Source organism: Somniosus microcephalus, chromosome 33 (genome assembly GCF_052327205.1).
Source record: "Somniosus microcephalus isolate GS21.2 chromosome 33, FLI_Smic_1.0, whole genome shotgun sequence".
NCBI lineage: Eukaryota > Metazoa > Chordata > Chondrichthyes > Squaliformes > Somniosidae > Somniosus > Somniosus microcephalus.
Window position 1 is genome coordinate 31,466,282 of NC_141019.1, and position 288,358 is coordinate 31,754,639.

Here is a 288,358-nt window from a genome sequence, read left to right on the forward strand (position 1 = left end):
AACTGGTCAAAACAGTCGGCAAGGACAATCTCTATCAAAAGGTAGTCAACTTCTACATAATTTTCACACATATTGACAACTTGTACCATTAACCTAGAAGGAAACAGAACTTCTGTTTGGATTTCTTTTGCACTAAACTGTAAACAGCAGATTGTCTATTTATAATGAGCGACACAAGAGGTACTAAAAGCCAACAGGGGGTGGGGGAGCGGTGGGGGAAAATTCCCCTGCGTGCTATACGTAGCAGAATTGTAAATGCGCTGTGTTTATGATTTTGCTAGACATGGCACATGGAGGAGATTATTCCCCAGAATGTTCGAAAGAACAGTACTACCAGTGTGTAGCACTCTATATACACACAGAGTTCATTATCGTCACACTAGGGCTCGTTCGGGAACTTTAAGGGTGTGACGACAGTTGGTCAAGTGCTTACTGTCCGACAGCAAGGTTCAGATTTGAGAAATTTGAAATCGCAAGTATTAGCCCCCTCCCTCTCTTGCCCTCCCCTCCCCCCCCAAGCATGCTGCGAACTTTGCATTAAAAAGACTTGCATTTTATATTGCGCCTTATCATATCTCTCAGAAATGCCCCAATGCAGTTCATATACCATGAATTACTTTGAAATGCAGCGCTTGTTGCTATGTAGCCAAATGCGGCAGCCATTTTGCGCACAGCAAGATTGCAGAAGCAGCAATGAAATCAAAGACCAGCTAATCTGTTTCTGGTGGTGTTGGTTGAGTGAGGAATGTCGGCCCAGGACTGCTTGTCCGCGAATTGTGCCATGGGATCTTTTATGTCCCCCCGAACAGGCAGTCTAGGCCTCAGTTTGAAGTCTCATCCGAAGGATGGCACCTCTGACAGTGCAGCACTCCCTCAGTACTGCATTGGGATGTTAGTCAGGAGCGGTGGGGAGGGGCGGCGGGTGGGGGGGGGGTCTGAACCCACAACCTTCCTGCTCAGAGGCAAGCTACCAAGTGAGCCGAGTGAACGCACAGCCTACTTTTTAACACACACGTTTACATTTTTTTTGTTCTCACCATATATGCAGCCAGAACAATGGGTTATTTTCAATTGCTAGGAGCTTGGACAAAATGGCATGTCTCATCTGTTTAAGTAGTCATTCACATAATCTACTGGAATATCTTTTTCCCATGAAAAACCGCGCAAGTGCTAATGCAGAAGATACAATGCCCAGCCATTGGGTTGAGATATGAAAAGTATGGTACAGGTAGATGCCAGGAGGCCTCAACTGGCAGCTCAGTTGCAGCCACCACTGTAAATTGCATACTCGGCAGTATATGCATTTCCTCTTACAATCTTTAAAACCCAAGTTTGGTATCGCCTAAACCCTCCTTCTTGACTTATCCTGTCTCCTGTCCTACTCAATCCTGGTGGTGTCCCGCATTGTGGGTCTTGGCTCCTCACCCAAGGTTTCTGAATGAAAAACAAAATCTTGAGATACGCTGACTTTAAGCCTTCAAGATTTGCTCACCTAAAGCATCTCCCGCCACTCTACCAGTGTATTACTTCTGAGTTACCGTGACTTGGTCATTCGGCTGCTAAAAGCTTCCTGCACTGACGGAGTGTAATGGGACTGAAGAGGCATTTTCAGGATAACCAAGAATAGCACGTGGTGCTGAAGTTACAGTACACTTATACAGGCCAATTAAAAACAAAATTTAAACCCTCCATTTTCTCTCTCCCCTTCTCGTCTCACTTTGCCATGCACACGAACTGGGACATGTAGTCTACTCTGAGCCATCTGCCAACTCCACTTTGAAATTGGCCATTCGGAGGTTTGTGCGAGTGCCTGGTAATGACTCCTGATATTATTTTCCCTGTGGTGAAGGGGCTGGCCTCCACTCAGTGGCTGAGTGGCAACTTGGCAGAGCAAGGATCATCAAACCCACGTCCCATCATTTCATGGCACTACGCATTTGCGCTCCAAGCTCCTGTGCCATTGTGGCCCATTCTTAAAGAAAATGTTTAAAAAAAAAAAACCTTACTTTAATTATTTGCCCCTCCCATTGCTTTAATCTCCTTTCACTGCTTTCCTGTCAGACAGTGCTCCTTTCGTTAGGATAGATTGAGCGGCAGGCCTTTCTTTGGTTTGCATCAGGCCTCAGGTTTTCCTTTTTTGCCCAACAGCACTTCAAAGTTAAAGGCCCGGCTTCAAATACAACCTCAGCCAAGCCACTGCGGACTGTCGCACTATTATGACGGAATGCAGTGTGGTTATGTAAGGTTAAAGGGCTTTCTGCCCAATACAGCACTCGTGGTGCCTCGTAGGGTGGACAATTTAGACATCTGCTACTTCAATGACTCCTTTTCATTTCCCCCAAAGAATGATAATACAACTATTCCTTGTTTGAACTTCAGAGGATAGTACGAAAGAATGTTCCGTAGGTCTTCGCATTTCTCTAAATACTGTAATATCCAATATTACACACAAATTTCCTTTACAAATTTAAATACAAGTGCACATCTGAAAGAAAACTGCAAAGGAACATTCAGTACTGATCGGACCACCATTTAAACAGTTAGAAAATAAAACTGACATGTTCATTATGTCAAATATAAAACATTTGTAGCTGAAAATTGGCCTCTATAACTTACTGCAGGTTCATGACTCCAGCACGTCACGGTTTTTGCTTTGTGTAAACAACTTTCAGTTCTTTTTAAGAATGATGAAACGACTGGAGTAGCAGAAACCTTCCTCAAAGCCTGGCTCCTGCGGCTAAACTGCTGTCCTACAAGTCGTGACACCCCTGACATCGCATTACCTTTAGATCGGACCTGGTAAGGACAGCCCAGGAAATAGGCCTTAAAACATCGAGCCGCTCTTGCATTGAAGAACAGCAGTTTCAATCTCTCGGTCCGAGGGCTTTGGGACAATTGATATCGCCGCTTGTTGGAAAATAAGCTTCTGGTTTCCATGAATTGTGCCCCCCTGGTCACCAAATTCGGCAATAAAATGGGGGTGGGAAGTCTGGAGGCTGCGGTAGCTGCCCTTTAAGAATGTAAAGGTGTGGAAGCACAGTGCGTCAAGGCTTCTCTTTAATGTGGAAGCCTGGACTCAGTCCTTCCGAGACTGGCGTTGATGCTTTTCCTGCTGAGACTGGGCGTCATACTGCAGCCGTCGCCAGGGCAACCGTGTTGCAACAGAACATCCATGCACTCCTGGCTACCTGCTCGGCGGGCGTGGTACAGGGCCGTGTTTCCATTCATGTCTCTGGCCTTCACGTCAACGCCATACTGTGGAGCACACAAAAAACCAAGACGAGAGCGTCACTTTTATTTCGGAAAAGATTTCCCGTCGTTTCTCAAATGTGTTACCTCCTCCACGGTTCGTGCCCCCCAAAACCCAGGCTCCTGCAACAATCCCGCCCTGTCCCCACGAGCATTGCCAGGCAAGCCTCTGCCAACAGCAACAACGAAACCACTCGCATTATGCGCTTTTATGTTTGCACTGAACTTCAGCCAGTTTTTTTTGGGGGTGGGTGGGTGGGTGGGGGGTGCACTCTTACCTCTTGGATGGGGAGCCGGTCTCTGTAAACGTGTTTGGCCCCGCTTTTAGATGCAGCTGCAAAGACAGCACGTTTGCTGCCATTTACATTGCCAAAACCAACTGCTCTATTTTTTGGGGGGTTAATGCTTCCCTCCGATGTTTCTCTCCCTCTCTCTCTGTCCCCTCTCCAGGCACCTCTGCAGCACTCGCAGGTGCAGACGCTGGCAGCTCCTCCTCTCAGAGAGAGAGACGCACACACTCTCTCCCTCTCTCTTCAGCAGCAGCAGCAGCAGATGTGGTCTCCCCTCTGTCTCTCCTCCCTCTCCTGGGCACAGAGAGAGAGAGAGAGAGAGAGACCTCTCCTCTCCTCTGGCACAACAGCAGCAGCACAAGATTCCTGACTGTCTCTTGTTGCACATCCCGACTGCTCTATACTGACAGCAGAATCACAGACCCACATTCTCCAGGGTTTACAGTGCCCTCGGGCTAAGGGAGCTGGGCTTGCCCACACTTGTGCAATATAGCTGATGGAGGAAGACTGGAGCTCCCTTCCATTGGCTGCAGTTAGTGTAAAAGCACCTGACGAGGTATTAGAGAAGGCCAAGAGTTGTATCTGTGCCTGTCTCTCTCTGGAAAAGGACCTTGCTTCACTGGACTTCTGGCTTAGCTGGGATTAGGAACACGAGGTAAATTGTCGTCCTCTGCCCTTGCTGCGCAGCACTGCATGCTGGGTGCGTTTGCTTGGCCACACGTCCCCCACGATATTCTGCCTGTTAAGATTAAATGACCACTTGCTCACCACATACGGAGTGGCAGATTCTAACCAATACTGTATGAGAAACTGTTTCCAGTGGCAGGAGGGTCGGTAACCAGAGGACACCGATTGAAGATAATCGGCAAAAAAAATCCAGGGAGGAAATGAGGAGAATTTATTTTTAAGCAGCGAGTTATGATGATCTGGAATACACTGAAAGGGCGGTGGAAGCAGATCCAGTTGGGAACATTCAAAGGGAATTGGATAGATACTTGAAGGGGAAAAATTTGCAGGGCTGTGGGAAAAGAGCAGGGCAAGTGGGATTAATTGGAGAGCTCTTTCAAAGAGGCACGATGGGCTGAATGGCCTCCTTCTGTGCTGTAAGATTCTATGCGGGGGCTTGTGCTCGACACTGGGAGAAGGGGTGGGAACGGTGAAAGTGGAGGGGGTAAAAAATAAACTGCAATAAGTTTTTTCTTTAAAATTCCACTACTGGAGCACTGTCCCTCTGAGGAGTTGCCCACATTTTAATCACTAAGAACAGTGGCCTAGAAATTCAGTAAGGCCCCGCCAGCTCGCTTGCGCCCAAAAGTTAGCGCTGCGCGCGGAGCCAGTTGCGACCGTCAGAAATTCAGTTTTTGCGCCCCAAGTCGGAACCAGGCGCTATTCCAGGGTGTGCCCGCCCCCGCTTGGGGCGCTGAAACTGAATTTCAGCGCTGTAGGTGCCGCTGCGCCACCCGCTGCGGAGCGGCAGGCTGCGGTACTGCAGGCCTCCTCCTTCTCTTAAGGGGGAGGTGCCTGCAACGGGGAGATCGCCGCTTGATAGTGCCGGCAAATGAGCCCGGCACCACGGAGAAGTGCCGGGCTCGCGGAAAGCAGCCGGCAATGCCGCGGGGCGGGGGGGGGGGGGGGTGGAGGAGGCCGGGGAAGGAGGTGCGGGCAGGCGGCCACCGAAAAAGCGGCCGGCCGCACCTCCGCCTTAACTAGCGCCACTAAGGCTGCAGGACGGCCACGGTTGCAGAACGTTGTTTGCGGCCGCTGCGGAAGAGGCGGCCGCAACTAAATATGGGGGTCGGGCCGGTATCGGGGCGGAACCGGGGCACTGTGCACACCGATGACGTCATCGGTGCCGACGCAGCGCTACCGGCTACCGCCGCCATTACCGCTGCGCTGAATATCAGCGCAAACTCCTCTATTGGCGCAGAAGCCCTCTTTGGGCGGTAACTGGGCGCAAAGCTGGCGGGGCCTTACTGAATTTCTAGCCCAGTGATTCTAGAGTGTTACTGTAACTGTATCAGCGAAGAGTTCAATTTCCAATGTTGACCGCTGGAAATGTCTTGCTGAACGTCCAACACAGCGCAGACATTTTAAAGTGCTTTGAAATTCCAGTTGGGACCAAAAGTAATGTGAAGTTGTGCGGTTCATCCCAGCAAAGTGTACTGAGCAGATCCCTCTGCAATCCTGTGCTTTTGGCTGCGTGGCGCGGAAGAGATTGACAGTTACACCCTGCAATAGCTTATCCCAGGAAAGTGTGGGGCGATACAGATGTCGGAAAGAATATTACAATTTGAAGATATCTCATTAAATGGAACTAGAATTCTTCCGCCATAGATCTGATCACTGCCAGGGTAAACCTATTGTAAGGTGGGGCACACGCAAAGCAAGCAGGCAAGAATGCGGAAAAAAGATACCACACTCAGCTCCAAATGTCATTGGCTGCATCTCTTCTCATTCTACTTATTATCTCCCCGTTACATTGTGGCCAATTCCCCACTGCAGTACTGAGGGAGTGCTGTGTTGTCAGAGGTGCCATTCTTCAGCCGAGATGTTTAACTGAGGCCTCGTCAGCCAGGGGGTGGGGTGGGGAGGGGTGGGGAGGGGAGGGGAGGGGAGGGGAGCGCAGCGCTGTTTGAGTTATCAGGCCATCCTTGAGAGAAAAGGAACGCTGAGGACAGGATCTGTGCCAGGCTGAATCAAACCTACCCAGACAAGAAGCTGCGTTATTACTACATCCTTCAGCTCACAGGCGAGGTGCAGAGCTGTCCGCTTGTCTTTATCTTCAGTGCATTCGTTGATGTGCTCCTTCTTGGCGTGAGCAAGCAGCAGCAAGATGCTGTGAAGGTCCTTCTCCATGACGGCTCGGAACAGCTGCTTTCCAATGGGAGCGTCGCGGTATTTCAAGGGCGCGACAAAGAGCTTCTGCTCGTACTTCGCTCTGATCCAGTTCTCCCTTTCTTCCCTATAACAGGAAGGGGGGTGGGGGAAAGGGCAGGTCACAGCGGTGTCTCAATATTTATGACTAGAAGCAAGTTAAAAACAGCAACAGTTTACATAGGATTACGTAGGATATACGACACAGAAACAGGCCATTCGGCCCAACCAGTCCATGCCGGCGTTTATGCTCCACTCGAGCCTCCTCCCATCTTTCCTCATCTAACTCTATCAGCGTAACCCTCTATTCCCTTCTTCCTCATATGCTTGTCCAGCCTCCCCTTAAATGCATCTATACTATTCGCTTCAACCACTCCCTGTGGTAGCGAGTTCCACATTCACACCACTCTGGGTAAAGAAGTTTCTTCTGAATTCCCCATTGAATTTCTTGGTGACTATCTTATATTGATGGCCTCTAGTTATGCTCTTCCCCACAAGTGGAAACAGTCTCTCTGTATCCACTCTATCAAAACCTTTCATAATTTTAAAGACCTCTATTAGGTCACCCCTCAGTCTTTTTTCAAGAGAAAAGAGACCCAGCCTGTTCATCCTTTCCTGATATGTATACCCTCGCATTTCTGGTATCATCCTTGTAAATCCTCTCTGCACCCTCTCCAGTGCCTCTATATCCTTTTTATAATATGGCGACCACAACTGTACGCAGTACTCCAAGTGTGGTCTAACCAAGGTTCGATACAGGTTTAGCATAACTTCCCTACTTTTCAATTCTATCCCTCTAGAAATAAACCCTAGTGCTTTTTTATGGCCTTGTTAACCTGTGTTGTTACTTGTAGTGATTTGTGTATTTGTACTCAGAAATCCCTTTGCTCTTTTACCCCACTTAGATTCCTATTTTCCAAGTAATAAGTGACCTCCTTTATTTTTCTTACCAAAATGTAATACCTCACATTTATCTGTGTTGAAATTAATTTGCCAATTATATGCCCATTCTGCAAGTTTATTAATGTCCTCCTGTAATTTGTTGCAGTCCTCCTCAGTATTGACTATCCCACCAAATTTGGTGTCATCCGCAAATTTAGAAATTGTGTTTTTGATTCCAAAGTCTAAATCGTTAATGTAAATTGTGAACAGCAGTGGTCCCAGCACTGATCCTTGTGGAACTCCACTACCCACCTTCTGCCACTGTGAATAGCTACCCTTCACTCCCACTCTGCTTTCTGTCCTTCGACAATGTTTTGCTTAAGCCTGGAAGAGTCTACTCAGAACGTGACTGGCAACAGCCGTGTTATCTCCTCCATATGGGTAAAATTCTGTTAAGATTTCTAGGAAGGTGGGTGAACTTCTGTGGGGGTAACTTACTGTGGACGAGCCAGAGATGCCCTCTGGAGATCCAGTTGATAAGTCATTTTAAGATTTAGTAATAGTTAGACACAGTGATGGCGCTTTGCATTTGTATGAAGTGTGAATGTTTTTCCCCTTTTCTCACTCCCGGAGGCACTGACCAGCGCTGGAGTACAGTTCTGCAGGTGCTGGCAGCCTGCTGGTACTTCGCTCTGTGTTGGCAGACTATTCCGTCACGTGGAGAAGGCATTGCAGCCAAAGCTAATTCTGTCCTCTCCAAAGTCGACCAAGTTGCCCAACGTGGGGACACTGAAGCCAATCGTAGGGTCCCCACTACCTCCCTGGCTGAGGTCAGTTCATTCGGCACAGGCACGATGGGCTGAATGGCCTCCTTCTGTGCTGTATCATTCTATGAGTCTATGACCAGGTAGCGAATCTGACTCCTTTGTGATCTCTATGGCTTGGTACACCACCACACAGAGCAATTATCAACTAAGCATTCAGAGAAATGGACTAAAAAATTTAAGATAGGGGGCCACATGACATACTAGGCTGGTGGTGTTGGACTGCAGGCCAAATCGATCCCTATTTTTATCCAGCCCACAGAGCCCCTTGCCGGCTTCTTTTATCTTTGTGTGCGAGGCTGATTTTAACTTTGGCTCAGCTTATACTTTTGAATAGGTCCCGGCCTTAGAGGATTGGAGAAGGCTGCTCCTAGTGATTGACAGATTTAAATCAGACAGGAATTCCCCCAATCCTCCAGCCCCAGGAACTTTAAAGAGCTCAGACGGAAAATTCAGAGTTTTCAAAATGAGCACGAGGAGGAGGAGCCTGGAAATGTTGTGTGTGGGGGGGGGCTATCACATTTTTTGTGTATAGCAGCTTTGTAAAGCACTAGACAATGTAGAATGAAGGTGACAATTCCAAGCATCAAGGACTGCCTCTCAGTATCTCGAGTTTTGAGCCAGACTGGAAGAGGTCTCCTAGAGAGTGTCCTACGAGGAGAGATTGGGTAGACTAGGCCTATATTCCCTAGAGTTTAGAAGAATGAGAGGTGATCTCATTGAAATATATAAAATTCTGACAGGGCTTGACAGGATAGATGCTGGGTGGATGTTTCCCCTGGCTGGAGAGTCTAGAACCAGGGGTCACAGCCTCAGTATAAGGGGTCGGCCATTTTAGACTGAGATGAGGAGGAATTTCTTCACCTAGAGGGTGGTGAATCTTTGGAATTCTCTACCCCAGAGGGCTGTGGAGGCTCAGTCGTTGAGTATATTCAAGACCGAGAGCGATAGATATTTGGATACTGAGGGAATCACGGGATACGGGGATCGGGTGGTAAAGTGGAGTTGAGGTCGAAGATCAGCCATGATCTCATTGAATGGCGGAGCAGGTTCGAAGGGCCAAATGGCCTCCTCCTGCTCCTATTTCTCATGTTCTTCGATGCAAAGAATGAGGTGGCAGATATCTGTGCACAAAGCACATTTCCTGATGGGAATGAGAAGCATGCCATCAAATGTGTAGTACTTCAGAAGTATGGCTCCTCTCCCTCAGACCCAAACCTCTTGCTGGTGACCTTAGCAATGGAGAGCGCTAAGCAGTCACTTGCCGTGTCGATTCTGGGGTGGGCTTGTTGCGCCCCCGGGTATTCCTCTCCCACACGCTGTTTGCCATCTCATTTCCGATGGACGTTAATACAAGAGTTAGCTCCAAAGGCCAGTCATCAAGGTCCAGAGAGCGTACTCGCGAAAGATGGGTCCCAAGGTTGCGGTGAATCCCTGAGCATTCAATACAGATGAGTGCTCCTAAGTTCAGACTTGCCCAGGTAGGATCTATAAAAGGGGGAAAGAAAATTTCACAACTTCAATTTTTTTTTAAGAAACGGATAAAGCATGAAAATATAGTGGTCACATATGAAAACTCATAAATGTGTGGGCAGATTTAGGAGGTGCAGAGCAATGTGACTCCACATTGGTGGCATGAGGTTCGAGCCTGCAGTCCTCCCACTACAGGAAACTCTCGATTTACCGGCACCCAAACAACCAGAAATCTCGGTTAACCGGCAAAATTCAGGAGTAGGTTCAGTTAAGTTTCTCTTCATATTAGTGGCCGTTTCTTGATTCTTGGCTGTGTAATCGGGGGTTCCTGCACTTGTTGCTAAGCAACAGGGACGCTTGGTCTGTGGCCGGGCTTCTTGCAGCTGTTGCTAAGCAACAGGGAAGCCTGGATTTGTTGCTGTGTACGGAGCTCTCGTACCTTTTAACTATACCTCTCTGTAATCCGGACTTTTTGATAAACCGGCACCACGCCGGTCCCGTCGGTGCCGGATGAAAAAGAGTTTCCTGTACTGAGTTGCTCACCTCAGCCATGTTGCTGCAGGGATGCATGGGTTGGAGGCCTCGAGGTGGAGGTACCAAGCCCGTCTTTGTACACCACCTACGGCCAGCACAAGAACAGGGATGGCCTGGGAGCAGGTTGCTCACAGTTGGTGCATGGCCTGGGGAAGGTCAGAGTGTGGAGAGATATCAGCAGCAATAAAAACCCTCTTCCCACTGGTTTGACACATTTTCCCACCAGTTTTCCTGAGATGTGAAACGCTCGTTGATTGGTGGTGTAGGAGCATCCGAGTGGTTGAGGCAGGGATGCCCATTTTTTTTTCTTTACATGTTGACTGATGCAGCTACCTCTGGTATAAACAGGATGGTTTCATGAGCCGGAAAGAAGACTGCAGCAGCTTTATCTGAATGCGTCAGACATGCAATGAAATGTGAAACAGGATAAAAGGCCTTGAAGTCATTCCGAGCCTACTGTGGATCTTAGTTAACTACCAGTTCAAAGCCCTCCTTTAGGCCTAATGTCTGAAGTACATTGGGGTAGAAATTGGTATGCGATGCACCCATTTTTCAGGAGTAAAACGGACGCAAAGCAGACCAATTTAGCAGTGGTTTGGCCTGTGCCCAATCTGTGCAGGAATTGGTCCCACTGCCAAATTTATGGGGCCCTTTTTTTTTTTTTTAAGCGTCCTGGGTGGATACCTAAAACAGGTGTGAGGCCCCTTGAATATATAAATTACGGGGCTAACATAAAGGCCCTCTTTCACAAATTGGTCACCTCATGAGCGGGGCAGGTATCGGGCCTACCCCACTCAGGATTCTTCTGTCGCCACCAACCAAAGGTAAGTTTTTTTTTCCCTGCCCAGAAACACCTCCCTCTGGAGCCAGGAGGAGCAGGAGTGTTCCTCAAACATCACAGGTGTCGTGATCGGCCCTGCCCCTGTAGCCCGCTCCAAACCCCCACCTCTCCCGGGACTTCTAGCCCACTAAACTCCAGCTAGGTGTAAAAACTCAGAGCCACGCATGACTTAGCTGCAAGGTCCGAGTGCTGATGCGATACTGCAGCCCAGTCAGAAGGGAGTTTGACAATTTAAACATTCACACCGAAGCCAATTTACAAAAGACAACGCAATCTCGACAGGAAACAACACGTTTAATTTGGTGATCTTTGCTTTAACATTAAAGGTTTTGGAAAGCAAATGTAGGTTCTTACTTGCTGCAGCGCAGTCAACACAGAATGAATTTCCTTTGGCGTTTCTTATCGCCTGAAGGGCAACCGCTTCACTCCGGCTGTCCATCCGAGCCTAAAGTATAAAGTTATTGCACTTAGGGAGCTCAATGGACACATGAAGACAGTAGGAAAAGGATCGTTCTCTCACAATACACAATGGACCTGAAATCCGGGTCTGGGTGAAAGTGCTGCTGGGGCACATGTCTGGTCAAGGAATCGGGAAATCGCCTGGAATCAGGAAACTGGTGCGATGCACTTCGCTCTAGCCGTGACTGAGGGTGGAGTTTGTTGCCAACGGCTAAACGGTTGAATATAAAGCTGTTTCAAACCTGAATGAATTGCTTTCTTTTTCATTCAATCTTGCATTACACAGAACCTTAAAACAAGTTTGAAGAACATCGCTCTGGGGATAGCTGATGCCGACAACATTGTCAAAAATGTGTGGCCCTGCCATCCTTTACCTCGATGAGCACAAATTTGGTGAAATTATTCACTTATAGGGCATGAAACAAACTTGTGTAAAGGTCCATCATATCTACTGTATTTGGGGGATTCGTTTTGGAGACAGCACAAACATCTATTGGGGCAGCTTTATGCATGCAGTACATTAACAGGAACCATACTCTGGGATAACAACAGGAAACGCTGGAAAAACTCAGCAGGCCAGGCAGCATCCGTGGAGAGAGAAACAGAGTTAACGTTTCAGGTCGATGACCTTTCATCAGAACTGGGAAAAAAAGCAGGAAATGGAAAGCAAGTTTGGCAGCTGGGAAAAGGGGGAGGGGATGAAAGAACAAAAGGGAAGGTCAGTGATAGGATAGAAAGCGGGAGAGATTAAGAGACATTAAGAGATATTCAAGGCAAGGGCTTTGCTGACTCAGTTTACCTTGTTCTTGCTACTTTCACAGGACTGCAGACTGGCCAGGATTTGACTCTCAATGGCTTGGACCCAGGCATCCCTCTCTTCAAAATTCACCGCTTCAAAGTACCACATCTGGCCCGTGCTGGAGACAATGGTGAACTCGATGTTCTCCTCTTGCTCTGTGAGAGGGGAAATGGAGAAATGGATTGTTTTCCAACAGAATCGTGGAACAGTCACTGATGTAAAGGTCTGTGAACTTGGCTCTCCTACCCAGTGTTGGATATAGATCAATAAGCAGAGTGTTCACAGTGTGCTGTGTATAGCCTTGCACTCGCTAAAAGAAACTATGTATTCACGTGGAACAGATTAACCAGTCACACACGATATGATAAGGTTATAGCTGCACATTAATAGAATATCAAAACTTCATTTTTCATGAGGCTGAAAACCTATCCAATCAAACTGTTCCAAGGCCACCCGCTACCTGCTATTGGTTGAGTTAGTAAGCTTGCTGCCCAGTGTGGGACTGAGCTGTACAAACCAGGAACGGCCCAGGTTCGAGCCCTGCCCTGTGCTGTGTCAGGTGGTGTTTCAGCAGAGGCATGACAGTTTGCCTCAATGTCCCAACCGGGGGGGGGGCGAAATCAGCCAAGGTTCCAGCTACCGATCGCCTTCCCTGATGGAAAGTGGGCGAGTGACGAGTGACAGGACAGGATTGGACTCTGTTGTGATGCACCAAGCTCAACTGGCCTGTGGACACACTCTGTCCAAGGGCACACATGAAGAGTGGCCACTGGGGCCAAGGTACCGAAGGGGTGGCCAGAATCCAAGGAACTCTACCCCAGGATACCGCCCGGGGAGGGGCGGGGGCTCTGCTCCATAAGTCACACATTCTTTGAGAAGGATTTTACAAGTTTGCTAGAAATAGCAAACCACAGCTGCTCCCACTATGCTTACAATGTTGCTGGCACATAAGCGACCAGCGGAAATTCTCCCTCTGATATGTATTTTAAAGGGTTCTATTCACCTGGAGTCGTTCTTTTGCAAGAGCCACATTGTGCATCTACCAAAATGGATTTGCAGGCTAACACAGCCCTGTTTAACGTGCAGTTTAATTAATGGGACAGATTTCTTTAAATAAGCAGAACGTTTGGCCTTCATTCTGCATATACATGAACATTAACACAATTCTCCTTTTCCATTATCTAGCAAATATACACTGGGCTGCCCTCTGTTTGTCCCTTCTCCCGCACCCCCCCCAGCACCCCCACCCCCACCCCCAAACCATAAGAACACTCAAACATGGGGTTCACAGTCCAGACAGGCTCGGGAGTGAGGATTCAACATTCACGGACGCAAAAAAGACACTGAAACGCAAAAAAGGGACAGGACAAACGCTTGAACACAGAGATACTCCGGACAGAACACACACAACAACTAACGATGGTTCAAGCCACTGGAGACAATTTAAAAGGACGTTACCTGCTCTGTAAATATTTCTTAAACTACCAAAACGCTTTAATTTCCACACCCTGCGTTTGGCTGCAGCCAGAATCCAGCAAAGCAAGAAGTAGAAGCAATTGGAGAAAGACATTGGAGAGAAGATTACTGCAGAGCACAGGAGCACATCAACAACTGCAAAAAGGAAAACCGCCGAACGAGGATCTTGTCCGTCTCATATTGGGCACGAATGGAACAGTATCATTCCAAGACTTAAAACATGCATCTGATATGCAAAGTGTATCTCTCATGTCAAGCTCTTGACACCAATTCAGTTTTATTATTTCGCCTGCACAGTTGCAACAAGCTCTAAAGTGGATGTTTGCCTTCACTGAGAGCAGCGATTAACTGTTGAAGAGGGACTGAACAGCCTTTTGTCACAACACAATGTCAGGAGCCCATCTACTGCTGTCTGAAGAACTAGTTATCCTGTCTCCTTTCAAATGAGTTTACTGCCACCCACAGTGCAAGATGACTGTATATTATATATACACATATATCCACACACACACATACACTCTTTTCTGATTAACCATTAACAAACTTATTAACAATTATTAATAAACTCTTTATTTCTCATCTACCATGTATTTTAGCCAGCAACAAGGAGCCTCTTGACAACTGGAGACAAAAGGCTTCTCTGAACATCTTCTCCAACCCAGTTAATGGCTGCTACACTTAAAACCTCCTCCCAGCCTTATTTTGCCTGTGCAGATGGAGTGATCACTTGTCTCAATTAGAGGAGCAGGCCATACATTAAGTGGAAGCTGTAGGGGGTGGAGGAACACAGTTGTCTGACTGGTGCAACAAGAGGGTGGGGGTCTCAGCTACCAAATTTGGGAAAGACAGGGATTTCGGCATTGAATCTGGCCTGAATTGTACAATCACTGACTGGGAAAGGTGGGGGCTAGTTCCTGTTAAGAATGTCCTGCGCAAGCTGGGCCCGTGCCCGAGTATTTATACTCTCCCTGGACAGCGCCACCTGTAGGCCGCTCAGTATTATTTCATAAGTCTTTCTTTCATGAATGATTCATGTCACCACCTGTGTGGCGCCTTGGGACGTTTTACTCTGTTAAAGGCGCTGTATAAATACAAGCTGTCATTGCCCTAGTGGGAACTGAACTCGCAACCTCTGGGTTTCTAGCCCAGTACCACAAACACTAGGTTACCGCACCCATAATGTAGCCGAACACTCCTGCGGGAAAGTGCACGTGTGTGGACATTGGGTGAGGAGAAGATAGGACTGGGCTGAGCTTTGATGCTCCCTGCAGTTGCATAGCCGAACAGTTATGGTAAAGGGTCATATATGAATAATCGCCATTTAGTCAAGATACTGAAAGGTGCACGGCGCCCATGGAACTGTGCTCCAGCAAGGAGTCAAGGCCTTCAGGAGAGCAGGGGAGAAAACATGAGCAGAACATTAACAAGTGGTGGGGGGCTGGGGAGGGGGGAAAAAAAGAGGGAAAATGTCAAGTCTGGATTCCTATAAACTGCAGATAAAATTGGGTAAATATATCTGTAACGCAGCCCATTTTAAAAATGTAGTTTTAGTTTAGTTATCAGCTTGATTTGAAGATTGGATTCGTGCTCGTGCTAAGCGTGGTGTCACCGATTGGCAAAAAAAAAAGGCATTGCCAGATGAGGCGAGGTGGAATTTTCACTGAAACAGCTGGGCACACTATGAGCGGCTCACGTTTGTCAAGGTTTCTACAAATGAAGACATACAGAAGGAAAACTCCAAATTGCTCCTGCGTTGCATTGCAGGATCTACCACCCACATTAAACCAGGGAAATCCGATCCAGAACAGAAACAAGTTCGACAGCACTCTCTGGAGCAACGTGGGTTTCCAGGTCCGCTTCACAAAACAGCCAGCAGATCAAAGATATCACAGCTCCCTGTGTGATATACCAACTGTCATGAATTTTATCATTCATGAAGAAATGACTCATGAAGTAACACTGGGCGGCCAGCTGGTGGCGCCGTCCAAGGAGTATAAATACACGGGCGTGGGCCCAGCTTGCCCAGGATGTTTTTGTAACCAGGAACTAGCGATGTAACTAGAAACTCATGGTTGTGAAACAGTTGATTAAAGCCTTGTTTTATACTCAAACCAAGTGCTCAGTAGTTATTTTACATCACCAACTGCGTGGCTCCCAGCCTGTTATAGGAAAGGTGCAATGTACTCTTTAGAGACAAGTTTTGCCTCTTCTTGTAGGCCCCAGTGTGCCTCTCCTAGTGCAGACTGAGAGGGTCGCCTGGTCTGGTATGGCCTGCTCTCAGCTCGCTGCCACTGCTGGTGTGTGACCGGATGCTGGAAGACGGTGCGTTTGTACCATGTTACCATTTCTTACCCCCTCGGCTCCCTGCACCATCCCTGCTCCCTCTCCTCTAAGAAAAGCATTCCCTCTACCTGGCCCCTCCCTAACCGTTCAGAGTTTATTATGTAGGGACCTACTGGTGCCGAACGAATGCTTTACTGTTGTGTTACATCACCAGGCCGCATTATTTCTATATCTCAATTGGATATTCAAGAAAAGTTGCTTACTAATAGATCTCCCATGGCATTGCTCTCGGGATGATCTGTGTATTATTCTGTTACTAAAGTTGGGTTTTCAGTTTGAGGGTGAGAGATTTGGATCTCAAACCAGCGTACTGAGCTTAAATAAAGGAGACTATGAAGGTATGAGAGTAGAATTGACTAAAGTGGACTGGGAAAACAGATTAAAGTGTAAGACGGTACAAGAGCAGTGGTCTACATTCAAGGAGATATTTCACATCTTTCAAGATAAATATATTCCACTGAGGAAAAAGGGGAATAAAAGAAAAGATAGCCATCCGTGGCTTAGTAAAGTAATAAAGGATAGTATCCGACTGAAAACAAGGGCATATAAAGTAGCCAAATCTAGTGGGAGGATAGAAGATTGGGAAGCATTTAAAAGCCAGCAAACAATAACTAAAAGATTAATTAAGAAAGGGAAGATAGATTATGAAAGTAAACTAGCAAAAAATATAAAAACAGATAGCAAGAGTTTCTACAGCTATATAAAAAGAAAAAGGGTGGCTAAAGTGAACGTTGGTCCCTTAGAGGATGAGACCGGGAAACTAGTGGTGGGGAACATGGAGATGGCAAAGACGCTGAACAAATATTTTGTATCAGTCTTTACAGTAGAGGACACTAAAAATATCCCAACACTGGACAAACAGGGGGCAATGGGGGGGGTGGGGGGGGGGGGGGGTGGGGGAGGAGCTAAACACGATTAAAATCACTAAGGAGATGGTACTCGGTAAAATAATGGGACTTAAGGCGGATAAATCCCCCGGACCTGATGGCCTACTCCTAGGGTCTTGAGAGAAGTGGCGGTAGGGATTGTGGATGCATTGGTGATTATTTTCCAAAACTCCCTGGACTCAGGAAAGGTCCCGACAGATTGGAAAACTGCTAATGTAACACCCTTATTTAAGAAGGGAAGTAGACAAAAAGCTGGAAACTATAGACCAGTTAGCCTAACATCTGTGGTTGGCAAAATGTTGGAGTCCATTATTAAGGAAACAGTAACAGAGCATTTGGATAAACATAATTTAATAGGACAGAGTCAGCATGGTTTTATGAAGGGGAAGTCATGTTTGACAAATTTGCTCGAATTCTTTGAGGACGTAACATACAGGGTGGATAAAGGGGAACCAGTGGATGTAGTGTATTTGGACTTCCAAAAGGCATTTGACAAGGTTCCACACAAAAGATTACTGATCAAGATAAAAAAATCACGGGATTGGGGGTAATATACTGGCATGGGTGGAAGATTGGCTATCTAACAGAAAACAAAGAGTTGGGATAAATGGTTCATTCTCGGGCTGGCAATCAGTAACTAGTGGTGTTCCGCAGGGGTCAGTGCTGGGACCCCAACTCTTTACAATCTATATTAACGATTTGGAGGAAGGGACCGAGTGCAACATATCCAAGTTTGCCGATGATACAAAGATGGGAGGGAAAGCAGTGAGTGAGGAGGACATAAAAAACCTGCAAAAGGACATAGACAGGCTAAGTGAGTGGGCAGAGATTTGGCAGATGGAATATAATATTGGAAAGTGTGAGGTTATGCACTTTGGCAGAAAAAATCAAAGAGCAAGTTATTATCTAAATGGAGAGAAACTGCAAAGTGCTACAGTACAAAGGGATCTGGGGGTCCTGGTGCATGAAACACAAAAAGTTAGTATGCAGGTGCAGCAGGTGATCAGGAAGGCCAATGGAATCTTGGCTTTTATTGCAAGGGGGATGGAGTATAAAAGCAGGGAAGTCTTGCTGCAGTTATACAGGGTATTGGTGAGGCCACACCTGGAATACTGCGTGTAGTTTTGGTTTCCATATTTAAGAAAAGATATACTTGCTCTCGAGGCGGTTCAGAGAAGGTTCACTCGGTTGATTCCGGAGATGACGTATGAGGAAAGGTTGAGTAGGTTGGACCTCTGCTCATTGGAGTTCAGAAGAATGAGAGGCGATCTTATCGAAACATATAAGATTGTGAGGGGGCTTGATCGGGTGGATGCGGTGAGGATGTTTCCACTGATGGGTGAGACTAGAACTAGGGGGCATAATCTTAGAATGAGGGGCTGCCCTTTCAAAACTGAGATGAGGAGAAACTTCTTCACTCAGAGGGTAGTAAATCTATGGAATTTGCTACCCCAGAGAGCTGTGGAAGCTGCAACATTAAATAAATTTAAAACGGAGATAGACAGTTTCCTAGCAGATAAGGGAATTAGGGGTTACGGGGAGAGGGCAGGGAAGTGGACGTGAGTCTAGATTCGGATCAGCCATGATCCTATTGAATGGCGGAGCAGGCCCGAGGGGCCGTATGGCCTACTCCTGCTCCTACTTCTTATGTTCTTATGTAATCTAATCAATCACAAAATCTAATTGCTGTGAATAGGCACGTCCTGATTAAGTTAGAATTAGAATTTCATTATTGTTGCACACACTGACGTAAGAAAACTACTAGGCACTTGGTCAGAGTATTAAATAAGGCTTTAATCGACTGTTTCACAACATAGAAGTCTCGTTATCCTTCACTAGTTCCTGTTTACAAAATGTCCCTGAGCAAGCTGGGCCCGTGCCCGAGTATTTATACTCTCCCTGGACAGCGCCACCAGCAGGCCACCCAGTATATTTCATAAGTCATTTCCACATGAATGGCACAATTTATGTCATTCACATCCTGAGGTCATTTGTAAGTTAATTGCCATTTTGAGCGTTTGCTTTTTTTGAAGTTTACCTGTATGATTCCTGAATTTTGAGCTACATCGCCTCTTCAGTCACATTGCTCACAGGTAGTCTGGGATCTAGGGCACGGTTCTGAGGTTGAGCCAATAACCGGGCCTGTGTAGCTAAGGCCACTGCACTAAGTAGGTCAATCCAGCTCTTTGTAGCCACTTATAAACTGCTGAGTCCAAAGATGTGCAGGTTAGGTTGATTTGGCTATGATAAATTGACCCTTAGTGTTAGGGGATTAAATACGTGGGGTTACGGGGATAGGGTGGGATATGTGTCGGTGCAGGCTCGATGGGCCGAAATGGCCTCTATCTGCACTGTAGATTCTGTGATTCTGTGAAGAGAGCAGTTATAAGTGCTTGGAAATTTCAGGCTCCCAGTTAATGACTGGCTTTCTTTCATTTTTCCAAAAAGATTGTGATAAAGTGTATTATTTTGAACTGTGACAACCACATGCCAGGCACAAGACTTAAAAAAATTTCTAATGTCAGATCTCCTGTGGCATTGCTCATGGTAACTTGGATGATACGCTGTTTAATAAAGGACAGGAGTTTCGTCATGCACAATATATTATTCTGCTATGGTGCAGCTCTGTCCCTTTCGGGCAAAAAAGTCGAATTGTTGTTAAGTAAACAGAAGCTCAGGGTCACTCAAAGTTTAACTGTTCCATGCTCAGGAAATTTTCCGTAAATGTACACAATCCTGCCACCAAAATGTAGAGGTGTGTCCCTTTAAGGCTAGAAAGCTTAACTGCTGTTAAGCAAACCCTACGTGAGTTCATATAGAGGCCAGTTGAGAGGATGCATTCTGGGTCTGGTATTTTATATTCCTGTGGAACTCCTTGGTCTATAGTTTTCTTTTTAAAGAAGTGGGACACTGAAATTTGAGTGCGACACTTTAAGCGCGACAGAGCAAAGTGTTGGTCAGGAAGCGCGAGCTTGATGAACTATTAAGAACAGTACATTGGGCTTACATTTCCTGTCTGTCACACTCTCTTTTCGACCCTCATATGGCCTAAAATTAGAATGAAAGCTAATCATTACAGCAAAATTGAAGAGAGAACCCACTGGTGATTACAAGCCTTCGGACCACAAGGGCACAGGATGGTTTTTACTGAATAATACGCATCAAATTACTTTACAGCTGCAGAAATACTGGGAGAATACGTACTCCATTGGATGTGGGGATGGTGCAACAACACTGGCCCACAGCGCAATGCTTGTTTCACATAGAGATAATTAAGAACAAAAGGGAGGTAATTAAATGGTCGCGGGCTCTGTTCCTCTTTACGCAGCGAGTCGTGATGATCTGGAACGCGCTGCCTGAAAGGGCGGTGGTAGCGGATTCAATAGTAACCTTCAAAAGGGAATTGGATAGATACTTGAAAAGGAAAAAAAATTGCTGGGCTATGAGGAAAGAGCAGGGGAGTGGGACTAACTGGCTAGCTCTACCAAAGAGCCGGCACAGGCACGATGGGCTGAATGACCTCCTTCTGTGCTGTAATCTAGGAGTACTGTGAGGAATGTCTGAGGCTCAAAGCTGCTCGTTGCTGAACCTCCTTTGCCTTAAATCAGCTTTCCGGTAGGTCACCTGACAAACTGCTGTGGGTAAATGAGGAAGGGGGGAAAAAAAAAAGAACAACATTCTCCAGCCCAGCCTACCAACATAATCATGTCACTACTGAATTTTTTAAAAAGATAGAAGCCAGTTGGTGAGCAGATTGTACTAGCTTTAGGATCTATAGTGAAGGGCAGCAAGATTTCAGCAGCAGAAATACCCCCAAAAAGAACGTAAGAAATAGGAGCAGGAGTCGGCCATTCGGCCCCTCGAGCCTGCTCCGCCATTCAATAAGGTCATGGCTGATCTGATCTTGGCCTCAACTCCACTTCCCTGCCCGCTCCCCATAACCCTTGACTCCCTTATCGTTCAAAAATCTGTCCATCTCCACCTTAAATATATTCAATGACCCAGCCTCCACAGCTCCCTGGGGAAGAGAATTCCACAGATTCACGACCCTCAGAGAAGAAATTCCTCCTCGTCTCGGTACTTGGTAAAATAATGGGACTCAAGGCGGATAAATCCCCTGGACCTGATGGCTTGCATCCTAGGGTCTTGAGGGAAGTAGCGGTAGGGATTGTGGATGCATTGGTAATAATTTTCCAAAACTCACTGGACTCAGCAAAGGTCCCGGCAGATTGGAAAACTGCTAATGTAACACCCTTATTTTAAAAGGGTAGTAGGCAGAAAGCTGGAAACTATAGACCGGTTAGCCTAACATCTGTGGTTGGTAAAATGTTAGAGTCCATTATTAAGGAGACAGTAACGGGACATTTGGATAAACATAATTTAATAGGACAAACTCAGCATGGTTTCATGAAGGGGAAGTCATGTTTGACTAATTTGCTGGAGTTTTTTGAGGAAGTAACATACAGGGTGGATAAAGGGGAACCAGTGGACGTAGTGTATTTAGACTTCCAAAAGGCATTTGACAAGGTGCCACACAAAAGATTATTGCTCAAGGTAAAAAATCACGGGATTGGGGGTAATATTCTGCCGTGGGTGGAGGATTGGCTCTCTAACAGAAAGCAGAGAGTTGGGATAAATGGTTCGTTCTCAGATTGGCAACCAGTAACTAGTGGTGTTCCGCAGGGGTCAGTGCTGGGTCCCCAACTCTTTACAATCTATATTAACGATTTGGAGGAGGGGACCGAGTGTAACATATCAAAGTTTGCAGATGATACAAAGATGGGACGGAAAGTAGTGAGTGAGGAGGACATAAAAAACCTGCAAAGGGACATAGACAGGCTAAGTAAGTGGGCAGAGATTTGGCAGATGGAATACAATACTGGAAAGTGTGAGGTTATGCACTTTGGCAGAAAAAAATCATAGAGCAAGTTATTATCTTAATGGCAAGAAACTGGAAAGTACTGTAGTACAAAGGGATCTGGGGGTCCTGGTGCACGAAACTCAAAAAGTTAGTATGCAGGTGCAGCAAGTGATCAAGAAGGCCAATGGAATGTTGGCTTTTATTGCTAGGGGGATGGAATATAAAAACAGGGAGGTATTGCTGCAGTTGTACAAGGTATTGGTGAGACCGCACCTGGAATACTGCATACAGTTTTGGTGTCCATACTTAAGAAAAGACATACTTGCTCTCGAGTCAGTACAAAGAAGGTTCACTCGGTTAATCCCGGGGATGAGGGGGTGGTCATATGAGGAGAGGTTGAGTAGATTGGGACTCTACTCATTGGAGTTCAGAAGAATGAGAGGCGATCTTATTGAAACATATAAAATTGTGAAGGGGCTTGATCGGGTGGATGCGGTGAGGATGTTCCCAATGATGGGTGAAACTAGAACTAGGGGGCATAATCTTAGAATAAGGGGCTGCTCTTTCAAAACTGAGATGAGGAGAAACTTCTTCACTCAGAGGGTGGTAGGTTTGTGGAATTTGCTGCCCCAGAAAGCTGTGGAAGCTACATCATTAAATAAATTTAAAACAGAAATAGATAGTTTCCTAGAAGTAAAGGGAATTAAGGGTTACGGGGAGCGGGCAGGAAATTGGACATGAGTCTAGGTTCGGAATGGTCATGGCCCTGTGGGTAGTGGAGTGGGCCCAGGGGCCGTGTAGCCTGGTTCTGCTCCTACTGTGTTCTAATTCTGTGTTAGATTTCAGGAGATGGTTTTATTCCTGTTCCTGGCTGGGGTGGAGATTGCCTTTACAGAAGGTAAGTACTGTAGAAAATATAGGGACAGAGTGATCTCCTGGAAGAATTTCGATCGCCTAGATGGGTCGGAGAGGAATTTCCCAGATTTTTTTCTCCCAAATTGGCCATTGGGTCTTTATCTGGTTTTTCGCCTCTCCCGGGACATCACATGGGTTCGGGTGGATGCAGATTGATAGTAGATTGGCGGTTAGGATCAGATCAGCCATGATCTTATTGAATGGTGGAGCAGGCTCGAGGGGCCGATTGGCCTACTCCTGCTCCTATTTCTTATGTTCTTACGTTAAATGGGTGACCCCTTATTCTGAAACTAGTTCTAGATTCCCCCATGAGGGGAAACATCCTCCCTGCATCTACCTTGTCAAGCCCCCTCAGCATCGTATATATTTCAATAAGATCACCTCTCATTCTTTTAAACTCCAATGAGAATAGGCCCAACCTTTCTTCATACGTCAACCCCTTCATCCCAGGAATCAACCTCGTGAATCATCTCTGAACTGCCTCCAGTGCAAGTGTATCCCTTACAGGCCACCTAATTCCTCCAGACGAGTACTCAAAATATTTCGCAATCAAATGAGCAGTTAGATGGTCACAAAGAGATCCCATCGCGCCAATGTGCTCACCTTCCGCCAGTCCCATCATGCCATCGGCCTTGCTCACACTCTTCTTCCTGCGATGCTTCTTACGGTTTATCTGGGGCGAGGGTGGGGAGTCCAGCTTGCTGCTCGACGGACTGGCGATAACTTCCGCCGTGGCAGCCCCTTCTTCAAAAAGGAAAGTGCAGATATTAAATAACTCTAGCTGTGATACATTTAAGTCCATTTTTCAAAGTACCGTGTGGGTTACTGGAGGCCATTTTGTCCTCCCTCCAAATTTCTCTCCTCTTCCCGTGACTCATGTTGAGGTACATTTCTACAGGCACTGCTAACCACTCCAGAGACTTCAGCACATAATCCAGGCTGACATTCCGGTGCAGTACTGAGGGAATGCTGCACTGTCGGAGGGGCAGTACTGAGGGAGCGCTGCACTGTCGGAGGGGCAGTACTGAGGGAGCGCTGCACTGTCGGAGGGGCAGTACTGAGGGAGCGCTGCACTGTCGGAGGGGCAGTACTGAGGGAATGCTGCACTGTCGGAGGGGCAGTACTGAGGGAATGCTGCACTATCGGAGGGGCAGTACTGAGGGAGCACCGCACTGTCGGAGGGGCAGTACTGAGGGAGTGCCGCACTGTCGGAGGGGCAGTACTGAGGGAGCGCCGCACTGTCGGAGGGGCAGTACTGAGGGAGCGCCGCACTGTCGGAGGGGCAGTACTGAGGGAGAGCCGCACTGTCGGAGGGGCAGTACTGAGGGAGCGCCGCACTGTCGGAGGGGCAGTACTGAGGGAGAGCCGCACTGTCGGAGGGGCAGTACTGAGGGAGCACCGCACTGTCGGAGGGGCAGTACTGAGGGAGCGCCGCACTGTCGGAGGGGCAGTACTGAGGGAATGCCGCACTGTCGGAGGGGCGGTACTGAGGGAGCGCTGCACTGCACTGTCGGAGGGGCAGTACTGAGGGAGCGCCGCACTGTCGGAGGGGCAGTACTGAGGGAGCACCGCACTGTCGGAGGGGCAGTACTGAGGGAGCACCGCACTGTCGGAGGGGCAGTACTGAGGGAGCGCCGCACTGTCGGAGGGGCAGTACTGAGGGAGCGCCGCACTGTCGGAGGGGCAGTACTGAGGGAGCGCCGCACTGTCGGAGGGGCAGTACTGAGGGAGCGCTGCAATTTTGGAGGGGCAGTACTGAGGGAGCACCGCACTGTCGGAGGGGCAGTACTGAGGGAGCGCCGCACTGTCGGAGGGGCAGTACTGAGGGAGCACCGCACTGTCGGAGGGGCAGTACTGAGGGAGCACCGCACTGTCGGAGGGGCAGTACTGAGGGAGCGCCGCACTGTCGGAGGGGCAGTACTGAGGGAGCGCCGCACTGTCGGAGGGGCAGTACTGAGGGAGCACCGCACTGTTGGAGGGGCAGTACTGAGGGAATGCTGCACTGTCGGAGGGGCAGTACTGAGGGAGCGCTGCACTGTCGGAGGGGCAGGACTGAGGGAATGCTGCACTGTCGGAGGGTCAGTACTGAGGGAGTGCTGCACTGTCGGAGGGGCAGTACTGAGGGAATGCTGCACTGTCGGAGGGTCAGTACTGAGGGAGTGCTGCACTGTCGGAGGGGCAGTACTGAGGGAATGCTGCACTGTCGGAGGGGCAGTACTGAGGGAGCGCCGCACTGTCGGAGGGGCAGTACTGAGGGAGCACCGCACTGTCGGAGGGGCAGTACTGAGGGAGCACCGCATTGTCGGAGGGGCAGTACTGAGGGAGCACCGCACTGTCGAAGGGGCAGTACTGAGGGAGCACAGCACTGTCGGAGGGGCAGTACTGAGGGAGCACTGCACTGTTGGAGGGGCAGTACTGAGGGGGCGCCGCACTGTCGGAGGGGTGGTACTGAGGGAGTGCCGCACTGTCGGAGGGGCAGTACTGAGGGAGCACTGCACTGTTGGAGGGGCAGTACTGAGGGAGCGCTGCACTTTAAACCGAGGCCCTGTCTGCTCTCTCAGGTGGATGTAAAAGATCCCATGGCACTATTTCGAAGACGAGCAGGCAGGGGATTTATCCCCAGTGTACTGGCCATTATTTATCCCTCAACTAACATCACTAAAACAGATTTTCTGGTCATTTATCACATTGCTGTTTGTGGGAGCTTGCTGTGTGCAAAATTGGCTGCTGCGTTTCCTACATTACAACATTGACTACACTTCAAAAGTACTTCATTGGCTGTGAAGCGCTTTGGGACGTCCTGAGGTCGTGAAAGGCGCTATAGAAATGCTAGGGTTTCTTAGTACCTTGCCCAGTTGCCTGTACCCACTGTTAGCGACCAGAGTTGGAAACCTTGGCCTACCCTGGGATTATGAAGCCAACTGTGGTGTCTCCACTGCTACCTTGCCTAAGGGGATCCAATTCAGCATGGGCTAGAAATCAAATCTGGGATCTTTTTATCCTTAATGAGTCAGTCTCACGTCATGCATTAGGTTTAGCCCAGAACTAGATGCTGTCTTATTTCAACATTTTATTTTTAAAAAATTCTCTCTGTGGGATACTAAAGTAATTTTTTTTGAGGATAACTTCTAAATCCTATAGGATTTTCATCTTAATTTACTAATAGTGAGAAAAATAACCCTCAATCATTCTGTACCCACATTTATAACATTCATATTTCATTGGTTACAATTGACTTGTTACAACAGTGACTACACTTCAAAAGTACTTCATTGGCTGTGAAGGGCTTTGGAACGTCCGGTGGTGGTGAAAGGCGCTACAGAAATGCAAGTCTTTTTTCTGAAACACAGAGGCCAAAAATATCTAGAGTTGAAAAAAAGGAAAGAACTCCTACAATGTAGCTAATCTCACTTTTAAGACGTATACAATGCATTCTGGGAGTAGATTTTACAAATTAGCGCTTCTACGAGCGCATAATCAGGGACTGGGGCACAATTTTCTGTATTAGCTTTAATGTGTGGAAAATGATGCTTGGCGCATTGACCTTTGCCCCCCCCGAATTCCCAACATGGGTTGCCATCACACGAAGCTCTGTGCTGGGAAGGCCAAACCGTAAAATCACATTTCGCTGCTTCTAATTGACTGGTAACGGTGAAGTGCAGCCTTGTAAATGTCAGTGTGGAAAGCTATTTCTCCGTAGTGCCTCTTTATGGCAGTGTGTTCGGCTGCATAAACCTGTTGGATTAAACTCCTAGCAATTTAACACGTAGCATTTAGATTCTGGTGGCTTCAGATCTGAGGTAATCAAAATAATCCAGACTGGTAAAACTGCAGGAGAGCTGTTGTCAATGCTGGAACTATATCCGATTATTAAAACATGTATCAACACCCTTTGGCAGATGATAAATTTGTACTTCGGGGAGGTTCCGATATTCAGCTTTTCTGACTCAAGATTTTTTTACACGAAGCAACAAGGTTGGTGGACGAGATCCCATTGCTAGATCCCAGTGCGTTTTTTTTAATCCTTCTCTTTTTCATCTTGAATCACATTTAGACTGCATTATATAATGGTCAGCTTGACTCAATTGGTAGCACAGTTTTAAAGAGTGTGCAGGGACAGAGGGACCTGGGAGTTAATGTGCATAGGCCCCTGAAGGTGGCGGGACATATTGAGAGAGTGGTTAACAAAGCATATGAGATCTTGGGCTTCATAAATAGAGGCATTGAGTACAAAAGTAGAGAAGTTATGCTGAACCTTTATAAAGCGCTGGTTAGGCCACAACTGGAGTATTGCATCCAGTTCTGGTCACCACACTTTAGGAAGGATGTGAAGGCCCTTCAGGGGGTGCAGAGGAGATTTACCAGAATGGTTCCGGGGATGGGGGATCTTAGCTACAAGGACAGGTTGGAGAAGCTGGATTTATTTTCATTAGAGCAAAGGAGGTTGAGGGGTGATTTGATAGAGGTGGACAAGATTATGACGGGTTTGGATAGGTTAGATGGGGAAAGGCTGTTCCCACTAGTTGATGGTACAAGGACTAGGGGACACAGATTTAAGGTTTTGGGCAAGAGATACAGGGGGGATGTGAGGAAAAACTTTTTTACGCAGCGAGTGGTGAGGACCTGGAATTCGCTGCCGACGGAAGTGGTGGAAGCGGAGACACTCAATGTTTTCAAGGGGAGACTGGATAGGCACTTGAGGGAAATAAACTTACAGGGTTACGGAGATAGAGCGGGGGGAATGGGACTGACTGGATTGCTCTACAGAGAGCCGGCACGGACTCGATGGGCCGAATGGCCTCCTTCTGTGCCGTTACGACTCTGTGACTATGACTCTATGACACTCTCACCTCTGAGTCAGAAGGTTGTGGGGTCTCGTGAGCTGTTGATTTGGACTGACGCTCCAAGACTGAGGACGAGCTGTCCTTTAGATAAACCCATTAAGGTTCACTCTGGCAAAAGCCTGCGATATAATCCTCCTGGGTGGCTGCGGCTACAGTATTTTGAATCATTGTAACACTGCACTGTACTTCCAAGTGTTCTCCAGAAGGGGTCACTGTTAATAAATTTGTATCTGCTCTCTCTGGGCTGGAAATGGCAGGCAGCATATCCCAAATCCGATTTCACACTGCAACTACCGGTGCACATCGTGAAAGGAACCTTGCTGCACATTGTGAGTCGATATTATATGGAACAAAGGGTCGAACTAACGGTCAAAGACCTTGATATTCTTTCCCATAGTTAGAATGAATGTGTGAATATAACTAATATTATTCAACCTGGAACTGGAGGAGGTTGGGAACAGATTGCATAAATGCCAGCCATTAGCATTTCACATTGACGGTCAGTGTTGTGGGTTTGGTCCATGTTTGCTGATGAAATTCAGCACAGACTAGGCTCCTCCCCTCAGTGCGATTCCTGATGCTACGTGAAGTGATTTTTGGCCACTGTATACGCTGGCTGGGTATTCTCGCGAGAACTTACAGTAGGTTTCTGTTTACAATGCGAAATGTGAGGTTATAGCTATCAGGAAAGGATGAACAGGCTGGGTCTCTTTTCTCTTGAAAAGAGAATGCTGAGGGGTGACCTAATAGAGGTCTTTAAATTATGAAAGGTTTGGATAGAGTGGATACAGAGAGAATGTTTCCATTTGTGGGGAAGAGCATAACTAGAGGCCATCAATATAAGATAGTCACCAAGAAATCCAATAGGGAATTCGGAAGAAACTTCTTTACCCAGAGAGTGGTGAGAATGTGGAACTCGCTACCACAGGGAGTGGTTGAGGCGAATCGCATCAATACATTTAAGGGGAGGCTGGACAAGCATATGAGGGAGAAGGGAATAGAGGGTTACGCTGATAGAGTGAGATGAGGAAAGACGGGAGGAGGCTCGAGTGGAGCATAAACACCGGCATGGACTGGTTGGGCCGAATGGCCTGTTTCTGTGCTGTATATCCGGTGTAATCCTGTGTAAACAATGCGTTATAGGAGTAGATTTTATAAATGAGAGCTTCCATGAGCGCATAATCAGGGACCGGGACACAATTTTATGTGTTAGTTTTAATGTGTGGAAAATGATGCTTGGCGATTGACCTTTGCCCCCGAATTCCCAACATGGGTTGCCATCACACGAAGCTCTGTGCTGGGAAGGCCAAACCGTAAAATCTACCGTATGGAGTCTTTCTTACTTAAAGAATAAATTGTCTGTTCCCTGTGCGTCTTCTGTACATTTGCCAGGCGTGCGTTGCTGCTCCCGAGACGGTTAACCACCACCCTGCCCATAGAGCTGATGCGTTTTCCTTACCAGCGGTCCTCGAGCTAGTTTCACTCCACTGGTCGCTGCTGGACATGGAGGAGCAGTTCGGAAGCTTGCCTTTGACCTTGGTATCACTGCTGACTGCTTGCTCAGCAACAGGGTCTAACCCGCCAGAATGCAGAGAATCTGTGGGGCAGAAACAGCCCAGGGAGTTACTCAAGCTCTCACTTCCTGAATGAAATTCTCATGCTACCTACAGCACAGCAAGTAGCGGCGATCCCTGCAACTGCTGCGCGATTCTTCCCTTTGCTGACTTGTGAAATCAAATAGTACAACGGTCAAAACTGATCACACTCTGGGTCTTGGGAATGCGAAGCAGAGTCTTAATCCTGAATTACACTTTGAATCAGACCAGAACGTTTCTCATTACTCAAAACACGACTCTAATTTTATATACGCATCCTTCGTGCCTGCATCCTCACGCTGTTGCGATCAATACCCGTCACGCCGTCTGTCATGAATCTTATCACGACTCATGAAGTAACACTGGGCAGCCAGCTGGTGGCGCCATCCAAGGAGTATAAATACTCGGGCGTGGGCCCAGCTTGCTCAGGATGTTTCTGTAACCAGGAACTAGTGATGTAACTAGAATCTCATGGTTGTGAAACAGTTGATTAAAGGCTTGTTTTATACTCAAACCAAGTGCTTCGTAGTCTTCTTACATCACTGTCTCCAATCTAACTTATTCTTTCCCACTCCTTACCTCCCTCAAGTGTTCCCTTCTTCCGACATCCTTTGAAACCCGAAGCTTGGCGTCGCCTAATCATGATTTGTCAAGGTCTCTTTTTAACCTTGGCGTCCTGCACAAAGGGCCTCTGCCCTTCACTTAGATTCCTCAATGTAAAAAAATAACTTGGCCTAGGTATTACAAGACTGAAAATAACCCGACTTAGTGTGACGCACACAGACCCTGACATATACCCTGCACAACGGGGGTGAATGTCTACAGATATTCACCCCTTATATCTTTTCTGCTTCTTAATCATGTTGTATAAATCATTTATGTAATTTATGCTCGTCAAACCTCACACCCTGCTGAATAGATCACCCGGTTACTGCATTGCAGGCAATCAGAAAATGAAGATGATCTGGACTAATTGCTCAAAACAGTGTATTTCAAAAAATGCAGATGCAGACTGAAAAATGAATGCCGTGATGAGGTATCTAACATAAGAACATAAGAAATAGGAGCAGGAGTCGGCCATATGGCCCCTCGAGCCTGCTCCGCCATTCAATAAGATCATGGCTGATCATCGACCTCAACTTCACTTTCCCGTCCAATCTCCATATCCCTCGATTCCCCTAGAGTCCAAAAATCTATCGATCTCAGCCTTGAATATACTCCAAGACTCAGCATTCTCAATTGTTTAACCCTTGTGTGCAGATAATAACCAAGGTGGAAGGGACATACACACAGTTTGAAGTGAAGTGGAAACCACGGGCTAGATTCCACTCTATTCCAATGTCTTAAAGTAACATTATCTCCCCAAGGCCAAAGGAAGATTTACCAAATTAGAGGGAACTCTAGCTTGCCAATCACTTTTAGTACACACAACCCTCACTTTTCAGTACCTCAGCACTAATTCGTTTCTAATAATTCATCTACCCAAAAAAAACAAGTAGTTTCAAAGTGGAGGTTTGTGGAGTGAAGCTTTATTGAGGGCTGCCACTGTGTCACATTGTACCTACCAACACTTTCTTGCCCGCTGCTCACGAGTCCATTCAAGCTGGTGGAGGCGCCACTGGCTGAAACAGCACGGGGCGGCCGCTTGCCAGGAACTTTAACTGTGGTCCTGAGGAGATCAATCTCTTTTCCATGGATGTTCTGCATATAATCCTGAAGCAAAAAAAAAAAACATGATGGTGGGATTCACCGGGTCTTTGAAAGTAGCTTATTCCGAGGTGCTCGGGGTAGTTTTCAGCCTCACCGCCTGGGTGGCGGCCTGGCAGAGTGGATCGCCCGCCCGTTGCAGATCCTGCCCAATTTTCCTCCCAGGTTACTGCCCAGGTGGCAAAGTTGAAAATGACCCCCATTGAGTAACGTGGCAATTTAAAATATCTGCATTAAAAATAGATCCTCGAGGTTTATGAATCTGGGCAACCTTAATCCTATTCTTGGCGGATATGAATTGAAAGCACAAGACCGCCAGCGCTCGACACTAACTTGGGAGTCTTGGTTAGACAGGCGAAAAGGATAAATGGTGTCAGATATAGAAACCTCATACTGCAGGTAAAGGAGATACTCTTCTAAAGCTGGGGCCACATAAGGACAGAAAACAGCAAGTTGTGGTAAATGGCTGTTTTTCAGACTGGAGGATGGTAGACAGTGGTGTTCCCCAAGGGTCAGTGCTGGGGCCACTGCTTTTTTTTATATATATATAAATGACCTGGATATTGGAATACAGAGTAGAATTTCTAAATTTGCCAATGACACCAAACTTAGCGGGGTGGCAAACAGTGAGGATACCAATCGACTGCAACAGGACATAGAAAGGCTAGCAGAATGGGCAGACAAGTGGCAGATGGAATTTAATACAGAGAAGTGTGAGGTGATGCATTTTGGCAGAAGGAACAGGGAGAGGCAATATACACTTAATGGCACAGTTTTAGAGTGTGCAGGGACAGAGGGACCTGGGAGTTAATGTGCATAGGTCCCTGAAGGTGGCGGGACATATTGAGAGAGTGGTTAGCAAAGCATATGGGATCTTGGGCTTCATACATAGAGGTATTGAGTATAAAAGTAGAGAAGTTATGCTGAACCTTTATAAAGCGCTGGTTAGGCTACAACTGGAGTATTGCGTCCAGTTGTGGTCACCACACTTTAGAAAGGATGTGAAGGCCCTTGAGAGGGTGCAGAGGAGATTTACCAGAATGGTTCCGGGGATGGGGGATCTTAGCTACAAGGACAGGTTGGAGAAGCTGGATTTGTTTTCATTAGAGCAAAGGAGGTTGAGGGGTGATTTGATAGAGGTGTACAAGATTATGACGGGTTTGGATAGGCTAGACGGGGAAAGACTGTTCCCACGAGTTGATGGTACAAGGACTAGGGGACACAGATTTAAGGTTTTGGGCAAGAGATACAGGGGGGACGTGAGGAAAAACTTTTTTACACAGCGAGTGGTGAGGACCTGGAACTCGCTGCTGACGGAAGTGGTGGAAGCGGAGACACTCAATGTTTTCAAGGGGAGACTGGATAGACACTTGAGGGGAATAAACTTGCAGGGCTACGGGGATAGAGCGGGGGAATGGGACTGACTGGATTGCTCTACAGAGAGCCGGCACGGACTCGATGGGCCGAATGGCCTCCTTCTGTGCTGTTATGACTCTATGAGAAGGAGGTCTGATACTTATGGTCCTGCAAGCCCTGTGGCTGGAAGAAAAAAGGATTCAGGATTCCAACAGTGCTGTCACCTCTTAGTTTTATCAGCCAGAACAGCAGCAATAACTGGGGCGTGGATTTGTACAGAGCCCCTTGTGTACCACACGCCTCTCAGCAACACCAAGTGTGGCTCTCCCAGTGATACACAATGTCTGTCAGTTTCAAAGATTCAGAGACAGAGGGCAGAGACCACAGCTGCGCCCGAGGGCACGGTCTGTCACGTGACGGTAGCTGTTTTTGAATAATATGGACACACTGGGATATGGGACATCTTGGTAATTAACTGAAAATTATTTCTGGATAAACTCCCGTTAATGACTATTTGGTTGTGTAGTGTGAGGACCATAACCACATCAAGCAGCATGGCGCGCAGGGAGTGGCCATCTGTTCTGATGGCCACTGTTGGCATAGAAACAGAACCAAAATTGGATAAATCTACATCGTAAAAAGTAAGAGAACCCGGGGGAAGATCTCCTCTGCGTGCTATTTGTAGGGAAATAGTCAATTTGTTAATAAAGAACCTATTTATAATTTCAGTACAAATAGCACACAGAGGAAATCCCCAACAGTGATTTCAGAACTCATTCTTCACGCTGAAATGATGATTACAAACTGCTCCCCTTTCACTTTGGTGGATTATGACAATCACTCGAACCCATCTACGAGATTTCCACCTCACACTTCTTCTTAGGCAGCCTCCGCGCTCACTGTTAATGCCATTCGAACTTTTCCAACAGGAAGGCTGCGTGTGGCCTGTGTTATGACTGATCGGAGTGCCGAACGCCGACACTGACTGCCAAAAGTGGTCGATTTCACAGCGCCCGATGAGGCGGGCGGAGACCCTCAGGGTGACGGAGGGAGATGGGTGGAATCCCTGCAGAATCTCAGCCCCGTCACTTCTAATTAGGAAAGAAAGTCAAAGAAAGTCTGCCTTCCAATTGACCCGAGGATAATCTCGGAGCCTCTAATTGACCCGGGAAGTTGCAGAAAGTTCCCCTTTACCCTTAAAGGGACACATCAAGTTGCACCCACCTGCACTTTAGCAGCAGAATAATACATTGTGCATTACAGAGTATAATGGTCCTGTCCTCTTAAAAACAGCATATCCTCCAGCCTACCATGAACAGTGCAATGGGAGTTCTGCTAGTTTATTTAAATCACTACATTTCCCCAAGCACAGGTGGTGTGACTTTTACAGGCATGTCTGCTTTGACTGCAAATCCCTTTGCGGAACCGAAACATACACTTACGTGTAAACTGGGATGATAAGACAAGATACCATTGTTGCACAGCGTCACATACTTCTTCTTCCACTCTTTGTTTAGTGAGTTTCCACTTCTCTTTAACAACACCCCCTGTAGGAAAACACATCGGTGAAGTCTAGGATCAGAGGAGAAAGCCACTCCCTCTCCACACGCACGTGGGAGCGAGCCTGCTCACCCCAGCGCCTTCGCTCAAGAAAGACTTGAGAAGTTGGCTCTTTTCTCGTTCGAGCAACGCAGATTGCGGGACGATGTAATAAATGGTTTTTAAATTACGAAAGGATGGGACAGGGTAGACAGGAGCAGACTGTTTCTGGTCGTTCAGGGGTCGAGAACAAGGAGGCCATAAATACAACATTAAATGCAAGAGAGGGCAGGAGAAACGTCTTCACACAAGAGTTGAGAGGCTGTGCAGTTTAATTCCAGGGTTAGTGGTTGAGGCAGAAACGATGGCAACATTCAGAATTAGATTGGAGAGGTGCATGAAGTTAAAAGAGGATTAAGGGATATGGAGACAGGGCGGATAAATGTGATTAGGGCTATTTGTTCATATGGAGGATAATCGCCAACGTTGGTTGGGCCGAATGGCCCGTTTCCTTATCGTAACTTCTATGCATTTCGACGTTAATGAACGTGGCCCCTTGTCTGAGCTACAGGAGGCTGCCGAGTGCTCACGGAATCACACCCAGGAGCAGTCAACACCTTCAGGAGAGGAGACAACTGAAGAGGGTCAAAGTTGAAGAGTTGGAACAAAAAAAAGCCAATCAAGCCATCAGACCCACATTCAAAAGGCCATCTGACTTTAAAAAAAATTTGTTTATGCAATGTGGGCGTCGCTGGCAAGGCCGACAGTTATTGCCCATCCCTAATAGCCCTTGAGAAGGTGGTAGTGAGCCGCCTTCTTGAATACAACTGAGTGGCTCGCTAGGCCATTTCAGAGGGCAGTTAAGAGTCAACCACATTGGCTGTGGGTCTTGAGTCACATATCGGCCAGACCGGGTAAGGACAGCAGATTTCCTTCCCTAAAGGACATTAGTGAACCAGATGGGTTTTTACGACAATCCGGTAGTTTCATGGTCACCATTACTGGTACGAGCTTTTTTTTTAATTAACTGAATTTAAAAGGTTTGACCTCTTGATGGGAGGGCAATAAACCCCCTGCAGTGTTTGAAAGTCCAGAGCCCAGGCTCCCTCCTCCCCCCAGCTCAAGGAAGTCTTTAGTGGCACCTGCCTGGTGTGGGAACTGAAAACAGGAAATTGGCTAACAAATAAAGAGCCTGCATATAGAGATAATGGCCTAGAAATTCAGTTGGGCGCCGTTTGGGGCGCCAAGCTCGCCTGGGCGCCGGAATTACCGCTGCGAGCGGAGCCACTTGCGCCATCCCGATATTCAGTTTCTGCGCCCCAAACGGAAGCGGGCCGCAACTCGAGGCTCCCCGCGCCCCGCTTGGGGTGCTCACCCTGAATATCGCCGCGCTAAGGGCCACAGCGCCACACGCTGCGGCACGGCACGCTGCGGTACTGCAGGCCTTCCTCCCACTGTTAAGGGGGAGGTGCCTGCAACAGCGCGATCCCTGCTCGCGAGTGCCGGCAAATGAGCCCGGCACCAAGGAGAAGTGCCGGGCTCTCGGGAAACAGCCGGCAATGCCGCGGGGGGGGGGGGGGGGGGGGGTTTAGGAGGCCGGGGACGGAGGTGCTGGCAGGCGGCCGCCCCGCACCTCCACCTTAACTTGCGCCACTACTGCCACAGGTAGGCCCTGTGAACCGGTCGCGATTTGCGACCGGCATTAAAGAGGCGGGCGCGACCAAATATGGTGATCGGGGCGGGAGCGGGGCGCTGCGCACACTGATGACGTCATCGGTGGCGGCGCAGCGCTACAGGCTAACGCCGCCATTAGCGCCCCGCTAAATATCGTGGGAGGCGTGGCCAGTGGCGCTAAAGCCACTGAGTGCCCTCTTTGGGCGCTAACTGGTGGCGCAGCCCACTGAATTTCTAGGCCAATATGCCCGCAGTCATTTTCATACACTTTTATAAAGAACAACTTCCGTTCATAAAATGCCTTGAGTTAACAAAATGTCCCAAGGCATTTCACAAAGGGGGTGGAGAGGGGGAAGTAATGGACACTGAGCAGGAAGTGGGAGAAGCAGGTTCGGGGAGATGGTTTGAGGTTTTTTTTAAAGGTGGGGATAAAGCCCCAGAATGTGGAGACACCCAAAGGCTCCGCCACCGATGGGGGAGCAAAGTCAGAAGAGAGGAGGGTTTGGCTGGAGGAGGCTGCAGAGGTTGGGTGGGGTGAAGCCATGGAGGGATTTGTAAACGAGGATGAGGATTTTGAAATCAATGCGTTCGATGGCGAGCCAGTGGAGGTCAGTGGGGCCTGGGACTTAATATGGAATAGGGCAGCCGAGGTGGAATGGGTTGAACATTCAAGCTGCTCAGGATTTTAGCCGTTTGAATTTATAGGTTTAGTAATGAGCATTTTTTTGAAGTGTTTGCAACTAGTTCTTAATTATAGTGCAGGTAGTATTATGGACTGTGACATGAATCTGTCATTCATGAAAGAAAGACTTATGAAATAATACTGAGTGGCCTACGGGTGGCGCTGTCCAGGGAGAGTATAAATACTCGGGCACTTGCCCAGCTTGCGCAGGACATTCTTAACAGGAACTAGTGAAGGACACAACTAGACCTCCATGTTGTAAAACAGTTGATTAAAGCTTTGTTTAACGCTTAGACCAAGTGCCTAGTAGTTTTCTTACGTCAGACTGTCTGACAGAACATTCAGGGGTGACAGCCATCCCTCCGAAGTATCACCCCAATGTCCTCCCAGCATCACAGGATTTTGTCCACACATGCGGATTTCCCAACAGGATTCACAGGAGAGCAATCAGGAGCAGGGCAACTGGCTGCATTTCCTTTTCCCTCTGTCTAACCCAGGCGTGCTCGGGACAAGGGTAGAACACGAACGACCACCCCCACCATGGCCAGCTGACACAAACAAGGGATGACTGGTGCAGCTCTCCACCCAGCCGTGCATGTCCCAACTGAGCCACGGGGACGCTCTTCCATCCTGGCGTGAAGACATTTGGGGTTGAGCAGCTACGACGGAGGGATCGCGGCAAAGAGGAGCGCCGCTGATAATCGTCAGGCACCCTTCAGTCTTGTGTATGCTGCCACAGTGGTGCCGAAGCCTACCTGTTTAATTGGGATCGCACGGCCACTTCCGATGTTATCTGCTTTACTGTCTAGACTCCTCCTCTCTGTATCGCTTCCTCGCCGAGCCTGTGGAGGGAACGAGAACACGGCGTCAAACCGAAGCTCAATCTAGGCTGACACTCCAGTGCAGTACTGAGGGAGCGCCGCACTGTCGGAGGGGCAGTACTGAGGGAGTGCCGCACTGTCGGAGGGGCAGTACTGAGGGAGCGCGGCACTGTCGGAGGGGCAGTACTGACGGAACGTTGCACTGTCGGAGGGGCACTACTGAGGGAGCGCCGCACTGTCGGAGGGGCAGTACTGAGGGAGCGCCGCACTGTCGGAGGGGCAGTACTGAGGGAGCACCGCACTGTCGGAGGGGCGGTGCTGAGGGAGTGCCGCACTGTCGGAGGGGCAGTACTGAGGGAGTGCCGCACTGTCGGAGGGGCAGTACTGAGGGAGCGCCGCACTGTCGGAGGGGCAGTACTGAGGGAGTGCTGCACTGTCGGAGGGACAGTACTGAGGGAGCGCCGCACTGTCAGATGTGCCGTCTTTCGTGTGAGATGCTAAACCGAGACCCTGTCTGCTCTTTCGGGTGGATGTAAAAGACCCCATGGCACTATTTCGAAGAAGAGCAGGGGAGTTATCCCTGGCGTCCTGGCCTTATCCCTCAACTCACATCACTAAAAACAGATTATCTGGTCATTATCACATTGCTGTTTGTGGGAGCTTGCTGTGCACAAATTGGCTGCCACGTTTCCTACAGTACAACAGTGACTACACTTCAAATAGTACTTCATTGGCTGTAAAACGCTTTGGGACGTCCGGTAGTCGTGAAAGGCGCTATAGAAATGCAAGTCTTTCATTCTTTGTTTGAAGGGCCTGCTCTCATTAACACTCCCTCTGCCTAGGACGAAATACCTTGGGGTCGTTACTGTGATGGCGGTTATTGGAATAAATGTACTGCTGAGGCCTCCCTGTGGGAAGGCAGAGTTAGCAGCTGAATCAGGCCAGACCATAGTGAGGACAAATATAAACACACGAGCCCCACTGTCCATCAGCAAGTCTGAAAAGCCACTGTACTCCTGCATACATTGGCGCCACTATTGTAGTATTGCACTACCGTGACCGTTTCCCTGACATCCTTCACAAACACTGCGGTGTCCTGCCCTCCTGGTGAGGTCCAGCTCGTCTCTCAAAGTAAGCGAAGGTTTCACAATATATTCGGCTTTCCAGCTACAGGGTTGAAAAATCGCGACCAATAGCTCATTTTGCCAGCGTCCCACGAATACAAATCATATTTGTCCCATTTTTCACAGGGGAAACCGCTGATTCTGAATGGCTGGCCAGCAATTCTCCGAAAAGGCCTTTCAACTGACGAACTAGCTCTGAATTCTTTATCAATCAAGTCAGCAGAATTAATTTTTAAAAAGGTAGAAAAACAGGCAGTTAACCCTTAGATTGCTGACAGGTTCAGTGAAATGAGTTTCTCAGCCTCCCGGCTCCGTACCCATTCCTCCTGAAACTCTCGATTCGATTCTCTCCAGTCCAGCCGCTGCTCTCCTCAGCACTGGAACAGCTCGAGCCAAAGTCAGTAACAGAAAGCAGCTTCATGATTTATATCTGGCCCTGTCCCCACTAAAAAGCGTTTTGAATGTGGCTACTGAAAGACTGGAGAAGTGCACATAAGGGCAGGTGTCTGAAAGGCACAATATCCAGTTCGGATCACACGAGGGTCCTAATGTTATGCACCGCCCGCCAGTTACTTTATCACATGATTACATTTTGAACAGTCCTGCCACACTCATAGAATGGTTACAGCACAGATGGAGGCCATTCGGCCCGTTGAGACCGTCTCTGCAAGAGCACTTCAGCTAGTCCCACTCCCCCGCCCTTTCCCCGTAGCCCTGCAATTTCTTTTCTTCAGGTACTTATCCAATTCCCTTTTGAAAGCCACGATTGAGTCTGCCTCCACCGCCCTTTCAGGCAGTGCGTTCAGGATCTTAACCACTTGCTGCGTAAAAAAGTTTTTCCTCATGTCGCCTTTGGTTCTTCTGCCAATCACCTTAAATCTGTGTCCTCTGGTTCTCGACCCTTCCGCCAATGGGAACAGCTTCTCTCTATCTACTCTGTCTAGACCCCGAATGATTTTGAACACCTCTATCAAACCTCCTCTGCTCTAAGGAGAACAACCCCAGCCTCTCCAGTCTATCCGCATCACTGAAGTCCCTCATCCCTGGAACCATTCTTGTAAATCTTTTCTGCACCCTCTCTAAACCCTTCACATCCTTCCTAAAGTGCGGTGCCCAGAATTGGATACAATACTCCAGCTGTGGCCAAACCAGTGTTGTATACAGGTTCATCATCATTTCCACGCTTTTGTACTCTATACCTCTATTCAAGAAGCCCAGGATCCCGTAAGCTTTTTTAACTGCTTTCTCAACCTGCCCTGCCACCTTCAATGATTTGTGCACATATACCCCCAGGTCTCTCTGTTCCTGCGCTCACTTTAGTTTATATTGCCTCTCCTTGTTCTTCCTACCAAAATGTATCACTTCGCACTTTTCTGCGTTAAACTTCATCTGCCCCGTGTCCGCCCATTCCACCAGCCTGTCTATGTCCTCTTGAAGTCTATCCTTATCCTCCTCACCGTTCACTATACAGGGTACTTCCAAGTTTTGTGTCATCCGCAAATGTTGAAATAGTGCCCTGTACACCCAAGTCTAAGTCATTAATATATATCAAGAAAAGCAGTGGTCCTAGTACCGACCCCTGGGGAACACCACTGTACTCCTCAAAGAAAGATGTGGGGATCACTTATGGGAGTAACCAGCACCGCTGGATCCAAGAGAATAACCAAAGCAGACGCAACATTTGCAACATCCTTTGTTATCTCCAGACTCAACTATTCAATGGTCTGCTTTCTGGCCTCCTGTCCTTCATAAACTCCAACTTGTTGAAAACTCTACCACGTGTATCCTGTCCAGCACCAAGTCCCCCTCCACTATCACCCCTTTCCTGGTTGACCAACATTAGCTCCCCATACACCAATGAATTATATTTAAAATCCTCATTCTGATCTTCAAATCCATCCATGGCCTCACCCTACCCTAGCTCTCCAACTTCCTCCAGCTCTACAACCCCTCCAGAACGATCCACATCTCGGACATTTTCTGTACATGCCATTGGTGGCAGGGAATTCACTGGACTTGGTCCCACTCTCTGGGACTCCCTCCCTAAACTTCTCCACCTCTTAAAAAAAAAACTGCCCAAAACCCATTTCTTTGACCAAGTTTTCAGTCTCCTTCCTGGCTCCGCGCCCTTTTGCCTAATGCCTACTTGTGAAGCGCCTGGAGACATTTCATGACTTTAAAGGTGCTATATAACTGCAAGTTGTTGTTGCTCTCAATACAGAGGAAGCTGGTGAGGCCGTAAGCCCACCTCAGAACTCACTATTTAATAATAACTCAGGCTACAATCTGGAATAGGAGGCTCGGAGTGGATTGCAGCCCATGACCATCTACCTGTACATTATTTATAAGAAATAGGAGCAGGAGTCGGCCAATCGGCCCCTCAAGCCTGCTCCGCCATTCAATAAGATCATGGCTGATCTGATCTTGGCCTCAACACTACTTTCCCGCTCTCTCCCCACACCCCTCGACTCCCTTGTACAGGAAACTCTTTATTATCCGGCACCAACGGGACCGGCGTGGTGCCGGTTTATCAAAAAGTCCGTATTACAGAGAGATATAGTTAAAAGGTATGAGAGCTCCGTACACAGCAACAAATCCAGGCTTCCCTGTTGCTTAGCAACATGTGCAGGAACTCCGGCCACAGACCAAGCGTCCCTGTTGCTTAGCAACAAGTGCACGAACCCCAGTTACACGGCCACAGATCCAGGAACGGCCACTAATATGAAGTAAAACTTACCTGAACCTACTCCTGAATTTTGCCGGTTAACAGAGATTTCCGGTTATTTAGGTGCCGGTAAATTGAGAGTTTCCTGTAGTTCAAATGTCTGTCAATCCCTTTCTTCCCTTTTCCAACTCAGAGCCCACTCAGCCAAGTGCCATATCGTCGTTGGAAATATCAAAACAGGCGGTCCTCCATCACTCACTGAGTGAAGCTGGCAAAAAAAACATGCACCCTGGGAGCCAATTTTAAGGGAGGGGGGGACTGGCTAGCCCAACCCAGGTCAGCAACTGAAGGTCAGGGGACGCACTGAAACTCAAGGCCCTGAGCGAGGGACAGGCCTCTGAAAGAAAACACTGCTCCATGGAATTTCATCACTGTGGAGACAACTGTATGGACAGGTTTAGTCATTTTGGTATGAATTATTTGTTTTTCTAAGTTCATTTTTATTAGATATGTTATTTATGCTCACAAATCAAAATGATTGCTCAGACCAATTTGTAAAAAAGAGATTGGTTGCTTTTCGGTTGGTTGATGATTGGTAGCTGTTTCCCAGCTATTTCGTAAATCAAAGTGGTGATTGGTTTGTTTCGTGGTTGTTGCTGATTGATAACATTTCCAGACTGCTTACTCATCTCAAATATGATATTTGAGCCAATCATGATGTTTTGTCTGAGGCGTGATGTCCTACGCAGATATATAAATCCCAGCAGGTAAGAGAGGGGCAGACAGACAGAAAGAGAGAGGGAGAGGGAAAGATAGGGAGGGAGAGAGACAGAGAAAGAAAGTCAGAGAGAGAGAGAGAGAGAAATGGAAAGAGAGTGAGACAGAGGGAGAGACAGAAAGAGAGAGAGAGACACAGAGGGAGAGTGAGAGAGGGAAAGAGAGTGAGACAGAGGGAGCGAGAGAGAGAGAGAGACACAGAGGGAGAGAGAGGGGGAAAGAGAGTGAGACAGAGGGAGAGACAGAAAGAGAGAGAGCGACACAGAGGAAGAGAGAGAGGGAAAGAGGGAAAGAGAGTGAGACAGAGGGAGAGACAGAAAGAGAGAGAGAGACACAGAGGGAGAGTGAGAGAGGGAAAGAGAGTGAGACAGAGGGAGAGAGAGAGAGAGAGAGACAGAGAGGGAGAGAGAGAGAGAGAGAGGGAAAGAGAGTGAGACAGAGGGAGAGACAGAAAGAGAGAGACACACACAGAGGGAGAGGGAAAGAGTGTGAGACAGAGGGAGAGACAGAAAGAGAGAGAGAGACACAGAGGAAGAGGGAAAGAGGGAAAGAGAGTGAGACAGAGGGAGAGACAGAAAGAGAGAGAAAGCAGCATATTCTAGAATTGTAAATATTCCTCTTTGTTAAATATCTCATGTTCATACTGAATGACTAAGTAGTCTGCAGTACAAAGATCTGAGAATTGGCTGTACTAATCCACAGGTTATGGAAATTCTGATTCACACACGATCTGAACCGAAGCATAAAATCTCTTGGCTCCGTGGCTAAAGCACTTGTCAGGATTCCACTGGATTAGTTAATGCACTTTGATAGTTTGGCATCGTAATACCGCAAAGCGCTTGAAATAGGGAAGCCCCCCCGCAAGGCGAGCAAAATGCTCGCATTAAACAAACCACATAAACCAGGTGTACTGATCCCTATTGGCAGTGTGATGTCCTGTCGAAGAGCCCAAGAAACAAGTCGATCAAGCGTTTTTCCGTCCATTGGTAATGGGATGTACAACTGGGCCAGTGAGCTCCACAGGACAGGGTCAACTGAACGGCGCCAACGTGGACATTATCCAAAATCTTAACCATGTTGGCTATACCATGTGTCTTTTTTAATATTAAAGAATGACTTTGCCCAGGTAACTCATTAACTATGCATTAATCAAATTACTTTCCTCCGATGGCCTAATAGGTAAGCCTATGCAGTGTTGATTGATCAGAACAGTCCCAGGTTCGATCTCCAGTCAGTGCGGAATTGACTAATCTCAGTCGGGAATGATACTTTTTTCCGGCCGGTACAGACACGATGGGCCAAATGGCCTCCTTCTGTGCCATAAACCTCTATGATTCTATGCTATGGGGACTAAATTCGGCCTTAATGTCCCTGAGCTAGGAAGGGGGCACTTCTGTGTAGCATTGCACTGAGATCAACACAGTAGCAGTTTATTATATTACTTTATTACATGAAACTATACACTTCCAGAAAGATCATTCATGTAGCAGCCTATAGTCAACCATATTTCTCCTTTTCTTCCTACTTGGGTCTCCACACATCTTTGGTCGCGTCCCCAGAGGGTAAAGAATCTGCTCCTAGGCCTCACCAGAACTGCCCCTAGGGCAGGACTTCCCTGGGGACAGGGTGGCTCTCCTGCCGATTCCCCCTCCAGTCCTTCCCTGTGTTAGCTAACATAGCTTGAGATTAATTTACCACATGGAGGAAATCAGGCCCCCAAGCTACAGCCTGCCATGTGGTATCATGTACCAAGAATGAGTGAACTAATTAATAGATTAGCATAATGAGCTCCAGCTAGTCTCCTCTCTCCCTGTTCATTGCTCATCTAACACCAGTTGCATATCCAGTCTCAGCTTTTAGAGAAAGCTGCACTTAACACTTTGGGCTCGAATTTCCCAGGGCTGTGGAGGCGGGAATGGAGGCGTGTGGGGTGTTAAAATTGCAGAAACCCACCCCCAACCTGCCTCCATGCCAGTTTCACAGGAGGCGGGTACCCGACCTGTGCTGGGAGCCGCCTCCCCGAGGCGGGAAGGAGATTAGTGCCAATTAACTGCCTGTTAACAGGTAGTTAACAGGCAGTTTTTGGCCGAATCCCTATTTTTAGCCCTGAAGTGTGGGCTTCCCGACGGCTCCAAACCACGCCAAGTTAGCGAGGCGGCCCGTCGGGCTGAAGGGCTTGGAGGGTTCGAGATGTCCGGTGTTCAGGTGAGTGATGGGTGCATGAGTGCAGAGGTAAGTGCGTTTGGTGTGTGTAAAATGTTTAAATAAGTTTTACTTACCTTTACTTACTAATGCAGGCTTCCTTCCTTCAGGTCTCGGGAGTCCCTCATCTCACCGGCACAGAAAGCAGAATGGCCGGGAGCTGCCAAAAGTTGCAGCCTCTGCTTTCTGCTCCGGAGACATTTCTAACTGAGTCGGTGGAGAAGGACTCAAGTTAGAAGTCAGATTGTCAGTGTTTGTCAGCTTCACAGAGCTGTCAAACGCTGATATTTCATCTGTCAAAAGCTCTTGACAGATGAAATGTCAATCCCTGACGTCACCAGTAACCAGGTGTCCCTTAATTGGCCTGCTGAGCCCGCTGGGCGGGCTCAACAAGGTCAATCAAGGGAAAATCACGGGGGTTGGCCACAAATCGATGGAGGCGGGACTACAACCCAAAACGTGGGAGTCCCGCCTCCATCACGTCCCCATTGACAAAATCCAGCCCTTTATCTTTGGAATTCTCTACCCCAGAGGGCTGTGGAGGCTCAGTCATTGAGTATATTTAAGACAGAGATCGATAGATTTTTGGATACTAGGGGAATCAAGGGATATGGGGATCAGGCGGTAAGAACAAAAGAAATAGGAGCAGGAGTCGGCCATTCGGCCCCTCGAGCCTGCTCCGCCATTAATAAGATCATGGCTGGTCTTCGACCTCATCTCCATTTTCCTGCACTATCCCCATATTCCTTGATTCCCTTAATATCCAAAAATCTATCGATCTCTGTCTTGAATATACTCAACAACTGAGCCTCCACAGCCCTCTGGGGTAGAGAATTCCAAAGATTCACCACCCTCTGAGTGAAGAAATTTCTCCTCATCTCAGTCCTAAATGGCCGACCCCTTATTCTGAGACTGTGACCCCTGGTTCTAGACTCCCCAGCCAGGGGAAACATCCTCCCTGCATCTACCCTGTCAAGCCCTGTAAGAATTTTGTATGTTTCAATGAGATCACCTCTCACTCTTCTAAACTCTAGAGACTATAGGCCTAGTCTACTCAATCTCTCCTCATAGGACAATCCCCCCATCCCAGGAACCAGTCTGGTGAACCTTCATTGTACTCCCTCTATACTTGCCATAGAGGGAGTGCAACGAAGGTTCACGAGATTGATTCCTGGTATGGCGGGATGGCGGGACTCTGCCCAATCCAATTATTATTTTCTAAGTGCCCTGTTACCACGTCCTTAATAATAGATTCTAGCATTTTCTCTACTACCGATGTCAGGCTAACTGGTCTGTAGTTCCCCGTTTTCTCTCTCCCTCCTTTCTTAAATAGTGGGGTTACATTTGCTATCTTCCAATCCACGGGAACCGTTCTAGAATCTATGGAATTTTGGAAAATGACAACCAATGCATCCACTATCTCTATAGCCACCTCTTTCAAACCCCTAGGATGTAGGCCATCAGATCCAGGGGATTTATCGGCTTTCAGTCCCATTAATTTCTCCAGTACTATTTTTTTTTACTGATGCTAATTCTTTCAGTTCCTCATTCTCGCTAGACCCTTGGTTCTCCACTATTTCCGGGAAGTTTTTTGTGTCATCTTCCGTGAAGACAGACACAAAGTATTTGTTTAATTTTTCTGCCATTTCCTTATTCCCCATTATAATTTCTCCTGTCTCAGCCTGTAAGGGACCCACATTTACTTTCGTTGATCTTTTCCTTTTTACATACCTATAGAAGCTTTTACAGTCTGTTTTTATGTCTCTCGCTAGTTTACTCTCATATTCTATTTTCCCTTTCTTTATCAATTTCTTGGTCCTCCTTTGCTGAATTCTAAAATCCTCCTAATCCTCAGGCTTACTACTCTTTTTGACAACATTATAAGCCTCTTCCTTTGATCTAATACTATCTTTAACTTCTCTTGTTAGCCACGGTTGGACCACTTTTGCGGTGGAGTTTTTGTGCCTTAAAGGAACGTATATTTTTTGCAAATTATGTATTAATTCTTTAAATGCTAGCCATTGCTTGTCTACCGTCATACCTTTTAATGTAGTTTCCCAATCTACCTTAGCCAACTCGCCCCTCACACCTACATAGTTTGCTTTGTTTAGATTTAAGATCCTAGTTTCGGATTTAACTAAATAACTTTCAAACTCAATATAAAATTCTATCATATTATGGTCACTCTTCCCTAAAGGCCCCTTTACTACAAGGTTATTAATGAACCCTTTCTCGTTGCACAATACTAGATCTAAAATAGCCTGTTCCCTAGTTGGTTCCTCAACATACTGATCTAGAAAACTATCTTGCAGACATTCCATGCATTCATCCTCCACACGATTGCTGCAAATTTGGTTTGCCCAGTCTATATGTAGATTAAAGTCCCCCATGATTACTGTATTACCCTTGTTACATGTACCTCTAATTTCCTGATTTATACTCTGCCCTACATTACAACGACTGTTTGGGGGCCTATAAACAACTCCCACCAATGTTTTCTGCCCCTTGCTGTTTCTTAGCTCCACCCAAATTGATTCTACTTCTTGATTTTCAGAGCTAAGATTCTTTCTCTCTACTGTCTTTATCCCATCCTTTATTATCAGGGCTACCCCTCCTCCTTTTCCATTTTGCCTATCTCTTCTAAAAGTTAAGTATCCTGGAATATTTAGTTCCCAACCTTGGCCACATTGCAACCATGTCTCTGTTATGGCTATTAGATCAAACCTGTTAATTTCTATCTGCGCTATTAATTCATCTATTTTGTTGCGAATGCTTCGCGCATTCAGATATTGTGCCTCTAGCTTTGACTTATTTCTATTTTCCCCTGATGTCACCTTAGCCACTGATGCCTTATTACCTTTGTTACTCTCTCTGTCCCTTCCTGACCCACTCTGCTTAGTTATACCCAAAACTCTACTCTGCTCTGGAGCCTTGACATTTCTCTCGCTGCTTTTAAATTGACTCTTTCCTGAATCCTCCCACCTCCCACCGCCTTCATTAGTTTAAAGCCCTGACTACTGCCCTAGTTATTCGGTTCGCCAACGGAACAGCTCCCTCTTTCCCCAATACAGGTGCCAGTGCCCCATAAACTCAAACCCCTTCCTCCCACACCACTATTTGAGCCACGCATTTAAACCTCTAATCTGTTTGTCCCTATGAAATTCTGTGCGTAGCTCAGGTAACAATCCAGAGATTATGGGGGAAAAATTTGGTTGCTTTGCGCCTCCTGTTAGCGCCCTAAGAGGGTGCTAACGGGGCGCAAAGCAACTAGTGCCCGGGCGCGGCACCGCCAACGCCTCCTGCGAAATTCAGCAGGAGGTTAGCGGCGGCGGTAACCGTAAGCGCCCCGCGGTGCTGCGTTGTCAGCGATGGCGTCATCGCCGTCCGCAGCACCCGCTCGCGCCACGGCCACAATCTTCGGGAGCACCCCCTGACTTACTGCTGGACGCTATGTCCAATGGGGTCAGGGGGGCCTACTTGCGGCCGGGGCGGCACTATTTAATGGCGAGGTGCCGGGCGGCCATTTTTGTTGCTGGCCGCCTGCCAGCACCTGCCTGCGCTCCCGTCCCCGGCCTCCTTACCCGCCCCCCCCGGCGGAGTACCGGCTGCGCTCCATGAGCCCGGCACTTCTCGAGTGCCGGTCTCTTTTGCCGGCACTCTGATCCCCGGGGTCCCAGCTGGGCCCCGGGTCGCGCTGCGCAAGGTCCCTCCCCTTTAAGATATTCCCTCGCAGCGCCCCAAGAGGGAGGCGGGGTGCTTCCAGTAGCGCCCCGTTTCCCTCTTGGGGCACCACTACTCAATTTCAGTCACGGGGGCGCTAATTTTTCCGGGGCGCTAAAAGCAGTGCCCCGGCGAAGTTAGTGCCCCAAAGGGGGCGCAACTCAATTATTCGCCCTATAACCTTTGAGGTTCTGCTTTTTAATTTGGATCCTAGCTCCTCAAACTCCCTCAGCAGAACCTCATTCCTAGTTCTACCTATGTCATTGGTTCCTATGTGGACCACGACAACTGGATCCTCCCCCTCCCACTCCAAGTTTTTCTCCAGATGTCTTTGATCCTGGCACCGATAGGCAACAGAACCTTTAGAACTCTCGTCATGGCTGCAGAGAACAGTATCTATCCCCCTGACTATACTGTCCCCTACCACAACTACATTCCCTTTTACTCCCCCCAATTGAATGGTCTCCTGCACCATGGTGCCATGGTCAGCTTGCTCATCCATCCGGCAGGCTTTTCCCTCATCCACACAGGCAGCAAGAACCTCATACCTGTTGGACAAGGGCAAAGGCTGAGGCTCCTCCAGCACTGCACCTGGGGTCCTCTTACCTGCCTGAGTTGCAGTCACACCCTTCTGTCCCTGACCACTAACCAGACCTGTACCACTACCTAACCCAAGGGGTGTGACTGCCTCCTGGATCAAAGTGTCCAGGTAACTCTGCCCATCCCTGATGCCCCGCAATGTCTGCACCTCAGACTCCAGCTCAAACACTCTGAGCTGAAGTTCCTCAAGATGCAGGCACTTACTGCAAACGTGGTTGTCCGGGATCACAGTGCTCTCCACAAACTCCCACATGCTGCAGTTGTGGCACACCGCCTGCACTGCCATCCCTATAGGACCTTGTTTTATTTAATTAAACTTGTAATTAGGTAACTCAGTTTACACTGTAGTTTCTTGACTACTTGATCTGGATTAAGTTAAGGGTACTGAAATTAAATATCTACCTGTAACACAAAGCACTACAAGTAGTGTCGGCAAAAAGCAAAACTCCATCCCTTCTCCAGATTCCCACTCTTTCCAAATTCCCAAACAAAGCACTCTGTTCAAGTCCACTCCGTTTAATCCCGCTCTGTGCAGGCTTATTCTAGAAACATCCAGAACTATTAATCACAAAAGACCAGCAGGGGCTATCAGAGAGCTGTCAGGAATGGGAATCCTGTTCTCCAAACCAAGGAGGCCGATTGTAGCGCACCTCACCCTGATTAGATCAGGGAACTCTTCCTGGGGCTCAGCATCGCATCACATGGTGCATTTAATCACCGAGCGCTGAAGCTGGCAGGATTTTCACTCCACTGAGAGCTTTCCTAAACATTCCTCACAAATACAACACTGCTCAGCCTCAAATCCCAAGTGCACCTGAACCAACTGACAATCAGGCACGTCACATCAAGTAAGCGTGCTAAAACAAGTGCTAACAAACTTTGTTCATGGGATGTGGGCATCGCTGGCAAGGCCGGCATTTAGTGCCCATCCCTAATCACCCTCGAGAAGGTGGTGGTGAGCCGCCTTCTTGAACCGCAGAGGGCAGCTAAGAGTCAACCACATTGCTGTGGGTCTGGAGTCACATATAGGCCAGACCGGGTAAGGACAGTAGATTTCCTTCCCTAAAGGACATTAGTGAACCAGATGGGTTTTTACGACAATCCGGCAGTTTCTGATATTAGCTTTTTATTCCAGATTTATTTAATTAGCCGAATTAAAATTCCCCAGCTGCCGTGGTGGGATTTGAACTCACGTCTCCAGATCATTAGTCCAGGCCTCTGGATTACTAGCCCAGTACCGCTCCCCACTGTGGAAAACACCTCTTGAAAATCTTGACCTGCTTCTCAAACATTCCTCTACAATGCTCACTGACTCCAACAGACCAGTACTTACAGTGAACAGGCTTGAACGTCTCTTCGAGTGTTTGCGGACAGAACCCGGGGTCCCGGAAACTTGGGAAACATCAGACCGCAGATCCCGGTGACTGATGTTTGGAGTGGACGGAAGAGAAGAGGAATAATCACTCATGTTGCCACCATTGCTTGCCTGCGAAAGATACGGGGCGGGGAGGGAACAGATTGAAAATGGAGTCAACTTCAAAAGCTGAAAGATTAAGCAATGAAATTCTTGCCGAACGCTCTTCCACGTGACAGTGGGATTTGAAGATACAGCAAAACCCTCGTTCCAATGGAAATTCTATTTACGAGGTGGTTCTGTACTCTCGGACGAGGCTGCTAGTGACGAGGGATCCACCCCCTTGCACCTGCACAGGAGTTTGCTCATTTATTCACCAGGCGTGCAGCAAACTATTAAAAAAAAAACATATTTGGACAGAATGATCGTTGTCCATCCATATTGTGAGAAATAAGGGGCAGCCCATTCGTGCCTGAAAGGAACTCATTCAGGTCACGCTTTGGGACCAGAATTTGCTTGGCTCTTTATTAAATTGAGACACCCCTGTGGCAAGTCGGATAGGCTTTGCTGACACCTCAGTGAATGTTTGCATATCCCTCTACCTGTGGTTGTTATTTGGCTGGTAGATTGAAGATGACGATAGGAAGAGATACATTCGGCTCCATTGCGCCTGCCGTTAGCCCCTCCAGGGGGGCGCAAAGGGCTTATCGTCCGAGGGGGTTAGGTGAGCGAGGTGTGTCTCTACTGGAAGAGACTGTGCACTCCATATCGGGGTTGGAGAAACTCCATCCGTGTGGAATTCTCAGTACGTCAGACCAAAAAAAATCCATTCTGCAAACACTGTTTCAGCGCCATCACTAGGCAATGACATGGACTGATCTGCCAGGGCTCACACTGATCATTCATTGATTGAAGTACATATTGTACAATATATCGATCCACAGCAGCAAAGAGCTACACAGGCTGTTATTAATGCTTAATGACAAACAGTAAACAGGTCTAGTTTCAGCCCTTGAGCGCATCAAACAGAACAGCTGCTCGGTTTGCCGGGTATCGTGTCATACTTTAATTACTGGCCTGAAGCAAAGGTGCTAATTGCGAGTTTGTCCAAAGTTAAGAGACACAAAACATGTCCAATATCATGAACATTGAATCTGGTCTGTGGGTCTTCCCTAGCTACATACTAAGCTGAGCCAACCCAGCTTGGTAGGACTAAGAATTGTCTTTGGATAATAGGTTCGGACTTGACTTTGAAAGGGGTGGTGGTGCCGCACATTGGAGTGGTGGGATGCGGGTCCCTGACTCACCTCCCACACACTGAATTACCAGTCCCCATTTCACTGCCATCCAATAGAGGCCAGGGGGTTCCGACATAGAGAGGGGAAGAAAAGTTGGAGCAAGCACTTTCACACAGCCCCTAGAGGGCAGTTTAATCGGGGGTATTGGCAGAGGCCTGGGAGTGAGTCACCTGCCCACTCCCTCAATCATGGGCTCAGCACATTCTACACCAAAATCTTTCAATGTTTGGAAAGGAGAACGTAGCACCTGTTGCCTGTGCTCATTGTTCACTGCCCTCAGTGTCAGCTGTGGCTCAGTGGGCAGCACTCTCGCCTCTGAGTCAGAAGGTTGTGGGTTCAAGTCCCACTCCAGAGACTTGAGCATAAAAATCCAGGCTGACACTCCAGTGCAGCACTGAGGGAGCGCCGCACTGTCGGAGGGGCAGTACTGAGGGAGCGCCGCACTGTCGGAGGGGCAGTACTGACGAAGCGCCGCACTGTCGGAGGGGCAGTACTGAGGGAGTGCCGCACTGTCGGAGGGGCAGTACTGACGAAGCGCCGCACTGTCGGAGGGGCGGTACTGAGGGAGCGCCGCATTGTCGGAGGTGCAGTACTGAGGGAGCGCTGTACTGTCGGAGGGGGCAAGACTGAGGGAGCGCCGCACTGTCGGAGGGGCAGTACTGAGGGAGCGCCGCACTGTCGGCGGTGCCGTCTTTCGGATGAGACGTTAAACTGAGACCCCGTCTGCTCTCTCAGGTGGATGTAAAAGATCCCACGGCACTATTTCGAAGAAGAGCAGGGTTCTCCCTGGTGTCCTGGCCAATATTGATCCCTCAATCAACATAATTAAAAGCAGATTATATGGTCATTATCACACTGCTGTTTGTGGAAGCTTGCTGTGCGCAAATTGGCTGTTGTGTTTCCCACATTACAACAGTGACTACACTTCAAAAAGTACTTCCTTGGTTTTAAGGCACTTTGGGACATCCTGAGGTCGCTATATAAATGCAAGTCTTTCTTTCTTTCTCTGGCTCACTCACCTGGCTGCTGTGAATGGTAGAGACCGGGGTCGAGGCGGCAGAATGGCTCGGAGAGCTTGGCAGAGATTTGCACGACGTGACAAAAAGGTGCTGCTGTTTCTTAATCGCCGAGATCTTCTGTGTGACTGAATAGAAAAATAAAAGGTGAAAACCTCTCCTTGTAAAACTGCTGGACGAGAGGCTGCATTTTGTAACCCACTGACAAGGCACAGGGGGGCCCTGAAACGAAAGGACAAAAATAAATTCGCCAAACTGTCATGAGACAACAGGAGGCCATTGTCACTGGCTGCCTCACACTCGGGTAGAACGTCTTAAAGGATCCCAATGGCTGTCACTAAGGATGACGAGCAGCTAGAACAAGGAACATTTCTTTATCACCACAATTACTTCATGTGTGTGAGACACAATCTTAAAACTAAATGTGTTTTGATACAATCGCATCGTATATGACAATTTTTGTTTGCCCAACATTTTCCTATGAAGGCTGCCCCTTTAATTAGCCAATTCAGTTGTTAAAATCAGCCGAGTGTCTTTTCCTTACACTTGCTCGAAAAGGTTGTGGCTCGCTTGTTGTGGGTCGATGCTCTCTCCTGTTGCATTTAGTGCACACTGCAAATTTCAACTTATCATGAATCATTTTCAGCCGACTGCAAGGCAAGAACTTTGAAAATAAAGCTGTTTTGTGCAATTTGTTCTGAAATTCTCACCATAGGTTGGGTGTGGGGGGAGGGGGGGGAAACAGAACATCTGTAGATAAAAACCATTTACAATTTAAAGACATTCGGTTTTGAAAACTTCGGTTTAAAGACTGTCAAGCAGCCAAAATAAAGTTGAGATCATGCAAAACAGAGTAAGAGGGGGGGATAAACTTAAAGCATCAACAATTCCCAAATAGTGAGGGCAGCACCGATTACAGAACCCCCCCCCCCCCCCCGCAGTATCGGCATGAGAAAATCCAGAGGGGGATACGGCCATTCGGCCCATCAATCCTGACATGAATCAGTCATTCATGAAAGAAAGACTTATGAAATAATACTGAGCGGCCTGCGGGTGGCGCTGTCCAGGGAGAGTATAAATACTCGGGCACGGGCCCAGCTTGCGCAGGACATTCTTAACAGGAACTAGTGAAGGACACAACTAGACCTCCATGTTGTAAAACAGTTGATTAAAGCTTTGTTTAACGCTTAGACCGAGTGCCTAGTAGTTTTCTTACGTCAAATCCCACTCCATCCAGAGCCCGCGTCTGATTCTTCTATCGTGGACTCCCTCCCACACCACTTGCGGATAGTTTAAGACACACCGAGGCCCCAAAGTTACCCCGTGGGACAAAGAGTTAAAACACTCCTCTGAAATTCCTACTTTCGTGGAGGCGTTACTTTAAACAGGTTGACACAGTGTTGAGCCCCCCAAAAATGCCTCCAATGGGGAGCGGAGTGAATTTTTACGATTCAGCTCTCCTGATGCAAAACTTCGTCCGACGAGAGCGCAATTTGGGAATGGCGGTTAGCGCGGCCGATTTGCGGCCCGTGCGATCTTCCACCGTGCCCGACTCCCTGACGACACAAAGGGCAACGGTCGGGGTCGGGAGGAATCGATATTCAAACTTGCCCCAGGATTTCGAAACAGATTGCTCAGAATACAGATACATTCTGGGAGGGGAAATGAAAGACGGCAATTAATGCAGAGCTGCGACCTCGCGTTGCCCAGAAACTTGAAAGAGCTTACCAGCATTCACACCTGATCTGGCTTAATATCCAAATACACTGACATTTCTGCACCAGCTTGTTCACACACTCGGCTGGCTTGCTGCACTGTTTCTGGAGCAGTCGCAGTGGCTGCTGTATTTAGCCTTCCTCTTCGAAGCCGCTCGGTTTCCACCCTTTCTCTTAGGCTGAAGATTTCCTGTCACAGCCGCTCAGCTGCCCAAGATTCAGCTCATTATTATTAGCATTTGTCCGCACACTGCAGATCGTCAAGAACAAGGATCCGCTAGCGGAGGCCGGCAGTCGCTCGGCTCAAAAAGGAATCGGAAAAGCTGAAACTGCACTCGTTCATTTACATTTCAGTTGCACACCAGAACAATCGCGGCCAACAGCCTGTCTGAGTAGTGAATCCACTCTCTCCTCAAATAAAGACCCATTGGCCAAATCGATATTCCACTGTCTCAGCTTTCCCTACATTACAACGGTGACTGCACTTCAACAACAACTTGCATTTATCTAGCGCCTTTAATGTAGTAAAACGTCCCAAGGGTCTTCACAGGAGCGTTATCAAACAAAATTTGACACTGAGTCACATAGGGCGATATTAGGCCAGATGACCAAAAGCTTGGTCAAAGAGGTAGGTTTTAAGGAGCGTCTTAAAGGAGGAGAGAGAGGTAGCGAGGCGGGGAGGTTTAGGCAGGGAATTCCAGAGCTTAGGGCCCAGGCAACAGAAGGCACGGCCACCAATCGTGGAACAATTAAAATCGGGGATGCGCAAGGGGCCAGAATTGGAGGAGCGCAGATATCTCAGAGGGTTGTAGGACTGGAGGAGGTTAGAGAAATAGAGAGGGTAGTACGTGCTGAAGGAGGTTACAGAGATAGAGAGGGTTGTAGGGGGCTGGAGGAGGTTACAGAGATAGGGAGGGTTGTAGGGGGCTGGAGGAGGTTACAGAGATAGGGAGGGTTGCAGGGGCAGGAGGAGGTTACAGAGATAGGGAAGGTTGTAGGGGCTGGAGGAGGTTACAGAGATAGGGAGGGTTGTAGGGGCTGAAGTAGGTTACAGAGATAGGGAGGGTTGTAGGGGCAGGAGGAGGTTACAGAGATAGGGAGGGTTGTAGGGGCTGGAGGAGGTTACAGAGATAGGGAGGGTTGTAGGGGCTGGAGGAGGTTACAGAGATAGGGAGGGTTGTAGGACTGGAGGAGGTTACAGAGGTAGGGAGGGTTGTAGGGGCTGGAGTAGGTTACAGAGATAGGGAGGGTTGTAGGGGCTGGAGGAGGTTACAGAGATAGGGAGGGTTGTAGAGGGCTGGAGGAGGTTACAGAGATAAGGAGGGTTGTAGGGGCTGGAGGAGGTTACAGAGCTAGGGAGGGGTTGTAGGTGCTGGAGGAGGTTACAGAGATAGGGAGGGTTGTAGGGGTTGGAGGAGTTTACACAGATAGGGAGGGTTGTAGGGGCTGGAAGAGGTTACACAGATAGGGAGGGGTTGTAGGGGCTGGAGGAGGTTACAGAGATAGGGGGGGTTTAAGGGGGCTGGAGAAAGTTACAGAGATAGGGAGGGTTGTAGGGGCTGGAGGAGGTTACAGAGATAGGGAGGGTTGTTGAGGGCTGGAGGAGGTTACAGAGATAAGGAGGGTTGTAGGGGCTGGAGGAGGTTACAGAGATAGGGAGGGTTGTAGGACTGGAGGAGGTTACAGAGATAGGGAGGGTTGTAGGGGTGGAGGAGGTTACAGAGATAGGGAGGGGTTGTAGGGGCTGGAGGACGTTACAGAGATAGGGAGGGGTTGTAGGGGCTGGAGGAGGTTACAGAGATAGGGAGGGTTGTAGGGGCTGGAGCAGGTTACAGAGATAGGGAGGGTTGTAGGGGCTGGAGGAGGTTACAGAGATAGGGAGGGTTGTAGGGGGCTGGAGGAGGTTACAGATATAGGGAGGGTTGTAGTGGGCTGGAGAAAGTTACAGAGATAGGGAGGGTTGTAGGGGCTGGAGGAGGTTACAGAGATAGGGAGGGTTGTAGGGGGCTGGAGGAGGTTACAGAGATAGGGAGGGTTGGAGGGGCTGGAGGAGGTTACAGAGATAGGGAGGGTTGGAGGGGCTGGAGGAGGTTACAGAGATAAGGAAAGTTGTAGGGGCTGGAGGAGGTTACAGAGATAGGGAGGGTTGTAGGGGCTGGAGGAGGTTACAGAGATAGGGAGGGGTGTAGGGGGCTGGAGGAGGTTACAGATATAGGGAGGGTTGTAGGGGCTGGAGGAGGTTACAGAGATTGGGAGGGTTGTAGGGGGCTGGAGGAGGTTACAGAGATAGGGAGAGTTGTAGGGGCTGGAGGAGGTTACAAAGATAGGGAGGGTTGTAGGGGACTGGAGGAGGTTACAGAGATAGGGAGGGTTGTAGGGGCTGGAGGAGGTTACAAAGATAGGGAGGGTTGTAGGGGCTGGAGGAGGTTACAGAGATAGGGAGGGTTGTAGGAGCTGGAGGAGGTTAGAGAGATAGGGAGGGTTGTAGGGGCTAGAGAAAGTCACAGAGATAGGGAGGGTTGTAGGGGCTGGAGGAGGTTACAGAGATAGGGCGGGTTGTAGGGGCTGGAGGAGGTTACAGAGATAGGGAGGGTTGTAGGGGCTGGAGAAGGTTACAGAGATAGGGAGGGTTGTAGGGGCTGGAGGAGGTTACAGAGATAGGGAGGGTTGTAGGGGGCTGGAGAAGGTTACAGAAATAGGGAGGGTTGTAGGGGCTGGAGGAGGTTACAGAGATAGGGAGGGTTGTAGGGGCTGGAGGAGGTTACAGAAATAGGGAGGGTTGTACGGGCTGGAGGAGGTTACAGAGATAGGGAGGGTTGTAGGGTTGGAGGAGGTTACAGAGATAGGGAGGGTTGTAGGGGGCTGGAGGAGGTTACAGAGATAGGTAGGGGTGTAGGGGCTGGAGGAGGTTACAGAGATAAGGAGGGGTGTAGGGGGCTGGAGGAGGTTACAGAGATAGGGAGGATTGTAGGGGCTGGAGGAGGTTACAGAGTTAGGGAGGGTCGTAGGGGGCTGGAGGAGGTTACAGAGATAGGGAGGGGTGTAGGGGCTGGAGGAGGTTACAGAGATAGGGAGGGTTGTCAGGGCTGGAGGAGGTTACAGAGATAGGGAGGGTTATGGGGCTGGAGGAGGTTACAGAGATAGGGAGGGTTGTAGGGGGCTGGAGGAGGTTACAGAGATAGGGAGGGTTATAGGGGGCTGGAGGAGGTTACAGAGATAGGGAGAGTTGTAGGGGGCTGGAGGAGGTTACAGAGATAGGGGGGGTTGTAAGGGGCTGCAGGAGGTTACAGAGATAGGGAGGGTTGTAGGGGGCTGGAGGAGGTTACAGAGATAAGGAGGGTTGTCGGGGCTGGAGGAGGTTACAGAGATAGGGAGGGTTGTAGAGGCTGGAGGAGGTTACAGAGATAGGGAGGGTTGTAGGGGCTGGAGTAGGTTACAGAGATAGGGAGAGTTGTAGGGGCTGGAGGAGGTTACAGAGATAGGGAGGGCTGTAGGGGGCTGGAGGAGGTTACAGAGATAGGGAGGGTTGTAGGGGGCTGTAGGAGGTTACAGAGATAGGGATGGTTGTAGGGGGCTGGAGGAGGTTACAGAGATAGGGAGGGTTGTAGGGGGCTGGAGGAGGTTACAGAGATATGGAGGATTGTAGGGGCTGGAGGAGGTTACAGAGATAGGGAGGGTTGTAGGGGGCTGGAGGAGGTTACAGAGATAGGGAGGGTTGTAGGGGCTGGAGGAGGTTATAGAGATAGGGAGGTTTGTAGGGGCTGGAGGAGGTTACAGAGATAGGGAGGGTTGTAGGGGGCTGGAGGAGGTTACAGAGATAGGGAGGGTTGTAGGGGCTGGAGGAGGTTACAGAGATAGGGAGGGTTGTATGGGCTGGAGGAGGTTACAGAGATAGGGAGGGTTTAAGGGGGCTGGAGGAGGTTACAGAAATAGGGAGGGTTGTAGGGGGCTGGAGGAGGTTACAGAGATAGGGAGGGTTGTAGGGGCTGGAGGAGGTTACAGAGATAGGGAGGGTTGCAGGGGCTGGAGGAGGTTACAGAGATAGTGAGGGTTGTAGGGGCTGGAGGAGGTTACAGAGATAGGGAGGGTTGTAGGGGCTGGAGGTGGTTACAGAGATAGGGAGGGTTGTAGGGGCTGGAGGAGGTTACAGAGATAGGGAGGGCTGTAGGGGTCTGGAGGAGGTTACAGAGATAGGGAGGGTTGTAGGGGCTGGAGGAGGTTACAGAGATAGGGAGGGTTGTAGGGGGCTGGAGGAGGTTACAGAGATAGGTAGGGTTGTAGGGGCTGGAGGAGGTTACAGAGATAGGGAGGGTTGTAGGGGGCTGGAGGCGGCTACAGAGATAGAGAGGGGCGAGGAGGCTGTGGAGGGATTTGAACACAAGAATGAGAATTTTAAAATCGGGGCGTTGCCGGACCGTGAGTCAGTGTAGGTCAGTGAGCACAGGGGTGATGGGTGAAAGGGACTCGGTGCGAGTTAGGATATTCAAAAGTACGTCATTGGCTGTAAAGTGCTTTGGGACGTCCTGAGGTCGTGAAAGGCGCTGGAGAAATGCAAGTTTTTCTTTCTTTCATCCGTTATCTCTTGGGAAGGTGCAACAGGACTCCCTGCTTGGCTGGCAGTTAGTGGACTTTTAATTGTTCCAATTCAGTGTGAGCTATGGTCAGGGTGCGAGGACCTGTGATCCAACATTGACAAACCATCCTACATTATTTTGTATATCCAGATATTACAGATGGAACCCCTTCCCGTTGATACTGCCGATGAATTTGGAGCACTGGGGCAACAGTTTTTTGGCTGCCACTTTATACCCGCGGTGAGGAAGGTCTTCACGGGCAGTCAATGGAAGCCCAGCGTTCGGCCTGCCTGCGGTAAGAATAAAACAGCGGCCAGCCGATGGCTGCTGGCGTGGTTGCCACCAAATTGGTGAAAGACCTCAGTCTGATGGAGCCAGTGTGCTGTAAAACACTGGCAGACAATTGGAGCGTCGGAGAGCTGTGAAACTCAACGGCACGAAAAGCAGGCTTTCCCGACACCCTTGCGGTAACGCCACCGAATCCGACCCCTACAGACAGTGAAGGTGCCCAGGTGCTAGTCCTGGCCAGGGCTGGGTTAGTTGATCTCAGCTGGGAGGTAGTCGGGTCACTACAATGGGAGGAGAAAAATAAATTCGCCAGGGTTTCCATCCCTGATCATTATTCAGTGACCATTACTGGGGTACGGTAGCACCGTGGTTATGTTACTGGACTAGTAATCCAGAGGTCTGGACTAATAATTTGGAGACATGAGTTTAAATCTCACCATGGCAGCTGGGGAATTTAAATTCAGTTAATTAAATAAATCTGGAATAAAAAAGCTAGTATCAGTAATGGTGACCATGAATCTACCGGATTGTCGTAAAACCCCATCTGCTTCACTAATGTCCTTTAAGGGAAGGAAATCTACCGTCCTTACCCGGTCTGGCCTATATGTGGTTGACTCTTAATTGCCCTCTGAAATGGCCTTGAAAGCCACTCAGTTGTACCATATGGAAAACCGCTAGGAAAACGCCTCACGGACTGCAGCGGCTCAAGAAGGCGGCCCACCACCACCTTCTCAAGTGTTATTAGGGATGGGCAATAAATGCTGGCCTTGCCAGCGATGCCCAGATCCCATGAATGAAAAAAGGTGGACGTATGGACCTGGAGTGAGGATTGGATCAGGCTCGGCTGTGATGCCATTCACAGCCAATCAGCTTGCAGACAGACATCATCTCACGTGTGAAATACGGCCACTTGTACCATCATTCGAATTTCACATTCGGCCCATTGTGCCGGCTCGCTTCGTCCCTTTCCCCATGCCCTTTGGGGGAGGTTCCGGAGGGTGATGGGCGGATTCAATACTGGTGCCAGGCACAAAGCCGTTACCTTCATTAAACACTCGATCGACGTTGAGTCCGTACGTCGCACATGTCTCGTAATACATGCAGCGCTTGAGGTCGGCGCAGAGTTTTCGAGCTCGAGCATCGTCAATGACCCGCGGATTGGTGGCGCTGATTGCATCTGTAGGGGAGCGAAGGAAATCTTTTAGACGGCAAGCGCTGTATAGTGGACACACACCTGTGAGAACGGCCCCATTACTAACTTCTGTTGATGCAGTATACATACATTAATCTCACATTCCTTACCACTCATATTGACAGACAGACAAGAAGATTTCAACTCTGATTATTTGGAGTGTCGACAGGTCCGGCTAAATGACCAACTCTTCCTAGGCCAGTTAGTTTTCCAGGTCACACAGACATGCTGAAACAATCCCTAACATTACAGTCATAAAACTACTACAGTGTCAGGAATAAATGATTACTGAAATAGTGAATGATGAAGAAATAAATCATTAGAACATTCAAAACCTAGCAAGCTGCTCTCCTTACAGCTTTAAACAGTAACATATACATCGTACAGGGTCGTGTGCCAGTGGTGATGCATCACAGAATCACAGAAACCCCACAATGCAGATAGAGGCCATTTCAGCCCATCGAGCCTGCACCGACACATATCCCACCCGATCCCCGTAACCCCATGTATTTAATCCCCCTAACACTAAGGGTCAATTTATCATAGCCAATCAACCTAACCCGCACATCTTTGGACTGTGGGAGGAAACCGGAGCACCCGGAGAAAACCCACGCAAACACGGGGAGAATGTGCAAACTCCACACAGACAGTCACCCAATCTTTCACGGTATTGAAATGAATGCAGCCAGAGTCGCTAGGCTCTAAACGTGCCATCCTACCTGACCTTCCTTCTCCCTCCATCCTCACTGCATTGAAATCAAGACTTTATTGAGTAGAATGGGCCTATATTTTCTGGGGTTTAGAAGAATGAGAGGTGATCACATTGAAATGTATCCCATTCTTAGAGGGCTTGACAGGGTAGATGCTGAGAGGTTGGAGAGTCTAGAACCAGGGGTCATAGTCTGAGAATAAGTGGTCGGCCATTTTGGACTGAGATGAGGAGAAATTTCTTCACTCAGAGGGTGGTGAATCTTTGGAATTCTCTACCCCAGAGGGCTGTGAATGCTGAGTCGTTGAGCATATTCAAGACCGAGATCGATAGATTTTTGGACTCTCGGGGAATCAAGGGATATGGGGATCGGGCGGGAAAGTGGAGTTGAGGTAGAAGATTAGCCATGATCTTATTGAATGGTGGAGCAGGCTCGAGGGGCCGTATGGACTACTCTTGTTCCTAGTTCTTATGTTCATCACACTATCTCCTAACGCGCTCTTTCCCAGAACCTCAGGTGGGGAACTTCTCACCTCCCTCAGACTTCCCTCCCTCCTACAATTTTCAGGCTTTTAATACCCAAACTTGGTGTCACCTCACCATCGAATTCCCCGTCTTCTCAGCTACTCTCCGCAACCTTGGTGGTGTCTTTGCACTGAGTAGTACCTGGACTGCTCTTCTGGGTGGGATAGTGGAGACACAATGTCTGGAGGCAGTTTGAATCAGGTGAGGGTAACTATAGACGTCTATGGACGAGCTAAATGTACAGAGCCTTGGTCAGACCCTATCAGCTCTGAGCACCGCACCTCAGGAAGGATGTACTGGCCTTGGAGGAGGTGCAGGGCTGATACCGGAATGATACCGGGGCTAAAAGGGTTAAATTATGAAGACAGGTTACACAGACTTGTTTTGTATCCTCTTGAGCTTCGAAGGCTGTGGGGTGATCTAATTGAGGTGTTTAAAACGCTAAAAGATTTTGATAGGGTAGATGCAGATAAACTATTTCCTCTGGTGGGCGGAGTCCAAAACAAGAGGATATAATCTTAAAATTAGAGCCGGGCCATTCAGGAGTGAAATCAGGAAGCACGTCTTCACACAAAGGGTAGTAGAAATCTGGAACTCGCTCCCCCAAAAAGCTGCAGATGCTGGGGGTCAATTAGAGCTGTCAAGACTGAGATCGATAGATTCTGGTTAGATAAGGGTATCAAGGGATATGGGGCAAAGGCGGGGAAAAAAAAGATACAGATCATCCACGATCTGACCGAATGGTGGAACAGGCTCGAGGGCCTGAATGGCCTCCTCCTGTTCCTACGATGGGCTGAATGGCTTCTCTCATCTGTACTTGTCCTTGTATCCCACACTGTGGACTTTGGCCCTTCAGCTCGGTTTCTCAATGTAAAAAAAAAAGACAAAGCACACTATGCGGACACTCCCTGTAACTGCTGCTGATCACAGCGATCTTTCAGGGCTTTTGATGTGCTGCCAACACACTGAAATACCACTTGACACTCAACATCAAGTAATTTGATGTTGATTAAAGATCATCTTTACAAGCTTCCAGCCTGCAGCTTCTCTCGAGACAATAATATCTTCCCTCATGAATTGTAAATTTTTTAAAAATTGATGAGCTCAGGACATATTTAAAGCTTCGATGCCCCACGGTTTTCCCAGGATTTTTCTTCAGGGGGCGCATAGAGAAATAGGGTATGTAAAATAAGCTCTAGTCTCGAGGGTTATGAAGATATTCACTGCTTTGTAACAGAGGCCGATTTTGGCAAAGTACATTCATGCCTTATTTTTCCGCCCTGGGTCTTTGCCAATCACACAGTCAGAATTAATAGACCTTTTTTTGAGATGGGGGAGGGGAGATAATTGGTGGAAGAAAAACAAAGCGAAGAGAATCCATTCGAGGCACGTGGCCAGCCAGGGCAACACACTCCGCAAACGGCTCATCGTTGTAAAGCTCACACCGGCACCATTTGTCTGATGCCCCCAGCTGGTACTGGGTGTCCAAAATACAACGTATAAAAAGGATGGGAAAAAAATACACATTGATCCCTGGGATGAGGGGGATTGTCCCATGAGGAGAGATTGACTAGATTGGGCCCATACTCTCTAGAGTTTAGAAGAATGAGAGGTGATCTCATTGAAACATATAAAATTCTTACAGGGCTCGACAGGGTAGATGCTGAGAGGCTGTTTCCCCCTGGCTGGGGAGTCTAGAACCAGGGGTCACAGTCTCAGGATAAGGGGTCGGCCATTTTAGACTGAGATGAGGAGGAATTTCTTCACTAAGAGGGTGGTGAATCTTTGGAATTCTCTACCCCAGAGGGCTGTGGAGGCTCAGTCGTTGAGTATATTCAAAACAGAAGTCGATAGATTTCTGACTAGTAAGGGCATCAAGGGATATGGCGATAGGGCTGGTGAATGGAGTTGAGGTCGATGATCAGCCATGATCTCATTGAATGGCGGAGCAGGCTCGAAGGGCCGAATGGCCGACTCCTGCTCCTATTTCTTATGTTCTAATGTTGCCGTTCCACTTCCTGCCCAGAACGGGTAGGATATAGCTGCAGGGGGGAGGGGTTCTAGTGAGAGGGAAGGGGAGGGGAGTGGGGGGAATTCTGGGGGCAGGAGAGAGGCCTAAGCTTTACTCGTGGGGCCTGCAATCCTGCTCTGCCAGGTTACACAAAGAGAGTAAAAAACCTTGCCTCAAATGGCCTCTTCTGCTCCCAGACCCCCTTCTCACTTGACTTTACCCGGTGGCAAAACTGCAGTGGCCTCCCAGCTCAGAGTAACGTTAAAATAGCGGCCGGGGCCCAATGACATCTTCGGACCACAATCTGCATATGTCAATGAGGACCCTGCCGGCTTTGGGAGCGGGAGCACGGGGCTTTAAAATGTATGATTTTGAGAGTGGGAGAAAAAGGCCTTCTCTTGTTTCCACTTCCCTCGCCCTCCCCCTCCCTCCACTCCGCCATCAGAAGAGGAATTTCCCTCCCCGCCCTAACTTCCGAAACAGCCACAGCACCACTGAGACACCAGAACCAGTCGCGTCAGCTTGTCGAGTTCGGTGGGGAGGTACGGAGCAGCGCTGACCATCACACTTACCCTGCGACCCCACCAGCATCACGGCAATCTCAGCCGTACTCCGGTAGCTCACGAGCCTGGTGTAGTAGTTATAAATGGTCTGAAAGCTCTTCTCATTTTCCAGGCTGAAGACGAATATAACAGCATCCACCCACATTGAAAACTGTCGGGGGAAAAGATGGAACAATGTCAATACATCGGCTGGTCTTCAAATCAAGGCAAGTAGCCAACTCGGACATCAGGGGGGGAAGTTCTAGGAATGAGCACATTTCTACGATCCTATTAAGTGTTTGAAAAGGAAGAATATAAAAAGATACAAGGAAAGGGTGGGAAAATGGGATTAGAGTTGGTCGCCCCAGTTGACGAGCTGGCACCAGCACAAGCGAGATGGGCCGAACGTGCCTCTATTGTGCTGTGAGTTCTGTGAAACAGAAAAACAGGAGCAGGAGTCGGCCATTCGGCCCTTCGAGCCTGCTCCGCCATTCAATATAATCACGGCTGATCCTCTATCTCAATACCATATTCCCGCTCTCTCCCCATACCCCATGATGCCTTTTGTGTCTAGAAATCTATCTATCTCCTTCTTAAATATATTCAGTGACTTGGCCTCCACAGCCTTCTGTGGTAGAGAATTCCACAGGTTCACCACCCTCTGAGTGAAGAAATTTCTCCTCATCTCAGTCCAAAATGTCCTACCCCGTATCCTGAGACTGTGGGGTCGATTTTCCTGGAGCCGTCAGGCGGGGTTTCAGGCGTGTGGGGGGGGGAAATCCCGAATTTGGGGGTCCCGACGCCATCCCGCCCAAAACCCCGCTCCACGCAAGTTTCAGAGGCGGCGGGTACCCGCCCCGTACTGGGACCCGCCGACCCCAGGCGGGAAGGGATTAGTGCCAATTAACTGCCTGTTAACAGGTAGTTAACAGGCAGTTTTTAGCCTAATCCCTATTTTGAGGGGTGTCGTGTGGGTTTCCCGATGGCTCCAAACCACGCCAGGTTAGAGCAGGCGGGCCGTCGGGTTGAAGGACTTGGAGGGGTCGCGATGTCGGTGTTCAGGTGAGTGATGGGTGCATGAGTGTAAAGGTAAGTGTGTTTGGTGTGTCTAAAGTGTGTAAAGAACTTTTACTTACCTGTACTTACCTTAACAGCCTTTCTTCCTGTAGGCATCGAGAGCGCATCACTCAGCCGGCACTTAAAGCTGAATGGCTGCGATCTGTCAAAAGTGACAGCCTTCAGCTTTGAGTGCTGCTGAGAGTTCTAACTGAGTCTGTGCAGAAGGACTCATGTTAGAACTCAGACTGTCAGCGTTTGGCAGCTTCAAACAGCTGTGAAACACTGATATTTCATCTGTCAAGAACTCTTGACAGATGAAATTTCAGTCTGTGACGTCACCTGTTGCCGGGTGGCCCTTAATTGGTCTGCTGAGCCCGCTGGGTGGGCTCAACAAGGTCAATCAAGGGAAAATCGCGCGGATTGGCCGGACGTCGATGTAGGCGGGTCTAAAACCTGAAAGTTGTAGTCCCGCCTTCTTCCCGACAGCTTCGGGAAAATCGACCCCTGTGTCTCCTCATTCTAGACCCCCCCAGCCAGAGGAAACATCCTCCCTGCATCCAGTCTGTCGAGCTCTGTCAGAATTTTATACGTTTCAATGAGATCCCCTCTCATTCTTCTAAACTCTAGTGAATACAGGCCTAGTCGACCCAATTTCTCCTCATACGACAGTCCTGCCATCCCAGGAATCAATCTGGTGAACCTTCGCTGCACTCCCTCTATGGCAAGTATATCCTTTCTTAGGCAAGGAGACCAAAACTGCACACAGTACTCCAGGTCTCACCAAGGCCCTGTACAACTGTAGTTAGAAATACCCTAACTCACGTGCAGTTGGACAGGGTGCCAGCTTCCGGCCGCCAGTCAATGACAACCAATGGTAGCCCACGTGTGCGCACGTCGGCTCAGACTTGGCCGCGATGCCCCGCGTGGTCGAATAGCCAGCCTACTGACGCCCGAAACGTGGCCCTTCGGATAAGGTAGCAGCTACCCATCGAACTGCACCCCCAGGTAAGAGTCAAAGACTCCGGGGGGGGGGGGGGGCGGCGGGGGCGGAGGGAGGGAAATAAGAGAGAGGAAGAAGACGAACGACGCCATTCATGCCACAATAGAGAGGGCATGGATGATGGGGCAACAAAGGGATCAGAGGAAGAGCGACTGAACTACGGCGGCTCTCCAGTTTTGTACTCCGGGTAAACACAGCAGCGCGTAAGCGCGCCGGACACGGGAAGCAATTCCCATTTAAATAAGCACTCTGGTCAGCCTCACGCATTTATTTGCACATTGACAGGTTGGGCTAATAGCGAAGGCTAGCCCTGACATCCACTGATGTGCAGGGAAGGTCTCCGCACAGCCCATAGTATAACAAATCAAACTGTCATACATAAATAATAATAACTTGTACTGACTGACTTTTAACTATCACTATGATTTTTTGTTGATTGTTCAATGTGTGGCAGCGGGCGCTTTCATTGCAGAAAATGGACACATTGTAAAAGTGGAGCAGAGCCCATCAATCAGCATTGTATTAATGGAACAGCTTATTATGCCTGTGGGAATTTGAAGCCAGCCAAGTTCAAATGTTCAATGGCATTTAAAATTTTAATACTTCCTCTATTCAAACCGCTCAAGGAGAACAAGGTTTGAAATAGTTTATAATAAAATCTTTCCCACCCCACCAGAGACAGTGGGGAAGAAATCTAAAATCGGGCACCGGTTTTCCTGCATTAAATCATCATTGTGGGGCGGGGTGGACGCCAAATGTTGGATCCTAAGTGCGCCGGCTGCTAAATTGGAGAGCCTTGCTGCCCCCACTCCTCCTCCATAAAAATACAGCGGGCCTTTGCCAGCCCAGGACCACCCCTCGCTCCCAGGCCGGCTCCGAGCTGGATTGGTCAGGCCCCGACCGACAAGCTGCATCAGGACCCCTCCGACTGGCGTCCGCAGCGTGCACGTTTAATGCAAATGAGGCCACGAGGCCCAATTTCCAGCGCGCTCCGGGTCGATGGGGCGCCTCCGGGGTGGGGGTGCATTCGAATGGCGCCAGCCACTTTCGCGCCGGAATTTGCGAGCTTAATTTCTCCTCCACCGTATTTGCGAACTGCTCCCTTCGCTTTGACTCGGTTAAACGTCCCTCCCCCGCTATAGTTTTCTGCTCTCCTCTCCTGAAGATGTTGACTTCTTGCTGGGGTCCAGTACAACGGGCAGTGGCACCACATGGTACTTTGTCCAAGTGAACTTAGGCAGTAGGCTATTCGACCGCGCAGGGCAACACAGCCGAGCTGGACTCTGTCCTTGCCTGACAGCCGCCAAATTTCCAGCAGAGGCTATTGGATAAACCTCGGCGCCCTCGCTGACCGGGACACCAATCGTCGCCCTACTGCCTCCCGGTTCAGAGTAACCAGCAATAGCTGGTGACTGTGTGCTGGAACATTCGGTTTACCTTTACATCGCAGAATTCATGACACAAACTTAAAAGTCTGATAATCCTTGTTGAGGTTTTGTTTTTGCAGTTCCTCTCACGTCGTCATGGCAATGCAAATTAAGCTTTGCATGCAAGTGAAAAATGAAAAGAATTTCCTTTTGATGTCGAAGCCCTGCGACAGCCTCTTGAGCACAGTGGTTACAACTGTTGTGCGTGTAACGACTCTCGACAGCCCTACTTATGCCACGATTATGTACCTTTTCATGAAATGCCAATTATACGAGGGTTCCTCTGCGAATAAAGTTACTGTCACAGAGTCATAACGGCACAGAAGGAGGCCATTCGGCCCATCCACTCCGTGCCGGCTCTCTGTAGAGCAATCCAGTCAGTCCCGTTCCTCCACTCTATCCCCGTAGCCCTGCAAGTTTATTTCCCTCAAATGCCTATCCAGTCTACCCTTAAAAACATTGAGTGTCTCCGCTTCCACCACTTCCGTCGGCAGCGAGTTCCAGGTCCTCACCACTCGCTGCGTAAAAAGTTTTTCCTCGCATCTCCCCTGTATCTCTTGCCCAAAACCTTAAATCTGTGTCCCATAGTCCTTGCTCCATCAACTAGTGGGAACAGCCTTTCCCCATCTAGCCTATCCAAACCCGTCATGATCTTGTACACCTTGATCAAATCGCTCCTCAACCTCCTTTGCTCTAATGAAAACAAATCCAGTTTCTCCAACCTGTCCTTGTAGCTAAGATCCCCCATCCCCGGAACCATTCTGGTAAATCTCCTCTGCACCCTCTCAAGGGCCTTCACATCCTTCCTAAAGTGTGGTGACCAGTCCTTCTTGGCCATGGACATGTTCAACAGAGCAGCATGTCCAGGTGACTTCACAGTCGCCATGGCCCAGTTATTCCTGGACATGCTCATCGACCTTGTCTAATACAGAGTCAGTGTTGTTTTCATGAATTCTGTGCTCGTCAAGGTGAGGGACGTCAGTGCTGGAAAATGGGCCACTTTCCAGTTTGAGCATCCGGTGTCCGCATCTGGCCCTCCTGTAGATCAGTGTGCCTCAGCCCCAGAACATGTCTCAGCCCCAATTTGTTAAACACTTACCTGTGCATCGGGAGGACCTCCTTCATCCCTGATCAGCAGCAAATGGCTCTGACCGTTGACATTGATTTCCTTCTTGTAGCGACCACCTGGCAGAGACACAGTGAGGTACGTTGTAAATGCTCGAGACGGATGGACTGTTTTTTTTTACTGCTTCAAGTTTTCGACTAATAAGTATGGAGCAGTCATACTTGATCCAATGTTTTACAGTCTAAATCCGCCCGTTATACTCGACAACAGAGGTTAGATGGCCCCTGAAACTAGTCACAGCCTGAAATGCTGTGTAACCCCCAACGACAAGTTTTTCAGCCCTCTAATGGTGTCAGCCGTGGCTCAGTGGGCGGCACTCTTGGAGTCAGAAAGTTGTGGGTTCAAGCCCCACTCCAGGGCTTGAGCTCATAATCTAGGCCGACACTCCAGTGCCGTAACTGAGGGAGCGCCGCACTGTCGGAGGGGCAGTGCTGAGGGAGCGCCGCACTGTCGGAGGGGCAGTACTGAGGGAGCGGCGCACTGTCGGAGGGGCAGTACTGAGGGAGCGGCGCACTGTCGGAGGGACGGTACTGAGGGAGCGCCGCACTGTCGGAGGGGCGGTACTGAGGGAGTGCCGCACTGTAGGAGGGGCAGTACTGAGGGAGCGCCGCACTGTCGGAGGGGCAGTACTGAGGGAGCGCTGCACTGTTGGAGGGGCAGTACTGAGGGAGCGCCTCACTGTTGGAGGGTCAGTACTGAGGGAGTGCCGCACTGTCGGAGGGGCAGTACTGAGGGAGCGCCTCACTGTTGGAGGGTCAGTACTGAGGGAGTGCCGCACTGTCGGAGGGGCAGTACTGAGGGAGCGCTGCACTGTTGGAGGGGCAGTACTGAGGGAGCGCCTCACTGTTGGAGGGTCAGTACTGAGGGAGTGCCGCACTGTCGGAGGGGCAGTACTGAGGGAGCGCCGCACTGTCGGAGGGGCCATCCTTCGGATGAGACGTTAAACCGAGGCCCCCTTTGCCCTCTCAGGTGGACAGAAAATATTCCCTGGCACTGTTTGAAGAGAGCAGGGGAGTCCTGGCCAACATTTATCCCTCAACCAACATCACGAACACCAGATTAACTGGTCATTTATCTCATTGCTGTTTGTGGGACCTTGCTGTGAACAAATTGGCAGCAGCGTTTCTCTGCATTACAACAGTTACGCAGTACATTTACACTTCTAAAGTACTTCATTGGCTGTGGAGCACTTTGAGATGTTCTGAGGTCATGAAAGGTGCTACATAAATGCAAGTTCTCCCTTTTTCTAATGACCAAGTAGTGAACTATCTTCCTTTGGCGGGGGCAGGAAATAAAAATTGGACAAGTATTTACAAAGAAAAAGTTTTAAAGGATATGAGGAAAGGGCAGAGAAACGGAATTAGAATAGAAGGCATCAGGAGCCCTGCAACACGTGTGATGGGCCAAATGGCTTCTGTGATGTGATTTGTATGATTCAATGGTAAGCCAACACATAGATGGGCAATACAAAAGCAAAATACTGCATTGCTGGAAATCTGAAATAAAAACAGAAAATGCTGGAAATACTCAGCGGGTCAGGCAGCATCTGTGGAGAGAGAAACAGAGTTAACATTTCAGGTCGATGACCCTTCATCAGAACTGGAAGAAGCTGGAGATGGAACAGGTTTTTAAGCAAGTGCAGGGGGTGGGAAAGGGGGGAGGGGAGGAGAGAACAAAAGGGAAGGTCTGTGATAGGATGGAAGGCAGGAGAGATTAAATGACAAAAGGGGATGATGGTGCGAGGCAAAAGGAGATGGTAATGGGACAGGTTAAGATGGTAAAGGATGGCTCGAGATGAAGTGTAAGTGGCACCGGCAGAATGAAAGACAGCTGCCGTGTGGAAAAAAAAATAGGGGCCGAGGTTATGATCTGAAATTGTTGAACTCGATGTTGAGTCCAGAAGGCTGTAAAGTGCCTAATCGAAAGATGAGGTGCTGTTCGTCGCGCTTACGTTGAGATTCATTGGAACAGTGCAAGAGACCGAGGACAGAGAAGTCAGAGTGGGAATGGAGCAGAGAATTAAAATGACAGGCGACCAGAAGCTCGGGGTCACCCTTACAGACTGAACGGAGGTGTTCCGCAAAGCAGTTACCCAATCTGCGTTTGGTCTCCCCAATGTAGAGGAGACCGCATCGTGAGCTGCGAATACAGTATACTAGATTGCAAGAATTACAAGTAAATCGCTGTTTCACCTGGAAGGAGTGTCATAGATGGGTAAGGTGTCCTCGTTGGACCAGCAGTGAGAAGCTACAAGTGATCTGTTAGTAAGCTGGTTAAATTCCAACAGTGGGTGTCCCCCAAGACTTGACTCTGCCAGCCTGCGCCTAAGCTCTCTGGAGTTAGGCAAGTGGTGGGTGTCCTTATGGGGAGAGAGCATGCGCACAGAAATGGACAAACAGAAACTCTGATTTCTCAGCAGATTATTAAACACGGTGGCGGGTTTCCATGTGTGTCAGACACCTGGCGGAGAGAAAAAAATATAATCCGTCTGACATAAATCGTGCCATTCGTGTACAAATGACTTATGAAATATACTGGGCGGCCTGCTGGTGGCGCTGTCCAGGGAGAGTATAAATACTCGGGCACGGGCCCAGCTTGCTCAGGGACATTTTGTAAACAGGAACTAGTGAAGGATAACGAGACTTCTATGTTGTGAAACAGTCGATTAAAGCCTTATTTAATACTCTGACCAAGTGCCTAGTAGTTTTCTTACGTCACCGTCCACAGCATGGACACTGAATTGGAATCAGTTATTATTTTTAAATTTTTTCCCCTCCACTCTTGCTCGAGTCCCACAGGCCCCAACAGCCCTCTGCTACTTTGCTCGAGCAGCCAGCCTTCACATGTGAAGTTAGACAGCCAGTCTTGGGAAGCTATTTGACCATGGGGCACATCACAACCGTGCCCAATCTTGTCCTCATCTAACATAAGCAAAGGCACATTTTTCCGGCTGTGGTCAGGGGTGGGATCCCTGGCTAACTGTTGCCCTCTCCACTGACGCTGATTGTACTGCACCGCTAATGGCCCAGCCAACACAACACAAAGCAATGGACCGAGGTCCTTCCTGTTTGGTATGGCTCAGAATCACGCAAGGTGGTGCATTTACTCACTGAGCCATGCCCTCGTCCTCACTCTGATCCACCATTTTATATTAATTAGTTTCCATTCAATGGCTGTGTAGATATCTCTGGTTTCAACAAGTTAATGAGGTTTATAAACAGCCTGCAGAGTTTCACTTTTTGAAACTGTCACATTAATATTCTGCCTCTCACAGTCAAAGCCAATTAACAAACACTGCTCTCTTAAAATAGCAACTTACATTAATATGGCACCTTTAATGAAGGAAAACTTCCCAAAGTGCTTCACAGAGACATAATCCAAAAAATGGGCATCTAGCCATGGAGGAGATGTTTAGGAGGGGTGAAAGAAGCTGGTTTTAAAGATGGTCTTAAAGGAGGAGAGGGAGGTGCAGAGGCGGAGGGGATTAAGGAGGGGATTCCAGAGTGTGGGGCGTAGGCAGCTGAAAGCACGGCTGCCAATGGTGGAGCCAAGAGGGGGATGCACAGGAGGCCAGAGTCAAAGGAATGGCGAGTTTGGGTGAGGGGGGTTGTAGGGGCTGGAGGAGGTTACAGAGATAGGGAGGGTTGTAGGGGGCTGGAGGAGGTTACAGAGATAGGGAGGGTTGGAGGGACTGGAGGAGGTTACAGAGATAGGGAGGGTTGTAGGGGCTGGAGGAGGTTACAGAGATAGGGAGGGTTGTAGGGGCTGGAGGAGGTTACAGAGATAGGGAGGGTTGTAGGGGGCTGGAGGAGGTTACAGAGATAGGGAGGGTTGTAGGGGCTGGAGGAGGTTACAGAGATAGGGAGGGTTGTAGGGGGCTGGAGGAGGTTACAGAGATAGGGAGGGTTGTAGGGGCTGGAGGAGGTTACAGAGATAGGGAGGGTTGTAGGGGCTGGAGGAGGTTACAGAGATAGGGAGGGCTGTAGGGGCTGGAGGAGGTTACAGAGATAGGGAGGGTTGTAGGGGGCTGGAGGAGGTTACAGAGAGAGGGAGGGTTGTAGGGGCTGGAGGAGGTTACAGAGATAGGGAGGGTTGTAGGGGCTGGAGGAGGTTACAGAGATAGGGAGGGTTGTAGGGGGCTGGAGGAGGTTACAGAGAAAGGGAGGGTTGTAGAGGCTGGAGGAGGTTACAGAGATAGGGAGGGTTGTAGGGGGCTGGAGGAGGTTACAGAGATCGGGAGGGATGAGGCCATGTAGAGATTTAAACACACGTTGCAGCATTGGGGGAGCAGGAGCCAATGTAGGTCAGTGAGGACAAGGATGGGTGAGCGAGACTTGGTGTGGGATAGGATACGGGTAGCAGGACTTTCGGATGAGCTCAAGTTTCCAGAGGGTGGAGTTTGGGAGGCCGGCCAGGAGAGAATTGGAATAGTCGAGTCTGGAGGTGACAACGACATGGATGAGGGTTTCAGTGGCAGATGGGCTGAGGTAGGGTCGGCGGGTGATGTTCTGGAGGTGGAGATAGGTGGCCTTTGTGATGGAGAGGATACGGGGTCGGAAGCTCAGCTCGCGATCGAATAGGATTGCAAACAGTCTGGTTCAAGCGGAGACAGTGGCTGGGGAGGGGGTGGAGTTGCTGGCAAGGGTACAGCGCTTGCGGTGCGGGTCAAAGACAATGGCTTCAGTCTTCCAAATGTTAGGCTGGAGGAAGTTGGAGCTCATGAAAGACTGGATGCCAGACAAGGAGACTAAGAACACAGAGGCAGTGGAGGGTTCGAGAGAGGTGGTGGAGAGGGAGAGCTGGGTGTCATCAGCGTACATGTGGAAGGTGACCCTATGTCTGCGGATGATGTCGCCAAGGGGCAGCATATAGATGAGGGAGTGGAAGGGGGCAAAGATAGATCCTTGGAGGACTCTGGAGGCAACGGTACTGGGGCTAATTGGTGGGAAGCCAACAATTCGGTACTTTGTCCCCCCCTGCTTGAAAAATTGAAATCCCCCGTGAAATAATTAAAACCATCAGCAATTCTTCTGACGATAGCAAAATACTGCGGATGTTGGAAATCCGAAATAACAACAGAAAATGCTGGAAAAACTCAGCAGGTCAGGCAACATCCATGGACAGAAATTTGAGTTGACGTTTCGGGTCGAACCCGAAACGTTTTGAAGAAGGGTTCGACCCGAAACGTCAACTCAAATTTCTGTCCACGGATGTTGCCTGACCTGCTGAGTTTTTCCAGCATTTTCTGTTGTTATTTAGCAATTCTTCTGACCCTTTCTCCAAAAAACAAAAATCGACCTTTTGGTCGCACAATATCTTGCCACGGCCACAGAGCCTCGAGAGTCTTGGGTTGCTCACTGAAACCCTTTTGCGGCAGTTACACAAGATGTTAAAACTGTCACCGTTTGATGGAGGGGATCCGTGCAGGTCCCGCGAAAAATACAGCCCCAAAAACAGCGAGGTATGTATCAAAAAGCTGAGCTACAGACGACTGCTGCGCTGGGACCACATCCTGTCAAGAGCATGGCACAGGCGTGAGCCTGTTTAACCGCATCCTGTGGCAGTGAAGCAGTCTTTCAGCAAAAAATCAATGTTCACTTTATAAGAGGGGAATATTTCACTCGGTCCTTCCAGGAATAAAAAAAAACATTTTAAAAAAAAGAAACACTCACACACATTATCTACGAACTCTACTTCCAACTCCATCAGGACGCCTTCGAAAATATCCTTTGTTGGTCATATTTAATAGGGAAAGAAAGAAAAAAAAGACTTGCATTTCTATAGCGCCTTTCACGACCACCGGACGTCCCAAAGCGCTTTACAGCCAATGAAATACTTTTTGGAGTGGAGTCACTGTTGTAATGTGGGAAACGCGGTCGACAATTTGCGCACAGCAAGCTCCCACAAGCAGCAATGTGATAGTGACCGGATAATCTGTTTTAATGATGTATTTTTTGTTGTTGCAGATTTGAATATTTTACAGGTGAGTTTCATAAAGGCTTTTGTGTCAGCCTGTGGCTCAGTGGGCAGCACCCTCGCCTCTGAGTCAGAAGGTTGTGGGTTCAAGTCCCACTCCAGAGACTTGAGCCTATAATCCAGGCCGACACTCCCAGTGCAATACTGAGGGAGTGCTGCACTGTCGGAGGTGCCGTCTTTCAGATGAGACGTTAAACCAAGAGCGTCTGCTCTCTCAGGTGGACGTAAAAGATCCCACGGCACTATTTCGAAGAAGAGTAGGGGAGTTATCCCCAGTGTCCTGGGGCCAATATTTATCCCTCAATCAACATCACTAAAACAGATGATCTGGTCGTTATCGCATTGCTGTTTGTGGGACCTTGCTGTGCGCAAATTGGCTGCCGCATTATCTTCACAGAAAAGCCAGTGTGTTTAGCCCAACATGGGACTGGGTACCTCCCATGGCACTACCCATGGGTCCTTTACCAGACCGCCTTGGTGTTGTCAGAGATAGCCCTGTAAATGAATGGGGCCTCGACAATAAAGCGAGTGTGAACTTCAAGACTCCTTAGGAAGACCATTCATTTCAATAATTCCACAGTGGATTTAACATGAACATCACACACAGAGCATTAGTAATCTATCAAACTTTCATTACTTCAATATTTCAAGGCCTGTAGGTCTTCAAGGAACGATGCATTCAATAGAAATGCATTCCGTGGAAAGGTGGATTGTTGTGGTTAAAATATAGAAACATAGAAGATAGGAGCAGGAGTAGGCCATTCAGCCCCTCGAGCCTGCTCCGCCATTTAATGAGATCATGGCTGATCATCCAAATTCAGTACCCTGTCCCTGCTTTCTCCTCATATCCCTTGATCCCCTTAGCCTTAAGAAATATATCTAACTCCTTCTTGAATATCTTTAATGAATTGGCCTCCACCGCCCTCTGTGACAGAGAATTCCACAGGTTCACCACTCTCTGGGTGAAGAAATTCCTCCTCATCTCAGTACTAAATGGCTTACCCTTTATCCTTAGACTGTGACCCCTGGTTCTGGACACCCCCGCCATCGGGAACATCCTTCCTGCATCCAGTCTGTCTAGTCCTGTTAGAATTTTATAAGTTTCAATGAGATCCCCTCTCATTCTTCTAAACTCTAGTGAATATAAGCCTAATCGACCCAATCTCTCCTCATACATCATTCCTGCCATCCCAGGTATCAGTCTGGTGAATCTTCGCTGCACTCCCTCCATGGCAATAACATCCTTCCTCAGATAAATGTAAGAAGTCACACAACACCAGGTTATAGTCCAACAGCTTTATTTGAAATCACAAGCTTTCGGAGTGCTGCTCCTTCGTCAGGTGACTTCACCTGACGAAGGAGCAGCGCTCCGAAAGCTTGTGATTTCAAATAAAGCTGTTGGACTATAACCTGGTGTTGTGTGACTTCTTACATTTGTCCACCCCAGTCCAACTCCGGCATCTCCACACCATTCCTCAGATAAGGTGACCAAAACTGCACACAATACTCAAGGTGTGGTCTCACCAAGGCCCTGTACAACTGCAGCAAGACATCCTTGCTCCTGTACTTGAATACTCTCGCTATGAAGGCCAACATACCATTTGCCGCCTTAACCGCCTGCTGCACCTGCATGAGCATATGAGCCCAATTGACCGCGCAATGGCCTCACAAAGAATATTAAAGGTTAACTGATTAACCATCAAGTTTGATTAGTTATTGACTATTGTTAACAGGTTGGCACTTCTCTGACACAGGCATGATAGGTCAAACAGCCTGTCATCTCTGGTGAGCAATGTGGTCCCAGAACTTCCTCAACCCCCTCGGCCCTGTTTGAAGATGCTGCAGGCCTCTGGTTGGCTCTACCCTCAACCCCCCCCCCCCCCACCAAACCTGCATCCTCGTGCTCCATCACTCAAGGCCACTGCATTGCCCAACTGTTCTGAAAACATTCCCAATTCCCTTCCTCTCTGCGGGAGGGGGTGGAGAAGAGCATGGATCCCAATTCTATGAATTTCCCCCTCCACGGGACTGAAGAGGATTATCTCGCTGTGTTTTTATTTTAAAATGGCATCTTTAGTTCCGATTAATATTTGAAATGGAAAAGGTAAAGTAAACACATTTCAGGACAAGTGTGAATTCGGGCGGCCAAACCTCCAGGATTTCTTCTAATTTCTGATCTCGCTTGATACACTTAGAGCAGACGGAAATGAGAGACATGACTTGTATTTTGACCCATTTGGTACTGAACAATCTGATCACATTTTAAAATACAGAACTTAAAAAAAAACACCATCAAAACAACATTTACTTCTTGCATCATTCACAACACATACGCCTGCACACTTTGGTACAGAAGAGCCCAGTTATGGCCCATATTGATAGTGGTGCCCAGAATCGCTCCGTTACTTCACGTGAATCACCAGAGGAACTATGGCGCTCACCTTCCGGAGACTCATCCCGGACGTAGGTGCCAGTCAGATATCGGTGTACGAGTGCGGACTTTCCGCTGCGCAGACTGCCGACCAATCCCTGTAAAGAAACCAAAACAATACAGAGCTTCCAGTTAAGAAGCGCTAGATTCACAAGCATGATACCAGAACTGAGAGGGTAGAACCATCAGGAAAAGCTGAACAGGCTCGGGCTCTTTTCTCTAGAAAAGAGAAGACTGAGGGGGTGACCTGATGGCGGTCTTAAAATTATGAAGTGGTTTCGATCGGGTAGATGTGGAGAAAATGTTTCCACTTGTGGGGGAGGCCAAAACCAGAGGCCATAAATATAAGATAATCACCAATAAATCCAATGGGGAATTCAGGAGAAACTTCTTTACCCAGAGAGTGGTGAGAATGTGGAACTCGCTACCACAGGGAGTGGTTGAGGCGAATAGTATAGATGCATTTAAGGGGAAGCTGGACAAACACATGAGGGAGAAAGGAATAGAAGGATATGGTGATAGGGTGAGGTGAAGAGGGGGTGGGAGGAGATTGGTGTGGAGCATGAACAAGTTGGGCCGAATGGCCTGTTTCTGTGCTGTAAATTCGATGTCATTCTATGTCATCTCATTTCTATCTTCCTTTTTAACCTTCTCCACCCCACACTTCAGACTGCTTCTTCCATCCCCTTGCCCCCACTGCAAGCCTCGTTTCTGATCTCCACCAGCCAGGAGGATGTGGTTGGCATCACAGATGTGGACCATAAATACCGTATCAGGCCACCAGAGGGGTCACAGTTCACGCGAGACCGATTAGGGATGACGGTTTTCTCCCTCTTCCTGTCCCTCTTAAATCGCACACATCACCATCATGCACAATCGAGTGGCGTGACCGAGAACAAAGCAAAGCTCACCCAGTGTGACCGTCCCGCAATACGATACCGTATTTATGGTCTACATCTGTGATGCCAACCACATCCTCCTGGCTGGTGGAGATCATATGCAAGGCTTGCAGTGGGGGGGGAGGGGGTGGAAAAAGCAGTCTGAAGTGTGGGGTGGAAAAGGTTAAAAAGGAAGATAGAAATGAGATGCCGCTGTTACATAGAACGTACAGCACAGGAACAGGCTATTCGGTCCAACTTGTCTATTCCTCCACACGAGCCTCCTCCCACTTTACCCTATCAGCATAGCCTTCTATTGGGCTCAAATCCTGGCAGGGTTCATTCAGCCTTGCAACCTTCTGAGGTGGATACCATGCCTTAGAGTGTGGGGAGAAAACAGGCGCGTGCAGTGCAGGCAGTATCTCCTGATTGTCTGGCAATCGAAAGAGGGATCAGCATCAGACCCAAAGAAGCCAGTGAGTAATCTCTCTCTCTCTCAGTTCCGAGTATGTACAACACAAAAGTGCGTGAGTTCAGCAGAGAAACAGGATGTGACCGAGACAGCTCTCTCTGTTTATAACATCTGTGGGTAGATTTACTAGAACGTACATCCCCTTTCATCTACGTATATGAGAGATACATCTGACCTACAGCCGCATGGCCATATTGGCTGCAGTAAATGAGCCAGAGAGAGCAGTACCAGATGAGAAAAATCAATCACCACTACAAAATACTGCCTGTTGCAGGTGGGAAAAAAGCAATAGATGTCTTGGGAGTATGTTTCTTTTATTCATTCATGGGTTGTGGGCGTCGCTGGCAAGGCCAGCATTTATTGCCCATCCCTAATTGCCCTCGAGAAGGTGGTGGTGAGCTGCCTTCTTGAACCGCTGCAGTCCGTGTGGTGAAGGTACTCCCACTGCGCTGTTAGGGAGGGAGTTCCAGGATTTTGACCCAGCGACCATGAAGGATCGGCAATATACTTCTAAGTCAGGATGATGTGTGACTTGGAGGGGAACTTGGAGGTGGTGGTGTTCTCATGCGCCTGCTGCCCTTGTCCTTCTAGGTGGAAGAGGTCGTGGGTCTGGGAGGTGGTGTCAAAGAAGCCTTGGCGAGTTGCTGCAGTGCATCTTGTCGATGGTGCACACTGCAGCTACGGTGCGCCGGTGGTGGAGGGAGTGAATGTTTGAGGGAGTGAATGTTCAAGGTAACAGTCCCTGCCACTTGGATGATTGCATAAACTGCCCGAGCTTTGCTCTCGTGTTTTATAGATGCTGCATGAACTCTTCGAGCCATAAGGTTGTAATGTGCAGCCAGCCATTTTTTACTCTGAATTTATTACACTCTGTCTTTCACAGCAGATGTATTTCAGAAACGGGCACAAACCAGTTACCACAGCAACAGCCAAAATGGCAGCTGCCGGGCTTGGACTGAGAAGCAACAGATGAGGCAAACTTACCAACCGGAGCTCTGGGACTGAGCGGCTCAGCGTCCACTCCTGACTGTTCACAAAGGCCTCTAAGAAAAGAAAAGGAGTAGGTCAGCAGTGAAAAAGTAGAGAAAGATTTGACGTAACATGCAGCCTGAAAAGAGTACCCAAGAGCCGCCCACACAGGCCATTTCCCCGAGGTTAAAGGTCATAGGATAACAATAGATAGCAAGGATGTACTTGAAAGGTTGGCAGTCCTCAAAAGTAGAATAGTCACCCGGTCCGGATGGGATGCATCCTCGGTTACTGAGGGAAGTAAGGGTGGAAATTGCGGAGGCTGTGGTCACACTCTTCCAATCCTCCTTAGATACGGGGGTGGTGCCTGAGGTCTGGAGGATTGCAAATGTTACACCCTTGTTCAAAAAAGGGGAGAGGGATAAACCTGGCAATTACACACCAGTCAGCCTAACGTCGGTGGTGGAGAAACTTGTAGAGACAATAATCCGGGACAAAATTAATTGGCATTTGGCAAAGTATGGGCTAATAAATCAAAGGCAGCACAGATTTGTTAAAGGCAAATCGAGTTTGATTAACTTGATCGAGTTCTTTGATGAAGTAACAGAGGGTTGATGAGGGTAGTGCGGTTGATGTTGTGTACATGGACTTTCAAAAGGCGTTTGACAAGGTACCACATAATAGACTTGTTAGCAAAATTAAAGCCCATGGGATTAAAGGGACAGTGGTAGCAAAGGGACAGAGAGCAGAGAGTAGTGGTGAACGGTTGTTTTTCAGACTGCAGTGAAGTGTACAGTTCCCCAGGGCTCAGTATTAGGACCACTGCTCTTTTTGATGTATATTAATGACCTGAACTTGGGTACACAGGGCACAATTTCAATGTTTGTTTGCTACATATCCAATTTTCGTATCATCTGCAATGAGGAAGATAGGAACAGACTTCAGGAGGACATAGACAGACTGGTGAAATGGGCAGACACAGGACAGATGAAATTTAACACAGAGAAGTGTGAAGTGATACATTTTGGTAGGAAGAATGAGGAGAGGCAATATAAACTAAAGGGTACAATTTTACAGGAACAGAGCCCTGGGGGTGTATGTACCCAAATCTTTGAAGGTGGCAGGACAGGTTGAAAAGACTTAAAAAAGCATATGGGATCCTTGGCTTTATTAATAGAGGAATAGAGTAAGGAAGTTATGCTAAACCTTTTTAAAACACTGGTTAGGCCTCAGCTGGAGTATTGTGTTCAATACTGGGCAGAACACTTTAGGAAGGATGTCAAGACCTTGGAGAGGGTGCAGAGGAGATTTGACCAGAACGGTACCAGGGGATGAGGGACTTCAGTTATGTGGAGAGACTGGAGAAGCTGGGGTTGTTCTCCTTAGAGCAGAGAAGGTTAAGGGGGAGATTGACCAGAATGGTACCAGGGGATGAGGGACTTCAGTGTCGTGGAGAGACTGGAGAAGCTGGGGTTGTTCTCCTTAGAGCAGAGAAGGTTAAGGGGAGTTTGACCAGAATGGTACCAGGGGATGAGGGACTTCAGTGATGTGGAGAGACTGGAGAAGCTGGGATTGTTCTCCTTAGAGCAGAGAAGGTTAAGGGGAGATTGACCAGAATGGTACCAGGGATGAGGGACTTCAGTGATGTGGAGAGACTGGAGAAGCTGGGGTTGTTCTCCTTAGAGCAGAGAAGGTTAAGGGGAGTTTGACCAGAATGGTACCAGGGGATGAGGGACTTCAGTTATGTGGAGAGACTGGAGAAGCTGGGGTTGTTCTCCTTAGAGCAGAGAAGGTTAAGGGGAGATTGACCAGAATGGTACCAGGGGATGAGGGGCTTCAGTGACATGGAGAGACTGGAGAAGCTGGGATTGTTCTCCTTAGAGCAGAGAAGGTTAAGGGGGAGATTGACCAGAATGGTACCAGGGGATGAGGGACTTCAGTGACGTGGAGAGACTGGAGAAGCTGGGATTGTTCTCCTTAGAGCAGAGAAGGTTAAGGGGGAGATTGACCAGAATGGTACCAGGGGATGAGGGGCTTCAGTGACATGGAGAGACTGGAGAAGCTGGGATTGTTCTCCTTAGAGCAGAGAAGGTTAAGTGGAGATTTGATAGAGGTGTTCAAAATCATGAACGGGTTTTGATAGAGCAAATAAGGAGAAACTGTTTCCAGTGGCAGGAGGGTCGGTAACCAGAGGACACAGATTTAAGGTAATTGGCAAAAGAAACATGAGGAAAACATTTTTTTTTAATAAAGCGAGTTGTTGTGATCTGGAATGCGCTGCCTGAAAGGGCGGTGGAAGCAGATTCAATAGCAACAGTCAAAAGAGAATTGGATAGATACTTGAAGGGAAGAAATTTACAGGGCTATGGGGAAAGGGCAGGGGAGTGGGATTAACTGGATCGCTCTGCCAAAGGCACGATGGGCCAAATGGCCTCCTTCTGTGCTGTATCATTCTATGATTCTATAATTTACTGGTCAATTAAATCAAGATTATTCAAATAATGTTTAAACAAAATATTATTGCTTTGTGCAGCAATAAAGAACCTGGTTTAGACAATTACCTCAGCACCTGTGACTTAAGTGGGGATATTGGCTGGAATTTGAATGCGAGGCTCAGTCAATGGTACAATACAGTAATGAGTTATGCCCCAAGGTTACACAAGGCATCTTATTTAAACCGGTTAATTAGAAAATGATGTTTGTTCATTAAGAATTCATATATGTAAATTCATGTTTTAATTATTTAATTTTGATATTGCAGTGTTAAAACTATAAAACCAATTTTGATGAACTTTATAAGAATATATCACAAGTTTGCAGTGTTATAAGACACTAATGTATGGAGGGGTTGAGATGATATCGGGCCAGAAATTCGGGTCCCCACGGGTGAGTACGCGCTGGGTACTCACCCGTAGGCCCAACGAAAGTGCCGGTTTTGTGCATGCACTGCGCATGCGCGGGAAACCGGAACTTCCGTTCCCTTAAAGGAAGGGGTTCACAGGTCGAACACGCGCGCCGGAGAGGCAGCGCGTACGCCTGGAACTTACGTTTTTTTTGCAGCTTTCTCCGGGAGGGTAAGTCTCCAGCAGCTGTGCTTTTAAAAAGCAGTCGCAAGGCCTGCTTTTAACAAGGTAAGTGGTGAATTAAGTAAAATTAAAACATTTTTTCCACAGGTTTATTATTTTTAAATACTTTAAAGAAAGGTAAGTTTATTTTTAGCCCCGTGAAAAACTGTAATTAATTTTTTCAAAAATTGAAATTATTGTTTAAAATAGTTATTTTAAAAATGTGATTTAAAAAAAAAATGATTTGAAGTTTTAGTTATGTTTTGGGGCCGAACTCTTCATAGGCCTTCCTGTCAAATCTATGAATAGAGATTCCCTGCTAGGATTGGCTCTCCATGGCCCACGTGATCCCAGGGGACGCTTCGAACTAACTGCGCCCCTGGGATACGCAAGCACTGCGCGCCGGCAGCTGGAGGAGGCATTTAAGGGGAAGTTAGATAAACACATGAGAGAGGAATAGAAGGATATGGTGATGGGGTGAGATGAAGAGGGTGGGAGGAGGCTCGTGTGGAGCATGAACACCGGCACGGACCAGATGGGCCGAATGGCCCATTTCTGTGCAGTAAATACTTTGTAATTCTACGTAACTGTCATGCCAACTCTGAGACTCAGCGCCAGAGCAGTACAGTTAGCCTCAGCACCTCTGGGTTAGGGAGTGGGCCGGAGAAATAAAACCAGGCAGGGTCACCCCTCCCGTTTATTCTCTAGCGAGCAGCTGAGCTGTGTAGAACAGAAAGAGCCCAAATTTGATCCCTGGTCCTTGCTGAATTTGCTGAACTAAGCTAGGAGTGTGGGCATGATGCTAAAATTGCCCCCTGGTTAGGGGGAGGGTGGGGTAGAAATTAAAATCAGCCAAGGCTCCTGCTCTTGTCGGGAGCTGCATTTAAAGGGATTGGCCCCATATCCTGGACAACGACTCCCTGCTCAGAGCATGGGATTGGTGAATTTACCCTTAAATCCTTCTGAGTTCCCTTTCATTCTTCCCCTCTTCACTTTGCAACAAGGTCCGATAAAAACTGGGCAGCTTTATTCTGCAGATTAACTTCACAAATGAGTTCGAGCGATGGCGCAGTGTGAAAATCACAAACTGTACATTTTGGGCATGACATGAGTCTTGTCATTCCTGTGGAAATGACTTATGAAGTAATACTGGGCGGCCTGCTGGTGGCGCTGTCCAGGGAGAGTATAAATACTCGGGCATGGGCCCAGCTTGCTCAGGACATTCTTTAACAGGAACTAGTGAAGGACACAACTAGATCTCCATGTTGTAAAACAGTTGATTAAAGCCTTGTTTAATACTCAGACCAAGTGCCTCATAGTTTTCTTACATCAGGGCACATGCTCTCCATCGACCCTGCGAGAGGTCGAGAGATCGGCTGGCCTGTTAAGAATTGTAGGGCAGTTTCGCCTACACAAAGGAGCATGGGTAACCACCACTGCCATTTCCAAGTGAGGCCAGACTCCACAGGCTCACGGATATGAGTCAGGTCCTAATAATACGTGCGAGAGTGGTCATATCTGTTGAGCAGGAACTGGAGTGGCTTCCTCAAAGCTATTCCTCAGACAATAACTTCGCACCAAAATCTGGATTTCAAGCTGCGTGAGTGTCGAAGTCTCCACTCCATTACACAAGGGTGGAAACAGAAACAGAGAAAAATAGGAGCAGGAGTCGGCCATTCGGCTCTTCGAGCCTGCTCCACCATTCAATATGATCAGGGCTGATCCTCTATCTCAATACCATATTCCCGCTCTCTCCCCATACCCCTTGATGCCATTTATGTCTAGAAATCTATCTATCTCCTTCTTAAATATATTCAGTGACTTGGCCTCCACAGCCTTCTGTGGTAGAGAATTCCACAGGTTCACCACCCTGAGTGAAGAAACTCCTCCTCAGAGATAAAGATGCCATTTATAAGTGGAATTGTGCAAGTGTTAGCAAGTTCAATCTCTAGTTGAGATATATATATATCCCCTGCAGCAGAAACTCAGCTCACACTGGCTATCGAGATCTCAACCCATGCCATTGCCAGGACTCAAACATCGAGAATCAAATATTTTGACAGCACCAGTGTCCAGGCCATGAACCAAGCAGAAAGTTTCCTGCGTGCTGTACGAGCAGCACAATCCAACTGATTCTATATACTCGCGTTTACAATTTCTGCACACAAAGAGAGCAGAGTATGTTCACATACAAGGAGACCATCACAGGCAGTGATAGCTGCAAGCACAGTCTGACCTCAATCTTTACAAGTGTGCATTCTAGAAGAATTTCGAAACGATGAGTATATATTATTGCTGTTCTCTGTTGGTTTATCTGTCGTTAGAAATTGTAAAAGCTTTGCTCTGCTTGACCCACGCTGGTGCAGTGCTAACAGCTTCTCTCCTGTGCCCATTACAGAGTGAATTACCTTCTACTTCAAATTCATTATTTTAAACCCAAAAGGACAGTATCCATCGAGTGTCAATCCGTGCAGAGGCCAATGCTGGATTCTGACATGCTGAGCGGGTATTAAGTGGCTGGCAGGCCTGTTAGCTTATTTCTGCGCTCTCGCCCTCTGTTTTGAGAGGAAACAGGCACTTAGAATGATTAGAACCTAAATTAAACATTAGTGCAGCTGCTCTGTGTGTTACCAAGAGGCGGCCAGTCGGCTCAGCCTTTGATGCTTGATTGCACGCTTTGGAACAGGCTTTCTGAGAAGTTAGGCTATCTTTTCAATTCAAGCCAGTCCGAGGTGTGTTTTCCCCCCTCATAATGAGCAAAATCACAATTGCCACGAATATTAAAAAAACGTTCACTGCCCAGTTCCCTCCTCCCGACTCCGAGCCAGCCACTTCCGCCAGAACGTGTGTCTGCGTCAGGTGAGCGCGGGACGTGTAGTGACTGTTGTAATGTTTGAAACGCGGCAGCCAATTTGCGCACAGCAAGCTCCCACAAACAGCAAATGTGGTAATCACCAGATAATCTGTTTTAGTGATGATGATTGAGGGATAAATATTGGCCAGGACACCGGGGATAACTCCTCAGCTCTTCTTCGAAATAGTGGCCGTGGGATCTTTTACGTCCACCTGAGAGAGCAGACGGGGCCTCGGTTTAACGTCTCATCCAAAAGACGGCACCTCCAACAGTGCAGCACTCCCTCTGTACTGCCCCTCCGACAGTGCGGTGCTCCCTCAGTAATGCCCCTCCGACAGTGCAGCGCTCCCTCAGTACTGCCCCTCCGATAGTGCAGTGCTCCTTCAGTACTGCCCCTCCGACAGCGCAGGGCTCCCTCAGTACTGCCCCTCTGACAGTGTGGCGCTCCCTCAGTACTGCCTCTCCGACAGTGCAGAGCTCCCTCAGTACTGCCCCTCCGACAGTGCGGCGCTCCCTCAGTACTGCCCCTCCAATAGTGCAGCGCTCCCTCAGTACTGCCCCTCCGACAGTGCGGCGCTCCCTCAGTACTGCCCCTCCGACAGTGTGGTGCTCCCTCAGTACTGCCCCTCCAACAGTGCAGCACTCCCTCAGTACTGCCCCTCCGACAGTGCCGCACTCCCTCAGTACCGCCCCTCCGACAGTGCGGCGCTCCCTCAGTACTGCCCCTCCGACAGTGCCGCACTCCCTCAGTACTGCCCCTCCGACAGTGCCGCGCTCCCTCAGTACTGCCCCTCCAACAGTGCGGCGCTCCCTCAGTACTGCCCCTCCGACAGTGCGGCCCTCCCTCAGTACTGCCCCTCCGACAGTGCGGCACTCCCTCAGTACTGCCCCTCCGACAATGCGGCGCTCCCTCAGTACTGCCCCTCCGACAGTGCCGCACTCCCTCAGTACCGCCCCTCCGACAGTGCGGCACTCCCTCAGTACTGCCCCTCCGACAATGCGGCGCTCCCTCAGTACTGCCCCTCCGACAGTGCGGCGCTCCCTCAGTACTGCCCCTCCGACAGTGCCGCACTCCCTCAGTACCGCCCCTCCGACAGTGCTGCACTCCCTCAGTACTGCCCCTCCGACAGTGCGGCACTCCCTCAGTACTGCCCCTCCGACAGTGCCGCACTCCCTCAGTACCGCCCCTCCGACAGTGCGGCGCTCCCTCAGTACTGCCCCTCCGACAGTGCGGCACTCCCTCAGTACTGCCCCTCCGACAATGCGGCGCTCCCTCAGTACTGCCCCTCCGACAGTGCGGCGCTCCCTCAGTACAGCCCTGGAGTGTCGGCCTAGATTTTTGTGCTCAAGTCTCTGGAGTGGGACTTGAACCCACAACCTTCTGACTCGGAGGCGAGAATGCTGCCCACTGAGCCACAGCTGACACTTAAGGAATAGTGAGGCCTGCACCTGTGGAACTTTATTCCAGCAGGGTCTCAGTGCCTGAATGATGTAAACCTGTCATGAAATTCACTATACTGTACCTTGAGAAACAGTTTTACAATCCCAAGAGTATTTGCTGTGGCTGATCTAGAATCAAGGTTCCACCCCCAACCCCACAAGAAGAGCATAATTGTGAGATTTAGTCAGTAGTAGAATAGATTTATGCTCTTTCTAACTCCACTGATCAGAGCGGGATATTCTGCAGCTCCTCGGATCTCAGACAATGGGATGTAGTGCTTGTGTTTTCAATGTAAGTGGGGGGCAATTGCACTATGAACAGAAACGGGGAGTTTTTTTCAGTGGCATATAAATCAAATCGACATCTGAAAGCTTCCACTATAACTCGGGCATGCGATGAGTGATCTCAGTGACTGTATTTCGGAATCTTTAGGGAACGGAGTGTGGCAATGCCGTTGAATCCTATTCTTTTAACTGGTACCTGGAGTCCCAGACTAGCCAAGACAGATGGGAGGACAGAGTCATTAAGGCTTAGAAATCATCCACAGCAGACAGCACACACACAAAAATACTCCCCAGAACCTGGATGCAGTAGGGGACACCCTTCTGAAGTTGGGGCAGACTATGGGGAGCATCCAACCTGGGCGATATCTGACTTGGGAGTGTTTGATATGGACACTGGATGCTCATAGCTCCCTCCAGAACCAGGGGTCACGGTCTAAGGATAAGGGGTAAGCCATTTAGGACAGAGATGAGGAGGAATTTCTTCACCCAGAGAGTGGTGAACCTGTGGAATTCTCTACCACAGAAGGCAGTGGAGGCCAATTCATTAAATATATTCAAGAAGGAGTTAGATATATTTCTTAAGGCTAAAGGGATCAAGGGATATGGGGAGAAGGCAGGGACAGGGTACTGAATTTGGATGATCAGCCAGGATCTCATTAAATGGCGGAGCAGGCTCGAGGGGCCGAATGGCCTACTCCTGCTCCTATCTTCTATGTTTCTATGTAATATGGACAATACCTACAGAATCCACACACAAAACCAAATACATTCAGTGCACACTGTGCCTGATATTAATCTCCTGCCAAGGTGCTTCACTCTTAAATGGCCTGGGTTCTGCTCAATATCCAGGCTCCACTGTTCCGTGCAATTGTTCCAATTGCAGAAGTCATCCATCAATTTGAATGGAGTTGACCTAAAAACAAATATTTGCTTTCTTTACAAGGAAGTAAGAACTGCAACAGGCTCCCAGAGAGGAGGGCTTTGTCAGGGTGAGTGCAGGTGCTAGTTGGGGATTGCAGTGAACCTCACGGAGTCGCAGTACAGTATTTCAGGCTTGTGTTGAAATGCAAGGCAGGTGCCCCTTCCGCCAGCCCCACCCCGGCCCACCAATGGCGGAGAGGCAAAATCACCATCTCTGAGCCACACATTGGGCGAGGACAGGAACAAGCTCTGCTGTGATTCCCCCCACAGTCAAATACCAGCAGCTCATTGTCCAGGCTCAGCTGTGAATCGCAGGGGGGAGAAGATCAGCTGGCGTTGTTGCTGCTGACTGCTACCCAGTGACCTGCGTGTGTGTGAGCGAGAGCGAGAGCAAGAGAAAGAGCGTGTGCGAGTGCGTATTTGACACTGAGCCCCATAAGCAGATATTAGGACAGGTGACCAAAGCTTGGTCAAAGAGGTAGGTCTTAAGGAGCGTCTTAAAGAAAAAAAAGACGACCTCAGGACGTCCCAAAGCGCTTTCCAGCCAATGAAGTACTTTTGAAGTGCAGTCACTGTTGTAATGTAGGAAACGCAGCAGCCAATTTGCACACAGCAAGCTCCCACAAACAGCAATGTGATGATGACCAGGTGGACAAAATTGGGTCGCGCCCCCTTTGGAGTGCTAACTTCGCCCCAAAAAATTTAGTGCCCCCGCGCCCGAAGTTCACTAGTAGCGCTCTTGGGGCGCTGCGAGTGAATATCGCGGTGCTACGGGCCACAGCGCCATAGGGGAGGGGAGGGGCCTAGCGCGGCGCAACCCGGGGCCCAGCTGGGCCAGCAGGGATCGGAGAGCCGGCAGAAGAGCCTCCAGAGGAGTGCCGGGCTCACGGAGTGCAGCCGGCACTCTGCAGGGGGGTGCTGCAGAGGAGGCCGGGGACAGGTGCTGGCAGGCATCCAGCAACAAAAATGGCCGCCCGGCACCTCCCCTTTAATTTGCATTGCCCCGGCCGCAGGTAAGCCCCCCTGACCCCGTCGGACATAGCGTCCGGCAGTAAGTCAGTGGACGCTAGCGAAGATCACGGCCGGGGCGCTGCTTATGGTGATGACGTCATTGCTGGAGGCGCAGCGCCACGGGCGCTAATGGTTACCGCCACCGCTAACCTCCCGCTGAATTTTACTGGAGGTGTTAGCAGTGCCGCGCCCGGGCGCTAGTTGCTTTGCGCAAATCAACTGAATTTTTCTCCCCAGATGTTTTAGTGATGTTGGTTGAGGGATGATTATTGGCCAGGACACCAGGGATAACTCCACTGCTTTTCTTCAAAACATTGCCAGGGGATCCTTTACATCCACCTGAAAGAGTAGACGGGGCCTCGGTTTAACATCTCATCTGAAAGACGGCTCCTCCGACAGTGCAGCGCTCCCTCGGTGCTGCCCCTCCGACAGTGCGGCGCTCCCTCAGTACTGCCCCTCCGACAGTGCGGCGCTCCCTCTGTACTGCCCCTCCGACAGTGTGGCGCTCCCTCAGTACTGCCCCTCCGACAGTGCGGCGCTCCCTCAGTACTGCCCCTCCGACAGTGCGGCACTCCCTCAGTACTGCCCCTCCGACAGTGCACCGCTCCCTCAGTAAGTGCAGCACTCCCTCAGTACTGCCCCTCCGACAGTGCGGCGCTCCCTCAGTACTGCCCCTCCGACAGTGCGGCGCTCCCTCAGTACTGCCCCTCCGACAGTGCACCGCTCCCTCAGTAAGTGCAGCACTCCCTCAGTACTGCCCCTCCGACAGTGCGGCGCTCCCTCAGTACTGCCCCTCCGACAGTGCGGCGCTCCCTCAGTACTGCCCCTCCGACAGTGCGGCGCTCCCTCAGTACTGCCCCTCCGACAGTGCGGCGCTCCCTCAGTACTGCCCCTCCGACAGTGCAGCGCTCCCTCAGCACTGCACTGGAGTGTCAGCCTAGATTTTTGTGCTCAAGTCTCTGGAGTGGGTCTTGAACCCACAACATTCTGAATCAGAGGCGAGGGTGCTGCCCACTGAGCCACAGCTAACAGCAGGCTATTTGAACTTGGGATTCACAGCTGAGCATTTGCCAGCAGGGCTCACTTTTATACAGTTCTCCAGCTGCTGGCTCAGGTCTCCTGCAGTCAGCGGCCACATCAAGGTCAAGCTGCTGAAATGTAGTAGAGTGACGGTGAGGAAGGCCCAATTTTCACTGGGCCTTCTTGGCTGCAGCCAGTCTTTAGTTCCAAGCGGAACGGAACCGAGATGGTCCAGGTCATTCCGTATCGGGCCCTTACAGCCTGCAGGGAGAGGAGACGTTCCTCCAATCAGTTTGGGCTGAATTCGCCGCACCATACAGTCACATTAAATAAAGGCACCTACTTAACAAGACATGTAGATATTACCCTATGATGCACTGGAACATCGGTGAACAACAGATCTAAGGGGGGTTTGATAGTTCCAGGAGCCATTTTCATTGTTTAGACTGGGCCTGTCCCTCCACCAATAGAATGCCTGTTGTCAGCAGCAACTGTTCAGCACAGAAAAGCATATTTGCATTTTGATGGATTCGTGCCCTGCTTGTGCAACCTGCCACTCACTTCCAGTCGGCAAAACCCACCAGCCACGGCAGGCCTCAGCTACACAAACAGTCTGTTTATTTTGTGATTCGGAAGCTGGGTTGCACATTAAAAAAAAACCCCAGTATGTTCTGTGACTTGTGAAATGAGAGAGTCTTTCAGGTTCACAACTGTCCTATGGGAGGAAGCACTTTAAGAAGCCTCGGCGAGAGGGTTGGCCCGGAATTGCCCCGGTGCTGTGGGAAGTGGCTGCGTTTATGTTGCAGGAGCCAGAGGCAGACTGGCACTCCCGATTCTCCCGGGAAAAGGGCACTGATAATACAGTGCAATAAAGACAGAACTTGCATTTCTACAGCGCCTTTAATGACCTCAGGATGTCCCAAAGCGCTTTCCAGCCAATGAAGTACGTTTGAAGTGTCATCACTGTTGTAATGTAGGAAACACGGCAGCCAATTTGCACACAGCAAGCTCCCACAAACAGCAATGTGATAATGACCAGATAATCTGTTTTTAGTGATGGTAAGTGAGGGATAAATATTGGCCCATGACACCGGGGAGAACTCCCCTGCTCTTCTTTGAATAGGGGCAGTGGGATCTATTACATTCACCCGAGAGGGCAGACGGGGTCTCGGTTTAATGCCTCATCCGAAAGACAGCACCTGCGACAGTGCAGCACTCCCTCAGTACTGCACCTCCAACAGTGCGGCGCTCCCTCAGTACCGCCCCTCCGACAGTGTGGCGCTCCCTCAGTACCGCCCCTCCGACAATACGGCGCTCCCTCAGTACTGCCCCTCCGACAGTGCAGCGCTCCCTCAGTACTGCCCCTCCGACAGTGCAGCGCTCCCTCTGTACTGCCCCTCCGACAGTGCAGCGCTCCCTCAGTACTGCCCCTCCGACAGTGCGGCGCTCCCTCAGTACTGCCCCTCCGACAGTGCAGCACTCCCTCAGTACTGCACCTCCAACAGTGCGGCGCTCCCTCAGTACCGCCCCTCCGACAGTGTGACGCTCCCTCAGTACCGCCCCTCCGACAATACGGCGCTCCCTCAGTACTGCCCCTCCGACAGTGCAGCGCTCCCTCAGTACTGCCCCTCCGACAGTGCAGCGCTCCCTCTGTACTGCCCTTCCGACAGTGCCGCGCTCCCTCAGTACCGCCCCCCTGACAGTGCCGCGCTCCCTCAGTACCGCCCCTCCGACAGTGCGGCACTCCCTCAGTACTGCCCCTCCGACAGTGCGGCGCTCCCTCACTACTGCCCCTCCGACAGTGCGGCGCTCCCTCAGTACTGCCCCCTCCGACAGTGCAGCGCTCCCTCAGTACTGCCCCTCCGACAGTGCAACACTCCCTCAGCACTGCCCCTCCGACAGTGCAGCGCTCCCTCACTACTGCCCCTCCGACAGTGCGGCGCTCCCTCAGTACTGCCCCTCCGACAATGTGGCACTCCCTCAGTACTGGTCCTCCGACAGTGCGGCGCTCCCTCAGTACTGCCCCTCCGACAGTGCGGCGCTCCCTCAGTACTGCCCCTCCGACAATGTGGCACTCCCTCAGTACTGCCCCTCCGACAATGTGGCACTCCCTCAGTACTGGTCCTCCGACAGTGCGGCGCTCCCTCAGTACTGCCCCTCCGACAGTGCGGCGCTCCCTCAGTACTGCCCCTCCGACAATGTGGCACTCCCTCAGTACTGCCCCTCCGACAGTGCGGCGCTCCCTCAGTACTGTCCCTCCGACAGTGCAACACTCCCTCAGTACTGCCCCTCCGACAGTGCGGCGCTCCCTCAGCACTGCACTGGAGTGTCAGCCTAGATTTTTGTGCTCCAGTCTCTGGAGTGGGACTTGAACCCACAACCTTCTGACTCAGGGGCGAGGGTGCTGCCCACTGAGCCACAGCTGATACCTTGGAACCATTCACGGGGGAATTCTATTCGGCCACTGTGCCCCGGTAGGAACTGTCTCTTGGTGATCTAGCAGGAGATGTTCAGCTGGCTTCAGCCAGTGGCCATTTACGTTACCCTCTGGCAGCATATTGTTGCTGGAGGGCACGGAGGAAGTCGAACCAAGTTTTAGGGTGAAGTAATGTGCCACCTTGTTTGAGTTACGTGGCACCGCTGCCAGATATTACAAGGCAGGGCAGACTCTACAGAATGAGGAGAAAAAATTGCATCCACAAGCATTTCTTCAGTGACAATTTGTGACTATTTTCTGCACCTTCCCCAATGGCTATGGACACACAAAAAAAGCAAAGTGATGTTAGAATTCAGGTTGATTATGGAGAGGGCTCTTGAGGGCAATGCACTTCACTGCGCTCAGTGGAAATGTTTCAATAAAAAAAAAGAAAGGCTTGCATTTCTCCAGCGCCTTTCACAACCACCGGACGTCCCAAAGCGCTTTACAGCCAATGAAGTACTTTTTTTGAAGTGGACTCACTGTTGTAATGTAGGAAACGCGGCAGCCGATTTGCGCACAGCAAGCTCCCACAAACAGCAATATGACAATGAACAGATAATCTGCTTTTAATGATGTTGATGGAGGGATAAATATTGGCCAGGACACCGGGGAGAACTCCCCTGCTCTTCTTCGAAATAGTGCCATGGGAACTTTTATGTCCACCTGAGAGAGCAGACGGGGCCTCAGTTTAACGTCTCATCTGAAAGACGGCACCCCAGACAGTGCGGCGCTCCCTCAGTACTGCCCCTCCGACAGTGCGGCGCTCCCTCAGTACCGCCCCTCCTACAGTGCGGCGCTCACTCAGTACCGCCCCTCTGACAGTGCGGCGCTCCCTCAGTACCGCCCCTCCGACAGTGCGGCGCTCCCTCAGTACTGCCCCTCCGACAGTGCGGCGCTCCCTCAGTACCGCCCCTCCGAACCGCCCCTCCGACAGTGCGGCGCTCCCTCAGTACCGACCCTCCGACAGTGCGGCGCTCCCTCAGTACTGCCCCTCCGACAGTGCGGCGCTCCCTCAGTACTGCCCCTCCGACAGTGCGGCGCTCCCTCAGTACTGCCCCTCCGACAGTGCGGCGCTCCCTCAGTACTGCCCCTCCGACAGTGCGGCGCTCCCTCAGTACTGCCCCTCCGACAGTGCGGCGCTCCCTCAGTACTGCCCCTCCGACAGTGCGGCGCTCCCTCAGTACTGCCCCTCCGACAGTGCGGCGCTCCCTCAGTACTACACTGGAGTGTCAGCCTAGATTTTTGTGCTCAGTGAGACTTGAACCCATGACCTTCTGACTCAGAGGCGAGTGTGCTACCCACCGAGCCACGGCTGACACGATTTCAAAAGGCATCCCCGTTAACCTATTTAATGAAGGCAGTGTAAATATTCGAGGTCCCAAACTGCTCCAGCCAAAAACAGAGGGGGAGAAGAAAGGAGGGGGGGTGGGGGCGAGTCACCTTGAGCTATTCCCATGCACACTACCAGAGCAGGGTCACAGAGCAGCATTCAGAGGGGTCAGGGAGGAATTTGTCTCCGTGCACTCAGATGGCGAAGGGGAGTGTGTGCGTCTAATGGTGATAATACAAGACACATAACCAGAGTGCAGAACAGAAAAAGGTTATTTTTACATTGAGACTAAAGTTCAGTGTACATGTGAGTAGAAAAATTAAATATCAATGATTTCGTTTGTGAAATCTCTCGTCAAGATGCAAACGCATCTGTAATCCTCCTTGATAAAGTTAAAAGGCTTCTCCGACAATGAGTCACATCAAGGTTTCGAGATGTAAAATCATCATTTCCAGTTCCCTGCAGTGTGCTGTCCACCTTCCCACACGTTCATGAAAATTAATCAGCAACTGCCGCTGTGAAATTGCTGTCTTTTTACTGAGGAGCATCAGAGAAAGAGAGTGAGCGAGGAAGGCTCAATCCACGCTTCTTCAAAACAAAAGGGGGAGATCTATTTATAACGGGTTTCTCTCAGTGCAATGCCCCATTCTGTGACACAGGGCAGGCAGGTGACATGATCCCAGTCCACCAGCAGGTGGACAAGAACAAGTCAGGGAGACCCTCAGAAGAACGTAGGAAAGCAGACAATGTGAAAAGCCCAATTGGCTCCTCAATCCTGTTCCTCCCACAGCCCGTGAACACTCTCCCCTATCACAGACTCTACCCACCCATTTAATCTCCTCCCACAACCCGTGTACACTCTCCCCTATCACTGACTCTACCCACCCATTTAATCCCCTCCCACAGCCCATGTACACTCTCCCCTATCACGGACTCTACCCACCCATTTAATCTCCTCCCACAGCCCGTGTACACTCTCCCCTATCACGGACTCTACCCACCCATTTAATCTCCTCCCACAGCCCATGTACACTCTCCCCTATCACGGACTCTACCCACCCATTTAATCTCCTCCCACAGCCCGTGTACACTCTCCCCTATCACTGACTCTACCCACCCATTTAATCTCCTCCCACAGTCCATGCACACTCTCCCCTATCACAGACTCTACCCACCCATTTAATCCCCTCCCACAGCCCGTGTACACTCTCCCCTATCACGGACTCTACCCACCCATTTAATCTCCTCCCACAGCCCGTGTACACTCTCCCCTATCACTGACTCTACCCACCCATTTAATCTCCTCCCACAGCCCGTGTACACTCTCCCCCTATCACTGACTCTACCCACCCATTTAATCTCCTCCCACAGCCCGTGTACACTCTCCCCTATCACAGACTCTACCCACCCATTTAATCTCCTCCCACAGCCCGTGTACACTCTCCCCCTATCACTGACTCTACCCACCCATTTAATCCCCTCCCACAGCCCGTGTACACTCTCCCCTATCACGGACTCTACCCACCCATTTAATCTCCTCCCACAGCCCGTGTACACTCTCCCCCTATCACTGACTCTACCCACCCATTTAATCCCCTCCCACAGCCCATGTACACTCTCCCCTATCACGGACTCTACCCACCCATTTAATCTCCTCCCACAGCCCGTGTACACTCTCCCCTATCACAGACTCTACCCACCCATTTAATCTCCTCCCACAGCCCATGTACACTCTCCCCTATCACAGACTCTACCCACCCATTTAATCTCCTCCCACAGCCCATTTACACTCTCCCCCCTCATGGACTCTACCCACCCATTTAATCTCCTCCCACAGCCCGTGTACACTCTCCCCTATCACTGACTCTACCCACCCATTTAATCTCCTTCCACAGCCCATGTACACTCTCCCCCCTCACGGACTCTACCCACCCATTTAATCTCCTCCCACAGCCCGTGTACACTCTCCCCTATCACTGACTCTACCCACCCATTTAATCTCCTCCCACAGCCCATGTACACTCTCCCCCCTCACGGACTCTACCCACCCATTTAATCTCCTCCCACAGCCCGTGTACACGCTCCCCTATCACAGACTCTACCCACCCATTTAATCTCCTCCCACAGCCCGTGTACACTCTCCCCTATCACGGACTCTACCCACCCATTTAATCTCCTCCCACAGCCTGTGTACACTCTCCCCTATCACGGACTCTACCTACCCATTTAATCTCCTCCCACAGCCCGTGTACACTCTCCCCTATCACGGACTCTACCCACCCATTTAATCTCCTCCCACAGCCCGTGTACACTCTCCCCTATCACAGACTCTACCCACCCATTTAATCTCCTCCCACAGCCCATGTACACTCTCCCCTATCACAGACTCTACCCACCCATTTAATCTCCTCCCACAGTCCATGTACACTCTCCCCTATCACAGACTCTACCCACCCATTTAATCCCCTCCCACAGCCCATGTACACTCTCCCCCCTCACGGACTCTACCCACCCATTTAATCCCCTCCCACAGCCCGTGTACACTCTCCCCTATCATGGACTCTACCCACCCATTTAATCTCCTCCCACAGTCTATGTACACTCTCCCCTATCACAGACTCTACCCACCCATTTAATCTCCTCCCACAGCCCGTGTACACTCTCCCCTATCACAGACTCTACCCACCCATTTAATCTCCTCCCACAGCCCGTGTACACTCTCCCCTATCACAGACTCTACCCACCCATTTAATCTCCTCCCACAGCCCCTGTACACTCTCCCCTATCACTGACTCGACCCACCCATTTAATCTCCTCCCACAGCCTGTGTACACTCTCCCCATCACTGACTCTACCCACCCATTTAATCTCCTCCCACAGCCCGTGTACACTCTCCCCATCAAAGACTCTACCCACCCATTTAATCTCCTCCCACAGCCCGTGTACACTCTCCCCTATCACTGACTCTGCCCACCCATTTAATCTCCTCCCACAGTCCATGTACACTCTCCCCTATCACTGACTCTACCCACCCATTGAATCTCCTCCCACAGTCCATGTACACTCTCCCCTATCACGGACTCTACCCACCCATTTAATCTCCTCCCACAGTCCATGTACACTCTCCCCTATCATGGACTCTACCCACCCATTTAATCTCCTCCCACAGCCCATGTACACTCTCCCCTATCACGGACTCTACCCACCCATTGAATCTCCTCCCACAGCCCGTGTACACTCTCCACTATCACGGACTCTACCCACCCATTTAATCTCCTCCCACAGCCCGTGTACACTCTCCCCTATCACTGACTCTACCCACCCATTTAATCTCCTCCCACAGCCCGTGTACACTCTCCCCATCAAAGACTCTACCCACCCATTTAATCTCCTCCCACAGCCCGTGTACACGCTCCCCTATCACGGACTCTACCCACCCATTTAATCTCCTCCCACAGTCCATGTACACTCTCCCCTATCACGGACTCTACCCACCCATTTAATCTCCTCCCACAGCCCATGTACACTCTCCCCTATCACTGACTCTGCCCACCCATTTAATCTCCTCCCACAGTCCATGTACACGCTCCCCTATCACTGACTCTACCCACCCATTGAATCTCCTCCCACAGTCCATGTACACTCTCCCCTATCACGGACTCTACCCACCCATTTAATCTCCTCCCACAGCCCATGTACACTCTCCCCTATCACGGACTCTACCCACCCATTGAATCTCCTCCCACAGCCCGTGTACACTCTCCCCTATCATGGACTCTACCCACCCATTGAATCTCCTCCCACAGCCCGTGTACACTCTCCACTATCACGGACTCTACCCACCCATTTAATCTCCTCCCACTCTATCCTATTTTGTTTTGTTGAGGTTGTGGGAGAGAGGAGTGGCGAAGGCACTCAGGTGAACTCTTCAAGTACTGGCATGGGACCCAGTGTGTCGCCCTGAAGAGGCAGACGGCACTTCTGACAGTGCAGCACTCCCTCAGTACTGCCCCTCCGACAGTGCAGCACTCCCTCAGTACTGCCCCTCCGACAGTGCGGCGCTCCCTCAGGACTGCCCCTCCGACAGTGCGGCGCTTCCTCAGTACTGCCCCTCCGACAGTGCAGCACTCCCTCAGTACTGCCCCTCCGACAGTGCAGCACTCCCTCAGTACTGCCCCTCCGACAGTGCAGCACTCCCTCAGTACTGCCCCTCCGACAGTGCAGCACTCCCTCAGTACTGCCCCTCCGACAGTGCAGCACTCCCTCAGTACTGCCCCTCTGACAGTGCGGCACTCCCTCAGTACTGCACCTCTGACAGTGCGGCACTCCCTCAGTACTGCACTGGAGTGTCAGCCTAGATTATCCATTCAAGTCTCAGGAGTGGGGCTTGAACCCACAACCTTCTCAAGAGGCGAGAGTGCGACCCACTGAGCGAAGGTTATTTTAAGCACCCAGTGCATAGACGTCATGGTTATGCTGTTTTACGAGTTTCTCCCCCACTATCTTAACCTCAAAAGAGCACTGCTTTGAGAAGAATAGCACACTCACAACCATCCAGCTCATTTACCTTTCTTCACTAGAAGGAACTTTCGTGAACGTACAGCTCCATAAAATGCCCAAGGAACACACACGAATTGAACTGTCCGAGAAGAGTCTTCTTCAGCTGTTCACCATTACGCACACAACTGTGCTCTTTTTACTTGACTCGGTTCAATCAGGTCAGTCTGTTTTTTTGTTTTTTTGTTTTTCATACAGACCCCAGCATCTGCAATATTTGACCCCTTGTGACCCCACCTCATTGTTCTTTGATGTAATGTTTCCCTGACTGACCTGTTTGGACACCATTCACACCTTTGACTGCTGTGATTATCTCTCTGCCGAGGTGCGATAAATGGCAGTTGGAAAGGTTACCTGTAAACATCTGACATGATTCTCTGACTATATAAGCTGTGTCTTTATGCATCTCTCCACTTCACCTGAAGAAGGAGCAGCGCTCCGAAAGCTTGTGATTTCAAATAAAGCTGTTGGACTATAACCTGGTGTTGTGTGACTTCTTACATTAGTCTAATAATTGGGCAGGGGCATTCGAATCATAGAATCACACAGCACAAATAGAGGCCACTCGGCCCATCGTGCCTGCTCTTTGAAAGAGCTCTCCAATTAGTCCCACTCCCCCGCTCTTTCCCCATAGCCCTGCAAATGTTTCCTTTACAAGTATATATCCAATTCTCTTTTGAAAGTTACCATTGAATTTGCTCCCTTTCAGGCAGCGGATTCCAGATCACAACAACTCGCTACGTAAAAGAATTCCTCCTCATCTCCCTTCTGGTTCTTTTGGAAATTATCTTAAATCCAGGTCCTCTGGCTCGAGCCGAGATACAGTTCTATGTTAGCTGTGGCTCAGTGGGTAGCCCACTCACCTCTGAGTCAGAGTCAGAAGGTTGTGGGTTCAAGTCCCACCCCAGAGACTTGAGCACAACAATCTAGGCTGGCACTCCAGTGCAGTGCTGAGGGAGTGCCGCACTGTCGGAGGGGCAGTGCTGAGGGAGCGCCGCACTGAGGGAGTGCCGCACTGTCGGAGGGGCAGTACTGAGATAGCGCCGCACTGTCGGAGGGACAGTACTGAGGGAGCGCTGCACTGTCGGAGGGGCAGTACTGAGGAAGCGCCGCACTGTCGGAGGGGCAGTACTGAGGGAGCGCCGCACTGTCGGAGGGGCAGTACTGAGGGAGCGCCGCACTGTCTGAGGTGCCGTCTTTCGAATGAGACATTAAACCAAGGCCCGGTCTGCTCCCTCAGGTGGACGTAAAAGATCCCATGGCACTATTTTGAAGAAGAGCAGAGGAGATCTCCCTGGTGTCCTGGCCAATATTGATCCCTCAATCCACGTCACAAAAAGCAGATTACCTGGTATCACATTGCTGTTTGTAGGATCTTGCTGTGTTTCCTACATTACAACAGTGACTACACTTCAGAAAGTACTTCACTGACTGTAAAGTGCTTTGGGACATCCTGAGGTTGTGAAAGGCGCTATAGAAATGCAAATCTTTCTTCCTTTGGGTGTCAGTCGCCTTGACGTACTCCAACTAATTGGCCATTCTTCACTTGAGAGCCACAGGCGTTTTCCCGCCCGCCAGCCTTGGCAAAAATGGTTTTCGCCACTGGCTGTGCGAGCCTTTTGTGTCAGGAGCCTACAGCACCAACGCAACATAAAAGCCGCTTTAAAAGATTGGAGTGTGGTGCCGGGCTGTGTAGGCCCACACGTTTGTGTAGTCAGGGTCCTAAATGTTAGGCCAGTTACACTAAAGAGTGGAACCACACACTCTTGTAATGTAGAGCTGCTCAGATAAGATGGCCACCACAAGACCACAAGGCATGAAGAAGCCTCCTCCTCGGATTCTCATTATAATCTGACATCAGATCAGAACTTTAGTCATCAAGACAAATTAAAGAGATGGAGCTGTTGTCACATTGCTTGGTGGCAAAGCAGAGCGACCAATGTGTAGCAGCACCTGCTTCGCAATAATGAATGACCGATATAGAGGGCAGAAGATTGATTCATGTCACAGATCCTGTCATTCATGAAAGAAAGACTTATGAAATAATACTGAGCAGCCTACAGGTGGCGCTGTCCAGGGAGAGTATAAATACTCGGGCACGGGCCCAGCTTGCGCAGGACATTCTTAACAGGAACTAGTGAAGGACACAACTAGACCTCCATCTTGTAAAACAGTTGATTAAAGTTTTATTTAACGCTTAGACCAAGTGCCTAGTAGTTTTCTTACGTCAATGTGTTCCTCTGTTTTCACGATAAATGAAGGAACCCATTTACCCCCCACCAACAAAACGTTAGCATTTGTGTGGGTACTAATAATGGGAGGTGGAGGAAGAGAGCGCCCGACTGGGAAAATTGGACTGCAGGGAAAGTACTTTGAAGAGACGGGCGCTTTGTCTTTTATCGTTCCCCACTTAGAAAGGTTTAATAATCTCCTAACCATTCAGAAAATGGAGGACTAGGGACATGTCCTTCCCCCCCTACCCACCCCGCAGGAATCCTGACAATTCCCATTCAGTTGATGTCAGTGACGATCAGCAACTTGCCAAGGCTTCTTCGGCAGCACCTCCCAAACCTGCGACCGCTACCGCCTAGAAGGACAAGGGCAGCAGGCGCACGGAAACACCACCACCACCACCACGTTCCCCTCCAAGTCACACACACCCTCCTGACTTGGAAATATATCACCGTTCCTTCATCGTCGCTGGGTCAAAATCCTGGAACACCCTCCCGAACAGCACTGTGGGAGCACCTTCACCACACGGACTGCAGCGGTTCAAGGCGGCGGCTCACCACCACCTTCTCAAGGGCAATTAGGGGACAGGCAATAAATGCTGGCCCTTCCAGCGGCGCCCCCATCCCATGAACAAATAAAAAAGATCGGAGCATGCCATGTTTCGCCATGCTGGATGCCACTCCAGGACAGGCATCAGTTCTGAGTGGTATGTTATTCTATCGCTCTACTTTAAAAACAAAGACATTTAACAGTGGACTGGGAAACAGAACAGTATTTTTTTTTTAATTATTGAGAAACCCAGGTGAAGGCCCAAGACCCATAGTGCAGGACATCATAAAGCTTATTGTAAAATGCCTCACAGCGCCAGGGACCCGGGTTCGAATCCGGCCTCGGGTGACTGTCTGTGTGGAGTTTGCACATTCTCCTCGTGTTTGCGTGGGTTTCCTCCGGGTGCTCCGGTTTCCTCCCACAGTCCAAAGATGTGCGGGTTAGGTTGATTGGCCATGATTAAAATTGACCCTTAGTGTTAGGGGGGATTAAATACGTGGGGTTACGGGGATAGGGCTTGGGTGGGATGGCTGTCTGTGTAGGGACCGGGTACTAGGGTTTGGATGATCAGCCATGATCTCGTTGAATGGCGGAGCAGGCTTGAAGGGCCGAATGGCCTACTCCTGCTCCTATGTTTCTATGTTTCTATGTTAGGGAGAGTAGGAGAGAGGAAAGTCAGGTGACTCCATACACACATTTGGTACGGCAGGTTGCTAGGTTCCTGCACGATTTTGCGAGACATCTTATCAGGGACACCTTTGTGGTTCTAATATGTTGTCATCAAAACAACAGCAATGCAAGATATAATGGCATTGCTGGCCAAGCCGGTATTCAATGCTCGCTATAGGTTGCCATGGCACCCGGCCTATTTCAACAATGTTTTAACATTCCGAGCTGTTCCTGAATAGAAGAATATTATTCGAAAACATCGAGAACAAAGCTAAATAACACGACAGGGATCAAAGGGTTTTCGGTGGATTCTTATTTCAGTAAGGTTGGGATGACCCTTTGAAAACACACTGCAACACTCAAAGCCAATTATAGCACAGTGTGCAGCTGAAAGCTTGGAATCTATTCCAGGGCCTCTGTCCCTTCATAAACCACAAGGGCACGGTTATTCGTAGACTAATCGGGCAAAACACAAGCCAATTTCGGCACTTCCATAACCTTGAACCACACTGCTTTTGACCTCTCGCGTCATTCTAAAGACCTTTCAACTCTCACTAATAGCCAACTGGTCAACAGCCAACCAGATCGAAAATGTATTAGTCTATTAATGGAGATTACCCCGAGCATTCAAAATAAAAACAGACAGCAGATTTCGTTTAAGAAGAACATTTCTCCAGCACCTTTCACCACCTCAGGACGTCCCAAAGCGCTTCACAGCCAATGAAGTACTTTTTTTGAAGTGGAGTCACTGTTGTAATGTAGGAAACGCAGCAGCCTATTTGCGCACAGCAAGCTCCCACAAGCAGCAATGTGATAAATGAGCAGATCATCTGTTTTTAGTGACGTTGACACTGGGGATAACTGCCCTGCTCGTCTTCAAATTAGTGCCATGGCAGAGCAAGTGCTCACTTGCTTTAATCCAGTCAGGTAAGGTCACAGCTATAAGAGGGTTGATGAGACTTGGTCTTCAAAAGAAAAAGATAGCAACTGCCAACAAACTACAATATAGAGACAAGCTCTGGTGTGAAAGCAGGAGCCGAGGCTCATTTAATCAGTGATCACATTACATCAGCAGTGGCTCAGTGGGCAGCACTCTCGCCTCTGAGAAGGTTGTGGGTTCAAGTCCCACTCCAGAGACTTGAGCACAAAGCTCCAGGCTGACACTCCAGTGCAATACTGAGGGAGCGCCGCACTGTCGGAGGGGCAGTACTGAGGGAGCGCCGCACTGTCGGAGGGTCAGTACTGAGGGAGCGCCGCACTGTCGGAGGGGCAGTACTGAGGGAGCGCCGCACTGTCGGAGGGGAAGTACTGAGGGAGCGCCGCACTGTCGGAGGGGCAGTACTGAGGGAGCGGCGCACTGTCGGAGGGGCAGTACTGAGGGAGCGCCGCACTGTCGGAGGGGCAGTACTGAGGGAGCGCCGCACTGTCGGAGGGGCAGTACTGAGGGAGCGCCGTACCGTCGGAGGGGCAGTACTGAGGGAGCGCCGTACCGGCGGAGGGGCAGTACTGAGGGAGCGCCGCACCGTCGGAGGGTCAGTACTGAGGGAGCGCCGTACCGGCGGAGGGGCAGTACTGAGGGAGCGCCGCACCGTCGGAGGGTCAGTACTGAGGGAGCGCCGTACCGTCGGAGGGGCAGTACTGAGGGAGCGCCGCACTGTCGGAGGGTCAGTACTGAGGGAGCGCCGCACTGTCGGAGGGTCAGTACTGAGGGAGCGCCGCACTGTCGGAGGGTCAGTACTGAGGGAGCGCCGCACTGTCGGAGGGTCAGTACTGAGGGAGCGCCGCACTGTCGGAGGGGCAGTACTGAGGGAGCGCCGCACTGTCGGAGGGGCAGTACTGAGGGAGCGCCCCACTGTCGCAGGGGCAGTACTGAGCAAGCGCCGCACTGTCGGAGGGGCAGTACTGAGGGAGCACCGCACTGTCGGAGGGGCAGTACTGAGGGAGCACCGCACTGTCGGAGGGGCAGTACCGAGGGAGCGCGACACTGTCAGAGGGGCAGTACTGAGGGAGCGCCGCACTGTCGGAGGGGCAGTACTGAAGGAGAGCCGCACTGTCGGAGGGGCAGTACTGAGGGAGCGCCGCACTGTCGGAGGGGCAGTACTGAGGGAGCGCCGCACTGTGGGAGGGGCAGTACTGAGGGAGCGCCGCACTGTCGGAGGGGCAGTACTGAGGGAGCGCCGCACTGTCGGAGGGGCAGTACTGAGGGAGCGCCGTACTGTTGGAGGGGCTGTCTTTCGGATGAGACGTTAAACCGAGACCCCGTCTGCTCTCTCAGGTGGACGGAAACAATCCCATGGCACTATTTCAAAGAAGAGCAGGGGAGTTCTCCTGCATCACTTAAACAGATGATCTGGTCATTATCACATTGCTGTTTGTGGGAGCTTGCTGTGCACAAGTCGGCTACCGTCTTGACTACACTTCAAAAAGTACTTCATTGGTTGTGAAGCGCTTTGGGACGTCCTGAGATACATCACCCTAGAGGAGGAGCTGGAACCCAGATGTTGGCTCCTGGTTCACACAACATGATACCTTCTAATTTACCACCCTGAGCAAAATTGAAATACTTAACCCCCTGTCACAATCAATCGAGGGGCATCGGATTTTGAGCAATGCACAAAAGGATGGACCACTACAATTGCCCCATTCAGTCGTACTGTGGAAATGGATGAGCAACATAATGTATTTCACATTGCTCTGCGCTGAAGTGATTTTTAAGAAGCAGGCACACACACCCTATGAAGAAAAGGTCTCTTTCCCAGCCTCCTCTTCCTGGGTGATGACAGCTGCTAAATCTCGAGTAAGCAGCACACAGCGCTCAATCCATTTAGAATACGTGCCCACACGACGGCTGAGCTGCTATTTCACATTTCAGAAACGTACTTAAGTCTCACGGATCTGATTTTCTCGTAATATTGCACAACGCACAGTAAAGCCCATCAGTCACACTGCTGGGTTTTGAGAACCAATTTCTCCCTTTCAGTGCTTTCCACAGCAGTTCTCGTATGAGACCCCTCGGGTCCTCGTCTCCTGCAATCCAGAACTGTACCTTTTCAATAAACTTCTCCTGTATTGTGTGACCCGTTGGGTTAGCAATGACTCAAAGGGGTGTGTGTATTTTCAGAGTTCTTTCCCACTGCTAACATGTATTGGGAAAAAAGGTCAGATGTGGAGGCAAGTTTAGGCCGAGCTCTTGGTTTTCCTAGGCCTGCTGGGTTGCTATGGAGTTAGAAACTCTTGCATTGTTCCACGGAAACCCAGCGTAAACTCGAGGAACAGCACCTCATCTTCCGATTAGGCACTTTACAGCCTTCCGGACTCAATATCGAGTTCAACAATTTCAGATCATAACCTCGGCCCCTATTATATTTTTACTTATATTTTTTATCCACACCTTTGTTTTGTGCCCTTCCCCCTTTTTTTCTCTCCCACGTGGCAGCTGTCTCCCATTCTGCCAGCGCATTTCACACCTAATCTCGAGCCGTCTTTCGTCTCTTTACTAGTCCCATCACCATCTCGTCTGGTTTTGAATTCCTCTTAATGTCTCTTCACTTCTCTTTTGTTCTTTCATCCCCATTTCCCAACCCCCAAACTGGCCTTTTAATCGGTTTCATTTCCTGTGTTTTCTCAGTCCTGACGAAGGGTCTCGACCCGAAACGTTGACTCGGTTTCTCTCTCCACGAATGTTGCTCTGGCCTGCTGAGTTTTTCCAGCATCTTCTGTTGTTATTTTGGAAACTCTCATGGCGGCTGAAAGGGAGTGGACATGTTTCCTAACACTTTATCTTATTGGCTGTTTGTTTGAACCAATCAGAGAGCTCGGATATGAGCCTGCAGTCACTGCAGACAAATCCATGAGGTAAATTCAGCGACTCTGCGCTTCCCTCAGTGAGCCTAGTTCAAAGGGAGCACGGCTCGGAGGATCCACGCTACCGTGCCGTGACCCTCTCCGGTCAGTGCTTCCTTCAAGCCCGGCTCCCCACTGGGAGCACACGAGCCCTGAATTTGCACATAGCAAAGTCCATGCTGGGTCAATTACCCTCCGTTAGCACCTCTCCTGAAGTAATCATAGAAATTTACAGCACAGGAGGCCATTCGGCCCACCGTGTCCGTGCCGGCCAACAAAGAGCGATCCCAGCCTAATCCCACTTTCCAGCTCTTGGTCCGTAGCCCTGTGGGTTCCGGCACTTCAAGTGCATATCCAAGTACTTTTTAAATGTGATGAGGGTTTCTGCCTCTACCACCCTTTCAGGCAGTGAGTTCCAGACCCCCACCACCCTCTGGGTGAAAAAAGTTCTCAACTCCCTTCTAATCTTCTACCAATTACTTTAAATCTATGCCCCCTGGTTATTGACCTCTCTGCTGGGAAATAGGTCCTTCCTATCCACTCTATCTAGGCCCCTCATAATTTTATACACCTCAATTAGATTCCCCCCCTCAGCCTCCTCTGTTCCAAAGAAAACAACCCCAGCCTATCCAATCTTTCCTCATTGCTAATCCTACAGTCTTTCCCCATTTGAAACAATATAGAAAGTCCTGGTCAGTGGCAGTGCAAATTCAGCAGTTTTGTCTCGTCATCCCACTTTCTGCTATGGCCTAACATGATTAATTATATCCCTCAAATAGGGAGAGAAAAGGGAGGCTGTTCAGGCAACAAAAATCATCAGAACTGCAGTAGTTTTTTTAGTGCCCTGTTTTTTTTTAAAAAAGCACTCAATTTTGGTTTCAATAACTTATCATAATTCATTATTAATAAGTGCTGCAGGCACAAATATATGCAAGTACAGCTCAACAGGGCAGCAGAAAAGACATTTCTGTCTGCACAGCTCCAACAGCATTCAACACCTCTTTCTTCCACCCACCCCCCACCCCCCGCCCGCTGTCTATCGCCAATGATTTTGTTCACAGTGAGCTTTAATTACATTGGGGGGGTGGGGGGGAAGGGGAGGGGAGAATTACTGACTTTGAGGCGCGAAGGAGTTGCGGAGCCCCCCCCTCGTTCCCTGCAGGGTGGGAGAGCGGAGCTGGGAGCAGCGATCTCATTAATCACCAACACAAGAATCACTGCTTGAATTCCGTTTCCTCGGCCCTGTCTGCCTCAGCAATTCGCCCAGCCAGCCTCTCCCCAACAATGTCCCCAGTTGGAGCGGTCGGTTCAGGGAGTGAGGCTGCCCTTCAACTCCCTGCAAGTGGGGTGCCTGTGGATCCAGGCCCTCTTTAGAGCAGCAATTCAGATTTGACAGAAAAACACAAGGCGAGCTGAACTGTCTCGGTCTGTGCACTGCACTGATTGACAGAAGCAACCGTTGGGTCCATTCTTTGCCTCCTCTTTCGACTAAGAATTCAAGCTCCACTAGTAACTGTCTGAATACCAGGACCCCGTCTCTCTCTCTCTCCCTCCTTGCTGTCTAAACTCAGGCCGGACAGTTCGTCCCACATTAATAAGGGTCGGCTCTGCAAGGCAGGTAACAGGGCAGGTGAGCGTCAGAAGAAATTATGCTGAGATATTCTCACTGAGGTCTTCTGTAACCAACGACAAGTGAACAGCTAATCGGAGGAAATGGTTGGCAGACATTGGATTTATTGAAGGAGCTAAACTGAATGTCAAAACACATACAAACAGCTGAAAAAGGAGAGTTGTCAAATTTTGACAGCACTGTTAAAAAATCAGTTTTGGTAGCACAGTGTGTCGGAATGCCACAGAGGAGGCTTTCTGCTCGGAATTCTTCATTGGGCGAGTTCCCAATCTCGGTTTGAGACAAAGGTGGAGTATGACCGGAAAGCCCTGCAGCGGGTAGTCAAAACTGCCCAACGCATTACCAGCACCCGGCTACCGACCATAGAGCACATATACCAGAAACACTGTCTACGGAGGTCACGGTCCATCATCAAAGACCCTACCCACCCCAGCCACAGTCTGTTCGCCCTCCTGCCATCTGGGAGACGCTACAGATGCATTCGCACCCGAACGACCAGATTTAGGAACAGCTTCTTTCCCAGGGCTGTCATCCTACTGAACTCCACAAATAAACTCTAAAGCCTGCACATCTGCCAATGCACTTTATTATGGTTATGTTTATGTATTACAAGCCAAATGAATGTTGTATGTTTAAATGTCTCCAAATGTACACTCTCGGGAGCCGCAAGCCTACATTTCGTTGTACTGCACTTGTGCACTAACAATGACAATAAAAGTTGATTTGATTTGATTTTGATTTGATTTTTTGACTCATTCGGGCACATGTGTGTCTCCTGAAAGTGGTGACTTGCGCTGGGCACAGTTGCGTGGGCACCAGGCGCCCTCTGGCACCCGGCCCAAATCACCATTCTTTATGCCTCAGCCTTGGCAGCGAGTGATGCCCGCTTATTCAGCCGGGCCCGATCCTGTCCACAGTCGGTGCCCGCGTACACGTCACGGGATAGCGATCGGGAAAGGCTGGCATCCGTGGACCCTTACCCCAACAAGAGTCATCACCTCTAGGAGAAGAGAAGCGATTGGGGAGGGGGGGGGAAAGAGGTGCTGGGGTTGGTTGGAGGGAAATGGGGAGAAAGAAAACGAATAGCGCAGCAATCGCCTAAAAATGGAACAGACAGGCTCAAGCTGCCCAAGTTGAATCCCTTTACAGAGCCAAGATAGACAAGCTTGGTAGATGATACTTAACCCAGATACACGAGTGAGGTGACCCTGCTGAAACCTGCCCACCCTCACTGAAAGTCCTCAGATCAGTACGGTCGGGAACTTTTCAATCAATTGCATAAAAAACCGAGGGAATATTTATTTACAGTATGCAGTCATTAAAGATTTTAATGATGTCTTGGGTCTTGTTTTCCCTTAGTAACAACAGGGAATGAAAACATCGTTTGGACAGGTGCCGAGAGGAATATTAATCTTCATGCCTCCCTGAACTGTGCAATCTGCATCTCTCATTCTGTACCAAAGAAAAATATCTGCAAGAAATAGCAGACGTCAAGCTTCACACCCCACTTCTCCTGCCTGCGGAACTCTCTCCCATGTTGTCCTCACTGAGAATTCGAACCCGTGTATTCAGAAGCTCATATGCAGAGTTAGCCATCGCTTGCTAGCTGCCCTCAGTGGCTCAGTGGGTGGCACAGAGGCACACAGACCAGGGAGGCTCCAGGCCCGATGGCTGGCCTGTGCCGGGTTAGCTGATCTCAGGCAGTGCTAGAATACTACAATCGGCTTCGGTCTGGCTGGGCTATCTGGGGCAGGGGATGGGTACATTAACCAGGGTTCCCGCTCTCGATCACTGTGCAGTGACCTCTGCGGGAAAGAAAGACAGACTTGCATTTCTATAGCGCCTTTTACAACCTCAGGACGTCTCAAAGCGCTTAACAGCCAATTAAATACTTTTGAAGCGTAGTCACTGTTGTGATGTAGGAAACACGGCAGCCAATCTGTGCACAGCAAGCTCCCACAAACAGCAATGCGATAATGACCTGATCATCTGCTTTAGTGATGTTGATTGAGGGATAAATATTGGCCCCAGGACACCAGGGATAACTCCCCTGCTCTTCTTCGAATAGTGTTGTGGGATCTTTTACATCCACCGGAGAGGGCAGACAGGGCATCAGACAGTGCAGCACCCCCTCAGTACTGCCCCTCTGACAGTGCGGCGCTCCCTCAGTACTGCCCCTCTGACAGTGCGGCGCTCCCTCAGTACTGCCCCTCCGACAGTGCGGCGCTCCCTCAGTACCGCCTCTCCGACAGTGCGGCACTCCCTCAGTACTGCCCCTCCGACAGTGCGGCACTCCCTCAGTACTGCCCCTCCGACAGTGCGGCACTCCCTCAGTACTGCCCCTCCGACAGTGCGGTGCTCCCTCAGTACTGCCCCTCCGACAGTGCAGCACTCCCTCAGTACCGCCTCTCCGACACTCCCTCAGTACTGCCCCTCCGACAGTGCGGCACTCCCTCAGTACTGCCCCTCCGACAGTGCAGCACTCCCTCAGTACTGCCCCTCCGACAGTGCGGCGCTCCCGCAGTACTGCCTCTCCGACAGTGCGGCACTCCCTCAGTACTGCCCCTCCGACAGTGCGGTGCTCCCTCAGTACTGCACTGGAGTGTCAGCCTAGATTATGGGGCTCAAGTCTCTGGAGTGGGACTTGAACCCACAATCTTCTGACTCAGAGACGAGAGTGCTACCCACTGAGCCACAGCGGTAAACGTGTGCGGACATTGGGCGAGGACACGAGTGGCTCGGTTGTGATGCCCTCCATGGTCGAACAGCCTCCCAACCCCCACCGTCTAGGCAGTAGCCACTGGCGGAAGGTGTCACAGGCCCGACTGTGTCTGCGGAACCACAACCCCTGCAGGAGTCAGCACCTTCCCGAGAGGGGATGAGAAATGTTTGTGGGGTAAAAAATATAAAGGGTGAATGAAGTCAGAGTAAATGTCAATGAATTAAATTATTGTTTACTAGCTGGAGTGCCCGGTGGTGCCGAGGCTTTTTCGAGGGCATGTTGTTGTTGGAAGAGAGAGAGAGAGCGACTGGGGTGGGGGGGGGGGGGAGAAGAGAGAGAGAGAGGGGCGGGAAGGGGAAGGGCAGGGGGGGGCGGGGGGGGGAAGGGGCGGGGGGGGGCCCAGGCCGAGAGCCCCGCTTTCCGAGCCCCGCCCCCCCCCGGCCGAGAGCCCCGCTCTCCGAGCCCCGCCCCCCCCCCGGCCGAGCCTGATTGCGGCTCTGAGAGACGGCCGGCAGCCGAGCCCCGCCCCCCCCCCGGCCGAGCCCGATTGCGGCTCTGAGAGACGGCCGGCGGCCGAGCCACGCCCTCCCCCGCCGAGGGCGGAACAGAGACGCCGCGTCTCACCTGCTCCTGCTGCGCGCGCACCCTGACCCTCGTGGCTGACGCCGTTGCCCTGGGTAACGTGACACGGCGGCCGGGGGGGGGTGAGGAGCTTAGCAGAAGCGCAATCACCTAGCTCGGGCCTGGCTGGGCAAGAAAGGCGCAGGCTTTGAGGCCTAAGAAAAAAACGGGGGAAGGTAGGAAAAAGAATGTTCAGGTTAGGTTTACAAATGAGTGATTTTTTTAAAAACAATTTAATAAATTCAATTTTATTTTGGTGGAAATGTATATTTGAAAAGAAAGACGCAGAAAGCAGGAAAAAGAATGGAAGCAAGATGGCGGCGACTCACCTCGGTTCAGAACGATAAGGCCCGCCCACACACGCACCGATTGGTCGACCGTCAGGTCACCAAAGCGTAGGATTGGTCAATCGTCCCGTCACTCAACCGTAGGAGGGCCCGGCCGCACGCGGCAGCAAGCCGCCGTACGATTGGTCGACCTCAAGGTCACTCTGTCGCTAATGAGCGGATAATGAGATGCTAATGAGCGGAATGTTGAAGGTTTTTGGGATACCGCGGGCGCGATTTTAGCCCGGCCGAAACGTAAATACGCTTAAAACCGTCTCGGAAGCGTAAGCTTTCTTTGGAGGTAACGCGCGCGTAGGTACGCCCTGTAACTTTTGAGCGCATAGCCCGCCAGACGCACACGCGATGACAGACAGAATGACAGATCGACCGATTTATATATATAGATGTACAGAAAATACCAATGTAGGGGAGGGGGAAAAGGAAAGGTCGTTAAGGCACTCTTCACCCACTCCTTATTCAATTCTAGACACCTGCCACTTCAGCCAGATTTTAGTAGGCCCTCATTAATAATTTAAGCTTCCCATCACCGGTGCATGCACACACTCCCTCTGGCGAAGGTGAAACATGGACAGTTCCTGACAGACGCCTAATAATTTAATGCTACATCACTTCACAGAGTCCAAGCCTGACCAGATCCTGCGGAGCCGAACACAAGTCAAGTCAGTCGTTTTCCTCAGGATCTGTGGAGTACTTGACCACGTGAGGTAGTCGCACTGCCTTTTACCGGGGTGCGTCCGGCCCAATGGCAAGGACCAGAGCGACATCTCAAAAATGATACTAATACAGCGAGCACCGGGATAGCTGGGTGGGAGAAAGCCAGTTTTCTGGTGACCAGGCAGGAATTAGAGAGAGTTTGCAAAGATTCTATAACTGTCCCTTGCGCACAGATATAAAAGCACTGATTTACAAATCGCTGGTTCGGCCCCAGCTGGAGTCGTGTGTCCAATTCTGGGCACCGCACTTTAGGAAGGATGTCAAGGCCTTGGCGAGGGTGCAGAGGAGATTGACCAGAATGCTACCAGGGGATGAGGGACTCCAGTTACGTGGATAGACTGGAGAAGCTGGGGTTGTTCTCCTTGGAGCAGAGAAGGTTAAGGGGAGATTGACCAGAATGGTACCAGGGGATGAGGGACTTCAGTTACGTGGAGAGTCTGGAGAAGCTGGGGTTGTTCTCCTTGGAGCAGAGAAGGTTAAGGGGAGATTGACCAGAATGGTACCAGGGGATGAGGGACTTCAGTTACGTGGAGAATCTGGAGAAGCTGGGGTTGTTCTCCTTAGAGCAGAGAAGGTTAAGGGGAGATTGACCAGAATGGTGCCAGGGGATGAGGGACTCCAGTTACGTGGATAGGCTGGAGAAGCTGGGATTGTTCTCCTTAGAGCAGAGAAGGTTAAGGGGGTCAGTGACCAGAATGGTACCAGTGGATGAGGGACTTCAGTCACGTGGAGAGGCTGGAGAAGCTGGGATTGTTCTCCTTCGAGCAGAGAAGGTTAAGGGGGAGATTGACCAGAATGGTACCAGGGGATGAGGGACTTCAGTCACGTGGAGAGACTGGAGAAGCTGGGATTGTTCTCCTTGGAGCAGAGAAGGTTAAGGGGGAGATTGACCAGAATGGTACCGGGGGATGAGGGACTTCAGTTACACGGAGAGACTGGAGAAGCTGGGATTGTTCTCCTTGGAGCACAGAAGGTTAAGTGGAGATTTAATAGAGGTGTTCAAAATCATGAATGGTTTTGATAAAGTAAGTAAGGAGAGACTGTGTCCAGTGACAGGAGGGTCGGTAACCAGAGGACACAGATTTAAGGTAATTGGCAAAAGAACCAGAGGGGGAGATGAGGAGAATTTTTTTTACGCAGCAAGTTGTTGTGATCTGGAATGCGCTGCCTGAAAGGGTGGTGGAAGCAGATTCAATAATAACTTTCAAAAAGGAATTGGATAAATACGTGAACAAAGGGAAACATTTGCAGGGCTATGAGGAGCGGGACTAATTGGAGAACTTTCTCAAAGAGCCAGCACAGGCACGACGATGGGCCGAATGGCCTCCTCCTGTGCTGTGTCACTCTATGATTCTATTCTAATGATATGCTCCATCATCTGCTGTTTAGAAATATAAAGTAGCCGCTGGTTGCTTTGCAGCGCCTCATTCAAGTGACCATTCTTCATGTTGAGACTGGATAGCTTGCCATAAACAGAGGGACAACCACTAAATATAAGAAAAGAATATATACAAATTATATGAATGTATATTTATACACTCAGGGATACATCTGTTTATACACTGTATGGATAGATCTGTGTTTATGTGTTCAACCATGAATGTTTTTCGATGCTTTGGCAACATAAGATGTACCTTGTCATGCCAATAAAGCGATTTGAATTGAATTGAATTGATTGGCAGGTTATTCGACTGTAGGGGCATCATAGCTCAGCCTGATTCCCCCCTCTTCATCTGGCATCCATGTATGTGCACTTTCCGATCATGTGTTAGAATCAGAGGTAAGAGTAGTGAAAGAAATGGTGGTAGAATAGAATCAATTTGGAGATAATTATAACATATTTAGCGTGACAGAAGGAAGTGTTACAGGGAGTGTGCACAGTATTAGATTTGTGATGCATTGTATAGGTGCACATCCACACAGAGGATACTCTTATTCAGAACAGCGCATTGCAGTTTCCAGCAGGTTTTTAGAAGATAGCTTGGGGAACAACCACCCACAACATTCATGCACAATTTCCTGCATTGCCCAGCTCCACAAGATACTGTGCAGCAGAATCACACATTGTACTTGGAAACTGAGGTCTCCTGCAGAACTCTGCTCAGCAGAATGGTAAACCCCAGGGGAATACTTTAAAAAAAAAATATTCAGGCAAAGCCTGACGAGATGTTTAACCGCTCTGTTAATTCCACCCTCCGTAAACTGGAGGTCATCCAAAACTCGGCTGCCCGTGTCCTAACTCGCACCAAGTCCCGTTCACCCATCACCTCTGTGCTCGCTGACCTACACTGGCTCCTGGTTAAGCAGTGCCTTGATTTCAAAATTCTCATCGTTCTTTTCAAATCCCTCCATGGCCTCGCCCCTCCCTATCTCTGTAATCTCCTTCAGCCCCCGGAGATATCTGCGCTCCTCTAATTCTGCCCTCTTGAGGATCCCCGATTATAATCGTTCAACCTTTGGTGGCCGTGCCTTCTGTTGCCTAGGTCCTAAGCTCCGGAATTCCCTGCCTAAACCTCTCCGCCTCGCTACCTCTTTTTCCTCCTTTAAGAGGCTCTGTAATACTGAGGAAGCGCCGTACTGTCGGAGAGGCAGTACTGAGGGACAGCCGCACTGTCGGAGGGGTCAGTACTGAGGGAGCGCCGCACTGTCGGAGGGGTCAGTACTGAGGGAGCGCCACACTGTCGGAGGGGCAGTACTGAGGGAGCGTCGCACTGTCGGAGGGGCAGTACTGAGGGAGCGTCGCACTGTCGGAGGGGTCAGTACTGAGGGAGCGCTGCACTGTCGGAGGGGCAGTACCGAGGGAGCGCTGCACTGTCGGAGGGGCAGTACTGAGGGAGCGCCGCACTGTCGGAGGGGCAGTACTGAGGGAGCGCCGCACTGTCGGAGGGGCAGTACTGAGGGAGCGCTGCACTGTCGGAGGGGCAGTACTGAGGGAGCACCGCACTGTCGGAGGGGCAGTACTGAGGGAGCGCTGCACTGTCGGAGGGGCAGTACTGAGGGAGCGCTGCACTGTCGGAGGTGCCGTCTTTCAGATGAGACGTTAAACCGAGGCCCCATCTGCTCTCTCAGGTGGATGTAAAAGATCCCACAGCCACTATTTCGAAGAAGAGCAGGGGAGTTATCCCCGGTGTCCTGGCCAATATTTATCCCTCAACCAACATCACTAAAACAGATTATCTGGTCATTATCAGATTGCTGTTTGTGGGAGCTTGCTGTGCGCAAATTGGCTGCCGCGTTTCCTACATTACAACAGTGATGACACTTCAAAAAGTACTTCATTGGCTGTAAACACTTTGGGGTACCCGGAGGTCATGAAAGGCGCTATAGAAATGCAAGCCCTTTCTTTATTCTATCTCTCTGCTAATGCAACACAGCCTATGTTTATGGTCTCCAGGACAAGAAAAGTCCAACAGGCCGAAATGTGCGTGTTCCATTTTGTCAGTACTTTTCTTTTTTAGTGCTGTGCTGATAAGATTTATCCAATGTAACCCTTATTCTCTTTGGTGATGAGCTAGATGACTGTTCCATTTCATATATACGCTTCTAAATTGTCCCCAACTCACGGCCATATGGGAGAGCAGGCGGCCAACCTGCTCCCAGCCCTCTGCTGATTCCAGTTCTAAGTGAGCACTGAAAAGGTGCACAGGAGCTTGCCCTTTGCAGACAAAGTGCCTTGCGCTTGCCACCCACTCCCACTGGCATGGCTGAGATCACGAGCTTGGCGCATGGGCACTACCAGCCTGCGGCACAACAGGTTGGAACACTGAGGGACTGCCCCCCATGCCACTTTCTAAGAAAGATTATGTACTTACACAGAATAATGTAGAAATGACAACGTGGAAACAGGCTGTTCGGCCCGACCAGTCTGTGTCGGTGTTTATCCGCCACACGAGCAGTAATCCTAATCCTACATGCGCACCCTGCTCCCATTTCCTGTTATCCCTCTGACATGAATCAACTGAGCGGCCTGCGGGTGGCGCTGTCCAGGGAGAGTATAAATACTCAGGCACGGGCCCAGCTTGCGCAGGACATTCTTAACAGGAACTAGTGAAGGACACAACTAGACCTCCATGTTGTAAAACAGTTGATTAAAGCTTTGTTTAACGCTTAGACCAAGTGCCTAGTAGTTTTCTTATGTCACCCTCCTTTCCTTGAACTATTCTTGTATGTTAACATAGTCTCTGCTTTAATCACCAACTCCAGCAGTGCATTCCACAGCCTCACAACCCTGTCTAAAAACACTTTCTCCTGCTCTCTGTCCTAAATCATTTCCGCTTGTATCTATGCCCTTATTCTCGGCTCTTCAATCATTGGAAACAGTCTGTTTTCATCCACTATGTCCCATCCTTCATCATTTTAAACACCGCTATCAAATCACCCCTTAACCTCTTCTGTTCACATGGAAACAGCCCAATTTTTCAAGTTAAAAGTATTGCCTTTTTTGGGGGCGGCACTAGCAAGGCAGTATTTACTGCCCTTCTGTAATAGCCCAGGGGGCATTAAGAGTCAACCACATTGGGTGGGACTGGAGTCACATGTCAGACAGAGCGGGTAGGGTGGCATCCTGAGCACCACTGATGGCCGGTTGAACATCACTTCTTTCTAAAGTCCCTGGTTCAATCCCTGGCTGCGCTGAGTTCGCTGATGATCCCAGTCGGGGTGTTACAATTGGCCTCAGCTCCCCTGGGATTAGGGTGGAGGAGGAAAAACAATATTAGTGATGTAATATATACATAGTCACTATAGCCAGGGTTCCCGTTCCCAGCCGTTATCCGGAGACACCAGCTAGGAAGTGTGTGTGCTCGTATATGGCGGGTGAGGACAATACTAGGCCTCCTAGGATTGAACCAACTCTGACTGACTGTCTAGACTCACGCATATAGAATGGTCGCTTGACTGAAGTACTGGCGGGAACCCAGAATGCCCCATTAGGAGCCAGCACCTTCAGTATATATGGGGAGAAAATTAGGTCAGGGACATCTTTCCTTCAAAAGAAGCACATAATCTTCTTTGGAGCCCAAGACAAACATTAATAAATCAATTTACGCGAGTAAGTTGAGCGAATTTCGTGCTTACTTTGGCTTGGGGACGGACCCTTGGCTCCAGCAGCAAATTCCTTTTGATTTAATCCACCACTTGCAGGTGAGACAGACACAGAGCCCGCGCTCTTTGTGAAAATTCCACTGATAAATTTTAGCATCTTTCGATCCCGGGCATTGGACTTGGTTCTCTCGGGCGTCGGGATGTCCCGGCCTTGCTCGAGGTCTTCAGAAAGGGTATGAAGGTCACTGTTATCCAACGTTCTGCTCTTTCCTTTTCCTTGTTCAGTTACTGCCTGGGTCACTCTTCTGTGGAGCATCTCCCCAGTGCTCCTCAGGCTTTCCACTCTCGAATACTTCCTGCTGCTTACTTGAATTTTCATCTTCATTTCGCTCTCTTGCCAAGACAGGCGGTTGGTCTGCCGGAGATTCTTCTCCTTTTTCCCTGAGGTTTTTATTGGTTCAGTTTTACCCTGGTTGCCACTGGAACTTCTCATCATACCTGGGCTCTTCTCAGCAATCACAGGCAGGGACAGGGGCTTAAGTTTTACGTAGTCTTTCTCCACATGTTGAAGAAGTGTCACAGCTTTTTCGAGTGGAAGGTCCCTTTCAACTCTAGCTTTCTTCTCGACTGGAATATCTAGACATTTACTTTTCAACTTCTGCTCGGGCGGGATGCGAGGGCTCATGGCTCTCTCGGTTTGATCTTTCAAGGCTCCTTCTGCCTCCCCCCCTTCAGTCGGTGTCTTGCCGTGGCTTTTCTCTGACACCAAAGGACTGGCAAGATTCTCCCCAATCTTGGCAATGGCACACAACTGGCACGGTTGAATCTGACCATCACGATTCCTCTCATTGGCAGCATTAAGGTCAGTGTGTCTGCACTGGCCCATGGGCTTGGCACGGGGTGTAGAAAAAGGCAACAGTCCTGCATTTTCAGATTGACTTACGGGTTTTGGCGATGCTTCAACACGGGCTTTGCTTGGAAATTGGTCCTCTTCACCCCGAGCTGGTCTGGCATCGCCATCCAATTCTTCCTTTCGAATACTGAAGTTGCTTCGCCGGTCTATTGTTCGAGGTTGAACTGGCTCCACATCCTTGATCGTTTTTAATCGCAGATTTGGGGGGCCTTCAAGTCTTTGGCCAGAAGCCCCCTCTTCGGCAGGCAATAAAGAGATCTTCTCTGCAGCCTTGGCGCCCGGTTCCTCTTCAGCTGAAGTGGCTTTGTCCCCCTGACAAGTCTCACTCCCACTGCCTCCATGGCTCAGAGGTTCTAATTTCACAAGTGTGAGAGAGATATGAAAAGTAGTCCTTCTTTGCAAGATTGCTCCTCTGTTCATGGGTTCAGAGTAGGAAGGTAGCACGGGGCTTTGAAAGGCTCATGGTCCCTTCCCATCACAGACCACCATTCTATGTGCTGGGCTCCTTGGAATCCACGATGCAAGTATAAAAGGATGCATGCTTTGCGCTACAGAACAGAGATCATCCTAGGCATCAAGCATCCTCATTACAATACAGACACCCACCCCCCCCACACAACCTCCCTTACCACAGATGCAGCTTTCTCTCCAAGGTTTCCGGACATATTCCTCTTTGCATATCAGGTGCCAAGAGCAAGTGGAGGAAACACTGAACGGGGGGAGAAATGGTACGAAACATTGCAAAACTGGAAAAAAAGGATGAAGCAAGCCCTAGTTCTGAGGCAGAAAGCGCTGAAATCCTTTTTTGCAACACTTCTGAGATCAAACAGCTTGATGAGATAATGAAGACACTGGAGTATACATTGAAATTCACATTGATTCAGACCTGAAAAGCTCAGTGGGGGTCTTCTGGAAAATGTGGACTGGAATCCCCATCCCCTTCCAGCTCCAAGGAACCGGGGTCTTCTGTTTAATGGTTGCCCCCTCCCATTTTAGCCAACCCCCCCCTCTCGCTACAGCACCAACACTGAGGTGTTCAGTCATTACTTCAGAGCGGCAGAGGTGCCGACTCAGGCACACAGAGGGGTTTGGAGGTGGGGAGAGAAGTTGCTCAGTGTGAACCGTTCGTGTAGAAATCCATCCCTCATTTGTCAGTAAGGCAATTACTGCGGGTGAGGGAACATGGATGCAGGATGACACATCCCACATCAACGGGAAGAGAGCCAGCAAGCTGTTTCTGGGAGCTGCAATTTACAACACACAACAGCCAAGGGAAAAAAAATACACTCCAGAATTTTAGCAGGAAAATGGGTGGACTGAGTATTGGTGGGTGGAGGAGAGAGAGAGAGACAGACAGACAGAACCTCCTAAAATCCTGCAAAGCCCATAACTGTCAATCTCAATAACAATTGAAGTAAATCACACAGCAGACAGGAATACAACATCTTCCAACATCAAATCTAACAAGTCAATCGGCTGTATACGTCCCTGTGATTGACAGAAATGAAGAGAGATGGTGTCTGCAATCCAGCAAATAAAAAAAAGATCAATTAAGTCGTGACCATTGGGTTAAAAAAAATTTTTTAAATCGCCTGCCGAATATCAGTCGACAGCAGCCAGTATGTAATTCAGGAGCTGTCTGGTACAGGACAAAATAAATAGTTAACCCGCTCTCTTAAAATGAAAATGAAGCTCCCTTGAAGGCTAGGATTTTTGCCCCGACCACTTGACTGGCAAGTCCATTTCCAAGTGTTGATCACTCTCTGGAGTGTAGAAAAAGAAAGACTTGCATTTCTATAGCGTCTTTCACGACCACCGGACGCCCCAACGCGCTTCACAGCCAATGAAGTACTTTTTGAAGTGTGGTCACTGTTATAATGTAGGAAACGCAGCAGCCAAATTGCGCACAGCAAGCTCCCACAAACAGCAATGTGATAATGAGACCAGATAATCTGTTTTTAGTGATGTTGATTGAAGGATAAATGTTGGCCAGGACACCGGGGATAACTCCCCTGCCCTTCTTCAAACAGTGCCGTGGGATCTTTTACGTCCACCTGAGAGAGCAGACGGGGCCTCGGTTTAACATCTCATCTGAAAGACGGCACCTCCGACAGTGCGGCGCTCCCTCAGTACTGCCCCTCCGACAGTGCGGCGCTCCCTCAGTACTGCCCCTCCGACAGTGCGGCGCTCCCTCAGTACTGCCCCTCCGACAGTGCGGCCCTCCCTCAGCACCGCCCCTCCGACAGTGCGGCGCTCCCTCAGTACTGCCCCTCCGACAGTGCGGCGCTCCCTCAGCACCGCCCCTCCGACAGTGCGGCGCTCCCTCAGTACTGCCCCTCCGACAGTGCGGCGCTCCCTCAGTACTGCCCTTCCGACAGTGCGGCGCTCCCTCAGCACCGCCCCTCCGACAGTGCTGCCCCTCCGACAGTGCGGCGCTCCCTCAGTGCTGCCCCTCCGACAGTGCGGCGCTCCCTCAGTACCGCCCCTCCGACAGTGCGGCGCTCCCTCAGTACCGCCCCTCCGACAGTGCGGCGCTCCCTCAGTACTGCCCCTCCGACAGTGCGGCGCTCCCTCAGTACTGCCCCTCCGACAGTGCGGCGCTCCCTCAGTACTGCCCCTCCGACAGTGCGGCGGTCCCTCAGTACTGCCCCTCCGACAGTGCGGCGCTCCCTCAGTGCTGCCCCTCCGACTGTGTGGCGCTCCCTCAGTACTGCCCCTCCGACAGTGCCGCACTCCCTCAGCACTGCCCCTCCGACAGTGCGGCGCTCCCTCAGTACTGCCCCGCCGACAGTGCGGCGCTCCCTCAGTACTGCCCCTCCGACAGTGCGGCGCTCCCTCAGCACCGCCCCTCCGACAGTGCAGCGCTCCCTCAGTACTGCCCCTCCGACAGTGCGGCGCTCCCTCAGTACTGCCCCTCCGACAGTGCGGCGCTCCCTCAGTACTGCCCCGCCGACAGTGCGGCGCTCCCTCAGTACTGCCCCTCCGACAGTGCGGCGCTCCCTCAGTACTGCCCCTCCGACAGTGCGGCGCTCCCTCAGTGCTGCCCCTCCGACTGTGTGGCGCTCCCTCAGCACTGCCCCTCCGACAGTGCGGCGCTCCCTCAGCACGGCCCCTCCGACAGTGCGGCGCTCCCTCAGTACTGTCCCTCAGACAGTGCGGCGCTCCCTCAGTACTGCCCCTCTGACAGTGCGGCGCTCCCTCAGTACTGCCCCTCCGACAGTGCGGCGCTCCCTCAGTACCGCCCCTCCGACAGTGCGACGCTCCCTCAGTACTGCCCCTCTGACAGTGCGGCGCTCCCTCAGTACTGCCCCTCTGACAGTGCGGCGCTCCCTCAGTACTGCCCCTCCGACAGTGCGGCGCTCCCTCAGTACTGCCCCTCCGACAGTGCGACGCTCCCTCAGTACTGCCCCTCTGACAGTGCGGCGCTCCCTCAGTACTGCCCCTCTGACAGTGCGGCGCTCCCTCAGTACTGCCCCTCCGACAGTGCGGCACTCCCTCAGTACTGCCCCTCCGACAGTGCGGCGCTCCCTCAGTACTGCCCCTCCGACAGTGCGGCGCTCCCTCAGTACTGCCCCTCCGACTGTGCGGCGCTCCCTCAGTACTGCCCCTCTGACAGTGCGGCGCTCCCTCAGCACGGCCCCTCCGACAGTGCGGCGCTCCCTCAGTACTGTCCCTCAGACAGTGCGGCGCTCCCTCAGTACTGCCCCTCTGACAGTGCGGCGCTCCCTCAGTACTGCCCCTCCGACAGTGCGGCGCTCCCTCAGTACCGCCCCTCCGACAGTGCGACGCTCCCTCAGTACTGCCCCTCTGACAGTGCGGCGCTCCCTCAGTACTGCCCCTCTGACAGTGCGGCGCTCCCTCAGTACTGCCCCTCCGACAGTGCGGCGCTCCCTCAGTACTGCCCCTCCGACAGTGCGACGCTCCCTCAGTACTGCCCCTCTGACAGTGCGGCGCTCCCTCAGTACTGCCCCTCTGACAGTGCGGCGCTCCCTCAGTACTGCCCCTCCGACAGTGCGGCACTCCCTCAGTACTGCCCCTCCGACAGTGCGGCGCTCCCTCAGTACTGCCCCTCCGACTGTGCGGCGCTCCCTCAGTACTGCCCCTCTGACAGTGCGGCGCTCCCTCAGTACTGCCCCTCCGACAGTGCGGCGCTCCCTCAGTACCGCCCCTCCGACAGTGCGGCGCTCCCTCAGCACTGCCCCTCCGATAGTGCGGCGCTCCCTCAGTACTGCCCCTCTGACAGTGCGGCACTCCCTCAGCACTGCACTGGAGTGTCAGCCTAGATATTTGTGCTCAAGTCTCTGGAGTTGGACTTGAACCCACGACCTTCCGACTCAGAAGTGAGGGTGCATTTGCCTTTTATTAGTTTGTACCCATGTCCCTTATCTTATTCCCAAAATGTAATTTGAAGTATTATTCCGGATTAACCTTTTACCATACCATTTACTATCTTGTATACCTGTATAAAATCACCTCTCGGTTGTCTCCTTTCTAGGTTGTAAAGCCAAAAGAAAATTCCACAGGGGTTCTGCTGGTCTCCTGCCGTAGCTCCAGTGGGAAGCCAGCAGAGCTCCCATGGAACCAGGTTGCACCGGAGTTTCCTCTTAGACTTGTATGGGCGGAATTTCCGCCCACCCCTTGCCAGGGGGCAGAGCCAGGGGCGGGGACTCTCCAAGCCTGGATTGCCCACTCAAGCATACGTCAAGCATAACTGGCCTGCACAAGGGTGTATGTGGGCTCCAGGTCAGGCAAACAGCCTCGACCTACCCCTAGCCCCCAAATAATGTTCTCCCTATTGTTTTTAAAAAGTGCAAATTGGCTCCCTTGCTCAGGGGCTGATGGGACCATTGACAGGGTTTGGGGAGCGACGCCTGGGCAACCTCCCCTCCCCCGGGCGGTCAGGCGCCAGGGGTTTCCAGCAGTCTTGGGCAGGCGAGTGCCAGAGATGTGCCCAAAGTGGCGCTCATGCCCACCTGACCCATGTAAATGAGGTGCCCACAAGCTCCAGTCTGGTCAGCGCTGGAGGGCCCCCTGCAGGATCGTGAGTGGAGGAATTTCGGGACCCTGGTCTCTCCAGTCTTTCCTTGTAACTCAGACCCCAGGGATCAGCCTTGTGGTCCTCCTCTGCTCTGCCTCCAGTTCATGAATATTTCCCCAGTGTCTCGGTGACTTCAACTGGACACAATACTCAAGCTGCAGTCTGACCCGAGCCTGGTACAGTTTGAGTATGACCTCCTCCAACTTGTCTTGAACCGTTTTGGTTACGTAGTGCAGCGTCCTATCGGCTTTAGTCGATTGCTGCTCTCTGCATCGGTCGCACGTGTGGAGTCCACCAAGACACCTAGATCTCGTTCTGCTTCGCCTTTAGCTCATTTCAGACTGGAAAAGCTCCAGGTTCAATCCCGGTCTGTGCTGGCCTCAGTCGGAGGCTACAGTAGAGACACTGGAATCATAGAATAGAATGATACAGCACAGAAGGAGGCCATTCGGCCCATCGGGCCTGTGCCGGCTCATTGAAAGAGCTCTCCAATTAGTCCCACTCCGCTGCTCTTTCCCCATAGCCCTGCAATGGTTCTCCTTCAAGTATTGATCCAATTCCCCTTTTGAAAGTTATCATTGAATCTGCTCCCACCGCCCTTTCAGGCAGCGCGTTCCAGATCATCTCGCCTCTAATTCTTTTGCCAATCACCTTGAATCGGTGTCCTCTGGTTACCGGCCCTTCTGCCACTGGAAACAGTTTCTCCTTATTTACTCCATCAAAACCCTTCATGGTTTTGAACACCTCGATCAAATCTCCTCTTAGCCACGAGGGTTGGTTGCAGGGTTAGGGAAGGGAAGGAAATTCGACCAGGGCACTTGTTCCTGACCTGTATCCCGCAACCCCTTGCTGCAAAGCGTGTGCGGAGCCATCCCCCAAGCACCTTCCGAAGTGGAGGGACTAAAAAGTAAGCATCGCCGTTCACTCGAAACACAGCGCAGCAAAACTGCAAGTGATGAAGTTCTGAACCATCGCAGGGAGTGACACATTCTTGTGAGTGTTATTGAAACAAGTCTGCAGTAATCACACTGAAAAGCTTTTACTAAGTAAGCTTCATTGAAAATGTTTCCTATGAGCAGCGTGCAGTGCAAGGTTTACCAGCGAGAGCGGTACTACAAAGCAAGGAAGGCATGCTTAGCGAGAAACCTGTTATTCACAGTACATTACACTTTACTGTTGTTCTCTGCTTTGCCATTTATCTGGAGTGCTGTCCTTAATGGAACAAATATGTTTGGACTCTGCTGCCATGTCCTTTTCCAAACCTAATAATCCCTGTAGAAATTTGTAATCATTTATTAAATGACACCATTGCTCTGCAATGGCTCAGAGGTGAAGGTACAGTGTCTGAGCAAAACAGACTGAAATGCCCCAAGTTCAGCCCCAGTCAATCACCAGAATGATACTGGGGGCTAAAAGGGTTAAATTATTAGGACAGGTTGCATCGACTAGGCTTGTGTTCCCTCGAGTTTAGAAGATTGAGGGGTGATCTAATTGATTAAGACGATTAAAAGCATTTGCTAAGGTAGATAGAGATTGAAACTATTTCCTCTGGTGTGGGGGGGGAGTCCAGAACAAGGGGGGGCGTAACCTTACAATTAGAGCCAGGCCGTTCAGGGGTGATGTCAGGAAGCACTTCTTCACACAAAGGGTGGTGGAAATCTGGAACTCTCCCACAAAAAAGCTGTTGAGGCTGGGGGGGTCAATGGAAACATTTCAAGACTGAGATTGATAGATTTTTGTTGGGTAAGGGTATTAAGGGATATGGAACCAAGGCGGGTAGATGGAGTTAAGATACAGATCATGAACAGTGATGTTCCATTACAATCAACCTCATCTGAAGCCCGCATCGCCTTGTGGAAAGACCGGCTCGCCAGTCTTGAACAACCCCCAGCGATGGAAATTTTACCTGATGAAAGCCTTCCCCCAGGAGCTAATTGCAACTGGGCAATCTGGAAGTGCCTTAACAGACTTAGGACCGGTGTAGGTTGCTCAAAGGTGTCACTAAGCAAATGGGGATATTCAACCAGCCCGACAACTTGTGAATGTGGAACTGAGGCACCGACTATGCAACATCTCCTGCAATGCCCATCGCTAGAGGAACCCTGCACTGTTGCAGATCTTGCCGAATCCAACAACAAGGCGCAAAAATGTGTCCAGTTCTGGCTGGGCTATGTATAGACTGTCCGTGGACACGATAAGAAGAAGAAGCCACTAATGGCAGAACAGGCTCGAGGGGCTGAATGGCCTCCTCCTGTTCCGATGTCTGTGCAGGCCTCAGTCGGGGCTGTGGTAGAGGCACTACAGATGGCTGCAAGCTGTACAGGCCAGGACAATAAAATGCACATTGTAAAAAAAAAGCTGAAGAAAATTGGGTGCTTTGTGATGCTGAAGGAGCCTGTGATGTGCAGATAGAAGTAAAAACACACACTGCACATCCATCACAAAGGGACAGGGAACTGCATCACACAGCACAAAGCTACTGGAGGCGAGCAGGAATCAGGCAAGAGCCTATTCAGATCACAGCCAAACAGCGCAGCATGTGGTCCATCATAGAAGGAGAAAAATTCCAATTATTTTGTGCATAAAAAATGAATTAAAAAAAACGACAAACCTGCTCCCCTTCCCCAAGTAATTATCAGGAACCACATAACGCAAAAAGCCCTCCGTCAGAATGCGCAGGAGTGCAGCTTATTTGGGCTCCAATATACAAGGACATGGATTAAATCATTGGGACCTCTTTTGTCTCTGTCGGTGACATTTGCCATCTGGTCGTTGGACACAAATCACTGAAATTACTTTAATGCGACAAAGCACGAATACAAGGAGGTTTAACAAGTACAAATTTAGTGACATGAGCAGTTAATAACAAAATAAGTGTGTGTGTGTCAGTCTGGCGACTGGCCACAACAACAAACAGAGAGCGAGGGCTGGAGCGCTGTTATTCCAGGCAGAAAAGTCAAAACAAAAATGCTAAAACTTCAACAAGAACAACAAACGAAGGATATTGGCATCGGAGCTGTGAATTTGGGAGGATGACGGACTGGAGCAGTGCCTGCAGGACAGGACGTGTGTGGGGGGGAAAGAAAGTGGCAAAATGGCAGAGCCCATGGGGGAGCGCTTTAGGGGTTATCCAAATTCTTCAAGGACATCGTATGGGGGTAGGAGAGAGAGAGAGAGATCGGAGGGCCTCACAAAGCAGAAACGGATCAATAAAACAGGGGGTGAGGCAGAACTCAGTCTTCAGTGTCAGCCTGTGGCTCAGTGGGCCGCACCCTCGCCTCTGAGTCAGAAGGTTGTGGGTTCAAGCCCCACTCCAGAGACTTGAGCCCAATAATCCAGGCTGACACTCCCAGTGCAGTGCTGAGGGAGTGTTGCACTGTCGGAGGGGCAGTACTGAGGGAGCGCCGCACTGTCAGAGGGGCAGTACTGAGGGAGCGCCGCACTGTCGGAGGGGCAGTACTGAGGGAGGGCCGCACTGTCGGAGGGGCAGTACTGAGGGAGCGCCGCACTGTCAGAGGGGCAGTACTGAGGGAGGGCCGCACTGTTGGAGGGGCAGTACTGAGGGAGCGCTGCACTATCGGAGGGGCAGTACTGAGGGAGCGCTGCACTGCACTGTTGGAGGGGCAGTACTGAGGGAGGGCCGCACTGTTGGAGGGGCAGTACTGAGGGAGCGCTGCACTATCGGAGGGGTTGTACTGAGGGAGCGCTGCACTGCACTGTTGGAGGGGCAGTACTGAAGGAGCGCCGCACTGTCGGAGGGGCAGTACTGAGGGAGCGCCGCACTGTCAGAGGGGCAGTACTGAGGGAGCGCCGCACTGTCGGAGGGGCAGTACTGAGGGAGGGCCGCACTGTCGGAGGGGCAGTACTGAGGGAGCGCCGCACTGTCAGAGGGGCAGTACTGAGGGAGGGCCGCACTGTTGGAGGGGCAGTACTGAGGGAGCGCTGCACTATCGGAGGGGCAGTACTGAGGGAGCGCTGCACTGCACTGTTGGAGGGGCAGTACTGAGGGAGGGCCGCACTGTTGGAGGGGCAGTACTGAGGGAGCGCTGCACTATCGGAGGGGTTGTACTGAGGGAGCGCTGCACTGCACTGTTGGAGGGGCAGTACTGAAGGAGCGCCGCACTGTCGGAGGGGCAGTACTGAGGGAGCGCCGCACTGTCGGAGAGACGGTACTGAGGGAGTGTTGCACTGTCGGAGGAGCAGTACTGAGGGAGCGCCGCACTGTCGGAGGGACGGTACTGAGGGAGTGCAGCACTGTTGGAGGGGCAGTACTGAGGGAGGGCCGCACTGTCGGAGGGGCAGTACTGAGGGAGGGCCGCACTGTCGGAGGGGCGGTACTGAGGGAGTGCCGCACTGTCAAGAGGGGCAGTACTGAGGGAGCGCTGCACTGTTGTAAGGGCAGTGCTGAGGGAACGCCGCACTGTCGGAGGGGCAGTATACTGAGGGAGCGCCGCACTGTCGGAGGGGCAGTACTGAGGGAGCGCCGCACTGTCGGAGGGGCAGTATACTGAGGGAGCGCCGCACTGTCGGAGGGGCAGTACTGAGGGAGGGCCGCACTGTCGGAGGGGCAGTATACTGAGGGAGCGCCGCACTGTCGGAGGGGCAGTACTGAGGGAGGGCCGCACTGTCGGAGGGGCGGTACTGAGGGAGGGCCGCACTGTCAGAGGGGCAGTACTGAGGGAGCGCTGCACTGCCGGAGGGGCAGTACGGAGAGAGTGCTGCACTGCCGGAGGTGCCGTCCTTCAGATGAGACGTTAAACTCAGGTCCCATCTGCTCTCTCAGGTGGATATAAAAGATCCCACTGCCACTATTGGAAGAAGAGCAGGGGAGTTCTCCCCAGTGTCCTGGGGCTCAATCAACATCACAAAAAACAGATTATCTGGTCATTATCACATTGCTGTTTGTGGGAGCTTGCTGTGCGCAAATTGCTGCCGCGTTCCCTACATTACAACAGTGACTACACTTCAAAAAGTACTTCATTGGCTGTAAAGCGCTTTGGGACGTCCGATGGTCGTGAAAGGCGCTATATAAATGCAAGTCTTTATTTCAGGTCCAGCTGGCATGTGATATCAAGAAATGGCTGAGCGCACTGGATACAGCAAAGGCTATGGGCCCCGACAACATCCTGGCTATCGAGCTGAAGACTTGTGCTCCAGAGCTAGCCGCGCCTCTAGCCAAGCTGTTCCAGTACAGCTACAACACTGGCATCTATCTGACAATGTGTAAAACTGCCCAGGTATGTCCTGTCCACAAAAAGCAGGACAAATCCAATCCGGCCAATTACCACCCCGTCAGTCTACTCTCAATCATCAGCAAAGTGATGGAAGGTGTCATCGACAGCGCTATCAAGCTTCACTTACTCACCAATAACCTGCTCACTGATGGGTTCCGCCAAGACCACTCGGCTCCTGACCTCAGTACAGCCTTGGTCCAAACATGGACAAAAGAGCTGAATTGCAGAGGTGAGGTGAGAGTGACTGCCCTTGACATCAAGGCAGCATTTGACCAAGTGTGGCATCAAGGAGCCCTAGTAAAACTGAAGTCAATGGGAATCGGGGGGAAAATTCTCCACTGGCTGGAGTCATACTTAGCACAAAGGAAGATGGTTGTGGTGGTTGAAGGTCAATCATCACAGCCCCAGGACATCGCTGCAGGAGTTCCTCAGGGCAGTGTCCTAGGCCCAACCATTTTCAGCTACTTCATCAATGACCTTCCCTCCAACATAAGATCGGAAATGGGGATGTTCGCTGATGACTGCACAGTGTTCAGCGCCATTCACAACTCCACAGATAATAGATAATGAAGCAGTCCATGCCCGTATGCAACAAGACACGGCGCGGTGGCATAGTGGTTAGCACTGTTGCCTCACAGCGCCAGGGACCCAGGTTCAAATCTGGCCTTGGGCGACTGTCTGTGTGGAGTTTGCACATTCTCCCTGTGTCTGCGTGGGTTTCCTCCGGGTGCTCCGGTTTCCTCCCACAGTCCAAAGATGTGCAGGTTAGGTTGATTTGGCTATGATAAATTGACCCTTAGTGTTAGGGGGATTAAATACGTGGGGTTACGGGGATAGGGTGGGATATGTGTCGGTGCAGGCTCGATGGGCCGAAATGGCTTCTATCTGCACTGTAGATTCTGTGATTCTGTGATTCTGTGAAGACCTGGACGACGTTCAGGCTTGGGCTGATAAGTGGCAGGTAACATTCACGCCACAGAAGTGCCAGGCAATGACTATCTCCAACAAGTGAGAGTCTAAACACCGCCCCTTGACATTCAATGGCATTACCATCACCAAATCCCCCACCATCAACATCCTGGGGGGGGGGTCACCATTAACCAGAAACTTAACTGGACCAGCCACATAAATACTGTGGCAACAAGAGCAGGTCAGAGGCTGGGTATTTTGCGGCGAGTGTCTCACCTCCTGACTCCCCAAAGCCTTTCCACCATCTACAAGGCACAAGTCAGGAGTGTGATGGAATACTCTCCACTTGCCTGGATGAGTGCAGCTCCAACAACACTCAAGAAGCTCGACACCATCCAGGACAAAGCAGCCCGCTTGATTGGCACCCCATCCACCACCTTAAACATTCACTCCCTCCACCACCGGCGCACCGTGTCTGCAGTGTGTACCATCTACAAGATGCACTGCAGCAACTCGCCAAGGCTTTTTCGACAGCACCTCCCAAACCCGCGACCTCTTCCACCTAGAAGGACAAGGGCAGCAGGCGCATGGGAACACCACCACCTCCAAGTTCCCCTCCGAGTCACACAACATCCTGGCTTGGAAATATATCAGCCGATCCTTCATCGTCGCTGGGTCAAAATCCTGGAACTCCCTAACAGCACTGTGGGAGTACCTTCACCACACGGACTGCAGCGGATCAAGAAGGCGGCTCACCACCACCTTCTCAAGGGCAACGAGGGATGGGCAATAAATGCCGACCTTGCCAGCGATGCCCACATCCCATAAAAATGAATTTTTAAAATGTGAAAGCCCAGACAGGGAGGCTATTTGATCACAGGATCAGCAGTTGCCAACTCTTGCTGGCCGGATTCCTGGAGTTTTCGTCACAGGACTTCCTGTTGCCAACCTGGTCAAACAGCCTTTTTCCTCATCTCCAATATTTTTTAAACTAATAAACAAAAGTCTTTCTAAATAAACTGAAAACAAAATACAAAAACTGTTTGAAGGGGGCTATGATTTTTCTCCTGGGTTGCTTTCAGCAGTGTCCAGGACATTCATCTTTCATTCCTGGAGGCTCCAGGGCAATCCTGGAGGGTTGGTAACCCGAATTCACAGCCAAAGGTTTGATCACGTTCTTGTCCGATATCCCCAAACATACTATTGCTAACAGGGGTCACTGGACAACAATCAAGAGCATTTTCCTCCCCCTAGCCCAGAGATACTGAAGTTAATTGTAGTACAGATAGCAGCCAAACCCCAGATACTCCTGAACCTAATCACATGTCAGTGTGCAGTTCCAGGCCACACCATTAGGGGCAGTCCAGAGAAAGCAAGCCATTCCATATCACAAGGGGAAGTGGCTGAAGTCAGAATCATAGAGTCATAGAAATTTACGGCACAGAAGGAGGCCATTCGGCCCATCGTGTCCGCGCCCGCTGACAAAGAGCTCTCCCAGCCTAATCCCACTTTCCAGCTCTTGGTCCGTAGCCCTGTAAGTTACAGCACTTCAAGTGCATATCCAAGTACTTTTTAAATGTGGTGAGGGTTTCTGCCTCTCCCACCCTTTCAGGCAGTGAGTTCCAGACCCCCACCACCCTCTGGGTGAAAGAAGTTCTCCTCAGCTCCTCTCTAATCCTTCTACCAATTACTTTAAATCTATGCCCCCTGGTTATTGACCTCTCTGCTGGGAAATAGGTCCTTCCTATGCACTCTATCTAGCCCCCTCATAATTTTATACACATCAATTAGGTCCCCCCCTCAGCCTCCTCTGTTCCAAAGAAAACAACCCCAGCCTATCCAATCTTTCCTCATAGCTAAAATTCCCCAGCCCAGGCAACATCCTCGTAAACCTCCTCTGCACCCGCTCTAGTGCAATCACATCCTTCCTGTAATGTGGTGACCTGAACTGCACGCAGCATTCTCGCTGCGGCCTAACTAGTGTTTTATACAGTTCAAGCATAACCTCCCTGCTCTTATATTATATGCCTCGGCTAATAAAGGCAAATATTCCGTGTGCCTTCTTAACCACCTTATCTACCTGGCCTGCTACTTCAGGGATATGTGGACATGCACTCCAAGGTCCCTCTGATCTTCTGCACTTCTCAGTGTCCTACCATTTAATGTGTATTCCCTTGCCTTGTTAGCCCTCCAAGGGTTAGATTATGAGGAGAGATTGCATGAACTAGGCTTGTATTCCCTGGAATATAGAAGGTTAAGGGGTGATTTGATGGAGGTTTTTCGGTTTTTGAAAGGAATTAACAGGGTAGATCGAGAGAAACTGTTTCCGGGGGGGGGGGGGGGGAGGGGGGGCGGAGTCTAGGACAAGGGGACGTAACCTTAAAATCAGAGCCAGGCCATTCTGGAGCGAAAGTTCTCTGATGAAGGGTCCCAGACCTGAAACGTTGACTCTGTTTTTCTCTCCACAGATGCTGCCTGACCTGCTGAGTATTTCCAGCTTTCTCTGTTTTCACTCAGGGGAGAAGTTAGGAAGCACTTCTTCACGCAAAGGGTGATACAAGTGTGGAACACTCTCCCACAAAAAAGCAGTAGATGTTAGCTCAATTAATAATTTGAAATCGGAGAGGGATAGATTTTTGTTAGACAAGGGTATAAAAGGATATGGAGCCAAGGCAGGTGGATGGAGTTAAGGTACAGATCAGCCATGATCTCATTGAATGACAGAACAGGCTCGAGGGGCTGAACGGCCTCCTCCTGTTCCTATGTTCCTAAGTATCAGGGATGAGCATTAGTACTTCGGAATGACACTATCTGGATCAATCAACAATCAAAATAGAGAACAAATCTGAAGATCAGACTAAGATTCTCTGAACAGATATCCCGAATCCAAAGGCTCTATTTTTGTTCCTATGGATGTGATCTTGCCTCCAGAGTTCACCTTGGAGCTTTTTTATAGAAACATAGAAGATAGGAGCAGGAGTAGGCCATTCGGCCCCTCGAGCCTCCTCCGCCATTCAATGAGATCATGGCTGATCATCCAAACTCAGTACCCTGTCCCTGCCTTCTCCCCATACCCCTTGATCCCTTTAGCCTTAAGAAATATATCTAACTCCTTTTTGAATATATTTAATGAATTACATAGAAACATAGAAGATAGGAGCAGGAGTAGGCCATTCGGCCCTTCGAGCCTGCTCCACCATTCAATGAGATCATGGCTGATCATCCAAACCCTAGCACCCGGTCCCTACACCGACAGCCATCCCACCCAAGCCCTATCCCCGTAACCCCGTAACCCCACGTATTTAATCCCCCCTAACACTAAGGGTCAATTTTTATCATGGCCAATCAACCTAACTCGCACATCTTTGGACTGAGGAAGGCAACTTCAAATTAGAATAATCCCAATCTTTTACCAACATCTTTATTTCAGCTTCTAGCTTCGACAGCAAACAGTGCATCAATTAACTAGAGAATAAAAAATATACAAAATGAACAAACAGGCCTCACTCCTCAACTGCCTTCTGTGGTAGAGAATTCCACAGGTTCACCACTCTCTGGGTGAAGAAATTCCTCCTCATCTCTGTCCTAAATGGCTTACCCCTTATCCTTAGACTGTGACCCCTGGTTCTGGACTCCCCCGCCATCGGGAACATCCTTCCTGCATCTAGTCTGTCTAGTCCTGTTAGAATTTTATAAGTTTCAATGCGATCCCCTCTCATTCTTCTAAACTCCAGCGAATATAAGCTGTGCTTTATATATACTGTGCTTTAAAGTGCTGAATAGCAAGTCTGTGACTTATCAATGCTGCTGTCCCTGTTACTGTTTCGTAGTGTGTTGGTGGTAGTTATTGGAGAGTCAATAGGATTTTCAGTACCTTTTGGAAACAGCTCTTGGGGCCTGTAAAAAGTTGGGCACCAGTAGTACCTTGGAGTTTAGGTCTTTTATATTGGTAGTTTGCCATCAGTAACATGAACACTGAACGCCTGTTGCCCACAGCACAGCAAGAGTGTGGAAATGCCACTTACCCTCCTAATCTATAGCAGAGTACAGATGAAAACACACACACACACAAAGTCAGGCATTTTACAGGACCAGACAGAGAGATGCTGCTTGGCTATCTTAAACAGCACCTCCAGTTGGCCAATCACAGAGCAGCATTCGCTGTTGCCATGGAGCAGTCCATTGGCTCGAGTATCCTGGTCCCCTATCTGAAGCAGCAGACCCGATGCTGAGTGAATGCATTTGAAATCGTGCGATAACTCGAGAGACCAGCAGAAGAGGTCCGATTGGTTCACACTGTAGTCTTGGTAATATGCAAAACACCTGGGTCATTTTCACAAGTTGGGTGACCCCTCTGTTCAGCAGCTTTATCGATGTGGGCAGACACACTGACAAACGCCGCCTCCCGTGTAATGAAGTGACAACGGGAGCACAAGCTGCACATGGCAATAATTACAAAGTGCACATCACTGGGAGGATTCCGAACAGGCTGAGCACTGCACCAGGCTGGGAGGCCGACGTGACTTTAAGGCGCTGGTTGCAAGTGTCAGCTGATTGAACGAGTTGAGTCTTTCCCCTTTTGTTAACATGACGGGGAAATTCCACCTTGTTCATAACCCAATAAATCAAACAGCATTCGTTAACCAGCATGTGCACGCACTCTACCGACTGTGTATTCTGTATAATACTAACGTATTTCCTGGCCAAGATTTATCCCTCACCCAGCATCATTAAAACAGATTATCTGGCTGCTGCGTTTCCCTGCATTACAACAGTGCCTACACTTCAAAGAAAGAAAGACTTGCATTTATATAGCGACCACCGGACATCCCAAAGCACTTTACAGCCAATGAAGTACTTTTTGAATTTGCGCACAGCAAGCTCCCACAAACAGCAATGTGATAACGACCAGATAATCTGTTTTTGTTATGTTGATTGAGGGATAAATATTGGCCCCAGGACACCAGGGATAACTCCCCTGCTCGTCTTCAAAATAGTGCCATGGGATCTTTTGCGTCCACCTGAGAGAGCAGACGGGGCCTCGGTTTGACGTCTCATCTGAAAGGCAGCACCACCGCCAGGCTCACACATGGAAGCCTAGGCACTGGGGGGAGGTACTGGCTGGCTGAGGATCAGCACCTTTAACACAAGAGTGGAGAAAATGTGGGGAGGGGGATAACTAACTTGGACCAAAATGATGTCATTGTACCTCCTCTCAGGTGAGTGCTGTTTTTGAACTGGAGATGGACACCATGGTTAAATAGCTTGTAAAATCCTTTACTAATTAGACCTTTTGGAAAACGTGAAGCTCTGGGTAGGTGCGGCCCCACCCCACCAGATGCTCCATTCGTTTATGGCATTTTACTTTTGACCTCCTGTACGTTGCAGCATTGTGACTCCCAGGAAGCGAACCATTTTTCAAACGTATGGTGTCCAGATGCCATTTGATTTACACAGCGTTACTATAAATAGTGTGGCTCCGTTTATCGTTCAGCTGTCTGAAAAAGTCACTTCCTGTCTGATTTACTGCACGCTTCTGTAGTGTATGTAACCGTTCCACCTTTAAGAGAACTATTTTAAGAGTTGCACTACTTTATCTTGGCTGCTGTATACTGTAATACCGGTGGTGACCACACCGGTATATAAGTGCTGTGTAATGATTTATTGGGCAGTTCCGCCCTGACCTTCAACTAGTAAAGACCTGTTAAAGTTTACTCTTGTGGTCTGTGTAGTAATTCGCAATATAACACACACACTTAACAGTGGCGACGAGTACGATCTTACCCTGCGGCAGAGATACATCCAAGGCAGTTTAACGGGCGTCGAGAAGAGGCATCCGCCCTCATCATTCTGCTGAGAGAAGACTCGAGTCTGCAGAGCGAAGGAAGAATTCTGACACGAAGCCTTCCATCAGCAACAGGCAGTGATCATCCCTTCTATCACGGTGGTGGGTAAGCCGATCAGCGACGAGAAGCCAGTCGGCAACGTTGACTGTGAAGTAGGGGAGGGAAAAACGGAGAATATAAGGGCGGAGAACTCGACCACGGCCGGGGAAAAGAGCCGGACAGAAGTCAGGGCCAGAGGCGCTGAGACTGGGGCAGCGTAGGCACGGAAGCCGCGGTGAATGCAAACGCAGCCGGTGTGAGAGACCGGGCTACAAGCGGGGGCAAACGCAGCCGGTGTGAGAGACCGGGCGACAAGCGGGCTGGGAGACGCAACAGCGTCGAGAGAGAGCTCGACCGCGACCGGTGAAAAAGGCCGGGCAGCTACCGAGGCCGCGAGGCGCAGCTACCGGGACAGCGTAAGCGCGGGAGAAAATAAAAAAAAAACGCGGAGAACTCAGCCGCAGCCGGGGGGGGGGGGGGGGGAAGGACCGGACTGCAAGAGGGGCTGGGAGGCACGATTTGAAAACCGCTGGGGGAGGGCGAACGCAGCAAATCGGCAATCGCCATTACAGCCATTTTCGTAGGCGGGGGAAGAAGACGAGCGCGGGAAGTCGCCATTTTCGTAGGCGGGGGAAGAAGACGAGCGCGGGAAACCGCCATTTTGTAAAAGAAAAAAAAAGAAAAATAATTCTTTTGTTTCTCAAGAAGATCGCGAGGATGCCTAAGCGTGGTAACATCAACGATTTCGATCCCGATGTTGAAGATTGGGCCACGTATGTAGAACGCATAGAGATATATTGTAAGGCAAATAAAATATCAAATGAAGATAAAGCATTAACCCTACTAAACTCAATGGGTGCGAAGACATACGGGCTATTGAAGCATCTTCTATCACCAGCTAAACCGGCGGATCAGACTTTCGCTAATATTGTTGCTGTCCTGAAGGATCATTTGAACCCCACACCGCTGATGTTAGCGGAACGATTTAAATTTTATGCGAGAATGCAACTGAAAGAGGAAAGCAACGCGGAGTACTTAATTGAACTGCGTAAGCTAGCGAAATACTGTCAGTTTGGGGAAGGACTGACGGAGACACTGAGAGACAAATTCGTGTGCGGATTGTCGAAAGAAGGAACACAAAAGCAGCTACTTGAAGAGAATGATCTTACACTTGATAAGGCTGTCTCTATTGCAGCATCGCACGAAGCCGCAGCGAGAGGCACTGCGGAAATGCAGCTGAAGGCAGCGGTACTCAGCGTAGATCAAATGGCTTTGGGTACAACGAAATGTTATCGTTGTGGGAAGACAACACACGATCAGAACCAATGCTGGTTTAAAAACCAGGAATGTAGAAAATGTGGCAAGCTTGGTCACATAGCTAAAGTATGCCGGTCAGGAAAGAAGACCAGCAACAAAAAGTCACCGCAGGAAAAGTGCAGCAAGGTACATAAGGTGGCTGAGAAGAGTTCGGATGAACAGAATTCGGATTCAGACTCCAACAGCAAGGAACTGGGTAGTCTGAGAATTCACAATGTGAGTAAGGAAGCTGACCGACAAACTATCTGGGTCACCCTGCAGATAGCAGGAGTCCAAGTGAAGATGGAATTGGACACCGGATCGGCGTTGACGGTCATGAATAAGCAAGATTACAAAAGGTTATTCACACATATTCCCCTACGGGATACGGAGATAGTATTAAAGACATACACGGGGTAAAGAGTATACCCCATCGGAAGGATAAAAGTCAAGGTGGTACACAAGGGCAAAGAACACCAAGGGATGGACATATATGTACTACCTGAGGGAGGTCCACCACTTCTGGGACGGGAGTGGATCAGGAAAATAAATATGGACTGGCGCCCCCTAAAAGCAATAACGGGAGATTCCGGAAAAAGAAAAGATGTCAAACCTGCACGATTGTCCAGAATATTGGATGAGGGCATATGCAGCAGTGACAGTGACAAAGCAGAGAGTGAGAACTCGGTGAAGACAATCAGCTCAGACCCTGGAACTGATGATGGTAAGACCAGCCCATGTGCAAAAGACAAGTCTAAAATGGACTTGCAGACTAATGATGGAAAAACGAAGGAGTGTATAAATGCTTCAGGAGAGAACAAAGTATCAGAACAGAATTCCACTGAACAACAACAACATAGTTTGACAGAGAATTCTGAGTCTGTCCAGTCTACAGACATGCACATTTCTGAGGAACACCGGGCTCGAACTCAACTCAATTTCAAACTACAACAGCAATTAGAACAAATGATTTGCCGTTTTGAGCAAGAGATGAATGCAAAGAAAAAGTTCTTTGACACAGAGTGGGAGAATCTGGAAAGACAGCAGAAGCAGCTGATTGAGAAAATGGAGCAGGAACACACAAACCGTCTGCGCGATGAGGCCAAACGAATCAAAGCTGAGCAAGAAAGGGAATATGTCAAATTCATCGATCAGTTGAAAGCTAAGAAGAAAGAGCACCCTTTTGTGAGCAGTGTCAGCAGTAATAAGCCACTCAGGGAATTGGTGGCAGAGGCAAAACCTGAAGATGCTGCAGAGATCAAGTTTGTTGCTGAAAGCGCTACTTCCAGAGCTTTGCTTCGAATTAAAGAATTGCCAGTTAAAATTGTGAAACCCTTAAGAGAGAAGATTGGCATGGAGAAACATCGTGTCATTTTCGAATGCAAGGTTTCCAGGCCAAATGCTGCTGTCAAGTGGTATTACAAAGACAAAGAGATTCATCCCAGTAATAAATATGAGATTGTGAGTGAAGATGTGTACAGGAAGCTCGTTATTAATAATGTCGCTTTTGAAGATGAAGGCAACTACATGTGCGATGCCATAGATGACCAAAGCACAGCAAAGTTATATGTAGAAGAGCAATCAATTGCCATCATTAAACCCATATGTGATGTGGAAGTGACAGAGCCAAGTGACGCCATTCTTGAGTGTGAGCTTTCAGTTGCTGACGTGAAGCCTCCAAAATGGATACTAAATGGTGAAGTTCTTCATGCTTCTGAAGATGTGGACATTGAGCATTGTGGCACTATTCATCGTCTCACTCTAAAAAAAACAATTTGTAAGATGACCGGCTTGCTGCAGTTTATTGCAGGGAAATCAAAATCTAAGGCGAGGCTGACTATTAAAGAGCCTCCGTCAAAGGTAGTCAAAGAACTACAGAACATTACAGTGGAAGAGAAGCATTCTGCTACTTTGAGCTGTGAGTTTACACCTACTCCCAAGATGGTCAGATGGTACAAAGACCAGAGCTTAATCGAATCTTCTGACCGATACAAATTTAAACAAAATAAGAATGTGGTAGAACTTACCATTACAAATCTTATACCCAAAGACTCTGGTGAATATAGCTGCAAATCAAGTAATGCACAGACCACAGCCACACTCACAGTTGAAGCTCCAAAAATAGAAATAATAAGACATTTGGAGGACGTAGATACTGAGGAGGACAGCAATCTAGTATATTCATGTGAGTTGTCCCAGGATGATGAAGATGATGACTCATCTGAACCATTATCACCCCTACCGGGTCATGCACGTGGTCCCTCCGAACTGAGCCAAATCAGTCTGGACGCAGAAAAACTTCCCAAGGTACTCGAGCCTTTAGAAGTCAACAATGCTGGTTCTGAAGTTACGAAAATTCAAGCTGTTAAGTCCAGTGAAGGACTATTAGATTATTAGATGAGTCACCCCAGCAACGAAAACCTACTACACCACCGAAAACTACTACACCACCGAGGCGTTATCCGGACCGAGTCAGGAGGCGCAGGAGGCGCCGCCTCAGAGACTGAATCTGTGAACTGTTTTTACATGAAGCTGTGTATATATGTTATGATGTTATGTTTAATGGGGAATATATACGGTTAAGCTAAAAAGGGAGGATTGTAGTGTATGTAACCGTTCCACCTTTAAGAGAACCGTCCACCTTTAAGAGAACTATTTTAAGAGTTGCACTACTTTATCTTGGCTGCTGTATACTGTAATACCGGTGGTGACCACACCGGTATATAAGTGCTGTGTAATGATTTATTGGGCAGTTCCGCCCTGACCTTCAACTAGTAAAGACCTGTTAAAGTTTACTCTTGTGGTCTGTGTAGTAATTCGCAATATAACACACAGACTTAACAGCTTCCAATAATCTCCCCGTCAGGTCGAGCACACCAAACCAAGAGGCTCTTGCATTTTCCCGTTACCCCAGAGTGCAGTGATCTACGATACACCGCTGAGAAGAGGGGAATACACAAGGCACGAGGGGCTGAATGGCCTTTGGGTGCTGTATCGTTCTATGGCTCTATGAAGTCAACAGCAAGAGGCTATACCGACAAGACACGACTAAAATGTCCTTCTGATGATTCCATTCTTGGTCCTCCTTCATCTACTCCTATTCTTATACTCAACATCTCCTCTGGCCTCCAGTGGAACTTCCACGTCTATTTCATTGCTAATGGTGTCTCCGGTAAGCCTGCTTAAGAAAGACTTGCATTTCTATAGCGCCTTTCACGACCACTGGATGTCCCAAAGCGCTTTACAGCCAGTGAAGTACTTTTTTTTTTGAAGTGTAGTCACTGTTGTAATGTAGGAAACGCAGCAGCCAATTTGCACACAGCAAGCTCCCACAAACAGCAATGTGGTAATTTCAAATTTTTATGATGTTGATTGAGGGATTATTATTGGCCAGGACACCAGGGATAACTCCCCTGCTCTTCTTTGAAATAGTGGCATAGGATCTTTTACATCCACCCGAGGGAGCAGACGGGGCCTCGGTTTAACGTCTCATCCCAACAGTGCGGCGCTCCCTCAGTACTGCCCCTCCGACAGTGCGGCACTCCCTCAGTACTGCCCCTCCGACAGTGCGACGCTCCCTCAGTACTGCCCCTCCGACAGTGCGGCGCTCCCTCAGTACTGCCCCTCCGACAGTGCGGCACTCCCTCAGTACTGCCCCTCCGACAGTGCGACGCTCCCTCAGTACTGCCCCTCCGACAGTGCGACGCTCCCTCAGTACTGCCCCTCCGACAGTGCGCCGCTCCCTCAGTACCGCCCCTCCGACAGTGCGGCGCTCCCTCAGTACTGCCCCTCCGACAGTGCGGCGCTCCCTCAGTACTGCCCCTCCGACAGTGCGGCGCTCCCTCAGTACTGCCCCTCCGACAGTGCGGCGCTCCCTCAGTACTGCCCCTCCGACAGTGCGGCGCTCCCTCAGTACTGCCCCTCCGACAGTGCGGCGCTCCCTCAGTACTGACCCTCTGACAGTGCGGCGCTCCCTCAGTACTGCCCCTCCGACAGTGCGGCGCTCCCTCAGTACTGCCCCTCCGACAGTGCGGCGCTCCCTCAGTACTGCCCCTCCGACAGTGCGGCGCTCCCTCAGTACTGCCCCTCCGACAGTGCGGCGCTCCCTCAGTACTGCCCCTCCGACAGTGCGGCGCTCCCTCAGTACTGACCCTCTGACAGTGCGGCGCTCCCTCAGTACTGCCCCTCCGACAGTGCGGCGCTCCCTCAGTACTGCCCCTCCGACAGTGCGGCGCTCCCTCAGTATGCCCCTCCGACAGTGCGGCGCTCCCTCAGTACTGCCCCTCCGACAGTGCGGCGCTCCCTCAGTACTGCCCCTCCGACAGTGCGGCGCTCCCTCAGTATGCCCCTCCGACAGTGCGGCGCTCCCTCAGTACTGCCCCTCCGACAGTGCGGCGCTCCCTCAGTACTGCCCCTCCGACAGTGCGGCGCTCCCTCCGTACTGCCCCTCCGACAGTGCGGCGCTCCCTCAGTACTGCCCCTCCGACAGTGCGGCGCTCCCTCAGTATGCCCCTCCGACAGTGCGGCGCTCCATCAGCACTGCCCCTCCGACAGTGCGGCGCTCCCTCAGCACTGCACTGGAGTGTCAGTTTGGATTTTTGTGCTCAAGTCTCTGGAGTGGGACTTGAACCCACAACCTTCTGACTCAGAGGCGAGGGTGCTACCCACTGAGCCACGGCTGACACACTCTTTTTTGCCAAACACGTCTTTCCCGCTCAACAACTCTCTGCCTCTCCAGTTCTCTATCCCTCTCCTCCTGAAGGTGGGTATAGTTCAGTGGATGGAGATCACCCACTGTCACAGCTCATGTTTGAATAATGCTCACTTTGTACGAGGCACGAGAGAGAGTGCCAGCAGCACACAACTGTGCCAAGCCCAACCCTGTCCACACTGGGGAAACAATTGGTGCATTGCACGGACAATCCCAGGACCAGGAGCTCAGTGTATGAGGAAACATAGGCCCAATTCATGTCCCAGAACCCTGCAGATTTTTGTATAACAGGAGGGTTCCTGAGGACATGGAACTGGAGGGAGGAAGAAAGTTGTCCAAAGGAGTACTGTAATAATCAACTAAAAAAAAATCTTCAAACAATTGTAAAATGGCCAAAATCCAACAGGGACTAGTCGTGACTGGCAGCATTCACTGCACTAACTGAGCAAAAGGGAGACAAAGAGTGAGAACCTCACCTATATCACCATCATTTTAAACGTTGATTTCCATTATCAAGGGTCGTACTGCTCTAGCACCATTGCAGCAAAGACTTACAATTAAACAGCACATCAACTTCGAAAACACCCCGAGGTACTTCACAAAAGCGTGATCAGACAAAATTCGGCACCGAGCCAGAGAGGGAGATATTCAGAGACCTTCTTGTTAAACTGTTGACCCATGGCTTGTAAACAATTAAATAAAAAGTTCCATTTTAAAAAAAAACTGAATCCTGGCTTCCAGCACTGGGCCTGTGGATTCAATCTATCTCAAGTTACATCAGCACACTGACATTTCAAAAAACTAGCAGGACTCAAGAAACTTGAAAGCAAATCACACTTTTCAAATTCTGATGGTGAATTAAAAATGAATGATCCTTCAGCCTGGGAGCTCTTGTAACCAGGCACTGGATCTGCATGTTGGGATCGGGATTCAAATTCTAGCTTCAGCAAGCAGACCCAGCTGTCCCCGACGAATAACACAGTGGCTCGCTCAGTGGAGTGCTTTGAATTTGCCCCAATCCGGAAGGGCTTTGCTGGTGAAAGGCGGCGTCTTGGCTCCGCCCAGCAGCCCAGCCTTGGGGAAAGGGTCCGAGGAGCCACAACCCCATGGCGCAAGTGGCGATTCTTCACGTGTGAGCACGGACTGCGAGTGCTGGCAGCTATTCAGCTAGGAAGGGAATCACAGCCAAACACACACCTGTCTTTAACCGAGCAGGGGTTAAAGTAGGGCAGGATGGTCCAATTTGATTTACTGGTTTTCCTATGACTGGCTGCTGACAGTAGGCCGTGGCTCAGTGGGCAGCACTCTCGCCTCTGAGTCAGAAGGTCGTGGGTTCAAGTTCCACTCCAGGGACTTGAGCACAAATATCCAGGCTGACACTCCAGTGCAGTACTGAGGGAGCGCCGCACTGTCCGAGGTGCCGTCTTTCAGATGAGACGTTAAACCGAGGCTCTGTCTGCTTTCTCAGGTGGATGTAAATCTGCTCTTTCAGGTGGACGTAAAGGATCCCAGGGCACTATTTCGAAGAAGAGCAGGGGAGGTGTCCTGGGCCAATATTTATCCCTCAACCAACATCACTAAAACAGATTATCTGGCCATTATCACCTTGCTGTGCACATATTGGCTGCTGCCTTTCCTACATTACAACAGTGACTACACTTCAAAAAGTACTTCATTGGCTGGAAAGTGCTTTGCGACGTCCAGTGGTCGTGAAAGGCGCTATAGAAATGCAAGTCTTTCTTTCTTTCTTCCAAGATTTCCAGTTGCCAAATTATCAATGGGTTGCCTGGGCTCTAAGCTCTGGAATTCTCCGCCTCTCTTCCCTCCTTTAAGACGCTCCTTAAAACCTGCCTCTTTGACCAAGCTTTTGGTCACCTGCCTTAATATCTCCTTATGTGGATCGGTGTCAAATTTTTTGTCTTATAACACTCTTGTGAAGCGCCTTGGGACGTTTTACTACGTTAAAGGCGCTATATAAATATAAGTTGTTGTTGTCGAATCTCATGGGAATATGAAAATACTTTTTGGTGCCTGGACTTCTCCTTTTTGCTCCCAACAAGTGCAAGTAGGGGCAATTATCATCTCAGCGGCCAACGTTCTTTCCCCATCGCTATTACCAATGCTGCTCTTGGCAGTCTTGAGTCCACCCTCCCTCCCTCCCTCCCTCCCTCTCCACTCCTACTGACAGCCTCGATCCTCCCTCCTCCTCGGATTGGGTGGGTTGGATCCAATTGAACAGGATTGCAGGGTGAAGTTTTGTTCGAAAGTCCGGGCTATCTGCACCAACTGATGCAATTCACAGTGAGTCAACCTCGAAGAGCCACAAACAGTGTTGCAAATGCGTTTCAGAAGTGCGACCTCATCATCTTTTATAAATTATGCTGAAACGATATTTATTAAAGATCCTGAACAAGTTTTAAAAAAAGGGAAATAAATTTGAAAATTTATGTGTCATTTTTCTCAGATTATATCAGACTGTTCCTGTAAATGACACAATAAATGTTTCTGCTAGTAGGTCAAGGAGCAAATTCCGAAAAGCTTAAGGGTGGTGTTGAAGGTTAAGGGGGAGGGGTCAAAAGTTACCTGGGCGAGGTCAAAGGTACACAGCAGGGTTGGGCAAGTATTCCTGGTTAATAAATTCCACTTTAATCATTGCTGGACAGTGATCAGGAGCATGAGCCCTCGTTGATATTCTCTTCCCTAGTTTAGGGGTGCAGAGGCCCCCCGCCCCAGCCATGTGCTGCCCCGGCTGAAATTAGCTCATAGTCCTCTCGCCTCCGAGTCAGATGGTTGCAAATTGGAGTCACATATCAGGGTTTGAGTTTATACGCTAGGCCTAGACTTCATTGCAGTACTGAAGGGGTGTGACACTGTCCGTTGTTTTCTTCAATCAGGATGATTGCCAGTGTGATTCTGGTTTTATCATTCACGTGGCTCAGTGGGCAGCACCTTCGCCTCTGAGTCAGAAGGTTGTGGGTTCAAGTCCCACTCCAGAGACTCGAGTACAAAAATCTAGGCTGACACTCCCAGTGCAATACTGAGGGAGCGCCGCACCGTCGGAGGGGCAGCACTGAAGGAGCACCGCACTGTCGGAGGGGCGGTACTGAGGGAGCGCTGCACTGTCGGAGGGGCAGTACTGAGGGAGCGCCGCACTGTCGGCGGGGCAGTACTGAGGGAGTGCCGCACTGTCGGAGGGGCAGTACTGAGGGAGCGCCGCACTGTCAGAGGGGCAGTACTGAGGGAGCGCCGCACTGTCGGAGGGGCAGTACTGAGGGAGCACCGTACTGTCGGAGGGGCGGTACTGAGGGAGCGCCACACTGTCGGAGGGGCAGTACTGAGGGAGCGCCACACTGTCGGAGGGGCAGTACTGAGGGAGCGCCGCACTGTCGGAGGGGCAGTACTGAGGGAGCGCCGCACTGTCGGAGGGGCAGCACTGAGGGAGCGCCGCACTGTCGGAGGGGCAGCACTGAGGGAGCGCCGCACTGTCGGAGGGGCGGTACTGAGGGAGCGCCGCACTGTCGGAGGGGCGGTACTGAGGGAGCGCCGCACTGTCGGAGAGGCGGTACTGAGGGAGCGCCGCACTGTCGGAGGGGCAGTACTGAGGGAGCGCCGCACTGTCGGAGGGGCGGTACTGAGGGAGCGCCGCACTGTCGGAGGGGCAGTACTGAGGGAGCGCCGCACTGTCGGAGGGGCAGTACTGAGGGAACGCTGCACTGTCGGAGGTGCCGTCTTTCGGATGAGACGTTAAACCGAGGCCCCGTCTGCTCTCAGGTGGACGTAAAATATGCCACGGCCACTATTCGAAGAGCAGCGGAGCTCCCCCCTGTGTCCTGGCCAATATTTACCCCTCAACCAACATCATTGCTGTTTGTGGGATCTTGCTGTGCGCAAATTGGCTGCCACGTTTCCTGTATTACAACAGTGACAATACTTTAAAAAAAAAAGTACTTCATTGGCTGTGAAGCACTTTGGGACGTCCTGAGGGGGTGAAATGCAAGTCTTTCTTTTCCCGAATGAAAACAAGGAGGGCGTTCTCCCATTATCTTGGCCAAAATATCTCCTTCGAACCAACAGCATGACAAAAAAAGACAGATTAAGAACATAAGAAATAGGAGCAGGAGTAGGCCATACGGCCCCTCGAGCCTGCTCCGCCATTCAATAAGATCACGGCTGATCATCGCTCTCAACTCCACTTTCCCGTCCAATCCCCAGATCCCTTGATTCCCCTGGAGTCCAAAAATCTATCGATCTCAGCCTTGAATATACTCAACGACTGAGCCTCCACAGCCCTCTGGGGCAGAGAATTCCAAAGATTCACCGCCCTCTGAGTGAAGAAATTCCTCCTCATCTCAGTCCTAAATGGCCGACCCCTTATCCTGAGACTGTGACCCCTGGTTCTAGACACTCCAGCCAGGGGGAAACAACCTCTCAGCATCTACCCGGTCAATCCCCCTCAGAATCTTATACATTTCAATGAGATCACCTCTCATTCTTCTAAACTCCAGAGAGTAGAGGCCCATTCTACACAATCTCTCCTCATAGGACAGCTCTCTCATCCCAGGAACCAATCTAGTGAACCTTCGTTGCACCGCCTCCAAGGCAAGTATGTTCTTCCTTCGATAAGAAGACCAAAACTGTGCGCAGTACTCCAGGTGTGGTCTCACCAAGGCCCTGTACAATTGGAGCAAGACTTCCTTACTCTTATACTCCAACCCCCTTGTTTATAGGATGTTGCTGGTGCAAAATGGCTGCCGTGCTTGCCTCCGCGACAGTCACAGCCCTTCAAAGTGGCTTCATTTTGTGAAGTGGTTCGAGATGTTTAGACGCAGTTAATAAACCTCCGCTTGCGAATGAACCCGGCATAGCTTTTCCTTTTTAACAACCAGGCTACAGCTGCATCAGGTTGCCAATGCAGTGCAGGGAAACCTGCTGCTTCTGCAGACCGGATTGCTGACTTCCAGATTATCTCAATGACACAGCGAACAATGAACGGTTCAGTTAGTCGAGGCAGCACCGCCCTATCTCTGGGCCGTAGCTGGTGTGTTTTTCATTTGCAGCCTCGTAGGCCGGGGTACTGCTCGTGTTCACTCATTCCGACCCTTTTACCTGTAGGATTGTTCGCTAGCAAGACTGAGGCCTCCGAGCAAATGCCATTTTAATCCGTGTTTCAACCAGGAACCGCATCTTATTTATTTCCTTCTGCGGGGAGGAGGGAAAATGGTTATTTTTGGTCCACAATGGGTTTACTCTTCCACACAGTCAAAGAATGTGTTTTTAAATGACAGTCAGTGATGAAGAAAAGGGTGTTGCTGCCCTGGGAACTTATCTCAAAAGGCAATGTTTGTAAGTGAGAGATTAAGGCAACAAAATCATTGCAATACCAATTCACATCTCTTGCTGTGCTAGGGTCACCAACAAGCCCAGATTGTCCTAAAGTTGCCTGGAATTAAAAGATTAACTTCCCGGACATTCCCGTGAGCAACTCGGGAGAAAAATCATGGGGACATTTTCTTCGTGGTGTCAGCCGTGTCTCAGTGGGTAGCACCCTCGCCTCTGAGTCAGAAGGTTGTGGGTTCAAGTCTCACTCTAGAAACTTGAGCACAAAAATCTAGGCTGACACTCCAGTGCAGTGCCGAGGGAGCGCTGCACTGTCAGAGGTGCCGTCTTTCAGATGAACGTTAAACCGAGGCCCCGTCTGCTCTCTCAGGTGGCCGTAAAAGATCCCGTGACACTATTTTGAAGAAGAGCAGGGGAGTTCTCCCCGGTGTCCTGGCCAATATTTATCCCTAAAAACAGATGATCTGGTCTCTTATCTCCTTGCGGTTTGTGGGAGCTTGCTGTGCACAAATAGGCTGCTGCGTTTCCTACATTGCTACAGTGACTACACTTCAAAAGGTACTTCATTGGCTGTGGCGCTTTGGGACATCCTACAGTCGCTCTGCCTGGACTCGCAACAAACCGCAGGGCCGCAACTTGCCCAGAATGCAATGCAGCCCTGGCGGCCATGCGCTCCGATAAAACCACGCAATGAATAGAGAAGTTTCTGAAGCACCGAGCACTGTGGGTATTGCAGCCGCCATTATTGACTGATTGACGTATCGGGCAACCAATGGCGAGAGCATCGGGGTGGGCGGTTGGTGGCGGGATGTCAAGTGATGAAAGCTCCTGGAGTACGGTCTAACCAGAGTTGGCAACTGCAGCAGGAAGGCCCCTGGTCCCAGATCCAATCCCTGGCCCTTGCTGAGCTAACTGATCTCAACCAGGGTTACAGTACAGATCACTGAGACACTAGGGAGGCATTTAGGCTCTGGAGGAGAAAAGGCACGAGGCTGATCCCTTATGTCAAGGGGGCTGAGTTCTGATCAGTGGAGAAACTCCTCAGAAGGTGACTTTACAGAGAGATAGAAGATAGTAAACGGTCTGAAATCCAGAACGCTACTTCAAATTAAAGCATGACAGTAGGGCAAGGAGACACAGGTTTAAAACTGGGCAACAGCAAATTTAGGACTGATATCAGGAAGTTCTAATGTAGGTTGAATGACCTCCCTCATCCTTACACATCTTGTAGTAAGGGTGCGACAAATGGCCTCTGCAACCCTGAGCTGGGAGGCAGTAGGAAATCAGCCAGGGTTCCTGCTCCTGATTGCTATCCAGTGGTTCCCCTCCTAAATGAAGATAGAAGTGATCTTGGCTATGATGCCTTCACAGTTGAATACCTTGCTGACAATCACTATTTAGTCTCAATGGTTGACATGGGTGAGGGTACAAAAAGGTTACTAGTCCATGGAACTCCAGGAGAGGAGGGGGGGGGGGAACAACAACAACTTGCATTCATAGAGCACCTTCAACGTAGCAAAATGTCCCAAGGCGCTGCACAGGAGCGTAGTCAAACAATGGATGTGGAGCCACAGGAGATATTAAAAGAGGTGACCAAAAGATTGGGCAAAGAGGTGGGTTCTAAGGACAGCCTTAAAAGGAGGAGAGGTTGAGGTGGTTTAGAGAGAGTTGCAGAGTGTGGGGCTTGGACAGCTGAAGACATGCCCGCCAATGTGGGGTGAAGTGAGGGAGGTGGGGAGCACAAGAAAAGAAAGACTTGCATTTCTATAGCGCCTTTCACGACCACCGGACGTCCCAAAGCGCTTTCCAGCCAATGAAGTACTTTTTTTGAAGTGTAGTCACTGTTGTAATGTGGGAAACACGGCAGCCAATTTGTGCACAGCAAGCTCCCACAAACAGCAATGTGATAATGACCAGATAATCTGTTTTTGTTATGTTGATTGAGGGATAAATATTGGCCAGGACACCAGGGATAACCCCCCCTGCTCTTCTTCAAAATAGTGCCATGGGATCTTTTACTTCCACCTGAGAGAGCAGACGGGTCCTCGATTTAACATCTCATCCGAAAGACGGCACCTCCGACAGTGCAGCACTCCCTCGGTACTGCCCCTCCGACAGTGCGGCGCTCCCTCAGTACTGCCCCTCCGACAGTGCGGTGCTCCCTCAGTACTGCCCCTCCGACAGTGCAGCGCTCCCTCAGTACTGCCCCTCCGACAGTGCTGCGCTCCCTCAGTACTGCACTCCCTCAGTACTGCCCCTCCGACAGTGCGCCGCTCCCTCAGTACTGCCCCTCCGACAGTGCGGCGCTCCCTCAGTATCGCCCCTCCGACAGTGCGCCGCTCCCTCAGTACTGCCCCTCCGACAGTGCGGCGCTCCCTCAGTACTGCCCCTCCGACGATGCGGCACTCCCTCAGTACTGCCCCTCAGACAGTGCGGCGCTCCCTCAGTACTGCCCCTCCGACGATGCGGCACTCCCTCAGTACTGCCCCTCCGACAGTGCGGCGCTTCCTCAGTACTGCCCCTTCGACAGTGCTGCGCTCCCTCAGTACTGCCCCTCCGACGGTGCGGAGCTCCCTCAGTACTGCCCCTCCTACAGTGCGGCGCTCCCGCAGTACTGACCCTCCGACAGTGCGGCACTCCCTCAGTACTACACTGGAGTGTCAGCCTAGATTTTTGTGCTCAAGTCTCTGGAGTGGGACTTGAACCCACAACCTTCTGACTCAGAGACAAGGGTGCTGCCCACTGAGCCACAGCTGACACGATACACAAAAGAGTTCATTTAGGATGTATTTGTGGAATAAATGAGGGTATGTTGTGTTTACCATGAGTTCCTTGGATGGCTCAGGAGGTTTATGAACTGCCTCGTGTTGTAGTGAGTTATACACACCAGGAGGATCCAAGGTTCCATCGTCTAGGCTGAGTTAGGTGATCTCAGACAGGGTGGCAACTAGATCGTTACTACTGGCTTCAGTTCCCTGGGCTAGGCTATTCAGCAATCCTTACTGGGAACTGATGGAATACTCTCCACTTGCCTGGATGAGTGCAGCTCCAACAACACTCAAGAAGCTCGACACCATTCAGGACAAAGCAGCCCGCTTGATTGGCACCCCATCCCCCACCTTAAACATTCACTCCCTCCACCACCGGCGTACCGTGGCTGCAGTGTGTACCATCTACAAAATGCACTGCAGCAACTCGCCAAGGCTTCTTCGGCAGCACCTCCCAAACCCGCAACCTCTTCCACCTAGAAGGACAAGGGCAGCAGGTGCATGGGAGCACCACCACCTCCAAGTTCCCCTCCAAGTCACACACCATCCTGACTTGGAAATATATCGGCCGTTCCTTCATGGTCGCTGGGTCAGAATCCTGGAACTCCCTCCCTAACAGCACTGTGGGAGTACCTTCACCACACGGACTGCAGCGGTTCAAGAAGGCAGCTCACCACCACCTTCTCGAGGGCAATTGGGGATGGGCAATAAATGCTGGCCTTGCCAGCGACGCCCACATACCGGGAACAAATTTAAAAAACCCTCTGCCCATGGTCACAGGGGGACAAGAGGGGAGAAAATAAGTGAATTGTAAATATTAATATCAGTAATAATAATCTTACTGACCATGTTCACAAGGCAATGTTATTCCTTCAGTCTAATAATATTGCACTGCCCATCAGCAAGGAGCAAATTCATCCCCTCTCCTCCCTTTGACCCAATGAAGCACGTGTTGCTCAGAACATCGGTTACTAAGAGACAAATGTAGAATCTCCATGGCCTTAATGAATACTCAAGACATGGTTCAGCAAGCTAAGAGGACTGTACAGAATATCCTTTCTGATTGTTTTGACCAATACGGTTTCGAGTCACACACCAAGGCTCATGAAGACGTCTGTAAAAAGCTGGAAAAATTCAAACGCACCAATTCCTGGGCCATAACTGCTTTGGTCAACCCAGGCTCTCCAAATATTCCGGGGACCAGCTTAGATTTGTGGGTCTACATTGGTCAACACAATTTTTATTTTTAAATGTTAATTTTATTGTACTTTGAGAATTGTGTTACTTGCTGCAAGTAAAAACGAGACTCCATCGACCACGAGCAAACCGTTTTCCCCTCTTTCGGTCCTTTTATCCGCTCGTTCTTTGTCCGTCTGGCTTGATGTGACTGCAGCCAAGACACTGCTGATGACTTGTGCAACCTGCCACTGAGAGGAGTGAGGGACTGCCCCAGCACCACTGTCCGCAGTGAGGGACTGCCCCAGCACCACTGTCCGCAGTGAGGGACTGCCCCAGCACCACTGTCCGCAGTGAGGGACTGCCCCAGCACCACTGTCCGCAGTGAGGGACTGCCCCAGCACCACTGTCCGCAGTGAGGGACTGCCCCAGCACCACTGTCCGGAGTGAGGGACTGCCCCAGCACCACTGTCCCCCTCCTGCTGATTTTCCCTTTGTTAGTTTAAACACGCATGTGGTACTGACAATGTTGGGGCGCTCTCTCCGCGACTAGCCTAGAAATGACTGTTGGTGATGTCTTAATATCTTTTTTTTAATTCATTCATGGGATGTGGGCGTCACTGGCAAGGCCAGCATTTATTGCCCATCCCTAATAGCCCTTGAGAAGGTGGTGGTGAGCCGCCTTCATGAATACAACAGAGTGGCTCACTAGGCCATTTCAGAGAGCAGTTAGGAGTCAACCACATTGCTAACCACAAGGCCAGACCGGGTAAGGACGGCAGATTTCCTTCCCTAAAGGACATTAGTGAACCAGATGGGTTTTTGTGACAATCCGGTAGTTTCATGGTTACCATTCCTGGTACTAGCAGTATTTTTATTTTATGAACTAAATTCCCCAGCTGCCGTGGTGGGATTTGAACTCGCGTCTCCGGATCATTAACGCAGGCCTCTGGATTATTAGTCCAGTCACATAACCACTATGCTACCGTAACAAAGTGCTCTGCCCACTATTTTAATAGAGGTGTTAATGTCGCTGTGAAAATAGCAGCAAGCAATGCGATACAAATGCGTTACGCGTTCGTACGATAACATCACCAAGTCATTTTGAGCCTATGGAGTCTGACAGGGTGAGGTAACTGAATTAAAAGGGCATTCTCTTCACAAAGAATTGCTTAGCAAACCGGTTTTGTGTAGGGAGGAACAGCTAAACATTGTTTATCATACACGTCAAGGTGCTTTGAGACTTTCCACTACATTAAAGGTGCCGTAGCAAAGTGTATCCTGTTGCCCATAATCCTTTAGGCCCTGGAGGCCTAAATGAGAGAGAGCAAATTGGTCTAACCAGAGGGCGAAGAAACAATAGACTAAAAAAAATGATAACTAGATTGGGGCTGGCAGGATGGGGTAGGAAAGGGAGTAAAGCACACGAAAGGAGCGAATTTGCCAACTGGGATTCATTCCCCTTTTAATAACCTGTGCGGTTGCTAGTCACAGCTACAAATCAAAGTGTTACCAACACGCGACGCTACTAATTTGCTCTTTGTTCTTTCAGTCTCTTAATGGACGATTTCAGCGACTGGACTCCCTTTCCTGTAACAGCTGTAGTGAAGTGGGGTGGGGGGGGGGGTGGCGGGCGAAGGCAAAATGGTTTAGCTCATACAAAGCATGATCAAGCAGCCTGCCACCTGCAGCTAGTAGGCTAATTTCTACGATTACAAGCCAAGTAACCCATTCGAGCCCTGCCTTCAGCAAGAAGCCTGTGGCCTACGAATCGAACATTATCCTTCTTGCTCATCCAGGACAGCTTCAGAATTATTTTCGACCCTGTGATCCGAGGTGCTTTCCCAGTCTATCTGAAGGCTGCACTAAAGGACCCTGTCATGTTAAAGTGCAATAACTTTAATAGAAGGCTTTCACTGCCGCTAAGAATGCTGGGAAAGCCCTGCCTCCACAACATCTAGTCATGAAAACCAAAGAAAACTGCAAAGCCCAGATTTGCCAGCACAGTGAAGTTGTGGATGGTGGGCCTCGGAGCGTGGATCAGGAAACTTCAGATGAATGTCAGAGAATTAATAACCCTGGATGCCAACAGATCATATGCAGTTATATTGTGACTGTAATACACTTGGAGACAACTCCACCCTCAGGCCACTCCCGCCAAAAAAACGTAAGTTATAAAATCATTAATATTCTTTGGTGTTTTTTCATCAAGTGCAGGAAAATGTTATGAAGGTAAAGAGTCAGCAGATGCTGGGAGGAGAAGTCAAATCAGCTGCCGTTTCAGTGGCGGCTTTTCAAGAAAAGAACTTGTATTTATATAGCGCCTTTCACAACCTCAGGACGTCCCACAGCGCTTTCCAGCCAATGAGGTACTTTTTGAAGTGTAGTCACTGTTGTAATGTGGGAAACGCAGCAGCCAATTTACGCACAGCAAGCTCCCACAAACAGCAATGTGATAATGACCAGTTTTTAGTGATGTTGATTGAGGGATAAATATCGGCCCCAGGGAGAACTCCCCTGCTCTTCTTCGAAATAGTGCCATGGGATCTTTTCCGTCCATCTGCGAGAGCAGACAGGGCCTCGGTTTAACTTCTCATCCGAAAACTGGCCCCTTCAACAGTGGGGCGCTCCCTCAGTACCGCCCCTCGGACAGTGCGGCACTCCCTCAGTACTGCCCCTCCGACAGTGCGGCGCTCCCTCAGTACTGCCCCTCCGACAGTGTGGCGCTCCCTCAGTACTGCCCCTCCGACAGTGCGGCGCTCCCTCAGTACTGCCCCTCCGACAGTGCGGCGCTCCCTCAGTACTGCCCCTCCGACAGTGCGGCGCTCCCTCAGTACTGGCCCTCCGACAGTGCGGCGCTCCCTCAGTACTGACCCTCCGACAGTGCGGCGCTCCCTCAGTACTGGCCCTCCGACAGTGCGGCGCTCCCTCAGTACTGCCCCTCCGACAGTGCGGCGCTCCCTCAGTACTGCCCCTGCAGCACTCCCTCAGTACTGCCCCTCCGACAGTGCGGCACTCCCTCAGTACTGGCCCTCCAACAGTGCGGCGCTCCCTCAGTACTGCCCCTCCGACAGTGCGGCACTCCCTCAGTACCGCCCCTCCGACAGTGCGGCACTCCCTCAGTACTGCCCCTCCGACAGTGCGGCACTCCCTCAGTACTACCCGTCCGACAGTGCGGCACTCCCTCAGTACTGCCCCTCCGACAGTGCGGCGCTCCCTCAGTACTGCCCCTCCGACAGTGCGGCACTCCCTCAGTACTACCCGTCCGACAGTGCGGCACTCCCTCAGTACTGCCCCTCCGACAGTGCGGCACTCCCTCAGTACTGCCCCTCCGACAGTGCGGCGCTCCCTCAGTACTGCCTCTCCGACAGTGCGGCACTCCCTCAGTACTACCCGTCCGACAGTGCGGCACTCCCTCAGTACCGCCCCTCCGACAGTGCAGCACTCCCTCAGTACTACCCGTCCGACAGTGCGGCACTCCCTCAGTACTACCCCTCTGACATTGTGGCGCTCCCTCAGTACCGCCCCTCCGACAGTGCGGCACTCCCTCAGTACTACCCCTCCGACATTGCGGCACTCCCTCAGTACTGCCCCTCCGACAGTGCGGCGCTCCCTCAGGACTGCCCTGGAGTGTCAGCCTAGATTATGTGCTCAAGTCTCTGGAGCGGGACTTGAACCCACGACCTTCTGACGCTGAGCCAAGGCTGACACCTGCTCCAGAGGCTCTGGGTCATCACAAACTCATTTATTTGGTTTGATTTTTTAAAAACTATCAGAAAATGAAGTAATGGGATACGTGGGTTACAAAGTGTGAGTGATTGTTGAGAAACCAGGACCATAACTTCAGTGGAGATCTCCATTTGTCCAGCGGTGCTTCACTTGGCAGTCTAGATTCATTCAGCTCCCTTGCACTGTCAGGCTCAATAACTCTTTCAAGCTGATTGCCTCAAAAAGCTTGTTGGCAGCAATTGTTCAAATAAGGTTATTCAACGGAAGCCAGTCAATAGAAAGCCAGACGTAGACTGACGGCATTTTTACACTGGTGCCTGTTTGGTTCAGATTGCGAGAGAGCGATGTTTGGGCGCGAGTACGCCACATTGATACTTAGAACCAGCTCCCTTGTCCAGAGAGTAGAATCGTGGAGCCAGGTTATTTTGTGGGTGTATGTGCGTTGGGATCAGGTTGTAGCAGTGCGAACATGAGAATCCAGCCTCAGGATGCCATTTTCCTACAGCCCGAACAAAGTCAACAAGCGTCAAGTTAAAAACACCTTCAAAAGGATGATGGAGTGCGAGGAAACACCAGCCTTCGAATAAACTGGCCTGCTGACATGGCGCAATCACTAAAAAAACAGATGATCTGGTCATTATCACATTGCTGCTTGTGGGAGCTTGCTGTGCGCAAATTGGCTGCTGTGTTTCCCACATTACAACAGTGACTGACATGAATCTGGTCATTCATGTGAAAATGACTTATGTAATAATACTGGGTGGCCTGCGGGTGGCGCTGTCCAGGGAGAGTATAAATACTCGGGCATGGGCCCAGCTTGCTCAGGACATTCTTTAACAGGAACTAGTGAAGGACACAACTAGATCTCCATGTTGTAAAACAGTTGATTAAAGCCTTGTTTAATACTCAGACCAAGTGCCCAGTAGTTTTCTTACAACAGTGACTACACTTCAAAAGTACTTCATTGGCTGTAAAGCGCTTTGAGACGTCCTGAGGGCGTGGAAGGCGCTGGGGAAATGCAAGTCTTTCTTTTACTGCTATTAATACACTGTTTCTGTCACAATGCAAATAACTATCACAAGACACAGACATTCACCATCTTTAAGCAACGTTCCCCCTAAGGTGCGCGGCTGTGCACCAATTGGGCGGTCCCGCACGGGCCGCTCACCGGCTGCTGCCGCGGGACGAGATACCGCTCAGCAAATTTAAAGAGGGAACGTTGTCTTTAACCCCTTCAGAATATCTCATTCTTCATCCCCTTAACAAAGGCTGGACAGAGGAGAAGTGCATGATCTGAAAAGTTTAAATCACCGACCAAAGCGGAAAAAACATCTTGCTGTCTTTCCTACATTACAAAAGTGACTACACTACAGAGCAGATAAACAAAGTGTGTGACAAATATGTCCAGGACGACCTGGTGTTGGATCCCGGGCTGAAAATTAATTTTAAAGCGTCAATAATTCATGGTTAGAAAGAAAGACTTGTATTTATATAGCGCCTTTCACGACCACCGGACGTCTCAAATGAAGTACTTTTGAAGTGTAGTCTGTTGTAATGTAGGAAACGCGGCAGCCAATTTGCACACAGCAAGCTCCCACAAACAGCAATGTGATAATGACCTGATAATCTGTTTTAGTGATGTTGGTTGAAGGATAAATATTGGCCCCAGGACACCTGGGAGATCTCCCCTACTCCCTCAGTACTGCCCCTCCGACAGTATGGCGCTCCCTCAGTACTGCCCCTCTGACAGTGCAGCGCTCCCTCACTACTGCCCCTCCGACAGTGCGGCACTCCCTCAGTACTGCCCCTCCGACAGTGCGGCGCTCCCTCAGTACTGCCCCTCCGACAGTGCGGCGCTCCCTCAGCACTGCCCCTCCGACAGTGCGGCGCTCCCTCAGTACTGCCCCTCCGACAGTGCGGCGCTCCCTCACTACTGCCCCTCTGACAGTGCGGCGCTCCCTCAGTACCGCCCCTCCGACAGTGCGGCGCTCCCTCAGTACCGCCCCTCCGACAGTGCGGCGCTCCCTCAGTACCGCCCCTCCGACAGTGCGGCGCTCCCTCAGCACCGCCCCTCCGACAGTGCGGTGCTCCCTCAGCACCGCCCCTCCGACAGTGCGGCGCTCCCTCACTACTGCCCCTCCGACAGTGCGGCGCTCCCTCACTACTGCCCCTCCGACAGTGTGGCACTCCCTCAGTACTGCCCTGTAGTGCAGCCTAGATATTTATGCTCAAGCCCTGGAGTGGGACTTGAACCCACAACCTTCAGAGGTGAGGGTGCTGCCCACTGAGCCACAGCTGACACTTAGTTAGTTTCAGATGAAACTTGCTTGCGGGTGTAGGGGGGGGGGAGAAATGGCCAGTCTCGAACACCTGCCTCCCCGTGTAGGTGCCCCGTGCGCGCAGCAATTGTTACCTTGAGGGGTTTTGTAAATCGATTACCATAATGTGATTGGATGCTTTCATTTGCAGCTACCACAAGCGTTTCAGACACAAAGGAGAACAGTCAAATTATAATTTTTTAAAAAGTTAGCTAAATTACAGAAAAGGGGACAAGTAATTACTCAGGGAGGGGGGGCCGAAATTGCTGATTAATTTACTTGAAACTGACACCAGGGGGCCACATTGTATGACACTGTGGGACGGAGGGTAAATTCGAGCTTTCTAAAAACCCTGTAGCCAGGTTATAGTTCAAGGTACATTGTGTGGCGATTTGTAGTTCAACTTTGTTTTGTAAGGGGCCTTTTATTTTGTCGGTTACTTTTAAACCCACTTTGAGACGACTTGTCATTTTTCCGGGCAGCTTTCCTTTCACTGAGAAACAATGGGAGCGCAATCGGGCAACAGAGAGCCAGCAGGGTGAAAATGCATTGCCATCTCGTGATTTCACGGCCAGTGGAGAGCGTCAGTGGGCGTCTTCCGTTTGGCACACTCCACCAAGAACCAAATTGCAGCTCTCGTGCTCCACAATGCAAATCTCTGGCCCGAGGCAGACAGAGTAAAGACAGTTTTACTGCCACTCCTCCTATTGGGGCGGCTTGGCCGTCCAGTCTCTTTTGTACGGTGCAAATGTTTGCTTCCCTATTTGTTAATAAAGAGGGTATTGGATGTCGCTTTGAATAAGTCGTTTTTGTATGTTTGTGAGCGCTGTGTTGTGCCAGCCGCCTAGTTTGCGAATTAACATTCCACTTTGAGAAAGGGCTGTCTGAAAATGTCCAACATGTAAACCTGCCACCAGCTTTTTTTCTCCCAAACCCCTGTGTCTCGTGATGTGGAAATATTATCAAATTTGCAATGAATTTTCACCAGCAATAAAACAAAAGTAGGAATTGAAATCACGGTACTGAGGGAGTGCCGCACTGTCGGAGGGGCAGTGCTGAGGGAGCGCCGCACTGTCGGAGGGGCAGTACTGAGGGAGCGCCGCACTGTCGGAGGGGCAGTACTGAGGGAGCGCCGCACTGTCGGAGGGGCAGTACTGAGGGAGCGCCGCACTGTTGGAGGGGCAGTACTGAGGGAGCGCCGCACTGTCGGAGGGGCAGTACTGAGGGAGCGCCGCACTGTTGGAGGGGCAGTACTGAGGGAGTGCCGCACTGTCGGAGGGGCAGTACTGAGGGAGCGCTGCACTGTCGGAGGGGCAGGACTGAGGGAGCGCCGCACTGTCGGAGGGGCAGGACTGAGGGAGCGCCGCACTGTCGGAGGGGCGGTACTGAGGGAGTGCCGCACTGTCGGAGGGGCAGGACTGAGGGAGCGCCGCACTGTCGGAGGGGCAGTACTGAGGGAGTGGAGCACTGTCGGAGAGTCAGTACTGAGGGAGCGCCGCACTGTCAGAGGGACAGTACTGAGGGAGCGCCGCACTGTCAGAGGGGTGGTACTGAGGGAGCGCCGCACTGTCAGAGGGGCGGTACTGAGGGAGCACTGCACTGTCGGAGGGGCAATCCTAAGGGAGCGCTGCAGTGTTGGAGGGGCAGTACTGAGGGAGCACCGCACTGTCGGAGGTGCCGTCTTTTGGGTGAGATGTTAAACCAAGGCCCCGTCTGCTCTCTCAGGTGGATGTAAAAGATCCCACGGCCACTATTTCGAAGAAGAGCAGGGGAGTTATCCCCAGTGTCCTGGGCCAATATTTATCCCTCAACCAACATCACTAAAACAGATTATCTGGTCATTATCACATTGCTGTTTGTGGGAGCTTGCTGTGCGCAAATTGGCTGCCGCATTTCCTACATTACAACAGTGACTACACTTCAAAAGTACTTCATTGGCTGTGAAGTGCTTTGGGACGTCCTGAGGTCGTGAAAGGTGCTGTATAAATCCAAGTCTTTCTTTCTTTTCCCTACTTTGGTTTACTGGGATATTTTGTATTCAGGAACAAATGAAGTGCTTGTGACAACCCAAAGCTCTGGGGGCGTAAAATAGCACACACAACTGCCGCACCTTTGGGGTGTGGTCGAGTCTTTGTCCTCCTCACAGTTACTTTGGGTTGGAATATCTGCATCTGGAGCAGAGAGGAAAAAGGACAGAAACGTTCGATCTGCAGCGGATAGCAAACTGACTGCAGGTTGACTCGTCCCCAAAATGGTGGCCCTTCGTCCGAAGCTGTTCTGGGAACTAAAGCTACCCACGAGCCACCAGGACCAAGAGGCAATCCTCGTGTGAAGGCTTTCTGCGGTGGGCACCTTTATTACTTCAGCTTTGCCATCTGTGCCGAGCGATTACGTGGCAGCATTCGATCCCAGTGCAACCCGGTTGGCAATGACCATAACAGCAGGGCAAAGACTGCTGTAACGCCCGAGCCTCTGCGCTCAATAAGGCTTTATTAAAAGGGGCGCCAACTACGTGAAAAGGTTTGGTAAACTTTTTTCTCTTCGCATCATTTTTAATCACAATGACATCAAGCACAAGTGGGGTGAAATGTGTCAAAGTGCCTCACTGGATCATATGTTTCGAATTCCCCCACTCCCCAAAAAAGGCTTGCAAGACAACAGTACCCCTTTAAATATCTGGGGACTTTCTTGCCCTGTCAAAGCTATTTTTTGTGCATCAGGAAGACAGTGACAGTTGCCTCATTTTTGGCTTGGATCAGCTCCAAGCCAGGATCGCCTCATGCCAGTGTCCTTTACAGCAGTTTACGATACAGTATCTTGACGTTCACAGGGTTTCCTTCTTCCCCAGGATACGAGGGATGTTTCCTCGGGTTTCAGTGATCTGCTCGGGCCCCAGTTTCCCCATCCCAGACCTCCTGACTCGCCGTCATTGAGGGTGGCGCACCCATTTCTCAATCACCCACCACTTTTCTTCCCCTTAAACCTGCATAAATGTACCTCAGTTTGTTGATAAATTTTGAATCAAAACAGAATAAATGAGAATTGAAAGCATCTGGGGGCTTGAAGTAGTCACTTTAGCCCACCTCGGGCCTTCAGCATCTGGCTGAATGTTCACCCTTGATCTGCGAGTGGGCAGAATGGTAAATTAATTTTAACACAGACGATTGTACTGCACATAGGAAGTTAAAATGGCTGATGCACATACTACACAAATGATGCTCAAATAGCGAATGATGAAGTTGAAAAAGACCTAGGAGTCTTGGACTCGGTGCTTAATATGGCCAACCAATGCAGAGCAGCAGATAATGAGACACTCCCGGGGACCTCCTACAGATACTGACACACTCCCGGTGAGCCCCTGCAGATACTAACACACTCTCAGGAACCTCCTACAGTTACTGAGACACTCCAGGGGCCCCCTACAGACACTGAGACACTCTCGGGACCCCCTGTAAATACTGACGCACTCCCGGGGACCCCCTGTAAATACTGACACACTCCCGGGGACCCCCTGTAAATGCTGACACACTCCCGGGGACCCCCTGTAAATACTGACACTCCCGGGACCCCCTGTAAATACTGACACACTCCCGGGGACCCCCTGTAAATAGTGACGCACTCCCGGGGACCCCCTGTAAATACTGACGCACCCCCGGGGTCCCCCTGTAAATACTGACACACTCCTGGGGACCCCCGGTAAATACTGACACACTCCCGGGGACCCCCGGTAAATACTGACACACTCCCGGGGACCCCCTGTAAACCCCCTGTAAATACTGACACACTCCCAGGGACCCCCTGTAAATACTGACACACTCCCAGGGACTCCCTGTAAATACTGACACATTTCTGGGAACCCCCTGTAAATACTGACACTCTCCCGGGGACCCCCTGTAAATACTGACACACTCCCTGGGACCCCCTGTAAATACTGACACACTCCCGGGGACCCCCTGTAAATACTGACACACTCCCCGGGGACCCCCTGTAAATACTGACACACTCCCGGGGACCCCCTGTAAATACTGACACACTCCCGGGGACCCCCTGTAAATACTGACACACTCCCGGGGACCCCTGTAAATACTGACACACTCCCGGGGACCCCCTGTAAATACTGACACTCTCCCGGGGACCCCCTGTAAATACTGACACACTCCCGGGGACCCCCTGTAAATACTGACACACTCCCGGGGACCCCCTGTAAATACTGACACACTCCCGGGGACCCCTGTAAATACAGACACACTCCCGGGGACCCCCTGTAAATACTGACACATTTCTGGGAACCCCCTGTAAATACTGACACTCTCCCGGGGACCCCCTGTAAATACTGACACACTCCCGGGGACCCCCTGTAAATACTGACACACTCCCGGGGACCCCCTGTAAATACTGACACATTTCTGAGAACCCCCTGTAAATACTGACACTCTCCCGGGGACCCCCTGTAAATACTGACACACTCCCGGGGACCCCCTGTAAATACTGACACATTTCTGGGAACCCCCATGTAAATAAAGAAGATGGGAAGAGCAACAGGACACAAGCAATTAAAAAAAACACACACAACTGGTTAACCCTGAATTGTAGCAAGAGATTCAACTGCAATGGGGAGTTTCCCAGTGGCGCATTTCCTAGTCTGTATGGCTCATTACCTTGAGGGAAATTTCATGGATTCTTCCACAATCTGTTGAGCTACCTGGGGCAGCAGAGGGGGTGCTACAATTGGCCTCAGCACCCTTAGCGCTCGGGAGGGAGAGGATGGCTAGCCTGCCAATGCTCACCATCCACTTGGGTGAGGTACCCGTGGTGTGCCCATATCCTTGGGACTGTACTCCAGTAACAGTGAGCGACTCCAGGAGAAGAACTCCAGTAACAGTGAGCGACTCCAGGAGAAGAACTCCAGTAACAGTGGGCGACTCCAGGAGAAGAACTCCAGTAACAGTGAGCGACTCCAGGAGAAGAGCTCCAATAACAGTGGGCAACTCCAGGAGAAGAACTCCGGCAACAGTGAGCGACTCCAGGAGAAGAACTCCAGTAACAGTGAGCGACTCCAGGAGAAGAACTCCAGTAACAGTGAGCGACTCCAGGAGAAGAACTCCAGTAACAGTGGGCGACTCCAGGAGAAGAGCTCCAGTAACAGTGAGCGACTCCTGGAGAAGAACTCCAGTAACAGTGAGTGACTCCAGGAGAAGAGCTCCAGTAACAGTGGGCAACTCCAGGAGAAGAACTCCGGTAACAGTGAGCGACTCCAGGAGAAGAGCTCCAATAACAGTGGGCAACTCCAGGAGAAGAACTCCGGTAACAGTGAGCGACTCCAGGAGAAGAACTCCAGTAACAGTGAGCGACTCCAGGAGAAGAGCTCCAGTAACAGTGAGCGACTCCAGGAGAAGAGCTCCAGTAACAGTGGGCGACTCCAGGAGAAGAACTCCGGTAACAGTGAGCGACTCCAGGAGAAGAACTCCAGTAACAGTGGGCGACTCCAGGAGAAGAACTCCGGTAACAGTGAGCGACTCCAGGAGAAGAACTCCAGTAACAGTGGGCAACTCCAGGAGAAGAGCTCCAGTAACAGTGAGCGACTCCAGGAGAAGAGCTCCAGTAACAGTGGGCAACTCCAGGAGAAGAACTCCGGTAACAGTGAGCGACTCCAGGAGAAGAACTCCAGTAACAGTGGGCAACTCCAGGAGAAGAACTCCGGTAACAGTGGGCAACTCCAGGAGAAGAGCTCCAGTAACAGTGGGCAACTCCAGGAGAAGAGCTCCAGTAACAGTGGGCAACTCCAGGAGAACTCCAGTAACAGTGAGCGACTCCAGGAGAACTCCAGTAACAGTGAGCGACTCCAGGAGAAGAACTCCGGTAACAGTGAGCGACTCCAGGAGAAGAACTCCAGTAACAGTGAGCGACTCCAGGAGAAGAACTCCAGTAACAGTGAGCGACTCCAGGAGAAGAACTCCGGTAACAGTGAGCGACTCCAGGAGAAGAACTCCAGTAACAGTGAGCGACTCCAGGAGAAGAACTCCGGTAACAGTGAGCGACTCCAGGAGAAGAACTCCGGTAACAGTGGGCGACTCCAGGAGAAGAACTCCGGTAACAGTGAGCGACTCCAGGAGAAGAACTCCGGTAACAGTGAGCGACTCCAGGAGAAGAACTCCAGTAACAGTGAGCGACTCCAGGAGAAGAACTCCAGTAACAGTGAGTGACTCCAGGAGAAGAACTCCGGTAACAGTGAGTGACTCCAGGAGAAGAACTCCGGTAACAGTGGGCGACTCCAGGAGAAGAACTCCGGTAACTGTGAGCGACTCCAGGAGAAGAACTCCAGTAACAGCGGGCGACTCCAGGAGAAGAACTCCAGTAACAGTGAGCGACTCCAGGAGAACTCCAGTAACAGTGAGCGACTCCAGGAGAAGAACTCCAGTAACAGTGAGCGACTCCAGGAGAACTCCAGTAACAGTGAGTGACTCCAGGAGAAGAACTCCAGTAACAGTGAGCGACTCCAGTAACAGTGAGCGAGTCCAGGAGAACTCCAGTAACAGTGAGCGACTCCAGGAGAAGAACTCCAGTAACAGTGAGCGACTCCAGGAGAACTCCAGTAACAGTGAGCGACTCCAGGAGAAGAACTCCAGTAACAGTGAGCGACTCCAGGAGAAGAACTCCAGTAACAGTGAGCGACTCCAGGAGAAGAACTCCAGTAACAGTGAGCGACTCCAGGAGAACTCCAGTAACAGTGAGCGACTCCAGGAGAAGAACTCCAGTAACAGTGAGCGACTCCAGGAGAACTCCAGTAACAGTGAGCGACTCCAGGAGAACTCCAGTAACAGTGAGCGACTCCAGGAGAAGAACTCCAGTAACAGTGAGCGACTCCAGGAGAACTCCAGTAACAGTGAGCGACTCCAGGAGAAGAACTCCAGTAACAGTGAGCGACTCCAGGAGAAGAACTCCAGTAACAGTGAGCGACTCCAGGAGAAGAGCTCCAGTAACAGTGAGCGACTCCAGGAGAACCCCAGTAACAGTGAGCGACTCCAGGAGAACTCCAGTAACAGTGAGCGACTCCAGGAGAACTCCAGTAACAGTGAGTGACTCCAGGAGAAGAACTCCAGTAACAGTGAGCGACTCCAGGAGAAGAACTCCAGTAACAGTGAGCGACTCCAGGAGAAGAACTCCAGTAACAGTGAGCGACTCCAGGAGAACTCCAGTAACAGTGAGTGACTCCAGGAGAAGAACTCCAGTAACAGTGAGCGACTCCAGTAACAGTGAGCGAGTCCAGGAGAACTCCAGTAACAGTGAGCGACTCCAGGAGAAGAACTCCAGTAACAGTGAGCGACTCCAGGAGAACTCCAGTAACAGTGAGCGACTCCAGGAGAAGAACTCCAGTAACAGTGAGCGACTCCAGGAGAAGAACTCCAGTAACAGTGAGCGACTCCAGGAGAAGAACTCCAGTAACAGTGAGCGACTCCAGGAGAAGAACTCCAGTAACAGTGAGCGACTCCAGGAGAAGAACTCCAGTAACAGTGAGCGACTCCAGGAGAACTCCAGTAACAGTGAGCGACTCCAGGAGAACTCCAGTAACAGTGAGCGACTCCAGGAGAAGAACTCCAGTAACAGTGAGCGACTCCAGGAGAACTCCAGTAACAGTGAGCGACTCCAGGAGAAGAACTCCAGTAACAGTGAGCGACTCCAGGAGAAGAACTCCAGTAACAGTGAGCGACTCCAGGAGAAGAACTCCAGTAACAGTGAGCGACTCCAGGAGAAGAACTCCAGTAACAGTGAGCGACTCCAGGAGAAGAACTCCAGTAACAGTGAGCGACTCCAGGAGAAGAGCTCCAGTAACAGTGAGCGACTCCAGGAGAAGAACTCCAGTAACAGTGAGCGACTCCAGGAGAAGAACTCCAGTAACAGTGAGCGACTCCAGGAGAAGAACTCCGGTAACAGTGGGCGACTCCAGGAGAAGAACTCCGGTAACTGTGAGCGACTCCAGGAGAAGAACTCCAGTAACAGTGGGCGACTCCAGGAGAAGAACTCCGGTAACAGTGGGCGACTCCAGGAGAAGAACTCCGGTAACAGTGAGCGACTCCAGGAGAAGAACGCCAGTAACAGTGAGCGACTCCAGGAGAAGAACTCCAGTAACAGTGAGCGACTCCAGGAGAAGAACTCCAGTAACAGTGAGCGACTCCAGGAGAAGAGCTCCAGTAACAGTGAGCGACTCCAGGAGAACTCCAGTAACAGTGAGCGACTCCAGGAGAAGAACTCCGGTAACAGTGAGCGACTCCAGGAGAAGAACTCCGGTAACAGTGAGCGACTCCAGGAGAAGAACTCCGGTAACAATGGGCGACTCCAGGAGAACCCCAGTAACAGTGAGTGACTCCAGGAGAACTCCAGTAACAGTGAGTGACTCCAGGAGAAGAACTCCAGTAACAGTGAGCGACTCCAGGAGAACTCCAGTAACAGTGAGTGACTCCAGGAGAAGAACTCCAGTAACAGTGAGCGACTCCAGTAACAGTGAGCGAGTCCAGGAGAACTCCAGTAACAGTGAGCGACTCCAGGAGAAGAACTCCAGTAACAGTGAGCGACTCCAGGAGAACTCCAGTAACAGTGAGCGACTCCAGGAGAAGAACTCCAGTAACAGTGAGCGACTCCAGGAGAAGAACTCCAGTAACAGTGAGCGACTCCAGGAGAAGAACTCCAGTAACAGTGAGCGACTCCAGGAGAACTCCAGTAACAGTGAGCGACTCCAGGAGAAGAACTCCAGTAACAGTGAGCGACTCCAGGAGAAGAACTCCAGTAACAGCGAGCGACTCCAGGAGAACTCCAGTAACAGTGAGCGACTCCAGGAGAAGAACTCCAGTAACAGTGAGCGACTCCAGGAGAAGAACTCCAGTAACAGTGAGCGACTCCAGGAGAACTCCAGTAACAGTGGGCGACTCCAGTAACAGTGAGCGAGTCCAGGAGAACTCCAGTAACAGTGAGCGACTCCAGGAGAAGAACTCCAGTAACAGTGAGCGACTCCAGGAGAACTCCAGTAACAGTGAGCGACTCCAGGAGAAGAACTCCAGTAACAGTGAGCGACTCCAGGAGAAGAACTCCAGTAACAGTGAGCGACTCCAGGAGAAGAACTCCAGTAACAGTGAGCGACTCCAGGAGAAGAACTCCAGTAACAGTGAGCGACTCCAGGAGAACTCCAGTAACAGTGAGCGACTCCAGGAGAAGAACTCCAGTAACAGTGAGCGACTCCAGGAGAAGAACTCCAGTAACAGTGAACGACTCCAGGAGAAGAACTCCAGTAACAGTGAGCGACTCCAGGAGAAGAACTCCAGTAACAGTGAGCGACTCCAGGAGAAGAACTCCAGTAACAGTGAGCGACTCCAGGAGAAGAACTCCAGTAACAGTGAGCGACTCCAGGAGAACTCCAGTAACAGTGAGCGACTCCAGGAGAAGAACTCCAGTAACAGTGAGCGACTCCAGGAGAAGAACTCCAGTAACAGTGAGCGACTCCAGGAGAACTCCAGTAACAGTGAGCGACTCCAGGAGAAGAACTCCAGTAACAGTGAGCGACTCCAGGAGAACTCCAGTAACAGTGAGCGACTCCAGGAGAAGAACTCCAGTAACAGTGAGCGACTCCAGGAGAAGAGGGCAAGGGAGGCTGAATTCAGCAACGGAGCCATGGAGGGATTATGTGAACAAACAACAACTTGTATTTATGTAGCGCCTTTAACGTAGTAAAACGTCCCATGCTGCTTCACAGGAGCGATTGTCAAACAAAATTTGACACCGAGCCACAAAAGGAGATACAGGAAACTCTCTTTTTACCGGCACCTAAATATCCGGAAATCTCTCTTAACCGGCAAAATTCAGGAGTAGGTTGAGATAAGTTTTACTATATATTAGTGGCCGTGTAACCGGGGTTCCTGGATCTGTGGCCATGTAACCAGGACTCCTGCACCTGTGGCCGTGCAACAGGGACTCCTGAATCTGTGGCCATGTAACCGGGACTCCTGCACCTGTGGCCGTGTAACCGGGGTTCCTGGATCTGTGGCCATGTAACCGGGACTCCTGCACCTGTGGCCGTGTAACCGGGGTTCCTGGATCTGTGGCCATGTAACCGGGGCTCCTGCACTTGTGGCCGTGTAACCGGGGTTCCTGGATCTGTGGCCGTGTAACCGGGGCTCCTGCACAAGTGCCGTGTAACCGGGACTCCTGCATCTGTGGCCGTGTACGGGACTCTCGTACCTTGGTAAGTATACCTCTCTGTAATCCGGACTTTTTGATCAACCGGCACCACGCCGGTCCCGTCGGTGCCGGATAAAAAAAGAGTTTCCTGTACTAGGGCTTGGTCAAAGACAGGTTTTAAGGAGCATCTTAAAGGAGGAGCGAGAAGGTCGAGAGGCAGAGAGGTTTAGGGAGGGAATTAGAACCATAAAAACAAAGGTTCGTGGTTGCTGTATGTCAATTATCCTCAGAATAAAATTAGGGAAGATGATTTGGCAGTAAATGCCTACAATGGGATTATAATTGAACCTTTCAATAAGATATTTCCATTTAATTGAAACCAGACGAAGACATTTTCAATTAAATTGTCTATGTGTTTAAGCTATGAGGCATATTCTCCCTCTTAATATGGTTGTGGTTTTATGAGGGCCAGTATTTTTTATGGTTATCGCTCTCAAGGCTCCCATTTCCCTTGTTAAGTGGCGAGTGCACAGATAGAAATTTTTATTGTTATAGCCGACCCACTGGGACACACGTCCTCCCTCACTAGTCAGATCAAAACCCATAAACCATCAACTTCCCCCATCATGGCAAATACCTGACAGAGGAGTCCGATCACTACGGGCAGAGGGAGACTTATATTCGAAGGCCGAGGGCAGCGTGGAACACGCACAGGGTTCTGATGATACCGCGGACCAAAACATTGCGTGTGTCTGTGACAGGAATTCCAAGGCTGTGTTGGATCCTTGAACACACAGCCATATTTTTATTTATTAGAGTCAGCTGTGGCTCAGTGGGCAGCACCCTCGCCTCTGAGTCAGAAGGTCGTGGGTTCAAGTCCCACTCCAGAGACTTGAGCACAATAATCTAGGCTGACACTCCAGGGCAGTACAGAGGGAGTGCTGCACTGTCAGAGGTGCCGTCTTTTGGATGAGACATTAAACCGAGGCCTCGTCTGCTCTCTCAGGTGGATGTAAAAGATCTCATGGCACTATTTTGAAGAAGAGCAGGGGAGTTATCCCCGGTGTCCTGGGCCAATATTTATCCCTCAACCAACATCACTAAAACAGATGATCTGGTCATTATCACATTGCTGTTTGTGGGAGCTTGCTGTGCGCTAATTGGCTGCCGCATTTCCCACATTACAACAGTGACTACACTTCAAAAAGTATTTTATTGGCTGTAAAGCGCTTTGGGACGTCCGGTGGTCATGAAAGGTGCTGGAGAAATGCAAGTCTTTCGTCCTATTTCCTGTCTATTTTTCCCTCCTCTCCTGAAGGTGCTGACCCATGCTGGAGTGTGGCTCCGTGTACCACTGGCCCTCTGGTACCTTGCCCAAGTGCAGAAGACATGCAACAAGTGGCCCAGGTCAAGGGCCGCAGCACTCAGTCACCATCTTATCGAACGGCTGTTACTGCGAACATTCTGATGATCTTTGGTTCAATTTGCCCACCTGATTCTGTGCCACCAAGAGTAGCAGTAAAAAAATCAATCCTCACGATCAAATGTGTCCTAACTCCCCCAATCCCAAATTGGGTGGAGGGGGGGAGGTTTAAAAGGAAACATTACCCTTTCGTGTTCATTATCTTCAGCCACATCTGGCTTTTTACGTCAATAAACAGGCGGTCTGCCGGTTCTAACGGAAGTCAATCGACAGCATAACGAGAGAACCAGAAGGCAGTGGTTTGTGATGTTATCGGCACCTTGAGTCATGCAAGGCCCGACACAGCTAAACCTCAACGGTGCAGCGCAGACACCAAGAGGAAGATGCACACCGTTCGGACTGATCTGCAGACACAACTCCCGTCAACCACCAGTCCGGTCCATTTTCGGGCTCGCAGCAAGCCAGCCACACATTCGACAGACAAAACACCCCGGTGCTCTTTGCTGTGAATCGCACGTCATGGCATCAGCCACAGTGCAGACATATTCCAGCTTTCTTGAAAACGCTGAGAGTCATAAGTGCTGCTGTAAGTGGTTCCTGTGATTTAGACTGCAAGCACACCCCCATTTAAAGTTAACTAATGCCCAGGCCCCACTGGACGCAAGGGACAGACTCCTAATAAAAGCAGTTGAGACAGCAGAGGACACTGTACTGTGTACAGACTTGGTCTCCTTACCTAAGGAAGGATATACTTGCCATGGAAGGAGTGCAACGAAGGTTCACCAGACTGGTTCCTGGGATGGGGGATTGTCCTATGAGGAGAGATTGAGTAGACTAGGCCTATATTCACTAGAGTTTAGAAGAATGAGAGGTGATCTCATTGAAACATACAAAATTCTGACAGGGCTTGACAGGGTAGATGCTGAGAGGCTGTTTCCCCCTGGCTGGGGAGTCTAGAACCAGGGGTCACAGTCTCAGGATAAGGGGTCGGCCATTTAGGACTGAGATGAGGAGAAATTTCTTCACTCAGAGGGTTGTGAATCTTTGGAATTCTCTGCCCCAGAGGGCTGTGGAGGCTCAGTCGTTGAGTATATTCAAGACAGAGATCGATAAATTTTTGAATATTAAGGGAATCGAGGGATATGGGGATAGTGCAGGAAAGTGGAGTTGAGGTAGAAGATCAGCCATGATCTTATTGAATGGCGGAGCAGGCTCGAGGGGCCAAATGGCCGACTCCTGCTCCTATTTCTTATGTTCTTATGACACCGAGGTTCACGGGCCTCAGAGCAAATCCCCGCCCTTTGACATATTTACAGGAACATTTCGAAACATGCTCTTCCAGAAATTAAAAACAAAAACGGAAAATGCTGGAAACATGCAGCAGGTTCTGAAGAAGGGTTGGAATTTTCCAAGTATGGCGATCTGGCCTCTTCAGGGACTGGGCCTGTTCAGTCGAAAGGCGGCCGCAGAATAAGAGAAGCAGGAGTTGTACATTCAAACCTCAGAGGAGAGAGGCAGCACGAGTATTTGAGAACTCAGAACCCCACACATGCACGGTCAGAGTGAGTCACTTGTGAAAATGTGAATTGGTATTTGGTAGGGGTCCTGCGGGCACTTGTTAGGCCAACTGCACACTGTTGCATATTGGGAGGGTCCGACAGAGTCAGCCTGAGGCCCACTATAGAAAAGTTTCATAAAAACACATTATACTCAGTCAAGTACTGAAAATAAGAAGGAGCAATACGCGTTTTACGGCTTGAAGTAAAATGAAGACAAAACTCGTATTGTAAAACAAACTGCTGTGTGGAAAATAGTGGGATTGCTCCTAGTTTTCTCTCTTCACCAGCTGTTCATCATTTTGCCGCCTCCTCTTCCTCCAGGGAGTCTGGTCTACAGACTTTGTAGGGCTGCAACAAAGAGCCTGGCTAGGCAGTCACCCGCCCGAGACAAGGAAGCTGGAGTGATGGGCAGCACCCAGGATCCAAACCAATGATCTTCTGGGTGGAAGCCAACAAATGTTCAGAGGTTGCCACCATCTTGAATTTCCTCAAGTTCAGGGCTCTAGATTAGATGATGGATTTTAGTGTTAAGTGCACTGCGTCACGTGGTACCGAGCTACACAGTCCAGGAAGGCCTCTGGTTCAATCACTGGTCTGTGCTGAGTTAGCTCATAATCATCCAGGGTGCCCAATTAGCCTCAGCACCGCTATCCCTGTAACCTCCTCCAGCCCTACAACCCTCCGAGATCTCTGCGCTCCTCCAATTCTGGCCTCTTGCGCATCCTCCGATTTTAATCGTTCCACCATTGGCGGCCGTGCCTTCAGCTGCCTGGGCCCTAAGCTCTGGCATTCCCTCCCTAAACCTCTCCTCCTTAAAGACATTCCTTAAAACCTATCTCTTTGACCAAGCTTTTGGTCACCTATCCCAATATCGCCTTAGGTGGCTCGGTGTCAAATTTTGTTTGAGAACGCTCCTGTGAAGCGCCTTGGGGCGTTTTACTATGCTAAAGGCGCTATAGAAATGCAAGTTGTTGTTGTTGTTGGCTATGAAAGGAATCACGAGCAGTCCTTCTCACTGTTTCGTGACACCCTGCTGAAAAGTGTAATTTTTGTTAAGTAAGGGCATCAAGGGACTTGGAACAAAAGTGGGTAAATGGAGTTCAGGTAAAGATCAGTCCTGATCCGATTGAATGGTGGAATAGGTTTGAGGGACTGAATGGCCTCCTCCTGATCCTGTGTGCACAGGGCAGAACTGGACTCCGCTAATAATGGCCCACGTGGTTGAATAGCCCGACAACACTCACGATACAGACTCACACATAAAGAACTGGGCGAGATCCTGTGCAGCCCGCACTTCAGCAAGAGTCACCACCTTCAGAAGATCAGGGGGAGAAAATTGGAGGGCGGGCGGGGGGAGAAAAAGCTTCTCACGGAACATTCTGGTGTTTCAATCGGAGGTGCTCAGAATTCTACACTTCAAAGGAGGACTGAAACTTTAAAACAAATCAGCGACTTAGCAGCAGTCAAGGGAGCTGTGCCACTTCAAAAAAATTAGTTCTGCCAGTGGCCGTTGCCATGGTAACCATGTCACCCTTATCTAATCCAATGTGTTGAGGCTGTTCTGACCGCCTGTTTTGCGAGCTGCTCTCCCAGAATATCAAATCATTAGAACAAATTTTACAGCTATTAAAGATTTTTTTTTAATTACCAGCTCACGGTAAACAGTGACAGCTATGAATATCCATGCCAATATTTATAACCTTCAAGTTTTTCGATAGCAGCCTGTCACATTTTTGAAACCGTTCAAAAAATTATTTTAACTCCCCCCACCCCACTGACAAAAAATTGCATCATATTCATAGATCCACGGCCATCTTTGATTTCCACATTGTGTGTGTATACAGTAATTTCTTGCATGCAAGCTCAAAATTGCTGACCGTGTTCCTTTAAAATCTAAAGCCTATGCTTGTGTAATGAAATCCTGATGGATTCCTGATGCCACAGTTGCTTTAAGAACCTGAGCCTCTTCTGTCAACGCATTGAGGTTTAACAATCTAATCGCGAGTCACTGTTACTTGACAGAATAACAGGACTACCTCTCGTAGTTCTGTACAGGATACTGGTCACCTGATCCTTCGCTCGCCTGCAGTCGCTCTTTCTTATCGCTACTACAGTCATTGCTTCTCTGAACCTCCCTCTCGTTCGTTTTGCGCTCCAAATACACCGTACTCTTGTTCCTCCCTGCCTCCATGGTGTCGAGATCAAGAACTATTGCACTGTCCACTACTCTTAACTTATCTCTCCCTTCACCCCACCAGTGGCAGCAGTTCCTCAGGCACCTAGGCCCCAAGCCTCTCTGCCACTTTCTTTTCCCTTAAGACCCTCCTTAAAACTCGCCTCTTCGACCAAGCTTTTAGTCACCCCTCCGAATATCATCCTCTTTGACTTATTGTCTGATAACGCTCCTGTGAAGCACCGTGGGATGTTTTTGTCTATGTTAAAGGCGGTATATAAATGCAAGTTGTTGTTGTTGTATTCTTTCCCTAAACTGTGGAACTCCTCGCCTCCCTCAGTCTTAGGAACATAGGAACAAGACGAGGCCACTTAGCCCCTCGAGCCTGTTCTGACATTCACTATCATGGTTGATCTGTGACCTAACTCCATCTACCCGCCTTTGGCCCATATTCCTTAATACCTTTGGTTAACAAAAATCTACCAATCTCAAATTAACAATTGACCCAGCATCAATTGCCGTTTGCGGAAGAGAGTTCCAAACTTCTACCGCCCATTACGTGTAGAAGTGTTTCCTAATTTCACCCCTGAAAGGCCTAATTTTTAGGTGATGTCTCCTAATGCTAGACTAGACTTGTCTCCCTTCTACAATCTTTAGCATTTTAAAACCCAATCTTAGTGCCACTTAATCACTATTTCCTGGTTTACCTCATCCCTATCTTCTTTTTCTTCTCCCCTTTCATGCAGTGGTCTTCCCTCCTCTTCTCGATTCCTTGCTGGGGTATGTTCCACACGTCAATGCTCGCTCAAACCTGCCACTTTTCAGGTGCGAGGCTGGCGTGCCAGCAGACATGTTGAGGCCGCGAGCAGGGGCAGGGGGCATCACAGCCCGGCCTGGTCCTGTCTTCACCCAACACCCACACATGAGCACTTTCCAATAGGGATTACTGGATAGTGATCAGGAGTGGGAACTGACACGAATCAGTCATTCATGAAAGAAAGACTTATGAAATAATACTGAGCGGCCTGCGGGTGGCGCTGTCCAGGGAGAGTATAAATACTCGGGCACGGGCCCAGCTTGCGCAGGACATTCTTAACAGGAACTAGTGAAGGACACAACTAGACCTCCATGTTGTAAAACAGTTGATTAAAGCTTTGTTTAACGCTTAGACCAAGTGCCTCGTAGTTTTCTTACATCAGGAACCCTGACCACTCTTCTCTTGCCTAATCCCAGGGGCACTGGGGCCAATGTTGGCATTTATACCCCCATTCCCGCTGACGTTAGCTGACTCAGCATGGACTGGGGATCAAACCTGGGACCCTTTCTGGTCTAGATGGCTCAGTTACTCACTGAATTAACCAGCTGAGACATCCTCTTTTACACATTGGTGCAAGGGCTTGGTGACAACACCACAGAATAATGGCAGCTTTGGTTGGATTGGAGGGTGCAAGCATCCCCAAGCACAGTGGAGTCACTCTCTTCAGGAGAGGGGCAGGGAGAAAGACTGGTGAGAGGGGGAGGAAGCCCTTCACCTTGGTATCACAAATCTTGAAAAAATACAACGGAAAAGTTTCCTGAACTCACTCGGCTCAAACGGACCCATTCATTCACTCTGCCAGGAGGATCAGAGACAGTGGAGCGCAGGCCCAGAGTGTAGTGCCTTGACGATCTGCTCTCCCAGCGACAACAGACATAAGACAGCAAACAAAGATGGTCATGGTTCGTGTAGCGTCGAAGCTGCTCATCTACACCCCGCCATGCATCTCTCAGCAGTCCTAAAAATTGATGTAATTAAGGGTTGGGGGAGGGGGGGTTAGAAAAAAAAAAGACATCTTACGAGACACCACCTAGTCTGTAAAACAGAGCTGGTGTGCTTTGCAAATGCTTCACCAAAGCCTCCAACACAGAGTCTGCTGTAGCTCCGGCCATTTTTCCCCAGAGTTTGTCACATGCGGTTCTTGACTTTTCCAGGAATTTAGTCGACCCGGAACAAAAAAAAACGGAGAAAATGGCAATGCCACTTTAACAAGGGACCTGCTCGCCAGGTTCTAAACCCCTTACCTTTGGTCCGGCTGTTCTGGGACAAGGCGGTTTGGGATCCAGGAACAGCTGGCCTCTGTTTCGCTGCAGTTCCAGAGCCTTCGCTGGCACTGCCACTAGACCCGAGAACCGCTGAAGACATCTCAACTGAGGCACAGAACATCCAGCTCTCAGCGTTTTTAAGTTAGGGGAGACGGACAATGAATTCAGGAAGTCGACAGAGCAGCTGGTTTGTCCTTTGTGGTGAGAGCAGGATCATCATGGTGGCTGCACTCCTTTCGGCTCCAGTCAGACAGAAACCGGGCTTCCTGAGAAGAAGGAATCCCACAGCGACATGTAAAAGCCTCAGCTCATCCAGTCATATGAAATTATGAGTCAGACACAAGCACTCGGTTAACCCAATGCAATTTCCCTCCATCTTTCTGCAAGTCCATTAGACGAATGGCCCCTCAGCAGTCAGTGCCACCCCTCCCAGCCTAGATCGAGCAGCGTCCCACGATGGCTAGCGCTTCCTCATTCCTTTCGAGGCACTATATAAATGCAGGTTGTTGTTGTTGTTGTCGTCCGCCCAGTCTCCGGGTCAGAGATGGCTTTAGAATTCCTTGAAGCATCAAGGTTGTCGGTTTCATGTCAGATTCCCTGTCGGAGGGGCAGTACTGAGGGAGCGCCGCACTGTGGGAAGGGCAGTGCTGAGGGAGTGCCACACTGTCGGAGGGGCGGTACTGAGGGAGCGCCACACTGTCGGAGGGGCGGTACTGAGGGAGCGCCACACTGTCGGAGGGGTGGTACTGAGGGAGCGCCGCACTGTCGGAGGGGCGGTACTGAGGGAGCGCCGCACTGTCGGAGGGGCAGTACTGAGGGAGCGCCGCACTGTCGGAGGGCGGTACTGAGGGAGCGCCGCACTGTCGGAGGGGCAGTACTGAGGGAGCGCCGCACTGTCGGAGGTGCAGTACTGAGGGAGCGCCGCACTGTCAGAGGGGCAGTACTGAGGGAGCGCCGCACTGTCGGAGGGGCAGTACTGAGGGAGCGCCGCACTGTCGGAGGGGCAGTACTGAGGGAGCACCGCACTGTCAGAGGGGCAGTACTGAGGGAGCGCCGCACTGTCGGAGGGGCAGTACTGAGGGAGCGCCGCACTGTCGGAGGGGCGGTACTGAGGGAGCGCCGCACTGTCGGAGGTGCCGTCTTTCGGATGAGATGTTAAAGGGAGGCCCTGTCTGCTTTCTCAGGTGGATGTAAAAGATCCCATGGCACTATTTTGAAGAAGAGCAGGGGCGTTCTCCTGACCAATATTTATCCCTCAACCAACATCACTAAAAAACAGATTATCTAGTCATCATCACATTTGCTGTTTGTGGGAGCTTGCTGTGTAAGTGTGGCATCAACACAGCAAACCACTGCAAGGATGAGGCAATTGGATCAGAACAAGAAGCTTTATGTAAATACAGGGGCTCTCACTTGAGATTGTTTTGAAGCATTTAAGCAAAAAAACTAGTGACCCAGTTAACAGACAAGTAACAAAAACACCAGTACGTTATAGCCAAAGAGGCAAATGGCTCTGGGGGAAAAAAGCAAAATGGCCCAGTTTATACCATCAACGTGTCGGGAAAGGTCCCGTTCATGGTTTTTCTTCAAACAATTTTTTTGAAGTGTGTTCTTCTGTTCTGTGAAGCTAGAGATACCAGACAGCATTGTGGTTTAATGTCCAGCCTTCCTGGGAATCAAGAGGTGGTGAGAGATATGGCATCAGCTGCTCTTCCTGACACCAGTAACTGACACAGTGTGAAACTGTCTCAAGTTGCTTTGTAATGTACTGTGACCAGACACACGCACACAGTGCACGCACACACTCACACACTGACACACTCACTGACACACTCAGACACACTCACTCACACTCTCAGACACACTCAATCACACGTACACACTCAATCACACGCACACACTCTCACATGCACACACTCTCACTCTCACACGCACACGCTCACTCACACACTCACACACTCACTCTCACACGCACACACACTCACACACACACTCTCACACGCGCACACTCTCTCGCGCGCACACACACACTCACTCACTCTCACACACAATCACATGCACACACTCTCTCACGCACACTCTCACGCGCGCACACTCTCTCGCGCGCACACACACACTCACTCACTCTCACACACAATCACACGCACACTCTCTCACACGCACACTCTCGCGCGCACACTCTCTCACACACACACTCTCTCACACACACACTCACACACACACTCACTCTCACACACACTCACTCACACACAATCACATGCACACACTCTCTCACGCACACTCTCACGCGCGCACACTCTCTCGCGCGCACACACACACACTCACTCACTCACACAATCACACGCACACACTCACTCACACACAATCACACACACACACTCTCTCACACGCACACACACACTCACTCTCACACACACACTCTCTCACACACACACACTCCTGAACGAGCACAGTATTAGAGTTTCTTTATACTTTCTAAGATACAAGATAGATCACGTTAATTCGAACGTACTGAGCATGCTTTTGGGGTCTTCTCCGCCGCCCCTGCTGCCCCACCCCATTCCCTACCCTTTGCCAATTTTCTCTTGTCCTTAAGGTGCTGACGCCGACAACTTCACAGACACTCCCAGCCCTCTGGTCCCTCATGCGAGTGGCCACTCTTCAAGTGTGGACTCCAGTGACAGCTCAAAGGTTGTTTGTTTACGGGGGTGGGGCAGCGATCCCACCCTCATTCAAAACGTGCGCATGTGCACGCACACACTTTCCAGCAGTGGGTGAGAATCAGGAGCCGTACAGATCACAAAAAGCTCCCAGGTTTGATCCCCTGCTCTGTTAGGAGTTGCAACTAACCTCAGCCAGGTCAGCAGTCGGAGGCCATAGTGACCCCTGTTGGAAGCATGAGTGTGTGTGTGGACTCTGGGCGAGGACGGTGAATGGGTGGACTGTGATGCCCCGCACAGTCGAATATCCGACCGCCATGCATGGCCAAGGCTCACACGTGAATAATGGCCACTTGGGCGAGGTCCTACAGGGCGACTGCCAGCCATAGAACTGTACCCCAGTAGGAGAGGGCAGGAGGAGGGAACAAACCCAGCATGCACCCAGACATTGGCAGCAGCTCAGCATAGGTACCATAGGCTGCACCAGGAACGGGAACTTGGGCAAAGCAAAAGCCCAGTTTCACTGGTTTCAGATCACTTGCCCAGTGCTATTTAACATTAATATAAATATAGAAGAACAACTTCCTACGAAATCCAATGTGCTATTGATCAAGGGAAACGGATACAATCACGTGAGGGCAGGTTAACCCAGTAAGACAAATCTGATTTGTTCAAGTAGCGACCATTTTCACAGTCTAATTTTGGCACTCTCAGAAAAGGCCGAAATATCTTCCTCTCCCCAATTTCTCTCCTCTTTGGGCCCTCACGCTCCAATGGAGACAGTACACGGGTGTTCTGCTCCCTCCCGGGGCCCTCTTGATTTGGAGGGTGTGGCACCGAGTGGAGTGTGCCTCATTTCCGTCTGGGAGGTGGGGCTAGGACCCCCAGCACAGAGGTGCCCAAATGATGGCCTGCAGAGCCGAATACAGGCCACAAGCCCCGACTATCCCTTCTACAGAAGTGAGAAGTCCTAAATGTACCAGTGAAGGCGGAACGAGAGAACGCACCCACCAAATTCAAACAAACAGTTGGTTTGTAACTTAGCTTGGGGAGGAGTGGGAAGAGGGGGTGGGAAAATGCTTTTGTGTTTACCCAAACTGAATTTTTAATTTATCAGAGATGCTCAGGCAGTAGCACTAGCTTTGCTACAGGCAAAACACAGCCGAACGGACATTTTTAAAGAAAGAAGGAACTTGCATTTCTATAGCGCCTTTCATGACCTCAGGACGTCCCAGCCAATGAAGTATTTTTTGAAGTGTAGTTACTGTTGTAATGTGGGAAACATGGCAGCCAAATTGCGCACAGCAAGCTCCCACAAACAGCAGTGTGATAATGACCAGATCATCTGATGTTGGTTGAGGGATAAATATTGGTCCCAGGACACCGGGGAGAACTCCCCTGCTCTTCTTCGAAATAGTGACCGTGGGGCCATTTATGTCCACCTGAGGGGGCAGAGGGGGTCTCGATTTAACGTCTCATCAGAAAGACAGCACCTCTGACAGTGCGGCGCTCCCTCAGTACTGACCCTCCGACAGTGCGGCGCTCCCTCATTACTGCCCCTCCGACAATGCGGCGCTCCCTCATTACTGCCCCTCCGACAGTACAACGCTCCCTTAGTACTGCCCCTCTGACAGTGCAGCACTCCCTCAGTACTGCCCCTCCGACAGTGCAGCGCTCCCTCAGTACTGCCCCTCTGACAGTGCAGCACTCCCTCAGTACTGCCCCTCCGACAGTGCAGCGCTCCCTCAGTACTGCCCTTCTGACAGTGCGGCGCTTCCTCAGTACTGCCCCTCCGACAGTGCGGCGCTCCCTCAGTACCGCCCCTCCGACAGTGCGGCGCTCCCTCATTACTGCCCCTCCGACAGTACAGCGCTCCCTTAGTACTACCCCTCTGACAGTGCAGCACTCCCTCAGTACTGCCCCTCCGACAGTGCAGCGCTCCCTCAGTACTGTCCCTCCCACAGTGTGGCGCTCCCTCAGTACTGACCCTCCGACAGTACAGCGCTCCCTCAGTACTGCCCTTCCGACAGTGCGGCGCTTCCTCAGTACTGCCCCTCCGACAGTGCGGCGCTCCCTCAGTCCTACCCCTCCGACAGTGCGGCGCTCCCTCAGTACTGCCCCTCCGACAGTGCGGCGCTCCCTCAGTACTGCACCTCCGACAGTGCGGCGCTCCCTCAGTACTGCACCTCCGACAGTGCGGCGCTCCCTCAGTACTGCCCCTCCGACAGTGCGGCGCTCCCATAGTACTGCCCTCCCTCAGTACTGCCCCTCCAACAGTGCGGCGCTCCCTCAGCACTGCCCCTCCCTCAGTACTGCACTGGGAGTGTCAGCCTAGATTCTTGTGCTCAAGTCCCTGGAGTGGGACTTGAACCTACAACCTTCTGACTCAGGCGAGGGTGCTACCCACTGAGCCATGGCTGGCACCATGTTTAATGTGGTTGTAGGACTTCGTGGTACAGACCGAAGTGGCAAGGCGTTCAGGCCTGGCAGACTTGCTCCACATTTAACTTCTCCCTGTCCTGGCATGGCCAATAATTGGCAACTCAGCACGGGGAGAACTGTGGGTGTATGCCAGGTCTCGACACCCTGGTGGCACAGGTTGGGGCAACAGCGTGCGTGGGGGCACAGCCTGTTTCTGTCTGCTCAGCCGGGTATCTGGCATACAAGGAAACCCACATCCCGCATTTAAGAGTCTTCTCTTGGTTCAGAGACTCTGGATGGTGGATTTCCAGACGCTTCGGTTACCCGGCTGACCGAAAGCAAAACATGCTGTGCCTCTCCACTAACCTTTGTGAAGATGATTCTCTGTGACGTTCGACTGCTGAGTACCAGCAGTACAGCTGCCTGCCTCCTGCTCTGCTCCACTTAAACACTGTGCAAGACCATCTGTCCTCGTCTCGGTTTCTAGGAGACACTGTTGGTTGTCCAAATCCACCACAGTGCTCAAGTGGTAAATTCGGGGAATTTTAAAGAATGTTCGAAAGTGATGATTCTAGACACCAGTTAGGAATATCAGGGCACTTTTAACTGGGAGCAGTATTCAGTTGGGCGGAGTAGGGGGGAAAGCAGGTAATCGCCCGACATTAGTAGCTTGAGGCCCGGGCAATTTTAACGCCCGGACCTCATCTGTATGCCGCCGGTCAGTTACCCGCCCGAAATGGGCAGAAAGTGGCAACTGGCCAGCGGAGGTGCCGGCGGTGGGAGTCACCAAGGGAAGGCTCGCTGGCGAGAAGGTAAAATCGAGGGGAGCAGGGTTTCGGAAAAGTCTTGTGGGAGGGAAGGGTCGGGGCCTAAACTTTCCTTGCAAGGCCCGCAGGAGCACTCCTGCTCCTCCCGGCCCCCACAAGGAAAATTTTTTAAAAAGCCACTTTAAATGGCCTTCTTCTTCTGGTCCCGGACCCTCTTCCCGCTGTCTTCGCTTGGGCAGGAAAGTCGCAATGGTTTCCCCAGAGTTAAAATTGTAGTCGGGGCCCCGATTACATCATCAGGCCCCGATCTGCATTATTTTTTTTTATTTGTGATGTGGGCGTCGCTGGCAAGGCCGGCATTTATTGCCCATCCCTAATTGCCCTTGAGAAGGTGGTGGTGAGCCGCCTTCTTGAACCGCTGAGGGCAACTAAGAGTCAACCACATTGGTGTGGGTCTGGAGTCACATATCGGCCAGACCGGGTAAGGACAGTAGATTTCCTTCCCTAAAAGGACATTAGTGAACCAGATGGGTTTTTATGACAATCCGATAGTTTCATGGTCACCATTACTGATACTAGTTTTTAATTCCAGATTTTTATTTAATTAATTGAATTTAAATTCCCCAGCTGCCTGTACGTGGGATTTGAACTCATGTCTCTGGATTACTATGCCAGTAACATTACCACTATGCCACCATACCCATTGGAGAAGGATCTTGCCAGCTTCAGGCAGGTGCTTTTGCCGCCTGCTCGGGAATAAGTTAAAAATCAGGTTCGGCACCTGTGGCATTTTAACTGCCCAGTGCCCACACACCCGGTTTCTGCCAAGTGGGTAGGGTTAACATCGTTTCCCCATTGTCAGCCTGGTGCGGTGCTGAATCATACAGCTCAGGTAGGTGCCAGGCTCAGTCCCTGCGCTTGTGCCGAGTCAGCCAGTCACGTCAGCGGTATCGCTTCCACTCGTGTTCTTGAACTCAGGAGGAGGCAAAATAAAGTCACGGTTCACACCCTTCCAACCCAGTGACCTCTGCTGCAAAGGTCACTTCTGTGGAGGCCAATGACAGGGCAGGATCCGGCTCGTCGGTGACCCCTCCCACAGTCGAATAGTCGGCTAAGCCACTAGCCCAGATTGTTTTTTTCCGGACGTCGTCAACCTGTTTCTGGCAAGCGATTTATTGCTGGTGTCGAAATAATTCTGATTGGAAAAGTGTCGGCTCACACAGAATGGGCCCTTTAGGAGGGTAAACTAGGGCTGCTGACACTCCTGAAACAGTCCTCTAGTAGGACTCAGCACCTTCTGCGAGGTGAGGGGGAATATTTAGATAGGTGTTTTGCTTCTGGAAAAAAAACACAGCCATTGGCTGCAGTCCAATATTACTGAAAGGTACTAAGTCAGCCAGAAGATCCGGGTTGAAATGAACAAGTCCTGTTGGCCAACACTACTGCACACAAGGTTGGGCTGTGGTATACAAACTCCTGCTGCACAATAATTAAGGTCCTTACTGCTAATACAGCAGCAGGCTATGTCTGAGTGAAAATGGGAGCAGCAGACAGCTCAAAATTTCACCACAGACATTTTGAGTGGTGCAAAAAGGCTGCAACTTCCCAAGATTTTTCTGCAACGCTGCCCTTATCTCACTGATTTTCTCACCCTCCCCGAGGTATGGTTCAGCAGGTGCCAAGCACCCTGCGGTACGTCACCCAAGTGGGCAGTCTTCACGTGAACCGAGACGGGAATGTTGGAGTCTACTTAACCACAGCCGGAACGGAGATCGATTCCAACCTGCTTGACTAACTAGCTGAGGGCAGCCAACTCCATTCACACCAGGGATCGAATCGTGGGCCTTCCTAGTCTGCGTGGCACAGCTATGCACTGGGTACGTTCGCTGTGCCATTGAGGGAGCTTCCCTAAGGGGCTTTAAAGTGGCATTTACTGTCATAGTGGATGCCATCCTCTCCTCTTCTCCCATTGTAGTAGCGTGCAGCATCACAGGCCGTAGGAATTGCCTTGGCTACTTTTGTTGAGAAAGAATCAATTCACCTCTCGGGAGAAACAGTCGTCCAGTGTTTATTTATTCAGCCAGCAAAGAATAAATGAATTAAGAAACAGGAGTTTAAATTCAGATGAAAAATGTTCACCACCAGCAGCAAAAGAGGAACTGGCTTAACTTCCAACAGCCATCCGCACTTACAATGCAAATGTAACCGCGCTCCACAAACAGGGCCCCGGGAGATGATCCCAAAACATCTAAACTGGGGTCACTGGGCCCCAGGGAATCGACAAAGGCTTCTGGAACTGGGGGGGGGTTGCAAAGACGTCGGATTTCTGCATTTCACGGTTTCTGTATGTTAATGTTTCCTGCAATAGTGACCGACTCGGTCTTTTGCAGGTTAGGGCAGGTGACCCAGGGACTGCAGGGGGTCCCCGCAGAAAAGTTCGAAAACCATTCGGGGGAGATTTTAACTTCACCTGCCCGGTGGGAATGGAGCGGCTTCGGGTTGTACACCCCGCCCGACTTTACTCTCCATTGACTTCAATGAGAAAATAAAACATATAAACATGTATATCTGCACCAGTTTATGTGCAGTTCCTTGCAACGAAGGCCAGAGTGACAGAGGATGCCACCAGCCCGGTTTCATTTGCTAATTGTGTGTGGAGTGGAAGGAAGAGGAACAGAAAGATAAAAATGGGAGACACAATCAGACAGCTGGACTAACATTCCAGACTGAAGTTTGGGCCTTGTGCGGGGGACTCCAGTTCTGTTATCTACAATGAGTTACAAGCCGCCCTTCCCAAGGCCTGCAGAGAGCCTGGCTTGTGACAGCTACTGACTGGGTTGTATACTGTGCTGTTGTCATAACAACATTTCTCCTTTTTCAAAAACAGTAACAGCCCATATGTAGCGAAAGCTTTTATATAAAAAAAACCACAAACATTTCTTTGTTTCTGTCTAATGGGCGGTGTCTCTGTATTAGGTGTTTTTTGGATTGGTTCAGTAGCCAGGGCTTTCAGGAACAGTCTGTTACTCGCGATCGAGATCCTGTTAGTGTAGAATTTTAGTTTCCATTTGAACGCACATACACACACATTTCTATAGCGCCTTTCACGACCTCAGGACGTCCCAAAGCGCTTTACAGCCAATGAAGTACTTTTGAAGTGTGGTCACTGTTGTAATGTAGGAAACGCGGCAGCCAATTGGCGCACGGCAAGCTCCCACAAACAGCAATGTGATAATGACCAGATCATCTGGGTTTTTTTATGCTGATTTGAGGGATACATATTGGCCCAGGACACCGGGGAGAACTCCCCTGCTCCTCTTCGAAATAGTGGTCGTGGGATCGTTTACGTCCACCCGAGAGAGCAGACGGGGGCCTCGGTTTAACATCTCATCCAAAAGACACACAAAATGGTTGGAGCCAACCAGTGACATGACCTGGGTTAGAGGCCTTGACCTTTCATGAAAAGAACAATAAAAAAAAAATCCCAACCACAGGTGAACCTGGATACTCCAATCTTACACTCCCATCATTAACACAGTGCTGGAGTTGAAGGTGCCTGTGTACAGGGACAGGTAGGCCTCCCATACCTTTCGATTGGCACCTGAGGAAACGTCATCACCAAAGCCGGCAGCATGTTCATTAGTTCATTAAAGCATATTCCTGTTCTCTGCTGCAGCGGGTGAGATTCTAACTCATCCCGCCACCCACCCAGAGTTAAAATCAGGCCCATGGAAATCACAACACAGAAAGATGCCATTCGGCCCATCCCACATGTGCTGGTGCTAGCTCTTCAACTGGACCTGTCTACTCTAATCTCATTCCTCTGCCCTTGCCTCGTATCCTTTTATATTCGCCCTGTAAAAAAGACTAATGCAATTCCATTTGAAATTGTGTTGCTGTCTCTGCCTCAATAGCTCCCGATGGTAAAGCATTCCATGTTCTAACAATCCTCTGTGTGAAATATTTCAAAGGCAATGCTTCCACTGTGTGTGTGTCACTGTAACGAAAGTGGTACTTGGCTCTTTTCACTCCTAAGGGACAAAATAAAATGGCCATTTTTCCCACAAAGATACTGCCCCTTTAACCCAGGAAAATGCACCAGAATGTTTACCTGGACAGTTTCCAACTAAACAGGGCACCAGTGTGGTGAGGTTCAGACAGCGAGATAAAAGTAAATTTTCTCAAGTTGAGTAATGGCAACTGTTGGAACAAGCGGGATTCTCCTCCTCGCTCCACCAGCCCTCCTCCCACACGCGCGCACCGCCCCCTCAGCGAGGATTGATCCGACTGGGTTGGCAAAATGAACCGCCGTTGCCAGACTTCTGTTGCGAGGTGGACGATAGGGTGTGGGTTGGAAATCTGTTTCCACTGAGAGGGGGAGGAGATGTGGAGAGCTGCCCACTTGCTGACGTAAGAAAACTACTAGGCACTTGGTCTAAGCGTTAAACAAAGCTTTAATCAACTGTTTTACAACATGGAGGTCTAGTTGTGTCCTTCACTAGTTCCTGTTAAGAATGTCCTGAGCAAGCTGGGCCCGTGCCCGAGTATTTATACTCTCCCTGGACAGCGCCACCAGCAGGCCAGTCAGTATTATTTCATAAGTCTTTCTTTCATGAATGACTGATTGATGTCACTTGCTATCTATCTGCAGCAGGTATAGAGCCCACTTGCTGGGGAAGGGAGACTCGGAGCAAAACCCAGTTGGAGCGAAAGGGGTGGGCCGGAAATAGAATCCTTTTGGAATAGGTGGGAATGGAGTTGAAGCCTCGTCGCATTGCATCATTGATGCACATTCCACGGGCGGTGGAAGAAGAAGCCCCAATGGGTTTCAGGAAGGAACTAATCAGATTCTTCTCAACAAATGGGTTTCAAGGTTATTAGAAATACACCAAGGGGATACTGTGGACAGGTGGGCTAGATGGGCCGAAGGTCCCCCCTCCCGCCTGAAACTGTTAATATGTACAGTGGGGCACAAACTTGTGCCACAATCCTCAGCATGACCAGTGACGTAAGAAAACTACTAGGCACTTGGTCTAAGAGTTAAACAAAGCTTTAATCAACTGTTTTACAACATGGAGGTCTAGTTGTGTCCTTCACTTGTTCTTGTTAAGAATGTCCTGCGCAAGCTGGGCCCATGCCCGAGTATTTATACTCTCCCTGGACAGCGCCACCCATAGGCCGCTCAGTATTATTGAATAAGTCTTTCTTTCATGAATGACTGATTCATGTCAACCAGTACACCCAGTTTGGCCGTTTTCTGCTGGGTGCCTTTAAAGATTTTGTTAGACACAACCTGCCACGAGGAGCACAAGCAAAAAAAAAAATCAACCCCCATATTTTGGACGTAAAATACAAATTTTCTAGATAGGTAAATATGCCTTTAAGGGGAAGCTAGTGAAGTACATGAGGGAGAAAGGAATAGAAGGATATGTTGATAGGGTGAGATGCAGTAGGCTGGTGTGGAGCATAAACACCGGCGTAGACCAGTTGGGCCGAATGGCCTGTTTCTGTGCTGTACATTCGATGTAATCTTATACAAACCTGCTGGCTTACGACTGGCACTGTCGGAGGCCTAGGGGTCTGTTGCCAACACGATATTGTTCATCAATTGTTAAAAAAATCCGATGACTAAACAAGCGCTGTTTCATTGGTCAGGGCCCACTTTACAGGGGCACTTGTCTACTTACCTCACGGGAGGCAAGAGGAGGGGAATACAGGGGCTTCAGCAGTGACAGGCCTCAGGCAATGGATGCAGACTCTGATTCCACACATAGCAAGTCCAATTTTGAATTACGTCAATCAATACTTAAGAGACTTAGCAGATACTGTGCTACAAAAACACACATGCCCCCTGATGAGAGCTTAGAAAATGTCATATTCCTTCAAACGATTAGCGGTGAGCAGTCAGTGGAGGGGACGCCATTCTAACTGTTCACCGTGCCATTTTGCTAACTACATACAGTCAATCAAGACCTGGCTTCCTCCATCACTTCATTGCCTTATTAACATTTCCCCTGCTAAACAAACAGGATGTGAAATAACTGCTGCCACAAAGCACTTTCGGAATGAGTCTCCCCCCCCTTGCAGATTTCAAAACCCGCACATTTAGTCAGAAAAAGTTTTACCTGCTGTAAGGTTGCCTAGTGGAATTGAAGAAGTGGGCTGCACGTTTCTGAATTCACAGAAGGCCCAATTAAAAATAAAAACACGGCAGCGCTGGTTGGAGCCCCACGCACGATGTCAAGGAGCAACGGAATACGGTTTAGTGCCTGTGACTTGGCATCTAGTCGGTTACTGATCTGCGCGATCCTTGACACAGAGGCACCGAGCAGAGGTAGAAGTCATCTTGAATGTCTTCTTTCATTCTCTACCTTAGGAAGGCAGCATATAGGGGCCATGTTGTGCAGACAGGGGAAGATCAACAAAATGCAATAGAGCAAAGAACACCATCCCTCATAAGGGACACCTGCTAATGACCGGCACAGATCAGTGAAAATACAAGGTTAGATTTCACCGATGTCCCCCATGCCTCAACTTATTGCATTATACAACAATATTTGCTTTTGGCGTTTGTTCAACTGATAAATGATCGAATTCTGCTGGCTCAGTTGTCAAATACACCGCCCGGTGTGGCACAGAGTCACAGGGACTAAGGCAGCCCTAGCTTTGATCCTTGTTGGAAGTATGCATATGTGGACATTGGGCAGAAAGATTACTTCTGTATACTATCTGTGTCGAAGTTGTAAACACCAGTATAAAGAACTACAGACAGCGAGCAGAGAATAGCTATCTCCCTCCCCCAGCAGAGGATGAGATCAGGCACAAACAGTGTACCAACATTCAATGCCCAGGTTGACATATAGAAAATGGCCCCTTGGGCGAGATAGCAGACCCTCTAGCCAAAGACAGGAGAGAGAATTAGAAAGTGCAAAAACCCTCATGTATGTCAGTGATAACGTCGCCACTCAGTACAAGATACAAGTTGACCAGCAAAACATACAGCGGATGGGTACTATTCAACAGGAATAGTGGCAGGAATGACGTATGAGGAGAGATTGGGTCAATTGGGCTTATGCTTGCTGGAGTTTAGAAGAATGAGAGGGGATCTCATTGAAACTTATAAAATTCTGACAGGACTGGACAGACTAGATGCAGGAAGGATGTCCCCGATGGTCGGGGAGTCCAGAACCAGGGGTCACAGTCTAAGGATAAGGGGTAAGCCATTTAGGACTGAGATGAGGAGGAATTTCTTCACCCAGAGAGTGGTGAACCTGTGGAATTCTCTACCACAGAGGGCAGTAGAGGCCAATACATTAAATATATTCAAGAAGGAGTTGGATATATTTCTTAAGGCTAAAGGGATCAAGGGGTATGGGGAGAAAGCAGGGACAGGGTACTGAATTTGGATGATCAGCCATGATCGCATTGAATGGCGGAGCAGGCTCGAGGGGCCGAATGGCCTACTCCTGCTCCTATCTTCTATGTTTCTAACCCTACATGCATATAAAACCACCCTACTTTGGACTGATGCCAAAATTAGACAAGAAAATAACACGTGGATTAAATATTTACAGGATATGGGCTTCTCAGGGAGAACATGAATTCACATCTAGTGGCATAAGCTGGCAAATGCTTAGAGATCTGGTCTCCTTCAGTGATAAATTCAAGGCATTATCCTGTTCAGTCTTTTGGAAAATATTGTTATTTTCATTCTCCCTTCTGTTTAAACCCATCTTTCAGAAAAAAAGCCCATGGACCACAAAACCATGCAGTTTGAAATTCAACCTGCTGTTCTACTTCCTGCCCCCCCCCCCCCGCCCACATCCGCAGTCTGCCATATTCGTAACAATTCGCATCTTAACTGTGTCTTTCTTGTTCAGTGCACCTATAGGCAGCATTACTTTTATTGGGATGTACCATAAAAACTGATGTATACATCACAGCAGTGTGAAAACTGCACCCGTGATATTTACGCTGATCAGCAAGGGATCTCCAAAGCCCAGATTAAGAATTCTTGAGGCCCTTGACACAGAGAACCATTCGGGGTTCCTCCGCACCTCCCCCTCCCGAACCAAACACAAACTCTACCATTCCCCCTGCTGACAGTATTTTTAAATATTTTGCCTCAGTGGTTGTATGCAGTTTTTCAGTGTTATGGTGAGTTTTACAGGGGGGCCCCATATTTGCACAGGGTCCTTTGTGGGAGCCTTATATTTGACTAGGGCCCCTTGGGCACGGGCCTAATAAGCCTGTGTGTTAATCTGGCCCTGCCAAAACCTTGCACAAAACACCTGGAAAGACATGAGTTACACAGCCATCAGAAACAGTACATTTCACATCGACCACTTGTCTGGTGAAGGTGTTGACTTCTTGCTGAAGTACAGTTCCACAGGTGCCGGCCACAAGTCACCGTTCTTTACGCGTTGGCCAGAGACAGTGTGTCGGCAGGCTGAATGGCAGACATCAGAGTTGAGCCCACTCTTGTCCTTATCCAGCATGCACACACACACACACACATACACGAAGATCTTCCAACAGGAATCACTGAATATTGATCAGGAGGAAGAACGCTGGTGGATGTTTTTTTACACCTCCTTAGTCCTGTGATACCGAGGCTAATTTTAACAGCCCTAAGCCTGGCCAGAGATCAGCATAGACCAGGGATGAAAGCTAGAACCCAACTAGTCATAAGTGTCAGCCATGGCTCAGTGGGCAGCACTCTCGCCTCTGAGTCAGAAAGTTGTGGGTTCAAGTCCCACTCCAGAGACTTGAGCACAAAAATCTAGGCTGACACTCCAGTGCAGTATTGAGGGAGCGCTGCACTGTCAGAGGTGCCGTCTTTCAGATGAGACGTTAAACCAAGGCCCCGTCTGCCCTCTTGGGTAGACATAAATGATCATGGCACTATATATATTCCTCAATCAACATCACTAATAACAGATTATCTGGCCATTATCGCATTGCTGTTTGTGGGAGCTTGCTGTGCACAAATTGGCTGCCGCGTTTCCCACATTACAACAGTGACTACACTTCAAAAGTGTTTCATTGGCCTTAAAGCGTGTTGGGAGGTCGTGAAAGGTGCTATAGAAATGCAAGTCTTTCTTTTAGTCGATACGGGTAAGTCTCAGGTTGGAAAGTGCACTTACTAATGGATCTATCAGGGGAGTTTGTTTCCTGAACATCCACCCCACACAGGCACACCATTATTCTCCTTTTTTCTAGTTTCTCACCAGGAAATGGAAAGGAGACCCCGCCTTTCATCAACTCAAGAGTTTAAAACACAAGTTCAAAGAAATAAATTCACCGCTCAGGATAAAGCTACAACTGGGAACTAGGCTCTGTTTTTTGTTCAGTGCGGAAGGTTGGTTTGTGCTAGTCAAAGTGGAGGATGCCAGAACGAGAGAATGGAGCACATCAAGTTTGGTGATCCAGTGAGAACAGCACCCCAGCGAGCAGAGCAGAGCTCCAGTCTCTCAGTACTGGATTGACATCCAGTGGGGTACTCGCATCCAATGGGAGTGAAGTGGCCTCCCTACCCACGCCCCCCCACCAATCGTATCTAGCCAGACATCCTAGTAGGGGGTTGGGAGTCGGGCCAATAACCTGACTATATAAAAAGGGTCTTTGTTATGGAAACAACCCTGTATTTAGCCATCTGCTGGACGTAAAGCAGTGGAAGAAATGGGTCACCTCCTATGCTGCTAGGCACAGAAGAGAATGAAGTGTCAACATTCAGACTTGGGCTGACAAGTGGCAAGTAACATTCGCACCACACAAGTGCCAGGCAATGACCATCTCCAACAAGCGAGACTCTAACCATCTCCCCTTGACATTCAATGGCATTACCATCGCTGAATCCCCCACTATCAACATCCTGGGGGTTACCATTGATCAGAAACTGAACTGGACCAGCCATATAAATACTGTGGCTACAAGAGCAGGCCAGAGGCTGGGAATTCTGCGGCGAGTGTCTCACCTCCTGACTCCCCAAAGCCTTTCCACCATCTACAAGGCACAAGTCAGGAGTGTGATGGAATACTCTCCACTTGCCTGGATGAGTGCAGCTCCAGCAACACTCAAGAAGCTCGACACCATTCAGGATAAAGCAGCCCGCTTGATTGGCACTCCATCCACCACTTTCAACATTCACTCCCTCCACCACCGGCGCACTGTGGCTGCAGTGTGTACCATCTACAAGATGCACTGCAGCAACTCGCCAAAGCTCCTTCAACAGCACCTTCCAAACCCACGACCTCTACCACTTAGAAGGACAAGGGCAGCAGACGCATGGGAACATCACCACCTACATGTTCCCCTCCAAGCCACACACCATCCTGACTTGGACCTGTATCGCCGTTCCTTCACTGTCGCTGGGCCAAAATCCTGGAACTCCCTTCCTAACAGCATTGTGGGTGTACCTACACCATATGGACTGCAGCGGTTCAAGAAGGCGGCTCACCACCATCTTCTCAAGGGCAATTAGGGATGGGCACTAAATGCAGGCCTAGCCAGTGACGCCCACATCCCATCAATGAATAAAAAAAAAACAGCAAGCACTCCCAAGTATAACATGGACTAGCGCAGAGTAAAGCTACCTCCACTTTTCATTAGAGGAATTTCATTGTGATGTTTTGAGAGGTGGTTGGTCCTGCCAGTTTAATCTCCCTGCCCACACCCTCTTGACATGGAGTTTGAATGTGATCTTCCATTGCCAGTTCCGAAATTCAAATCCCTTGGACCATTATTCATGTGTAAACATGGCCTGTGTGCACCAGAAGACCATCTGACAATAGAGGAAATCACAGGCAAGCCCTGATCCTGTCCTCACCCAGTGTCCACACATACCTGCACTTCCAGTTAGGTCACTGGATAGTGATCAGGAGCAGGAATCCTGGCAGACTTTCCATTTTCTAACACAGGGTCATTGTGGCTAAATACTAGCATCCCTTCAGACGGGCAGTGGTAGATCTGCTGAGTCAGCACAGGCCAGGGATTGAAGATGGCACCTGGCACCTTCCTGGTCTGTATTGCTCAGAGACTTTAGGCACTGCCTCATTTGTGGCACAGAACTGTAGCAGGTGTTGGGATGGCAGCAGCAGCAGCAATGCAAGGTAAATGCGGCGTTAGACTCTTCTATTTCTCCACTTTGGGCACAATGGCGATGGGGCACAACTGAAGTCACATACAAGCAAGGAAAGGCCTGCAGAATGTTATTTATGTCGAGTGAAGCATGCAAAGAAAGACAGTGTAGAGGGTGCACAGACACAGCCCTCAATGTAGTCATTTACACAATCTCAGTTTGTTTGGAGACAAGTTTTGAATTTCGTGATTTAATAGAAATAGCTAGACATTTCCCCGTCAGTGTTTTGCTGACAAGTTTGGAATTGAGAAATCAAGATTTATGACACTCAATTCTCTACCCCAGAGGGCTGTAGAGGCTCAGTTGTTGAGTATATTCAAGACAGAGATCGATAGATTTTTGAATATTAAGGGAATCAAAGGGTATGGGGATAGGACGGGAAAGTGGAGTTGAGGTAGAAGATCAGCCATGATCTTATTGAATGGCGGAGCAGGCTCGAGGGGCCGAATGGCCTACTCCTGCTCCTATTTCTTATGTTCTTATACTGTTTTTACAGTTACACTCCCCCCATTCTTGTTTAACCACAGCTCTGCCCTCCCCTAAAGCAGCTAAGACCTTGCTAGGGTTGAAGCTGTGTGAGACCACTTCCTCCCTCAGTGATTTTACACTCCACTCTAAATGTCAAACTGCAAAAATGCAAATCGACAAATTGTAACATTTCCCAATATCTGGTCTACGCATGAATCCAGAATATAGAACTGATCTTTGCAGCAAATAAGATTGGTCATTTAACAACTAGGACCCTCCACACTGTATAAAACAGGAGCAGCTATTTTTCCAGTCAAGACGTTTTCCTGACCTTGAATTTATTGAACTTTCTGATCTTAATTACTTGGCGAATGAAAGAGACCCTGTCCCCATTACATGGATGAAACCGAGGAACGTTTAGAACATGCCATATGGCCCTTTTTTGGCTGTGACATGTTTAAAAGAGTGGAGAGTTCTCCCGGTGTCTTGACCAACATTCTTCCCACAACCAATATCAAAACCAGTTTGGCGGTCATTCACCTCCTTGTTGATTGTGCGAACCTTACTGTGGGCAAAATGGCTGTCACAATTTGTGACCTAACAGCAGTGACTATACCTCAAAAAGTAAGTTAACAACTTCTCGCCATCCCCAATCTTTTTTTCTTCCAAAAACTCATCTGGGTGTCACTTAAAGCAACTCACGCTACATTTGCTTGACTGGGCTTCCTTCCCTCATAGCGTATTCCCTCTGTCCATTACTCGGTGTGAAATGATTTTGCCGGTGATTTTTTTGTAAATGTTGACACGAAATTAATGCGTTCAGGACTTCAGGTGATTCCCCTCAGGAGGAGATCTGGCACAAATCCAGTAATCTCCTGACTAATAAACAAAGACCCGTATACCTCCAATGTCAGGAAAAGCAGAACTGCCAAAACATTACAGCGTTCAATGAAAGCACAACATTCAAATTCAAATGTATATTAAAACAATGTTCAAACACAAAATCCACTCATGAAAATCACGGGCAGTGGAGTTGAATGATGTGGTCGGATTCAAGTGTAGTGTGGGGCGGGGGGGGAATAAATAAACACAAAACACTCCTGGAGAGACAAAATAAACCATTGTACAAACAAGCAGGCGTTATTTACAACACGTGGACACCCTAGAACCAGCTCCTAGATCTTTTTTTAAAAACAGAAACTAGTGTCGGGAAATGTAACAATTACAAAGCCTGAAAGCGACAAGTGGCACCTGTCCGGCGAGCCATCTTTACATATCATGGGCTGTTCGCAAAGTTACTGCGCCGCAAACATTGCAATGCTCAATCGCCATCAGAAACACTGTAATGCAAGTAACAATGTCCCCAGGGTGACATTTACACGTCAGATTACAGGGGTGCCATTCGGTCGGTGAAACTCGCGGGAACAGCTGTTAAAATAAGGCAGGAGAGGGGGGGGGGAGAATCGAAGAGACGTGAGTGGTTCGCGTTGCAGCTCGAACCTTTTCAAAAGGTGGAGAATTCCGTTAAACGCGGCGTGTTAAAAGTAAGAGGATTTCCCCCACCCACCCCAAGTCTTGGAGCTCGCTGTGTGTGTATGTGTTCTCGGAAAGAATCCCGGGGAGAATGCACCTGCTTACCTTCAATGCGTGTAACAAGTTCCTGAATGGTGTTCCGCAGCGAGGGATCGGGAACGCGATGCAGCAACTTGTAGACGTTGTAAACATTGGGCTGGACGCCCTCGAACCTCTGGATTTCGCCACGGATGGCCATGGAGTGGGTCAACTGCTTTTGAGAATTCATCTTCTCGTCCTGTGGTGTGCCACCCTGTGCGTTGTACTTGTCCCTGCAAGGGCGCAGATCTCCCCCATACTGTGTTTGCAAAACGTCCCCCGCCCCCCCCCCCAAAAAAAAAATAATAACAAAAGTTTGAACGCGAGCGACTTTTATAAAAAATCCTTTTGTACTTCTTCCCGAGGCTGCAATGTTGTGCACGGCTCGCACCTCGTGCACACAGCACTTCCGCAACTCACAACCTGTGTCAGTTTCACTACCTGATACTGACATTCGCTCCACTGACGTCAGGGTGTTGGTTAGGTACAAAGTTTGGGACGGTGCATCAATGCAGAAACTTTGATTGCCCTCCATCGGTTCAAGCCTCGTAAAAGATGCATTGCATGTGGGCGATTGGAACAGTTCGCCCAAAGGAGCCGAGCCGGCAGCTGCTCCAGCACACACACTTACTGGCTGCACAGGGCAGGAGTGCTGGCGGGGACTCATTTTATTGACAAAAATTATGTGCATGAGAATCTTGTCATCATCCACAATATTGACTTGGACGGTGTGCCGCGTTACTGCTCGGCGCTTGATGGGGTTTACACGTTAACTTGCAACTTAAAGTGAAGTCAAAGTCTGCAGGCACCCACAATATATAGAAAACGATCAGGATGGAAACAGCGAAGGACAACATTAAATGGGAGGGTCTTCATGACCACGAAAAGGCGTTGGACAATTTTATTTTGCATTCATGATGAAAATAACCCCTCACCCTCCCCCTCAAAGGTTGGGGGTGCTGGAGTGGGGGAAGAGGGGTGGTGGAAAGAGGGGTGGCGGGAGAGGGGGGAGAAGGAGAGGGGAGCGGTACGGATGGGGGGGGGTGCAAACGAGGCTATCAGATTTCTGTCCCTCTTACATCTAACGTGTCCATCACACTCTAAAGTGTCACACTTTGTTAAAGACACAGAAAAGTCTTTTTTTAAAAGGCAATCATTTTATGCTGTGTTTTTCTGACTTGGAGCCAGAACATACAGGCAGCCGGCATTGCAAGCATTGCCTCCTTAGACCGCTTCCCCACAGCGAGAACCCTCAGCAGTGACTTTAATGGCACAGACCTGATTAACAGTTAAACATCGTGTTCCAACCCACCATTTACCCACGAGCAACACCACAGGAGATCTGCTGGTGCAAATAACAGTATGCCATGCTGTTTTCCTTTGGGTAGCAGCTCCTGTCTTTAGTTAGAAGTTCGGACAGGGGCTCCAGCACTGGAAATTTTGAAAAGCACTGCTACCAGTGAAGGCAGCTTTCTGGTGGCTCCACCATTCCTCAAGTGTAAGTTTGATTAGTGAGTTATTCAACAGTTAGGAGGGGGCAGTAGGCTCCCGAGGTATGGAAAGTGGTCCACGTTGTCCAAGGCCTTGTCGTGGATTTTGATAATTGGGGGGCAGTACTGTGTGGCGGGGGCAGGTTGGTAGAGGACCTTTGTCTTATGGATGTTTAGTGTAAGGCCCATGCTCTGGTACGCTTCGGTGAAGGTGTTGACGATGGTTTGGAGTTCGACCTCCGAGTGAGCGCAGACGCAAGCGTCGTCTGCATACTGTAATTCGACGACAGAGGATGGGACGACCTTGGACCTGGACTGGAGGCGACGGAGGTTGAACGGTTCCCCGTTTGTTCTGTAAATTAGCTCCACTCCAGCGAGGAGCTTACTGAGGGTGAGATGGAGCATTGCAGCAAGGAAGATCGAGAAGAGCGTTGGTGCGATGACACAGCCTTGCTTGACCCCGGTTCGTACGTGGATTGGGTCTGTGGTGGAACCGTTGGTCAGGATCACGGCTTGCATGTCGTCGTGAAGCAGGCGGAGGATAGTGACAAACTTTTGAGGGCAGCCGAATTTGAGGAGGACACTCCATAATCCCTCACGGTTGACGGTGTCGAAGGCCTTTGTGAGATCAAAGAAGGCCATGTACAGCGGTTGGTGCTGTTCCCTGCATTTCTCTTGTAATTGATGTGCGGTGAAGATCATGTCCATTGTGCCCCTTAGTGGGCGGAATCTGCATTGCGACTCTGGGAGGAGCTGTTCGGCCACTGGGAGAAGGCAATTGAGGAGGATTCTTGCGGTGCCTCGGGAGCCTACTGTCAACAAGGGCACATGTCGACGACGAAGTCCAACACTGCCTTCAGTGTGCCAGTGCAGCCTTCGGTCGCCTGAGGAAGAGAGTGTTTGAAGACCAGGACCTCAAACCCGGCACTAAGCTCATGGTCTACAGAGCAGCAGTGATACCCGCCCTGCTGTATGCCTCAGAGACATGGACCATGTACAGCAGGCACCTCAAAGCACTGGAGAGGTACCACCAACGCTGCCTCCGCAAGATCCTGCAAATCCATTGGCAGGATAGGCGCACCAACGTCAGTGTTCTTGCTCAGGCCAACATCCGCAGCATCGAAGCTTTGACCACGCTGGATCAGCTCCGATGGACGGGTCACATTGTCCGCATGCCCGATACGAGACTCCCAAAACACGCGCTCTACTCAGAGCTCTGACACGGCAAGAGAGCCCCAGGTGGGCAGAGGAAACGCTTCAAGGACACCCTCAAAGCCTCCTTGAAAAAGTGTAACATCCCCATCGACACCTGGGAATCCCTGGCCCAAGACCGCACAAAGTGGAGGAGAAGCATCCGGGAAGGCGCCGAACACCTCGAGTCTCTTCGCTGGGAGCAAGCGGAAGCCAAGCATAGGCAGCGGAAGGAGCGCACGTCAACCCAAGCACCCCACCCACCCCCCCCTTCAACCACCATCTGCCCTACCTGTGACAGAGGCTGTAGGTCCCGCATTGGACTCATCAGCCACCTGCGAACTCATTTTTAATGTGGAAGCACATCATCCTCGGTTCCGAGGGACTGCCTAAGAAGAAGAGGAGGAGGAGGAGGAGGGGGCAACACAGCCAATCCCAATCTTGATCTGTGCGGCTCACTACCACACCAGTTGGTACAGTTATCCCCTCAAACAGCAGGGGCACACCAGGCTAAATGTTTAAAAATTTCACAAAAGAAAGAAGAAGGAACTTGCATTTATATAGCGCCTTCTGTTAAGTCTGTGTGTTATAGTGAGAATTACTACACAGACCACAAGAGTAAATTTTAACAGGTCTTTACTAGTCGAAGGTCCGGGCGGAACTGCCCAATAAATCATTACACAGCACTTATATACCGGTGTGGTCACCACCGGTATTACAGTCTACAGCAGCCAAGATAAAGTAGTGCAACTCTTAAAATAGTTCTCTTAAAGGTGGAACGGTTACATACACCACAATCCTCCCTTTTTAGCTTAACAGTATATATTCCCCATTAACATAACATAATAACATATATACACAACTTCATGTAAAAACAGTTCACAAATTCAGTCTCTCTGGAGGCTTCCTGACTCGGTCCGGATAACGCCTCGGTGGTGTAGTAGTTTTCGGTGGTGTAGTAGGTTCTTTTGGCAAGGTCGATTCGGCTTGAATGCCAGTGTCGGGTTCATCTGATTCCAGTATCACCGGATCGGAGGTAGATACTATGGGTATCTCTGCTTCATCATTAGGCGTATAGAGTTGTGGAGTAGGTTGTCCCTTTTCGGATGACTCTATGATCTGGTCAACATGGCGCCTTATTATGCTTTCACCAATGTCCACAGTATACATCAGCGGTCCTAGTCGTGTGCAAATAGTTCCAGGCTGCCATTTCTCGGTACGGTAGTCCCGGGCCAAAACTTGTTGACCTATCTGGAAGGTTCTAGTTGGCCTTTCATTCATGCCTTGAAATTGCCGGTTCTCTACGTCCCTTCTGATGTTTGGCTTGATCAAATCCAGCCGGCATCTTAGTCTTCTATTGAAAAACATCATGGCGGGAGTTTGGTTTGTAACCACATGTGTTGCATTCCTGTACGCCAACAAGAAGTTATCTACCTTATGTTGTAGATTTATGTCTTCATTACCCATGGCCCTTATGGCCTTCTTGAAGGTCTGGACAAACCTTTCAGCTAATCCATTGGTGGCGGGATGGTATGGGGCGGACGTGTAGTGCTTAACCCCATTGTTTTTTAAGAACTTCCTGAATTCTTCGGACAGAAATTGCGGTCCATTATCAGAACAGATCTGTTCCGGCAGCCCATTCCTGGCAAATATGGTCCTTAATACTGTGATGGTTTTTTCCGTGGTGGTGGAGGACATCTTTATTACCTCCGGCCACTTGGAGTGTGCATCCACCGCGATTAAGAACATTGAGTCCATAAATGGACCAGCAAAGTCGATATGTACCCTTTGCCATGGAGATGAGGGCCACTCCCATGGATGTAGAGGGGCTTGTGGTGGGGCGTTTTGGACCTTCTGGCATCCTAGACAGCTCTTGGTCATTTCTTCGATGTCTCCATCGATACCTGGCCACCACACAAACGCTCTGGCTAGGTTCTTCATTTTCACTCCACCCAGATGCCCCTCGTGAAGCTCCTTTAGCACTTTACGCTGGAGTTTGGGTGGAATCACCACTCTGGATCCACACATCAAAGTTCCTCGGCACACTGACAGCTGCTCTCTTCTTTGCGAGAATGCTGGCAACAGTGGTTCGCCATGTGCTGGCCATCCCTTCACCGTTAAATCGTAGACTCGTGAGAGAGTCGGGTCATTTCTCGTTTCCTTTTCGATGGTAGAATTTGTTACTGGTAGACATTCCACTATGGTTGAGTGGAACATCTCCACTGGGTCCACTGTAGGCGCCTCTTCTACCGTTGGCAACGGTAGGCGCGATAAACCGTCAGCATTCCCATGCTGTTTTGATCCTTTGTATTCTATGTCATATTGGTGTGCCCCTAGGAAAAGGGACCACCTCTGTAGCCTTTGCGCTGTCATAATGGAAACGCCCTTTTTAGGGTTGAATATGGATACCAACGGCTGGTGGTCTGTCAGCAGTGTAAACTTCTGGCCCTGCAGGTAATGATTAAACTTCTTTACTCCCCACACCAGGCTGAGAGCCTCCCTATCTATCTGAGCATAGGTGCGCTCAGCGGAGGTCAATGATCTGGATGCAAATGCGACTGGCCTTTCCAAGCCATTTGGCAACTTGTGTGAGAGTACTGCTCCAATACCATAAGGAGAAGCATCACAAGCTAAACGAATAGGTAGCGTTGGGTTGAAATGAGCCAACACTTCCTCTGAGGTGATCAATGCCTTGCTTTTGTGAAAGGCCTTCTTACAGTCCTCGCTCCACTTCCATGGTACTTCTTTCTGCAAAAGAGCATTCAGCGGGTGCAGCACCGTGGATAGATTTGGCAGAAACTTATGGTAATAGTTAATCAACCCTAGGAACGACCTCAACTGGGATACATTTTCCAGAGCGGGAGCCTTCACAACAGCTTCGATCTTGTCAGGTGACTTGTGCAGCCCCTCCTGGTCAATGACATGGCCACAGTACGAGATCCGTTTCTGAAAGAACTCACATTTCTGGCGATTAACTCGAAGTCCATATTCCTTCAATCTGGTGAGCACCAGTTTCAAATTTGCAAGGTGTTCCTCATCGTCATCTCCTGTAATCAGGATATCGTCCAAGTAACATTGAGTGTTTGGAATTCCCTGTAATACCTGCTCCATGGCCCTCTGCCAAATTGCTGGAGCCGAAGCCACTCCAAAAAACAGTCTATTATATCGATACAAGCCTCTGTGCGTGTTGATTGTGAGATACTGGCGCGACTCTTCCTCAACTTCCATCTGTAAGTACGCTTGCGCCAGGTCTATCTTGGTGAAGTGTTTCCCGCCAGACAATGAAGCAAAGATATCCTCAATCCGCGGAAGCGGATATTGCACCGTGTGAAGCACCGGATTAACCGTGATCTTGAAGTCTCCACAGATGCGGACCTTCCCCGGTTCCCCTGGCTTGTTACTCGATGAACGCTTCATGACGGGAACAATGGGCGTGGCCCACTCACTCCAGTCCACCTTAGACAGTACTCCTGAACGTTCTAGCCCTTCCAGCTCAGCTTCCACAGCAGGTCGTATCGCATAAGGTACCGGTCTGGCTTTGAAAAATTTTGGGTTTGCATGTTCTGCAATCTTGATTTTTGCCTTAATTCCTTTTAGTGTTCCCAATCCCTGTTGGAACACCTCTTTAGCCTCATCCAATATTCTGGACAATCGTTCAGGTTTGACATTTTTTTTTCCGGAATCTACCGTCATTGCTTTTAGGGAGTGCCAGTCCATATTTATTTTCCTGATCCACTCCCGTCCCAGAAGTGGTGGACCTCCCTCAGGTAGTACATATAAGTCCATTCCTTGGTGTTCTTTGCCCTTGTGTATCGCCTTGACTTTTATCTTTCCGATGGGGTATACTCTTTGCCCCGTGTATGTCTGCAATACTATCTCCGTATCCCGTAGGGGAATATGTGTGAATAACCTTTTGTAATCTTGCTTATTCATGACCGTCAACGCCGATCCGGTGTCCAATTCCATCTTCACTTGGACTCCTGCTATCTGCAGTGTGACCCAGATAGTTTGTAGGTCAGCTTCCTTACTCACATTGTGAATTCTCAGACTACCCAGTTCCTTGCTGTTGGAGTCTGAATCCGAATTCTGTTCATCCGAACTCTTCTCAGCCACCTTATGTACCTTTCTGTACTTTTCCTGCGGTGACTTTTTGTTGCTGGTCTTCTTTCCTGACCGGCATACTTTAGCTATGTGACCAAGCTTGCCACATTTTCTACATTCCTGGTTTTTAAACCAGCATTGGTTCTGATCGGGTGTTGTCTTTCCACAACGATAACATTTCATTGTACCCAAAGCCATTTGATCTACGCTGAGTACCGCTGCCTTCAGCTGCATTTCCGCAGTGCCTCTCGCTGCGGCTTCGTGCGATGCTGTAATAGTGACAGCCTTATCAAGTGTAAGATCATTCTCTTCAAGCAGCCGCTTTTGTGTTCCTTCTTTCGACAATCCACACACGAATTTGTCTCTCAGTGCCTCTGTCAGACTTTCCCCAAACTGACAGTATTTCGCTAGCTTACGCAGTTCAATTAAATACTCCGTGTTGCTTTCCTCTTTCAGTTGCGTTCTCGCATAAAATTTAAATCGTTCCGCTAACATCAGCGGTGTGGGGTTCAAATGATTTTTCAGGACAGCAACAATTTTAGCGAAAGTCTGATCCGCCGGTTTAGCTGGTGATAGAAGATGCTTCAATAGCCCGTATGTCTTCGCACCCATTGAGTTTAGTAAGGTTAGTGCTTTATCTTCATCTGATATTTTATTTGCCTTACAATATATCTCTATGCGTTCTACATACGTGGCCCAATCTTCAACATCGGGATCGAAATCGTTGATGTTACCACGCTTAGGCATCCTCGCAATCTTCTTGAGAAACAAAAAGAAATTTTTCTTTTCTTTTTTTTTTAAATGGCGGTTTCCCGCGCTTGTCTTCTTCCCCCGCCTACGAAAATGGCGGCTTCCCGCGTTTGCCTTTCTCCCCCGCTGGCTGTAATGGCGATTGCCGTATTGCTGCGTTCGCCCTCCCCAGCGGTTTTCAAATCGTGCCTCCCAGCCCCTCTTGCAGTCCGGTCCTTTCCCCCGGCTGCGGCTGAGTTCTCCGCGGTTTTTTAAAATTTTCTCCCGCGCCTTACGCTGACCTGGTCGCTGCGCCTCGCGGCCTCGGTAGCTGCCCGGCCTTTTTCACCGGTCGCGGTCGAGCTCTCTCTCGACGCTGTTCCGTCTCCCAGCCCGCTTGCAGCCCGGTCTTTTACACCGGCTGCATTTGCATTCACCGTGGCTCCCGTGCCTTACGCTGCCCCAGTCTCAGCGCCTCTGGCCCCGACTTCTGTCCGGCTCTTTTCCCCGGCCCTGGTCGAGTTCTCCGCCCTTATATCCTCCGTTTTTCCCTCCCCTACTTCACAGCCAACGTGGCCGATTTGCTGCTCGTCGCTGATCGGCTTACCCACCACCGTGATAGAAGGGATGATCACTGCCTGTTGCTGATGGAAGACTTCGTGTCAGAATTCTTCCTTTGCTCTGCAGACCCGAGTCTTTTCTCAGCAGAATGATGAGGGCGGATGCCTCCTCTCGACGCCCGTTAAACTGCCTTGGATGTATCTCTGCCGCAGGGTAAGATCGTACTCGTCGCCACTGTTAAGTCTGTGTGTTATAGTGAGAATTACTACACAGACCACAAGAGTAAATTTTAACAGGTCTTTACTAGTTGAAGGTCCGGGCGGAACTGCCCAATAAATCATTACACAGCACTTATACTGGTCACCACCGGTATTACAGTCTACAGCAGCCAAGATAAAGTAGTGCAACTCTTAAAATAGTTCTCTTAAAGGTGGAACGGTTACATACACCACACCTTCCACGACCTCAGGACGTCCCAAAGCGTTTCACAGCCAATGAAGTACTTTTTTGAAGTGTGGTCACTGTTGTAATGTGGGAAACGCAGCAGCCAATTCGTGCACAGCAAGCTCCCACAAACAGCAATGTGATAAATGACCAGATCATCTTTTGCTGGTGATATTGGTTGAGTGATAAATGTTGGCCAGGACCACTGGGGAGAACTTTCCTGCTCTTCGAATAGTGCCGCGGGAATCTTTCACGTTCCCAAGAGGGCAGACGGGGCCTCGGTTTAATGTCTCATCCGAAAGACGGCGCCTCCGACAGTGCAGCGCTCCCTCAGCACCGCACTGGGAGTGTCGGCCTAGATTTTGTGCTCAAGTCTCTGAAGTGGGACTTGAACCCACGACCTTCTGCCTCAGAGGCTGCCCACTGAGCCACGGCTGACACTATAAGTTGTTTTCATACTACTCATTTTGCATTGCTGCGACATGGAAGCCACTTTACAGTTCTTCAGCAAATCGTACCAAAGCAATTGTCAGAGAAGGCCGTATAATTGTAATGGAAGATGCCTGGTCGCCACGAGTTAATCCCCACCCCTTGCAGCCGCATGACTCGAGATCAGAAACTCACAACAGGGAATAACGGATCAGAAACTGATCACGAGCCTCCACTTTAGTCTGACAGACCTGCTGTGTATTTCCAACATTTTCCAATTTTACTTCAGATTTCTGACATTTGCAGTATTATTTAATTCCCTATAGAATAAAACATATGGACAACTTCACAGACCACAATATCACTGATAAATACAAAGTAATGCCATTTGAAATGACAGCCAGAACTAATCCTTCAGAGTGTAATTCGTAAGCATTAAGCTTTTTTTTTAACACCACCAGTCTGGGATACATTAAAAAAAAACACATTTCCGGATTAAAAGACACACACAGACTGCACCAAATATTCCACAGTTATTGTGCACAGCCTAAGGTGCAGAGAGTGCACTTGAAGTAGGAACTGAAAATAGTACATAAGTGAAGTTTAGCAGGGAAGGGGCGATTAAAGGGGGTGTCAAAATAGTGGGGGAGCAGCGTTTCTGAAAGCTTTTGGAAATGCTCACAAGTCATCATAATCCATTATCAGCTTTTATCAAGGCTGAAAGAACAGGGGACTAAGATACCTTATGATTTACTGGCAGTGCATAGATGGGCAGGATCTCGATCCTGAGACACGAGGGTGGGAGACTGAAATTTTACATACAAGACTCAACAACAACAACAGCTTGCATTTATACAGTGTCTTTAACATCCCAAGGTGCTTCACAGGAGTGTTATCAGGCAAAATTTGACACTGAGCCAAAGGAGGCATTAGGACAGGTGACCAAAAGAGGTAGGTATTAAGCAGTGCCTTAAACGAGAGAGAGGTGGAGAGGTTTAGGGAGGGAATTCCTGAGCTTAGGGCCTAAATGGCTGAAGGCACGGCTGCCAATGGTGGGGTGAAGGAAGTGGGGGGATGCACAAGAGGCCAGAATTGGAGGAGCGCAGAGATCTCGGGGGGTTGTAGAGCTGGAGGAGGTTACAGAGATAGGGAGGGTTGTAGGGGGCTGGAGGAGGTTACAGAGATAGGGAGGGTTGTAGGGGGCTGGAGGAGGTTACAGAGATAGGGAGGGTTGTTGGGGCTGGAGGAGGTTACAGAGATAGGGAGGGTTGTAGGGGCTGGAGGAGGTTACAGAGATAGGGAGTGTTGTAGGGGCTGGAGGAGGTTACAGAGATAGGGAGGGTTGTAGGGGGCTGGAGGAAGTTACAGAGATAGGGAGGGTTGTAGGGGCTGAAGGAGGTTACAGAGATAGGGAGGGTGGTAGGGGCTGGAGGAGGTTACAGAGATAGGGAGGGTTTTAGGGGGCTGGAGGAGGTTACAGAGATAGGGAGGGGTGTAGGGGCTGGAGGAGGTTAGAGATAGGGAGGGTTGTAGGGGGCTGGAGGAGGTTACAGAGATAGGGAGGGTTGTAGGGACTGGAGGAGGTTACAGAGATCGGTAGGGTTGTAGGGGGCTGGAGGAGGTTACAGAGAGAGGGAGGGGTGTAGGGGCTGGAGGAGGTTACAGAGATAGGGAGGGGTGTAGGGGCTGGAGGAGTTTACAGAGATAGGGAGGGTTGTAGGGGGCTGGAGGAGGTTACAGAGATAGGGAGGATTGTAGGGCCTGGAGGAGGTTACAGAGATAGGGAGGGTTGTAGGGGCTGGAGGAGGTTACAGAGATAGGGAGGGTGGTAGGGGCTGGAGGAGGTTACAGAGATAGGGAGGGTTGTAGGGGGCTGGAGGAGGTCACAGAGATAGGGAGGGTTGTAGGGGGCTGGAGGAGGTCACAGAGATAGGGAAGTTTGTAGGGGGCTGGAGGAGGTTACAGTCTGTATGGATAGATCTGCGTTTATGTGTTCAACCATAAATGTTTTTCGATGCTTTGGCAACATAAGATGTACCTTGTCATGCCAATAAAGCGATTTGAATTGAATTGAATTGAATTGATAGGGAGGGTTGTAGGGGGCTCACGGAGGTTACAGAGATAGGGAGGGTTGCAGGGCTGGAGGAGGTTACAGAGATAGGGAGGGTTGTAGGGGCTGGAGGTGGTTACAGAGATAGGAGGTTTGTAGGGGGCTGGAGGAGGTTACAGAGATAGGGAGGGTTGTAGGGGGCTGGAGGTGTTTACAGAGATAGGGAGGGTTGTTGGGGCTGGAGGAGGTTAGAGAGATAGGGAGGGTAGTAGGGGCTGGAGGAGGTTACAGATGTAGGGAGGATTGTAGGGGCTGGAGGAGGTTACAGAGATAGGGAGGGTTGTAGGGACTGCAGGAGGTTACAGAGATAGGGAGGGTTGTAGGGGCTGGAGGAGGTTACAGAGATAGGGAGTGTTGTAGGGGCTGGAGGGGGTTACAGAGATAGGGAGGATTGTAGGGGCTGGAGGAGGTTACAGAGATAGGGAGGGTTGTAGGGGCTGGAGGAGGTTACAGAGATAGGGAGGGTTGTTGGGGGCTGGAGGAGGTTACAGAGATAGGGAGGGTTGTAGGGGCTGGAGGAGGTTACAGAGATAGGGAGGATTGTAGGGGCTGGAGGAGGTTACAGAGATAGGGAGGGTTGTAGGGGCTGGAGGAGGTTACAGAGATAGGGAGGATTGTAGGGGCTGGAGGAGGTTACAGAGATAGGGAGGGTTGTAGGGGGCTGGAGGAGGTTACAGAGATAGGGAGGATTGTAGGGGCTGGAGGAGGTTACAGAGATAGGGAGGATTGTAGGGGCTGGAGGAGGTTACAGAGATAGGGAGGGTTGTAGGGGCTGGAGGAGGTTACAGAGATAGGGAGGATTGTAGGGGCTGGAGGAGGTTACAGAGATAGGGAGGATTGTAGGGGCTGGAGGAGGTTACAGAGATAGGGAGGGTTGTAGGGGGCTGGAGGAGGTTACAGAGATAGGGAGGGTTGTAGGGGCTGGAGGAGGTTACAGAGATAGGGAGGGTTGTAGGGGCTGGAGGAGGTTATAGAGATAGGCAGGGTTGTAGGGGGCTGGAGGAGGTTACAGAGATAGGGAGGGTTGTAGGGGGCTGGAGGAGGTTACAGAGATAGGGAGGGTTGTAGGGGCTGGAGGAGGTTACAGAGATAGGGAGGGTTGTTGGGGGCTGGAGGAGGTTACAGAGATAGGGAGGGTTGTAGGGGCTGGAGGAGGTTACAGAGATAGGGAGGATTGTAGGGGCTGGAGGAGGTTACAGAGATAGGGAGGGTTGTAGGGGCTGGAGGAGGTTACAGAGATAGGGAGGATTGTAGGGGCTGGAGGAGGTTACAGAGATAGGGAGGGTTGTAGGGGGCTGGAGGAGGTTACAGAGATAGGGAGGGTTGTAGGGGCTGGAGGAGGTTACAGAGATAGGGAGGGTTGTAGGGGCTGGAGGAGGTTATAGAGATAGGCAGGGTTGTAGGGGGCTGGAGGAGGTTACAGAGATAGGGAGGGTTGTAGGGGGCTGGAGGAGGTTACAGAGATAGGGAGGGTGGTAGGGGCTGGAGGAGGTTACAGAGATAGGGAGGGTTGTAGGGGGCTGGAGGAGGTCACAGAGATAGGGAGGGTTGTAGGGGGCTGGAGGAGGTCACAGAGATAGGGAAGTTTGTAGGGGGCTGGAGGAGGTTACAGACTGTATGGATAGATCTGCGTTTATGTGTTCAACCATAAATGTTTTTCGATGCTTTGGCAACATAAGATGTACCTTGTCATGCCAATAAAGCGATTTGAATTGAATTGAATTGAATTGATAGGGAGGGTTGTAGGGGGCTCACGGAGGTTACAGAGATAGGGAGGGTTGCAGGGCTGGAGGAGGTTACAGAGATAGGGAGGGTTGTAGGGGGCTGGAGGTGTTTACAGAGATAGGGAGGGTTGTTGGGGCTGGAGGAGGTTAGAGAGATAGGGAGGGTAGTAGGGGCTGGAGGAGGTTACAGATGTAGGGAGGATTGTAGGGGCTGGAGGAGGTTACAGAGATAGGGAGGGTTGTAGGGGCTGCAGGAGGTTACAGAGATAGGGAGGGTTGTAGGGGCTGGAGGAGGTTACAGAGATAGGGAGTGTTGTAGGGGCTGGAGGGGGTTACAGAGATAGGGAGGATTGTAGGGGCTGGAGGAGGTTACAGAGATAGGGAGGGTTGTAGGGGCTGGAGGAGGTTACAGAGATAGGGAGGGTTGTTGGGGGCTGGAGGAGGTTACAGAGATAGGGAGGGTTGTAGGGGCTGGAGGAGGTTACAGAGATAGGGAGGATTGTAGGGGCTGGAGGAGGTTACAGAGATAGGGAGGGTTGTAGGGGCTGGAGGAGGTTACAGAGATAGGGAGGATTGTAGGGGCTGGAGGAGGTTACAGAGATAGGGAGGGTTGTAGGGGGCTGGAGGAGGTTACAGAGATAGGGAGGGTTGTAGGGGCTGGAGGAGGTTACAGAGATAGGGAGGGTTGTAGGGGCTGGAGGAGGTTATAGAGATAGGCAGGGTTGTAGGGGGCTGGAGGAGGTTACAGAGATAGGGAGGGTTGTAGGGGGCTGGAGGAGGTTACAGAGATAGGGAGGGTTGTAGGGGCTGGAGGAGGTTACAGAGATAGGGAGGATTGTAGGGGCTGGAGGAGGTTACAGAGATAGGGAGTGTTGTAGGGGCTGGAGGAGGTTACAGAGATAGGGAGGGTTGTAGGGGCTGGAGGAGGTTACAGAGATAGGGAGGGTTGTTGGGGCTGGAGGGGGTTACAGAGATAGGGAGGATTGTAGGGGCTGGAGGAGGTTACAGAGATAGGGAGGGTTGTTGGGGGCTGGAGATTACAGAGATAGGGAGGGTTGTTGGGGGCTGGAGATTACAGAGATAGGGAGGGTTGTAGGGGGCTGGAGATTACAGAGATAGGGAGGGTTGTAGCGGGCTGGAGATTACAGAGATAGGGAGGGTTGTAGGGGGCTGGAGGTTACAGAGATAGGGAGGGTTGTAGGGGCTGGAGGAGGTTACAGAGATAGGGAGGGTTGTTGGGGCTGGAGGAGGTTACAGAGATAGGGAGGGTTGTAGGGGCTGGAGGAGGTTACAGAGATAGGGAGGGTTGTAGGGGGCTGGAGATTACAGAGATAGGGAGGGTTGTAGCGGGCTGGAGATTACAGAGATAGGGAGGGTTGTAGGGGGCTGGAGGTTACAGAGATAGGGAGGGTTGTAGGGGGCAGGAGGAGGTTACAGAGATAGGGAGGGTTGTAGGGGACTGGAGGAGGTTACAGAGATAGGGAGTGTTGTAGGGGGCTGGAGAAGGTTACAGAGATAGGGAGGGTTGTAGCGGGCTGGAGATTACAGAGATAGGGAGGGGCGAGGCCATGGAGCGATTTAAAAACAAGGATCAGAATTTTTAAATCGAGGCGTTGCCGGACCGGGAGCTAGTGTAGGTCAGTGAGCACAGGGGGTGATGGGTGAACGGGACTTGGTGCGAGTTAGGACACGGGCAGCCGAGTTTTGGATGAGCTGTGGTTTACGGAGGCTGGAAGGTGGGAGGCCGGCCCGGAGAGTGTTGGAATAGTCGAGTCTGGAGGTACCAAAGGGCATGGATGCGGGGTTCAGCAGCAGCCGATCTGATTTTGGAATTCGGTGGGAATCTTACCCAATCCTTGGCAGGGTCGGCTTTCTGCCTGTCCGTTCCACTCCGCCCCGACCCTGGTCCATCTTCCACATTGAGGCTAACATGGTGGGATGCTGGCGGTATTTCTGGTCCTGCTGTGATCCTTCTTTCACTTACATGATGCTGCTTCCTGCAAAACGTTAAGCTGTCTTTTCTCTCTTCAGATGGCGACACACCTGCAGGGTATTTCCAGCACTTTCTGGCTTCGATCCTGCATTTTGAACCTGGCTGTAATTTAAGTGGGCCTCCTGATCTCCATTCGGAATAGTCAGATGACCAGCTTCATGAACTCAGTCGTTCCGCCTTCAGTTCATTCTCTGAGTAAGTGAAAGGTAATTGATACATTTCTGGGTCGTTTATTTATTGCTTTTGACAGTGCAGCTAGGAAATAGAATCAATGAGCAAGGCACATAACTCAACGAGGAGCACACCTCTGCCTCTGTAGTCACAAATGAATAAAATAGGTCTTTTGTTGTCGAGTAGAGAAACCATTTGCTGATCAACGTTTCCATTGTCTGGAACTCGTTATCCTTTCGTATGCTTCATTTCTCACACATATTTATAAGCTAGGCTTCAATCGCCTCAACCTTACTGCCCATTTTGTGGCCCCTACCGAAGTTGAATTTTGACCCCACTGGCTTAATTTTAACCCTTCCTCAAGGCAAAACTAATCCTTCCCTTTTCCTCTCTCCTGGGACAATCTGCCCCATCCCATTTGAGGGCAGGTGGGTGATGCAGGCCTCATGCCAGCTGGTTGGGTAAGAACATAAGAAATTGGAGCAGAAGTAGACCATTCGGCCCCTCGAGCCTGCTTCGCCATTCAATTAGATCAAGGCTGGTCTGATCTTGGCCTCAACTCCACTTTCTCGCATGTTTCCCATAACCCTCGACTCCCCTGTAGCTCAAATATCTGTCTATCTCCGCCTTGAATATATTCAATGACCCAGCCTCCACAGCTCTCTGGGGCAGAGAATTCCACAGATTCACGATCCTCAGAGAAGAAATTCCTCCTCATCTCCGTTTTAAAAGGGCGACCCCTTATTCTGAAACTATGCCCCCTAGCTCTAGATTCCCCCACGAGGGGAAACCGTCTCTCAGAATCTACCCTGTCAAGCCCCCTCAGAATCTTATATGTTTCAATAAGATCACCTCTCATTCTTCTAAACTCCAATGAGTATAGGCCCAACCTGCAACTGGTCGAATAGATAAGGGAGAACCAGTGGATGTGGTGTATTTGGACTTTTAGAAGGCTTTCGAAAAGGTCCCGCATAAGAGACTAGCGTGTAAAGTTAAAGCACATGGGATTGGGGGTAAGGTATTGACTTGGATAGAGAACTGGTTGGCAGACAGGAAGCAAAGAGTTGGAATAAACAGGTCGTTTTCCGAGTGGCAGGCAGTGGCTAGTGGGGTACCGCAGGGATCGGTGCTAGGACCCCAGCTATTCACAATATATATTAATGATGATCTAGACAAGGGAACTAGATGTAATATCACCAAGTTTGCAGACGACACAAAGCTGGGTGGGCGTGTGTGCTGTGAGGAGGATGCAGAGAAACTCCAGTACGATTTGGACAGGTTGGGCGATTGGGCAGATGCATGTCAGATGCAGTATAATGTGGATAAATGCGAGGTTATCCACTTTGGTGGCAAAAACAGGAAGGCAGATTATTATCTGAACGGCAATAGATTGGGAAAAGGGTAAGTGCAACGAGACCTGGGTGTCCTTGTGCACCAGTCGCTGAAGGTAAGCATGCAGGTGCAGCAGGCAGTTAAGAAGGCAAATGGTATGCTGGCCTTCATAGCGAGAGGATTCGAGTAAAGGAGCAAGGGTGTCTTGCTGCAGTTGTACAGGGCCTTGGTGAGACCACACCTTGAGTACTGTGTGCAGTTTTGGTTGCCTTATCTGAGGAAGGATGTTCTTGCCATGGAGGGAGTGCAGCGAAGATTCACCAGACTGATACCTGGGATGGCAGGAATGACGTATGAGGAGAGGTTGGGTCGATTAGGCTTATATTCGCTAGAGTTTAGAAGAATGAGAGGGGATCTCATTGAAATTTATAAAATTCTAACAGGACTAGACAGACTAGATGCAGGAAGGCTGTTCCTGATGGCGGGGGAGTCCAGAACCAGGGGTCACAGACTAAGGATAACAGGTAAGCCATTTAGGACTGAGATGAGGAGGAATTTCTTCACCCAGAGAGTGGTGAACCTGTGGAATTCTCTACCACAGAAGACAGTTGAGGCCAATTCATTAAATATATTCAAGAAGGAGTTAGATATATTTCTTAAGGCTAAAGGGATCAAGGGATATGGGGAGAAGGCAGGGACAGGGTACTGAATTTGGATGATCAGCCATGATCTCATTAAATGGCGGAACAGGCTCGAGGGGCCAAATGGCCTACTCCTGCTCCTATCTTCTATGTTTCTAACCTTTCTTCAGAAGACAACCCCCTTCATCTCGGGAATCAACTGAGTGAACCTTCTCTGAACTGCCTCCAATGCAAGTATATCCCTCCTTAAATAAGGGGACCAAAACTGTACGCAGTACTCCAGGTGTGGTCTCACCAGCGCCCTGTACAGTTGTAGCAAGACTTCCCTACTTTTATACTCCATCCCCCTTGCAATAAAGGCCAACAAAAGGGTAGCATCATGAGAGCGTCCTGTAAACAGACGGGAAGATTCTGGTCAGACTTGATGGCAGTATCTGCCAATTTATTCAGAAACCCCGGGTGCAGGGCCACGGCCCATACTGCAGGACATTACTAAGGTTGGGAGGAGCAGGAGAGAAGACGAGCTAAGTCAAGGGAGGAAAAAGTGGCTTGAGGGACACCATAAAGATTTTTTTAATCTGTAGATTGTGGTAGGAAGGAAAAGAATAGGAGGGAGGTAAAAGAACGCTGCAGTTCCTTGGAAAGCATGAGTAAGAGATGGTACAACAAGTCTCAATTTCAACAGTGAGGAAAAGCCTGCACCAACTGTGTTCTCTAATAGTGAGCACTAGAGGGCAACAGCATACCATCAGTGGACACTGGTGTCAAATTCTCAAGAATACTGTACGAAGATCCTGAAGGGACATTCTCCACCCAATAGTAAATTGTGGTTTTCTTATTATCCAAATAGGATATAAATGCTCTCATTTCCCTCTGTAGGTCTCCCTTTGCCACACATCAGGCCTGAGAGAGCAGCTACACAACCCACTTCCACTGCCCTACCAGTGCCCTGGTGTCACTACCCTGATGGGACATACTTAAGTGTGTGGCCGGGGGCGGAATTGAGATGCTGGTACCAGTCAATAAAACTGGCGGTAAATGCTTCCGAACCTGGCCTTCAGAAAATTGTGCTCCCAGTCTGATTTGAGTAAATGGATAACCAGGGCAAGGCCAAGAGTTTATGAAGGCATCGTAAAAATTCTAGGCAAGCAGCTTATGATTTTGGACTTTAAAAATCGATGTTTATCTTCAGATTGAAGAAGTTGTGCAATTAAAAAAAAACACTTGAAACATCTGAAAGTTTGTGTTGGACTGAAAGACCCAGTATTAAACTAAAGGGTCAAAGGGGATAGTAGAAACAAGACAGTGCAGTGCTGGGCCGGTCTGTCAGCACCTGACAAGATCACAGTTTCAGGTCGAGCCCCTTCAGCAGAACTGATCAGGGTAAAGGTCTCGCAAAGACAAGGTCAGCTTATTTACATAGTGGATCTGAGATGTTAACAGTATCCCAAGAGATAGTGTCTCAGAAGGCTGAGACCTAGACAGTCTGCCGCAACCATTAGAACAGACTGGAAATATCGCCTCACCCACATACAAAGTGTACATCTGGAAGCCCATGGTTTGCTCCAGACCTCCAGTAGATTATTGGACTGTAAGAAATATCTTGAGAGGATATTTTAATCCCTTGTGGATAGATTCAATCGTTATCTAAGTATTTATATCATCAGTAACTTGCTGTGCATTTCTGCTTCTGTGTAATTATCCTGCAAATAAATCGAATTTATTACTTTTAGCTGGAATGCAACAGCCTAACAAGCATGGCATTTACTGCCTTTCAGACTGGATAGGAGAGTATGGGGAGCGCATCACATAATCGCGATGTGTTATACTCTGATTAAAGCAGAATGGTTAGTCCCATAGCATGCTGTCACATTGACAACACACATTGTCACGGTGGCATCGTGGTTAGCACTGTTGCCTCACAGCGCCAGGGACCCGGGTTCGAATCCGGCCTCAGGTGACTGTCTGTGTGGAGTTTGCACATTCTCCCCGTGTTTGTGTGGGTTTCCTCCGGGTGCTCCGGTTTCCTCCCACAGTCCAAAGATGTGCGGGTTAGGATGATTGGCTATGATAAATTGACCCTTAGTGTTAGGGGGATTAAATACGTGGAGTTACGGGGATAGGGTGGGATATGTGTTGGTGTAGGGGTTACGGGGATCGGGTGGGATATGTGTCGGTGCAGGCTCGATGGGCCGAAATGGCCTCTATCTGCACTGTGGGGTTTCTGTGATTTCTGTGATATGGACGTAGGAATCTCTTCAGTGCAGTACTGAGGGAGCGCCGCACTGTCGGAGGGGCAGTACTGAGGGAGTGCCGCACTGTCGGAGGGGCAGTACTGAGGGAGCGCCGCACTGTCAGAGGGGCAGTACTGAGGGAGCGCCGCACTGTCGGAGGGGCAGTACTGAGGGAGCGCCGCACTGTCGGAGGGGCAGTACTGAGGGAGCGCCGCACTGTCGGAGGGACAGTACTGAGGGAGCGCCGCACTGTCGGAGGGGCAGTACTGAGGGAGCGCCGCACTGTCGGAGGGGCAGTACTGAGGGAGCGCCGCACTGTCGGAGGGGCAGTACTGAGGGAGCGCCGCACTGTCGGAGGGGCAGTACTGAGGGAGCGCCGCACTGTCGGAGGGGCAGTACTGAGGGAGCGCCGCACTGTCGGAGGGGCAGTACTGAGGGAGCGCCGCACTGTCGGAGGGGCAGTATTGAGGGAGCGCCGCACTGTCGGAGGTGCCATCGTTTGGATGAGACGTTAAACCGACGCCTCATCTGCTCTCTTAGGTGGGCACAAAAGATCCCACGGCACTATTCAAAGAGGATCAGGGGAGTTCTCCCAGTCTGTGGCCAACATTTATCTCTCAACCAACACCACCAAAAACAGATTATCTGATCATTCCTCTCATTGCTGTTGGTGGGAGCTTGCTGTGCGCAAATTGGTGCCACGTTCCCCCACATTACAACAGTGACAACATTTCAAAAGTACTTAATTGGCTGTAAAGCACTTCGGGACAGCCTGAGGTGGTGAAAGATGCTGGAGTAATGCAAGTTCTTTCTTTCTTGATACCATCACAGCTCAAATTGATAGAAATTGGTCGTTATTTTTGGGGGTTACTGTTTGCAGACTTAAGGAACGGGACTTCACTGGTTTGGTACAAAGTTCATTTTATATTTCAGTTCAGCTTTCCCTTCCCCGCTCAAAAATAAACCTTCAGAGATCAAACACTTCACCACTTAAGAGCTTACATTCGGGTCAAATAGCTGTTGCCAAGTTTATGTAGATCCAGCAGAATCTTCATCTCATTCCTGTTTGTGGGACCTTGTGTACAGAATGGCTGCCAAACTTGTCAGCTCCTTCAAAGTAATTAATTGTAGGTGAAGCACTTGGAGTCACAATAAGGTTCTGTATCAAGTCTTTCTTCTTTCTTAGAGCTCTTTGTCTCCAGAGCATTGCTCCATTCTGCTTTAGTTTCTGAAAGATAAAGTCTATTCACTTTGCAGAATTGACGATGGACAGCAGACACAAGGATAGCCTTCACGTGACATTTTCTCGCTGATGGTGTATTGAGCATGAGGGAATGGCTAGCTCCATGTTTGCAGTTGGGACAGCTCAGCACACTTAATTATAAATTAAAAGTAAAATAGAGGTTTTCTTACTTTAAATCTTTAAAATGACTTTACAGTGTCAGCTGTGGCTCAGAGGGTAGCACCCTCGCCTCAGAGTCAGAAGGTTGTGGGTTCCAGTCCCACTCCAGGGACTCGAGCACAATAAGCTAGGCTGACACGCCAGTGCAGTACTGAGGGAGCGCTGCACTGTCGGAGGTGCCGTCTTTCGGATGAGACGTTAAACCGAGGCCCCGTCTGCTCTCTCAGGTGGATGTAAAAGATCCCAGGGCACTATTTCGAAGAAGAGCAGGGGAGTTATCCCCGGTGTCCGGGCCAATATTTATCCCTCAACCAACATAACAAAAACAGATTATCTGATCAAATTGGCTGCCGTGTTTCCCACATTACAACACTGACCACACTTCAAAAGTATTTCATTGGCTGTAAAGCGCTTTGGGACGTCCTGAGGTCGTGAAAGGCGCTGTAGAAATACAAGTCTTTCTTTCTTTCTTTTCTAAATAGAAACTGCAAACGTCTACCTCAACCTAACAAGACCAGTTCACTGAACACATGCCAAATACTGATCGTATGTGTTGTGCATTCAACTTGAGCTTTATTTTCTTTACTTTCTTCTATTTTTCCTCGGTAATGTAGTATCCGAGAGAAGTGACAAAACCGATTCCTTGTCAAAGAGCTACATCGACTGGAACATTTTGTGAGTAACCGCCAGTGATGTGGTCTCCACCCAGTGACGTCTCAGCAGCTCACATTTCTTTGAAGATCCTCGAGAGACCCCCCGAAAAGAAGAAAATGAGGAGAAATGTTCTTTTCACTCTGAGAGTTGTCGGGGATCGGGAACCCTCGACCGGAAAAGGTGGTGGAAGCTGATGCCATCAATAATTTTAAAAGCGAGTTGCACGGGGACTTGAGGATGAGGCACTTACCGGGTTACGGACAAAAAGCGGGGGATGTGGGATTAAACACGACTGCTCTCTCAAAGAGCCAGCACAGGCGCGACGGGCCGAACCACCTCCTTCTGTGCTGTAAGTTTCGATGATTCGAAGTCTGAAGCCATCGTTTGAGCATGAGGTCATTTTTCCAGTCGACTTGAAAGAAAAACCACAAGCCAATTTTGTACTCAAAAATACAGGGGAGGTAGAAGGGATTCTCGGGACGGGGCATCAAGAAGTGCAAGATTTAATGTGGGATTTTTCTCCAGATTCTAGCAGAAAGAAAAAACGAAAAGTGTGGTGTCAAAGACTAAACAATTTTGGACTGACCTGCAATTTGTTTCTTACGTTCCCATTTTCATTGCCATTTCTACAATGCCCCGGAAACCACTTTTCAGGTAAGTGAACAGCTGAATCAATAGCAGAGTGGTTTCGAACTCTTATTCATGGTTAACTATGAAGCCGTGACCCATTTTAAGGGCTTCAATTTAAAGGCGCGTGGCTCTTTTTGTGACGAGTTAAAGCTTTGAAACTAAATTGAGACCCACTTTCCGTCTAGACCTCCCGGATACAGCTCTCTTCAGACTAAAAAAACCAACTGTTGCCAGACTAGTTATATTTTAGTTTGTTAGTAAAAACGGGAAATAAGGGGCTGTCGGAAGAATTACAAATACAGTTTATAAAGTGGAAAGAAAAACTAAAGTCTAGTTATTGTAGGATCCCATCACTCACCAGAGGAAAAGCATGGGTTGGATACAAAGCTCACCTTGGAGTGCTTCATTGTAGCCTTACGTTCCTTGTGATAGTTCTGGGAGTCCATATTACCTGATAGGTTATACAAACAAGTAATTTATTTAAACACAGCTCTACTCAGAACAACTTAGTAACCATCAACCTCAAGTATAGTTCTGTTAATACTTTTTTTAAGGGGGTGGGGAACCTATGTATATAATGGCATCAACAACAACAACTTGCATTTATATAGCACCTTAACGTAGTAAAACGTCCCAAGGCGCTTCACAGGCGCGTTATAAAACAAAAATTTGACACCGAGCCACATAAGGAGATATTAGGGCAGCTTGGTCAAAGAGGTAGGTTTTAAGGAGTGTCTTAAAGGAGGAAAGAGAGGTAGAGAGGCGGAGAGATTTAGGGAGGGAATTCCCGAGCTTAGGGCCTTGGTAGCCGAAGGCACGGCCGCCAATGGTGGAGCGATTAAAATCAGGGAAGCTCAACAAGCCAGCATTAGAGGAGCGCAGATATCTCGGAGGGTTTTGGGGCCGGAAGAGCTTACAGAGATAGGGAGGGGCAAGGCCATGGAGGGATCTTAAAACAAGGATGAGAATTTTTAAATCGAGGCGTTGTGTGATCAAAGTCACAGTTTTGGATGAAAATATCAAGTCCAAGCCCAGGTCTTTGGGAGAGGCTGAGACCTTCAATTAAAATCTTTAATGAAGGCATAAAAAACAATTCAATGGGTAAATTTAATCATGTTATTGTGAAGTCTGTAATTTACATTTTTAAATTTTGTTTAAACCCTGATTTTGGACACTAGAAATATCCGTTACTGACAGAAAAATGGTGGCTGGAAAAAATTTCAGAAAGCATTTTGAGTCATTTGTGGGAACCCCATTGTACAATCTCAGGGTAATGGACTATAAAATAGCAACTGTTGTGTGTCACAGAGTGTGGCATCTTTGACATTGAAAATACCTATCACAGCACCACCTACAGGTACTGCCGGTACGTACAATAAGGCCAGTTAAGCTTACTTACCATTTGTGGTAGGGGAATTTTTGAAAGTCTTTAATTGAGGATGAAATTACCACATAGCTAGATAAATAGAAAATAGTTAAAATAGAAAATATCTAACAAATGGAATTACAGGATGTGATTCCCAAAATACAGATTTTTAAAAATCCTGGAATGCAAAGTAATAAAAACAAAATTACCTTTTAGTCACCATAAACCAGTGACCCTGCCAATAATATGAGAGATTTGAATTTGGGTAGGGGATTTGCCTAATCTTTACAGATGTAGAAGTGGAAAATATCTAAACCAGTTCCTTCTTTGGTGTGGAGATGCCAGTGTTGGACTGGGGTGGACAAATGTAAGAAGTCACACAACACCAGGTTATAGTCCAACAGTTTTATTTGAAATCACAAGCTTTCGGAGCGCTGCTCCTTTGTCAGGTGAAGTGGAGAGATGCATAAAGACACAGCTTATATAGTCAGAGAATAATGCCAGATGATTACAGGTAATCTTTCTAACTGCCCTTTATCACACCTCGGCAGAGAGATAATCACAGCAATCAAAGGTGTGAATGGTGTCCAAACAGGTCAGTCAGGAAAACATTACATCAAAGAACAATGAGGTGGGGTCACGGGGTCAAATGTTGCAGATGCTGGGGTCTGTATGAAAAACAAAAAACAGACAAAAAAACATTTTTTTTTGCTGGAAATCACAGCAGGTCCGGCCGCATCTGTGTAGAGAGAACAAGCCAACGACGACTCGAGTCTGGATGACCCTACGTCAGGTGGGGTTACATGTAGCGTGACATGAACCCAAGATCCCGGTTGAGGCCATCCTCATGAGTGCGGAACTTGGCTATCAGTTTCTGCTCTATGATTTTGCGTTGTCGTGTGTCTCGAAGGCCGCCTTGGAGAATGCTTACCCAAAGATCGGAGGCTGAATGTCCTTGACTGCTGAAGTGTTCCTCGGCTGGGAGGGAACACTCCTGCCTGGCGATTGTTGCGCGGTGTCCGTTCATCCGTTGTCGCAGTGTCTGCATGGTCTCGCTGATGTACCATGCTCCGGGGCATCCTTTCCTGCAACGTATGAGGTAGACAACGTTGGCCGAGTCACATGAGTATGTACCATGTACCTGGTGGGTGGTGTCCTCACGTGTGATGATGGGATCTGTGTTGATGATCTGGCATGTCTTGCAGAGGTTGCCGTGGCAGGGTTGTGTGGTGTCGTGGTCGCTGTTCTCCTGAAAGCTGGGTAATTTGCTGTGAACGATGGTCTGTTTGAGGTTAGGCGGCTGTTTGAAGGCGAGTAGTGGAGGCGTGGGGATGGCCTTAGCGAGGTGTTCGTCATCATCAATGACATGTTGAAGGCTGCGAAGAACATGGCGTAGTTTCTCCGCTCCAGGAAAGTACTGGACGACGAAGGGTACTCTGTTGGTTGTGTCCCGTGTTTGTCTTCTGAGGAGGTCTATGCGATTTTTTGCTGTGGCCCGTCGGAACTGTCGATCGACGAGTCAAGCGTCATATCCCGTTCTTACGAGGGCGTCTTTCAGCGTCTGTAGGTGTCCATCGCGTTCCTCCTCGTCTGAGCAGATCCTGTGTATTCGCAGGGTTTGTCCATAGGGGATGGCTTCTTTAACGTGGTTAGGGTGGAAGCTGGAGAAGTGGAGCATCCTGAGGTTGTCCGTGGGCTTGCGGTAGAGTGAAGTGCTGAGGTGTCCGTCTTTGATGGAGATGCGTGTGTCCAAGAATGAGACCGATTCTGAGGAGTAGTCCATGGTGAGTTTGATGGTGGGATGGAACTTGTTGATGTTATCGTGTAGTCTTTTCAGTGATTCTTCGCCGTGGGTCCATAGGAAGAAAATGTCGTCGATGTATCTGGTGTATAGCGTTGGTTGGAGGTCGAACTTGTGCATGAAGATGTTGGCGTATTGGGGTGCGAATTTGGTCCCCATGGCTGTTCCGTGTGTTTGGGTAAAGAACTGGTTGTCGAAGGTGAAGACATTTTGGTCAAGGATGAAGCGGATGAGTTGTAGGATGGTGTCTGGAGATTGGCTGTTGTTGGTGTTGAGTACTGAGGCTGTCGCAGCGATGCCGTCATCGTGGGGGATACTGGTGTAGAGTGCCGAGATGTCCATCGTGGCGAGGAGTGTTCCTGGTTCAACTGGTCCGTGGGTGCTGAGTTTCTGTAATAAGTCTGTAGTGTCGCGACAGAAGCTGGGGGTTCTCTGTACGATGGGTTTCAGGATGCCCTCGACGTATCCAGAGAGGTTCTCACACAGGGTTCCGTTGCCTGATACGATAGGATGTCCGGGTGTGTTGGCTTTGTGTATCTTTGGGAGGCAGTAGAAGTCTTCCACGCGGGGAGTACGTGTGATGAGAGTGCGTAGGATGCTTTGAAGGTCTGGATCGAAGGTCTTGATCAGTCTGTTGAGTTGGCGGGTGTGTTCTTTGGTCGGATCTGCGGGTAACTGTCTGTAGTGTTCCTGGTTGTCCAGTTGTCGGTATGCTTCTTTGCAATAGTCCGTTCTGTTCTGTATGACGATGGCTCCTCCTTTGTCTGCTGGTTTGATGACGATGTTGCGGTTGGTCTTGAGAGCGTGGATGGCGTTGCGTTGTGCTCGGGTGACATTCTGGACTGTCTTGTGAGTGCGGCTGATGACTCTGGCGTTGATGCATCTCCTGACAGCTTGAGCATACATGTCAAGCTTAGGGCAGCGACCCTCCGGAGGGGTCCAATTTGACTCTTTCTTCTTCGGTTGCTGCACTGCGGATCCCTCTGTCTGCTGTTCTGGATCATTGGTTGTACAGGGCAGCACGGTGGCATAGTGGTTAGCACTGTTGCCTCACAGCGCCAGGGACCCGGGTTCGAATCCGGCCTTGGGTGACTGTCTGTGTGGAGTTTGCACATTCTCCCCGTGTTTGCGTGGGTTTTCTCCGGGTGCTCCGGTTTCCTCCTACAGTCCAAAGATGTGCGGGTTAGGATGATTGGCTATGATAAATTGACCCTTAGTGTTAGGGGGATTAAATACATGGGGTTACGGGGATAGGGTGGGATATGTGTTGGTGTAGGGGTTACGGGGATCGGGTGGGATATGTGTCGGTGCAGGCTCGATGGGCCGAAATGGCCTCTATCTGCACTGTGGGGTTTCTGGGTCTCATTGGGTTCGCTGCTGACATCTTGGGATTTGTGGAAGAATTCCCGGAGCCTCATTCTCCTGATGAATTCCTCTGTGTCTGCCGCGAGGCCGATGCGGTCCATTTTGGTGGTGGGGCAGAAATTGAGCCCTTGGCTGAGAACTTCAATTTCGTCTGGTTGAAGGGTGTGGTCGGACAAGTTGATGATGGACTTCCCTGTGGTTTCAACCGTGGTACCGGGGGAGGCTTGGTTGCTGCTGGTGGTAATGCCGAGTTTCTCAAGCTTCCTGTTCTTGGTGTGCATGTAGGCAGTGTAGTTCCGTTGCCTCGTCTGTTTGGCGGTGTCTCGTAGCTGGTCTGCTGTGTCCTGAGCACAGGCTGAGAGCATGGACTCTATCTCGGTTTCGAGGTTGCGACGTCTGCTGTAGAGCTGGTGTACGAGATGGCTGAGGAGTGTGCGAGAGGTATGACGGCAGAGTCTCTCAGCGTAGTCTGTGTTGTAGGTCGACTTGAGTGGGTTCGTGATCTGTAGTCCTTTCGGGATCTTGTCTGCTTTCTTGCATCTCTGTAGAAACTTGATGTTTGTGTCGATATGCGCGATCTTCTTGGAGATCCTCTCCACTTTGAGCCGGCAGTTTGTGGTGTCTATAGTAGCCATGGTGTGGAGATGCCGGTGTTGGACTGGGGTGGACAAATGTAAGAAGTCACACAACACCAGGTTATAGTCCAACAGTTTTATTTGAAATCACAAGCTTTCGGAGCGCTGCTCCTTCGTCAGGTGAAGTGGAGAGATGCATAAAGACACAGCTTATATAGTCAGAGAATAATGCCAGATGATTATAGGTAATCTCCCAGTCGGGGAACACTTCAGCAGTCAAGGACATTCAGCCTCCGATCTTTGGGTAAGCATTCTCCAAGGCGGCCTTCGAGACACACGACAACGCAAAATCATAGAGCAGAAACTGATAGCCAAGTTCCGCACTCATGAGGATGACCTCAACCGGGATCTTGGGTTCATGTCACGCTACATGTAACCCCACCTGACGTAGGGTCATCCAGACTCGAGTCGTCGTTGGCTTGTTCTCTCTACACAGATGCGGCCGGACCTGCTGTGATTTCCAGCAAAAAAAAATGTTTTTTTGTCTGTTTTTTGTTTTTCATACAGACCCCAGCATCTGCAACATTTGACCCCGTGACCCCACTTCATTGTTCTTTGATGTAATGTTTTCCTGACTGACCTGTTTGGACACCATTCACACCTTTGTTTGCTGTGATTATCTCTCTGCCGAGGTGTGATAAATGGCAGTTAGAAAGATTACCTATAATCATCTGGCATTATTCTCTGACTATATAAGCTGTGTCTTTATGCATCTCTCCACTTCACCTGACGAAGGAGCAGCGCTCCGAAAGCTTGTGATTTCAAATAAAACTGTTGGACTATAACCTGGTGTTGTGTGACTTCTTACAGTTCCTTCTTTAGTCTAGCTCAGTATTTTTGCTGGGGTTACCAACTTTTAGGTAGTCAAAATTTTCTTACAATTTAATGAACAGCAAAAGCTGTTCAGCCCAGGGTCTTGCCACTTTACTGTCAATCTTTCTATTGGAACATGCCTTGGGTGCAAACTAATTTTAAAAACAGCAGGTACTCACATTTACCGCCATGTGCAGGGCTTGACACACAGCAATATCAGATATTTGTCAACTGGGGTTATATTTGGGGATATTTACAAAGAACTACATAAAATGAGCAGCACAGAATCAGGCCATTCGGCCCAACTGGTCCATGCCAGTGTTTATGTTCCATGCGAGCCTCCTCCCACCCCTCTTCATCTCACCCCATCACCACATCCTTCTATTCCTTTCTCCCTCATGTGTTTATCCAGCTTCTCCTTAAATGCAAGAATGCTATTCGCCTCAACCACTCCCAGTGGTGGCGAGTTCCACATTCTCACCACTCTCTGGGTAAAGGAGTTTCTCCTGAATTCCCCATTGGATTTATTGGTGACCATCTTGTACTTATGGCCAAGTTCTGACGAAGGGTCATAGACCTGAAACATTGACTCTGTTTCTCTCTCCACGGATGTTGCCTGGCCTGCTGAGTTTTTCCAGCCTTTTCTGTTGTTATTTTGTACTTATGGCCTCTGGTTTTGGTCTCCCCCACAAGTGGAAACGTTTTCTCCACATCTACCCGATCAAACCCTTTCATTATCTTTAAAGACCTCGATCAGGTCGGCCCTCAGCCTTCTCTTTTCTAGAGAAGAGCCCTTACATGAGGCAGGTACTAATTTTAATTTAAGCTAGTTTTCTGCCAAACTCTCAAAAGGTGGGTGGACTAGCACTCTCTGAAATGTTTGTGGCGGGGCGGGAGAGAACGCTGCTTCAGAAAATATTTGTGGTGTTTTCCCTGTAATGATAGGCATTGGACAGCAGTTGGAAAAAAAAAAGCTTAATGTTTGGGGCAAGCCCCGTCATCATAGCTGAGTCGAGTCATTTAAGTTAATGAAACCTTTATATAAAAAAAAATACTTCCCTTCTAAGAGAACTTATTTTGCCGTCTCATCCACACCATTTATTAAATGGCGAGCCGGTGTTGACGCAATCTCACCCGCCGACGGCAGTTTGATTGACAGTCAGGCCAACCAATGAGAAGCCACGTTAAGGGACATCCTCCAGGGATTGTGTTTCCACAAAACCGTAAAATCAGTCCCGCAGACGTCATTGTACTGATCCTCCGTTCATCGACCAATCAGCGAAGGAAGTTATATTTAAAGGCGGGACAAAGGCAAGATTTGTTGCGTGCCTAGAGTGACTGACAGAGGAGTGACCCAATGAGGAGCTGGACTTGCCGGTGACGGTGGAGACGCGGCACCAATGAGTTGCGAGGGGCGGGGTGGATTTGGGCGGCGGTTGCAGCTGGGCCCTGAGGGAAAGCGGGGGCTCGCTGACTGACAGAGGATTGAACCAATGAAGAGATGGATTAGCCGGTGACGGTAGAAACGCGACACCAATGAGCTGCGAGGGGTGGGACGGCGGTTGCAGCTGAGCCCTGAGGAAAAGCGGCAGCTCGCTGACAGACTGAGTGATTGACAGAGGAGTGAACCAATGAGGAGCTGGACTGGCCGGTGACGGTGGAGACGTTGCACCAATGAGCTGCGAGGGGCGGGGCGGGGGTTGTAGCTGGGCCCTGAGGGAAAGCGGCGGCTCGGTGACTGACAGAGGAGTGAACCAATGAGCAGCTGGACTGGCCGGTGACGGTGGGGACACGGCACCAATGAGCTGCGAGGGGTGGGACGGATTGGGGCGGGGGTTGTGGCTGGGCCCTGAGGGAAAGCGGCGGCTCATTGATTGAGAGCGATAGTGTGGACACAGATCGCGGCAAGGATGGTTTGCGGTGGCTTTACCTGTTCGAAGAATGCACTCATCGCGTTAAATGTGGTGTACATAGTAAGTGAAGCGAGCGGGGGACCAGAGACCGAGGGTCGGTGCGGGCTCTCGGTGACTGAGGCCGCGGTTGTACCGAACAATCCCGGCCCGAGACTCGGAGCATGCGCAGCGCGCACTGCCCCAAAGCAGCTGACCTACAACAACTTGCATTTCTCCAGCACCTTTCACCACTTCGGGACGTCCCAAAGCGCTTTACAGCCGATGAAATACTTTTGAAGCAAAAAGAAATAAAAACAAAATGCTGGAGAAACTCAGCAGGTCAAGCAGCAGAAGAGTGAAACAGAGTCAACGTTTCAGGTCGATGACCCTTCGTTAGAACTGGAAAAAAGCAGGGAATGGAACAGGTTTTTAAGCAAGTGTAGGGGCTGGGAAAGGGAGGAGGGGGATGCAAGAGCAAAAGGGAAGGTCTGTGATGGGATAAAAGGCAGGCGAGGTTAAGAGACATTAAGAGATATTCAAGGCAAAAGATGGTAATGGGACAGGTTAAACAAAGGATGGCTCGAGATGAAGTGTAAATTGTGCTGGCAGAATGAAAGACAGCTGCCCTGTGGGAGAGAAGACCAGAACAAAAGGTGTGGATAAAAAATATATATATATGATAGGGGCCGAGGTTATGATCTGAAATTGTTGAACTCCTATGTTGAGTCCAGAAGGCTGTAAAGTGCCTAATCGAAAGATGAGGTGCTGTTTCTCGAGCTTACGCTGAGCTTCACTTTTGAAGGGTAGTCACTGTTGCAATGTAGGGATCAATAAGAGTATCCGTGAGTGCAATCATTTTGAATTAGAAGCTTGTTTTTCTAATCAGTTGTGGCTCAGTGAGCAGCACTCTCGCCTCCGAGTCAGAAGGTCGTGGGTTCAAGTCCCACTCCAGAGACTTGAGCACAAAACTCTAGGCTGACACTCCAGTGCAAGTGCTGAGGGAGTGCTGCATTGTCGGAAGTGCTGTCTTATCAGATGAGAAGTTAAACTGAGGCCTGTCTGCTCTCAGGTGGATGTAAAAGATCCCATTACACTATTTTGAAGAGGAGCAGGGGAGTTATCCCTGGTGTCCTGGGGCCAATATTTATCCCTCAATCAACATCACACAAACAGATTATCTGGTCATTATCACGTTGCTGTTTGTGGGAGCTTGCTGTGCGCACATTTTTAATATATATATGGGTCAGTGCGTCTGCTGTTTGGCTGCAGTATTTGATGCATTGCATAGTTACAGTTTGTGGCGATTATCGAGAAGGTAGCTTTTTAGTATCCATTTGATTTACAACTCTGTCAATAGTCAACATGATGAGGTAGTTGGTGCCTTATCTGCTGACAACCTACATGGTTCAAAGGCTGTTCTAAAGCAGTAAAGTAGTGTTGTTTTTACACTGAAACCTGGCTCTTAGGACGTTTATTCAGTGAGTTGTTAGCTGAAGGTACTGTCCCTGGTCTGTGCTGAGTTAGCTAGTCTTAGCTGGGGCAGTGGGAGGGGCAAAAAAATCAGCTCCCTGATCACTATCCAGTGACCCCTGTTGAAAGTTGAGAAGTGGATACCAGGTGAGGGGTCTTGACTGTGATGCTTCCTGTGGCTGGATAGCTTGCCAACAGTCACTGTTGATGCAACAATGCTAATTAGGCTTAGTGAGGACACCAAAGGGTGTATAGGATGGTATGTTTGGAGCTTTGGAGGAACCGAGTACATTTTCATACTGTTAGTAAAAGGGTTCTGAAGAAGGGTTTCGACCTGAAACGTTAACTCTGTTTCTCTCTCCACGGATGTTGCCTGGCCTGCTGAGTTTTTCCAGCTTTTTCTGTTATTTCAGATTTTCCAAGCATCCGCAGTATTTTGCTATTGTTTTAGTAAAAGGGTTCCTGCTTCCAGCCGTGCTAATGGTGTGCAAATAGTTAATGGTTTGTTTGACCTCCAGGCCCAACTGGAATCTCCAGCACCCAGTAGTTTAAGTTGAACTGTAGCTTTCTGACTGTATTCTGAATGTGGTGTTTGCAGTCTGTGTTTAAAATAGGGAAGTTAAAAATAATTGGTAAACTGAGCCTTATGATGTGCTCTGGTCCATCTCATTCTATACCCATTATAGTATCTGGCCTTCTGTTTCATTTCCTGCTTTTTTTTCTCAGTTCTGAAGAAGGGTTTCGACCTGAAACGTTAACTCTGTTTCTCTCTCCACGGATGTTTCCTGGCCTGAGTTTTTCCAGCGTTTTCTGTTGTTATTTTGGATTTCCAGCATCTGCAGTATTTTGCTATAGTATCTGTCCTGTAGTCTACATACAGGAAACTCTTTTTTTTTATCCGGGACCGGCGTGGTGCCGGTTTATCAAAAAGTCCAGATTACAGAGAGGTATAGTAAAAGGTACGAGAGCCCCGTACACAGCAACAAATCCAGGCTTCCCTGTTGCATGGCAACAAGTGCAGGAACCCCGGCCACAGACCAAGCGTCCCTGTTGCATAGCAACAGGTGCAGGAACCCCAGTTACACAGCCACAGATCCAGGAACAGCCACTAATATGAAGTGAAACTTACCTGAACCTACTCCTGAATTTTGCCGGTTAACAGAGATTTCCGGTTATTTAGGTGCTGGTAAATCGAGAGTTTCCTGTATTGATTACAGCTTTTTGCATTTGGACGGTTAGGCCAAATGTTGCTTCAAATCTTTGTCTGCTATTTTGATAGTGACAGCATAATGTTAGGACTGGTATTGGTAACGCCCTCTTGGATGCTTAGGTCTAGCCCAGCTTTTCCCTTGGAAAATTGGAAGACCTGATCAGGGAAAGATACCTTCCTCTCTGTGTTTGGAATTGTGGAGTTGGATACATTCAAAGATCTCTTTTTTTTTTTTAAAATCCAAAGTCAAAAGTTCTGTGTCCATTGAGAAGTTCTGGTGGCTGTTATGATCTTGACGTGAACTGAAAGATTCAAGAGATGCCATTTGGTGGTGAAGTTGCTCCAAACATTTTGACTAACCCCTGTTGTGATTGCATCCTCTCGAGAGGAAGCTGTGGAGCATTGTCGCTGACTGCTTCCTTTTCACACCAAACGGCTGCATAATTGTGTGAAAATGACATCGCAGGGCTCGACACTCATAGAACGGGTACAGCACGGAAGGCGACCCGTCGAGCCTGTGCCGGCTCTCTCGAGTCAGGTTATCAGAATTTAGAAAAATTATATAAAACTTGGTCAATAGAATTGAGCAGTAACTGAGAAGACGACTAGCCGATATAATATCAAATTACTGCATTGCAAAGCACACATATTGCAGGCAATTACCAGGATAAAACGGGTGACAATGTTAGTGAATTAAGCAGCATGGAAACTAGAACATGGGTTTCCTATTTGTAATGTATATACCTTTTTAAGGGGGGGAACTATCTTTTACAGCTCATGTATACTGCAGTACTGGCAGTGACCACACCTGTATATAGCACTGAGTAGTAATCTGTACAGATCAGTTCCTGTGTGAGCCACCTGTTGTACCATTCTCCTGCAGTCTGTGTCTTATTATAAACAGACACAACACTATTCAAAGTTGGTGTATACTTCATATCTCATCTTTTGATCACTCCTTTTTTCTCTTTTGAGAAAAGCTGGATAAGTACACGAGGGAGAAAGGAATAGAGGGGTGAGATGGAGGGGTGGGAGAAGGCTCGTGTGGAGCACAAACGCTAGCATGGACCAGTTGGGCCGAATGGCCTGTTTCTGTGCTGTACATTCTAGGGAATGCTTTCGAATTGGGTACATTCAATGATTTCTGCATTTTTTTTTGAACCATGAGTTCTGTACCCACGGAGACGCCCTGGTGGCTGTTGTGATCTTGAAGAAGCCAGAGGACTGATCACGGTGCCAAATTGTTACAGTTGTCTTAATATGCACACACGAGCAGTTTGGTAACAGCGCGACTTGTTGCGATATCCGTATGAAGGGGACTGCCTTTGAATGCTCCCAGACCTCCAGAACCAGTCTGAAGCCGGGTGAATCATTTGTAACTGGAAACCAGCATTCAAGTGGCCTTAATACAAAAGCAAAATACTGCAGATGCTCGAAATCTGAAATAAGAACAGGAAATGCTGGAAATATTCAGCAGGCCAGGCAGCATCTGTGGAGAGAGAAACCGAGTTAATGTTTCAGGTCGAAACCCTTCTTCAGAACTGAGAAAAAAGCAGGAAATGAAACCGATTAAAAGGCCAGTTTGTGGGCTGGGAAATGGGGGAGGGGATGAAAGAACAAAAGGGAAGGTCTGGGAGGTGAAGAGATATTCGAGACGAGATGGTAATAGGACTAGTAAAGAGACAAAAGACGGCTCTAGATGAAGTGTGGAATGTGCTGGCAGAATGAAAGACAGCTGCCATGTGGGAGAGAGAAAAGGAAAAGTCACAAACCAAAGGTGTGCATAAAAAATATAATAGGGGCCGAGGTTATGAGCTGAAATTGTTGAACTCGATATTGAGTCCGGAAGACGGTAAAGTGCCTAATCGGAAGATGGGCAGTTGGGATTTAGTTGGCAGTTGTAAGTGACTTTGGGTGTTGGGGAGAGTTTGTGGGGGGGGGGGGGCGACACCAGGAAGTGGGGTTGGAAGGCGGTAAGAGGATGTGGGTGGTGAGGGGTCAAGGAAGTGGTCAGAGATGGCCTTGTCTGTGATGAAGACCATGGGAGTAGAGGCCACTGGAGATGACAAGGGGGCGGGGGGGGGGGCGCGTGAATATGGGTAGGAGAGTTTACATATTTATGTTGAGAGAAGTTTTGGAAAAAATAATCCGAAAAGGACAGAAGGTCTATTTACCAATGAATGACTACTTTTAGGATAGGTCTCTAACACATGCTAAAGCAATTCTAACACTGGTTCGGTTTGAATGTTATCGAACTACTTGTGAGACATTAACCTTTGCCTAATCAGTTGATGCAATATGGTGATCTTTGAACTTTGCTCCAGCCAGTCTGTCAGCTACGTGACTAAGCAGATGCAAAGGGTGGTATTTTTGCTTTGGTGTCACAACAGTTTGCATTTATATGGCGCCTTTAACATAAACGTCCCAAGGAGCCTCACAGATAATCATATGTAAAGGAGAGGTGACTGAAAAGCTCGGTAAAAGAACTACAGGGCGTCTGGTTCAGCTGCACATAACCGCAAACTAGATTGACCGCGATGCAGTTAAATATTAAAGGGGCCTGGGGAAACCTCCCTTGGTGCCTCAGTTAGAACTGGACCATACAGACCAGGGAGATCTTTGATTCGTTTACTGGTTCTGTGCTGAGTTGCTGGTGGTTGGGGCACAATTGGCCTCGGTGGAGCTCAGATTAGGGAGCTCTTACTCACAGGCCAGTGACCCCTGCTGAAAAGTGTTGTGCAGCTGTCTGGTGGAACATGCTCGGTTGTGATGCCACCCTGCTCTCCCCTGGTTTGTCTACCACTGCAAAAAGTTGGTCATGGTTTACAGTGCTTTGGGAAGTCCTGGGGACACGAGGCATTTGTTCGTCCCTTCTTTCTCAATCTGCTAGCACTATTCCAAAGTAATGTGGATTGCTAATGGCTGGACTTGAAATTTATTCTCCTTCTTTTCCCCTTTTTCTTGCAGCTTGTCGGACTGTTACTTATCGGCGTAGCAGCATGGGGCAAAAGTTATGGCATTGTTTCCAGTATAAACGTCATTGGCGGAGTCATTGCCGTGGGAGTGTTCCTGCTTCTCATTGCTGTTGTCGGACTTATCGGAGCAGTCAATCACCATCAGGTCATGCTGTTCTTTGTATCCTTTCCTAGGTTTCTTCGGTCTTCGAAACAAATTCAGTACGACCGTTGTGCCCTCTCGCGCACGCTCCCCCAACATCTGTGGCGTTCTTGGGCTCTCTCTCGCTCTCATTTTCTTTTTCCCCCCCTTCTCTGCAGTAGGTTATTCTAGTTTCATTTGTAGCCAAATCGGTTGATGTCCTACTCCTAGGTCTTTGATGCCACTGTGAAACTGCCCACTGGAAGGTTAGTAAAAGTGACCCACGGAGATTCTCTGGCCTGTGTGGCAATGCCTGGCCTGTGCACAGTGCTTCCCCCGCAGAGCTGTGACTGCGATTAGGAACGCAATCTTTGAGTTTCTGTGACAAAAGGAAAAAACAAAGATCATCCTTTTAAAGAGTAACTGTAAAGAATCGTACTGACGCTTGCTTTAAACCATTCTGCCAAAGAAACCCGCAGTTGTATTCAACTTGAACATCGGGCTGATTACTTTGACACCAGTAATCCCATGCTCAATGACGGGAGCAGCCTTTGAGTCACATGCTGTGTAAATAAACTGAGCAGCAACTGTCATGTTTCTTAAGTCCTTGTCTGAGACCTTCTCTCGGTATTAAAGACATTCCCTGGAACAGAGCACGTCTGTGGTGTTATGGACGCCATCCTAGTTTTGTTGCTAGGATTTGGGTGCCGTGCAGGAGATGGGTGAAACTTTCATACTGTACGCGGTGTCCTTCCAAACCTGTGTACGGAGAGTATTTTGAGCTGCACTGGCTGGAGCAGTTTGAGGTGATTGCCTGCACTGCTCAACGTTCATGTGTATTTGTTTAAATGCAACTTCTCCTCTAATGTGTTGATACAATTACACTAAAACCCGGTGATAAAACTGCACCTATATTGATGATGGGGACATGTTCAAGGGACCAGTTTATCTAATGGAATGCATGAGCAGATATTAAATTACCTGTGGGTATAGTAGATGCATTGGTTCTCATCATCCAAAATTCCATAGCTTCTAGAACGGTTCCCGCGGATTGGAAGGTAGCAAATGTAACCCATTATTTTAAGAAAGGAGGGAGAGAGAACGGGGAACTACGTTAGCCTGACCTCAGTAGTAGGAAAATGCTGGAATCTATTATTAAGGACGTGGTAACAGGGCACTTCGAAAATAATAATAGGATTGGGCAGAGTCGACATGGATTTATGAAAGGGAAATCGTGTTTGATGAATCTGTTTTTTGAGGTTGTAACTAGCAGAATAGATGAGGGGGAACCAGTGGATGTGGTGTATTTGGATTTTCAGAAGGCATTCGATAAGGTGCCACACAAGAGGTTATTAAACAAAACTAGGGCTCATGGGATTGGGGGTAATATACTCGCATGGATTGGTTAACGGACAGAAAGCAGAGAGTAGGAATAAACGGGTCATTTTCGGGTTGTCGGGCTGTAACTAGTGGGGTACCGCAAGGATCAGTGCTTGGGCCTCAGCTATTCACAATCTATATTAATGATTTGGATGAGGGGACTAAATGTAATAGATCAAAGTTTGCTAATGATACAAAGCTGGGTGGGAATGTAAGTTGTGAGGAGGATGCAGAGGATATAGACAGGCTAAGTGAGTGGGCAAGAATATGGCAAATGGAATATAATGTGGAGAAATGTGAAGTTCTCCACTTTGGTAGGAAAAATAGAAAAGCAGAGTTTTTTAAATGGTGAGAGATTGGGAAATGTTGGTGTTCAGAGGGACCTGGGTGTCCTTGTACATGAATCACTGAAAGTTAACATGCAGGTACAGCAAGCAATTAGCAAAGCAAATGGTATGTTGGCCTTTATTACAAGAGGATTTGAGTATAAGAGTAAAGATGTCTTGCTGCAATTATATAGGGCCCTGGTGAGACCACACCTGGAGTATTGTGTACAGTTTTGGTCTCCTTACCTAAGGAAGGATATACTTGCCATAGAGGGAGTGCAACGAAGGTTCACCAGACTGATTCCTGGGATGGAGGGATTGTCCTATGAGGAGAGATTTAGTAGACTAGGCCTATATTCTCTAGTGTTTAGAAGAATGAGAGGTGATCTCATTGAAACATACAAAATTCTTACAGGGCTTGACAGGGTAGATGCTGGGAGGATGTTGCCCCTGGCTGGGGAGTCTAGAACCAGGGGTCACAGTCTCAGAATAAGGGGTTGGCCATTTAGGACTGATGAGGAGAAATTTCTTCACTCAGAGGGTGGTGAATCTTTGGAATTCTCTACCCAGGGGGCTGTGGAGGCTCAGTCATTGAGTATATTCAAGACAGAGAGCGATAGATTTTTGGATATTAAGGGATATGGGGATAGTGCAGGAAAGTGGAGTTGAGGTCGAAGATCAGCCATGATCCTATTGAATGGCGGAGCAGGCTCGAGGGGCCGAATGGCCGACTCCTATTTCTTATGTTCTTAAATGGTTTTAAGGGAAGGACTCCGAGGTGTGCTGGGTGTACCACAGTGTCACTTCACATTAAAGCCTCTTGTGCTGTCTGTAATGGATTGGGGCAGTGCCAGTCCAGTTCTTGGGGAGCTTTAGTGCATTTCTTCTGAGGTTTGGGTTTAAGGCACATTGTTGGAACAATAGGGAATGGAAAGCCTTTGCTCTGCATTTTTTTTAAAATTCGTTCCTGGGATGTGGGCGTCACTGGCAAGGCCGGCATTTATTGCCCATCCCTAGTTGCCCCTTGAGAAGGTGGTGGTGAGCCGCCGCCTTGAACCGCTGCAGTCCGTGTGGTGAAGGTGCTCCCGCAGTGCTGTTAGGGAGGGAGTTCCAGGATTTTGACCCAGCGACGATGAAGGAACGGCCGATATATTTCCAAGTCAGGATGGTGTGTAACTTGGAGGTGGTGGTGTTCCCACGCGCCCGCTGCCCTTGTCCTTCTAGGTGGAAGAGGTCGCGGGTTTGGGAGGTGCTGCTGAAGGTTGCAGGTTTGGGAGGTACTGTCGAAATTTAATCTGTGCTCTATCTTACCTGAGAGTACTTGATGTAGACACGAGATGAAAGCAATAGACAAGTGGTCCATTCACTTCATAAGCAGAAAATTACTCGCATGAAATATTAGAAATGGACTTTTGAGTATTTTTATATATTTATAGCATTAATGAGTTGTTCCAGTGATGATCTGAAATCTTTCAGCAGTGATTTGATTTCTATTCATTCTCCCTCCTTGTTGTTTCCTTGACTTTGCTTTCACTCCAGTACATGGTTATTTTATTCCTGGTCTTTGTGATTCAGTTTGGAGTCTCCTGCTCATGCCTGGCACTCAACCGAAGTCAACAGGTAAGATTCACTTGCTACGTGTTACTATAAACGTGTTGAGTATTATGGTTGCCCTTTGCGAAGGCCTGGCTTGTTGCGGTTGTGCAAATGATGAATATAATGTAGGAAGCTCAGCAAGTCCAGGCCTCAATCCCATGTGCCTACTGCTCAACCTAGAATATCCTTTTTGTTTCCCCAGGAGCATGAGCACAGTGATCTATTTCCTACTTTTTAAAAATTGTTTTAAATGGACGGTGCTTTTTTTGGATAAAGGAGTATTTTTTTTTCTTGATGTGGTGTTCTAAGCACAAGATTCAGTGTTGGCCTGAAGCATTATAGAATCATAGAAATTCACAGCACAGAAGGAGGCCATTAGGCCCATCGTGTCTGCACCGATCAAAAAAGAGCTATCCCGCCTAATCCCACTTCCCTGCTCTTGGTCCGTAGCCTTGCATACCCAGACATACCCAGATCCGAGCATGGACACGGAGCCGCTGCCAGCCAGCTCTTGTATAGACAACACGATTCCCCCTTTTCACCTCGGTGTTTATTGAAGATCCCAAATGGTAACAAATGGGCTTCCACTTCACACAGAATCACAGAGGCCATTTCGGCCCATCGAGCCTGCACCGACACATATCCCACCCGATCCCCGTAACCCCTACACCAACACATATCCCACCCTATCCCTGCGTATTTAATCCCCCTAACACTAAGGGTCAATTTATCATAGCCAATCAACCTAACCCGCACATCTTTGGACTGTGGGAGGAAACCGGAGCACCCGGAGGAAACCCACGCAAACACGGGGAGAATGTGCAAACTCCACACAGACAGTCACCCGAGGCCGGATTCGAACCCGGGTCTCTGGCGCTGTGAGGCAACAGTGCTAACCACTATGCCAGATGTAGCACCCTCTCACCACACTGGCTCCAGATTGATAAATCTCCCCTCCATCGACACACGGACAATCAGGGATGGCAACGCACTCGCCATTCTGGAACACCATGTCCCTACCTTCCTCTCGCCAGATGCTGCCTGACCTGCTGAGTGTTTCCAGCATCTTCTGCTCTTGCAGCACCCAATGTTGTTTTCTGACCCTTCCAATGATACTTTCCTGTCTGCATTTACTGCTAGATGGGTCTAAGTTTACACCCCATACACTGCAGACTGTTTTGGAATAGAGACTGCCAGTAGGACTATTCTCTTACCCCCCCGCCCCCCCCCCCCCCCTCTTGAACTACTTCCAGAAACTGTGACCAACTCTTGTCCTCCTCCAGATTCCGAGGAGAGATTGCACAAACGAGGGTTGTATTCTCTGGAATTTAGAAGGTTAAGGGGCGATTTGATCGAAGTTTTCAAGATATTAAGGGCAACAGAGGGCAGATAGAGAGAAACTATTTCCGCTGGTTGGGGATTCTAGGGCTAGCGGGCACAGTCTAAAAATTAGAGCCAGACCTTTCGGGAGTGAAATTAGGAAACACTTCTACACACACAGGCTGGTGAAAGTTTGGAACTCTCTTCCGCAAACAGCAATTGATGCTAGATCAATTATTAATTTTCAATCTGAGGTTGATAGATTTTTGTTAACCAAAGGTATTCAGGGATATGGGACAAAGGCAGGTATATGGAGTTGGGTCACAGATCAGCCATGATCTCGTTGAATGGCGGAACAGGCTCGAGGGGCTAAATGGCCTCCTCTTGTTCCTATGTAACATTTACATGCATTATTTTTCAGTAGGCGTCAAACAGAAGCTAAGAAACCCCTTCCGAGTCCAGAGACAGGCCGGTTGTAGCACCCTTGCCTCTGCCCTGCCTGAGAGCAGCTAACTCGTGACATGCAAGGGATTAACCCAGAGACCTGGCTCAGGACTGGGTGATGCATTTTTGAACGAAGCTGTGCACACACAATGTGATTATTTAATGTAAGGGGAGAAAATGTGAGATTATTGTATATCTACTTCAAATGACTGGCTCCATTTACATGAAAGCATTATATCTTGCACCTAATCTGTTGGTGAATTTGACTAATTTGTTGTCTGAATATTCAAACCTTGCAATGCATCTGTGCAGGCAGGCTTATTTTGTACTAAGTTACTAAAATTGTAACTTTGGTTAACTAAATGTGAATATTTAATTCATCATTACATCTTACAGGTACTCGAGGAAATAACAATGAATGCCACTTGAGTCTATAACTGATTACATTACGCCGGCTTGTTTACCACGGATTTAATCACAATGCACCCCCACTTTGCCTTGCCAGTCATTCACTCTGCCTGGTTAAGACTCTCGTATGCCCCAGTCTCCCAAGTGTGCTTTTTAAAAAAAATTTAAATGGCTCCTTTATTTATTGCGAAACCTGTATAAAATGCTCTCTTTTATAACCTTTTTTGTGCAGGTCCCAAAGGCAGTCATAAAAGATCTACTATAGGAATACAGGCACTTGCCAATTGGACATTTTTGGGTAGATTTCACCCCTTTTGAACGTGAGCCGAGCTACACTTGCTATAGCCATGGCTGTTGCTCCCTTGTGCGGGGGGAAAAAACCACTTTTTAAAAAAAAAAAAGCAAAAGACGTGGTGAGACCGATTTTAAAAAGCTGATCCGAGTTGGAACTTGCTTATTTTAAAGGTGGGAAATTAGCAGAGCAATCCTTTCCCCACCACTGAAGAAAGGATCCTCTGTGCCACACGGCGTGTTAGACAGTCTACCTTTCATCTGTAGGACCAGAGTTGGAATCCAACCCAGACTAATGGGGATCATGGCAAAAGTTATTAATGGAAGGGAGAGCAGCGTATGCCAGTCTCTCTCCAGCACACGGGGTGGATTCTTTTTAAGATTAAGTTGTTTTCAGTGGCTTTGCTTGGAGGAGGAATGTTTGCCAGGGCACTGGGAGAGTTCTGTACTTTTTTTCTTCCATTAGTGCCATGGGATCTTTAACGTTCACCTGAATGTTAAAGATGGATTTTGGTTTAATGTCTTATCAGAAATCAGCACCTCCAACAACGCAGCACTCCCTCAGTCCTGCACTAGCATGTCAGCCTAGATGAATGAGCTCCGACTCCTGGCACGGTGCTCAGATAAAGCACTTGCCCCCAGCTCTGCCCTCCTGATCCTCCAATCAGAGTGAGAACTCAAAATTGAGCTGAGGTTAGTGCTGTAAATGCACAAAGCCACACATTTCTCTTTTTCCCCCCCCCCCCCCCCCCCCCTTGAAATGAGTTTCCACAAAAAGCTGACTGGGCATTTGTGAAAAGAATGCCTTCGCTGCTCCAACACTTCGGCCTTGAACTGAAGTCCAAACTTTGTAGCTAACCTCGTTGGCAATCCGCCCCATGCACTCGGAATGATGCTACATTTAGGGTCGCAAGCATAGTAAACTTCTAAAACGACCTGTATCGGAAGTCGGTGTGCTGTGTGACATTGTTTGTTTGTTCTTGCCTAGGAACATCTGCTAAATGTGACCTGGAACAGCATGTCAAATGGCACCAGACAAGATCTAGAGCACCAGCTGAATTGCTGTCGATTTATGAATGATACCGAGAATAGTGCCACCTATGTGACTGATTATTCAATGTGTAAAGCAGTGAGTAACTATTTGTTGGATCATTGACGTTGTATAAATGCATGATATCAGCAAAGCAAGACTTCCCTGGACAGCATTGAGGAGTAATATTAGGCACTAGGCATGGTACATACTTGCTCCATAGACGGTCCAGGAAATGTACCTTTATTGCACCCCACCAATCTATTTGTTGTCAGAAATATCTGATTTTGTGTTCTCCTTCATCCACCTGAGTCTTTACTTGAAATAGAAATAAATGGGACACTACCACAGTTTGGGGATGGGTACCGGTTTGAGTCACATCTCACTCTTTTGTGGTGGTGGAGAGGTGAGGGAAGGTTGGAGAGGTGAATCGTCCTTGGGACAATCCCTGGTGACCAGCTACAGAGGCATTGATGGTGGCCTGGGAGCAGATGTTGAGCCAAATGGACAAAAAGTGGGTATTCAAGTTCCCCAAATCCCCTCTTTTCCCCCCCCCCCCCCCCCCCCCCACCAATAAAGTTAAAACTAGCTTTTCTATGTAAACCTCCACTCTTGTGCTATTCAATGAAGTGTCCACAAACCAAATATAATGGAGGCAGCAAGTTGATGTTTGAGAGAATTCTGTCGTTATTGAACAAATGCAACGTTCAGAAAAAATTGTAACCGCTACAAAGATGTTGCCTTATTAAGAGTGTGTGTGTCATCCTTGTCGCCTGGTGAAAGTGTTTTAAGTTTGCCTTTTAAATGCTGTGCATCTTGACTTTCTGGCAGCCCTGCAAACAAACCCGTTGTGAAACCTGTGGGAACGTCATGCTGACGCATGCTGGCGAGGCGCTGAGGATCCTGGGCGGAGTGGGACTTTTCTTCAGCTTCACTGAGGTGAGCTTTGTTGTGTTGTAAGGTAATGGTGGACTTGCCTCTTCCAAGCCATCTTGTGGCGGTGCAGTTTTAAAAAGTAATAATTGATTTCTTATCCGTGCTACTGAGCCATTGCAGTTCTTTATTCTAGGTGTGACATCCCAACACTCACGAGTGCCAGATAGGACCACCAGCAATCCTGTCTTGGGCCATCTTGGTTTTTTTTTCCAATGGGTTTTCTCTATTTCTAAACTATAAACTGGATGCTGAAAATCTGGCTCTTTGACATTTTCCACTTGATTCATGATGTGGGGACATTAATAAAGATTTTTAATTAATAAATTGTATTTTATATATTTGCATCACTAGTAGTTTGATAGTGTGTAGTCTCCTAACCAGTTTTTTGTGAATACTGCGGATGCTGGAAATCTGAAATAAAAACAGAAAATGCTGGAAATACTCAGCAGGTCAGGCAGCATCTGTGGAGAGAGAAACAGAGTTAACGTTTCGATGACCTGAAACGTTAACTCTGTTTCTCTCTCCACAGATGCTGCCTGACCTGCTGAGTATTTCCAGCATTTTCTGTTTTTATTTTGTGATTGGTCATCTGATCAAACCGGGATCACGCGATCAGAATGCAAAAACCAAAAGCAATCCTGACCAGGTGGAGACTGGCAGCACAGAGACTGGAGAGGCACCCCTCAACCTGAGCAATAACGACAGCAGGCAAGTAAATAGCACCAGTCTGATCCAGACCTTGGAGCAGGGCTGTGGTCAGCATTGGAAATGGTTTGCTCCAGAGCCTAACCATGAGCAAAGGGAGATCTCCATAAAGAGGAATCTTGAGAGGCTGTAGGAAGTGAGAAATACAACATTTACCAATCCAATTTCCTTGATAATTGACTGCAATTTTAAAAATAAATTTGTGACTTAACCAGCTGCAATTTTTTAATCCCTTTGGCATCAATGATGAGGGCCTGGAAGGTCAGTTTCTGCACTGAATGCTGTTAATGATCAAAGCAGCCCTCTGAAATTCACAAGAAATACCCTGGAATGATTATAATGGTATAACATCCTGTCATTTGGTGTCTGCAGTTTATGATGTGATCTGAACCTATTGATCAGATTACTGTCATATAATTGCTCTGGGATGTCCATTGTTCTTTGTATATTCTTTCTTCGATATTGTCTTCCGCTGTCGATATTCATGGTTTTTTATGTGCATGAGTGTTATGTAATGACTTACCAGTGTGAGGAAGAATGGAAGGGGTAAGGAAAAACATATACATACACTGTTCTTCATTTTTGTGTTTTTTCTTTCTCCCCCCCCCCCCCCCCCCCCCCCCCACCCCACAGATTCTTGGAGTTTGGCTAGCTGTGCGATTTAGGAACCAGAAAGACCCTCGAGCAAATCCTAGTGCCTTTTTGTAGAACCCTCCCCCCCCCCCCCCCCCACTCTGCACTCTCATGACCGTTGTACCCTCCAGCTGCTAGTCAAAAATTACCTTTCACACGGATTATTTTCATCAAAACTCAACATGGGTACGTAAGGCAGAAGAAGAATGCCCATTTACCTTCACTAATGTATGACGGGATGGAGCAAACCGGCCAGACGGCATGGATTATCTTGAAGCCACGGCCAATGAGACTCGATGACGTTTGGGCTGTACTAACTGAACCCTCCCATCCTTGACGTGAAGTCACTGGTTATGTGGCTATACTCGAGCGTAAGAACCAGAACTTGAAAAATATGTGCAAGTGTTGAAATAATTTTAGAAATTAGTCCGGAGCTTGCTGTTTCTTCATAATAATATACAGTTTGATATGCCAGACTAATATTGCATAATTACAGCTACTATTAATGTTCAGCCAGTTTTTAGGCTTGTTTAATGAGGGGGAGAATTGAGGAGGGGGAGGAGAGAAATTCGGTGTCTCCTCCCTTTTTAAAATAAATGTGTTAATTGATTTGAAAGAGCCTTTTTATTGTACAGATAACTTTTACAGGGAACACTTGTCGCAATCATCAGAGTTTAAACTTGATGGTAACTTTTTTAAGCTTTTAATTTGCAATAGGGGAATCGGCAGGATCAGCCATACTGATTTCAAACTCTTAACGCAGGTTCAGCTTCAGCCCCGTTGCTGCTGTGGTAATGAAAGTATTGGCTCAAGTCATGCTTGGAGTTACACAAGACCCATTTCTTTGGAAAGAGTAAATTTAAAAGCAGAGAGAGAAATCTCAAGGCTCGAGAGCAAAGTAGAGTTTTGGGTAAAATTAAGCAGAGTGGGTCAGGAAGGGACAAAGAGCAACAAAGGTAATAAGGTATCAGTGACTATGGTGACATCAAGGAAAAATAGAAATAAGTCGAATCTAAAGGCACTATATCTGAATGCACGACGCATTTGCAACAAAATAGATGAATTAATAGCGCAGATAGAAATTAATAGGTTTGATCTAATAGCCATTACGGAGATGTGGTTGCAATGTGGCCAAGGTTGGGAACTAAATATTCCAGGATACTTAACTTTTAGAAGAGATAGGCAAAATGGAAAAGGAGGAGGGGTAGTCCTGATCATAAAGGATGGGATAAAGATAGTAGAGAGAAAGGATCTTGGCTCCGAAAATCAAGAAGTAGAATCAATTTGGGTGGAGCTAAGCAACAGCAAGGGGCAGAAAACATTGGTGGGAGTTGTTTATAGGCCCCCAAGCAGTAGTTGTAATGTAGGGCAGAGTATAAATCGGGAAATTAGAGGCGCATGTAACAAGGGTAATACAGTAATCATGGGGGACTTTAATCTACATATAGACTGGGCAAACCAAATTTGCAGTAATAGTGTGGAGGACGAATGCATGGAATGTATGCAAGATAGTTTTCTAGATCAGTATGTTGAGAAACCAACTAGAACAGGCTATTTTAGATCTAGTATTGTGCAATGAGAAAGGGTTAATTAATAACCTTGTAGTAAAGGGGCCTTTAGGAAAGAGTGATAATAATATGATAGAATTTTATAAAGTTTGTAAGTGATTTAGTTAAATCCAAAACTAGGGTCTTAAATCTAAACAAAGCAAACTATGTAGGTATGAGGGGCGAGTTGGCTAAAGTAGATTGGGAAACTACATCAGACAGTAGAGAAGCATTTAAAGAATTAATACATAATTTACAATAAATATACATTCCTTTTAAGGCACAAAAACCCCACAGGAAAAGTGGTCCAACTGTGGCTAACGAGAAGTTAAAGATAGTATTAGATCAAAGGAAGGGGCTTATAATGTTGCCAAAAAGAGTAGTAAGCCTGAGGATTGGGAGGACTTTAGAATTCAGCAAAGGAGGACCAAGAAAGAAAGGGAAAATAGAATGAGAGTAAACTAGTGAGAGACATTAAAAACAGACAGTAAAAGCTTCTATAGGTATGTAAAAAGGAAAAGATTAGCAAAAGTAAATGCGGGTCCCTTACAGGCTGAGACAGGAGAAATTATAATGGGGAATAGGAAAATGGCAGAGAAATTAAACAAATACTTTGTGTCTGTCTTCACGGAAGAAGACGCAAACAAATTCCCGGAAACAGTGGAGAACCAAGGGTCTAGCGAGAACGAGGAACTGAAAGATATTAGTATTGATTATAAAAAAAAAAAAAAAAAAATAGTACTGGAGAAATTAATGGGACTGAAAGCCGATAAAATCATTGGACCTGATAGCCTACATCCTAGGGCTTTGAAAGAGGTGGCTATAGAGATAGTGGATGCATTGGTTGTCATTTTCCAAAATTCCATAGATTCTAGAACGGTTCCCGTGGATTGAAAGGTAGCAAATGTAACCCCACTATTTAAGAAAGGAGGGAGAGAAAAAAACCGGGAACTACAGACCAGTTAGCCTGACCTCGGTAGTAGGGAAAATGCTAGAATCTATTAAGGGCGTGGTAACAGGGCACTTAGAAAATAATAATAGGATTGGGCAGAGTCAATGCGGATTTATGAAAGGGAAATTGTCTTTGACAAATCTGTTGGAGTTTTTTGAGGTTGTAACTAGCAGAATAGATGAGGGGGAACCAGTGGATGTGGTGTATTTGGATTTTCGGAAGGCATTCGATAAGGTGCCACACAAGAGGTTATTAAACAAAATTAGGGCTCATGGGATTGGGGGTAATATACTAGCATGGATTGAGGATTGGTTAACGGACAGAAAGCAGAGAGTAGGAATAAACGGGTTATTTTCAGGTTGGCAGGCTGTAACTAGTGACTCGAGGGATATGGGGATCGGACGGGAAAGTGGAGTTGAGGTCGATGATCAGCCATGATCTTATTGAATGGCGGAACAGGCTCGAGGGGCCAAATGGCCTCATCCTGCTCCTATTTCTTATGCTCTTTACATGTTTAGTCAAAGCAGAAGCTAACCTTCCATCTTATCCATGTACGCTCTGGGTGGTGCCTGGCGCAAGGGACAAGCCTGACATTCTGATCGGCCTCGGAGTCGCACTTCTCTAACTTGCCTGTGGAACAGTTGCCGGTTTGTAGCTTCACTCAATCTGGCAACTGCAAGTGAGCAGAATGGCTTTGATTTGGGGGGTTAGACAAAGAATAAATGTGAAGTTAAGAGATTTTTTTTTTCCAAGTCCTGGTTCAAACTATCTGTCCTGATGGCTCATGTTCATCTTCAACTGCCTAGCTTCAGTGCTTTAAAGTATAATTATGCTGATACTACTGAATTGTGAATAATGTACCATAATATTTTGTCCTGATTTTGTCTTTGCTCCCTCATCAAACAATTAGGGAGATTCTAAAGATGTATGGAGCCATGTTTAATTTTGTCCGTGTATCCTCAATCACGACATGCTGAAAGTTGAGGCTACATGGCTTTTGTCCCCCCTGTTGTACAGAGGTATGTTCCGCAGAGCTAGCTAAAGCCCTGTCTTGCTCTGCAGCAGCATTAAGCAAATCACTTGCTTGTTGTAATTTCAGTAACACTTCTGCAGGGAGGCAGTTGGGTATTTGCTGTATATAAAGCATTTTCTGTTTTATTTTGTATGCTTTTTCAGGGTTGCTCTACAAAAATACTATCTAATCGTCATTCTGAGCGCGCGAAGAAGTGCGCCCCCTAGAGGTGGTGCACAGGTGGGCGGCTTAGTATTACCCACCCACTTTGGCACCAGGCACCATTTTAACAAGATGGCTGCCAGGAGAGCAAACCCGCATAAGAGGTGGGTGTTTTACACTGAATAACTATACTGATGAGGAGTATGCGGCCGCTAAAGGCCTGATGGATCCGTCTAGGACCATCTATGGAATTGTTGGGAAAGAGGTTGGGGAAAATGGGACCCTACACCTACAGGGATTTGTGAATCTTCGGAAGAAGGTGCGACTTATGTTTGTGAAAGGATTCCTTGCCCGGGCCCATTTTGAGCATGCCAGAGGTACTGATGAAGAGAACAAGGTTTACTGTTCTAAAGCTGGAGATTTTTTTGAGATTGGAGAGGTGCAAGGCCAAGGAAAGCGCACTGACCTGGAAGAGGTTGTAACATCCTTGAAGGATACTCGTGGGAATTTAAAGAGGTGCGCTGAGGACTACCCCTTGATGTATATCAAGTACTATCGTGGTCTGACTGCCTGGGTGCAGATGGCTGGACTGATTCCTCCTAGAGACTTTAAGACTGATGTATATGTGATGTTTGGTGACTCTGGTGTGGGCAAGTCCAGACTTGCCTCTTCTCTGTATGATGATGTTTACTATAAACCTCGTGGCCCTTGGTGGGATGGCTACTGTGGCCAGTACTGTGTAATTCTTGATGACTTCTATGGCTGGCTGCCTTATGATGACCTGCTTAGGCTCACTGACCGCTACCCTATGAAGGTACCTGTTAAAGGTGCATATGTTGAGTTTACCTCTCGTGTAATCTGCATTACTTCCAACCATCCTCCCAGGAACTGGTATAAGTTTGACCACTTTGACCCTACTGCTATGTACTGTAGGTTTACTACCCTTTCCCATGCTGTGCATGGGGGTTTTGATTATGCTTCCCCTGAGCTTGACATGTACAGAATAAACTACTGACACAAGTATTAAAGAGTTTCTTTTATTGCATTCTTACAATCTTCACAGTCTGTTTCTGAATGTGACATAGATTTTCTTAGTAACAGTCCATTGCCATCGCGGTTGATCTTTATTCGATTGTCCGGGCATAAATAGTCGCACCCCATAGTGTGGTACATGTCCTGATGTGCAGTCCAACCAAAGCCTTCTGCCAAGCAAGAACGCCTGTCCCTTCTGAGTTTGTGTAACAAACATGTTGATAGGCTTAGGTCTGAGAATTCTCGTGTGAGTTGCATTACTGGCCCACTCTTCTGCTGTTGCTGAGGAATGGGTCCTTGTCAGTTGTCTACAGTACAGAAGGCCTCCTTTTATCAGGTTGACTTTGCAAGTGTTGGAATGCAAGGGGACGGGAGGAATGTCTTTTCTCAAGCTGTGAACAAAGTGCAGTCTCAGTATTATCAGGGCCCTACATTGTAAGTTAATTGAGCTAATAAATGTAACCACCCAGTCCAAAGCCCTGGCTGGGGCAATGTGTGCTGGCTCACACCTCTGTGCATGACGTGCCACCAATTTGTGTGGCCCACACTCAAACTGGAGAAATGCAAGTGCCAAACTGCTGGTAATCTGATCCCCCTTCAATTAACGTAGGTAATCCTGCTGATGGGTCTGCTTTCATTCTTTGTATTGTGTTGGTAGTTATCCATATTTTTTTTAATTGAAGTTTAGAAATATGAGTCAGGCAAATTAAATTTTGTTCACGTGGCACTTTGCAAGGGCAATACACTGGGTGTGAGACAGTCCTTTGTACTCTGATATTTTTAATTGAAAGCAGCCAGCCTCTCCGGCAGGGGCATGTAGCCATTGGAGAGAATCCAGCACAGGATGTGAAGGAGATGGTTAATAAGACGACATCAAATGAAACCTTTTAATTTGGACATACTTTAAACTGTTTGTTGCCAAAAACTTGTGATGGTACCAACATCCTGTTTAGAAAGACTGTCTGATTCTAGGGACAGCCCCTGTCTATTTTAAATGATCGTGGAAAATTAATAAGCCTTTCAAGGAAACTTGGGTAGATTCTCATCAGTGAAAGGTTTGGCTGTACATTATTCCAGCATAATCTGAATTTCAGAGATTCAAACCAGCATGTAAATTACATCAAAATGTTTTATTGTATAAAATGAAGTTAAAATGCAAACTTCTGTAATAAATGCTTTACTAATTCATGAATAAACACTTTTTCTTGTCAATACTTTGTAGCATTAGAATGTTGGCCATAGCTCAGCGGGCAGCACCCTCAACTCTGAGTCAGAAGGTTGTAGGTTCAAATCCCACTCCAGAGACTTGAGCACAAAAATCTAGGGTGACACTCCAAGGCAGTACTGAGGGAGCGCCGCACAGTCGGAGGGGCGGTACTGAGGGAGCGCCGCACTGTCGGAGGGGCGGTACTGAGGGAGTGCCGCACGGTCGGCGGGGCGGTACTGAGGGAGTGCTGCACTGTCGGAGGGGCGGTACTGAGGGAGTGCCGCACGGTCGGCGGGGCGGTACTGAGGGAGCGCCGCACGGTCGGAGGGGCGGTACTGAGGGAGCGCCGCACGGTCGGAGGGGCGGTACTGAGGGAGCGCCGCACGGTCGGAGGGGCGGTACTGAGGGAGCGCCGCACGGTCGGAGGGGCGGTACTGAGGGAGCGCCGCACGGTCGGAGGGGCGGTACTGAGGGAGCGCCGCACTGTCGAAGGTGGCGTCTTTCAGAGGAGACGTTAAACTGAGGCCCCGTCTGCTCTCGCAGGTGGTCATACAAGATCCCACGGCACCATTTTGAAGAAGAGCAGGGGAGTTCTCCCCGGTGTCCTGGGCAATATTTATCCTTCAATCAACATCACTAAAACAGATTATCTGGTCGTCACCACATTGCTGTTTATGGGAGCTAGCTGTGTGCAAATTGGTTGCTGCGTTTCCTACATTACAACAGTGACTGCACTTCAGAAAGTACTTGATTGGCTGTAAAGGGCTTTGGGACGTCCGGTAGCCATGAAAGGCGCTATAGAAATGCAAGACTTTTCTTTCTTTCATTAGGCAGTCAGAAACCTTGAGAGAGGCAATGAGCCTGATGGTGGCGTCAGCATGGTGTGTGGGGAATCTGAAGTACGAATCCAGATTCCACCATCCAAAGAGTTCCTTATCCCAGCTGCGTTGCTGTGGGGAAGTGTCCAGCAAAGACTGGGATCTTCCCAAGGGAGGCAGTGTTTGATGCACTTCCTACTAACTGCTTCCTATCAAGAGGACACACCATGAGAACAGATCGTAGTTCATGGAGAGCTGGCAAGGAACAAACTCAGGGAGTCTTGCCATTAAATAGAAAACAAAGTTATTTTAACCTCTGCAATAACAAACTCTTAAGTACTGAGTGTGCTGGAACTTCAAAAGGCAAATAAAAATAACAAATTTTAACTGAGTTAGTCTTGGCAGGAATGTCAAAGGGATTATTTTGAACTGGTGTAAAGGACTCCACTCTTTGGAGAATCTCCAGTGTCATCTTGGTAAAATATCAAGTTTTGGCACTCAACCATACTGTGCCACAGGCTGATGCTAGCTGTTGAGCAGAAATTGGAGGCTCCATAGTTGGTCTCAAGAACTCCCCCCCCCCCCACCCACAACAGATGTTTTTCCTGGCTCCCACATCCAAACAGTGAGAACAAGGGCTGGATAAGCGGACGTTCACTCCAGAAGCAGACAATTGGCAGCCATGTGTATATACAATCGAATACTGGACCTATGCAGCGGCTGGGCAATCACTGCAAATTGTTTTATTTCAGCTCCATAAACAAAATATTCCTTCTTGGGCAGAAATTAAAATTTAATACAAATAGTAACTGCTTCTTTGCATCCTTCCCCCCCCCTTGCTGGCATATGGGATCCGCTAGCAATAGGCGCACCAGTGCCTTGCCTAAGTGGCCCATCGCAAGTGGTAGCAGGGGAAGTCCAGAACAAATGGGCCATAACCTTACAATTAGAGCCAGGCCATTCAGGAGTCAAGTCAGGAAGCACTTCTTCACACAAAGGGTAGTGGAAATCCGGAACTCTCTTCCCCCGAAAAGCTGTTGAGCCTGGGGGTCAATTGAAAATGTCAAAGCCGAGCTCGATAGATTTTTGTTAAGGTATTAAGGGTCTGTCTTTTGGATGAGACATTAAACCGAGGCCCCGTCTGCTCTCAGAGGGATGTAAAAGATCCCATGGCACTATTTTGAAGAGCAGGTGAGCCAATATTTAGCCCTCAACAAGCCTAACAAAAACAGATTATCTGGTTATTATCACCTTGCTGTTTGTGGGAGCTTGCTGTGTGCTATTTGGCTGCCACGTTTCCTACATTACAACAGTGACTATACTTCAAAACTACTTCAGTGGCTGTAAAGCACTTTGGGACGTTTTGAGGTCATGAAAGGTGCTATATAAATGTAAGGCTCCTTCAAGGTGGGTAAATGGAGATCAGCCATGATCTAATTGAATGGTGGATCAGGTTCGAGGGGCTGAATGGCCTCTTCCTGTTCCTAATGTAACAGGCTCGAGGGGGCTGAATGGCCTCCTCCTGTTCCTAATGTAACAGGCTTGAGGGGCTGAATGGCATCCTCCTATTCCTAATGTAACAGCCTCGAGGGGCTGGATGGTCTCCTCCTGTTCCTAATGTAACAGGCTTGAGGGGGGCTGAATGGCCTCATGTTCTTAATGTAACAGGCTCAAGGGGCTGTATGGCCTCCTCCTGTTCCTAATGTAACAAGCTCGAGGGGGGCTGAATGGCCTCCTCCTGTTCCTAATGTAACAGGCTCGAGGGGGCTGGATGGTCTCCTCCTGTTCTTAATGTAACAGGCTCGAGGGGGGCTGAATGGCCTCCTCCTGTTCCTAATGTAACAGGTTCGAGGGGGCTGGATGGTCTCCTCCTGTTAATGTAACAGGCTCGAGGAGCTGAATGGCCTCCTATTCCTGTGTAATAGGCTCGAGGGGCTGAATGACCTCCTGCTGTTCCTAATGTAACAGGCTCGAGGGGGCTGAATGGCCTCCTCCTGCTCCTATTTCTTATGTCACATAAATCCCTGGTCAATGTGATGTGGAAACAATGTGCCGGTTCAGGCCTACCTACACATTACAAAAAGTAGCAGTTCTTTTACAAACCGGCACCAAACAATCCGAATATGTGCGTGCTTTGTGCGGGAGACTGCAGGGAGTGGCCTGCGCTACAAGGCTGTCAGAGGGGATGAGGTTCCAGCCAATCAAGTGTTTTATCAACGTCCGCTCAATCCAGTGACCCATTCCAGCTCCACAACATTATGCTGGTTCCCTTTTTCCAATCTCGAGATAAGAACAGACAATATTAGAAACACTCAGCAGGCCAGGTAGCAACTGTGGAGAAAAACACAGGTCAAGGTCATCGACCTGAAACGTTAACTCTTGTTTCTCTCTCCACCGATGCTGCCTGACTTGCTGAGTGTTTCCAGCATTGTTTCCCCCATGTATCAAAGGCGCCCCACACACGCTAAAGGGTCCATTCAGCTTTCCAAGGGCGATTTTCAAGAACAGTATGTTTAAACAACTGCAATATTGACAAGTCGTTCATCCCAATCATTGTTCTGTGCTTCCATGTTAATTCTTGTAGTGTTTTCACACACGAGTCCATTGTATCACAGCAGATTTTCTTAACAATTCAGTCTCACTAAGTAGAGCAACATATCTCCTCACTCTGTAATTAACAGGCAGCATATTACTGGGTGATTATACCACACCTCAGATGAAGGCCAACCTGTGTTTTATTTAATAGCAGGTTTACATCAACCGTAATGGACCCATACCCCAACTGGAGGGTGGCATTCAAAAACAGACTGCCAGGCGGAGCAATAGAAGCAGGCAGGTAGTGTAGGAGACCCCTGTGACCATTCCCCTCTCAAACAAGTATACCGCTTTGGATACTGTTGAGGGGGATGACTCACCAGGGGAAGGCAGCAGCAGCCAACTTCCTGGCACTGGGGGTGCTCCTGCTGCCCAGGAAGGGGGGAAAAAGAGTGGGAGAGCAATAGTGGTAGGGGATTCTATAGTAAGGGGAACAGATAGGCGTTTCTGTGGCCGTAGACGTGAATCCAGGATGGTTTGTTGCCTCCCTGGTGCCAGGGTCAAGGATGTCACTGAGCGGCTGCAGGGCATTCTGGAGGGGGAGGGTGAACAGCCAGAGGTCGTGGTCCACATTGGTACCAACGACATAGGTAAAAAGAGGGATGAGGTCCTGCAGCAAGAATTTAGGGAGCTAGGTGAAGGATTAAAGAGCAGGACCTCAAAGGTTGTAATCTCTGGATTACTCCCGGTGCCACGTGCTAGTGAGTATAGAAATAGGAAGATAGAACAGATGAATGCGTGGCTAAAGGGATGGTGCAGGAGGGAGGGCTTTAGTTTCCTGGATCACTGGGTCTGCTTCTGGGAAAGGTGGGACTTGTACAAGTCGGACGGTTTACACCTGAACCAGAGGGGAACCAATATCCTTGCGGGGAGGTTTGCTAGCACTGCTGGAGGGGGTTTAAACTAACTTGGCAGGGGGATGGGGTACAGAGTGGAGCTATAGTAGGGGGTGATTTACAGCCAAATACAGAGGAAAAAACAAGTCAGCTGGGAAGGCAGAGCAAATATGTGAAGGCAAAAGGGAATATGGCAGGGCTGGAAGGCATTTATTTTAATGCAAGGAGTCTTGCAAATAAGGTGGATGAACTGAAGTTGTTGTTGAACACATGGGAGTACGATATTGTTGCCATCACGGAGACATGGTTGAGGGAGGGTCAGGACTGGCAGCTCAATATTCCGGGGTATAGAATCTTCAGGCGAGACAGAGGGGGGTGTAAAAGGGGAGGGGGTGTTGCAATATTAATTAAGGAGTCAATTACTGCTGTAAGGAGGGATGATATATTAGCGGGTTCCTCAAATGAGGCCATATGGGTAGAACTTAAAAACAAAAAGGGGGCAAGCACTTTGCTGGGAGTGTACTATAGGCCCCCAAACAGTCAGGGGGAGATAGAGGAACAGATATGTAGGCAAATCTCAGAGAAGTGTGAAAATAATAGGGTAATAATAGTGGGGGATTTCAACTTCCCCAATATAAATTGGGATAGTCAGAGTGTGAAAGGCTTAGAGGGTGCAGAATTCTTAAAGTGCATCCAGGAGAGCTTTTTGAGCCAACATGTAGAAAGTCCTACAAGAGAGGGGGCGGTACTGGACCTAATTCTGGGGAATGTAGCCGGGCAAGTGGTGGAAGTATCAGTAGGAGAGCATTTTGGCGACAGTGACCATAATTCGGTGAAATTTAAGGTGGTCATGGAAAAAGACAAAGACGGCCCGGAAATAAGGGTTCTAAATTGGGGGGAAGGCCGATTTTAATATGATAAGGCAGGATCTGGCCAAAGTGGACTGGGAGCAGCTACTTATAGGAAAATCCACATCAAAACAGTGGGGGAGTTTCAGAAGGGAAATAGAGAGAGTACAGCGCCAACATGTTCCTGTAAAGGTCAAGGGTAGGACCAACAAGCAAAGGGAACCTTGGATGACAAGGGAGATACAAAAATGCATTAGAAATAAAAGGGGGGCTTTTGGCAGTTACAAAAGACTAAAAACGGAAGAAGCCCTAGAGGAGTATAAAAAGTGCAGGGGCATACTTAAAAAAGAAATTAGGAGGGCGAGGAGGGGCAATGAAATAACACTGGCGAGCAAAATAAAGGAAAATCCTAAGATGTTTTATAAGTATATTAAGGGCAAGAGGATAACCAGGGAAAGGGTAGGGCCCATTAGGGACCAAAGTGGCAATGTGTGTGTAGAGCCAGATGATGTAGGCGGGGTTTTAAATGAATTTTTTGCATCTGTGTTCACTATGGAGAAAGACGATGCAGACATAAAAATCGGGCAAGGGGACTGTGACATACTTGAACATATTAGCATCGAGAGGGAGGAGGTGCTAGCGGTTTTAGCAGGCCAAAAAGTGGATAAATCCCCAGGCCCGGACGAGATGTATCCCAGGCTGCTGTGGGAGGCAAAGGAGGAGATTGCAGGGGCTCTGACACAAATTTTCAGAACCTCTCTGGCCACAGGGGATGTACCAGAGGACTGGAGAACAGCTAATGTAGTACCATTATACAAGAAGGGTAGCAGGGATAAACCAGGGAATTACAGGCCAGTGAGCCTAACATCTGTGGTAGGGAAATTATTGGAAAAAATTCTGAGGGACAAAATTAGTCTCCACTTGGAGAGGCAAGGATTAATCGGGGATAGTCAGCATGGCTTTGTCAAGGGTAAATCATGTCTGACAAATCTGATTGAATTTTTCGAGGGGGTGACTAGGGAGGTGGATGAGGGAAATGCTGTGGATGTGGTTTACATGGACTTCAGTAAAGCTTTTGACAAAGTCCCGCATAGGAGACTGGTCAAGAAGGTAAGAGCCCATGGGATCCAGGGTGCCTTGGCGCGTTGGATCCTAAACTGGCTGAGTGGCAGGAGGCAGAGGGTGATGGTCGAAGGTTGCTTTTGTGACTGGAAGCCTGTGTCCAGTGGGGTACCTCAGGGATCGGTGCTGGGTCCCTTGTTGTTTGTGATCTACATAAATGATTTGGATGAGAATGTAAAAGGGATGATCAGTAAGTTTGCAGATGACACGAAAATTGGTGGGGTGGTAAATTGCAAGGAGGAAAGCCTCAGGCTACAGGACGATATAGACGGGTTGGTCAGTTGGGCGCAAAAGTGGCAAATGGAATTTAACCCTGAAAAGTGCGAGGTGATGCATTTTGGACGGACAAATAAGGCAAGGGAATACACAATGAGTGGTAGGACCCTAGGAAGTACAGAGGGTCAGAGGGACCTTGGTGTACATGTACATAGATCTCTGAAGGCAGCGGAACAGGTAGATAAGGTGGTTAAAAAGGCATATGGGATACTTGCCTTCATTAGCCGAGGCATAGAATATAAGAGCAGGGAGGTTATGATGGAGCTGTACAAAACGCTGGTGAGGCCACAGCTGGAGTACTGTGTGCAGTTCTGGTCGCCTCACTATAGGAAGGATGTGATTGCTTTGGAGAGGGTGCAGAGAAGATTCACCAGGATGTTACCTGGGATGGAGCGCCTCAGCTATGAAGAAAGACTAAACAGGCTGGGGTTGTTTTCCTTGGAGCAAAGAAGGCTGAGGGGGGACCTGATTGAAGTGTACAAAATGGGGTAGACAAAGAGGAACTTTTCCCCTTAGTAGGGGGGTCAATAACAAGGGGGCATAGATTCAGGGTAAGGGGCAGGAGATTTAGAGGGGATTTGAGGAGGAACTTTTTCACCCAGAGGGTGGTTGGAATGTGGAACTCAATGCCTAAAAGGGTGGTAGAGGCAGGAACCCTCACAACATTCAAGAAGCATTTGGATGAGCACTTGAAATGCCATTGCATACAAGGCTATGGACCAAATGCTGGAAAATGGGATTAGACTGGACAGGGCTTGATGGACGGCGCAGACACGATGGGCCGAAGGGCCTCTTTCTGTGCTGTAAAACTCTATGACTTTCCGGCCTCGCAACTAGGGGTTTATCCGGGGAAGGGGATGGGAAGGCAGGCAAAGTGAGCAAGCAACAAGTCTGATTAATCTGCCTTCATAATGATTACTGTGACCTGCTCCATTAGAAGGAAAGCGTCACGAGCGCTCCTTCCTAAAAGCAAGCACCAGTCAAATACAATCTTGGTTAATAAGTTACGCCCATCAGTGTTGGACCTGGCCACGTAGCCGAGTGTGCACCAGACCAGCATGCCAGTCGATCAGCACCAAAAGGATCAAAGCCTGTTGGTGCGAAAAAGGATTGGTGGAGGATTGATGTGACCAGCAAATGTAAACACATCAACTTTAGAAAGCATACCGAGGACCTCTAGGGCCTGATGACCATTACTACACCAACTGTTCACAACGCCCTGAATCCAATCTCACAAGAGTCCGAGCGTCAGAATCCGAAATCCCATTTATAGGCCCACCCCGGCATTGACGTGATCCTTTCTAGCAGTCTTCAGCGAGAGTTCATTGCCGCATAACAGAGGAGCTGGAGGCCGGAGCTGGATGGGACTCTCTAATTTAGTTTCCAACAAAATACTTGCCATCTGGCCCTCCAGGGCACTTTTGGAGTGTGGTCACTGTTGTAATGTAGGAAACGCGGCAGCCAATTTGCGCACAGCAAGCTCCCACAAACAATGTGATAATGAGCAGATCATCTGCTTTTGTGACGTTGATTGAGGGATAAATATTGGCCCAGGACACCGGGGAGAACTCCCCTGCTCTTCTTCAAAATAGTACCATGGGGTCTTTTACGTCCACCTGAGAGAGCAGACGGGGCCTCAGTTTAACATCTCATCCAAAAGACGGCACCTGCGACCGTGCGGCGCTCCCTCAGTACTGCACTGGAGTGTCAGCCTGGATTATGTGCTCAAGTCTCTGGAGTGGGACTTGAACCCACAATCTTCTGACTCAAAGGCGCGAGCGCTGCCCACTGAGCCACGGGTTCACTGGGGAGCGAGTTTAGTTTATAGTAAACTTGGGACAGTGAAACATCACTAAATAAAAAGGGAATGACCGCTCTAAATCACATGTAACTGAATGAAGTGATTTCCCTGTTGCTGCCACTTAAAAATAAAGAAGCAAGGTAACAAGTTTTGAACAAAAGCAGATGCCTTTAGTAAAATTACTTCATCTGCCTGTACAGTAATCTTTAACAGCAAGTTATATTTATTAATAAAATGGTTAGCACATACACTACATGTAATGGACTCCAGACTTCCCCCCCCCCCCCTCCCTTTGCCAACAGGATTGCAATTGATTAATTTCAGCTCAGTTTCTCAACCTGAAATGGAGATGCAGCGCCTCACGCTGGATCGACATCGCGACCGCAGCCGATTTGAGTGGGGGGCACTTTTCATTGCAGCTGGAGTTTGTACTTGTTGCTTTCTCAGGTTCATCAGAATAAAAGCCGTCAGGAACCCTCACAGCGCCAGCTGCAGTCAGCCATCCCAGAATGACGGGATTGTGGAATTCTGGAGTCCACTTTTGCAGATTTAATGCAATCGCCACCATTTGGGGGGGGGGGGGGGGGGGAAATCGTCAGGCACCCCCGCCCGATTTTCCACCCACTGCGGTTTGGCGAGCGCAGAAGTGGCAGTCCCGGACTCCAGATCGGGGAGGCACCGGGTCGTTGGGAAAACTCTCAAACTGCTGTCCGGAGCGAGTCCCATGGGGGACCTGAAAAATGATTGACAGCAACCTCAAGGCACGTGAATGTGGTGGTGAATGCCAGATATCGTTTCAATTCACTAACAGTCTGAATAAAGATTCGCTCCACACATCGAGGGTAAATCGTGGACTAGCCGTCTGTCGGGAATTTTTACACAATGTAATCAGTCAAGCCCAAGGAGAGCACCACGTAACAAGTAGGTTCCAGCTTTTCATAAAATCCTTGCGATAAAACGCAACATTATTAAAAAAATCTACACACACGTCAGCATGTTCAGTGTGAAGGGGCTGAACAGCGGACTGGGCTAGCCCCAGGCCCACTGGTCTTCCCTACTTCCAAGGCGAGGCCGCACAGAAGAAGCCGAGACAGTAAAATGAAGATTATAACATGGGGAGGGGGCGGAAAGAGACAGATTTGCGTGGAAAACCCTTTCTGCTAGATGTCAGCCCACTGTTGCAAGCATATTTCCATAGCTCAGTGGGCAGCACTCTCGCCTCGGAGTCAGAAGGTTGTGGGTTCAAGTCCCACTCCAGAGACTGGAGCACAAAAATCTAGGCTGACACTCCAGGGCAGTGCTGAGGGAGCGCCGCACTGTCAGAGGGGCCGTCTTTCAGATGGGACGTTAAACCGAGGTCCTGACAGCCCTCTCCGTTGAATGTAAAAAATCTTACAGCCCTACTGGAAGAAGAGCAGGGGAGAGTTATCCCCGGTGTCCTGGCCAATAAGGTGTCCCTCGACAACACCTAAGAAACAGATTATGCGGTCATTATCACAATGCTGTTTGTGGGAGCTTGCTGTGCGCAAATTGGCTGCCGCATTTCCTACATTACAACAGTGACCACACTCCAAAAAAAAGCACTTCATTGGCTGTGAAGCGCTTTGGGACATTCCAAGGTGGTGAAAGGCGCTATAGAAATGCAAGACTTTCTTTCTTTACGGGCTTTCCTTCTCTTCCCCTCTCGATGGCCTCGCTGAAGATTCACACTGAAGCCTAGACTATTTGCGGCAGCATACTCGTCAGCTGCGAGGGCAGCAAGCCCGAGCCGTTCCTTGTGGGTACGGCTCTACCCAACACCTTAACCAGGTGAACCGCCGGGTACTTGAAGGCTTTTTAAACCGAAAGGGCCGAGGGAACAGAGAAACAAAAAGGGGGGGGGAACAAAAGCAATTGGCCCAATGTTCCACCAACTTGGAAAACCAATCATGCTTTTGAAACAATGTTTTGCAAATCTAGTCACCGCATCACTGCCCTGGTACATGAGATCATGGGGCTGCTTTAAAAATGGCCACACAGACAGCAGGCCGAGAAAGCTTTGCCACATAAAATATTTTGCCAATGATTGGTTAAACAGGATCCTAAATATCATAGCACTCAGGAATTACGGGGCATGGCTCCTTTAAGAAGTTCAACACATTGTTAAATAGCAGCGGGGTTGGGGGCGACGAGAAAGGGAGATTACTTCTCCCCACACTTTTCTCTGGTGGCAGGCAGTGTGGATCAGCACGTGGTCATGGTGTTAACATACCCCCTCTGGGTGGATCATCTTCAGCTGTTGCCGGTGCGGAAACTGGTTCAGTTTAGAAAAAAAAAGTGTCACTGCCCACCCTTCCTGGCCAGAAGGGCCAGCGATGATTCAACCTACCAATTAGAGAGTGGGGTCAGGGGAGGACGGACGGAGCAAGGCAGGCAGCACGGGGCAGATGGCGACCTCCTCAGATGGCACCAAGTTCGGAACACTTGTGAACAGTGCCCGTTGTACTTCCAACCAAGAGGCTGGCACGGCACGCAAATGGGACGGGCAAACTCGGGTACGTCAAGAAAGTGATGCCGTACGTAGAGCTGAAGGAGCGAAGATGCCTCCTTAAAACTTAGCGAGGCCTGCTGCAGTCAAGGGCCAAGAACCACCCCAAAGAACCGCCCGAGTAACATCTTCCAGGCTTCACTTTCTTTGCCCAAAGAAACACAGTCTTACAAGTCAATGCGAGAAGAAAAAAAATCAAAAGAAATCTCTGAAATGATGGAACGTCCTCAGTTGGTTAATGCTCGGTTTCCTTCCCACCCACCCCCCACCCCCCTCCCCCCAGCAGTGCACATCTGTAGGACACAGTTGTGCCAGTAGCACCCAAGAGTTGATATGCAGGCAAAGCCATACGGCGCTTCCTTTCCCTGGATCACGATCAAGGGTCTTAAACCTCGGGACTTTGGCCTTGGAAATAAGGATGGCGCAGGGCATCAAAGGCAGAGATTCTTTTTTGGGGGCTGAAAGCCAACAACTCCTGAAAGAGAAAACAAAGCTTCAGGAACTCATCGGACAGGACACCAAATATTCACAGATCAATAAATATACCTCACCTTTCATATCAAACAATTTTTGGATTAAGCAGTTTGCAGGTTGTTATAAATCTCATCATTCATCAAGAAACTACTCGTGAAATAACGCTGGACGGCCAGCTGGTGGCGCCGTCCAAGGAGTATAAATACTCGGGCGTCGGCCCCAGCTTTCCAGGGACATTTTGTAAGACAAGGAACTAGTGAAGTACAACTAGAGCTCCATGTTCTGAAACAAGTTGATTAAAGCCTTGCTTTATACTCAAACCAAGTGTGTAGTGAGTTTTATTACGTCACAGGTTATTTTTCCAAAAGAAATTCATGAATTCTCTGGATGTGGGCATCGCTGGCATTTATTTGTCAGCCCTAGCTGTCCTTGTACAACTGAGGGGCTTGCTGGGCCACTTCAGAGGGCAGTTAAGAGTCAACCACGTTGGTGTGGGACTGGAGTCACCTATCGGCCCAGACTGGGTAAGGACGGCAGGTTTCTTTCCCCAAGGAACATCAGTGAACCAGTTGGGGTTTTACAACAATACGACAGCTTCATGGCCACTTTTACTGACACCGGCTTTTTATTTTCAAAAACGGAATTCAAGTTCTCAAACGGTCATGGTGGGATTTGAACTCGCGTTCTTTGGATTACTAGTGCAGTAACATTTTTTTTTTTTTTTTTTTTTTTAAATTTGTTCATGGGATGTGGGCATCGCTGGCAAGGCCAGCATTTATTGCCCATCCCTAGTTGCCCTTGAGATAACCACTACACTATCGTACCAGTCAGCCCACTGACTCCCTCTCAATGATTGGAGCATCTGTTGACTCCAGTCTCATTTTATCCCACCAAATTGCTGCTCACCTTTTAGCCTTTCCATTCAGATGAAGGGTGATGCACTGGAAACGCAACCCGTCTTAACTCTTCACAGCTGTCCGACCGGCTGCGTCTTTGCAGCATAGTCTGTCCATCACTGGGAAGGTCAGTTTGGAAAGCCAGCGACCAGAACCAACCGCTCAATGAAGGGCAGCCATTCAACCGGTTTGGAATTACTGAACATGTCCAGCAACCGTGGAGCCGCAAGCAACAAAGCCAATCGAAGGCTGAAGCAAACTGGCCAAGGAGCAAAGTACAAGTCGGAGGGAGCCATTCAGTTCTTACATTGAGCAGATGGAGATTTTTAATTTTTTTTAAGGGCCAATAACATTAGAGACCAAAGGTGCAGATGAGAATGTTCAAGCTCAAAGTAAAGTAATTCGTGAATGGAAAAAAAGCAATTTTTCCTAACGGAGATCGGGCCAGATGTCTACTACGGAACATTGACAAACCCACTCGCGCCAGGGAAAGCGAAGGCTGCGTCGTTTGAAGACAGTCGAGAAACTCGAGGACCATTTCGACCCAAAGCCGTTGGAAATAGTCCAAGTTACTGAACACTTCAAACCCAACGTTTGACATAGCGTGCAAAATTCCTCTACGGAGCTGGCGTCCAAGAATGCTAGGGAGACTAAACGTAATATATCTAAGTTTGCTAATGATACAAAGCTGGGTGAAAATCTAAGTTGTGAGGGGGATGCAAAGAGGCTTCAAGGGCATATAGACAGGCTAAGTGAGTGGGCAAGAACATGGCAAATTAAATATAATGTGGAGAAATGTGAAGTTATCCACTTTGGTAGGAAAAATAGAAAAGCAGAGTATTTTTTAAATGGTGAGAGATTGGGAAATGTTGGTGTTCAGAGGGACCTGGGTGTCCTTGTACACAAATCACTGAAAGTTAACATGCAGGTACAGCAAGCAATTAGGAAAGCAAATGATATGTTGGCCTTTATTACAAGAGGATTTGAGTATAAGAGTAAAGACGTCTTACTGCAATTATATAGGGCCCTGGTGAGACCACACCTGGAGTATTGTGCACAGTTTTGGTCTCCTTACCTAAGGAAGGATATACTTGCCATCGAGGGAGTGCAACGAAGGTTCACCAGACTGGTTCCTGGGATGGTGGGATTGTCCTATGAGGACAGGTTTAGTAGACTAGGCTTATATTCTCTAGAGTTTAGAAGAATGAGAGGTGATCTCATTGAAACATACAAAATTCTTACAGGGCTTGACAGGGAGGATGTTTCTCCTGGCTGGAGAGTCTAGAACCAGGGGTCACAGTCTCAGGATAAGGGGTCGGCCATTTAGGACTGAGATGAGGAGAAATTTCTTCACTCAGAGGGTGGTGAATCTTTGGAATTCTCTACCCCAGAGGGCTGTGGAGGCTCAGTCGTTGAGTATATTCAAGACAGAGAGCGATAGATTTTTGGACTCTCGGGGAATCGAGGGATATGGGGATCGGGCGGGAAAGTGGGGTTGAGGTCGAAGATCAGCCATGATCTTATTGAATGGCGGAGCAGGCTCGAGGGGCCGAATGGCCTACTTGCTTATGTTCTTTTGTTTGCTCATCACAGTCCTGCCAATACAGAAATGCAAAGTGTTTTCACTGCCAGGAGCAAGGCCATTTTTCAACAGCTTGCAGAGCTACATCTAAAAGCAGGAAGAACCATTCTAGTGGCAATGCAAAGAAGCGACAACAAAAGGGAGGAGTTCACAATATTGAAGTGAACATACCTGATGTTGAAGAACTAGGCATCTACAGTATCTATGCCATTAAGAAAGAAAGAATTGCATTTCTACAGCGCCTTTCACGACCACCGGACGTCCCAAAGTGCTTTACAGCCAATGAAGTACTTTTTGAAGTGTAGGCACTGTTGTAATGTAGGAAACGCAGCAGCCAATTTGCGCACAGCAAGCTCCCACAAGCAGCAATGTGATAATGACCAGATAATCTGCTCGAGTGATGTTGATTGAGGAATAAATATTGGTCAGGACACCGGGGAGAACTCCCCTGCTCTTCTTTGAAATAGTGCCACGGGATCTTTTACGTCCACCTGAGCGAGCAGACGGGGCCTCGGTTTAACGTCTCATCCGAAAGTCGGCACCTCCGGCAGTGCAGCACTCCCTCAGTGCTGCACTGGATTTTGTTCTTCATTGTGTCAGCCTGGATTTTTGTGCTCCAGTCTCTGGAGTGGGACTTGAACCCACTACCTTCTGACTCCGAGGCAAGGGTGCTGCCCACTGAGCCACTGGCTGACGCACATTAGCAGCAACGCTAGCAAGACTTCCGTACAAAACTTTTGATCAACGAGCAATATATTGATGTGTATCGACACGGCGGCGGACTGCTCTATCATGAGTAAGGACACACGAGAGCAAGTTTAATCAAGTACCACTTACAAAGGGTACTGTAGAGTTAAAAACCTACTCCGGAGAAATCCCAGAGACATGTGGACAAATGGAGTCTTCAGTGTAGATACTTCAAAGAAGCGACTCGACACAATGAAGAACAAATATGAAAGCATGTTCACAGACAGTTATGAGGGCATCACTGGGTATGTCCAACGGGAAGCCTGTCTATTGTTAGGCAAGGTGTTGAAAAGTCAGGTGGAGGAAGAGCTAGCGAAGCTCAGAGAACGAAGTGCTAGTAAAAACTGACAAAAGTGAATGTACTACCCCGATTGTGGTAGTGCCCAAAGCAGACAAAACTGTTCGTTTACGCGGTGACTGCAAAGCTATCAACCAAGCAGTTGACGATGAGCAGTACCCGTTACCTACATCGCAAGGTTTGTATGCAGCACTCTCTGGATCAAAGGTTTTCTCTAAGCTTGAGCTGTCGCACGCTTGCGCGCAGCTGAATGTTGACAAAGAGAGTCAACAGTATCTCACCATCGACACACACAGGGACTGTACTCATACACCAAGCTGCCCTATGGTGTAAAGTCCTCCCCCAAAATCTTCCAGGCTACGATGGATAAGATTTTTCAAGGAGATCCAAAAATTGCTTATGCAATCCAGACAATGTGCTGATCGCAACAAGCAGCGAGGAAGAAAATCTAGAAGTGTTAGAGTTAGTGCTTCAAAAGGTTGAATGCCCACAATGTCAAATTGAAAAGGAGCAAATGTGCTTTTGTGCAGCCCCAGGTTGTGTACCTTGGTCTGAAAGTTGGCCTGCAACCAGTGAAGGAAAAGGTTGATGTGGTTATCAATGCTCCAGAGCCAGAGAACATGTCAGAGTTAAGATCTTTCCTTGGAATGGTCCAGTACTACGCACGTTTCTTACCAGAGTTAGCGACCATGTTCGCTCCATTGCACGAGCTCCTCAAGAAGGATGTCCAGTGGAAGTGGACGAAAGTACAACAGGAAGCTTACGATGCTTGTAAGAGAAGTCTCTCCAGCGATGCTCTACTTAAGCTCACGCTCTGTCGTAGTGCACAAGTTAGCGTGTGATGTTTCCAGCTACGATGTGGGAGCTGTCATAAGCCACGTAATGGATGACGGCCAAGAGAAACCAAACGCGTTCGCATCGCGAACCCTCACAAAGAGCGAAAGAAACCATGCGCAAATTGAAAAGGAAGCACTCGCAATAGTGTTTGGAATCAAGAAATTCCAACAGTTCCTGATCGGCAGAAAGTTTACCCTGATAACCGATCACAAACCGCTCCTAGCAATATGGGGGTCCAAATCTGCCATCCCTGCAATGGCCGCATCAAGAATGCAACATTGGGCAGTGTTGTTGTCACAATATGACTACACCATTGAATATCGCACTTCAAAGCAAAAGGCAATCGCAGCTGCCTTGTCCAGGTTGCCACATGAGGACGCGCGTTGGAAGTGAAGGTGCGATTTTCACGCTAGGTGCAGTTGACAAAGACTTTCCGTGAATGCAATGGAGATTGCAGATGAGACTCAAAAAAGACTCAGTACTGAAGAGTGTATGAAAACACATTGAATAGATGGACTGATCAGTGTATGAACAGAGTTGAAACCATTCCATAACCGTTGTACTGAATTGTCTTGTGAGCCAGGTTGTATCAAGTGGGGGAAAGAGAGTGGTGGTATCTACTTCTTTGAGAGATAAAATTCTGGCCGAACTTCATACTGAACATCCAGGGATCGTCAGTATGAAATCAATTGCGAGAAGCTTTGTTTACTGGCCTAGATTGGACAGTGATCTTGAATCACTGGTCAGCAAATGCAGTGTTCGCCAAAATTGCAGAAACAAGCCACCCAAAACTCCATTACAACCCTGGTCATGGCCAAGTAGAGCTTTTCAGAGAGTACATGTAGACTTCTGTGAGAAAGCAAATGATTATTTCTTGGTACTTGTAGTCATTCAAAGTGGACTGAAGTAAAACTCATGGGTTCAAATACTACAACTGCATGTACCATAGATGAGTTGAGGTCTATCTTCGCATGTCATGGTTTAGCTGAAGAGTTTGTTTCGGACAATGGCCCTCAGTTCCGTTCTGCTCTATTCCAAGAGTTCATGAAATGGAACGGTATCAAACACACCCTCGTTCCACCAGATCATCCAGCTTCAAACGGAGCAGCCGAAAGGTCAGTCAGAATAGTGAAAGAAGCTCTCAAAAAGCAAGTGTTGCTCGGGACTCAGCACGAAGCAAGGTTTGGCACATTTCTTGCTGAAGTACAGAACTACTCCGCACGCTACAACTGGACATACCCCAGCAGAACTCTTGATGAAGAGGAGATTGAGAACACGATTGAGTCTTGTTCAACCAAATTTGGCCTCAAGAGTTGAAAAGAAACAGTTGAGTCAGAAACTTTATGACAGCAATCGGAAAGAACGCAGTTTCAGACAAAACGAGTGTGTTCAGTCCCCCTGGTAAGTCGAGTTCACAGAAGTGGGATGTAGGAACCATAGTAGAGGTTGGTGGAACCAAGAGATATTTGGCTGAATTTGGTGACAAAATCCAAAATGTTCGTGTAGATCAAAAAGATCTCTGTTAGAGGTGAACCAAGACATGACCGTGAACCACTTGATCATGAACACATACATGAGTTTGACTCAGGTAACTGAAGTACCAGGTTCAAACAAGTCTGAGATAGAAACAGGATCGTCTGAGAGTTCGGAACCAAAATAAAACAGCCCGAAAATTGGTTCAATGCCAAAACCTTCTGCGAGGAGATCAGGAAGGCTCCGCAAACCGGTTAGTAAACTGGATTTGTAGTTCATTTAAAAGAGCCAGAAGTTTTTGTTATGTGGTACATGTAATGCTGGGAAAGGTAAGACCATAGTATTTGAGAGGGGAATACAACTTTTTTTGTTAGGGGGAAAGCAGTGTAATGTATTATCACACGGTTTGGTGTGAGCATGCTCAGTTCGCTCTGGCCTAACAAACAAGCACATGGACTAGCAACTCATCCTGTCTCTGTCCTTCATTTGTTCCACCCAAGTATATTACAGGTAGCAACAAGGGAATAGTACGTTGGTGCGTGAACACGAGGCCACGGAGCTGGTGCACAGATTCCATCGCCACTCCATTGGATCCCAGAGCTCAAGCCAATCCCCGCGAGGAGATGCTGTACAGAGGCCGGGCAGTACCCAGGGAGTGGGGGAAAAAAGTCATCCTGAACTGCCATGCGGTGTCAAAAGTGGGATTGGCGGAGGCTTGAAAATCAGTTGCCCCTCTGCCCTCAACCACACAGACTGGTAGGGGGGGCACGAAGATAACCGAAGTGAAATGGACTCAAACATATTTAAATTCCAAAGCCATCGTGAAGTTCATTCAGGTCAACAGGCATCTACCCGCCCACAATGCATTTTCTGGGACATGGAATCGAGCTACTTTGAAGCAAGAATGAATTGACGGTCCTTTGGGTCTCTACTCTTCAGATCCTAGCATTCCATTTTAAATTGGGGATTTGGGGCTATTCTGCCCAAGAGTCCATCTCACCAGCAGCAGGTTTGCTCCCAAGTCATCGATTTCGGGTATATAGGTCTTGACCAACTGCGGAGGCCGGTTGGTGAACGCGTCTCGGGGAAGCGTCACATCCTCTGGCCAATCTTCCTCTGCCGGGAGCCCAGTCATGCTGAAAGCAGAGAAGTTCCCATTCTCAATTAGCGGTATAGTACAGCCGTGCTAAAACCAGGAGCAACTGGAAGATTCAATTGTAATAAAAGCTTTGCGCCTTTAGCCATTGCATTGCGTCAATTTGCTCAGATTTCATTGGTCAGATAGTTTTTAAAAAAATCAACAATGGGGGGAGGAGGGGGGCGAAGGGGCCAAACCACAAATCAGCCAAGACATCACAAACTCTTAACCAACTGGAAACATTTCAGCCATTCCCCACCCCCCCGGTAAGTGCTACTGTACTAGATCCAGCCTAGATCTCGCTTTCCTCTCCCCAGAGTGCTTTCCTGGTTGTGTTATGCCCCCCCGCCCCCCAGGCCTGCCCTCCACCTGGTCCTGAGCCCCACCTCGCCAGTCTACCCAATATGGAAACTGGAGATCCACTGGCACACATCAAACACACTTACTCAAAAATCTTTCCTAGTTGGTCAACTTCCGATTTCCCACAAAACAGGGGCCTGTAAAAAGACAAACAGGAAGGTCAGTCACGCTTCATTTGAATACTAAAACCCCATTGGCTCTGACATAAGGAAACTACTAGGCACTTGGTCTAAGCGTTAAACAAAGCTTTAAATCAACTGTTTTACAACATGGAGGTCTAGTTGTGTCCTTCACTAGTTCCCGTCAAGAATGTCCTGCGCAAGCTGGGCCCATGCCCGAGTATTTATACTCTCCCTGGACAGCGCCACCCATAGGCTGCTCAGTATTATTTCATAAGTCTTTTTTTCATGAATGACTGATTCATGTCAGGCTCAACATACTTCCATTCATGGTATGAGGTCCTCATGGAGTGAACCTTTTTTTCCGGGTGGTGGTGGGCGGAAAAGTTCCCCCTTGAGGTTCACTCCATTGCTGTAGGGGAGACTCGTGCAATTTGCTTGCCCTTGTAGCAGCTCCAATCAATCTCTATTCCGGGCGATCTCAATGGCTCAACCTAGATGGGGACAGAGCCATCAGGGCGTTCGGGGAAACTTCAGTTCGAATCCAGCTCAAGTCTCCACTCTGCTGGGTACGGAGGACCCCAAGTGAAAGGGCAATCAGGTCCTAGATGGCACACTAGCACAGCCAGAAGCTGCCCCTACTGCAGCACATTCAGGCGGTTTAGGAGATCAGAATAAAGGGCGAAGGAAATGGAAAAGATCGCTTGCTGGTGCAGTGCATGATACTAGTCGGAGGTTTAGGTTAAGACAGAGTTGAACACTTGCCGAGTACCAAACACAATTCAGATAGCTTGCATTCAGACAACCCGAATAAATGGAACCAATGGAAGAGATCAAAGTCAAATGGTTTAACATGAAAGGCAGATTCCAATGGTGAACGGAAAAAACACACCGAGTCCCTTTAACTAGTGAAAGCCAAGTCACCTTAAGATGGAGGACAACAGCTGCTGCTGCCCTTGCTGTTGAGGAGAAAAATACACTAAAATCAGCCAGCAAGCAGAACGAGACATGCGGAATTCAGCCCAGGCCCGTCGTTCGCACACAGCAACAGGCCACGACGTGCCACACAGAAACAAGCACAGGTCTCAAAACAGGCACAAGCTGAAAACTACACCCGACAGCTTGAGAGGGAAAGCCTAAGGCAGGCTGTCTTTCTCGGTGGCTCCTGTACACATACCAGCCTGCTCAGTCAGGAAGGCCACCCAGCCAGCTCACATGTCTGACAGTGTTAAACTCCTCCTGCAATCCTCAACCTTTCCCTTTCCAAATTGAACTCGGAGTCAAATACTTCAACTAATTCTCTTGGGATGTCTTTGAAAGTGCCAGATAAAACTTTGATTTCAAAACGTGCCAGCTGATAAAATCCCCTAAAACCGTCTACTGGGGCTTCATTGAATTTAAGTAACTGCTTGTTAAAGTCAAAAGCATCTGCCACATCAGACACGTAAAGAAAGACTTGCATTTCTATAGCGCCTTTCACGACCACCGGACGTCCCAAAGCGCTTTACAGCCAATGAAGTGCTTTTGAAGTGTAGTCACTGTTGTAATGTGGGAAACACGGCAGCCAATTTGCGCACAGCAAGCTCCCACAAACAGCAATGTGATAATGACCAGATCATCTGTTATTGTTATGTTGGTTGAGGGAGAAATAATGGCCCAGGACACCGGGGAGAACTCCCCTGCTCTTCTTTGAATAGTGCCATGGGATCGTTTACGTCCACTTGAGGGGGCAGACGGGGCCTCAGTTTAACGTCTCATCCGAAAGACGGCACCTCCGACAGGGCAGCACTCCCTCAGCACTGTGCTGGAGTGTCAGCCTAGCTTTATGTGCTCAAGTCCCTGGAGTGGGACTTGAACCCACAACCTTCTGACTCAGGTGAGAGCGCTACAGCTGACACTGTAGGTGAATAAAAATCACATCAGCGTTTGTGTGTTTGAATTGTTTTGCTTGGCTCCTCCCTTCAGCAAACCAGCAACAGACTAGTTCAAAGCATTATAAATCGAATTAGGCTGGGGCAGGAGTTCTGTGAGTAAAACTGGTTTTTAACCCATTGTGCACCATGACAGAATTAAAAGGAACCAATCCCAAGCAAATACAGACAAAAAAAATCATTCTAGTTAGAGCCCACCAGGCTAAGGGACTCTACTTTAATACGGTCTGTGAATCTTGTAATGTGGTGACGGCATCTATGAACCTATCCCGTGCACCTAATGCAATGGAATTGCAGAGTTAGAAAAGCCAAACTTTCCCCGATACTCAAAGCCATGAAAGCAAACGGAAAGCCCATTAAGGAGGCTGGAACAGAAGACAAGTTCAAATCTCAACTCAGGTCCTCTGTGGATCGGCCCTCAAGGACTGACATTGTCAAGATGGAAGTTCAGACTGTGCTCTTCTGGGTAGGGGTTCGGGGGTATTTGCAGGCGGTAGCCAGTAGCAACAGGATTAATCAGACTCCTCTCCCCCCACCAAAAAAAAAAACAGGCTCGGCAAGTAGTCCAGTTAGCAACTGGAGAAGCGCTAGGTTTTGTTTGGGACTGGAGTCCTTCCTATCTAGGCTGGGAGAAAGAGAAAGGCTTACATTATGCACCAGTTAGACGGTTTATGGGCCAACCGTGCAGCAGAGGAAGACACAGCAGGACTGCACTCAGCACTGGGCTAGGCCGAGCCCATTGTTCACTTCTTCAGTTAACCCCATACAACAGCTTCAAAAGAAAAAGACTTGCATTTCTATAGCGCCTTTCACAACCACCGGACGTCCCAAAATGCTTTACAGTCAATGAAGTGCTTTTGAAGTGTAGTCACTGTTGTAATGTGGGAAACGCAGCAGCCAATTTGCGCACAGCAAGCTCCCACAAACAGCAATGTGATAATGACCAGATAACCTGTATTAGCGATGTTGATTGAAGGATAAATATTGGCCAGAACACTGGGGAGAACTTCCCAGCTCTTCTTCAAAACAGTGTCATGGGATCTTTTACGTCCACCTGAGAGAGCAGACGGGGCCTCGATTCAACGTCTCATCCGAAAGTCGGCACCTCCAACAGTGCAGCGCTCCCTCAGTACTGCCCCTCCGACAGTGCAGCGCTCCCTCAGTACTGCCCCTCCGACAGTGCGGCCCTCCCTCAGTACTGCCCCTCCGACAGTGCGGCCCTCCCTCAGTACTGCACTGGAGTGTCAGCCTAGCTTTATGTGCTCAAGTCTCTGGAGTGGGACGTGAACTCTCAATCTTCTGACTCAGAGGTGAGAGTGTAGCCCACTGAGCCACAGCTGACACTGTGTTTAAAATGAAAAATCACAGTTACATCATCACTTAGCCCACTTCAAAAATCTCCTGCAAGCTTTTGAGATACACCCAGGCTGCAAGCTTCTGAGATACACACAGGCTAAAAGTGTGAAAATTGACCTGGCTTTTAAACAAAAATAATCCCCCACCCCTCCAATTCCTCCCCTCATCCGTTCCCCTTCTAGGGTACACGCCCACAGGTGGCCAGGGCACGGTCACCTCACGTGGGCATCAATCCTCACGTGTGAACCTAGACCGTGTGGACAGTGATGGGATTCATTCACAGGATGTGGGCGTTGCGGGCAAGGCTATTAATTATTGACATCAACCAAGATACAGTTTCCAGGAAGAGGTCGGTGATCGGATCTAGAAACCTGGCTGATTTCTCCCCACTCCCCAACTAAGGGACACTGGGTAACCCGGGGGTGGGGGAAGTGTAACCCCCCCCATTAACAGCAGCTAAATCAGCACAGAGCAAGAAATCAAGCCTGGGGCCTTCCTGCTTTGTATGGCTCAGTACCACACTGGGCAGTGCATTTACCCACTGAGCCTCAAGGTGTTGTTGGGGGGGGGGGGCGGTAAGGACATGGTGTAATCACTAAAGAAAGAGCATTGAATTCCCCATCCGGTCCAGTAATGCTCCCGAGACAACAAGCAAGCTGTTCACCATGAGGGGAGCTGTGATGTTATATCAATGGAATATAATGTGGAGAAATGTGAAGTTATCCACTTTAGTAGGAAAAATAGAAAAGCAGAGTATTTTTTAAATGGTGAGAGATTGGGAAATGTTGGTGTTCAGAGGGACCTGGGTGTCCTTGTACACGAATCACTGAAAGTTAACATGCAGGTACAGCAAGCAAATAGGAAAGCAAATGGTATGTTGGCCTTTATTACAAGAGGATTTGAGTATAAGAGTAAAGACGTCTTACTGCAATTATATAGGGCCCTGGTGAGACCACACCTGGAGTACTGTGTACAGTTTTGGTCTCCTTACTTAAGGAAGGATATACTTGCCATAGAGGGAGTGCAACAAAGGTTCACCAGACTGATTCCTGGGATGGGGGGATTGTCCTATGAGGACAGATTGAGTAGACTAGGCCTATATTCTCTAGAGTTTAGAAGAATGAGGTGATCTCATTGAAACATACAAAATTCTTACAGGGCTTGACAGGGAGGATGTTCCCCCTGGCTGGGGAGTCTAGAACATGTCGATGGGCCATGATCATATTGAATGGCGGAGCAGGCTCAAGAGGCCGAATTGCCGACTTCTGCTCCCATTTCTTATGTTCTTATCTACGAGGGTCTCTGATGGCAGAAATCAGGTACTGCAGCACTGCGACATCAGGGGACAGCTCAGGACTTACCGAGGTACTAGTGAAAGGAAATCAAAAAGGGAAACTTGCTCTAATCCCAGAGTTTGAAAGACAAATTTATTTTTTCACTCAAAAAGGCGAGAAGTATTTGAAATTCTGAAGCCACGTCTGCTGCTATTCCTACCCAGCCAAATACCATATTGCAGTACCAGGAAAGAACTGAACTGGGACAAGTCATCACTGCACTTATAAAATGTATATTTCGTACCTGGTCAATAAATAAAAAGGTTTGCAAGTTAATCTGCAGTGTCCGTCAAGGCAATTTACGATAGAGTTTGTGCTGTAATCATTGGCTCGGTCATTTGAGAAACATGTTTAAGTCACACTCCAGTACTGACCTTCTTCGAAACATCTCAGCAAAGATACAGCCTGTGCTCCACAGGTCAACAGGACTAGCATATGTTGCCTGTAATAGTACTTCCGGGGCACGGTACCACAGGGTCACCACCTGGTAGGGGCAGACACATCAGATTGCAATCAAGTGTAAAGCAAAGTAACATCGCACTTACTGCACCATTTAGGATTCTCAATACAACCTTTCTTCCACTCTTTGCTTCTCGACCCTCTCCTCAAAAGGCTGTGGCAGCTGGGAGTCAATTGGAGCTTTCAAGACGGAGATGGATAGATTTTTTTTTTTTAAATTGGGCATGGGTATTAAGGGATATGGAGCAACGGCAGATAAATGGCGTTAGAAACTTACGGCACAGAAGGAGGCCATTCGGCCCATCGTGCCTGTGCCGGCTCTTTGAAAGAGCTCTCCAGTTAGTCCCAGTTGAGGTACAGATCAGCCATGATCGGACTGAATGGTGGAACAGGCTCGAGAGGGCTGAACGGCCTCCTCCTATTCCTATGATTCATGCCAGGTTCTGCTTCCATGGGTAGTGACGCAAGAAAACTACTAGGCACTTGGTCTAAGCGTTAAACAAAGCTTTAATCAACTGTTTCACAACATGGAGGTCTGGTTGTGTCCTTCACTAGTTCCTGTTAAAGAATGTCCTGAGCAAGCTGGGCCCATGCCCGAGCTTGGAAATCAGCGACAGGATCGGACAAAGTCAACATGGATTTACAAAAGGTAAATCGTGCTTGACTAATCTACTGGAATTTTTTGAGGATGTAACTGGTAAAATAGATAAGGGAGAACCAGTGGATGTGGTGTATTTGGACTTTCAGAAGGCTTTCGATAAGGTCCCGCATAAGAGATTAGCTTGTAAAATTAAGGCACATGGGATTGGGGGCAAGGTATTGACTTGGATAGAGAATTGGCTGGCAGATAGAAAGCAAAGAGTTGGAATAAACGGGTCGTTTTCCAAGTGGCAGGCAGTGACTAGTGGGGTACCGCAAGGATCGGTCCTAGGACCCCAGCTGTTCACAATATATATTAATGATCTGGACGAGGGAATTGGATGTAGTATCTCCAAATTTGCAGACGACACAAAGCTGGGTGGGAGGGTATGCTGTGAGGAGGATGTCGTGAAGCTTCAGTACGATTTGGACAGGTTGGGTGATTGGGCAGAAACATGGCAAATGCACTATAATGTGGATAAATGTGAGGTTATCCACTTTGGTGGCAAAAACAGGAAGGCAGATTATTATTTGAATGGCAATAGATTGGGAGAAGGGGAGGTGCAAAGAGACCTGGGTGTTCTTGTGCACCAGTCGCTGAAGGTAAGCATGCAGGTGCAGCAGGCAGTTAAGAAGGCAAATGGTATGTTGGCCTTCATAGCGAGAAGGTTCGAGTACAGGAACAAGGATGTCTTGCTGCAGTTGTACAGGGCCTTGGTGAGACCGCACCTTGAGTATTGTGTGCAGTTTTGGTCGCCTTATCTGAGGAAGGATGTTCTTGCCATGGAAGGAGTGCAGCGAAGATTCACCAGGCTGATACCTGGGATGGCAGGAATGGCGTACGAGGAGAGATTGTGTCAATTGGGCTTATACTCACTGGAGTTTAGAAGATTGAGAGGGGATCTCATCGAAACCTATAAAATTCTGTCAGGCCTGGACAGACTAGATACAGGAAGGATGTTCCCGATGGCCGGGGAGTCCAGAACTAGGGGTCATAGTCTAAGGATAAGGGGTAAGCCATTTAGGACTGAGATGAGGAGGAATTTCTTCACCCAGAGAGTGGTGAACATGTGGAATTCTCTGCCACAGAAGGCAGTGGAGGCCAATTCATTAAATATATTCAAGAAGGAGTTGGATATATTTCTTAAGGCTAAAGGGATCAAGGGATATGGGGAGAAGGCAGGGACAGGGTACTGAATTTGGATGATCAGCCATGATCGCATTGAATGGCGGAGCAGGCTCGAGGGGCCGAATGTCCTACTCCTGCGCCTGTCTTCTATGTTTCTATGTATTTATACTCTCCCCGGACAGCGCCACCAGCAGGCCGCCCAGTATTATTTCATAAGTCATTCCCACAGGAATGACAAGATTCCTGTCAGGTAGTAAGTGCCCAAAAGTATCGCACCCCCGTGGCTACTTCGTGATGCGTAAATCCAGTCAGTGCCAGCAGGCTAGGCAGCCACTGAGGACATCACGGCCAATCCTGTGCTTGTACGATATCCACACATACAATTTCATCGGGAGTTGGAAAGCAATCAGGAGTGGCAACATTGACTGACATTATCACCTTAGCTCATGGGCATGGAAGCCAGATGCCCAACTGCTCACCCAAATCTAACCCTCGACTTTCCTCGTCTGTTTCCCCCATCAAGGCAGTTACCCTGTCCCCTCAACGAGGCAGGACGGCAACAGCCTTCAACTGCAGTTCATGCTTACCACTGGAGTGAGGGCCATCTGGCAGCTGTAGATACGAGCCAGGCCAAAGTCTGCCAGCTTCACCTGCCCCCGGCTGGTCACCAGGATGTTCTCTGGCTTGAGGTCCCGGTGCACCACACTGTGGGAATGAAGGAACGCCAGGCCGTTCAGCAACTGGTTCATCAGATCCTGTCCAAAAACGAGAACGGCAATCCCATTAGGAGAGGCATCACGTAAGGACCGCACAACCCCAAAACCAGGTTATTAAATACTTCGCCGATTGAGTTACCGGCAGGGGCATTTAAGCTTCATTGTGTGGTTTTTTAAAAATTCGTTCATGGGTTGTGGGCGTCGCTGGCAAGGCCAGCATTTATTGCCCATCCCTAGTCGCCCTCGAGAAGGTGGTGGTGAGCTGCCTTTTTGAACCGCTGCAGTCCGTGTGGTGAGGGTACTCCCACAGTGCTGTTAGGGAGGGAGTTCCAGGATTTGGACCCAGCGACGATATACTTCCAAGTCAATATGGTGTATGGCTTGGAGGGGAACTTGGAGGTGGTGGGTGGTGTTCCCATGCACCTGCTGCCCTTGTCCTTCTAGGTGGAAGAGATCGCAGGTTTGGGAGGTGCTGCCGAAGAAGCCTTGGCGAGTTTCTGCAGTGCATCTTGTAGATGGCACACACTGCAGCCACGGTACGCCGGTGGTGGAGGGAGTGAATGTTTAAGGTGGTGAATGGGGTGCCAATCAAGCGGGCTGCTTTGTCCTGGATGGTGTCGAGCTTCTTGAGTGTTGTTGGAGCTGCACTCATCCAGGCAAGTGGAGAGTATTCCATCACACTCCTTACTTGTGCCTTGTAGATGGTGGATGCAAACCTTTGATTGGTTGCCCTTTGTTGGGCGGTTTGGGGTTTTCAAAGAGAAAGTCCAGGATGATTAGAAGTAGAAAACAATCTCTGTCCCAACCCACCCATGTACAAGAACTCAGTGTGTTTGAACTTTTGGGGCAGTCCCCGTCACCCCCCTCCTTTCCACCAGAGAAACAGTCCATGGCAGGAGGGAGGTCAGAAAGGCAGCAGGCCGGCCTCGAATGGTCACTTCACCTTTACAGTCTCCGCTGGTAGGCCAGGTGATGGGGCCTTCTCCAGGTAGGTTTTCAGATCCTGGTCGACATGCTCAAACACCAGGGTGACTTTGGTTTCTCGGTCCGCCCGCATCGTCGCGCACACGTCAAACAACCTGCAGCAACGTGGAAAGACAGTCACATGAGGACAAGCCCTCAAAGCTCATGACCATTCAAAGACCAGTTGTTGGCAAGACAGCAAAAAAAAACTCAAAGAACTGTAACCTTTTATTAAAAAGACTTGCATTCCTGTAGCACCTTTCACAACCTCAGGATGTCCCAAAGCGCTTTACAGCCAATGAAGTACTTTTTGAAGTGTAATCATTGTTGTAATGTAGGAAACGTGGCAGCCAATTTGCGCACAGCAAGCTCCCACAAATAGCAATGTGATAATGAGACCAGATAATCTGTTTTTGTTATGTTGATTGAGGGATACATATTGGCCAGGACACTGGGGATAATACCCCTGCTCTTGTTCGAAATAGTGTCAGGGGATCTTTTACATCCACCCGAGAGAGCAGACGGGGCCTCGGTTTAACGTCTCATCTGAAAGGCGGCACCTCAGACAGTGTGGCACGCCCTCAGTACTGCCCCTCCGACAGTGCGGCGCTCCCTCAGTACTGCCCCTCCGACAGTGCGGCGCTCCCTCAGTACTGCCCCTCCGACAGTGCGGCGCTCCCTCAGTACTGCCTCTCCGACAGTGCAGCACCCCCTCAGTACCGCCCCTCCGACAGTGCGGCGCTCTCTCAGTACCGCCCCTCCGACAGTGCGGCGCTCCCTCAGTACTGCCCCTCCGACAGTGCGGCGCTCCCTCAGTACTGCCCCTCCGACAGTGCGGCGCTCCCTCAGTACTACCCCTCCGACAGTGCGGCACTCCCTCAGTACTGCGCTGGAGTGTCAGCCTAGATTTTTGCGCTCAAGTCTCTGGAGCGGGACTCGAACCCACGACCTTCGGACTCTGCGGCGAGGGTGCTGCCCACTGAGCCACAGCTGACACTATTAACACACACTGCGGCACCAGATCGCAACTTCCTCCCTCAGTCCCTTTCCCTGTTCCGTTTACATGCTTCCCAACTTCTAAAGTTCGTTTCCCAGGCACATCCTGGGGTTCCCCAGATGGCTCCGTTGGAAAGTGCGCTGCCCAGTACGGAAATGACCCCGACAGAGCAGATTCAATCCTTGGCCTGTGCTGACTGAGATGGAGGGAGAATGTGAACACACAGAAATGGCATCTTTAACAGAAAACAGGCCCCTGCCTATCCACACTCAACTAAAAGAGGGGCAAGGCAAGAAAATTCGGAGAGTTACAGGAAACTCTTGTTTAAACGGCACCTAAATATCCGGAATTCTATATTAACCGGCAAAATTCTCACTCCGAAAACACCTCAATAACCGACAATGTTGCCGAGTCCGAGTCTCCCGCGGTGGCCGAGTTAGTCAGCGGGGGTAGTTCTCCAAACTGCCACTACTCGGCAGTTGGCACTGTCAGAAGTCCGAACACCTCAATAACAACAGGAGTCGGACTCTGTTTGTTAAAAATAGCCGTGGTAGATAACCCTCTCCGTCATCCGGAATTTTTAATCAACCGGCAACACGCCGGTCCCGTCGGTGCCGGATACCAGAGAGTTTCTTGTAATTGGCCACGTTCATTGCCTGGCAACTGGCAGAAGACAACAGGCAGTCCAGTCACCAGCTTTAAAAAAAAAAAAAATTCAGAATATGGGCGGTGCTGGCAAGGCTGGCATTTATTGCCCTCGAGAAGGTGGTGGTGAGCCGCCTTCTTGAACCGTTGCAGTCCGTGTGGTAAAGGTGCTCCCACAGCGCTGGCTGTCTCACAGGAGGAAGGGGTCGGGGGGGGGGGGGGGGGGGGGAAATGGATGATAAAGGGTCAAAACGAGATAGTTGTGGAGTGCAGCTTCAACTGTGACCCAGTTACCAAAATTATAACAGTCTCTGAACATTCCCTGCCTTTCTTTTTGGTCGAAGCAGATAGACACAGAAAAACATCCGGTTGTAAATGAGATGTCTGGCTGGCTGTGGGCGGCGAGAGACGAGGCACAGAACCACAATGATGGGTCGGAACACCAATGACTCAATTAGAGCCAGAACGCAGATGTCATGGGTGGTGTAAACATGGGGCGAGGGAGGAGAACGGGCCCCACGCCACGCAATTCCTTCAGCAAGCAGGCCACATACGCCTGAACGGCGTGTGTGTACAAGAATTTCTGTGCCACTAGCTGATCGCCCGTGCCGCCGCTCATTGGCAGTCTGGAGCACTCAAACAACATGATTTAGCCCCCCCCGCCCACTCCACGATGCCAATTGTGGCATTGTTTTCCCATTTCTCACACCAGCAATCCTGTGGCCAAGTCATTGGGGGCACTTGGTCCCTTGTGGTAAACTTAGTTATTATTCATCCCACATTACAACACTGACTACACTTCAAAAAAGTACTTCATTCATTGGCTGGAAAGCGCTTTGGGACGTCCGGTGGTCGTGAAAGGCGCTGGAGAAATGGGAGTTCGTTCTTTCTTTAAAGCGAACACCTCAGGCCTTCACGGGGAACGTGTTCGGCAAAACCTCTGGAGAGCCAGGTTTCATTGGTCACGATGGCACCGCATGCAAATGACTTCATGACACGGCAATGAGATTGGTGCGTCCGGTCGGTTTTATTGCTTGCAGGCACTTTATTCCGCCTGCACGTAGCAGTGAGGTTTCTAGATGTGATGGTGATGGATTGGAAGCCACGTGTTGGTTCAAGGACACTGCAGAATGGAGTTTGTTGCACTCTTAGTGCCCTTGTGGGAACCACACTGTTGACTGTGGATTTGCTGGTTTCAGAGCCCAGCAATCCATTAGCTCCCGTCGGGGGAGGTTAATTGGTAGTTAGCACAAAGTATAAACTGCGTAATAAGTGAGATTATTGCCAGCCAGAAAATGATCGATTCCGTTCTTTCAGGCTGATAAACGCCTCCTTGGGACTCGCAAAAGCTTTACAGGGCTTTACCAGGCATTCTGCCCGGACAGGACAGCGGGTCCTATCCACAGATTTCTTCCAAATAAGCAAGTGTTTCTGCAAACAGTGGTTGGGATTTGGTGCACCGCATTCTAAAATAGTTCACCTGAATTGTCAAAGCACTCAAAACAAAGAGGAAGTGGAAGAGGCCCACAGTACAATACTGCCCCTTAATCCAAATCCTAGTGGGCCTCGGTCCACAGTACAACACTGCCCCTTAATCCAAATCCTAGTGGGCCTCGGCCCACAGTACAACACTGCCCCTTAATCCAAATCCTAGTGGGCCTCGGCCCACAGTACAACACTGCCCCTTAATCCAAATCCTAGTGGGCCTCGGCCCACAGTACAACACTGCCCCTTAATCCAAATCCTAGTGGGCCTTGGCCCACAGTACAACAACCGCCCCTCAATCCAAATCCTAAATACAACACTACCCCTTAATCCAAATCCTAGTGGGCCTTGGCCCACAGTACAACAACCGCCCCTCAATCCAAATCCTAGTGGGCCTCGGCCCACAGTACAACACTACCCCTTAATCCAAATCCTAGTGGGCCTTGGCCCACAGTACAACACTGCCCCTTAATCCAAATCCTAGTGGGCCTCGGCCCACAGTATAACACTGCCCCTTAATCCAAATCCTAGTGGGCCTCGGCCCACAGAACACCACTGCCCCTTAATCCAAATCACTGCCCCCAAGTTGGCACTATTTGGCAACCTCAGGCCAGAAGATGGCTGGTGTGGGACAGGGGACATTTTCTGTTTTATGGCTTGCTCTGAGATGCACTGTCAGAGCAGAGGGTTGGTCTAACCCACTATTTACCTGGACTGGGGAGCTGGGAGTGTTTGATGTCAACACTGAGCAATTAAATGGGAAATTGTTCAATTCTCCAGCACTGACGCTGCTCATGGAGATGTTTCATCAGACAGAGAGCAATCGACACTTGGGAGTGAACTCCCGGATAGAACGCAGGTGACAGCCATGAAATTACTTAAAAATCAACCGGACGTTACAATATTTTTTTATATTATAATAAATCGTGACCAAATTGACCTCCTACTGGGAAAAAAATGAAATCTCTCTTCCACAGTCCCACTGCAGGTGTCCCAGCAGGGTGGCTGAGGCTGCACTTTCTGGGCAACTGCGATGCTCCCTCTGCACCGTTCCCCTTCAAGCACACGGCAGCACACTCACCAGAACCACGACACAATTACATTCCAACGGCCTGACTGTCATCAGGTACGACTGATGCAACTGCACCGTCCCATTGGCCCGCACTGTCACTGTTGCCAATTCACCTCTAGTTAAAGTGCATCAACAGGATGGGAAGAGTTCAGGATGTCAATCAGCAATTTTCCACCATCTAGCCAAACAACAGGAAATGGCCATTTACACAGCCGACACTCAATCCGGCCCTACATCTCACTTCCTGCAGTGGAAGGGAAAGCTTAGAGATATTTCATTCTGTTCTCCAGCAAATTCAATTCATACTTGCAACAAACCACTCCGGGTCACTGCAATGCTAAAAAGACTTGCATTTCTATAGCGCCTCAGCACTGCCCCTCCGACAGTGCGGAGCTCCTCAGTACTGCCCCTCCGACAGTGCACTGCTCCCTCAGCACTACCCCCAGACAGGGCGCCGCTCCCTCAGCACTGCCCCTCCGACAGTGCGGCACTCCCTCAGCGCTGCTCCCCCCGACAGTGCGGCGCTCCCTCAGCACTGCCCCGACAGTGCGGCGCCCCCTCAGTACTGCCCACCCCCCGACAGTGCGGCGCCCCCTCAGTACTGCCCCTCCGACAGTGCGGCGCCCCCTCAGTACCGCCCTGACAGTGCAGTGCTCCGTCAGCACTGCCCCTCCGACAGTGCGGCGCTCCCTCAGTACCTCCCCTCCGACAGTGCGGCGCTCCCTCAGCACTGCCCCTCCGACAGTGCGGCGCTCCCTCAGTACTGCCCCTCCGACAGTGCGGCACTCCCTCAGTGCTGCACCTCCAACAGTGCAGCACTCCCTCAGTACCGCCCCTCCGACAGTGCGGCACTCCCTCAGTACTGCCCCCCCCCCCCAACCCCGACAGTGCGGCGCTCCCTCAGCACTGCCCCCCCCCGACAGTGCGGCACCCCCTCAGTACTGCCCACCCCCCGACAGTGCGGCGCCCCCTCAGTACTGCCCCTCCGACAGTGCGGCGCCCCCTCAGTACCGCCCTGACAGTGCAGTGCTCCCTCAGCACTGCCCCTCCGACAGTACGGCGCTCCCTCAGTACCGCCCCTCCGACAGTGCAGCAATCGCTCAGTACTGCCGCTCCGACAGTGCGGCGCTCCCTCAGTACTGCCCCTCCGACAGTGCGGCACTCCCTCAGTACTGCCCCTCCGACAGTGCGGCACTCCCTCAGTACCGCCCCTCCGACAGTGCGGCGCTCCCTCAGTACCGCCCCTCCGACAGTGCGGAGCTCCCTCAGTACCGCCCCTCCGACACTCCCTCAGTACTGCCCCTCCGACAGTGCGGCACTCCCTCAGTACTGTACTGGAGTGTCAGCCTAGATTTGTGTGTTCAAGTCTCTGGAGTGGGATTTGAACCCACAACCTTCTGACTCAGGAGAGAGTGCTGCCCACTGAGCCACAGCAAGTAAGCAGAAGTGTAAAATCCACCCACAATCAGTGCAGATGATCAGAAACAAAATAGGGTCAGTTCAATTTGTGTGGTCCTGAGCCCCACAGATCAGAAGGTAGCAGCTTTCACCTCCAGTCTGTGTTGACTGAGCCAAGCTTGGCCAGCGGGAGATAACTGGCTCCAAGTTAGGGAGAGGCAAGTCGGCCAGGATTGCCGCTCCCCATCACTATCCAGTGATCCTTGCTGGAAACATTGTGCGAGGACAGGGCAGGTTTGGCTTTCACGGCCTCCCGCAGCAGAGTAGCATCTGGCAGTTGCACTCGCGACTCGTACGTAAAGAACAGCCACTCAGCTGCAGTACTGAGGGCGAACCTGCATCCACGAGACTGTTCCCCACAAGAGCCAATGCCTGCCGCAGTGGGGGAATAAATCAAACCTCTCGCTTCCAGCAGCAATGGGGTAGGAACTCTTTCGTCTGATATTTGTTCAATTGTGCCTGCTGGTATTTTGGGATAGTCCTTGCTGTATCCATCAGGGAGGGGACTCACTACCCTCGATCACATCCAGGATACTCAAGAGAAACAGGTAGAGAGACACACACCCACAGACAGAGACAGAGAGAGAGAGAGAGAGAGAGAGAGAGAGACAGAGAGAGAGACAGAGACAGAGACAGGCGCACACACACAGGCACAGACAGACAGGCGCGCACACACACACACTCACACAGAGACAGGCGCACACACACACAAAGAGACAGGCGCACACACCCACACACAAAGAGAGGCGCGCACACACACACACAAAGACAGGCGCGCGCGCACACACACCCCGAGACAGGCGCACACACACACAAAGAGACAGACGCACGCACGCACAGAGACAGTCATGCTGAAGGTGATATTTGGCCAAAGGCACAAGCGAGGTGCCCTCCGTCAGTTCTACTGAAAGTGCGAACTCCACGGCCCCCCCTGCTCCAAGCACCCTCACCTCACAATGTTGGGATGGTCAAAGTGGCCCAGTCGCTTCAGGAGGGCCACTTCCCTCACGGTGGACGGCGGCAGACCATCTTCGTCCCTCTGGACCCGCACGTTTTTAAGGGCGACAAATTTGCCACTCCGCGAGTCTCGCGCCTTGTAGACGGTGCTGTACGCCCCTCCTCCGATCTCCGCCACAGGCTCGTACTGAGTCACGGAACTCTGCTCCATCGCCACACAACCTTCTCCCTCCGGACTATCGCCTGGAAGAAAGGAGGAACATTTTTAAAAATGGGCCCACTTCGGTTCGTCTTCTGGACAAAATTGGGAAGTAGACTCCTTCGCTGAAGGACGGTTAGAGTCACCCTCCAGCATTTGCCCAAACAGCCATTATTCACGCGCAAGCACCGACAGCGAGTATAAAGCTATTTAACCATGAGAGGACACACACGCACCTGCGCACACTTTCGAGAAGGGGAATCGCTGGACAGTGACCAGGAGCGGGAATCCTGGCTAATTTTACCCTCATTTACCAGGGATGCCAAGACCAATTGTAATATTGCCACTCTTCCTACTACCACTACCGGCGTACTGTGGCTGCAGTGTGTACCATCTACAAGATGCACTGCAGCAACTCGCCAAGGCTTCTTCGGCAGCACCTCCCAAACCCGTGACCTCTTCCGCCTAGAAGGACAAGGGCAGCAGGCGCATGGGAACACCACCACCTCCAAGTTCCCCTCCAAGTCACACACCATCCTGACTTAGAAATATATCGGCCGTTCCTTCATCATCGCTGGGTCAAAATCCTGGAACTCCCTCCCTAACAGCACTGTGCGAGCACCTTCACCACACGGACTGCAGCGGTTCAAGGCGGCGGCTCACCACCACCTTCTCAAGGGGCCAAGCTAGGGGACGGGCAATAAATGCCGGCCTTGCCAGCGACGCCCACATCCCGAGAATGGACATTAAAAAAAAAACCTCATGTATTGGAGAAGAGAACCAGGGGTCCCACTCATCTGCTCACTGGATAGACTCAAACCGACAAGGAAGAAAAGCCCAGATTCATCTAATGGAATCAACACTAGTGCTTGGCACTGCTCGACTGAAAGAACAACGCATTTCTATAGCGCCTTTCACCATCTCGGGACATCCCAAAGCGCTTTACAGCCAATGAAGTATTTTATGAAGTGTAGTCATTGTTGTAACGTAGGCAACAGCTAAGATAAGCTACAAATCACATAATTTGGAACTGTACAGGGAAGGGGTGATGGTGGGAGGGGTGGGGGAGAACTTGTATTCATTCATAATGCTTTACAGCCAATGAAATACCTTTGAAGTGCAGTCAGTCACTTATCTAGGCAAATGTGGCCGTTAATTTGCGCAGAGCAAGGTTCCATAAATAGAAACTCACAAAGACTGGATATCCTGTTTGTTGTTGCTCGTTGAATGTTGGTCAGAACTCACTCCTCCTCAAAATAGCAACGTGGGATCCTTACCGTCCACCTGAGCAAGCAGACGCGGCCTCGTCTTGACGCTTCATCCAAAAGAGCAGTTGGCCAATATTCAATTTGAATCAGTCCTCACCGCCCCCCCATAGTCTGTGCGTCATACACGCGTCCTGGTTGAACAGCAGGGTATTCGCAGGCCTCTTACCAGTACCGTCCCATAACCAACCAAGGTGTGCAACGGTAGCCGCGGCCTACCGCTCAGAGTTACCTTTCTCTCACACAGAAGTGGCCAACATCCTGGTTCAGATCAACACCCACCGTGTAGAAAGCCACCGACAAACCCACTTGCTCCCACTAATTGGCCGACGCATAGTGGTTATGTTACTGGGCTAGTAATCCAGAGGCCTGGACTAATGAGCCGGAGACAGGAGTTCAGATCCCACACAGTAGCTGGGGAATTTAAATTCAGTTAGTTAATTAAATAAATCTGGAATAAAAAGCTAGTATCAGTAATGGTAACCATGAAACTATCGGATTATCGTAAAAACCCATCTGGTTCACTAACGTCCTTCAGGGAAGGAAATCTGCTGTCCTTACCCGGTCTGGCCGATATGTGACTCCAGACCCACAGCAATGTGGTTGACTCTTAACCAACCTCTGAAATGGCCAAACAAGACACTCGGTTGTAACAAATCACTACAAAGAAGATGGCCTGCAGCGGTTCAAGGCGGTGGCTCACCACCACCTTCTCGAGGGCAGTTCGGGGTGGGCAATAAATGCCGGCCCTGCCAACGGCACCCACATCCCATGAACAAATAATTTTTTAAAAAGCACACCACGAGCCTAGTGTTGGGCCGGAACGCCAACAGCCTCCAGCACCGTGCAGTGCCTCTACACCAGCGATCTCTCACGCACCGAGTTCCTGATCGCGGCTGTGCTGTCGTGGGAAGAGTCACCCCTATCGCGCGAACTAGTGGCTCCTTTCCCAGTCTCCTGCTCATCTTCCTGCAATCTCGCACGTGGCATCGGAGATAGGGGGACGGGGGATTGACCGAGAGGGAGTAAGTCATTCCAACCTGCTGGCAAAATGAAGATCCTTCACAAACACAGCCTAATAGGGCACTGAACCTGGCAGAGCAGAAGAGCCTCGGTTTATATTGAATTAGCAGGCAATAAGAGCACAGCAATTGGTCTTGATGTTCGAGGTACTAAAAAAAATAATTCCCAGGATGTGGGCGTCGCTGGCAAGCCTGGCAATTATTGCCCATCCCTAGTCGCCCTGGAGAAAGTAAGCGTGTAACTGAGTGGTTTGCTCGGCCACTTCAGAGGGCAATTAAGAGTACGGTTGGTGTAGGACTGTCACATATAGGCCCAGACCGGGTAAGGACGGCAGGTTTCCTTCCCTAAAGGACATCAGTGAACCAGTTGGGCTTTTAGGACAATCCAACAGCTTCACGGTCACTTTTACTGAGATCAGCTTTTTATTTCCAGATATTTTTTATTTAAAAAAAAAAAAAAAATTTTTAATTTTATTTATTTGTTTATTAAACCGAATTTAAATTCTCAAACTGTTGAGGTGGGATTTGAAGCCACATTCAATGGATTATTAGACCAGGCCTTTGGATTACTAGTCAAGTAGCAAACCACTGCGTCAGAGTGTGAACTGGGAGGGTGGAAAAAGAAAAGGGGGTAAAAAAAAAAATGTAGCCAGGGATTCCACTCCTTATTGGAAGCCAGTTACCCCTTCTAGAAAGGGTGTGGACAAGATTAGGCTCAGTTGTGATGCCTTATACAGTCAAATAGCCTGCTCATAAACTTGCATTTAGAATCACCTTTAACATAGCAAACATCTCGAGGCGTTTCAAGACACCTCTGGTACTAGAGATGACCAAAAGCAAGAAGATGGTTTTTGAGGAGGCTTTAAGGTGGGGTAGTAGTAGGCAGGGAGCCCCAGAGGATGGACAAGATGGCTGAAAGCTCTGCCACTAATGATAGAGGAGGGCGGGGAGTTAGAGGGGACAACAGGCAGAGACCTGGAGGCACTGGGTGGGACGTAGGGCTGGAGAAGGTTGCAGACTCACACAAGTGGATTATCTGGCTGCAGGTGATGAGTGAACTGCCCCACCCGACAGCCAACAGACCCAGAGAAAAAAAAGTTGCATAAAAGACACTGTGGGCGAGGCGGCAGAGCTAGGCTGAGGCATTCCGCTTAGAAGTAGTGAGCAGCTAAAGCCCAGTTTATATTCTGCCTCCACCCCCCCCCCCCGCCTCCTCAAGACACTCTTCCCATCTCCTCGAGGACACCACTCCCTTCGGAGATACAGCTCACCAGGTGCCTACAGTCCTTCGGATGAGACGCTAAACCTGAGGCCCCGTCTGCTCCCTCAAGTGGATGTAAAAGATCCCATGACTCTATTTGAAGAGCAGGGGAGTTCTCCCCGGTGTCCTGGCCAATATTTATCCCTCAACCAACATCACTAAAATAGGTTACCCGCTCATGATCACATTGCTGTTTGTGGGAGCTTGCTGTGCGCAGATTGGCTGCCGCGTTTCCCACATTCAAAAAGTACTTCATTGGCTGTAAAGTTGTTTGGAACGTCCTGCAAAGGCGCTATAGAAATGTAAGTCTTTCTTTCAGCTTCACAACACAGTTGTATCAGCTTATACCAGCCCAGCCAAAGTCTCGGGTGTTGTGGGGGGCGGGGGCGGGGGTGGGAACGAGAACACAAGGTGAAAGGTCAAAAACAGTTTTGCGCTACTGCGAAGAAACAAATTTGCACCGGATGGTCTCACGGTAATGGTCACAGCAATAAAAAATAAACACGGTTGAAAATGGCTTCAATTCTCACACAGAAGCCCTCATGCAGACTTTTAAATAGAATCATAGAATGATACAACTTGTATTTATATAGCGCCTTGAACGTAGTAAAACGTCCCAAGGCACTTCACAGGAGTGTTATAAAACATGACACCGAGCCACATAAGGAGATATTAGGGCAGGTGACCAAAAGCTTGGTCAAAGAGGTAGGTTTTAAATGAGCGTCTTAAAGGAGGAAAGAGAGGCAGAGAGGTTTAGGGAGGGAATTCCAGAGCTTAGGGCCCAGGCAACAGAAGGCACGGCCACCAATGGCGGAGCGATTAAACCCAGCACAGGAGGAGGCCATTCGGCCCACCATGCCTGCGCCGGCTCTTTGAACGAGCTCTCCAATTAGTCCCACTCCCCTGCTCTTTCCCCATAGCCCTGCAATTTTTTTCCTTTTCCAAATAAACTACATTGCAGTTTTTTTTTAAATATAAAAGTTGTCTGCCTCGTGTCCAGCAGCCAATGCCGTCACTATGGCAACAGTTCTGTCTGTTCCGTTATCAACAGCTGATTGCCAGAGGTAATGGAGAAGCAGCATCTGCAGACTCTGCTCAATCCCAGGGCTCCATTTTAAACAAAACAGAAATGGAAGAATATTTTAGCAGCTTTCCTTAGTGAAGTATTCATTTAGACTTCTCCAAAGCTGGTTAAATGTGCGCTCTGGGCCAACTGGAAGCCAGGCCAGAGTGTCAAAGCTCCAAGCAACACTCGCTGTTCTGTCTCAATCCTAATGTGCTATCTTCACCCTCCTGATTCACAAGTCAGATTTAAATTCAACTGACGTTAATGATGGGTCAGAGCCCAACAGTTTGGTTACAGTCTTTAAGATTATGAAAGGGTTCGATCGGGTCGACGTAGAGAAGATGTTTCCACTTGCAGGCGAGGCCGAAACTAGGGGCCATAAATATAAGATGGTCACTAATAAATCCAATGGGGAATTCAGGAGAAACTCAGAGTGGTGAGAATGTGGAACTCGCTACCACAGGGAGTGGTGGAGGCAAATAGCGTCGATGCATTTAAGGGGGAAGCTCGATAAACACAAGGACAGAAAGGAATAGAAGGATATGCTGATGGGGCTAGATTGGGCGAGAGGAGGCTGGTGTGGAGCATAAACACCAGCATGAACCAGTTGGGCCGAATGGCCTGTTTCTGTACGGCATAGCGGTTACGTTACTGGACTAGTAATCCAGAGGCCTAGATTAATGATCAGGAGACACAAGTTCAAATCCCACCACAGGCAGCTGGGGAATTTTAATTCAATTAATTAAATTAATCTGGAATTAAAAACTAGTATCAGTAATGGTGACCATGAAACCACCGGATTGTTGTAAAAACCCATCTGGTTCACTAATGTCCTTCAGGGAAGGAAATCTGCCGCCCTTACCCGGTCTGGCCCATATATGACTCCAGACCCACAGCAATGTGGTTGACTCTTAACTGCCCTCTGTGGTTCAAGAAGGCGGCTCACCACTGCCGATTAGGGATGGGCAATAAATGCTGGCCTTGCCAGCGACGCCCAGATCCCATGAACGAATTAAAAAAAAATACTTTGTAACCCCATTTTGGAGTCTGTGCAGGCCAGTTAACACAGGAAATCTTCAGGAGCCATTGCAATCAGCTCATTCAGGAGACCCAGAGACCAAGGAGCAGGGTGCCCGCTGCCAATTGCCAATTTGAGCAGACCACAAACTGGGATGCAAATGTGGGCTGGGAGAAGAATACAGGACCTCTGAGCCAGAAGGTCGTGGGTTCAAGTTCCATTCCAGAGACTTGAGCACATAATATAGGCTGACACTCCAGTGCAGGACTGAGGGAGTGCTGCACTGTCGGAGGGGCAGTACTGAGGGAGCGCCGCACTGTCGGAGGGGCAGTACTGAGGGAGCGCCGCACTGTTGGAGGGGCAGTGCTGAGGGAGCGCCGCACTGTCGGAGGGGCAGCACTGAGGGAGCGCCGCACTGTCGGAGGGGCAGTACTGAGGGAGCGCCGCACTGTCGGAGGTGCCGTCTTTCGGATGAGACGTTAAACCGAGACACCGTCTACCCTCTCAGGTGGACGTAAAAGATCCCATGGCACTATTTGAAGAGGAGCAGGGGAGTTCTCCCCGGTGTCCTGGGCCACTATTTATCCCCCAATCAACATCACTAAAAACAGATTATCTGGTCATTATCACATCAGAGAAATGCAAGTCTTTCTGACGAAGGGTCATCGACCTGAAACGTTAACTCTGTTTCTCTCTCCACAGATGCTGCCTGACCTGCTGAGTATCTCCAGCATTTTCGATTTTTATTTCAGATTTCCAGCATCCGCTGCACCCTTTCTTTCTTGCATTCCTCCCTTCCTCGTCAGATAGGTACAGATAAGGGGAGGAGGAGAAAGAGAGGGAAGAGAGAGATTTCAACACTTTGTTACAATCAGTCTCATGACTTAGCTGGGCCACATGGGCAACTCAAACAAAACTGCAGAGGTCAGTGGATTCATAATTGAGCAGAGAAGCCAAATTTTTAAAAGATTTGTTCACAGGATGTGGGCGTCGCTGGCAAGGCCAGCATTTATTGCCCATCCCCAATTGCCCTCGAGAAGGTGGTGGTGAGCCGCCACCTTGAACCGTTGCAGTCCGTGTGGTGAAGGTACTCCCACAGTGCTGTTAAGGAGGGAGTTGCAGGATTTTGACCCAGCGATATAAAACTCTTTCTCCTCTCTTCCCCCCCACCCCCACTTTAAGAGAAGGTTTGTGTGAACTCCTACCCACTCCTGATAAACCCTGGAGAAACATGGGGCAGGAGATTGTGGATCAGACAGCTTCAAGTCTTCTGGTGACACACGAATGCCAACATAGTCTAAGCATCATCTCAAAAATGACCGACAAAAACGAACTGCCCCACACACAAAACAAACAGGACCCTCAGTTTTAACCAAAGGAATAGCTTAAAGTACTTGCAGCAAAAAAATCCACCAAGTAGAAGTCTTATCTGATTGGCACTTGAATCTTTCCATTTACGGTGGTGTTAAAAGCAAATTCAACAGGGTGGGAGGAAGAGAGAATTTTATATTTAAGAAGTTCCAGAAACCCAATGATTTGCATGGAAGCATTTTGACAATTTGCATAGCGATCTCTTAAAAAAAAAAAACAGAACCTCAGGACTCCACAGAGCCACTCACTCCATCGCTTTCACCCCATCTTTTGTACTGGATTTGACATTCTTCTGCGTCTATGAACATGCCCCAGGAACCCCTTGAAGTCGACGCAATTCTACCACCCACCCAGTTTACTCGGATTCCACAAAGAACAGCAGGCAACACGGGCAGCTGTGTGAGCCAAGGTTGGCGATGGCAAACCCCCAATACTGGCATGTGCCAGCCAGGTGACTGCCAAGCCCACCTGCAGCCAGGGAACGCTGACTGTGGTCAGTTTGATGTCCGTGGCAATCTTGCCTTCAGAGACACGAGGAAGAGTCAGCTCTTGCCTCCTGCACACCGTCTCACTGAATGTACAGTGTTGCCCCTGACATTAGGGCTGCAGTCAAGGACAATGTAAACACAAGAACATAGGAAATAGGAGCAGGGGTAGGCCAGATGGCCCCTCAAGCCTGCTCCACCATTCAATAAGGTCATGGCTGATCTTCAACCTCAACTCCACTTTCCTGCACTATCCCTCGATTCCCTTAGTATCCCAAAATCTATCGCTCTCAGCCTTGAATATACTCAATGACCGAGCCTCCACAGCCTTCTGGGGTAGAGAATTCCAAAGATTCACCACCCTCTGAGTGAAGAAATTTCTCCTCATCTCAATCCTAAATGACCGACCCCTTATCCTGAGACTGTGACCCCTGGTTCTAGACTCTCCATCCAGGGGGGAAACATCCTCTCAGCATCTCAAGGGGCCTTCATTACCTGAAAGACCCTTCACTTGGGATGACATCAATGCCTTGGTGATTTCAATGTCCACCTGAACTCGTCCCCTTCCCGCTTACTACCAGCCAATTTCCTGGCCAGGCTCCTCACCTCCTTCAACCTCATCCTCCACATCGACTCTCCCTCACAAACACCCACCCCCCTGCCCCTACAGCCACCCCTTGGCCTCATCACGCGCGGCCTTTAGAACGCCAAAGTTCCTATAACCAACAGGGCTCTCTCAATCACTTCCTCATATCCTACGTTGTTATCTCCATGCTTGCCTCAACCCCTCCACCATCATCTACCATCTGCCCCTCTCACTACAACTTCCAACTCTAGCCCTCCACTTGACAGGACATTGACATCTCTTAATTTCAATAACGGCCTGGCCTCCTTGGACACTCTTGTGGCCACCAGATCCTGGATAATCCACCATCCCTAATCGCTTCTCCTGGTCCAACAGCCACCTCCATGGCCTCAGATCCACTGGTCTCATCACGTTAAGGGCCATCTCTCCCTTTCCCAGTCCTCTGACTCCAACCTACCTCTTGCTCCACACTCTCCGCTCCAGTGGTTGCTCTAGCCACGGTCCCTTGGAGCTCCACCCCACACCCATCTCAAGACCCTCCTCTAAAACTGAGCTTCCAACCCCCTCCTGCTCCCTCCCCCCTAGTTAGTTAGTGTACACTTTTTTTTTCCAGAATCTCATTATACAAGAAGTACTACAGAATTGCAAGTGAGCAAACGGTCACCACTTCATTGCAATGACCTTTGAAATTAAAAAGAAATGGTTCTGGTTAAAAGCTTAATCTGCGCAACCTTCCAAAAAAAAGGCTCGCGTTTGAAGGCAGTGGCAGATCCGAAGAGCAATTATTGATGAAAAATATAACACTCAGCAGACTGCTGCCATCTTGACCACTGCCAGACGCAATCCCCAACCAGTAAACCTTGAGCTGCCCCAGCCTCAGCTCGTGTGTGAGATCTATAAAGACTTTTCACTGAATTTTGAATCATCGCAATGAAAGATTCCACGTTCAGATAACAGTCCACGATACTTCCCCCAAAAGTAATTGCAAACTTGGGAGTCTCAAAGGGTTAAAAAAAAATGTGGGGGGTGGGGAGAAGGAGCGGGAAATCATCCCTTCCCCCCCCTCCCCTGGTTTGGGTCAGGCGAGACCCCCGAGATATCAGACTGGAGATCCAAAGTTTAATGATACTTATTTTGCAGAAAATTAAATAACTACATGTGATTCCCTTCGCACGTGGCAGCATTAAGCAATCCTTTTGTCAGCCTTTGAACAGACCCTTCGGCGCTGCAAAAGGGAGCTGGTCCCTTTAAACACACACAGATGCTCGACAGAGGTTGCAATTTATTGTGGCAATATAGATCATCATCATCATACATATATTGAAATAGTCACACGAAAATCAACCAGTTTCCTTTCCCACTCGCAGGCGCAGTCTCGCTGAGCTGGCCATCTAGAAATCACTCCCCCGCGATCTCAAACTGTTCGCACTTTTCTTTTGCAAATCAAGTCTCACTTTGCAATTAATTGCAAGGGAGCGAAAAATCCAACAAGGATACTTACGCTGCACCGCAAACTTTCAATGGAGATCCCAGAATGTCCGCAAGAAAAATCAATCAATCGCAAAACAAAATCATAATCGTTCGCCTGCTGGGAGCGTCTGGTGCTGCAGAATTTTTAGGATTGTTTGCAATAAATAAATGCTCAAAAGGATTATTAAAAAAGTTAAGTAAGGTTAAAAGCTCCCGCTAAAAGTGACTGAAGTTTGCTAGTTAGTCACATGAGGTCATTCCCAGAGCATTATCCTTCCGCCTGCCATGATTGACAGGAGAAATTGACTCCATTCTGCTTTCTCCTATTGGTGGATTCCAGTTAGTAATAAGCCTCCCTTCGACTGACTGGCTGGCCCGTTGCCGCTGTTTTGTGCGGGCGTTCTGCCTTGATTGGTGGAAACTGCTTATAATTGTTGTCATTCTCCGTTTCTGCTGAGTTTAGGGAGGTTGCTTGAAGGGGCAACCATCTTCATTTAGAGGAAAAAAACACCTCTTGCAATTCAGATAAAACACATTATCAAGACCCTCAGAAAAGTCCAGAAAAACGTCAGACACATTGAATTGCAGTGTCTGTTGTGGAATATAACATGTGGCAGCTAATTTGCGCACAGCAAAGTTGCAGAACGACAATGAGATAATAACTACTATTTCATTTGTTTTAGTGATGTTGATTGAGGGATAAATATTGGCCAGGACACCGGGGTGAACTCCCCCCTGCTCTTCTTCAAATAGTGGCCATGGGATCTTTTATGTCCACCTGAGAGGACAGATTGCCTCAGTTTAACGTCTCATCTAAAGACAGCACCTCCGATAATGCGGCGCTCCCTCAGTACTGCACCTCCGATAATGCGGAACTCCCTCAGTACTGCCCCTCCGACAGTGCGGCGCTCCCTCAGTACTGCCCCTCCGACAGTGCGGAACTCCCTCAGTACTGCCCCTCCGACAGTGCGGCGCTCCCTCAGTACTGCCCCTCCGACAGTGCGGCGCTCCCTCAGTACTGCCCCTCCGACAGTGCGGCGCTCCCTCAGTACTGCACTGGAGTGTTGGCCTGGATTATATGCTTGAAGCCACAACCTCTGACTCAGGAACAAGCAGGTTACCAACTGAGCACAATGCAATGATGTAAATCCTGTGTAGAAGTAGCATTCTCTCACTTGATGGCCATTGTGTCATAAATGGTTCTTTTTTCCTTTTCTACCAAAACTTTGTCAGATGTTTTTTACATGACACATAGTCAGTAAATTCCATCTGAAATGAATACTGTTTTCTTTCTTTTCAAAACACTCCTGCAATATAAATTTGCTGATTCAGGATGATATCTGTGGGTGCAGGGGCCCTATCAGGCTGTGTCACAGACTGATTGTTTAAGTGGATTCGATCTTGTTGGTTCCCCTTATACTGTGTTCCTGGCATCAGCTGGCATATCAGAATGAGATTCTTCTCTCCTTGCTGAACAGAGGAGTCAACAACAACAACAACTTGCATTTATACAGCACCGTTAACATAGTAAAACGTCCCAAGGCGCTTCACAGGAGCGTAAATGAGACAGAATCTGACCCCGAGCCACATAAGGAGAAATTAGGATAGGTGACCAAAAGCTTGGTCAAAGAGGGAGAGTTTAAGCAGCGTCTTAAAGGAGGAAAGAGAGGTGGCGAGACGGAGAGGTTTCGGGAGAGAATTCCAGAGCTTAGGGCCCAGGCAGCTGAAGGCACGGCCACCAATGGTGGAGCGATGGAAATCGGGGATGCGCAAGTGGACATTAGCATCAAACATAGAAACATAGAAGATAGTGTAGTGTATGTACCTTTAAGAGAGAGCTACTTTTGCAGCTCCTGTATACTGTGGCGACGAGTGTCGATTCGAATCTACCTGCAACTCTGCATTTCCCTTCGAGGATTCGCTCCGGAGGGCGGTGGAAGAAAGTCGCGGCCAGAAGCACGAGCGTCGACCACGAGCAACCGCCCAGTCGTCCGGCAGAGAGTGAACATCGCAGGGGAGGCTGTGGAGAGCCGGGCTTGGGGAAAGGGAAGCGCGGGAGACGCCATTTTTGACAATTAAATCACACCCAGGGATGCAGAAGAGTGGCAGTATTTCTACGTTCGACAATGAAGTCGAAGATTGGGCGACATATGTGGAACGTATTGAGGTGTACTGCAGGGCGAATGAAGTGCCAGATGCTAGGAAAGCACTGGTTTTGTTAAATTCCATGGGTGAAAAAACTTATGGGTTACTGCGAAACCTAATAACCCCAGAGAAGCCTGTGAACAAGAATTTCGAAAGCATAGTAGAAATCCTACAGGACCACTTAAACCCCACACCGCTGCTGATAGCAGAACGATTTAAGTTCCATAAAAGGAACCAACACAAAGACGAAAGCAATGCTGAGTACCTAACGGAACTGCGCAAGCTATCGAAACACTGCCAGTTTGGAGCGGGACTAGCAGATACGTTAAGGGACAAGTTTGTGTGTGGGCTGCAAAGTGAAGGAACCCAGAAACGGCTTCTATCAGAAAAGGATCTTACGCTGGACAAGGCTTTCAGTATGGCAG

General features: G+C 49.3%; 3 protein-coding genes and 1 long non-coding RNA gene across 11 annotated transcripts in view; 1 reads left to right on the top strand and 3 right to left on the bottom strand.

The window, feature by feature from the left end:
• Positions 1–2,414: 2,414 nt before the first annotated feature.
• Positions 2,415–191,991, bottom strand: LOC147097098 (arf-GAP with GTPase, ANK repeat and PH domain-containing protein 1-like). 3 transcript variants are annotated; one of them, XM_085972928.1, is made up of 19 exons: positions 115,941–117,416; positions 78,591–78,649; positions 76,267–76,354; positions 67,823–67,908; positions 63,268–63,409; positions 59,301–59,435; positions 51,685–51,809; positions 49,347–49,499; positions 36,860–36,946; positions 33,652–33,756; positions 30,712–30,859; positions 29,011–29,148; positions 23,311–23,451; positions 13,684–13,743; positions 12,226–12,380; positions 11,322–11,412; positions 9,385–9,607; positions 6,246–6,501; positions 2,415–3,255 (listed from the first exon to the last, which is right to left on the bottom strand). In XM_085972928.1, the coding sequence occupies exons 1-19, from the start codon at positions 117,238–117,240 to the stop codon at positions 3,058–3,060; spliced, it is 3,690 nt and encodes a 1,229-aa protein (XP_085829054.1). In that variant the 5' UTR covers positions 117,241–117,416; the 3' UTR covers positions 2,415–3,057. The 3 variants fall into 3 exon arrangements, with proteins under 3 accessions (XP_085829054.1, XP_085829056.1, XP_085829055.1); XM_085972930.1 differs by lacking the exons at positions 13,684–13,743; positions 115,941–117,416 and adding an exon at positions 191,720–191,991; XM_085972929.1 differs by lacking the exon at positions 13,684–13,743 and having other exon boundaries at positions 115,941–117,420.
• Positions 191,992–211,746: 19,755 nt separating this feature from the next.
• On the bottom strand, positions 211,747–215,452 carry LOC147097099 (uncharacterized). Its single transcript, XR_015074485.1, has 3 exons — positions 214,928–215,452; positions 213,921–213,979; positions 211,747–213,426 (listed from the first exon to the last, which is right to left on the bottom strand). It is a non-coding gene; the product is annotated as an uncharacterized LOC147097099 (long non-coding RNA).
• Positions 215,453–221,334: 5,882 nt separating this feature from the next.
• Positions 221,335–240,946, top strand: LOC147097100 (tetraspanin-31-like). Its single transcript, XM_085972939.1, has 6 exons — positions 221,335–221,481; positions 227,048–227,215; positions 230,422–230,502; positions 233,930–234,070; positions 234,803–234,910; positions 236,246–240,946. Exons 1-6 carry the CDS (start codon positions 221,419–221,421, stop codon positions 236,318–236,320), a joined length of 636 nt encoding a protein of 211 aa, XP_085829065.1. The 5' UTR covers positions 221,335–221,418; the 3' UTR covers positions 236,321–240,946.
• Positions 240,942–288,358, bottom strand: part of cdk4 (cyclin dependent kinase 4) — a 215,855-nt gene continuing 168,438 nt past the window's right edge. Inside the window, exons 2-8 of one of the 6 annotated variants that reach the window (XM_085972937.1) lie at positions 276,039–276,288; positions 269,412–269,547; positions 268,340–268,507; positions 265,900–266,009; positions 260,872–260,922; positions 260,288–260,423; positions 253,273–253,455 (exon numbers count right to left, since the gene is read on the bottom strand). In XM_085972937.1, the coding sequence (XP_085829063.1) occupies positions 253,366–253,455; positions 260,288–260,423; positions 260,872–260,922; positions 265,900–266,009; positions 268,340–268,507; positions 269,412–269,547; positions 276,039–276,288 (941 nt within the window). In that variant the 3' untranslated portion in view covers positions 253,273–253,365. Of the gene's footprint in view, positions 241,343–250,601; positions 253,456–260,287; positions 260,424–260,871; positions 260,923–265,899; positions 266,010–268,339; positions 268,508–269,411; positions 269,548–276,038; positions 276,289–285,819; positions 286,111–288,358 lie in introns of those variants that run through there. The other 5 variants (XM_085972935.1, XM_085972934.1, XM_085972938.1 and 2 more) reach the window with 5 other exon arrangements.

What these genes read in the sequence shown, in the direction of transcription:
- LOC147097098 (XM_085972928.1), bottom strand. Translation starts at nt 117,240, where the DNA reads ATGAACAGAGGAGCAATCTTGCAAAGAAGGACTACTTTTCATATCTCT. An exon ending in CGATCGAGTGTTTAATGAAG is followed by an intron (nt 51,810 to 59,300) that starts GTAACGGCTTTG and finishes TTTTCTATTCAG; the next exon opens with TCACACAGAAGATCTCGGCG. An exon ending in TGTTGACTGCGCTGCAGCAA is followed by an intron (nt 9,608 to 11,321) that starts GTAAGAACCTAC and finishes CCCCTTTTATAG; the next exon opens with ATCCTACCTGGGCAAGTCTG.
- LOC147097100 (XM_085972939.1), top strand. Translation starts at nt 221,419, where the DNA reads ATGGTTTGCGGTGGCTTTACCTGTTCGAAGAATGCACTCATCGCGTTA. An exon ending in CGTTAAATGTGGTGTACATA is followed by an intron (nt 221,482 to 227,047) that starts GTAAGTGAAGCG and finishes TTTTTCTTGCAG; the next exon opens with CTTGTCGGACTGTTACTTAT. An exon ending in CACTCAACCGAAGTCAACAG is followed by an intron (nt 230,503 to 233,929) that starts GTAAGATTCACT and finishes GTTCTTGCCTAG; the next exon opens with GAACATCTGCTAAATGTGAC.